Below are 248,509 nucleotides of genomic sequence, written 5' to 3'. Positions count from 1 at the left end.
TCATACCATTAAACTCTTTGGCCTGAATGCCAAGTGTCACGTCTGGCCGAAACCTGGCACCATCCCTACGGTGAAGCATGGTGGTGGCAGCATCACGCTGTGGGGATGTTTGTCAGCGGCAGGGACTGTGAGTCTAGTCAGGATCGAGGCAAAAATGAATGCAGCAAAGTACAGAGAGATCCTTGATGAAAACCTGCTCCAGAACTCTCAGGACCTCAGACTGGGGCAACTGTTAACCTTCCAACAGGACAATGACCTTAAGCACACAGCCAAGACAATGCAAGAGTGGGTTCGGGACAAGCCTCTGAATGTCCTTGAGTGGCCCAGCCAGTGCCCAGACTTGAACCTGATCTAACATCTCTGGAGAGACCTGAAAATAGCTCTGCAGCAATACTCCCCATTTAACCAGACAGCACTTGAGACGATCTGCAGGGAATAATAGGAGAAACTCCCCAAATACAGGTGTGCCAAGCTTGTAGCGTCATACCCAAGAAGACTGAAGGCTGTAACCGCTGCCAAAGGTGCTTCAACAAAGTACTGGGTAAAGGGTCTGAATACTGAATGCAGTTATTTCTATTTAATACATTTGCAAGAAAAAATACAGCCTGTTTTTGCTTTGTCATTATGGGGTATTATGTGTAGATTGATGAGGAGGAGGATACCTTTTAGAATAAGGCTGTAACGTAAGAAAATGTGGAAAAGGTATACGATTCTGAATACTTTACGAATGCACTGTAAATGTTACCAGTGGGTTGATAAAAGGTTATGGTACAACGAGGATACTCATTATAAGTTATTGGCCTACAATTTCTTCACTGTTCTCATCAGTAGAATGAAGTTAGCTGGTATGGCAGCTGGTATTAGTTTGATGTGGAGTTGGATGGAAAGCAGAGCAGCTGGTGATAATCCCATTAAATGTCACAGCAATAGAGAGCAATAGAAATAGCTTATTTTTGTAATCACTAATGGAGGCCAAGGCTCGTTGGCCAAAACCTATTGGGTAAGGAATGGAGTTTTGGAGGGATTTCGGATTAACCTCTTAAGTCGACCCTCTACTTTTTTGAACATTTTGTTAAAAATCGCGCAACATTTCAGCGCCCTGCTACTCATGCCAGGAATATAGTATATGCATTTGCTTAGTCTGTGTGGATAGAAAACACTCAGACGTTTAAAAAACTGGTTAAATCACTGCTGTGGCTTTACCAGAACGGCATTTACATCGAAAAGCACAGGAAAAACTGATCACTGAAAATGGGAAAATATATCCATGCGCTACTTGAACCCATTGATAAACGTGAACCACAATTAATTGACTGAGGTTGCAGTACTTACAGCTTCCACACGGTGTCTAGAGTCTTGTCATTTCCCTTCGAGTTTTTTCTTGGTCAAACACATACAGGACACCGTATCTCCTCCGGTCTAGGACCGGATATTTTCGTTGAGTTTCTAGCCGGACATTTTTCCAGACGGACAGCTAATGATCTTTACATCGCCTCCTGATGAATTTTATCGCTTATTAACGTTTACTAATACCTAAAGTTGCATTACAAACGTATTTCGAAGTGTTTTGTGAAAGTTTATCGTCGACTTTTTGAATTAAAAATGACGTTACGTTTTGAAACGATGTTTTTTTTCGTTTATCACACAGTCTACATATAACGATATCTAGGCTTTATATGGACCGATTTAATCGAAATAAAGACCCAAATAGTGTTTATGGGACATCTAGGAGTGCCAACAAAGAAGATGGTGAAAGGTAATGAATGTTTTCTATTTTATTGTGCGGTTTGTGTAACGCCGAAATGCTAATTATTTTGTTTACGTCCCCTGTGGGTCTTTTGGGGTGTTGCATGCTATCAGATAATAGCTTCTCATGCTTTCGCCGAAAAGCATTTTAAAAATCTGACTTGTTGCCTGGATTCACAACGAGTGTAGCTTTAATTCGATACCCTGCATGTGTATTTTAATGAACTTTTGAGTTTTAACTAATACTATTAGCATTTAGCGTAGCGCATTTGCATTTCCAGAGCTCTAGTTGGGACGCAAGCGTCCCGAGTAGAAGCAACAGGTTAATGCAAAAAAATAAGGTCTGTGGTAAACACAGGTTTAGGAGATTTTATACGATTGTTGTATGAGATAATCTCATCAGCTAACATAATGTTTTGTGAATTCTGAAGCATTTATGTAATCAAAATAAATAAAGCTCTAACGATGTGTTGATATGTAAAACATTTTTAACTACACCTCAGGTCGCATGCCTTTGACATCCAGCTAACAGGATTAGCTTAATTTATCAGACGGACCCAAAGTCTCCTTTGTGCAACATTGCTTTCTCGCTAAATGGATATGGTTGCAGCCTGGCGCAAAACAATACATCATCCTTGCTTTTCGTTCGAGCTGATAAGCAAAACGCTAACTAACTTTTGGTGGAATGTAGAGTATACTAGTTTGTGTGGTCGGTGCAGTGACATGAAACACTTTGCGACTAATGTTGTAGTTCCATTTCTCCAACAGTTAGCGACTCGTTAGCAACTGACTTATTTTGAGCACATAAAGGCTTCAGAATTCATAAAGGTCATGTTAACTGACTGGCATTATCTCATAAAACAAAGCATATAAGCTCTCCTAAGCCTGTGTTTACCTCAGGTGTTATTTTTGGTGTATATCCCAAAACCCCATTAATTTCCCTCATAGGAATGCCAAATTAACCAGAGGTGGAAAAAAATGCTAACTCATTTCTAGTTTTTAGGATGACAAGCTGAAGAGCAATATGGAGCGCTCGTTACGGTAGATGTCACAGCTCCCCAATTTGATTAATGAGCTACAGTATCTAATCTGTGGTCGAAAAAGTAACCAATCGTCATACTTGAATAAAAGTAAAGACACCTTTAATAGAAAATGACTCAAGTAAAAGTGAATGTCACCCAGCAAAATTCCACTTTAGTAAAAGTCTAAATGTATTTGATTTTAAATATAGTTAAGTATCAAAAGTAAATGTAATTTTAAAAAAATACTTAAGTACCAAAAGTAAAGTATAAATCATTTTAAATTCCTTATATTAAGCAAACCAGTTTTTATTTTATTTACAGATAGCCAGGGGCACACTCCCACACTCAGACAATTTACAGACGAAGCATGTGCTTTGAGTCAGCCAGATCAGAGGCAATAGGGTTGACCGGGGACGTTCTCTTGATAAGTGTGTGAATTGGACCATTTTCCTGTCCCTCTAAGGATTCAAAATGTAAAGAGTACTTTTGTGTGTCAGGGAAAATGTATGGAGTAAAAAGTACATTAATTTCTTTAGGAATTAGGAATTAAAAGTAATAAAGTAAAGTACGGATACCACAAAAAACTACTTAAGTAGTACTTTAAAGTATTTTACTTTTACTTACACCCCTGATCTAACCGCTTTGGCATTGAGGGAATTCAGACTACAAAATCTGATAGCTAAAACATTTCTAACTTTGAGAGCACACATGACCAAATGAATGGTCACTAATGTTCTCCAAAGTGTATTTTATTATTATTCTATTAGCCTCTGCCTTGGTCTTAGACCCACAGAGGTTGCTATTGCATTATTACCATCTCTCCTTTGCTGCTTCTCCATGTCAACGTAAGGATAAATATAGCAACAATACATACATGGAGAGAAGCACTGTTCGATGACAGAACAATCTTCTACCTAGTCCTGTGTTTATTTCTCTTTTCCCAATTCCTCCCATTCTTTCTATCCGTTTCTCTCCATCCAGTTTCTCTTTTTCCTCAAATGTTTCTCATTGCATCTTTCTCATCCCTCCATGACAATTCTCTCTATCGCTTCTATTTATTTTCCTCTCTCTCTTTCTCTCTCTCTCCCTTTTTCTCTTCTCCCTTCTCTTTCTCTTTCGATCTCTCTTACTCTTTCCTTATCTACCACCCCCTCTCTCCCTCCTCCATCTCCTCCCGCTCCCTTTCTCACACTCTCTCTCGCTAAGCAATCTCTCCCTCTCTCCCTCTTGCCATGACATGGGCTGACTGGGTATTTAACGTTTCCTGCCTGCACTGAGGTAGATTTGAATACAGATTCAAGTTCAACGAGGGCAATTGATAGCGGGCAGGTGGAATTGTTATGGTAGAAGAGCGTTGAGCCAGGCACAAACTCCAAACTGATACTGCATTAATCCTCATTATGTTCGGTTAGGCAGCACTGCTTGTGATGACATTAGGGTCAAATTAAACCTAAGCAGCCCCAAAGACAGCCCAAGCATTGCAAATAGGTTTTAGTCGACATTGGCCTCACAAAATAAATAGACAATCTGCACATGACTCTTTACTGGGTTTTGAGCTATGCCAAGCCCAATTTGAGTGCCAATCTGGCTAGACTGCAAACTCTCATTCCAGACTCATACTAAGCATTAAAAATAGAAACAGCAGGGGTTCAAACTGTAGGACCCAGTTCCTACATTTGAATATAAAAAATAGATTTTATCAAACAAAACTATGCTACATTTTATCTCTGGGGCCCTCAGGATGACAAATCAGAGTAGAATGCTGAATGTAAGCACATTATTTACCTTCAGAGGTGAATGTATCAAACCAGTTGCCGTGATAAAGGTGTTTTGTTGTTGTGCACTCTCCTCAAACAATAGCATGGTCTTTTTTCACAGTAATAGCGACTGTAAATTGTACACTGCAGTTAGATTAACAAGACTTGAAGCTTTCTGCCCATACATGTCTATGTCCAGGAAAGTTGGCTGTTGTATACAACGTCATTCTAGTCACATTACCACACATTATCAACAACCGTCCCCATTTTGGGACACCAATCCCGTATTAACTGAAGTGGACTAAATCAGGGTCACACAGAGTGTTTCTTGGTAGTCTTAACCAAATCTACTTTGAAACAAAAGTTTACACCTCACACACATGGTTATGGGCTTACAAAAAATAAGACACCTGTACCATGTCAGGTATAGAGTTTAAATGTATTCCATTTTTGAGTGTGTATCCCAATATTACACTTTTTATACATCAAAGAAGACTGAAATATAACAGAAATGTTTGAGATAGAAAAACAGGATTTTCTGCACTTTAAAAAAATATTAATAACATTCCACCCATGAGGCCACTTGGTCATTTGACTGGTTGAAAGGGCTACCTGCTTGCTGCCCCATCTAGCACTACTAACAAAAATGCAGAATGAGGGACACAAATGCTGCACCTTAGTCCACCCAAAAAGGAAAACAAAGGACTATGTCTCTTACTGCAGTCCCATACCAGTCTAACTCTGTTCTGCAATAATTAGTCAGTGGTTTGTTCTTTGTTAATCTGAAACTTCATAAAATAGAGCTGAGTTATTTTACGTCTTGGCTTTGAGAGCAAGATAAGAATCACAGTCATGATCAACAATCTGACACACTCGGTATAAGTGTGTGTGTGTGTGTGTGTGTGTGTGTGTGTGTGTGTGTGTGTGTGTGTGTGTGTGTGTGCGCGTCATAATTCTGTTATGTTGCCGGGAGCGTTGCCATGACATATCAGAAAACTATTGGGAGTGTTTAAGTGATGTATGGACCTATGGATTGCCTATTGGAGCCACAAAGTACTGCAACCTGATCATTTTCCGTTTTATTGGTTATTTTCGTCATGTAAAAAGAAAATGTGCGGCAAAAAAGTATTTATGTGTCTTGAAAATATATATCAAGTGAGAAAAAAGTTTATAATTAAAAGTGATTGTGGATAAATATTTAAAAAACTAAATTGCTGTTCTTGAAAGTACAATCATGTTTTACTTCATTTTATCAACAACATTTTACTTCAACAACATCAATTCCTTCTAATCTGCATTTTGTAAATTGGAAAGGCAACCAGACTGATGTTGAATAGCCATCCTTAAAGTAAAGTATCATTATTGACAATGGCATGACAACACCATTTGTGAAAAGACACTATTGCATATGGATAAGCATGTTGGGCCTTGAGAGCAAAATGTGTTTTTCTGTGTATATACTTTAGGTGCAACAATGAGCTGGATCCTGATGTGTGCTTTGTTCGTTGACAATTGAGACTCTACAGATCATTCATTTGTGACTAAGGAAACCTTTTCTTTAACAACATCAACTAGTAGCCATTTTGGGAACACTACATAAACTTTGAGGATGTTAATAGAAACTACATTTGGAGTGATTTTATGATATATATTATTACAACATTCTATTATACTATATTATGTTATATAATATGCAACTGAACAATTGTATACTGCATGTCCACATTTGAAATAGAATATGTCCTCAGTTCTAACCTGGTTGGATATGTTCATTTTTTCTTCTCCAACAGGACTCAGTGTCAGATGAAAATGTAGAACTGAAGGAGACTTGTGTGTTTTACTCCTGTTCTCAGTGAAGGTGTGTGTTGTGTTGTTCTACATCAGTACAGCTGCACTCCTGTTTGTGGTGTTTCAATAAACATCAGCATATGCTTATTAATATGCTATCTTTGATTTTGTGTTCACATGTCAAGACAAAATGTAGGTATTTTGCAGTGTGTTATGGACTGGGTGTGAGTATACTGTGTTAGAAGTATCTGTTTATGAGTGAGGCAGGGCAGGTCAATTCCATCTACAGTATATTTGTCACGTCCTGACCTTAGTTCCTTTTTTATGTCTCTATTTTGGTTCGGTCAGGGCGTGAGTTGGGGTGGGCATTCTATGTGTTTTTTCTATGTTTTCTATTTCTATGTGTTTGGCCTGGTATGGTTCCCAATCAGAGGCAGCTGTCAATCGTTGTCTCTGATTGAGAATCATACTTAGGTAGCCTTTTCCCACCTGTGTTTTGTGGGTAATTATTTTTCCGTGTGTGTTTGTGTGCACCTCGGTTGCGTCACGGTCGTTGCTGTTTAACTGTTTGTTTTTTGGTTATTTCGGTTTCACTTTCATTAAAAGATGTGGAACTACATGCACGCTGCGCCTTGGGAGTTTGAGGATAGCGAGCGTGACAATATTATTTCTACAGTGTGTATCTGTATTTATGTGCCCAGGTAAGCCTATACCCTGGCACACCTCCCACTGTGAGGATGACCTGTCCATAATTCTTCCTTATGAGCTGCACATCAAAGTGACCCACAACAAAGCTCTAGCTGGCAGGAAGGACCAGATAAATTAGATGAACAACAACAGTGGCCTTCGTTGAACACATTTAGCATGCATTCCAATTGGCACCCTATTCACTACATAATGCACTACTTTTGACCAAGACCGATAGTACTCTGATCAAAAGTAGTGCACTATAGGGAATAGGGCGTCATTTGGTACGCACACTTAGATGCACAAACCATTGAGCTACCGAAACTGTAGATATGTTGCACCTCATTAGTGTAGACCACATCCTAGAAATGTAATCATAATCAGTCAGATTCCAATGACATTCCATTTTACACTCACATATGTAGGGCTAAGGATCATTTCAGTATCACGTCGGGGTCGCCAAACTGTAGAGGGAATTATGTATTTTTTAAATGAAGTGTTTGTTTTTATGGAATAACATTAACATGTGCCAATATTTCCAATGTTTGTTTATAAATCTGTTTTTGTAACGAGACTTGAAAACCTGAAACTCTGGACACAAACAACCCTAGGGCATTTCCATCAAAAAGGAACCATGAGCACCAACATGTAAAGTTCATAGGAGCAGATCAAATTGGTTTTCAAATGAATGCTAAGAGTCTATATTCTTGAGAAATGGAGGCATGATACATTTGTCAACAATGTTCTATCTTAAAAATTGGGCATAAGTAAAGGCTTTGATTTCTGGATAAACAGATGGAAAAAGGGGTCCTAGGAAACTACCAGAAAATGTCTTAAAAGGTATCAGAAATACATCAAACAATAATGTTGATGTTTGGACCCCTGCCAAATAACATCACCTGTTACAGTTTTTCAAATAAATGCTTTACCTTCTTCTTTTGGCTAGGGGGCAGTATTCGGAAGTTTGGATGAATGAGGTGCCAAAAGTATACTGCCTGTTACTCAGGCCCAGAAGCTAGGATATGCATATAATTGGTAATATTGGATAGAAAACACTCTAAAGTTTCCAAAACTGTTATAATAATGTATGTGAGTATAACAGAACTGATATGGCAGGCAAAAACCAGACTATACTCCTGATTCCTGCTTAGAAGCCAACACAATCCATCCAGAAATATTGTTTTTTTTCAGCTTACCTCTGATTACAATGGCTGGGAATGGGAAAATAACAGGAAGTCCTCCCAGATTGCAGTTCCTAGGGCTTCCACTAGATGTCAACAGTCTTTAGAAAGAGTTTCAGGCTTGTTTTTTGAAAAATGAGCTATAATTTGTAGTTTTTCTAAGTGGCTCCCATTTTGGCTGTAGTGTTTGTAGCGTGTTCTGGTGAGGGCGGGTACTTGGTTATTTATCTCCGGTAATGGTCTCCGGTATTCTCCGTCTTAAATTTGATTGTTTATTTACATAATAGGGTACCTGAGGATTGATTAGGAACGTTGTTTGACTTGTATAGAAGAAGTTTATTGGTAATTTACGGGATTCATTTTGTATGCGTTTTGAACGAGGGAAACCGGTGGATTACTGAGTCATGTGCGCCATTGAAACTTACTTTATTGAGATATAAAGAAGGACTTTGTCGAACAAAAGGACCATTTGTTATGTAGCTGGGACCCTTGTGATTGCAACCAGATGAAGATCTTCAAAGGTAAGTGATTTATTTTATAGCTGTTTCTGACTTTCTTGACGCACCTGCCTGGTTGGAAAATGTATGTAATGCTTTTGTGTGCAGGGCGCTGTCCTCAGGTAATCGCATGGTGTCCTTTTGCCGTAAAGCCTTTTTGAAATCTGACAAAGTGGCTGGATTAACAAGAAGTTACGTTTTTAAATGATGTATGACCCTTGTATTTTCATGAATGTTTAATATTACTATTTCTGAAATTTGAATTTGGCGCTCTGCAATTTCACCGGATGTTGGCTAGGTGGGATTGTAGCGTCCCAATGATCCGCAAGAATTAAGATTTAAGAATTATTGCCTTGTGCCTTGTAGTTCCGTTACCAAAAACCCACATATATTTAAGATATTTTCTAATTTCTCTCCCTCGTGATGTGGTAGGATAATGAAAGTTCACAGAAGTAACAAGTAATGGTAGACCTACCAATCTGTTATAATGATTTTGCTGATATTAATTTTGTTTATTTATTATTAAATAATTAAAACGAAATTACCAAAAAATCTGAAATGGAATTACTGCAACTGAATTGGCTGCAATGGGAAATAATTATAGTCACAGACCACAGTTCACCTGCTACTGTCATTGCTTTCACTGGCATATTGTTATGTTCAGCTGATAACTGTTTTCTTAAAACAGTCTGCGTCTGGAAAACCCATCCCTCTCTCTCTCACTTTCTATCTCGCTTTCTCTGCCGTTCTCTCTCACTCTTCAGGGATCCCTTAACGCGTCAATCCCTTTAGCGGGACCGATTTGACAACATCCGGTGAAATTGCAGAGCACCAAATTCAATCTACAGAAATATCAATATTCAACATTCGCGAAAATATAAGTGGAATCCATCAAAATAAAGCGTAACTTCTTGTTGATCCAGCCGCTGTATCAGATTTTAAAAAGACTTTACGGCGAAAGCACACCATGCGATTATCTGAGGACAGCGCCCCGCATACAAACACATGAAAATAATTTTTCAACCAGGCAGGTGCGACACAAAAGTCAGAAATAACGATATAATAAATGCCTTACCTTTGAAGATCTTCTTTTTGCAATCCCAAATGCCTCAGTGGCACAATGAATGGTAGTTTTGTCGATAAATTCCTTCTTTATATACCCAAAATGTACATTTATTTGGCGCATTTGAATCAGAAATACACCGGTTCCAACTCGCCCAACATGACTTCAAAGTATCTAATAAGTTACCTGTAAACGTGGTCCAAACATTTCAAACAACGTTCCTAATCCAACCTCAGGTATCCTAAAATGTAATTAATCGATAACATTTATGACGGGATAATCTGTTTACAATACCTAAGAAAAATAACACGGAGCGCACTCCTGTGCACGTGCAACAAAAGACTAGGGACCTTCAGATTGACACGTGCAAAGAACAGCACTACTTCTTCATTTCTCAAAAGAAAAACATCGACCAATTTATGAAGACTGTTGACATCTAGTGGAAGCCATAGGAACTGCAACCAGGTTCCTAATAAATAGGGTTTCTCATAGAAAACTATTGGAAAATACTTTGACCTCAATTTTTCTTTCCCTGCATGGTTTGTTCTCGGGGTTTCGCCTGCCAAATCAGTTCTGTTACACTCACAGACAGATTATTTTAACACTTTTAGAAACTTCAGTGTTCTATCCAAATCTACCAATTATATGCATATCCTAGCTTCTGAGCCTGAGTAACAGGCAGTTTACTTGGGGCACGCTTTTCATCCAGATGGACCAAAGACTAGAACAATTCTGTACCTATCATAGACATACAGTACCAGTCAAAAGATTGGACACACCTACTCATTCACCTACTCATATTTTTACTACTTTCTACATTGTAGAATTATGAAAATTATGAAATAACACGTATGGAATCATGTAGTAAGCAAAAAAGTGTTAAACAAATCTAAATATATTTTATATTTGAGATTCTTCAAATAGCCACCCTTTGCCTCGATGACAGCTTTGCACACTCCTGGCATTCTCTCAACCAGCTTCATGAGGTAGTCACCTGGAATGCATTTTTAAAAGTTCATTTGTGGAATTTAATGAGTTTGAGCCAATCAGTTGTGACAAGGTAGGAGTGGTATACAGAAGATAGCCCTATTTGTAAAAATACCAAGTCCATATCATGGCAAGAACTTCTCAAATAAGCAAAGAGAAACAACACTCCATCATTACCTTAAGACTTGAATGTCAGTCAATATGGAACATTTTAAGAACTTTCAAAGTTTCTTCAAGTGCAGTCGCAAAAAACATCAAGCGCTATGATGAAACTGGCTCTCATGAGGACCGCCACTGGAAAGGAAGACCCAGAGTTGCCTCTGCTGCTGAGGATAAGTTAATTAGTTACCAACCTCAGAAAACTCTAGAACACCTTTATTCCACAAACAGAGACGTGTACAAAGCTCTCCCTCGCCCTCCATTTGGCAAATCTGACCATAATTCTATCCTCCTGATTCCTGATTAGAAGCCAAAACAAAAGCAGGAAGCACCACTGACTCAGTCAATAAGAAAGTGGTCAGATGAAGCAGATGCTAAGCTATAGGGCTGTTTTGCTAGCACGGACTTCATCAATAAGTGCATTGATGACTTCGTATCCACAGGGCCAGACAGATTACCAGGACGTGTACTCCGGGCATGCGCTGACCAACTGGAAAGTGTCTTCACTGACATTTTCAAACTGAGTCTGTAATACCAACATGTTTCAAGCAGACCACCCTATTCTCTGTGCCCAAGAACACTAAGGTAACCTGCCTAAATGACTACCGACCCATAGCACTCACGTCTGTAGCCATGAAGTGCTTTAAAAGGCTTGTCATGGCTCACATCAACACCATTATCCCAGAAACCCTAGACACATTCCAATTTGCATACCGTCCCAACTATTGCACTAAATACCTCCCTTTCCCACGCCTATGTGAGAATGCTATTCATTGACTACAGCTCAGCGTTCAACACCATAGTGCCCTTAAAGCTCATCACTAAGCTAAGGACCCTGGGACTAAACAGCTCCCTCTGCAACTGGATCCTGGACTTCCTGACGGGCCGCCCCCAGGTGGTAAGGGTAGGTAACAACACACCCGCCACACTGACCCGCAACACGGGGGCCCCTCAGGGATGCATGCCCAGTCCCCTCCTGTACTCCCTGTTCACTCATTACTGCACGGCCAGGCACAACTCCAACACCATCATTAAGTTTGCCTGATCACCAACAATGACGAGACAGCATATAGTGAGGAGGTCAGAGACCTGGCCGTGTGGTGCCAGGACAACAACCTCTCCCTCAACCTGGTCAAGACTAAGGAGATGATTGTGGACTACAGGAAAAGGAGGACCGAGCATGCCCCCATTCTCACCGACGGGGCTGTAGTGGAGCAGGTTGAGAGTTTCAAGTTCCTTGGTGTCCACATCACCAACAAACTAACATGGTCCAGCACACCAAGACAGTTGTGAAGAGGGCACGACAAAAGATATTCCCCTCAGGTGACTGAAAAGATTTGGCAAGGGTCCTCAGATCCTCACAAGGTTCTACAGCTGCACCATCGAGATCATACGAACTTTTTGCAACACTGCCTGCTATGGCAACCAACCGCAAGGCGCTACAGAGGGTAATGCGTGCGGCCCAGTACATCACTGGGGCCAAGCTTCCTGCCATCCAGGACCTCTATACCAGGCGGTGTCAGAGGAAGGCCCTAAAAATTGTCAAAGACTCCAGGCACCCTAGTCATAGACTGTTCTCTCTGCTACCGCACGGCAAGCGACACCAGGGCGCCAAGTCTAGATCCAAGAGGCTTCTAAACAGCTTCAACCCCCAAGCCATAAGACTCCTGAACATCTAATCAAATGGCTACCCAGACTATTTGAATTGCGTCCCCCCTCCCCCCCATTTACGCTGCTGCTACTATCTGTTGTTATATATGCATAATTCACTTAAAAAACTCTACCTACGTGTACACTACTGTTAAAAATTTTAGAACACCTAGTCATTCAAGGGTTTTAATTTATTTTTTAAATGTTCTAAATTGTAGAATAATAGTGAAGACATCAAAACTATGAAATATCACTTACTATGGAGTCATGTAGTAACCAAAAAAGTGTTAAACAAATCCAAATATGTTAAATATTTGAGATTCTTCTTATTCTTACTTATGTCATGCAATAAAATGCATATTAATTACTTAAAAATCATACAATGTGATTTTCTGGATTTTTGTTTTAGATTCCGTCTCTCACAGTTGAAGTGTACCTATGATACAAATTACAGACCTCTACATGCTTTGTAAGTGGGAAACCCTGCAAAATCAGCAGTGTATCAAATACTTGTTCTCCCCACTGTATATTTTGATTTGTTCAGTTCGTTTTCGGTTACTACCTGATTCCATATGTGTTATTTCATAGTTTTGATGTCTTCACTATTATTCTACAATGTAGAAAATAGTACAAATAAAGAAAAACCCTTGAATTAATCGGTGTTCTAAAACTTTTGGCCGGTATTGTACATATTGCCTCAATTACCTCTAGTAACAAGTGCCCCACACATTGACTCTGTACACCCTGTACACCCTGTATATAGCCTCGCTATTGTACTTTTACTGCTGCTCTTTAATAATTATTTGTTAGTTCTATTTATCATTTTTATTTTTCTGAAAACTGCATTGTTGCTTAAGGGCTTATAAGTACGCATTTCACTGTCAGGTTGTATTTGGTGCATGTGACAAATAAAATGTTATTTGATTTTATTTGATTTAAGTGGTGATAATAGTTTCAATGTTTTTTTAAAGTAGATAGGGAGCACAGAAAATGGGCAGAAGAAGAATAATAACATTGGGCATTTAGAATAACAAGAGTGTTCTTGCTACTGTGGAAACGTCAACTACACCAATGGACATTAAGATAAAGGCACTTGAGAAAAAAGGTGCGCGAAATGGCGGAGCACATTGATTACTTGGATAACCGAGGATGCAGATGTAATACCTATGTGGTGGGACTCCCGGAAAATACAGAAGGGACACGTTCAGTTAAACTCTTGGAGAAATGGATTACTGGCTACTAATAAATGGATACTAAGGCTGGTCACGTGAATGTCCTGCTTTGGGGCGATTTATTTGGTTTCCGTTCGTCAATATTTCACTTTTTTTACGGGGTGGAGTAGTTAGCCCTTGCCCAACCCCTAACATGGAGGACCATGGACTGATTTGTCTGCCTCCTACCTTTTGACCTGGTCGACTTGGTTTCACCTGCCAGGATTATAAAACCTCTCCGGCTTAGCTTTTAGGGTCATTGGCGCACGTAAGCCTCTCCACAGTGGCAGTCCAGGAGAGGGGCAATTAGGTTTATCTTATTAATTGAAGTGTGCTGGAGCTCAAATATAAGGACCACTTAATTAATGGTTAAACATTATTAAGGGATTTATGTTGCAATCCTAAACCTTCAGCTTTAGTTATGTTATCATAATACACTTATCGGCCTTGGATATGTACTTTGTCGTGACAGAAGCTCTGAATATAAAACTATTCTCCTGCTCAACTTCCTCTACGGTTGTGTTGCCGGCACCAGACTGATTTCTGCCTCCCCCTTGGTGCTACAGTATAATGCCAGAATGAAAAATATGTTTTTGTATTCATTCTATTATTTTAAAAAGCATTACAATAGCCTTTCTGCATAACACAAACAGTCATGAAGTGAAAGAAATGACCTCACAAGAACATTCATGTACCTTCGCATGCATAACCGAGAGGAGAGGGTGCATTTTTAGAAGCTCCTCCAACTCTGGGCATACCTGCAAATATGGCCAGTATTTGCGTGCAACGTCACAGCATAAAAAGCCCATTGTACCAGCAGAAGACAGCTCCTTCTGCAAGTACATTGCATAGGCATAAAGTGCATATGGAAAGTATTAAGACCCCTTGACTTTTCCCACATTTTTCTACATTACAACCTTATTCTGAAATTAATTAATTAAATTGTTTTTTTTGTCTTTTTCCTCATAATAATATCACATTTACAAAAGTATTCAGACCCTTTACTCAGTACTTTGTTGAAGCACCTATGGCAGCAATTACAGTCTTGAGTCTTATTGGGTATGACGCTGCAAGCTTGAAACAACTGTATTTTTGGAGTTTCTCTCATTCTTCTCTGCAGATCCTCTCAATCTCTGTCAGGTTGTCAGAGCACAGCTATTTTCAGGTTTCTCCAGAGATGTTCGATCGGGTTCAAGTCTGAGCTCTGGCTGGGCCACTCAAGGACATTCAGAGACATTCAGAGACAGGAATGTTGGCCTGTTGGAAGGTGAACCTTCACCCCAGTCTGAGGTCCTGAGGGCTCTGGAGCAGGTTTTCACCAAGGGTCTCTCTGCATTTGGCTCCGTTCATCTTTCCCTCGATCCTGACTGGTCTCACAGTCTCTGCCGCTGACAAACATCCCCACAGCATGATGCTGCCACCACCATGCTTCACCGTAGTGATAGTGCCAGGTTTCCTCCTATGTGGCACTTGGCATTCAGGCCAAAGAGTTCAATCTTATCTTCATCAGACCAGAGAATCTTGTTTCTCCTGGTCTGAGAGTCCTTTAGGTGTCTTTAGGCAAACTCCAAAGGGGCTGTCATGTGCCTTTTACTGAGGAGTGGCTTCTGTCTGGCCTCTCTACCATAAAGGCCTGATTGGTGGAGTGCTGCAGAGATGTTTGTCCTTCTGGAAGGTTCTCCCATCGCCAAAGAGGAACTGGAGCTCTGTCAGAGTGACCATCGGGTTCTTGGTCATCTCCCTGACCAAGGCCCTTCTCCCCCTGATTGTTCAGTTTAGCTGGGCGGTCAACTCTAGGAAGAGTCATGATGGAGGCGGGGGACAAAATGGCGCTGTAGAGAAAACACTGTTTCAGAGAGCTCCCGTGGCATTCGTTAATCTCTCTTTATATAAATTTTTTCGCTTGAAAAAAGTGGTAGAATTGGCTAAATAAGCAACCCTACAATGAGTCTTGAGGGCTATTTCTCAAAGGTTTCCGACAACATGCCCAACAGAACTACTAAGAACTTGACCTAAATAACCACCCCTGTAGATATGCAGGATGAGCGAAACTAACTAACACCGTTGCGGATCCAGGCACAATGGACCTGGTGATTCAAAAGATGACTGATAACATTACTAAAGTGATCGATGTCAAGATAGGAATGGTCTTGGAAGGAATAGCAGGCCCTTCAGCTGAACTACAGAAGGTTGTCAAGTGTGTTGTTGAGGCGGAAGGAAGAATTGCTACTGTGGAAACTTCAACTACATCAATGGACACTAAGATAAAGGCACTTGAGAAACAGGTGCGCAAAATGGCGGAGCACAATGATGACTTGGATAACCCAGGACGCAGATGCAATATCCGTGTAGTGGGACTCCATAAAATGCTGAAGGGACACGTTCAGTTAAATTCTTAGAGGAATGGATTACTGGCTACCTACAAATGGATACTAAGGCTGGTAGTGTGAAACTGGAAAGAGCCCATCGCTCTCAAACATCAACACCCGATCCCAACCAGCGCCTACGGCTAGTGGTTATAAAGTTACACAACTTCACCGACAAGCAGCGCGTCATGGATGGAGCCAGACGCATCAGATCTGACGGTATTCAACGTCAAGGTCCACAGGTCTCATTCTTCAATGATTACTCCACAGCGGTTGTATGAAGAAACGTGTTTGATGAGGTGAAGGCTCGACTCAAGAGAATGAAGATGGACTACGCACTGCTGTACCCGGCCACATTGAAGATAATGGTCAACGTAACACCTAATAAGCTCACCTGAAGAGGCTGCTGTGTTTATTGACTTTCTCGGGTAAATAACTTTACTCTGCGCCTTTGTAGCATTGGATATCAGTAACATCCGTAACATTTGTATTTATATTATTTTTCTTGCTACTGTAACTGCCACCATAGCTCAGACTGAGATCTGTGTGAATCTATATTGGTGCCCCAGCTTGGTCTTAGGTGAAAAAGCCTCAGTCTTCTTGTATTTATTTATTTTCATTTTCATATGTATAAATGACAAGGATATTAGAATGGTTATGCAGACTTAAATGTCTATATTGGAGAGTTGAAATCCCCTTCATGTTAGCTAGCGGGAAAACCCCCTTTTGGAACATTACATGTTTATTTTTCAGGTGTAGTATAGTTTGGGTTCAGGGTTCATATAGTTAGTTTAGGCTCGGTGAGAATGGAGAGAGTTCAACACATGGGGAGAGTTCACCACATGGGGAGAGTTCAACACGTGGGAAAAGGTACCACCCTACCTTTACAGTAGGATTCAGTCTGCATATTGGTTAGTCAATGTGCAATGACAGGTAACAGAATGCATTTATGTACATTGAACATTAGAGGGAGCCATAACCCCATTAAAAGTTTTTTTTAAAGTGCGATATATATATTTTTTAAAGCAAATATTGATATTGCTCTGAAGCAAAAACTGATTTGGATGATAAGGAGCATCTGAAATTGCAACAAGGGGGGTTTGGTCAAGTGTTTTTCTCATAATTTACATCCAGAAGTAGAGGTGTGGCAATTCTTGTGAAAAAGAACCTACCACTTAAGGTACATTTTGTTGTTTTGTTATAATTAAAGGTACTTTAAAGGGCAGGAAATTTCCATGATAAATATTTACCTCCCCAGCCCACCCCCTGATTTCCTCACTAAGATATTTCTAGACTTCTCAGAATTAAACTCAGACACTGCAGTGGTTGGAGGAGATTTTAATTGCTTGTTGAACCCCCTTATTGACAAGTTTCCCAGCGGTATAGCTTCACCCTCTCCTCAAGCTAGGTCGCTTAAAGCCATTTGTGATGATCTGGGGTATGCTGTTATCTGGAGAACCTTTCATCCCTCCAACAGAGAGTTCACCTTTTTCAATGCACCTCATGGATGTCAGACTAGAATAGATGACGTTTTTATGCCCAGGATGTCGTTGCAGTCTGTTTTATCTGCTAATATTGGAAGCATAGTCATATCTGATCAAGCTGAGGTGATCCTGGACATAAAACTCAAAGCGGCACCCTATCCATCAACACATTGGAGATTGAATACATCCATTCTTAAAGACTATATATTTACATGATATTCTATTACAGAGTTTAAAGCATTTTTCACTATTAACTCTCAATCAACAGATAACCCCTCGCTCCTTTGAGAAAATGTTTAAAGTGTACGCCAGGGGTCTGATTATGTCATACTCAGTCACTAAGAGGCAGGAAAAACATGAAAAGCAAAAAACATTAGAGGGTGAATTGACAACTAAAGAGAAGGAAAACATTAAAATTCCCACTCCTGCCCTATTAAAACCACTTAAGCCTACCCCCTATTTTTTCGAACATTCTGTTAAAAATTGCGCAACATTTCAGCGTCCTGCTACTCATGCCAGGAATATAGTATATGCACATGATTAGTATGTGTGGATAGAAAACACTCTGACGTGTCACGCCCTGGTCGAAGTAATGTATGTTTGTCTTCATTTATTTGGTCAGGCCAGGGTGTAACATGGGTTATTGTGGTGCGTTTTTGTCATGGGGTTTTTGTGGGGTGTCTAGCAAAGTCTATGGCTGCCTGAGGCGGTTCTCAATCAGAGTCAGGTGATTATCGTTGTCTCTGATTGGGAACCATATTTAGGCAGCCATATTCTTTGAGTATGTCGTGGGTGATTGTTCCTGTCTCTGTGTTAGTGTTCACCAGATAGGCTGTATAGGTTTTCACATTTCACATTCACATGTTTAGCGCTGCCAGAGCCTTTCTCCTCTCCTGCGCTGTCGGAGCCTCCCGCCTGTTCAGCGCTGTCGGAGCCTTTCTCCTCTCCTGCGCTGCCGGAGTCTCCCGCCTGTTTAGCGCAGCCAGAGCCTTCCTTCTCTCCAGCGCTGCCGGAGTCTCCTGCCTGTTTAGCGCAGCCAGAGCCTTCCTTCTCTCCAGCGCTGCCGGAGTCTCCTGCCTGTTCAGCGCAGCCAGAGCCTTCCTCCTCTCCTGTGCTGCCGGAGTCTCCCGCCTATACAGCGCTGCCAGAGCCTTCCTCCTCTACAGCGCTGCTGGAGTCTCCTGCCTGTTCAGCGCAGCCAGAGCTGCCAGCCTGCATGGAGCAGCCTGAGCTGTCAGTCTGCATGGAGCAGCCAGAGCTGCCAGTCTGCATGGAGCAGCCAGAGCTGTCAGTCTGCATGGAGCAGCCAGAGCTGCCAAACTGCATGGAGCAGCCAGAGCTGCCAGTCTGCATGGAGCAGCCAGAGCTGTCAGTCTGCATGGAGCAGCCAGAGCTGCCAGTCTGCATGGAGCAGCCAGAGCTGTCAGTCTGCATGGAGCAGCCAGAGCTGCCAGACTGCATGGAGCTGCCAGTCTGCATAGAGCAGCCAGAGCTGCCAGTCTGCATGGAGCAGCCAGAGCTGCCAGTCTGCATGGAGCAGCCAGAGCAGCCAGTCTGCATGGAGCAGCCAGAGCAGCTAGATCTGCCAGTCAGCCAGGATCCGCCAGTCAGCCATGATCTTCCAGATCTGCCAGTCAGCCATGATCTTCCAGATCTGCCAGTCAGCCATGATCTTCCATATCTGCCAGTCAGCCAGACTCTTCCAGATCTGCCAGTCAGCCAGACTCTTCCAGATCTGCCAGTCAGCCATGATCTTCCAGATCTGCCAGTCAGCCAGACTCTTCCAGATCTGCCAGTCAGCCAGACTCTTCCAGATCTGCCAGTCAACCAGACTCTTCCAGATCTGCCAGTCAACCAGACTCTTCCAGATCTGCCAGTCAACCAGACTCTTCCAGATCCGCCAGCCAGCCAGGATCTGCCGGAGCCAACTACCTGCCTGAGCTTCTTCTCAGTGCTGAGCTTCCCCTCAGTCCCGAGCTTCCCCTCAGTCCCGAACTGCCCCTCAGTCCCGAGCTGCCCCTCAGTCCAGTGGGGTTCTGGGTGAGGACTACTAGGCCATGGTCGGCGGCGAGGGTGGACTATCCCAGGACGCGAGGCGGAGGAACTAAGACATTGATGGAGTGGGGTCCACGTACCGAGCCGGATTCCGCCACCATGGACAGATGCCCACCCGGACCCTCCCTATTGTTTTGATGTGCGTCCGGGAGTCCGCACCTTAGGGGGGGGGGTTCTGTCACGCCCTGATCGAAGTAATGTATGTTTGTCTTCATTTATTTGGTCAGGCCAGGGTGTGACATGGGTTATTGTGGTGCGTTTTTGTCATGGGGTTTTTGTGGGGTGTCTAGCATAGTCTATGGCTGCCTGAGGCGGTTCTCAATCAGAGTCAGGTGATTATCGTTGTCTCTGATTGGGAACCATATTTAGGCAGCCATATTCTTTGAGTATGTCGTGGGTGATTGTTCCTGTCTCTGTGTTAGTGTTCACCAGATAGGCTATATAGGTTTTCACATTCCGTTTGTTGTTTTTGTATTGTTCATGTTTTTTCTTTATTAAAGATGTATCGAACTAACCACGCTGCATTCTGGTCCGACTCTCCTTCAACGGAAGAAAGCCGTTACAGACGTTTCTAAAACTGGTTAAATCACGGCTGTGACTATAACAGAAAAGCGGAAGAAAAACTGATCACGAAAATCTGGAAAAAATATCAATCCGCCACTTGCATGTATTGTATATTGGAAAGCAAATTACATGGGGCTGAGATTGCAAGTCCTACAGCTTCCATACGATGTCGCCAGTCTTGTCAATTGCCTGGGCTTTGTTTCCTGGTCAAACGAGTAAGAGAGAGCCCATTCCTTCCGGTCTCCGACAGGATGTTTTGGCAGAGAAATTTCCGACCATGATTTTAAGACGTGGAGCTATTGAATACACATCGACCCGTGATCAATTGGATAGATTATTAACGTTTACTAATACCTAAAGTTGGATTACAAAAGTATTTCGAAGTGTTTTGTGAAAGTTTATCGTCAACTTTAATTTTTAAAAATGACGTTGCGTTTTAAAACAGTGTTTTTTCCTGGATCACACACTTTTCATAGATCGATATTTAGGGTATATATGGACTGATTTAATCGGAAAAAAAATACCCAATAGTGATGTTTATGGGACATCTAGGAGTGCCAACAAAGAAGATCGTCAAAGGTAATGAATGTTTTATATTTTATTTCTGCGTTTTGTGTAGCGCCGGCTATGCTAATTATTTTGTTTACGTCCCCTTCAGGTATTTCGGGGTGTTGCATGCTATCAGATAATAGCTTCTCATGCTTTCGCCGAAAAGCATTTTAAAAATCTGACTTGTTGGCTGGATTCACAACGAGTGTAGCTTTAATTCAGTACCCTGCATGTGTGTTTTAATGAACGTTTGAGTTTTAACGAGTGCTATTAGCATTTAGCGTAGCGCATTTGCATTTCCAGATGGCTAGATGGGACGCATGCGTGTCGGGTGGGCTTAAGAGGTTAAAGGAAATATCAGTCCTTAGATCAACATTGAACTGTCTCCTAACACAAGGACGCCGAAAAGAAAATGAGAATTGTCAGGCAAAAGCTATATGAACATGGCGATAATGTCACGACTTTCGCCAAAGTTGGCTCCCCTGCCTGTTCGGGCGGTGCTCGGCGGTCGTCGTCACCATCCTACTAGCCGCTACCGATCCCTTTTTCGTTTGTCTGTTGGTTTTGTCTTATTAGTTTCACCTGTGTGTATTTTAGTTTAATTAGCTTCCCTATATGTAGTAGTTTGTCCCGCCCTTGTTTTGTGCGGGATTGTTTTTTGTTACTCTGTTGGATGTGGTTTTCATGTGTGTATTCTCCGGACTGTTTGGTCCTGTGTTTGGGCTGGTCTGTTCTATGCGCCCTGTATGTTGGCGTGACCGTTTTTTGGCCGGAGAATAAATCACGATATACTGAACCCTGCTCTCTGCGCCTGATTGCTGGAACTGTACCTGGCTACCGTTCGTCCTGCTCTCTCCGGAGAGGAGAGCGTGAGCGCCCTCGTCTCCTGTTTGACTGGGCGAGCCCTTGAGTGGGCCAAACGCAGTGTGGACTGGTCTGGACTCGGCGAGGGATAATTACCCCGAGTTCACCCGCCGATTCCGAGCTGTGTTTGACCATCCACCAGAGGGTCGGGCTGTTCCACCTGCGTCAGGAGACGAGGAGCGTGCAGGATTTTGCCCTGGAGTTCGGGACCTTGGCCGCAGAAGCAGGGTGGAACGACAGGGCCCTGATAGATCATTTCCGATGCAGTCTCAGGGAGGACGTCCGCAGGGAGCTAGCATGTTGGGACACCACCCTCACACTGGATGAACTCATTGACTTGGCTATCCGTCTCGACAACCTGCTGGCTGCCCGCGGGCGTTCGGATCAGGTCCTGTCGTTTCCACTTCCCAGCCCTCCTGCCCCTATCCCTATGGAGTTAGGAGGGGCGGCTTCGAGGGGGACCGGAGGAGGAGTGTCCTGCTGCACCAGTTGTGGTCAGCGAGGGCACACGGCCGACCGGTGCTGGAGGAACTCGTCTGGGAGTCGTGAGGGCAGGCGGAGCACTACTCGATCACCTCAGGTGAGTAAGCAGCAGACTCACCCAGAGCTTCCTGTCGGTCATATGTATGTGTTAACTTCTTTCCCTGGGTTTCTTCCCTCTCTATAGCATAAGGCGCTAGTCGATTCAGGCGCAGCTGGGAATTTCATGGATCCTGGGCTCGCGTTAAGGCTAGGGATTCCCCTGGTGTCGTTAGACCTACCTTTCCCTGTGTACTCCTTAGATAGCCGACCATTAGGTTCAGGAGTAGTTAGGGAGGCTACGGTGCCTCTGGACATGGTAACGCCGGTTGGATCATAATGAGCAGATTAGTCTGTTCCTTATAGATTCACCTGCGTTTCCAGTGGTGTTGGGAATTCCCTGGCTACCTCAACACAACCCAGTGATTTCCTGGCGACAGGGGGCTATTAAGGGGTGGTCAGAGGAGTGTTCAGGTAGGTGTATAGGAGTTGCCGTTGGTGCGACTACGGTGGAGAGTCCAGACCAGGTTTCCACCATGCGCATTCCCTCTGAATATGCAGATTTGGCTATCGCCTTCAGTAAAAAGATGGCGACCCAATTACCACCCCATCGTCGAGAGGACTGCGCGATAAACCTTCTGGAGAACGCTGCTCTTCCTAGGAGTCACGTGTATCAATTGTCCCAGGAGGAGACAGTAGCGATGGAAACATATGTTGCTGAATCGCTGGGACAGGGGTACATTCGGCCCTCCGCATCACCCGTCTCCTCGAGCTTCTTTTTTGTGAAGAAGAAGGATGGAGGTCTGGGTCCGTGCATTGATTATAGAGGTCTAAATTCCATCACAGTGGGGTTTAGTTACCCACTACCTCTCATCGCTACGGCAGTGGAATCATTTCACGGGGCGCGCTTCTTCACAAAACTGGACCTGAGGAGTGCGTATAATCTGGTACGTATCCGGGGAGGAGATGAGTGAAAAACCGCATTTAGTACTACATCTGGTCTTTATGAGTACCGCGTCATGCCATATGGGTTGAAGAATGCTCCAGCCGTCTTCCAATCCCTTCGTAGATGAGATTCTCCGAGACCTGCTCGGGCAGGGAGTGGTAGTGTACATCGATGACATCTTGATCTATTCTGCCACACGCGCGGCGCATGTATCTCTGGTGCGTAAGGTACTTGGAGCATGACCTGTATTGCAAGGCGGAGAAATGTGAGTTTTTCAAACAGTCCGTTTCCTTCCTGGGTTATCGTATTTCCACCTCCGGGATGGTGATGGAGGATGACCGCGTTACAGCCGTGCGTAATTGGCCGACTCCGACCACGGTGAAAGAAGTGCAGCGGTTTTTAGGGTTTGCCAATTACTACCGGAGGTTTATCCGGGGTTTTGGTCAGGTGGCTGCTCCCATCCGGACCCCTCTTTAGCGTTCATAGTGGAGGTGGACGCGTCCGAGGCGGGGGTCGGGGCCATGCTGTCCCAGCGCTCGGGCGTGCCACCCAAGCTCCGCCCTTGTGCCTTCTTTTCGAGAAAGCTCGGTCCAGCGGAGCGAAACTATGACGTGGGGGACCGGGAGTTGTTAGCTGTAGTCAAGGCTCTGAAGGTGTGGAGACATTGGCTTGAGGGGGCGAAACACCCTTTTCTCATCTGGACTGACCATCGTAATCTCGAGTATATCCGGGCAGCGAGGAGACTAAATCCACGTCAAGCTAGATGGGCCATGTTTTTCACCAGGTTTCGGTTTACCATCTCATACCGGCCAGGCTCCCAATACACCAAAGCCGACGCGCTGTCCCGCCTCTATGATACCGAGGAGCGGTACGTTGAGCCAACTCTCATCATTCCACTTTCATGTCTCTTGGCACCGGGGGTATGGGAGGTGGACGCAGAGATAGAGAGGGCCTCACGGTTAGAGCCGGCCCCCCCTAACTGTCCAGCGGGGACTCAGTACGTGCCAAGGGGGGTCCGGGATAAGCTGATCCGGTGGGCTCATACTCTCCCCTTCTCGGGGCATCCTGGCATCGAGGGAGATACTGGTGGCCCACGCTGGCTAAGGACGTGAGATTTTATGTCTCCTCCTGCTCAGTGTGCGCTCAGAGCAAGGCTCCTCGGCACCTGCCTAGAGGGAAGTTACAACCCCTCCCCGTTCCACAACGGCCGTGGACACACTTATCGGTGGACTTTCTTACCGACCTTCCCCCGTCCCAGGGAAGTACTACGATCCTGGTCGTTGTGGATCAGTTTTCTAAGTCCTGTCGTCTCATCCCGTTGCCCGGTCTCCCTATGGCCCTGCAGACTGCGGAGGCCTTGTTTACCCATGTCTTCCGGCACTATGGGGTGCCTGAGGACATCGTTTCTGATCGGGGTCCCCAATTCACGTCGAGAGTGTGGAGGGCAATTATGGAGAGACTGGGGGTCTCGGTCAGCTTAACCTCAGGTTTTCACCCCGAGAGTAATGGGCAGGTGGAGCGCGTAAACCAGGATGTGGGCAGGTTTCTGCGGTCCTATTGCCGGGACCGGCCTGGTGAGTGGGCACGGTATGTTCCTTGGGCTGAACTCGCTCAGAACTCCCTACGTCACTCCTCAACTAACTTGTCCCCTTTTGAGTGTGTGTTAGGTTACCAGCCGGTCCTGGCCCCATGGCATCAGAGCCAGACCGAGGCTCCTGCGGTTGAGGACACCTGGAAAGCCATCCAGGACTCGCTAAGGTTAGCGGGAGAACGGCAGAAGAGGAGCGCTGACCAGCACAGCAGTGAGGCCCCCGTGTTTGCACCGGGGGACAGGGTCTGGCTCTCGACCCGAAACCTGCCCCTCCGCCTGCCCTGTTGGAAGCTGGGGCCGCAGCCGCAGTGTGTGGGGCCGTTCAAAGTCTTGAGGAGAATAAACGAGGTGTGTTACAGGTTACAACTTCCTAGGTATTACCTTATTAACCCCTCGTTTCATGTGTCTCTCCTCAGGCCAGTGGTGGCTGGTCCCCTGCAAGAAGGTTAGGTGCCTGAGGTCCCTCCGCCCCTCTGGACATCGAGGGGTTCCCGGCGTACATGGTTCGTGGCATTCTGGATTCGAGACGCTGGGTGGGGGGCCTACAGTACCTCATGGACTGGGAGGGGTACGGTCCGGAGGAGAGATGCTGGGTTCCGGTGGAGGACATTTCTGTTAAGACTTCCGCCGAAGTTGGCTCCCCTGCCTGTTCGGGCGGTGCTCGGCGGTCGTCGTCACCGTCCTACTAGCCGCTACCGATCCCTTTTTCGTTTGTCTGTTGGTTTTGTCTTATTAGTTTCACCTGTGTGTATTTTAGTTTAATTAGCTTCCCTATATGTAGTAGTTTGTCCCGCCCTTGTTTTGTGCGGGATTGTTTTTTGTTACTTTGTTGGATGTGGTTTTCATGTGTGTATTCTCCGGACTGTTTGGTCCTGTGTTTGGGCTGGTCTGTTCTATGCGCCGGAGAAATTATCACGATATACTGAACCCTGCTCTCTGCGTCTGATTCCAACCCACCACTCCTAGTATCCCGTGACAGATAAACCAGGAAAATATTTGGCGTACCTAGGTAAAAAAAAAGTGAGCAGACTCCCAGTCAATTGCTACTATTACCGATTCTGATGGCAACCATATATATGAAAATAAATGGATAAATTAGTTATTTAAGAAATGTTATGCAAATCTTTATGCCTCAGAACTGACAAATGATGCGCCCAAACTAATGGAGGACTTATTTTCTAAGATTAAGCTCCCAACTATTTTCAAAGAACAGAGGTCTCTCCTTGATGCCCTTATTGGGGAAAGGGAAAAGGGGGATACCTAGTCAGGTTTACAACTGAATGCATTCAACTGAAATGTGTCTTCCGCATTTAACCCAGCCCCTCTGATTCAGAGAGGTGCAGGGGGCTGCCTTAAGTCGACATCTACGTCTTCAGCGCCCGGGGAACAGTGGGTTAACTGCCTTGCTCCGGGGCAGATAGACAGATTTTTACCTCGTCAGCTCAAGGATTTGATTTAGCAACCTTTCGGTTACTGGCCCAACGCTCTAGGGCCCCAGGACCAGATGGATTTTGTAGTGAGTTTTATAACGAGTCGAATGGCCTGATCCTTGAGCCATTGCTTGATATGTTTAACCCTTCATTTTCAAATGACCACCTTCCTCAAACACTGAGGGAAGCTAACATATCACTTATTCTCAAAACGGGAAAATGCACAGTCTTATTCCTCATATATACCTGTTGCTCTTCTGAACATGGATAGAAAATAGCTTTCTAAAATCCTAGCCACTCGAATAGAGAACTTATTGCCACTAATTGTGAAAGGGAACCAAACTGGCTTCGTTAAGTGCCATAAATCATGTAATAAATAATGTCAGGTGGCTTCTTAATATTATTCAAGCCTACCAACTGTGGATGGTCTTGCGCTCTCCCTAGATGCTGAAAAACATTTGACCGTGTGAAGTGGTCCTACCTATTCTTTGCTCTAACTACATTTGGTCTAGGTGACAACTTTATAAAATGGGTTAAAACCTGTTGGTACTAGGGGGCAGTATTTTCATTTTTGGAAAAATAACGTTCCCAAATTAAACAGGATATTTTGTCAGGACAAGATGCTAGAATATGCATATAATTGACAGCTTAGGATAGAAAACACTCTAAAGTTTCCAAAACTGTAAAAATATTGTCTATGAGTATAACAGAACTGATGTTACAGGCGAAAGCCTGAGAAAAATCCAATCCGGAAGTGACTCATCTTTTGAAAGCCCTGCATTCCGATGCGTCCCTATTGAGCTGTGTATGCCCTATAAACCAGATTACGCTTTCTACGTATTCCCCAAGGTGTCTACAGCATTGTGACGTAGTTTTACGCATTTATGTTGAAGAATACCCGTAGGCGGCTTCATTGCGCAAGTGGTCACCTGATGCTCCCAGAGAAATTCTCACGTAAAATACAGAGGTAATCATTATTCCAATCGCTTCTACTTGAGAAACCAATTGTCCCGGTTGATATATTATCGAATAGATATTTTTTTAAACACCTTGACGATTGACGTTTGCCATGTTTCTGTCGATATTATGGAGCTAATTTAGAATATTTTTCGGCGTTGTCGTGACCGCAATTTCCGGTCGATTTCTCAGCCAAACGTGAAGAACAAACGGAGCTATTTCGCCTACAAAAATAATATTTTGGGAAGAAATTAACTTTGGCTATCTACCTGGGAGTCTCGTGAGTGAAATCATTTGAAGTTCATCAAAGGTAAACTATTTAATTTGATTGCTTTTCTGATTTTCGTGACAAGGTTGCCTGCTGCTAGCAAGGCATAATGCTATGCTAGGCTATCGATAAACTTACACAAATTCTTGTTTAGCTTTGACTGTAAAGCATATTTTGAACATCTGAGATGACAGGGTGATTAACAAAAGGCTAAGCTGTGTTCCAATATATTTCACTTGTGATTTTCATGAATAGAAATATTTTCTAGGAAGATTTATGTCCGTTGCGTTATGCTAATTAGTGTCAGATGATGACAACGGTAGTCAAATAGCTTCTCCACACACAGAGGTACCAGACAGGGCTGTCTTTTGTCCCCTCTCCTATTTGGGCTCGCTATGGAACCATTGGCCGATGCCATCAGAGTAATGCCTGCCATACAGGGTCTGCTCATTGATGACGTTCATCATAAAATAAGCTTGCATGCTGATGATGTTTTGACATTCATCTCTACCCCGAGACTTCAATAAAAATCTCCTGTTAAAATTATTGAATTATTCTGTGAATTCTCAGGCTACAAGATTAATTTAACTAAATCAGAGGCTATGCCACTTGGTAGTCTTCACTCTGTACCTACTACCTCTCCCCCTTTCCTTTTAAATGGTCTCCCTCAGGTTTTACATGTCAGGGTATATTCGTAACTCCTAAATTCCAGCAAATGTACAAAGCTCATTTTGTTCCCTTATTTGATACATTAAGACAGGATCTGGAGTGCGGGAACTCTCTTCCGATTTCATGGTTGTGTAGAATATCCCTCTTGAAAATGAACATTTTAACTAGACTACTTTACTTAATTCAAATGATCCCAGTCTTACTTTCCAATAAGGTAATAGCGTATTTAAATGGCTGGTCAAGTTCCTTAATATGGAGTAAACGCAAGCCAAGACTGTCATTGAAATAATGCTTTTCTTCTCACAAAGGAAAATATCCTGTATGTTTATTTTATAATTCTTTGAGGTCCTTTTCTACTGTTGACACACAGAGGGTCAAGTGAGTGTGGGAGAAAGAATTGTCTGTTACTGTTGACGAGGAGATGTGGGAGGACATTTGGAGATATGTGAAACAACATATCTATCTGTAATCGTACTAGAGCAGTTCAATGAAGAATAATACACCGTGTGACACGTTTCAGGAAACTGGGCGTATGTCGCCTTGTTTTGTCAGAAATGACTTCTTGAACATGTGAACTTACATGTGCCTTAATAACAAACATGTATGACATCTGTAAATACAAATACAATTGTTAAATTACGAGCCTAGTTGGTTAAGCCACAGAAAAAGACAGCAAGCCATGTTTTGCTGAGATAATGAGTGAGCTGGACCTGCCGAGAGATGAGTTTGGGATTGGTCTGCCATATAGCACGTTTTGTCTATTTGAGCTGGTCAGTATGTGTATGGTAATCCTGTCTAACGCAGCTTGCGTATTAAATGTATTAGTTTCAATAGAACGTCACTCCAACAATTGTTTCAGAGCACTCTCGTCTGAGTGTGCCAGAGCTCAGAAGAACTGATGGGTTTGGTGAATTAATGTTGTGCAAGGTTGTAATGTCTTCTTTATTTTTTAAATTTCCTGTTTTATAGCTTCAACGCTCTGGAGCCTGATGTTGTTGCCAAAGAGCATTCGGACTCAGTCGGGACCAGGTTTCAGCTGCTGCACAACGGCTAACATCCTTCCTCCCATAGATGGTCTGCCTGTATATGGACTGGACACAGCTAGACAAACTTATGTTTTTGAGAAGATCAGGGAGTTTTGCGACAAAGATGCTATGGACATCACATGCCCTGCACCAAAGTCAAGGGCAGGACAGAAACAGGCTCCCTGAATATAGATTCCCTTGTTCATGCGTGGTTTGGACAGACCAGTTATAAGCACTGTCTGCACTGCCTCTATTCAAATGACTCTCTCCTAAAGTATGCTGCTGCTCAGCTACTTTACCCCTGATTATATGCATATAACTACCTCATCTAGCACTGATATTGTTATTGATGTTGCTTTTATACATACTGTATATTATTTTATTTCAATTGACACTATCTCTTTCTGATATTGCTACTATGCAAGAACCAGTAACAAATACTTTTTCTCAAAAGTGAGTTTACAAGTTTATCAACTTTCATTGTTCCCCAAAAATGCACTGTGTCATCTACAATTTTGTAGCTTTGAGTCTCTACTTTTATCCAATGTAAAAAACACAATATCAAATTTTGCTACATAAATGACATACATGCTTTTAGCCCCTCCTCCTCTCCGCAGTGTCCTAACTGTAAAACTGATACAGGCACCATAACACATGGTTTATGGTTATGTTCCAAATTATAAAGATACTGGTCTAATGTTCTTCAAGAAAATGAAAAAATCCTAGCGGTTGACTTAGAATTGAACCCAGTTTCTTTGCTGTTAGGTCTCCCTAGTAGGCATGTCACTTCTGTGGGTAAGAGGAGGCTTTACACCGTCCTTACCCTCGCAGCGAGGAAAAACATTCTCTTACATTGGATTAATGACAAGGTTTCTTCTATTAAGGATTGGCATAAAATACTATATGTGTCACGAGGGACTAGGTGTGTGAGGAAGAATCAGGCGCAGAGAGCAGAGAGTTCCACAGGAAGAAGTGCACTTTAATACGGCACAAAAAGCAATGCCCACAACACAGGGCGCGGAAAAATATGGACCAACCCAAAACAGGTCTAGAACACGAACACACCTAAATAACACACACACGTAACACAAGAACAATTCCGCGCAAAACAAGGGCGGGTATACGCCCTTTAAATAAGGAAGCCCATCAAGCACACACAAATAGACACAGGTGCAACTAATAAGACAAAACAAACAGAAAACGAAAATGTGATCGGTGGCAGCTAGTAGGCCGGTGACGACGACCGCCGAGCACCGCCCAAACAGGCAGGGGAGCGAACTTCGGCGGTAGTCGTGACAATTTTAATGGGTGCCAATAGAATATCTGATATGTACTGACATTACATTCTAAAGCAGATCAGTTCTACAAAGTGTGGGAACCTTATTTAAATGACCTAGAACCTGATTTATCAACTTTTTATTTTTTTATTTCACCTTTATTTAATCAGGTAGGCAAGTTGAGAATAAGTTCTCATTTACAATTGCGACCTGGCCAAGATGAAGCAAAGCAGTTCGACACATACAACAACACAGAGTTACACATGGAGTAAAACAAACATACAGTCAATAATACAATAGAAAAATAAGTCTATATACAATGTAAGCAAGTGAGGTGAGATAAGGGAGGTAAAGGCAAAAAAAGGTCATTGTGGCGAAATAAATACAATACAGCAAGTAAATGATTTACAGTGGAAGAATGTGCAAAGTAGAGATAAATAATGGGGTGCAAAGGAGTAAAATAAATACATCTGGTGGGAAAGAGGTAGTTGTTTGGGCTAAATTATAGATGGGCTATGTACAGGTGCAGTAATCTGTGAGCTGTTCTGACAGCTGGTGCTTAAAGCTAGTGAGGGAGATAAGTGTTTCCAGTTTCAGAGATTTTTGTAGTTCGTTCCAGTCATTGGCAGCAGAGAACTGGAAGGAGAGGCGACAAAGGAAGAATTGTTTTTGGGGGTGACCAGAGAGATATACCTGCTGGAGCGTGTGCTACAGGTGGGTGCTGCTACGGTGACCAGCGAGCTGAGATAAGGGGGGACTTTACCGAACAGGGTCTTGTAGATGACCTGGAGCCAGTGGGTTTGGCGACGAGTATGAAGCGAGGGCCAGCCAACGAGAGCGTAAATGTCACAGTGGTGGGTAGTATATGGGGCTTTGGTGACAAAACGGATGGCACTGTGATAGACTGCATCCAATTTGTTGAGTAGGGTATTGGAGGCTATTTTTTAAATAACTTCGCCGAAGTCGAGGATTGGTAGGATGGTCAGTTTTACAGGGGTATGTTTGGCAGCATGAGTGAAGGATGCTTTGTTGCGAAATAGGAAGCCGATTCTAGATTTAACTTTGGATTGGAGATGTTTGATGTGAGTCTGAAAGGAGAGTTTACAGTCCAACCAGACACCTAGGTATTTGTAGTTGTCCACATATTCTAAGTCCGAGCCGTCCAGAGTAGTGATGTTGGACAGGCGGGCAGGTGCAGGCAGCGATCGGTTGAAGAGCATGCATTTAGTTTTACTTGTATTCAAGAGCAATTGGAGGCCACGGAAGGAGAGTTGTATGGCATTGAAGCTCGCCTGGAGGGTTGTTAACACAGTGTCCAAAGAAGGGCCAGTAGTATACAGAATGGTGTCGTCTGCATAGAGGTGGATCAGAGACTCACCAGCAGCAAGAGCGATTATGCTGCAATGATTTCCTTAGAATGGTGGTTGTTTACTTGTCTCAAGATTACAAATCAAATAATATGTTATTTGTCACATACATGTGTTTAGCAGATGTTTTTGCAGGTGTAGCGAAATGCCTTTTTTTCTAGCTCCAAAAGTGCAGTAATATCTAATAAGTAATATCTAACAATTTCACAACAATACACACAAATCTAAAATAAAGGAATGGAATTAAGAAAATATAAATATTTGGGGGAGCAGTGTCCTAAGATACAGTAGAATAGGATAGAATACAGTATATACAGTTGAAGTCGACTCTCTTTTCAACCACTCCACAAATTTCTTGTTAACAAACTATAATTTTGGCAAATCGGTTAGGAGTTACACAAGTAATTTTTACAACAATTGTTTACAGACAGATTATTTCACTTATAACTGGCTGTATCACATTTCCAGTGGGTCAGAAGTTTAAATACACTAAAGTTGACTGTGCCTTTAAACAGCTTGGAAAATTCCAGAAAATGATGTCATGGGCTTAGAAGCTGCTGAAAGGCTAATTGAAATCATTTGAGTCAATTGGAGGTGTACCTGTCGATGTATTTCAAGGCCTACATTCAAACTATATTGTAGAACTCCACAAGTCTGGTTCATCCTTGGGAGCAATTTCCAAATGCCTGAAGGTACCACGTTCATCTGTACAAACAATAATACGCAAGTATAAAATCATGGGACCACGCAGCCGTCATACCGCTCAGGAAGGAGACGCTTTCTGTCTCCTAGAGATGAATGTACTTTGGTGCTAACAGTGCAAATCAATCACAAAACAACAGCAAAGGACCTTGTGAAGATGCTGGAGGAAAGGTACAAAAATATATATATCCACAGTAAAACAAGTCCTATATCGACATAACCATTCAAAGGCCGCTCAGCAAGGAAGAAGCCACTGCTCCAAAGCCTCCAATACAAAAGCCAGTCTACGGTTTGCAACTGTACATGGGGACAAAGATGGTACTTTTTGGAGAAATGTCCTCCGGTTTGATGAAACAAAAAAATAACTGTTTGACCATAATGACCATCGCTATGTTTGGAGGAAAAAGGGGGAGGCTTGCAAGCCGAAGAACACCATTCCAACCGTGAAGCACAGGGGTGGCAGCATCATGTTGAGGGGGTGCTTTGCTGCAGGAGGGACTGGTGAACTTCACAAAATAGATGGCATCATGAGGGAGGAAAATTATGTGGATATATTGAAGCAACATCTCAAGACGTCAGTCAGGAAGTTAAAGCTTGGTCGCAAATGGGTCTTCCAAATGGACAATGAACCCAAGCATACTTCCAAAGTTGTGGCATAATGGCTTAAGGACAACAAAGTTAAGGTATTGGAGTGGCCATCACAAAGCCCTGACCTCAATCCTATAGAAAATTTGTGGGCAGAACTGAAAAAGCATGTGCGAGCAAGGAACCCTACAAACCTGACTCAGTTACACCAGCTCTGTCAGGAGGAATGGGCCAAAACCTTCTGGCGATCCCTGCGGTTGCGGCTGGTGCTGTTCCAGTACCAGGCAGTGATACAGCCCGACAGGAAGGTCTCAATTGTGCATCTGTAAAAGATTGTGACGTTTTTAGTTGCCAAGCCAAATTTCTTCAGCTTCCTAAGGTTGAAGAGGTGATGTTACGCCTACTTTACCACACTGTCTGTGTGAGTGGACCATTTCAGTTTGTCAGTGAAGTGTATGCCGAGGAACATGAAACTTTCCACCTCTCTTGCGGAAGCAAGATGTCGGTGTCTACAATGTGGCTGGTTTTCCCTTTGTTGTCCATGAATGTCTGTAGACCCTGCCACATACGCCTCGTGTCTGAGCCATTGAATTGTGACTCCACTTTGTCTCTATACTGTCGTTTTGCCTGTTTTATCGCCTTACGAAGGGAATAACTACACTGTTTGTATTCGGCCATATTCCCAGTTGTCTTGCCATGGTTAAATACGATGGTTTGTGCTTTCAGTTATGTGCAAATACTGCCATCTACAGTATCTGCGTTTGGGTAGGTCTTAATAATCAAAGTGGGTACAATCTCCAATACACTACCTGATAAACTCAGTCACCGTATCAGTGTATTTGTTGATATTATTCTTGGAGGCTACTCAGAACATGTCCCAGTCCGCGTGATCAAAACAATCTTGAAGCGTGGATTCCGATTGGTCAGACCAGCATGGGTATTTCCCGTTTGAGTTTCTGCCTATAGGAAGGGAGGAGCAAAATTATGTCCTGATCAGATTTGCAAAAGGGAGGTTAGGCATCCCGGAAGTTGGAGTAGCAGTGGTCAAGTGTTTTAGCAGTGCGAGTACTACAGTTGATAGAAGCTCGGAAGCGTTTTTCTCAAATATGCTTTGTTAAATTTCCCAGCTACAATAAATGCAGCCTCAGGATATTTGGTTTCCAGTTTGCATAAAGTCCAGTGATGTTCTTTGAGGGTCGTTGTGGTATCGGCTTGAGGGGGAATATACAGGGCTGTGACTATAACGGAATAGAATTGTCTTGGGAGGTAATACAGTCTGCATTGGATTGTGAGGCATTCTAGGTCGGGTGAACAAAAGTACTTGAGTTCCTGAATGCTATCACAATCATACCATGAGTAGTTAATCATAAAACGTACACCCCTGTCCTTCTTCTTCCCATAGCGAAATGTATTCCTGTCTGCGCAATGAATGGAGAACCCAACTGGCAGTATATCCCGAGAGAGCCATGTTTCCGTGAAACAGAGTATGTTACAATCGCCCTGAGCTCATCAACTTTATTATCCAGAGTCTGAACAGTAGCGAGTAATATACTCGGAAGCGGTGGGTGGTGTGCACTTCTCCTGAGTCGGACTAGAAGTCCACTCCGAGTACCTCTCCTCCGCCGACAATGTTTTGGGTCAGCCTCTGGAATCAATTAAATTGCCCTGGGGCGTATGAACAAAGGATCCGATTAGGGAAAGTCGTATTCCTGGTCGTAATGCTGGTAATGCTGGTGAGTTACCTCTGCTCTGATATCCAAAATTTATTCCGAGCTGTATGTAATAACACCACAAAATGTCTGGGCTAATAATGTAAGCACGGCAGCCCTATCTATCGGCATCATTCTCAATGTGTGATAACTGTACGTTCCATGTGTTGGACCTAATTCCTTTATTTTAACTGAGCTTTTGGGTTTAATTTCTGTCTGTTTTTTTTGTTTCTTCGTTATTCTTATTTAATCTTTGTTACTAAATCTCTTAATATGGGAGAAAATTGTGAAATTCCACTAAAAATACTTTTACACTGTGTTCTTGGGAACCTTCAATGCTGCAGAAATGTTTTGGTACCCTTCCCCAGATCTGTGCCTCGACATAATCCTGTCTCGGAGCTGTAAGGACAATTCCTTCTACCTCATGGTTTGGTTTTTGCTCTGACATGCACTGTCAACTGTGGGACATTATATAGACAGGTGTGTTTCTTTCCAAATCATGTCCAATCATTTGAATCTGCCACAGGTAGAAACATCTCAAGGATGATCAATGGAAACAGGATGCACTTGAGATCAATTTCAAAGTCCCATAGCAAATGGTCTGAATACCTACGTAAATACGTTTTTTCTTTTTTTTATATATATAAATTTGCATGTCTAAAAACCTATTTTTGCTTCATAATTTTGGGGTAGTGTGTGTAGATTGCTGAGGAAAAAAATTATTTAATCAATTTTAGAATAAGGCTGTAATGTAACAAAATGTGGTAAAAGGGAAAGGGTCTGTATATGCACTGTATATCTCGCCTCTACACCTGTTTAGGGCCTTAGGGAGCATGCCGTGTCGGCAAACTGCTATCTCAAGGCCCTCCTCATCTACTTTAGCAGATGACTTTCCTGACGTCTCTTTGGCCGCTGCCCACTCTGACGTGCCACACACTCCATTGTCTGTCGTCTACAACATGAAAATCACGGTGAAGTGCAGAGATGAATTTAAAAGAAACAAGTTCTAAACTGGGTGACATTAAAGCTATATTATAGAAACTTTGAGTATAATTACATGATTGGTCTTTGTATGGACATGTTTGACAAAGGATGACACACCATCATCTTTCACAAGGAAGACACTGTCGTAGAATCCCTTCTCAACACTAAATAGAGATTCAGACTGCAAGATTACATCACAAAATTATAGATCAAACCAAACCACTAAGAGTGGCAAGTAGCCTAGAGGTTAGAAAGGTCTGTTGCTGGTTCAAATCCCAGACATCTGACTGTGTTGCTCCAACTTTTCTGTGTAGGTGTGTCTGTGTGTGTCTCGGAAGGTTTTGGATAAAGCAAAAAGACAAATTAATGTCCCACAATTTTTCTTCATGGAAAACGACCTTTTCACTTGACAATTAATATTCTTCTAAAAAGAAGACCAACTGCATCTCCAAAATATTCTTCATAACAAAATGAAGATCAGCATGCACTTTAAGAAGGTATAAATATAGCCTGAATAAAACATCAACACATAAGAAGGTAGTACAAACCCTGAGGCTTTATGGAAGCGGTATTGCTTGTGATTCCCATCCTCTGATATAGCCTGCATCTCCTGTGAGCAGGCAGGATAATGGAGGAGATCGCTTCCACAAAGCTTGTCTATTTCAAACCGCCCATACGTCCACTCGAGGAATGGCTTCTGGAAAGTGTTGCCACATATCTTTCCACTCTAATAAAATGCAAAACATACAGAGGTATAATTAAGGGTACATTTTATATTAGGGACAAATATTAACCACTAATTCATAAAAATTATCATTGGATGAGTATATACACACTTAACCTTCCAAAGTGTTTTTTTCTTCCGTCAAGCGTTCTCACCAAGGCTTGACGGGAGCATCCTGAGGCCAACACCTTTATGTCTTCAAAGGACTTGAAGAGGTCCACGGTGAAGATGGTGTGGTGCGTCACAGTGTCTGGCCTGTAGCCACTCTTTTGCCAGCCCCATTGTCCAATGTCTCAGACACCCGGAGAAGTTCAGAGCAGGAAGGGACAGGTTGTAGTGCCCTGAGTCAATAGTAATTATTAGGAAGTAATTAAAAACATGTGGGTTGGAGCGAGCGGTCGCATCTGCACTCGGTCCGCAGGTAGTATTACATTTCATTACATTTCATTATAGTACAACGGTTTGATTTGTCTAATCTTAGCAATTTCTTCTTAGCTAGCTACATAGCCGTCTTTGTATCATAGATAATTGCGTAATTATCGTATTTCGTCATCCTAACGCAGTCTACACTGCCTTGCAGCTAGCCAGCTAGCTAACGTCCACCGTTAGCTAGTCCACCGTCTACCGATTAGCAACGGTTTGATTTGTCTAATCTTAGCTATATCTTCTTAGCTAGCTACATAGCCGTCTTTGTATCATAGATAATTGCGTAATTATCGTATTTCGTCGTCCTAACGCAGTCTACACTGCCCTGCAGCTAGCCAGCTAGCTAACGTCCACCGTTAGCTAGTCCACCGTCTACCGATTAGCAGCACAACTATTACACTCAACTGAACGACTTGATTAGTGTAGTGTTAGCTAGCTACATAGTTGTCTTTGCTGTCTTCGTATCCAAGATAATTGTGTAGTTTAGAGTGTGTAGTTTTAGAGTGATTATCTTAATTTACCGAGGTTAGCTAGCCAGCTATTTGTCGTCCTTAACGTAGGAGACACTGCTAGCTAGCCAACAGCTAGCCAACGTCTTCCGAACAGAACTTCCGCACTCAACAATCCGGTCGCATTTCGCTCGCTCCACAGGTAGTATCACATTTTTCATTTCATTTCATTACAGTACAACGGCTTGATTTGTTTGATCGTAGCTAGCTACATAGCTAGCTACATAGCCGTCTTTGTATCAAAGATAATTGTGTAGTCTTGAGCGATTTCCTAGGTTAGCTAGCCAGCTATTGTCGTTCTTTTAACGCAACGTAACATAATCAACACTGCTAGCTAGCCAGCTAGCCCCGAATAGCAGCACAGTAGCACAGTAGAAACTATTACACTCAACGGAACGACTTGATTAGTGTAGTGTCAACAACGCAGACACTGCCAGCTAGCCTACATAGTCAACAACGCAGCCTCTGCCAGCTAGCCTACTTCAGCAGTACTGTATCATTTTAATCATTTTAGTCAATAAGATTCTTGCTACGTAAGCTTAACTTTCTGAACACTCGAGACGTGTAGTCCACTTGTCATTCCAATCTCCTTTGCATTAGCGTAGCCTCTTGTGTAGCCTGTCAACTATGTGTCTGTCTATCCCTGTTCTCTCCTCTCTGCACAGACCATACAAACGCTCCACACCGCGTGGGCGGCCACCCTAATCTGGTGGTCCCAGCGCGCACGACCCACGTGGAGTTCCAGGTCTCCGGTAGCCTCTGGAACTGCCGATCTGTGGCCAACAAGGCAGAGTTCATCTCAGCCTATGCCTCCCTCCAGTCCCTCGACTTCTTGGCACTGACGGAAACATGGATCACCACAGACAACACTGCTACTCCTACTGCTCTCTCTTCGTCTGCCCACGTGTTCTCGCACACCCCGAGAGCTTCTGGTCAGCGGGTGGTGGCACCGGGATCCTCATCTCTCCCAAGTGGTCATTCTCTCTTTCTCCCCTTACCCATCTGTCTATCGCCTCCTTTGAATTCCATGCTGTCACAGTTACCAGCCCTTTCAAGCTTAACATCCTTATCATTTATCGCCCTCCAGGTTCCCTCGGAGAGTTCATCAATGAGCTTGATGCCTTGATAAGCTCCTTTCCTGAGGACGGCTCACCTCTCACAGTTCTGGGCGACTTTAACCTCCCCACGTCTACCTTTGACTCATTCCTCTCTGCCTCCTTCTTTCCACTCCCTCCTCTTTTGACCTCACCCTCTCACCTTCCCCCCCTACTCACAAGGCAGGAAATACGCTCGACCTCATCTTTACTAGATGCTGTTCTTCCACTAACCTCATTGCAACTCCCCTCCAAGTCTCCGACCACTACCTTGTATCCTTTTCCCTCTCGCTCTCATCCAACACTTCCCACACTGCCCCTACTCGGATGGTATCGCGCCGTCCCAACCTTCGCTCTCTCTCCCCCGCTACTCTCTCCTCTTCCATCCTATCATCTCTTCCCTCTGCTCAAACCTTCTCCAACCTATCTCCTGATTCTGCCTCCTCAACCCTCCTCTCCTCCCTTTCTGCATCCTTTGACTCTCTATGTCCCCTATCCTCCAGGCCGGCCCGGTCCTCCCCTCCCGCTCTGTGGCTCGACGACTCATTGCGAGCTCACAGAACAGGGCTCCGGGCAGCCGAGCGGAAATGGAGGAAAACTCGCCTCCCTGCGGACCTGACATCCTTTCACTCCCTCCTCTCTACATTTTCCTCTTCTCTCTGCTGCTAAAGCCACTTTCTACCACTCTAAATTCCAAGCATCTGCCTCTAACCCTAGGAAGCTCTTTGCAACTTTCTCCTCCCTCCTGAATCCTCCCCCCCTCCTCCCTCTCTGCAGATGACTTCGTCAACCATTTTGAAAAGAAGGTCGACGACATCCGATCCTCGTTTGCTAAGTCAAACGACACCGCTGGTTCTGCTCACACTGCCCTACCCTGTGCTCTGACCTCTTTCTCCCCTCTCTCTCAGATGAAATCTCGCGTCTTGTGACGGCCGGCCGCCCAACAACCTGCCCGCTTGACCCTATCCCCTCCTCTCTTCTCCAGACCATTTCCGGAGACCTTCTCCCTTACCTCACCTCGCTCATCAACTCATCCCTGACCGCTGGCTACGTCCCTTCCGTCTTCAAGAGAGCGAGAGTTGCACCCCTTCTGAAAAAACCTACACTCGATCCCTCCGATGTCAACAACTACAGACCAGTATCCCTTCTTTCTTTTCTCTCCAAAACTCTTGAAAGTGCCGTCCTTGGCCAGCTCTCCCGCTATCTATCTCAGAATGACCTTCTTGATCCTAATCAGTCAGGTTTCAAGACTAGTCATTCAACTGAGACTGCTCTTCTCTGTATCACGGAGGCGCTCCGCACTGCTAAAGCTAACTCTCTCTCCTCTGCTCTCATCCTTCTAGACCTATCGGCTGCCTTCGATACTGTGAACCATCAGATCCTCCTCTCCACCCTCTCCGAGTTGGGCATCTCCGGCGCGGCCCACGCTTGGATTGCGTCCTACCTGACAGGTCGCTCCTACCAGGTGGCGTGGCGAAAATCCGTCTCCACACCACGTGCTCTCACCACTGGTGTCCCCCAGGGCTCTGTTCTAGGTCCTCTCCTATTCTCGCTATACACCAAGTCACTTGGCTCTGTCATAACCTCACATGGTCTCTCCTATCATTGCTATGCAGACGACACACAATTAATCTTCTCCTTTCCCCTTCTGATGACCAGGTGGCGAATCGCATCTCTGCATGTCTGGCAGACATATCAGTGTGGATGACGGATCACCACCTCAAGCTGAACCTCGGCAAGACGGAGCTGCTCTTCCTCCCGGGAAGGACTGCCCGTTCCATGATCTCGCCATCACGGTTGACAACTCCATTGTGTCCTCCTCCCAGAGCGCTAAGAACCTTGGCGTGATCCTGGACAACACCCTGTCGTTCTCAACTAACATCAAGGCGGTGGCCCGTTCCTGTAGGTTCATGCTCTACAACATCCGCAGAGTACGACCCTGCCTCACACAGGAAGCGGCGCAGGTCCTAATCCAGGCACTCGTCATCTCCCGTCTGGATTACTGCAACTCGCTGTTGGCTGGGCTCCCTGCCTGTGCCATTAAACCCCTACAACTCATCCAGAACGCCGCAGCCCGTCTGGTGTTCAACCTTCCCAAGTTCTCTCACGTCACCCCGCTCCTCCGCTCTCTCCACTGGCTTCCAGTTGAAGCTCGCATCCGCTACAAGACCATGGTGCTTGCCTACGGAGCTGTGAGGGGAACGGCACCTCAGTACCTCCAGGCTCTGATCAGGCCCTACACCCAAACAAGGGCACTGCGTTCATCCACCTCTGGCCTGCTCGCCTCCCTACCACTGAGGAAGTACAGTTCCCGCTCAGCCCAGTCAAAACTGTTCGCTGCTCTGGCCCCCCAATGGTGGAACAAACTCCCTCACGACGCCAGGACAGCGGAGTCAATCACCACCTTCCGGAGACACCTGAAACCCCACCTCTTTAAGGAATACCTAGGATAGGATAAAGTAATCCCTCTCACCCCCTTAAAAGATTTAGATGCACTACTGTTCCACTGGATGTCATAAGGTGAATGCACCAATTTGTAAGTCGCTCTGGATAAGAGCGTCTGCTAAATGACTTAAATGTAATGTAAATGTAAATGTGAATATAAGTAAAGACCTTAAAAACCACATACTTACCATTTATTCCAATCAGGATGACCTGCTTGCCACTCGTCAATGTTAGGGGGGCAACCACAGCTGTGGTACAGCCATGGGAAAAAGACAAACTAGAATCCAAAACGTGACACCAAAAAAATCACAGATAAATTGTTCTATATATTTGGACTGTAAATACTGATGCATTGAAAATTGTGCAGCATGTCTAAAAAGGTGGTATTGCAGGAGGTGCTATCAGATTTAATATGAAACACCTAAACAATAAACACACATGTAATACAGGAATCTTCTCTGTGCCGCATGTGACATAGCCACCCATAGCACCAAGGTTTTACACAACAGGTAGTCTCTGTTTGAAGGGTTTTATCGCTCCTTGTCTCCAATCACCGTAATTCATCAGGATGATGAGGGGTCCCTTACCTTCCAGGAACAACCTCTGTCTTTCAGGCATTAACTTTTAGGTTGCATGTATTGCAAATAGATTTTTTTAAATGTTATATTACTCCCCAAATAAGAGGAACCACAGCTAATGCACATTAAAACCACATAGTTAGGCACATGTCATTTAATGGCATATATATCTGATATAATGACATACACTAATATCATAATGAATTCTCATCTCTTCACTCTTTAAGTTGTGTTGATGAAGAAATATAACACAATTTGTATTTAATAGTTTCCAGTACCAGTACCCATGCTCCTGCATCTATCCCCACAAGATACAGGTACAGTATGCTAGAATGCCAAACAAATGCCATGCCGAGCTTAAAATAATTATACAGCCAAGCTATTATTTTCATGAATTCTGTCATGTTATTATTTTTTTATTTTTTTATCTCCACATGTCTCCCTGATGCAGGAGCCTGTAATGCTCCGGGTGTCGTGGGTGTGGAGTCAGACGCAGGAGACAGAGAGTGCAAGGCTGTGCTCTTTTAATGCACCAACGCACCACAGGGTGCTCACAATAATAACGGCCCCAAACACGGGGAATGAGAAAGGTACAACTGAAATTTCACGACCAGGAACAAACACGTTCCTCTACATTAGAGCCGAAGGTTACAATCATTAATCCCGCACAACAACCAGGCGGGCCGGCTGTCTAATAAAGACAAACGAATCATTCACCAACAGGTGCTACCAATAAACATACAAGGAGGGGGAGGAAAGACAATCAGTGGCAGCTAATAGGCCGGTGACGACGACCGCCGAGCGCCACCCGACCGGGAAGGGAAACCACCCTCGGTCGGACTCGTGACAGAGCCGATGGGGAGTTTCACACGGTCAGATTGTCATGTAACCCAAAGGTGACTTGGGCAGGCCTTGTGTGCACAAAAGTGGGGGGAAAAGAGAGAGTCATGGGTAGACAGCATGCTCTCTACTGTTACTGTTTTGGGCCAGTGTCAAGTATTGCAACAGTGAGGATATGAGAGGCTTAGGTTACAGTCAATCGGTCTGAGGAGTTAAATGTTTTATTGCACTACTTTGTATTTAATCCTACATTGAAATGAAAGCCAGTGACACAGCTAAACTTGATCAGTATATTGCAACTGCATTTAGTACTAGTTAGACATTTCCTAACAAGGTAGTCATGCTGTCTGACAAGTTGAAAGACACTAGCCTTGATGATGCCCTTACTCTCTTGAGGTTGTTGTCTGTAGCGGGATTTCCTTATGGTCAAGCGACCTGACTTCAAGCATCCCTCAGGTCAATACCCCCTCCTACCATTTGCTACTCTGATGAGCAGAAGAAGGATAGTGTATGAGTCTAAAAAGCATGTCGTGTTAAGGCGTGAGGCATGTGTGATAGAGAAGCACAGGTTGTGTTTTCTGAACCGAGGGAGTAGTGTAATGATCTTAGCTTTGATAAGTCTGTTAATAAGAAATTCCTTAAGGGAGATCTCGCTCTTGGCATCTCCCTTGGGGTTCTTTTAGGTAAAGGTTTCCCAAACCTCTCATAGGCCTCCTCCAGACGTTTCATATTTTTGTTTTAACCCTTAACATGCTTCAATTTGTCAACTAATCATCAAGCCTTTGACTAATTAAATCAGGTGTGGCAGTATAGGGTTAAAACAAAAATGTGAAACTTCTGTGGGGAATCCCTGTTTTAGGGGCAATGCTAGTGGCAAGAGCAGGTTACTGTCACTTTGCAGTTCGCTCCTTCTGATCCTAAAGTATTTATTAAAATCAAACAGAATGGGAATCTGTATGTGATTAAAATTACAACATAACAAACATTGTGGTATGTACCCATAATTCAACTGCCCTAAAAATATACTGGGGAAATGGGAAGAAATATCACTTCCATCTACATTTTGAAATTATAATGTAGATGGAAGTGCCTCCTCAAATGCCACCAGTGCCCCATCCCACTGTTTGCTCAAGCTCATTTCTCTATTTGGTAGAACATAAACATTATTGTATGTTAATAACGTAGAAAAACAAGTACCAAAATGTGTGATCATATACTGTGAGACACAATCAAATAATATATATTAGTTTCACACATGACAGAAGTAAATTGGTAAACATTGTGGATGGTTAATTTTCATTATCGTGGGAACTGCGTTATATTGTGGAAAATCAAAAGACAAAGCCTCCACAGTTAACACTCAAATGTTTTTGTTATTTACCTGCTTGAATTCATTAACATCTCAGGTGCAAACAACGCTGGTATAATTATTTCTGAACTAGAATGGTATATTCACATTTACACAATTGGTATACAGACAGCAAAATTAGAATGACAGTTTACAGTTTAAAATGTGCAGATACCAGCATAGCTATGGAATCATATTTGTATGGGACACATACAGGCCATAAATAAACTAGCTACGCCATCAAAGATCTTATTAAAAGGCAAAATAGTTGAATCTGTTTATTATACAGGTATGTTATGTATTATATGCAGAGTAGTTGTTTATTTTAAGTTGAGTGCGGTATTCAACACAACCACAGGTATAATAAGAACGAACACAACGGTCAGTTCCAGTACAAATGATAAAACACCAGTTCTGGTACTACGGAATCATGGGAGATTGAGTTTCACAGTCCGTCACTCACAGCCAGACATTTAAGTCATGAAATAAATAGATCAATAATTCCCGAAAAAGTATTTCCATGTGCTTACACGATTGATATAATTGATTGTTTTTTTATACATAATTAATAACAGCCAGCAGCTTGCTGAAAAGGCCCAATGTTCACTGGGGTTGCAACCGGCTCAAACCAAAAAGCTAACGTTAGCATACAAGATACTTTTGGCCAGAGCGAATAAATATCACTTCCTGTCTACACGATGTAACTGATTGAAATAAAATAAGAGTTTAGAATTATGCAGGACGAAATAAAAGGGAGCACTACTCATCTCCATATCTACAGAGTTTACATCCAGAGAAGCGTCACTGATCATTTGGCGGCCCTTATAAAATGTCCCTTCAACTTAAATCCAGTAGTTTGTTTTCATGTCGGACATACATATTGCACCTTACAAAATTATCTGTACATTGTGTCACATCTAAAGGGGGATCCATTCAAATCAGGAGCACTTCTAGTTTCCAAATCCACAGAGTTTACACCCAGAGGAGTGTCACTGCTCATTTGGCAGTTATATATATTATATAAGTTATATAGCAAATGTGCCCACTCTGGTCTTGGCATGTGCACTCTAGCCAAATAAAATAAAATAAAATGTTATTGGTCGCATGTATATATTTAGCAGATGTTATTGTGGGTGTAGCAAAACAGCCTGCAGATACAGTGTGGGTAGGCTACGTCCAAGTCAAACATATTTGTATATATCTTATGTAAACTGCACTGCAATTCAGATTCATTGTAATCTGCCAAAGTGCTCCACTGTGGCACATGTATTTCTGTTAATTAAACCTGACCATCTAACATGCAAATAGCTGGATGTAAGTTGATTTGCACTCTTAAAGGGCCACAATAACAGATTTGGAAACTACAGCTGCTCCTGTGTTAAAGGGGACCCCCCCCCCTTTTTCTGCAACACAATGACCAGAAAATGTTGTATGGTGCAATATGTATGTCCGATATGAAATATGGTTGTAAAATTAGAAGCGACACTGATGTGGATTTGGAAACTGTGGATTTGGAAAGTTAAAATGCTCCTGAGTAGAATGGACTGTCCTTTTACAGCGACACAATGTATAGATAATTTTGTAAGATGCAATATGTATGTCCAGTATGAAAAAACTATTGGGTTTAAGTTGATGGGCCACTCTATAAGGGCTGGCAAATGAGCAGGGACACTGAAGGGGGTGTAAACTGTGGATTTGCTCCTGAGTAGAATTGACCCCCTTTTTCTGCACAACGTACAGATAGTATTGTATGGTGCAATAAGTGATAGGTGTACATACACAAAAAACATTGTTGACCATTTAGGTAGGCTTGAAAGAAAAGAAGAGAAAGACAAAAAGACAACAATACATAATATCTTATAGAAATACGTTAAATTATTTTTTTATTCATAACTAGTATAAAATCTTTGGATACTTGTGCACATGTTCTATTATTTTCTCTCTCATTCTTTATTTACAAATTACACAGGACAGGACTTTTACCCGGAAGTACTTCGTTATTATTGCCGACTTCACAGTTATATTATAACGCATCCTGGAGTTGACACTTCCTGCTTATTTTTCCCCCCTGTCAACAAACCAAAATACATGTTCTATGCGAGATTTTGTCCATTTATTTGGATGTAGCTAGTAAATACAATTCATAGTAACAATGATTCCTTACTCTGTCAATATTAAACTCGCGGCGCGGACATTGACTGGAACGCTTAATTTGCAGAACAAAACTGCTGTTGACTGGTGAGTTCTGGAGCCCTGTGCATTGGCCTAGCTAGCTAAAATGATTAGATATTTACGTTAACTCACTCAGCTGAAATGGTTTATTCTACAGAAAATGAAGATGAGCAGATATGTATTAGATTACAATACTATATTGTTTAGTCTTTGGATAAAATGAAGAATTTGAATGCTTCGCTTCACAGTTGGCAAGTGGTGTTCTGCTACAAGTTTCAGCAAGCTGGTTTAGCTAACGTGAAATAGCTTCGTCCCGCAATTAGCTTAGACATTTAATTTAGTTAGCGTTTGGATTAACCATGTTGACTTTACTTTGCCATCTGTAGACATTACGAGTAAAGTTAAAATGGTTAATATACATTTTAGCTAACATAAATGGCTAAGCTAATTAAATGTTAATATACATGACCAGTTGTGAGACGAAGCTAACGTTAGCTTCCTCGCTAATTAGCGAATTGTCTAACGTAACGTTAGCTAGTTATTGATTTGACATTGCAGTTGTGTTTTTGTGCTAAAGCTGACAACCAATTACGATGCCACTGTTTAGTGTCATTGGTTGAGTGTAAATGTATGTGACTGATGAATGCCATATTGCTAGTAGTTAGCTGTAGTTTTAAAAAAGCAAATAAAGTGCTTGTAAGATTAGTTAATGTGCTAGACCCCCACATTTGGGTCTTAGTGATTTTCTTGATGGTCTTTGTCCCTAGAGGTGGAAAATGTGTGATAGTGCAGCAATAGCAGTATTCTTTGTTATCAATCGCTTTCATTCCTCAATCCCATATCAAATTGTATTTGTTACATGTTTCGTGAACAACAGGTGTAGAGTAGGATAAGAGTGAAATGCTTATTATGGGCCCTTCCCAACAATGCAGAGGAAATAATAGAAAAATAATAAAACAAGGATGAATATACAATAAGAATTATGTTGGCTTTATACACAATGTACCACTTCCGAGTTCATGTTTAGCATTTACGAGGTAATTAAGGTAGATGTATACAGGTAGGGATAAAATATCTAGGCAACAGGATAGATGAACTGTAGCAACGGTGTATGTGATGAGTCAAAAAAGTTACACTGGGTACCTATTGATTAATTATTTAACATCTTATGGCTTTGGGGTGGATCCTATTTATTTATTTATTTTCAGACTTGGTACATCAGTACCGCTTGCCATGCGATTTCAAAGAGTCTATGACTTGGGTGGCTGGAGTTTTGCAGTTTTTAGGGCCTTCCTCTGACACGGCCTGTTATAGAGGTCCCGGATTGGGCCGTACTCACTACTAGAGGTCGACCAATTAATTGGGGCCGATTTCAAGTTTTCCTAACAATCGGTAATCTGAATTTTTGGACACCGATTATGGCCGATTACATTGCACTCCACGAGGAGACTGCGTGGCAGGCTGACTACCTGTTATGCGAGTGGCAGGCTGACTACCTGTTATGCGAGTGCAGCAAGGAGCAAAGGTAAGGTGCTAGCATTAAACTTATCTTATAAAAAACAATCAATCTTAACATAATCACTAGTTAACTACACATGGTTGATGATATTACTAGTTTATCTAGCTTGTTCTATACAATCGATGCGGTGCCTGTTAATTTATCATTGAATCACAGCCTACTTAGCCAAACGGGTGATTTAACAAGCGCATTCGCGAAAAAAGCAGTCGTTGCACCAATGTGTACCTAACCATAAACATTGTCTTTCTTAAAATCAATACACAAGTATATATTTTTAAACCTGCCTATTTAGTTAATATTGCCTGCTAACATGAATTTCTTTTAACTAGGGAAATGGTGTCACTTCTCTTCTGTGCAACAGAGTCAGGGTATATGCAGCAGTTTGGGCCGCCTGGCTCGTTGCGAACCGTGTGACGACCATTTCTTCCTAACAAAGACAGCCAACTTCGCCAAACGGGGGATGACTTAAAACAAAAGCACATTTGCGAAAAAAGCACAATCGTTGCACGAATGTACCTAACCATAAACATCAATGCCTTTCTTAAAATCAGTACACGGAAGTATATATTTTTTAAACCTGCATATTTAGATAAAAGAAATTCATGTTAGCAGGCAATATTAACTAGGGCAATTGTGTCACTTCTCTTGCGTTCATTGCACGCAGAGTCAGGGTATATGCAACAGTTTGGGCCGCCTGGCTCGTTGCGAACAAATTTTCCAGAATTGTACATAATTATGACATTACATTGAAGGTTGTGCAATGTAACAGGAATATTTAGACTTATGGATGCCACCCGTTAGATAAAATTCAGAACGGTTCCGTATTTCACTGAAAGAATAAACGTTTTCTTTTCGAAATGATAGTTTCCGGTTTGACCATATTAATGACCTAAGGCTCGTATTTCTGTGTGTTATTAAATTATAATTAAGTCTATGATTTGATAGTGTTGTCTGACTGAGCGGAGGTTGGCTGCAGCAGGCTCGTAAACATTCATTTAAACGGCACTTTCCTGCTTTTGCCAGCAGCTCTTCGCAATGCTTCAAACATTGCGCTGTTTATGACTTCAAGCCTATCAACTCCCGAGATTAGGCTGGCAATATTAAAGTACCTATTAGAACATCCAATAGTCAAAGGTATATGTAATACAAATGGTATAGAGAGAAATAGCCCTATTATAACTACAACCTAAAACTTCTTACCTGGGAATATTGAAGACTCATGTTAAAAGGAACCACCAGCTTTCATATGTTCTCATGTTCTGAGCAAGGAACTTAAACGTTAGCTTTCTTACATGGCACATATTGCACTTTTACTTTCTTCTCCAACACTGTTTTTGCATAGGCACTTTAGTATTGCCAGTGTAACAGTATAGCTTCCGTCCCTCTCCTCTCCCCTACCTGGGCTCGAACCAGGAACACATCGACAACAGCCACCCTCGACGCATCGTTACCTAGCGCTCCACTAAATCTGCGGCCCTTGCAGAGCAAGGAGAACAACTACTTCAAGGTCTCAGAGCGAGTGACTTCACCGATTGAAACACTATTAGCGCGCTCCCCGCTAACTAGCTAGCCATTTCACATCGGTTACACCAGCCTTATCTCGGGAGTTGATAGGCTTGAAGTCATAAACAGCTCAATGCTTGAAGCACGGTGAAGAGCTGCTGGCAAATGCAGGAAAGTGCTGTTTGAATGAATGCCTACGAGCCTGCTGCTGCCTACCACCGCTCAGTCAGACTGCTCTATCAAATATCAAATCATAGACTTAATTATAACATAATAACACACAGAAATACAAGCCTTAGGTCATTTTTTTATTTGATTTATTTTACCTTTGTTTAACTAGGCAAGTCGGTTAACCTGTTACTCCTACCCCCTACTTTTTCGAACATTCTGTTAAAAATCACGCAACATTTCAGCGCCCTGCTACTCATGCCAGGAATATAGTATATGCATATGATTAGTATGTGTGGATAGAAAACACTCAGACGTTTATAAAACTGGTTAAATCACAGAACGTGCGTTTCATCGAAAAGTGCAGGAAAATCTGATCACTGAAAATGGAAAAATATATCCATGCGCGACTTGAACCCATTGATAAAGGTGAACCACATTTAATGGGGCCGAGGTTGCAATACCTACAGCTTCCACACGATGTCTAGAGTCTTGTCATTTGCCTACTATTTGTTTCTTGGTCAAACAGACGCAAGGCAGCGCAGTTCTTCCGGTCTCCGACCGGATATTTTGTTGAGATTTACCCGGACATTATTTCCAGACGGACAGCTATAGAATATACATCGCCTCGTGATCAATTTGATCGCTTATTAACGTTTACTAATACCTAAAGTTGCATTACAAAAGTATTTGTAATAAGTGTATAAGTTTGTATTTGTATAAGTGTTTTGTGAAAGTTTATCGTCGACTTTTTTAATAAAAAAAAATGACGTTACGTTATGAAACGCTTTTTTCCCCTTGATCACACAGTCTTCATAGATCGATATCTAGGCTATATATGGACCGATTTAATTGAAAAAAAGACCCATTAGTGATGTTTATGGGACATCTAGTAGTGCCAACAAAGAAGATGGTCAAAGGCAATGAATGTTTTATATTTTATTTGTGCGTTTTGTGTAGCGCCGACTATGCTAATTATTTTGTTTACGTCCCCTGCGGGTCTTTTGGGGTGTTACATGCTATCAGATAATAGCTTCTCATGCTTTCGCCGAAAAGCATTTAAAAATCTGACTTGTTGCCTCGATTCACAACGAGTGTAGCTTTAATTCACTACCCTGCATGTGTATTTTAATGAACGTTTGAGTTTTAACTAGTACTATTAGCATTTAGCGTAGCGCATTTGCATTTCCAGATGTCTAGATGGGACGCCTGCGTGTCAGGTAGGAGCAAGAGGTTAAGAACAAGTTCTTATTTTCAATGACGGCCTAGGAACAGTGGGTTTAACTGCCTGTTCAGGGGCAGAAAGACAGATTTGTACCTTGTCAGCTCGGGGATTCAAACTTGCAACCTTTCAGTTACTAGTCCAACGCTCTAACCACTAGGCTACCCTGCCGCCCATTAATATGGTCAAAACCGGAAACTATCATTTTGAAAACAAAACGTTTATTCTTTCAGTGAAATACGGAACCGTTCCCTATTTTATCGAACGGGTGGCATCCCTAAATCTAAATATTGCTGTTACATTGCAAAACCTTCAATGTTATGTCAGAATTATGTACAATTCTGGCAAATTAATTACGGTCTTTGTTTGGAATAAATGGTCTTCACACAGTTCGCAACGAGCCAGGTGGCCCAAACTGCTGCATATACCCTGACTCTGCTTGTACGGAACGCACGAGAAGTGACACAATTTCCCTAGTTAAAAGAAATTAATGTTAGCAGGCAATATTAACTAAATATTCAGGTTTAAAAATATGTGTATTGATTTTAAAGAAAGGCACTGATGTTTATTGTTAGGTACACATTGATGCAACGGCAGTGCTTTTTTCGCGAATGCTCTTGTTAAATCATCACCCGTTTAGGGAAGTAGGCTGTGATTCGATGAGAAATTAACGGGCACCGCATCGATTATATGCAACGCAGGACACGCTAGATAAACTAGTAATATCATCAACCATGTGTAGCTAACGAGTGATTATGTTAAGATTGATTTTTTTGTAAGATAAGTTTAATGCTAGCTAGCAACTTAACTTGGCTTCTTGCTGCACTCTCGTAACAAGTAGTCAGCCTGCCACGCAGTCTCCCCATGGAGTGCAATGTAACCGGTCACAATCGGTGGCTAAAAATGGAGATTACCGATTGTTATGATTACTTACGGCCGATTTCAAGGTATCAGCCATTCCGATTAATCGGTCGACATCTACTTAAGACAGCGCTAAGGGGGGACAGGACAGGCAGCTGATCGTCCTCGCAGTGGCAGACCACGTGTAACAACACCTGCACAGGATCGGTACATCTGAACATCACACTTGCGGGACAGGTACCGGATGGCAACAAACAACTGCCCGAGATGCACCAGGCAGGACTGGCAAAAAGTGCTCTTCACTGACGAGCTGCGGTTTTGTCTCACCAGGAGTGATGGTCAGATTTGTGTTTTTTTGTCGAAGTAATGAGCGTTACACCGAGGCCTGTACTCTGGAGTGGGATCGATTTGGAGGTGGAGGGTCCGTCATGGTCTGGGGCGGTTTGTCACAGCGTCATCGGACTGAGCTCATTATTGCCTGCAATCTCAATGCTGTCCGTTACAGGGAAGATATCCTCGTCCCCTCGTGCTACCCTTCCTGCAGGCTCATCCTTTCATGACCCTTCAGTATGACAATGCCACCAGCCATACTGCTCGTTCTGTGCGTGATTTCCTGCAAGACAGGAATGTCAGTGTTCTGCCATGGCCAGCGAAGAGCCCTGATCTCAATCCCATTGAGCACTTCTGGGACCTGTTGGATTGGAGGGTGAGGGCTAGGGCCATTTCCCCCCCTAGAAATGTCTGGGAACTTGCAGGTGACTTGGTGGAAGAGTGGGGTAAGATCTCACAGCAAGAACTGGCAAATCTGGTGCAGTCCACGAGGAGGAGATGCACTGCAGTACTTAATGCAGCTGGTGGCCACACCAGATACTGACTGTTCCCTTTTTTTAACCCCCCTTTGATCAGGGACACATTTTTCAATTTCTGTTATTCACATGTCTGCAGGAACTTGTTCAGTTTATGTCTCAGTTGTTAAATCTTATGTTCACACAAATATTTACATGATACATTTGCTGAAAATAAACACAATTGACAGTAAGTGTTTCTTTTTTTGCTGATTTTATTCATGAGCTGGATTGCATATCTTTAAAAAATAAATAATAATATTGGTTTGTACTTGTTATGTTTAGCTAGCTGACTCACTGCAATTATTTTTTGCATTCTTTTAGTAGATGCCCAATGGGCCTTTTTTTCTTCATTTCTTTGACGTAACCTTGTATACTAAGCTGGTAGTGCGTATAAGATGACGATATGAAAATCGGGATACCGCCTCACCCTAGAACATGCCTCTGCATGACCTCTTCAAGCAGCTGTGTGCTGCCCTGTTGATAGGCTAAAATGTAAATGTTATTTTTGATGGATAGCAGCCCCTGCTAGATAGCTTAGTTATATCGCCTATATTTTAAATCTCTTCTCTTCCAGGGGTTGGCAGGGGCTGATAGCCCAGGGATGTCACTCCAGCATCCTCATCATCGACCCAAAGACTTCCCAGACCATCCAGGTTCTGGAGAGGCACAAAGCCAATGTGGTCAAGGTAAGTTCCAGTCAGGATTTCTCAATATCATAATGGGAAAATCCCAGGAAGTAGCCTCTGCCTTTTTTTGAATAAGTTGTTTGAGTGAATTCATAGCATGTAGCTTAGATTACATTTGCAATAGTGAATGTAACCCATCACAGGAGTAAACTATATTCATGTCTGGTTCTAATTATAAAGTCTGTTTTCTAGCTGAAGTGATATTTATCATCCAAAGTAAGAAAGTGGGTTCTCTTTGACCTTGGTCAGAGTAAGCTTTTTCTCTTTGTCAGCAAGATTCGGCCATGTTTTCACTGTTTGGGCCAAAAAGCCACATTGATAAAGTTTCAGCTCCCAAGTGGCGCAGCGGTCTAAGGCACTGCATCTCAGTGCAAGAGTCCAATCAAATGTATTTATATAGCCCTTCGTACATCAGCTAATATCTCAAAGTGCTGTACAGAAACCCAGCCTAAAACCCCAAACAGCAAGCAATGCAGGTGTTGAAGTACGTTGGCTAGGAAGAAGCCTAGAGAGGAACCAGGCTATGAGGGGTGGCCAGTCCTCTTCTGGCTGTGCCGGGTGGAGATTATAACAGAACATGGCCAGCATGGTCAACTAATAGGTCTGGGACAGGTAGCACGTCCGGTGAACAGGTCAGGATTCCATAGCTGCAGGCAGAACAGTTGAAACTGGAGCAGCAGCACGGCCAGGTGTGGACTGGGGACAGCAAGGAGTCATCATGCCAGGTAGTCCTGAGGCATGGTCCTATGGCTCCTGTCCACCGAGAGAGAGAAAGAGAGAATTAGAGAGCATACTTAAATTCACACAGGACACCGGATAGGACAGGAGAAGTACTCTAGATATAACAAACTGATCCTAGCCCCCCGACACGTAAACTACTGCAGCATAAATACTGGAGGCTGAGACAGGAGGGGTCAGGGGACACTGTGGCCCCATCCGATGATACCCCCGGACAGGGCCAAACAGGAAGGATATAACCCCACCCACTTTGCCAAAGCACAGCCCCCACACCACTAGAGTGATATCTTCAACCACCAACTTACCATCCTGAGACAAGGCCAAGTATAGCCCACAAAGATCTCCGCCACGGCATAACCCAAGGGGGGGCGCCAACCCAGACAGGAAGATCACGTAAGTGACTCAACCCACTCAAGTGACGCACCCCTCCTAGGGACGGCATGAAAGAGCACCAGTAAGCCAGTCACTCAGCCCCTGTAATAGGGTTAGAGGCAGAGAATCCCAGTGGAAAGAGGGGAACTGGCCAAGCAGAGACAGCAAGGGCGGTTCGTTGCTCCAGAGCCTTTCCGTTCACCTTCACACTCCTGGGCCAGACTCCATTCACTCAGACTCCACACTATAGTCTTCACTACAGTCCCCGGTTCGATTCCAGGCTGTATTATATCCGGCCGTGATTTGGAGTCCCTTAGGGCGGTGCACAATTGGCCAAGCGTCGTCCTTGTTTGGTCGGTGTAGGCTGTCGTAAATAAGAATTTGTTCTAAACTTCTTTGGGACTAGGGTGCAGTATTGAATAGCTTGGACGAAAAGCTAGAATATTCATACAATTAGTAGATTTGGATAGAAAACACTCTGACGTTTCTAAAACTCTTTGAATGATGTCTGTGAGTATAACAGAACTCATATGGCAGACAAAAACCTGAGAATAAAATCCAACCAGGAAGTGGGAAATCTGAGGTTTGTAGGTTTTCAAGTCTTTGCCTATCGAATATACAGTGTCTTGGGTCCTATTGCACTTCCTAAGGCTTCCACTAGATGTCAACAGTATTTACAACCTTATTTGAGGCTTCTACTGTGAAGGGGAAGAGAATGAGAGCTGTTTCAACCAGGTTTCTGGCAGAGTGCCATGAGCTCAGTCTCGTGTGCGCCTGTGAGAGTTAGCTGCGTTCCATTGCATTTCTAAAGACAAAGGAATTGTCCGGTTGAAACATTATTGAAGATTTATGATAACATCCTAAAGATTGATTATATACATTGTCATGTTTCTACAAACTGTAATATGACTTTGTCTGAACTTTCACCTGGACTTTCCGCGCCTCGTGAGTTTGGATTTGTGAACTAAACGCGCAAACAAAAAGGAGGTTTTTGGACATAAATTATGGACGTTTTCGAACAAAACAAACATTTATTATGGAACTGGGATTCCTGTGAGTGCATTCTGATGATCATCAAAGGTAAGTGAATATTTATAATGCTATTTCTGACTTTTGTGACACCTCTCCTTCTTTGGAAAATGGCTATGTTTTTCTGTGGCTAGGTGCTGACCTAACATAATCGCAATCACCGTAAAGCCTTTTTGAAATCTGACACAGCGCTTGCATTAAGGAAAAGTTTATCTATATTTCCATGCATAACACTTGTATATTTTATCAATGTTTATTATGAGTATTTCTGTAATTTGATGTGGCTCTCTGCACCGGATGTTTGTTTGAGACAATGCATTTCTGAACATAAAACACACATTTCAAATGAAGTTTTTGGACATAAAGATGAACTTTATTGAACAAAACATGAAGTCATGTGAGTGCCATCTGATGATCATCAAAGGTTAGTGATTAATTTAATCGCTATTTCTGACTTTTGTGAGGGCTCTCCTTGGTTGGAAAATGGCTTTATGGTTTTCTGTGACTGGGTGCTGACCTAACATAAAGCCTTGTCGAAGTATAACATATCGTCGGAAAAAGGTAGGCTACATTGTACAACATTCTTGCAAATAAACAACAAAACAGTAACAAAAACCACATTCTGCTTTTCCATTTCATTTAAATAACCGTTAACATTTTCTTTCAGTTAACAGTAGGCCTATTGATGTGGACTATTGTCAGCAAATTGTAGCGCCTCGCTAAAGTGGCGATCCTTGGGAATCTTTCACTGTTGACTTTCCACCAGTGACGTGGAAACACATTGAGTGATGGGAGGAATGTCTCAAGTAGTTTTTTTCACCTTGTTTTCTGCCTCTCTCAAGTGCGGGGTTGTAGTCACACCCACGAAGTAACAGCATGGGGTTGTTGGCGTTACCAAATAGGAGCTGAAGACCCAAGGCTTCCTGGCTCGCTCAGTCAATCTCTCTGTCAGCAGCAGTGGGACACTCTCTCCATTTGACCCAGTCACATCTGTGTCATAGGATACCAAGTCCGCCAACTTGAGCAGCTTTGTTTTTGCTGTCACTCTCAGCTGGCAAAATAAATCGCAGATGCTTGTGGCGATGGTCCAACATCAATGTGACGAGAGGTGCCATTAAGGTCAGATTTTTTTGCATCCACCTGTGAAAATAATAAAATAAGTATTATACGATCTTGCATTTCGGATCCTTCAAAACTATGTTTTTTCATAAATGTGCAATGTATGGTTTTGCTTCTCCTAATACTTTCAATAAGACAATGACAATAACAACAATTGGCTGCTATTTGCCTACATAGATTAACAACACTAATTGCCTACATACAATATAACCTAGTTTTATAGATTCATTCCTGCATGCATTTTTCAGAGGGACTCCTGAACTCTTAACACTCTCATGCTTTTATCCACTCCGCGGAAGAGATGTTTGCAGTAGGCTGAATGTGATAGGGTTTATGTTGGAGATGGACACCTTTTTTGGATGACATAACGCTGGTTGTGCATGTCAGGGTTAGCAAGACGGGCTTGATCTCCATCATTATTTGCCAGTGATCATCTGGGAGCTCGAGAGTTCTGCCTCTTGCAGCTTGGTGATGGTCCGGTTGAACAGCACGGCTGTCTCTGCTCCACCAACCTCTCAAACATGCTACGCGCTGGTACTCGTTCTGGCTTACAAAACTGGATCAGGTGGTGCTGCGCGAGCTGCATTTTGACTTGCTTAACTTCTAGTGCCTTGGTGGCTGAGTTGGCTATGGTAAAAGTGCCTAACCAGTCTCTCAGCAGCAACAATCACACCACATATACACTGCTCAAAAAAATAAAGGGAACACTAAAATAACACATCCTAGATCTGAATGAATGAAATATTCTTATTAAATACTTTTTTCTTTACATAGTTGAATGGGCTGAAAACAAAATCACACACATTATCAATGGAAATCAAATTTATCAACCCATGGAGGTCTGGATTTGGAGTCACACTCAAAATTTAAAGTGGAAAACCACACTACAGGCTGATCCAACTTTGATGTAATGTCCTTAAAACAAGTCTAAATGAGGCTCAGTAGTGTGTGTGGCCTCCACGTGCCTGTATGACCTCCCTACAATGCATGGGCATGCTCCTGATGAGGTGGCGGATGGTCTCCTGAGGGATCTCCTCCCAGACCTGGACTAAAGCATCCGCCAACTCCTGGACAGTCTGTGGTGCAAGAGCGAGAAATGATGTCCCAGATGTGCTCAATTGGATTCAGGTCTGGGGAACGGGCGGGCCAGTCCATAGCATCAATGCCTTCCTCTTGCAGGAACTGCTGACACACTCCAGCCACATGAGGTCTAGTATTGTCTTGCATTAGGAGGAACCCAGGGCCAACCGCATCAGCATATGGTCTCACAAGGGGTCTGAGGATCTCATCTCGGTACCCAATGGCAGTCAGGCTACATGGAGGGCTGTGCGTCCCCCCCCCCAAAGAAATGCCACCTCACACCATGACTGACCCACCGCCAAACCGGTCATACTGGAGGATGTTGCAGGCAGCAGAACGTTCTCCACGGCGTCTCCAGACTCTGTCACGTGCTCAGTGTGAACCTGCTTTCATCTGTGAAGAGCACAGGGCGCCAGTGGCGAATTTGCCAATCTTGGTGTTCTCTGGCAAATGCCAAACGTCCTGCACGGTGTTGGGCTGTAAGCACAACCCCCACCTGTGGAGTCTCTGTTTCTGACCGTTTGAGCAGACACATGCACATTTGTGGCCTGCTGGATGTCATTTTGCAGGGCTCTGGCAGTGCTCCTCCTGTTCCTCCTTGCACAAAGTTGGCGGTAGCGGTCCTGCTGCTGGGTTGTTGCCCTCCTACGGCCTCCTCCACGTCTCCTGATGTACTGGCCTGTCTCCTGGTTGCGCCTCCATGCTCTGGACACTACGCTGACAGACACCGCAAACCTTCTTACCACAGCTCACATTGATGTTCCATCCTGGATGAGCTGCACTACCTGAGCCACTTCTGTGGGTTGTAGACTCCGTCTCATGCTACCACTAGAGTGAAAGCACCGCCAGCATTCAAAAGTGACCAAAACATCAGCCAGGAAGCATGGGAACTGAGAAGTGGTCTGTGGTCACCACCTGCAGAACCACTCCTTTATTGGGGGGTGTCTTGCTAATTGCCTATAATTTCCAACGGTTGTCTATTCCATTTGCACAACAGCATGTGAAATTTATTGTCAATCAGTGTTGCTTCCGAAGTGGACAGTTTGATTTCACAGAAGTGTGATTGACTTGGAGTTACATTGTGTTGTTTAAGTGTTCCCTTTATTTTTTTGAGCAGTGTATTATTTGTTGTCTGTTCACACTGCTATGCTTTATCTTGGCCAGGTCGCAGTTGCAAATGAGAACTTGTTCTCAACTAGCCTACCTGGTTAACCTGTTGCTTCTACCCGGGACGCTTGCGTCCCAACTAGAGCTCTGGAAATGCAAATGCGCTACGCTAAATGCTAATAGTATTAGTTAAAACTCAAAAGTTCATTAAAATACACATGCAGGGTATCGAATTAAAGCTACACTCGTTGTGAATCCAGGCAACGAGTCAGATTTTTAAAATGCTTTTCGGCGAAAGCATGAGAAGCTATTATCTGATAGCATGCAACACCCCAAAAGACCCACAGGGGACGTAAACAAAATAATTAGCATTTCGGCGTTACACAAACCGCACAATAAAATAGAAAACATTCATTACCTTTCACCATCTTCTTTGTTGGCACTCCTAGATGTCCCATAAACACTATTTGGGTCTTTATTTCGATTAAATCGGTCCATATAAAGCCTAGATATCGTTATATGTAGACTGTGTGATAAACGAAAAAAACATCGTTTCAAAACGTAACGTCATTTTTTAAAATTCAAAAAGTCGACGATAAACTTTCACAAAACACTTCGAAATATGTTTGTAATGCAACTTTAGGTATTAGTAAACGTTAATAAGCGATAAAATTCATCAGGAGGCGATGTAAAGATCATTAGCTGTCCGTCTGGAAAAATGTCCGGCTAGAAACTCAACGAAAATATCCGGTCCTAGACCGGATTAGATACGGTGTCCTGTATGTGTTTGACCAAGAAAAAACTCGAAGGGAAATGACAAGACTCTAGACACGCTGTGGAAGCTGTAGGTACTGCAACCTCAGTCAATTAATTGTGGTTCACGTTTATCAATGGGTTCAAGTAGCGCATGGATATATTTTCCCCATTTTCAGTGATCAGTTTTTCCTGTGCTTTTCGATGTAAATGCCGTTCTGGTAAAGCCACAGCAGTGATTTAACCAGTTTTTTAAACGTCTGAGTGTTTTCTATCCACACAGACTAAGCAAATGCATATACCATATTCCTGGCATGAGTAGCAGGGCGCGATGTTGCGCGATTTTTAACAGAATGTTCAAAAAAGTAGAGGGTCGACTGAAGAGGTTAAATAAAGGTAAAATAAAATATTGAAGCCATCGCTGAAGTCTGTGCATAGCATGGCACCGAGTCCCAGGGGATGCAAGTAGTGGAATTCCACTACTTGCATCCCCTGGGACTCGGTGCCATGCTATGCACAGACTTCAGCGATGGCTTCAACAATGTTGCGTGCGTTGTTGTGGATGCATGCCAACACGTAGTCATTGAGTCCCACGTCTCAACATCACTGGTCAACTTCTCCACGAGGTTGTCAGCTGTGTGTCTGACTGATAGACTCCTTTACCCAGTCAACATCGCTGAAGTGGCACGTCATGGTATTTTAGATCTCGGTGGTCAGCACAGTTCAACAGTCAGTTGTGAGAGCCAACTTGCCGGCTGTGGCTAGCTTCGGTTTCAGCACTTAGAAAAAAATATTATGTTATTGTGTCTTGTGATGGCGTGCAGTACTCAGGCTCAAAGTAACGAATTAACTCCCCTAAAGCCCTCGACCACACTGATTGGCATCATATCACGCTCAATCATTCTACACACCAACTGTGTGATCACCTCAGACGGCACGCATCATTCTCCCCGCTAGCATCAAAGTGATGGCACCTGGGTGTTTGTTCTTGACGTGATACATCATCGTGCTGGTACTGCTGCTGAATTTGTTAAAAAAAATGTTTTTGTTATCCAATTGGTAGTTAGTCTTTTCACATCGCTGCGTCTCCTGTACGGAGTCGGGTGAGGCTAAGGTCCTCCGAAACAACCCTACCAAGCCACACTGCAAACACTTTTTGACACACTGCTCGCTTAATCCGGAAGCGAGCCGACACCTTGCGACCGTGTCAGCGTGCATGCGCCCGGCCTGCCACAGGAGTTGCTGGAGCGCGATGGGACAGTGACATTCCGGCCAGCCAAACCTTCCCCTAACCCGGACCAATTGTGCGTCTCCCGGTCGTGGACGGCTGCGATACCCGGATCTGTAATGACGCCTCAAGCACTGCAGTACCTTAGACCACTGCGCCATTCGGGAGGCCCCTGCTGCTGAATTTTTGCAAAGCTTGCAGAGAACTTCATCACCCTTTTGAACGAAGGGTCCCACACAGAGATACGTTTGGCGCGCTTCATTTTTCCTCAGTTGCCAAGCTAACGTTAGCAGGGCCTCTAGTGGATGTGAAACCTTCCAAGCACATTCTTGGTGGTATAGCGCCCTCTACAGTTCAAATTAGTTTTCACACGAAGACACACACACACTTTATTCCACAAATTATGCAAATAAACCTATAGACCGATAAACATGACCGGTCAAATTTATTTTCAGTCACTAACTGTTAACTTCTCTAGGATAGGGGGCAGCATTTGGCATTTTGGATGAAAAGTATGCCCAAATTCAACTGCTTGCTACTCATCCTCAGAAGATAAGATATGCATATTATTAGTAGATTTGGATAGAAACTTCTGAGTGTTTTCTAACTGTTTGAATCATGTCTGTGAGTATAACAGAACTTATGTAGCAGGCGAAACCTCGAGGACAAACCATTCAGATTCTTTCCCCCACATAAAATAAAGGAATGGAAATAAGAATATATAATATTTGGGCGAGCAGTGTCCGAGTAGAATAGGATAAAATACAGTATATACATATACTGTACTGATGAGTACTGCAAGATATATAAATGTTATTAAAGTGACGAGTTCCATTTATTAAACTGGCCAGTGATTTCAAGACTGTATATGGGCAGCAAACCCCCACCCTTGTGCCAAATTCTCTTTTATGGTTTATTTTTAATACTGTCTGTTCAAGTAAATAGATTTTATGTCACCTACTTTGCCCCCAAAACCTCTTTTTTTTATATATTTAAAAAAATATATATTTTATATATAATTTTTTTAGGGTTTTACAATATAATCCATCATGCCATATGGAATCAAAAGCATTCTTTTATAATCAGCAAAATATGCAAGTACTTTTCCTCTGTTTCTGATGAACATGCAGGTGTGTGTGTGTGTGTGGTCTGTTCTGTGTTTGGGTAGAAGGAAGGTCTGTATTCAGCTATTGAGAATACAGCAGAACAGTTTCCCCATGTTGCGGGTGATACATATAGTTATTAGGCTCTAATTTGTCACTTAAAAAAAAAAACATTTACATTTTTATAGGATATCAGGGAAGCAGCCACTTTCCAAAACCGGGTTTGAAGAAGGCATCCTGCAGCTTAGGAGTACTGTGTTTTTGCATTTAATTCCTGATGCTGTCAGGGCCACATGCCTTTCCAGGTTATATTTTATTTGAAAGTTCAGCGTGTGTAATTTAGTAGTCAATTGGGTTCTGGTTGTTTTTAATTGTGTTCTAGAGAGCTGAGTTTTTTTCTTGCACATTTGATTTTGTTTTAGAGACTATGTTCAAATAGGCTAAACCATCTCACCTGCTCCCACTCTCTCCTTCTCGCTCTCTGCCTGCAGGTGAAATGGTCCAGGGAGAACTACCACCACAGCCTCAGCTCGCCCTACTCTCTGAGGCTGGCCTCTGCCGATTCAGCAGGGAAGATTATCGTGTGGGATGTGGTGAGTGGCACGGCCCACTGTGAGATCCAGGAGCACTCCAAACCTATCCAGGGTGAGAGCCAAACCTCGGAAAAGGACCACTGCTGCATTTATTACATCAACTTTGAGAGACCAAGAAATTACAACCTGTATCAATGATTTCCTTTCAAGTACATTAAGCCAAACCTCCCTGACATAAATTTAGAATTATGAATAAATGAAAATGAGATCTATCATAAACCCTGGGATAGTTTTTATTTTTTATTTTTCAGCAAGGATATTATCCTCTTGAACTGACAAATATCCCAGTCCCCGAAATCAGGTATTAGGCTATTTAAACAATGTTTTTTTTTTTTTATGTCATAAAACTTAAATGAACAGCATAATAAGGTTGTTGTACAAATAGGCCTACAATAAAAACTACTGCTGCTAATACAACTAATTACACATATTTATATGTCACAGACCACTTGAACTTTTCCACATTTTGTTACAGCCTTATTCTAAAATGGATTAAATTATTCTTCATCAATCTACACACAATACCCCATAATGACAAAGCAAAATGTATTAAATAAAAAAACGGATACCTTATTTACATAAGTAGTCAGACCCTTTGCTATGAGACTCAAAATTTAGCTCTGGTGCATCTAGTTTCCATTGATCATCCTCAATGTTAATACAACTTGATTGGAGTTCACATGTGGTAAATTCAATTGATTGGACATGATTTGGAGAGGCACGCCTTTCTATATAACGTCCCACAGTTGATAGTGCATGTCAGAGCAAAAACCAAGCCATGAGGTCGAAGAAACTGTCCGTAGAGTTCTGAGACAGGATTGTGTTGAGGCACAGCTCTGGGTAAGGGTATCAAAAAATGTCTGCAGCATTAAAGGTTCCCAAGAACAGTGGCGTCCATCATTCTTAACTTCTTGCGTCGAGCAATCCCGTATCCGAGAGCGTAATCATAGCCTCAAGCTCATTAGCATAACGCAACGTTAACTATTCATGAAAATCGCAAATGAAATAAATATATTGGCTCACAAGCTTAGCCTTTTGTTAACAACACTGTCATCTCAGATTTTCAAAATATGCTTTTCAACCATAGCTACACAAGCATTTGTGTAAGAGTATTGATAGCTAGCATAGCATTAAGCCTAGCATTCAGCAGGCAACATTTTCACAAAAACAAGAAAAGCATTCAAATAAAATCATTTACCTTTGAAGAACTTCGGATGTTTTCAATTTGGAGACTCTTAGTTAGTTAGCAAATGTTCAGTTTTTCCCAAAATATTATTTGTGTAGGAGAAATCGCTCCGTTTTGTTCATCACGTTTGGCTAAGAAAACCCCCCGAAAATTCAGTCATTACAACGCCAAACTTTTTTCCAAATTAACTCCATAATATCGACAGAAACATGGCAAACGTTGTTTAGAATCAATCCTCAAGGTGTTTTTCACATATCTATTCGATGATAAATCATTCGTGGCAGTTTGGTTTCTCCTCTGAACCAAATGGAAAAATGCACAAATACGTCACAATGCTGCAGACACCTTTGGGAAACAACAGAAAGTGTAGGCTCATTCCTTGCGCATTCACAGCCATATAAGGAGACATTGGAACACAGCGCCTCCAAAATCTGGGGCATTTCCTGTTTGAAATTTCATCTTGGTTTCGCCTGTAGCATCAGTTCTGTGGCACTCACAGATAATATCTTTGCAGTTTTGGAAACGTCAGTGTTTTTTCTTTCCAAAGCTGTCAAATATATGCATAGTCGAGCATCTTTTCGTGACAAAATATCTTGTTTAAAACGGGAAAGTTTTTTTATCCAAAAATTAAAAGAGCGCCCCATATATAAAGAAGTTAAATGGAAGCAGTTTTGAACCACTAACACTTCCTAGAACTCTCACCAAGACAGTTGTGAAGAGGGCACGACAAAACCTTTTCCCCCTTAGGAGACGGAAAAGATTTGGCATGGGTCCCCAGATCCTCAAAGTTCAACAACTGCACCATCGAGAGCATCCTGACCGTTTGCATCACCGCCTGGTGTGTCAACTGCTCGGCATCTGACTGTAAGGCGCTGCAGATGGTAGTGCTTACGGCCCAGTACATCACTGTGGCCAAGCTTCTTGCCATCCAGGACCAATATAATATGTGGTGTCAGAGGAAAGCCCATAAAACTGTCAGACTCCAGTCACCCTATAGACTGTAATTTCAGCTTCAGGCACGGCAGACTATACCGTAGCGCCAAGTCTAGGACCAAAAGGTTCCTTAACAGCTTTCATCCCCAAGCCGTAAGACTGCTGAAAAATTAATTGACATTGACCCCCCTTTGTTTTGTACACTATCTATGCATAGTCACTTCACCCCTACCTACACGTACATATTATCTCTAACCGGTACCCCCTCTATATAGCCTTGTTATTGTTACTTTTGAGTATTTTTTACTTCAGTTTATTTGGTAAATATTTTCTTAACTCTTCTTGAACTGCACTGTTGGGTAAGGGCTTGTAAGTATTTCATGTTAAGGTCTACACTTGTTTGATTGGAACTGGCCGCCCGACCAGCTTGAGATATCGTGGGGAGAAGCGCATTGGTCATGGAGGTGACAAAGAACCTGATTGTCACTCTGACAGAGCACCTGAAGACTCTCAGACCATGAGAAACACGATTATCTTGTCTGATGAAACAAAGATTGAACTCTTTGGCCTGAATGCCAAGTGTCACATCTGGAGGAAACCTGACACCATCCCTACGGTGAAGCATGTAGGTGGCAGCATCATGCTGTGGGGATGTTTGTCAGTGGCAGGGACAGGGATGCAAGTCAGGATTGAGGGTAAGATAAATGGAGCAAAGTACAAAGAGATCCTGCTCCAGAGCACTCCGCCCCAGTCTGAGGGCTAAGGGTCACCTCCCAACAGGACAACGACCCTAAGCAGACAGCCAAGACAACGCAGGAGTGGCTGCAGGACAAGTCTCAATGTCCTTTAGTGGTCCAGCCAGAGCCCGGACTTGAATACAATCAAACATCTCTGGAGAGACCTGAAAATAGCTCTACAGACACACAACCTAATAGCTTGAGAGGATCTGCAGAGAAGAATGGTAGAAACTCTCCAAATACTGGTGTGTGTGTGTGATGTATACATAAGCAGTCAAAGGTTTGGATCCATACTCATTTGAAGGGTTTTTCTTTATTTTTTACAATGTTCAACATTGCCGGAGATGTTTGATCGGGTTCAAGTCCGGGCTCTGGCCGGGCCACTCAAGGACCATTAATACATTTGCAAATATTTCTGAACATGTTTGCGTATGGTCATCATGGGCTATTGTGTGTAGATTGATGAGGAAATTATTTTGCTTAATCCATTTTTAGAATAAGGCTGTAATGTAACAAAGTGAGAAAAGTCAAGGGGTCTGATTATTTTCCGAATGCGGTGTATATACGCTCCCAGAGCGCTAAGAACCTTGGCGTGATCCTGGACAACACCCTGTCGTTCTCAACTAACATCAAGGCGGTGGCCCGTTCTTGTAGGTTCATGCTCTACAACATCCGCAGAGTACGACCCTGCCTCACACAGGAAGCGGCGCAGGTCCTAATCCAGGCACTTGTCATCTCCCGTCTGGATTACTGCAACTCGCTGTTGGCTGGGCTCCCTGCCTGTGCCATTAAACCCCTACAACTCATCCAGAACGCCGCAGCCCGTCTGGTGTTCAACCTTCCCAAGTTCTCTCACGTCACCCCGCTCCTCCGCTCTCTCCACTGGCTTCCAGTTGAAGCTCGCATCCGCTACAAGACCATGGTGCTTGCCTACGGAGCTGTGAGGGGAACGGCACCTCAGTACCTCCAGGCTCTGATCAGGCCCTACACCCAAACAAGGGCTCTGCGTTCATCCACCTCTGGCCTGCTCGCCTCCCTACCACTGAGGAAGTACAGTTCCCGCGCAGCCCAGTCAAAACTGTTCGCTGCTCTGGCCCCCAATGGTGGAACAAACTCCCTCACGACGCCAGGACAGCGGAGTCAATCACCACCTTCCGGAGACACCTGAAACCCCACCTCTTTCAGGAATACCTAGGATAGGATAAAGTAATCCTTCTCACCCCCCTTAAAATATTTAGATGCACTATTGTAAAGTGGCTGTTCCACTGGATGTCTTAAGGTGAACGCACCAATTTGTAAGTCGCTCTGGATAAGAGCGTCTGCTAAATGACATAAATGTAAATGTAAATGTATATATAAAACACAGGAAAACCACATTTTTTGACTATCTGGCAGAAGTAAATTCATCCATAAACATTTCAAATATATCTTATATGCTCTTGCTCGCTCTTTTTCCGCTCGCTCTCTCTCTTTTTTTCTCTTCCTCTCTCTCTCGCTCTTTTTTTTCTTGCTCTCAGATATGGACTGGTTGTGGACTCAGGATGCTTCACGTGATCTTCTCCTGGGTGATTGAAAGATTAAATGTTTTTTCGGTTGTCGTGGTAATACTATGAAAGTGTAGATGCCAATCACCATATAAGTTCAAAGATGAAAAAGCCTGGAAAGACGAGAGATGATTAGAAACGAGTCGGTTGGCCATTTTATGTGTGGATTAATTGTCAGAGTAGAGGACCTTGTGTATTTCAGGTAAAATAACAACTCAATGTTTATATCCCAGGATAAATTAGCTAGCAACAGCAAGCTAGCTAAATAGGACAAATTAGCTAGCAAGTGCAAGCTAACTAGCCATACATGTTTAATGCTTTTCGACCTGTCCCCAAATTAATGTCACTGGTTCAGAGTTTGTTTTAATATTTCAACCTGCGTGTCATGATTGCATTTGGTGTAGGGGGACAAAATAAATGTATGCACGACAGCGCACGATGGCGCACGCACGCAGCCGGTTTGGGTTCCGTGTAACATTACAATGTCAACTAATGAAACAGATACAATTCCAATAAAGGCTATCTGGCTTGAAATCAATTTTGAACTTTGGCTGAAAACCAAAATATATTGAGCGTCAATGTTGTCGGAATGTAACGTTAGCTAGCTAGGTAAAAACTGTTGCTAAGATACGAGAGTGGCTAGGTTTAAGTTGCGTCACAGCTCGGTACCCTATGAGGACATGCTGCATTTCTAACTTTGAATGAGACTGTAGGATCTGTAATCGTAATTCTGTCCATCTTCTTCTGTTTCTCCTTCAACAAAACTGAAATATTATCCTGTTATAACTAATTACATGGGAGCTCTTTCCATCATTGTTTGCTGTAAAAGATAGCAAAGAAAATATTTGTTTTGATTAAATCATCACCTTTCTCAAATATTCTAAAGTGGTCATAATTAATATTTCTCTGTGGCTCGACTGTCACTTGACAACTTTGTGGAATTTCTTAGGGGTCACTTCAAAAAGTGCCTTTGTGATAATGCTAATAAAGTAAAATGTTTTAGCAAGAAAACTAGTGGATCGATAGCAGCGTCATCAAGTAACCATTTAGGGAATGGAGTTCTCAGCTGAGGTGGCAAATTTTGTTCAAGAATACGGAGTATTGACAGAGAACAGAAGAGGGGAAAAACTTACTTTAACATGTGTTGGCCAATCAAAATCTAATAGACATATCGCCGCCCCTAGAAAGTAAAATGTATATTTTTCTGCAAATCTAAACATCTTCTGTTTCTGTCCATCCTCCTAACTGGTGTTTTTTTTTTTTAAGAAACGAAATATGCTTCTCTGCATCTCTGCTAAAATCTGGGTAAAAGATTGAATGGAATGTGAGTCTTATTCAGTAGATTTAGTTATTGCTTGCTTTTCAAAAGTACCAACCTTAAACCCCTACAACTCATCCAGAACGCCGCAGCCCGTCTGGTGTTCAACCTTCCCAAGTTCTCTCACGTCACCCCGCTCCTCCGCTCTCTCCACTGGCTTCCAGTTGAAGCTCGCATCCGCTACAAGACCATGGTGCTTGCCTACGGAGCTGTGAGGGGAACGGCACCTCAGTACCTCCAGGCTCTGATCAGGCCCTACACCCAAACAAGGGCTCTGCGTTCATCCACCTCTGGCCTGCTCGCCTCCCTACCACTGAGGAAGTACAGTTCCCGCGCAGCCCAGTCAAAACTGTTCGCTGCTCTGGCCCCCCAATGGTGGAACAAACTCCCTCACGACGCCAGGACAGCGGAGTCAATCACCACCTTCCGGAGACACCTGAAACCCCACCTCTTTCAGGAATACCTAGGATAGGATAAAGTAATCCTTCTCACCCCCCTTAAAATATTTAGATGCACTATTGTAAAGTGGCTGTTCCACTGGATGTCTTAAGGTGAACGCACCAATTTGTAAGTCGCTCTGGATAAGAGCGTCTGCTAAATGACATAAATGTAAATGTAAATGTATATATAAAACACAGGAAAACCACATTTTTTGACTATCTGGCAGAAGTAAATTCATCCATAAACATTTCAAATATATCTTATATGCTCTTGCTCGCTCTTTTTCCGCTCGCTCTCTCTCTTTTTTTCTCTTCCTCTCTCTCTCGCTCTTTTTTTTCTTGCTCTCAGATATGGACTGGTTGTGGACTCAGGATGCTTCACGTGATCTTCTCCTGGCCATCCATCCACCTAACTACATAGTCCTATGGAACGGAGACACAGGGACCAAGCTGTGGAAGAAGAGCTATGCAGAGAACATCCTCTCCTTCTCTTTTGACCCCTTCGATCCATCCAACCTAGCATGTAAGCAGCAATCACCTACCTACAGTGCCATGTTCTATAGATCTCTTTTATCTGGTCTTGCTTTCTCTCACTCTTTCTTACTATGTCAATCTCTGTTCTCTCAATCCCTCGAACTCCTTATTCTAACAGGTTAAACGTTATTTGTAGCAGATTCCCTGCCTGCTTGTAGAAAGCTTCTCTTTCAGTTGGAAGTCAATCTTTGTTAACTTCTTACGGCCGACAACATTCCGGCTGAAAAGGCAGTGCGCGAAATTCCAAAATATTTTTTAGAAATATGTAACTTTCATAAATTAACAAGTGCAATACACCAAATGAAAGAAATGTCTTGTTAATCTACCCATCGTGTCCGATTTCAAAAAGGTTTTACAGCAATAAAATGAATCACTAACCTTCATTTGATCTTGATCAGATTAGACTCATGGGACATCATGTTACACAATACATATATGTTTTGTTCGATATAGTGCATATTTATATCTATAAATATCAGTTTACATGGTGGGTTATGTTCAGTGATGTTTTGCTTCCAAAACATCCGGTGATTTTGCAGAGAGCCACATCAATTTACATAAATACTCCTAATAAACAACTGTTATTCACAGAATTAAAGATATACTTGTCCTTAATGCAACTGCTGTGTCAGATTTTAAAAAAACTTTACGGAAAAAGCAAACCATGCAATTATCTGAGTACGGCGCTCAGACAACAAATCAAGCAATCCAGATATCCGCCATGTTGGAGTCAACAGAAGTCAGAAATAGCATAATAAATATTCACTTACCTTTGATCTTCATTGGAATGCACTCCCAGGAATCCCAGTTCCACAATAAATGTTTGACTTGTTCGATAATGTTCATTTTTATGTCCAAATACCTCCCTTTGTTAGCGCGTTCAGCCCAGTAATCCAAATTCATGATGCATGAGCAGACAAAGTCAAAAGGTTCCGTTACAGTCCGTAGAAACATGTCAAACGAAGTATAGAATCAATCTTTAGGATGTTTTTATCATAAATCTTCAATAATGTTCCAACCGGAGAATTCTTTTGTCTTCAGAAATGCAATGGAACTCAAGCTAACTCTCACATGCGTCACGAGCTTATGGCACTCTGCCAGACCACTGACTCATTCAACTCCCATTCCCCCTCCTTCACAGTAGAAGCATCAAACAAGGTTCTAAAGACTGTTGACATCTAGTGGAAGCCTTAGGAAGTGCAATTTAACCTCATAGACACTGTATTTGATAGGCCAAGAGTTGAAAAACTACAAACTTCACATTTCCCACTTCCTGGTTGGATTTTTCTCAGGTTTTCGTCTGCCATATGAGTTCTGTTGTACTCACAGATATCATTCAAACCGTTTTAGGAACTTCAGAGTGTTTTCTATCCAAATCTACTAATAATATGCATATATTAGCGACTTGGACTGAGTAGCAGGCAGTTTACTCTGGGCACGCTTTTCATCCAAACGTGAAAATGCTGCCCCCTATCCCAAACAGGTTAATCGTGGTAGATATTTAGAGTCCATTTAATAATGTAAAAAAACAGAGGCATAAGGGCACAGGGGCATGTGCCATCTCAGATTTGTACTTTTTTTTAAATATATATTTTTTCTCTAATACTACCAGGCACATTGACATTTCATGAAGTTGGCTTTAGCTAGCCCAGATAGGTTCCCAATGTCATAATTAGCTACCAAGAAGCAACTTCAGCCTATCAATCAAGTAATAGTAGCTAGCTTGGCTAACTATCTTAGCTGGCATGTCTGCTGGCAAGGTTGGTACTTTTGAAAAGCAAGCAATAACTAAATCTACTGAATAAGACTCACATTCCATTCAATCTTTTACCCAGATTTTAGCAGAGATGCAGAGAAGCATATTTCGTTTCTTAAAAAAAAAACACCAGTTAGGAGGATGGACAGAAACAGAAGATGTTTAGATTTGCAGAAAAATATACATTTTACTTTCTAGGGGCGGCGATATGTCTATTAGATTTTGATTGGCCAACACATGTTAAAGTAAGTTTTTCCCCTCTTCTGTTCTCTGTCAATACTCCGTATTCTTGAACAAAATTTGCCACCTCAGCTGAGAACTCCATTCCCTAAATGGTTACTTGATGACGCTGCTATCGATCCACTAGTTTTCTTGCTAAAACATTTTACTTTATTAGCATTATCACAAAGGCACTTTTTGAAGTGACCCCTAAGAAATTCCACAAAGTTGTCAAGTGACAGTCGAGCCACAGAGAAATATTAATTATGACCACTTTAGAATATTTGAGAAAGGTGATGATTTAATCAAAACAAATATTTTCTTTGCTATCTTTTACAGCAAACAATGATGGAAAGAGCTCCCATGTAATTAGTTATAACAGGATAATATTTCAGTTTTGTTGAAGGAGAAACAGAAGAAGATGGACAGAATTACGATTACAGATCCTACAGTCTCATTCAAAGTTAGAAATGCAGCATGTCCTCATAGGGTACCGAGCTGTGACGCAACTTAAACCTAGCCACTCTCGTATCTTAGCAACAGTTTTTACCTAGCTAGCTAACGTTACATTCCGACAACATTGACGCTCAATATATTTTGGTTTTCAGCCAAAGTTCAAAATTGATTTCAAGCCAGATAGCCTTTATTGGAATTGTATCTGTTTCATTAGTTGACATTGTAATGTTACACGGAACCCAAACCGGCTGCGTGCGTGCGCCATCGTGCGCTGTCGTGCATACATTTATTTTGTCCCCCTACACCAAATGCAATCATGACACGCAGGTTGAAATATTAAAACAAACTCTGAACCAGTGACATTAATTTGGGGACAGGTCGAAAAGCATTAAACATGTATGGCTAGTTAGCTTGCACTTGCTAGCTAATTTGTCCTATTTAGCTAGCTTGCTGTTGCTAGCTAATTTATCCTGGGATATAAACATTGAGTTGTTATTTTACCTGAAATACACAAGGTCCTCTACTCTGACAATTAATCCACACATAAAATGGCCAACCGACTCGTTTCTAATCATCTCTCGTCTTTCCAGGCTTTTTCATCTTTGAACTTATATGGTGATTGGCATCTACACTTTCATAGTATTACCACGACAACCGAAAAAACATTTAATCTTTCAATCACCCACGTGGGTATAACCAATGAGGAGATGGCATATGTGTACCTGCTTCTATAAACCAATGAGGAGATGGGAGCGGCAGGACTTGCAGTGCGATCTGCGTCAGAAATAGGAATTACTTCTATTTTAGCCCTTGGCAATGCTCGTTGGCGCGCGTGAGCAGTATGGGTGCAACAATTTAAATAACATGGATTTCTAAATCCTGCGGAATCATGCTCGGATCACAAATAATTTGCGATAGTAAAGTTTTGAAAAATGTATTTGTTATTCAAATTAAAAGCCCAATAAATCCTTACACAAAGGCGAGTATTCAACTCTCACCGCTTCTGGGACATTTTATTTTTAAGGCACGAAAAGCAACTGCACGAGGACAGACAGTGACTGACATGCCGACACACGTCACCGTTAGAGATAGTAGCTAGCTAGAAATTTCGCCAAAATGAGTTTTTCTAGGAAAAGGAAGGTAGACAATGAATGAGGGTTCCAGCAAGAGTGGACATCGAAAAATGTATTTGAGGTAGCAGGGAAAGCTGTGTGCTTAGTCTGCATTTTTCATCTGGAAGTGTCGGGACAAGTTGTAGCCTTTCGAGACAGCGATGCTCTCTTTGCAGAGAAATATAGGAATAAGTCTTCTGAGCAGAGGGCAAGTGCATCAAGAGTTGCTTTCTCAGTTGCAAAAGCATCAAGGTCTTTTCACAAAACTGCATTCAGCAAACGACAGAATTGTGAGAGCTAGACACAGCAAGCCATTCGCTGAGGGCGAATTCCTTAAAGAAAGTTTAATTGACTCTGCAGCAATACTTTGCCCCGACAAGAAAGATCTGTTGGAAGAGACCGTGTCAGGTCGTGCAGATCTCCCCCACCACACAAACGTGACACGGCTGAGTTTGGGAAGGTGCTTAAAAGGTTGTGGGACCTGAAGTCAGAGATTGTTGAGTTTTTGCAAATGAAAGGAAAATGTGGATTTCCCTCAACTGCAAGATAAAGAATGGTTGGCTGATTTTTGCCTTCACCATGAACATTATGTAGGTTTTTGAATGACTACCTCATCTCTGTAGTCCACACATACAATTTTCTGTAAGGTCCTTCAGTCGAACAGTGAATTTCAAACACATTCATTGGAATACCAGGGAGGTATTCCATTGCATTACAAAGATGGCACCTATTGGTAGATGGGTAAAAATAATACAACAGACGCTGAATATCCCTTTGATTATCGTGAAGTTATTCATTACATTTTGGCTCGTGAATCAATACACACAGTTACTATAAAGATACAGGTGACATTCCTAACTCGTTTTCCAGAGAGGATGGAAATTGCCAGTGGTGACTAACACAGGTACACCGTTTAATTCTTGTGATAGGAGAACTGAGGATGGATCAACAACATTGAAGTTACTCCACAAAACTAACCTAATTGACAGAGTGAAAAGGAAGCTTGTACAGAATACAAATATTGTTTGCAACAAGGCATTTAATATCGCAAAAAATGTTGCAAAGAAATAAACTTTTTGTCCTGGATACCAAGCGTTATGTTCGTGGCTAATCCAACACAACACATCACTGAGTACAACTCTTCATATTTTCAATGCATGGTGGTGGCTGCATCATATTATGGGTATGCTTGTCATTGGCAAGAACTAGGTAGTTTTTGTTGTGTAAAACTGAATGAATAGGTCCTGCTGAGTTGCGCAGTGGTCTAAGGCACTATATCACAGTGTTGCGGCGTCACTACAGCCTGTCTGTGTCACAACTGGCCGTGACCGGGAGTCCCATAAGGCCGCGCACAATTTTCCCAGCGTTGTCCAGGTTAGGGGATGGTCTGGGCGGAGGGGCTTTACTTGACTCATCGTGCTCTAGCGTCTCCTTGTGCTGTGCCTGGCACCTGCAGGCTTGACTTTGGTTGTCAGTTGAACAGTGTTTCCTCCTCCGGTGCAGCTGGCTTCTGGGTTAAGCGAGCACGTGTTAAGAAGCGTTGCTTGGCAGGTCGTGTTTCGGAGGACATGACTCTACCTTCGCCTCTCCAGAGCCCGTTGTGGAGTTTCAGCAATGAAACAAGATCATAATCATGAGATTGGGGAGAAAAAAAAGAAAGAACAATTAGACCAGACAGAATAAAGTACATGCAAAAACCTAGAGGAAAACCTTGTACAGTTTGCTTTCCAACAGTCAATGGGACATGCTTTCAGCAAGACAAAAAAAACTACAACACAAGGCCAAATCTACACTGGAGGTGCTTACCAAGATGGCATTGAATGTTCCTGAGTGGGCTAGTTACAGTTCTGACTTAAATCGTCTTGAAAATCTATGGCAAATGATCAGCAAACAACTTGACAGAGTTTGAAGAATTTGGAAAAGTGTAACGGGCAGAAATTGCATTAATCCAGGTGTGCGAAGTTCTTATACTTTCCCAAATGACTCACAGCTGTAATCGCCGCCAAAGGTTCTTCTACAAAATATTGACTCAGGTGTGAATACTTCTGTATTTCATTTTCAATACATTTGCTAATATGTCTGAAAACATGTTTTTAGGGGTATTGTGTGTAGCTGGGTGAGACACAAATCTATTTGAATGAATTTAGAATTCAGACTGTAAAACACGTCATATGTTAAGGCGTATGAATGCTTTCTGAAGGCACTGTAGCTAACCAACAACTAACAATGTTTTAATGTTTTCAATACAAATTTGGACACTGAATATAGTTGTCAACAGTCTAAGCCAAACCCGTCTGTTTTGCCCCGTAGTTGCGCACACATCGGTTTTTGTTGCTATAAAAAAACTGGCCGTCTAGCAACATGACCAAAAGTACTAACAACCATATTTTTGTCCGGACTGGTGGAAGAATTAACTTTGTATGAATTTGCTTCTAAAATTAAACGTACTTATAAAAATAACTTTTTGTTGAAAATATCTATATTTTTACGTCATTTTATAAAAGCAAGGCAGTCATATTTACCTGTGACTGTATTCAGAACATCCGTCATGGGGGAAGTTGGGTACTGTGGTAAATGTGTTCCTCTTATGCAAATGTATGCACATTAGTTATGTAATTAGGATATTTTTACAGTTTGTTTTAAGTTAAATATTAGCTTTTGTCTGACATTGAAAAACACAGGAAATTGAAATGCTAATGTGACCTATGCACTAACAAGACTTTTCAGCATAAGCAGCTTGACTACTGCTAGAGTAGGGTAGTTTATTGATCTACTTAAACAACATATGTACTCACATTGGATGGATTGATTAGGATTTAGACCTATCAAACAGCCTAATACATCCTTTTAGAGATTTACCCCATTAATGTAAACATGTTTTTTCATGTAAAAAATCATCCCATTCCACTAATTCAAACATTATGGGGAGGTCAATTTTTATTGATCTACAGTACTTCAACAACAGATGTACTCACAATGGATTTTGGCTGGATATGTTCCATTGATCTTGCTTTTTAGTCTAGGAAAACCTCCCCATAATATTAGCGTTTGAATTTCCTGTCTTCTTCGGCTTTAGAAAAAAGCTAACTGTTCACTTAACTTAGTTTTGGGGATTAATAGAATGAAGCATATTGATGATGTCTTTAGATTACAGAAAAAAAGTTATTTCAAGGGTTTAAAAAATGCAAGGTTCTTGAATTTAAGGATGGCATATTGCCCCTCCGGACCACCCCCCAGTCATCCTCACAAACTTTGTACCCCCTCAGATTTTTGGGATGCGTGATGCCCCTTAACAACATTCATTTGAACAGATCCCAGACCTGTTGATCCTAGAGCAGTCATTACAGTCCAGTTAATAATAATAAAAAAAAACATTTACTTTAAATAGATTTCAAACCTGTCATAATCTCTTCCCTTGCTCTCTCTTCTTTCATGCTCAGTGCTGACCAGCGAAGGCATTGTCTTCATCTCCGACTTCTCTCACTCCAAACCCCCGGGCAGCGGGGGTAAGAAGGTCTATATCGCCAGCCCCCATGCCAGCCCTGCCCACACTAAGCCTGTGCCTGCTGCCCTCCCTGCCCCTACCGGTGCCAAGAAGGCCCTGAACAAGGTCAAAGTGCTCATCACCAACGAGAAGCCAACGTAAGAACCCCATAGCTAAACACTGCATGATTCTTATTACACATTCCATATTAGAAAGCTTGTATTGTTTAAAACAATATATCTAAAAACGTACTTGGGTACTTTTGAGATATGTAAGTATATATTTGTATTATTCAGAAATTAATGATTTCAGAGCCCACAATAAGGTTTCAAATGAGAGCATGACTCGCTTTGTAGCATCTACAGACTCATTGTTGTCGTGTCTTAAAGAAGGCCTGGGTAAGGTGAAATGCCACCAATTTTCCAATGTGAATCCATATTTCTCAATTATCATTTTGGAAATAGACTTCAAAGGTATGCTAAACATCCTTCCCCCCAAATTACATTTCTATGGATTTTATTTCAGGAAGATCAAAAACCTATTTGGGCCAACCTGTATGGAATTGACCCTATGTAATATGTTGCAGTAAGGCATAGGCTACCATTGCTGTAATAACCATCCTCTAAACACAGCTGCCCACCTTCATGTCTGTAATTGGTTTATTATTTAGTCTTGTAATACTAATAGTTTATCCTGGTTGAGTTCAAGAAATCACTCAACGGTACATACAGGGAAATTATTAGGCCTAATTGCCATTGTCCTACATTCTATGTGCTGATCATAACACAAGGCCTGTCTGACAGAGGACAGTTGAGAGAGCGAGAAAGGTCGTCACTATCATTTGTTTCCGTCCCTGTTAGTGAGCATTTATCATTTGCCAAGATATTCCATCCTCCTGACAGGTGTGGCATATCAAGAAGCTGATTAAACAGCATGATCATTACACAGGTGCACCTTGTGCTAGGGACAATAAAAGGCCACTCCACATCTGGCTTCTTCACCTGCATGATCGTCTGAGACCAGCCGCAGATGAGGAAACTGAGTAGTACAGTGCATTCGGAAAGTATTCACGCCCCTTGACCTTTTCCACATTTTGTTACGTTACAGCCTTATTTTAAAATTTATTAAATTAAAATGTTCATCAGTCTCCACACAATACCCAATAATAACAAGGTGAAAACAGTTTTTTTAAAAATGTTTGTGTCTTTATAAAAGATAAACGGTAATACCTTATACACTACCATTCAAAAGTTTTGGGTCACTTAGAAATGTCCTTGTTTTTGAAAACAATGCGCATTTTTTGTCCATTTAAAAATAACATAAAATTAATCAGAAATAGGGTAGATATTGTTAATTTTGTAAATGACTATTGTAGCTGGAAACGGCTGATTTAAAATAATAAAAAATAAAAAAAAAAGGTACCAACTTTTTTTTTATTGAATATCTACAATGATTGATCATTAGATAACCCTTTTGCAATTGTTGGCACAGCTAAAAACCGTTGTCCTGATTAAAGAAGCAAGAAAACTTGCCGCCTTTAGACTAGTTGAGTATCTGGAGCATCAGCATTTGTGGGTTCAATTACAGGCTCAAAATGGCCAGAAACGGAGAACTTTCTTCTGAAACTCGTCAGTTAAAAAAGATGCACAAGATGCATACTTGTGCAAAAATATCAACATCTTTGCTTTGTCATTATGGGGTATAGTGTCTAGGTAAATGAGTGAATTGTTTCTAAAATCAAGTTTTTATAATAAGGCTCTAATGTATCAAAATGTGGAAAAAGTCAAGGGGTCTAAATACTTTCTGAATGCTCTGTATTTCGGTCTGTAATAAAGCCCATGTGGTGAAAAAGTATTCTGCTTGGCTGGGCCTGGCTCCCCAGTAGGTTGGGCCTATGTCGCCCCCCCGTGCCCCTGCCCAGTCATGTGAAATCCTTAGATTAGGGCCTAATAAATTTGTTTCCATTGAGTTTTTCCTTCTATGAACTGTAACTCAAAAAAATTGATGAACTTGTTGCGTTTTTATATTTTTGTTCAGTATAGATATAATTTGTATTCATGATGGTGTTTCCTTCACTGGTTGTCCTTGTGACAACAGTTCACAAATCTTGCTGCTGGGATTGCACACTGTGGTATTTCACCTAATATTTATTTGGGGTTTATCCAAATTTGATTTGTTTTTACATTCTTTGGGTCTGTGTAATAAGAGGGAAATATGTTTTTTAATATGGTCAGGTCAGTTTCCACCAAATGTGGGCAGTGGGCACATTTGTGGGCAGCCGGTCTTATCTCAAGAACCAGGTCTGGCTATGGCAGCCTCTCTCAATAGCAAGACTATGCTCACCTTAATTTTGGGTAAATCACAATGGGCAGGTATTCTGCCACTGTGTCCTCTCTGTTTAGGGCTAAATAGCTTTGTTTTTTTGTTTAGTTCATTTGTGCCAAGTAATTATTATTTTCGTTTTCTCATGATTTGGTTGGGTCGAATTGTGTTGTTTTTCGTGGGGCTCAGTGGCATCTTTGTGTTTGAACAGAGCCCCAGGACCAGCTTGCCGAGGGGACTCTTCTCTCAGTTCATCTCTATATAGGTGATGTGAGGTTTGGGAATTGCTGTTGAATTTAAATGATTTTTTTTTAATGGATCTTTATAATTAGAAGGTATCGTCCTTATTCTGCTCTGCATGAATTATTTAGTGTTTTACATTGTTCACGTGAGATGTTTTGCAGAATTCTGCCTGCATATTCTCAATTTAGTGTTTGTCCCATTTGGTGAATTCTTGGTTGGTTAGCGGACCCCAGACCTCACAACCGTAGAGGGCAGTGGTTTCTGTAACTGATTTAAGTATTTTTTTTCCAGATCCTAATTGGGATGTCAAATTGTATGGTCCTTTTGATGGCATATTGCCATGTCTCAGATCGTTCATACTTTTGTGGAAGTTAATCTGTTTTGTATGCTCTAGGACAACAGTGTCTAGATGGAATTTGTATTTGTGGTCCTGGCATCTGGACCTTTTTTGGGACACCATTATTTTTGTCTTACTGAGATTCACTGTCAGTGCCCAGGTCTGGCAGAATCTGTGCAGAATATCCAGGTGCTGCATTAGGCCCTCCTTGGTTGTGGACAGAAGCACTAGATCATCAGTAGACATTTCACTTCAGATTCTAGAAGGGTGAGGCCGGGTTCTGCAGACTGTTGTAGTGTCCTCGTCAATTCATTGATATGCAGTGCCAGTCAAAAGTTTGGACGACACAAAAAGTGTTAAACAAATCAAAGTATACTTTAGGTTCTTCAATGTAGCCACCCTTTGCCTTGATGAGACTTTGCACACTCTTGGCATTCTCTCAACCAGCTTCATGAGGTAGTCACCTGGAATGCATTTCAATTAACAGGTGTGCTGCCTTAAGTTTAATTTGTGTAATTCCTTTCCTTCTTAATGCGTTTGAGCCAATACTCTATTCTGTCGAATAAAACAACTATTATAATGTAATACAAGCATTATAACATAAACTTACAATTTTCCACGACATAGTGCTCACCTTGTCTTCTCCGGACAAGCTTTTTTCCGGATGCCCCAAACAATCGGAAAGGGGATTCATCAGAGAAAATGACTCCGCAGTCCAATCACTGTACCTTTTGCAGAATGTCAGTCTGTCCCTGATGTTTTTCCTCAAGAAGTGGCTTCTTTGCTGCCCTTCTTGAGACCAGGCCATCCTCCAAAAGTCTTCGCCTCACTGGGCGTGCAGATGCACTCACACCTGCCTGCTGCCATTCCTGAGCAAGCTCTGTACTGGTGGTGCCCCGATCCTGCAGCTGAATCAACTTTAGGAGACGGTCCTGGCGCTTGCTGTACTTTCTTGGGCGCCCTGAAGCCTTCTTCACAAAAATTGAACCGCTCTCCTTGAAGTTCTTGATGATCCAATAAATGGTTGATTTCGGTGCAATCTTACTGGCAGAAATATCCTTGCCTGTGAAGCCCTTTTTGTGCAAAGCAATGATGACGGCACATGTTTCCTTGCAGGTAACCATGGTTGACAGAGGAAGAACAATGATTCCAAGCACCACCCTCCTTTTGAAGCTTCCAGTCAGTTATTCAAACTCAATCAGCATGACCGAGTGATCTCCAGCCTTGTCCTCGTCAACACTCACACGGGTTAACAAGAGAATCACTGACATGATGTCAGCTGGTCCTTTTGTGGCAGGGCTGAAATGCAGTGGAAATGTTTTTGGGCGATTCAGTGGCATGGCAAAGAGGGACTTTGCAATTAATTGCAATTCATCTGATCACTCTTCATAACTTTCTGGAGTATATGCAAATTGCCATCGTACAAACTGAGGCAGCAGACTTTGTGTAATTTCAGAATAGTAGCTCCTGCTTGTTACCAGCATGTGAGGCAATCTCTCAAATGTGAGAAGATCATAGCATGCATATATAGTTTGGCAGCCTCCAGAGGAAGGAAAGGTCTTTATAAACCTAAAGCTGGATAATCCAAACTTAACCGTTTTAATCACCACCTTCACATGTTTCTTAAATATAATTCGAACTCATCATCAAGCTCGAGACCCTGGGTCTCGACCCCGCCCTGTGCAACTGGGTACTGGACTTCCTGACGGGCCACCCCCAGGTGGTGAGGGTAGGTAGCAACACCCCAGGTGGTGAAGGAGAGTAACAATGGTAGAGAGATTTTGAAGAGCATGTACTGCAGGAAATGTGTTGTTAGCGCTTCAGTAGCTTTTCCTCATATTTACTTTGTTAATGTCTTCAGCTACAATAACTGCGACCTCAGGATATGTGGTTCCCAGTTTGCTCAAAGTCCAGTGTAGTTCCTTCAGGACCATCGTGGTATCGGCTTGAGGGGGAATATACATGGCTGTGACGACAACCAAAGATAAGGTAATTATTTTTGGTGGTAATACTATCAGCATTTGATATTATGATATTCTAGGTCGGGTGAACAGATTGACTTGAGTTCTTGTACGTTACCACAATCAAAACCAGTTAATCATGAAATGTACACCTCCACCTTTCTTCTTCCCGTTCTTTTTTTCTGTCTGCACAATGTACTGAGAACCCAGCTGGCTGTATAGACTGGGACTGTATGTCCTGAGAGAACCATGATTATGTGAAAGACTGGTACAGTCCCTGATGTCTCCTGGAATGTATTTCAATTAACAGGTGTGCCTTGTTAGAAGTTAATTTGTGGAATTTCTTTCCTCAATACGTTTGAGCCAATCAGTTGTTGTGTTGTGACAAGGTAGGGATGGTATTCCGAAGATTGCCCTATTTAGTAAAAGACCAAGTCCATATTATGGCAGTAATTGCTCAAATAAGCAAAGAGAAATGACAGTCCATCATTACTTTTAGACATGAAGGTCAGTCAATGCGGAACATTTCAAGAACTTCGAACGTTTCAAGTGCAGTCCAAAAAAACACAAGGCGCTATGAAACTGGCTCTCATAAGGACCGCCACAAGAAATGAAGACCCATAGTTACCTCTGCTGGATAAGTTCATTAAAGTTACCAGCCTCAGAAATGGTAGCCCAAATAAATGCTTCAGAGTTCAAGAAACAGACACATCTCATCATCAACTGTTCGGAGGAGAATGTGTGTGTGTGAATAAAAAAATATATATATTCTTTTTCCCCCTTTATTTAACCAGGTAGGCTAGTTGAGAACAAGTTCTCATTTACAACTGCGACCTGGCCAAGATAAAGCATAGCAGTGTGAACCGACAACAACACAGTTACACATGGAGTAAACATTAAAAAAGTCAATAACACAGTAGAAAAAAAGAAAGTCTATGTACATTGTGTGCAAAAGGCATGAGGAGGTAGGTGAATAATTACAATTTTGCAGATTAACACTGGATTGATAAATTATCAATCAGTCCTTCATGGTTGAATTGCTTCAAAGAAACTGCTACTAAAGGACACTAATAATAAGAAGAGACTTGCTTGGGCCAAGAAACACGGGCAATGGACATTAGACCGTTGGAAATCTGTCTTTTGGTCTTGTCTGATGAGTCCAAATTTGAGATTTCCGGTTCCAACCGCTGTGTCTTTGTGAAACTCAGAGTAGGTGAACGGATGATCTCCGCATGTGTGGTTTCAACCATGAAGCATGGAGAAGGAGGTGTGGGTGACACTGTCTGTGATTTATTTAGAATTCAAAGCACACTTAACCAGCATGGCTACCAAAGCATTCTGCAGCAATACACCATCCTGTCTGGTTTGCGCTTGGTGGGACTATCATTTTGCAGATTGAAGGAAAAGCAGCCAAGAAGTGCTCAGCATATGTGGGAACTCAAGACTGCTGGAAAAGCATTCCAGGTGAAGCTGGTTGACAGAATGCCAAGAGTGTTCAAAGCTGTCATCAAGGCAAAGGGTGACAACTTTGAATCACAAATATAAAATCTATTTTGATTTGTTTTTTTTTGTTTACAACGTGAGTCCATATCTGTTATTTCATAGTTTTGATGTCTTCACTATTATTATACAATGTAGAAAATAGTAAAATAAAGAACCCTTGATTGAGTAGGTGTGTCAACTTTTGACTAGTATTGTATGTACTTCTACAGTGTGTGGCAAATTTTCAGTGGATGAATACAATTAGCAGGTAAATTCAGCGTGTCATTGTGAGATGACGCTAAGATGCTATAACTAAAGGAGAACATGTCCATAACAATTCTGGCAATGCATTATACTCCACCAGTAAGTAAGTAGCTTTTTCCCAGCCAGAACGGGCCATAGGGCAAGCACACCCCCTGGACATTGAACAGGACACTCATCTATTGCAGGGCCTTACCCCCAATTCATGTCCTTAATGCCAAGTGCCAAGCAGAGGGGGTCTGATTTTATTTTCAATTTTTTTTTTAAGTCTTATGTCTTACCCCCAACCTTTCTATCACAGGGCAGGCACTCAAACCGCAATGCCACTGAGTTGGTCAAAAACTGCATCATCATCAGACAGCGTAATACCTGCTGGTTTAAAGTTAGTCAGTCAAGTTAACGACTGTTGTGTTTCATGAAAACAGAATTAATGGAAGGGCCATTCCTATTCAAGTCACTGTTCCATGATGAGCGGATAGGCAGCCATATTGAATGTACCCATTCCAGGAATTAAAATCGGGAAGTTAATTATATTTCTATGGGTGTGTTCCTCTCGTCAGAGCGGAGGCTGTGACCCTGAATGCAGACTGCCTGCAGCTGTCCTACCTGCCCTCCAAGAGGAACCACATGCTGTTGCTCTACCCCAGAGAGATCCTCATCCTGGACCTTGAGCTCAGCCAGACCGTGGGTGTGGTGGCCATTGAACGCTCCGGGGTTCCCTTCATTCAGGTGGGACGCAACACACACACACACTCTTCAGTCTCACCTCAACTTACCCTGACCTCAATTAAACCCCTGTGCAAGTGTTCTACAGTTTTGTATGGTACTTTACAGTTGAAGTCGGACTCTTACATACACCTTAACCAAATACATTTAAACTCAGTTTTTCACAATTCCTGACATTTATTCCGAGTAAAACTTCCCTGTCTTTGGTCAGATAGGATCATCACTTTATTTTAAGAATGTGAAATGTCAGAATAATAGTATATAATTATTTTAAGCTTTTATTTCTTTCATCACATTCCCAGTGCGTCACAAGTTCACATACACTCAATTATTATTTGGTAGCATTGCCTTTAAACAATTTAACTTTGGACAAATGTTTCGGGTAGCCTTCCACAAGCTTCCCACAATAAGTTGGGTGAATTTTGTCTCATTCCTCCTGACAGAGCTGGTGTAACTGAGTCAGGTGTGTAGGTCTCCTAGCTCGCACACACTTTTTCAGTTCTACCCACACATTTTCTATAGGCTTGAGGTCAGGGCTTTGTGATGGCCACTCCAATACCTTGACTTTTCTGTCCTTACGCTATTTTTCCACAACTTTGGAAGTATGCTTGGGGTCATTGTTAATTTGGAAGACCCATTTGCGATCAAGCTTTAACTTCCTGACTGATGTCTTGAGATGTTGCTTCAATACATCCACATAATTTTCCATCGTCATCTATTTTGTGAAGTGCACCAGTCCCTCCTGCAGCAAAGCACCCCCACAAAATTAATCTGCTTCAGAGTGTAAATGACCCTAAATTGAGGCAAATATTTATGTACCAGCAGGACAATGACCCCAAGCATACAGCCAAAGCAATGCTGAAATGACTTCAGAACAAGATTGTGAAAGTCCCTGAGAGGCCCAGCCACTCCCCAGCTAATTTAACAGAGCTTGAGAAAATCTGCAAGGAAGAAAATCCTCAAATCCAGATGTGCAAAGCTGATAGACACCCAAGATGACTCAATTTAGGCTTCAACGCAACAGAATATAGAGTAAGTCTAGGAGTATTAATACTTTCTATATGCACCGTACTCATGCATGCACACACAACACACAGAGTTGGAACTGCTATGCGTAAACCAACCCCCACCCATAAAATGGAGACTCGTCCCGAATGGACCCGAGGACAGTCGCACCATTCCGAAAAGGCCCGTTGAAAAAACAGATCCGAACAGACCTGTGCCGATTCGGATCTGAGAGATCCGTTCAGATCCGAGAGTAGAACTAATGAGTGAAAGAGACTTCCAACTGGGTGCTGCCAGCACCATCAATAAACGAGTGACGTTGGCCAAATGATCCAGTTATGTGTCCTGTAAAACTTCCTATTACAAAAAATGATTGGTTGTGTTTCGATGTGCATGTTAAAAACGTTGCAGTCTGTTTTTATTTTGCTAAAAATAGTTGTTGGTGCTGTCAGAGATTTAGCCGCAAATGTATCAGGGTATTGCATGCATGTAGGACCAGGCGTCCACTGTAGGATATATTCATGAAGAGAAGCTTAGGCCTAGACAGACACCGAAAGAAAGATGGAGATATACCGGTTGAATGTTCCCGACACCGCATACATTTATTTATCCTTGTCAGATAGGCTACTACTGTGATACAGATATAGGCATACTTTTTGATTATAGTATTTTTTTTAAATATAAGGATAAGCATTATATTGTTTGATTTTAAAGGAGTAACACTGGTAGGCTTAAAACATCCTTCCTCACCAAGTTCAACTGTCTTGAGTCAGTCAGTGCACCAATGTGCACTGCCTTCATAGGCCTGCAGTAGCTAAGCCTGCTAATAGTCATACCACATCAAACGTTCACACAAGTTTTTAACTTTATTAAAGTAAAATCTAGTGATTCACCGATATTACATTTTTGGTCGATATCCCGTATTTTCCTTGCCAGAAAAACCGATACCGATAACCGATATTTAAAATATTAGCGGCCTTTTAAGCATTCTAGTACAGTTAAATAGTTAACACACACACACACACATGGACACAGCGGTCTAAGGCACTGTATCATTATCTCAAAGAGCCTGGTTCGAATGCAGGCTCTTTGGCAATTGGCCCAGCGTCGTCCGGTATTGGCTGGGGTAGACCGTCATTGTAAATAAGAATTTGTTCTTAACTGACTTGCCTAGTTAAATATAGGTTACACACACACACTGACCAAAAAGTTATTTTGTTGCCATTTACGCATGTCCCCATTACCAGTAAAACATGATCAAAACCTATTTCTTTCACTTACTTGCTGTGCTGTTTCGTTGTTCAGTCGTTTCATTCTCAACCAGGAGTTCTATGGAACGCCGTTTGGGTCTTTGCATGTCAAAAAAGAAACAAGTCAAATAATACTATTTGATGTGTCAAATAAGCTTGTTGACCAATCAGGACATGAATATGACTGCACGTCATATAATTTAATGCGTTTCTAATTTTTTTTAATGTAGTTCTTACACCTTGATTACACATACTCGTATTTCATGTCACAACGATTCATCGATTCATATGCTATGATGCTTGTAAAGTTGTCTCGCGCACCTACAGTGCTGGTCATTAAAAAAAAAGCTAGCTAGCTAGCTCATGGATGCAAACAATGTTTTTCCCCAAAAACATAGCAAAACGACATCTGTTTCAGTAGCTATCGTTAGCTTGCTAAGTTTATATCTGGGTGTCATCTAAAATCACCCTAATTTATAAGACAGTTCTTATTTGATTAATGGTGGTCGGACCCATCTATGTGAAGCTAGCCACAATAAGGATTCGCCACAATAGTGGACTTTGCGGTTAGCCTTTGTTGGGTTCGACATTTTGAACATTGAGATATTAAATACATGATAGAGAAGAAGCATAGACTCAAAGGAGAAAGTTAAGGGTTCTCTGTAGAATGTGTTTGATGGAGAAGAGGAGAGCGAAGTGTTTATATAGGGAAGACAGATGGTTATCTGTGGATTAGGTGAAGGAGGGGTTGAGGTCAGCAAATGAGGGGTGAGGTCAGTTCCCCTTAAGGGAGCAATCAGGGTAGTATCTGGTTACCTTCTTCCTGATGGGGCATAAACTGTAAGGATTGGAGAGAGGGAGTGTCTTAAGTGGGATATAAGTATCTGGATGGGACAAATGTTGGGTTGTCTGAATTACACCTGTACATAACCTTTGGGCAGAATTAAACTTGGTTAAAGCTTCTCTTGTGTCTGTGGGTTATTTCTTTTGAATTTTAAGAACCTAACCGCCTTCAAAATTAAAGTATGTCATTGACAGTGATGCAAATGAATACAAATAGTAGAATTATGCCATAATTTAATAGATTATGGTAAACGAGGTTGGAATGTTGTTATATAAAATCACCAAAAGACAATAATCTGTTGAAATCACACTGGATGTATTATACTTTAGAATTGCATTGGGGGCATACTTATTTCACTGTACAGCCTTAACCCATGCCATTGATACACAATCCATAGGTATCAGTCTACTCGATGAAAACCCAGAGAACATTAGCATCATAGCTCTTATTGCCGGACTCTGAAATAACTGAATTGAGCCACATTTATTGTCAACCTATGTGTATTGAACACTATTTATTGTTGGGGAAGAACAATACTGCGTGGATGTTTTGGAGTCTCATAACTCGGAGGTGGGCATTGGGGAAAACATATATTGGGTATTGAGAAGACTGTTGGCCCATTGATCCCCAATCCTTAGGGAAAGCTGTACAGTGCAATATGAATGTCAATACACACAATAGGCTGACTGGGGAGTTGATTTCACACAGTCACAGTCCTGCGATAAGAGCTACAACACCTAACATTTGCATACACACTATACAGTTGTGTTCTGTGGGTATCACAGAGTAGACTGATACCCCATTTCATTGCTTCACATTCCAACATTGTTTAACATTATCTAGTCTAAATATGGCATAATTCCACCAATTGTAACCTTCTGCATCACTTTCAAAGAGGTAGTTTTATTTTGAAGGCAAACTGCAAATTCCACTATTGTGCCTAATCCTTATTGTGGCTAGTTTCACAATACATAACCCAGTCAGGTCGAGCTTCACTAGCCAGATGAAGCTAGCTGGCTGCTTATAATGTTAGCTTTGGGCAACCGGGTTAAGTAGCTGGCTAGCTATTTATTTTCATGAACTGAAGTTAAGTTAAATTTCAATAGGCAAACAACAAGTGGCAATCTAGCTAATACTTACTAACAAGGATTCCTAAATCATTGCTAAGAATAGTGAAAATGACTGCAGTTTCTACTGGTCATGGTTTTCAGGCTGGTTGTATTGGTGCTAGCTAGGTACCAAACTAAAGCTAGCTAGCTACCACATAATTTGTATTCGAACAAATAATGCTTTATTACCAACGCGGTATTGTAAACACATCGTTCGTGGCCGTTGTTTTCTTGTTTGCAGACTGTATAAGTGTATAAAGTCAGGACATCTGCTGTCTCAGCCACTGCCTGACAGCACCCCAAGGCTCGATCCTAGGTCCCACACTTCTCAATTTACATCAACAACATAGCTCAAGCAGTAGGAATCTCTCATCCATTTATATGCAGTCTTATACTCAGCTGGCCCCTCTGATTTTTTGTTAAACGCTGTACAACAAAGCTTTCTTAGTGTCCAACAAGCTTTCCTTGCCTTTAACCTGGTTCTGAACACCTCCAACAAAGGTCTGGTAAGAGTGCCCCTCCTACCGGAGGATGTGGAGCTTGAGGTAGTCACCTCATACAAGTACTTGGGAGTATGGGTAGATGGTACAGTGTCCTTCTCTCAGCACATATCAAAGATTCAGGCTAAGGTTAAATCTAGACTTGGTTTCCTCTATCGTAATCGCTCCTCTTTCATCCCAGCTGCCAAACTAACCCTGATTCAGGTAACCATCCTACCCATGATAGATTACGGAGACATAACTTTGAGATCGGCAGGTAAGGGTGCTCTCGAGCGGCTAGATGTTCTTTAGCATTCGGCCATCTGATTTTCCACCAATGCTCCTTATAAGACACATCACTGCACTATATACTACTCTGTAAACTGGTCATCTCTGTATACCTGTCGCAAGACCCACTGGTTGATGCATATTTATTAAACCCTCTTAGGTCTCACTGTAAAGTTAGGTGGAGGTGGAATATCGGTCTGGGGCTGTTTTTCATGGTTTCGGCTAGGAATCTTAGCGCTACAGCATACAATGACATCTTGTGCTTACGTTCCAACATCTGGTGGTGGCTTTTATAGCAGCAAAGGGGGACCAACTCCAAAGTTTGAGACTGATCCAATGAACCATAACATTTTTGTTCAAAATGTTGTATCAATACTGCCCAAATGTGCCTAATTTGTTTATTAATAACTTTTCATGTAACAAAACTGCACTCTCCTCAAACAATAGCATGGTATTATTTCACTGTAATAGCTACTATAAATTGGACAGTGCAGTTAGATTAACATGAATTTAAGCTTTCTGCCAATATCAGATATGTCTATGTCCTGGGAAATATTCTTGTTAGTTACAACCTCGTGCTAATCGCATTCGCCTACGTTAGCTCAACCGTCTTGCAGGGGACTTCCCGAACCTGAAGAAGTTCATGCATTTGAGCCAATCAGTTGTGTTGTGACAAGATAGGGGTGGTATACAGAAGATAGCCCTATTTGTTAAAATAGAAAGTCCATATTATGGTAAGAATAGCTCAAATAAGCAAAGATAAATGACAGTCCATTACTTTTAGACATGAAGGTCAGTCAATCCGGAAAATTTGACGAACTTTTAAAGTTTCTTCAAATGTAGTCGCAAAAATCATCAAACGCTATGATGAAACTGGCTCTCATGAGGACAGCCACAGGAAAGGAAGACCCAGAGTTACCTCTGCTGCAGAGGATGCTTGTATGCTGTAGCGCTAAGTTCATTAGAGTTACCAGCCTCAGAAATGGCTTCCCAAATAATTGCTTCAGAGTTCAAGTAACATCAGTAATCTCAACATCAGCTTTTCAGAGTAGACTGCGTGAAACTACTACTAAATGACGCAAATAAGACTTGCTTGGGCCAAGAAACACGAGCAATGGACATTAGACCAGTTGAAATCTTTCTTTTGGTCCGATGAGTCCAATTTTTTAGAGTTTTGGTTTCCAATCGCTGTGTCTTCGTGAGACGCAGAGTAGGTGAAGGGATGATATTTACTTATGTGGTTCCCACTGTGAAGCATCGAGGAAGAGGTGTGGGGTGTTTTGCTGGTGTCACTTTCTGTGATTTATTTATAGTTCAAGGCACACTTAACCAGCATGGCTACCACAGCATTCTGCAGTAACACTCCATCCCTTCTGGTTTGGGCTTAGTTGGACTATCATTTGTTTTTCAACAGGACAATGACCCAACACACCTCCAGGCTGTATAAAGGTCATTTTGACCAAGAAGGGGAGTGATTGAGTGCTGCATCAGATGACCTGGCTTCCACAATCACCCAACCTCAACCCATTTGAAATGGTTTGGGATGAGTTGGATTGCAGAATGAAGGAAAGCAGCTGACAAGTGCTCAGCATATGAGGGAACTCCTTCACAACTGTTGGAAAATCATTCTAGGTTAAGCTGGTTGAGAGAATGCCAAGAGTATGCAAAGCTGTCATCAAGGCAAAGAAAGGGTGGCTACTTTGAAGAAACTAAAATGTAAATAATCTTTTGATTTAACACTTTTTTTTTTGTTGGTTACTATATGATTCCATATGTGTTATTTCATAGTTTAGTTTTCCTCACTTCAGAAAATCGTAAAAATAGAGAAAAACCCTTGAATTTGTAGGTGTGTCCAAACTTCTGACTGGTACTGTATGTCTGTCTGTTTGGGTTCAGAATTGTGTAGCCTACACTGTACACATTTCAGTACAGCAGCCCAAGTCACAGGGCAGTAGTAGAGGAGCAGCATTACTCAGCCTTTGAGGCTCTGTCCATCAGTTGCAGGGTTCTCGCTAAGTGTTGTAAAGCGCTTGTCACAGCCAATTTGCATGAGTGATGATACAGCTGCAGCGAAGAAGGCTCTGAGTCCAGCCTGGACTGTGGTAGAGGATAGGGAGCCAGGGACACACACTAAGACACACACACACACATGCACAACCACACTGTCATTAGAGATAGTTACACATTCACACTTACCCAGTCATACTCCAATAAAGACACAATATGCTGAATCCCCAACCAATCCCTTTCTCTTCCACTTCCCCCCGACCCTCCGTTTGTGCATTAACACGCACCTCTTCCATATGTAGTGATGTCCCAAAGCTAAGGGGGTGAAATCATCTAGTTCGTAGGGGATAATGAGACCCTCTGATAGCCATTTCGACCAAGCTTATTGATCCCTCTGTGGCTAAGTTGGTAGAGCATGTCACTTGCAACGTCATGAGCGTGGGTTCGATTACCGCTGGGAGCACCCAAATAAAAACAATCATGCACACATGACTAAGTTGCTTTGGTTAAAAGTATCTGCTTGATGGCATATTATATTATCCCTTCACCGCTCTTGTAGTCACCCTCTGATAGTGATAACAGAAGGACTTCCAAGCGAGTTGCTTGAGGCTATGGGCTAGTTTGGGATTGGGGGATATTTTCACCCAATCACATCATTCTCTGTTCTACTTCCTTTATCCAGGTGATCCCCTGTGCCCAAAGAGACGCTCTCTTCTGTCTCCACGAGAACGGCTGCATCACTCTGAGGGTGTGTCGCTCCACCACTGCACCCGACGAATCAGGCAAGCACCCGTCCTCTACTGTCACTCACACAGTCAGTCAATCTTCTCTCAAAAACAAGAACTCCTCTACTCTACCTCTGTCACTCATTTGTTCCATTCATCCATCTTCTCTCAAAAAGAACTAATCTACTCTCACACTCTCTGTCCATCTGTCAATCACTCCTCCATTCATCCATCTAGCAGTCTAGACTGCAGTAAATAACCCAAAACTCTTGCACGTCAATAGACTGTATATTTTCACATTCTCCTCTGTTAGTGAGAAGTGCTGATGACTCTGAAAGCGGGGAGTCAATTGCGTTATCTTTCTCCCCCCAATTTCTTTCTTTCTCTCTCCTTCTCCCTCCTACACTCTCCATCTCATAATGTGTGTGTAGTAGCTGCGTCAGATCCGGAGCAGAGTGTCCAGGAGCTGGTGTATGACCTGCGTTCCCAGTGTGATGCCATCAGGGTCACCAAGACCGTGCGACCTTACCGCATGGTCATCTGTCCGGTCAATGAGAACAACGCCGCCCTGACGGTCAGCGACGGCCGTGTCATGCTGTGGGAGCTCAAAGCCCACGTGTCCAAGCCTACGGTCAACCCTAGGTGTGTATACATACATACACACACTCTTTGAACGTGTTTTGTTTAGTTATAATAATTCCCTTCCTCCCTCAGCTCGGGTTTGTCCCCCCTCTACGCTCCTGTGGCATTCTGTGGTTCACCACTGGGTCAGAACCAGAAGAAGATTCAGGACCTGTCTCTTAACACCATGATCGGTACGCATATCTCATCTCAACTAGACACACCTGGGGCATGTTCATTAGGACAAACCATAGAAAAATGTTTTGCAATTGAAAATGAGCATTTCTTATTGGACAAGTTCAGATAGAATCTCCCTGTTTTGGACCATTTCCTTTCTTTTTGTGCCTAATGAACACAACACATGGCTGGGCTCTTGTATTCACTCAACACAGAAATCAAATCAATACATTCAGGTCATGCTTCTAATCTATGACTTATAAATCATCTTATCGCGTACACAGTACAATAGTGTGTTCAAGGCAGCAATCACCGTTCTCAATTCTCTTGAAAAACGAATAATTCGAGATGAGGCAAGTCTTAGAATCTTTTCAGAAGACCAACAAAAAAGAATCCAAACACCGGCTGTGTGCCAGGGCCCTTTAGACATCCTTCATTGCAGTTTGCCTGAGCCGTGTGCACTCTTAGCCCCGAGGCGACCATTATCTCTCCCCCTTCTGTCATTTCTTGTTTCTCATCAACCCTGACTCGCTGACTACTGCTCGCACTGAAAACCCCAGCAAAAGAGATCTTGTGAGTAGGTTGTTACTTTTCTCTCCTTTCTCTCTTTTTTATCTCTATGTGTTGCTCTCTCCTCTCTCTTACTCCCCTCCCTCTATCGCTTTCTCCCTCCCTCTGACTAGCTATGCCTGTAGACATCTAAATGCGGACATTGTGTTGTGCTCTTTAGATTTGAGACATAATGAAGCAGCTAATAAAGAATACTAGTGTGTACATGTGGATGAGCGGTGGGAGATTCAACGTGCGTCAGTTAGTGTTGAGTATGAGAGCCATTGGTTTTGTTTTGTGGTCTGGAGTATACACTGTATATATTGATGTTGGTAGAACAGAGGAATGGCCCACTTTCACCCCTTTTAGCCTAGTGAATAGAGTAGCCCAGCTGCAGATGGAAGCTGACTGCTGGGCCGTGTTCATTAGGGCACGCAACATTTTAAAATGCTTTGCAACAGAAAATGGATATGATTGTTTCTTATTGGTGTCGTGACTTTTTAATTGAATTAATCTGATGACCGTTATTTACCCAATCAGCTAACTAACTTTTTTGACTTCATTTTAAATTAATCATATAACAATTAACTCATTAGGAATATGGGGCACCACAAGAGCGGTTGTTTTGAGTTACCATCTCCCGAATTAAACTCTAAAAGTCTTTACCTATCACATCTATGAAACAGTCAACATATTAATCATAACCTCTTATCATATCATCATTCTGAACAGTCATAACCTCCTTGGTTCTGCAAAAACCCCAGCCTTAGGATTCAGTACTACACAAAGTGGTTTAATTATTTATTTACTAGCTAACTAAATAATAACACAGGATAACATACACACTTAATACATTAGGAAAGGTCCCTAGCGAACTGACACAACATATGGCGGCTTGTTACACAACGACTTGGAGAGGGAGGGTGAAAAAGAGACCTTTATCTTCGATACATTTTAGAAACTATTCTCATGACTAATCACGAACCGCCGCCCATTTGGAGTAAGAAATCATGAATGTGAGTGTGAATGCCTTCCTTTGCCGTTTAGCTCTGTCGGAACCAGCCCTCCTTAGGAAGGGTGATGGATTGGCCTTTTAAGCAGCATGCTTTGTAAGGCTCTGATTGTCCGAAAGGGGTCGCCCCTTTCCCGTCTTGTACTGTTGTTCACTCTGGAAGATCCTCCATGGAAGATAGGCTAGCCAGCCGTGTCGATGGTTCCTATTAGATGATGAGAGTAGCGTACTACGGTGATTTGAGAAGAGTAGTACAATAGGATGGTTTGAAGAGTAGTAGGATTGTCCCACTTAAATTCAAATTTCTAGACATTTGACTTAGGACAGCTAATCAGCCGTACCAGTGATTGTCCGAGAGGGGAGTTTTCTTCTCTCTACACCTCGTGTTGATAGTCAGAGTTCGAACCACTTTACACGCGCCGCTGCAGCCTGGTGATGTTCTGGTCCCTGAGGTGAGTTAATTTTCTTCACCCCGTGAATAAACGCTTCTCATGTTAATTTCTTTACCAGACCTTTAATGCAGTTTTGTCCTCTCTGACCTCACTCGGGGCGTGGCTATTCCCTATATAGCGCACTACTTTTGACCAGGGCTCATATTGCTCTGGTCAAATGTAGTGTGCTATGTAGGGGATAGGGTGCCATTTGGGACAGAGGCTAAGTAAAGCACTCCATATGAAGGAAATAACAACATGGGCTAAGCCTAATAGTACAGTCAGACAAAGGGGAAGCTATGTAAGGACTAAACCCCTGTAATGACTCATCCCCTGCACTGTCTCTCCAGGTTATATTCAAATGGCCTTGAATTACCAGGGAGAATCCAGAAACAACCCATAGCTCCTATCCTCTAGATCAGTGGATAGGAGCTAATATTACATTAAAAATAATCAATCATTTTGCTATTTTTTTGGCCTTCTTACATATAAAACATTATTTGTTCATCATGAAGGGTGTGCTTGAAAGGATGCACATAACTCTGCAATGTTGTATTGAAGAGAGTCTGTCTTAAATAATTTTACGCGGGGATTCGATCTTGCAACCTTTCGGGTTACTAGTACAACACTCTAACCACTAGGCTACGCTGCCGCCCGAGTATGGGGATGAGGTAGTTGGATGGGCTATTTACAGATGAGCTATGTACATGTGCAGTGATCAGTGAGCTGCGCTGACATATGGGGCTTTGGTGACACAACGGATGGCACTGTGATGGACTGCATCCAGTTTGCTGAGTAGAGTGTTGGAGGCTATTTTGTAAATGACATCGCCGAAGTCGAGGATCGGTAGGATGGTCAGTTTTACGAGGGTATGTTTGGCAGCATGAGTGAAGGATGCTTTGTTGCGAAGCCGATTCTAGATTACATTTTGGATTGGAGATGTTTAATGTGAGTCTGGAAGGAGAGTTTACAGTCTAACCAGACACCTAGCTATTTGTAGTTGTCCACATATTCTAAGTCAGAACCGTCCAGAGTAGTGATGCTGGACGGGCGGGCAGGTGCGGGCAGCGATCGGTTGAAGAGCATGCATTTAGTTTTACTTGCATTTAAGAGCAGTTGGAGGCCACAGAAGGAGAGTTATATGGCATTGACGCTCATCTGGAGGTTTGTTAACAGTGTCCAAAGAAGGGTCATAGGTATACAGAATGGTGTTGTCTGCATAGAGGTGGATCAACGAATAACCAGCAGCAAGAGCGACATCATTGATATATATACAGAGTAGAGAGTCGGCCCGAGAATTGAGCCCTGTGGCACCCCCATAGAGACTGCCAGAGGTCCGGACAACAGGCCCTCGATTTGACACATTGAACTCTATCAGAGAAGTAGTTTGTGAACCAGGCGAGACAATTTTAGGAACCAATGCTGTTGAGTCTGCCAATGAGAATGTTGCGTTTGACAGGGTCGAAAGCCTTAGCCAGGTCGATGAATACGGCTGCACAGCAATGTCTCTTATCGATGGCGGTTATGATATCGTTTAGGACCTTGATCGTGGCCGAGGTGCACCCATGACCAGCTCTGAAACCAGATTGCATAGCGGAGAAGGTACGGTGGGATTCGAAATGGTCGGTAATCTGTTTAACTTGGCTTTCGAAGACCTTAAATCAAATCAAATCAAATTTTATTTGTCACATACACATGGTTAGCAGATGTTAATGCGAGTGTAGCGAAATGCTTGACCTTAGAAAGGCAGGGTAGAATATATATAGGTCTGTAGTAGTTTGGGTCTCCCCCTTTGAAGATGGGGATGACCGCGGCAGCTTTCCAATCTATGGGAATCTCAGACGATAGGAAAGAGGGGTTGAACAGGCTAGTAATAGGGGTTGCAACAATTTCGGCAGATAATTTTAGAAAGAGAGGGTCCAGATTGTCTAGCCCGGCTGATTTGTAGGGGTCCAGATTTTGCAGCTCTTTCAGAACATCAGCTATCTGGATTTGGGTGAAGGGGAAGTGGGGGAGGTTTGGGCGTGTTGCTGTGGGGAGCGCAGGGCTGTTCACCAGGGTAGCGGTAGCCAGGTGGAAAGCATAGCCAGATGTAGATAAATGCTTGTTGAAATTATCAATTATAGTGGATTTATCAGTGGTCACAGTGTTTCCTAGCCTCAGTGCAGTGGGCAGCTGGGAGGAGGTGCTTTTATTCTCCATGGACTTTAGTGTCCCATAACTTTTTTGAGTTTGTGCTACAGGATGCACATTTCTACTTGAAAAAGCTAGCCTTAGCTTTCCTAACTGCCTGTGTATATTTGTTCCAAACTTCCCTGAAAAGTTGCATATCACGGGGGCTCTTCGATGCTAATGCAGTACGCCACATGATGTTTTTGTGCTGGTCAAGGACAGTCAGGTCTGGAAAGAACCAAGGGCTATATCTGTTCCTGGTTAAAAAAAAATTGAATGGGGCATGCTTATTTAAGATGGCGAGGAAGGCACTTTTTAAAGAATAACCAGGTATCCTCTACTGACGCGATGAGGTCAATATCCTTCCAGGATACCCGGGCCAGGTCGATTAGAAAGGCATGCTCGCTGAAGTGTTTTAGGGAGTGTTTGACCGTGATGAGGGGTGGTCGTTTGACCGCAGACCAGTTACGGATGCAGGCAATGAGGCAGTGATCGCTGAGATCTTGGTTGAAAACAGCAGAGGTGTATTTGGAGGGCAAGTTGGTTAGGATGATATCTATGATGGTGCCCGTGTTCACGGATTTGGGGTTGTACCTGGTGGGTTCATTGATCATTTGTGTGAGATTGAGGGCGTCAATCTTAGATTGTAGGATGGGCCGGGGTGTTAAGCATGTCACCGTTTAGGTCACCTAGCAGCACAAGCTCTGAAGATAGATGGGGGGAAAATCAATTCACATATTGTGTCCAGGGCACAGCTGGGGGCAGAGGGTGGTCTATAGCAAGCGGCAACAGCTTGCTAGAGACTTGTTTCTGGAAAGATGGATTTTTAAAAGTAAAAGTTAAAATTGTTTGTGTACAGACCTGGATAGTAAGACAGAACTCTCTGCAGTAGATTGCAACACCGCCCCCTTTGGCAATTATATCTTGTCGTAAAATGTTGTAGTTAGGGATGGACATTTCAGGTACGTGGTTGCAAAGGGCATCAGTCTCTTAACAGCGCGATTTGCAAAGGCAGGATACTCTGAGTGCATCCTAGTCCAGATATCTGGCAGTGGCTTCTGATTCAATTCAATTTTCACAGAACCGCTTGTTGCAATTTCGATAAGGCTCTCTTGTTCAGATATCGGTAAGTGAACTGGAGGCAGGGCATGAAAGGGATAATGAATCCAGTTGTTTGAGTCGTCCATTTCTGGAAAGTACCTGCGTAATTGCTCACTCAGGTGCTTCGCTATATCACATTTGACATTGTCCGTAAGCTTGAGTTAATTTGCACACAAAAAATCATACAATGATGGAAAGACCTAAGAGCAACAACTTCTTAATCATAGCCTCAATTTTGTCCCGCACATTGAATATAGTTGTGGAGAGTCCCTGAAATCCTAGATTCAAATCATTCAGATGAGAAAAACACCACCCAGATCGGTCAGATGTTTGAGGAACTCATCATGCAAGCGGTCAGACAAGTGAAACATTTTGGTCAGTAAAGTAAACTTGAAGCTTGTCTCTCAATAAAAATAAAAAACATGTCGATACTTTGCCCCTTGATAACCAGTGCACTTCTTTCTGTATGTTGTAAAAGCGTTACATGGTCGCTGCCCATAGTGCAGACAATACACGAGACTTTAGGGGCCTTGCTTTAACAAAGTTAACCATTTTCACTGTAGTATCCTAATCTGCCTGTCAGGCAAAAAAGCGTAATGAAATTGTTGCCAGCAGAGCTGGTTATGCTGTTTTCATGTTATCCAGAGGTAAACAAATAATCGGCCAGAGCGCCAAGTGTGTGCTCCGAGAGCGAAGCGAGATGGCTAAAGCTTAAGAGGGTATGAACGATGCGGAGTGGGTGTTGACAAAGAAGCGCTCTTCACTAGATACCAACATTTTCAAAGGCGATTTTCTCAAAAGTGAGTTTACAAGTTGATCAATTTTCAAAGCAGAATAACTTTCCCATTGTTACTTGAATGCAGTGTATGATATACCATTTCGTAGTTCTGTGTCTCTACTTTTATCCAATGTAAAAAACACCATTTCAAATGTTGCTGCATAAGACCGAATCGAGGTGGTGAGTCAAAAATATTGAACAACCATATATCTTTTGCATGCCGTGGCCTAATAATGCCAATAGTTCCAAATTATTGAGCAAATAAAGGGCGTTCTAGTCACCATAAAAGGTGAATGGAGGTGTTTTATGCTCTTTCATGAGCCAAAGTTTTGTGACAGGTCTGATTAATAACGGGAAACATGCGTATGTATGGCTTTATAAACAGATGCTATTCAAATATATTTTGCATGGTAAATGGTAAATACACTGCTCAAAAAAATAAAGGGAACACTTAAACAACACAATGTAACTCCAAGTCAATCACACTTCTGTGAAATCAAACTGTCCACTTAGGAAGCAAGTGGCTCAGGTAGTGCAGCTCATCCAGGATGGCACATCAATGCGAGCTGTTGCAGGAAGGTTTGCTGTGTCTGTCAGAGTAGTGTCCAGAGCATGGAGGCGCTACCAGGAGACAGGCCAGTACATCAGGAGACATGGAGGAGGCCGTAGGAGGGCAACAACCCAGCAGCAGGACCGCTACCTCCGCCTTTGTGCAAGGAGGAGCAGGAGGAGCACGGCCAGAGCCCTGCAAAATGACCTCCAGCAGGCCACAAATGTGCATGTGTCTGCTCAAACGGTCAGAAACGGACTCCATGAGGGTGGTATGAGGGCTCGACGTCCACAGGTGGGGGTTGCGCTTACAGCCCAACACCGTGCAGGACGTTTGGCATTTGCCAGAGAACACCAAGATTGACAAATTCGCCACTGGCGCCCTGTGCTCTTCACAGATAAAAGCAGGTTCACACTGAGCACGTGACAGAGTCTGGAGACGCCGTGGAGAACGTTCTGCTGCTGCCTGCAACATCCTCCAGCATGACCGGTTTGGCGGTGGGTCAGTCATGGTGTGGGGTGGCATTTCTTTGGGGGGCCGCACAGCCCTACATGTGCTCGCCAGAGGTAGCCTGACTGCCATTAGGTACCGAGATGAGATCCTCAGACCCCTTGTGAGACCATATGCTGGTGCGGTTGGCCCTGGGTTCCTCCTAATGCAAGACAATGCTAGACCTCATGTGGCTGGAGTGTGTCAGCAGTTCCTGCAAGAGGAAGGCATTGATGCCGTGGACTGGCCCGCCCGTTCCCCAGACCTGAATCCAATTGAGCACATCTGGGACATCATGTCTCGCTCCATCCACCAATGCCACGTTGCACCACAGACTGTCCAGGAGTTGGCGGATGCTTTAGTCCAGGTCTGGGAGGAGATCCCTCAGGAGACCATCTGCCACCTCATCAGGAGCATGCCCAGGCATTGTAGGGAGGTCATACAGGCACGTGGAGGCCACACACACTACTGAGCCTCATTTTGACTTGTTTTAAGGACATTACATCAAAGTTGGATCATCCTGTAGTGTGGTTTTCCACTTTAATTTTGAGTGTGACTCCAAATCCAGACCTCCATGGGTTGATACATTTCTTTTCCGTTGATATATTTTTCGTGTGATTTTGTTGTTGGCACATTCAACTATGTAAAGAAAAAAGTATTTAATAAGAATATTTCTTTCATTCAGATCTAGGATGTTATTTTAGTGTTCCGTTTATTTTTTGAGCAGTGTATATGTGCCAAAACGTGGATCTGAATCATAGCTAATAAATATAAATATTTGTTTTTTTAAATGGCGCCAAGAAAAATTGTGTGTGAAATTTACACAATGGTAATAAATGCGGCCCCTGATGTGCTTATTTACCAAGCTGAGCATCTGGACAAGGTTGCTGCCACCTGGCGGATGGAGTGTGGAATTGTATCATAATGTATTTGTTTTTGTCATAACACTAACCTTGCCCCCCTATCACATCTCCCCAACAAAAATAAAAAATTAACAACTGTCACCACTACTTAACTTTTACACTTTTTTTCTATTTATTTTACATAAAACTTCCTTAGCTGAAGAAAAATAATGTGCAGTTACCCAACCTGACTTCAGAAACCCTAATCTCTGAGATAAAGCAATTCTCAAAACCAGAAACCAGTCAGAATCCTAAACCGTCAAATTCACTGCTCTACACTAATTATTTTCCTTACACAAGTATCTGACTTATCTAACAAAATACGGGACAACCTGTAACCCTTCTGTTTCTTAACTGAGAGACCAACTACATTCACTTGGACCATGGTCACAAGCCAGAAACTGCATCTAATATGTAGCCAGGGAGCGATAAGAGACTTGGAGCAACCTCCATCAGGGACAAGTGTACATCGACCACAACTTCCCACGTAACAGATAGGTTGAAGCCTGCTTGAAAGAGATGCTAAGCTGCTAGCCATCAAGCTAACAAAGTTGGTACCAAATGAGTTGTCCAATGGAGCCCTCTTTGTCTGGAGAAGTAAATGAACAGTTCCAGCGCTGTAGGAGCTGTTTCTACTACTTTGTTTTGGGACAAACCGGATCACAAATTTTCAATGCGGCAATTATTTACTTGCCGAGGACTATAGGCTTGAGGAGGCTTCCTTGATTGCGCAGGTCGCCAGCCTACGTAAGAAACTGGGGAAGACGCGGATTCATTGAATCAGATGGCTCATTAATCACAAAACCAACTGATATTGCCTTCGACTTTAATTATTTTTTCTTTGGCAAAATTAACAAACTTTGGCATGAATTGGACAATTTTCATGTCATTGTAATTGAGTACTTTTGGGTGTCAGGGAGAGTATGGAGTAAAAAGTACAATATTTTCTTTCGGAATGTAGTGAAGTAAAGGTAGCCCAAAATATAAATAGTAAAGTAATGTGCTTCACTGTCTTTAGATATTTTTGTCAGATGTTACTATGGAATACTGAAGTATAATTACAAGCATTTCATAAGTGTTAAAGGCTTTTATTGACAATTACATGAAGTTGATGCAAAGAGTCAATATTTGCAGTGTTGACCCTTCTTTTTCAAGACCTCTGCAATACACCCTGGCATGCTGTCAATTAACTTCTGGTCCACATCCTGACTGATGGCAGCCCATTCTTGCATAATCAATGCTTGGAGTTTGGCAGAATGTGTAGTTTTTTGTTTGTCTACCTGCCTCTAGGATTGACCACAAGTTCTCAATGGGATTAAGATCTATGGAGTTTCCTGGCCATGGACTCAAAATATCGATGTTTTGTTCCCCGAGCCACTTAGTTATCACTTTTGCCTTATGGCAAGGTGCTCCATCATGCTGGAAAAGGCATTGTTCATCACCAAACTGTTCCTGGATGGTTGGGAGAAGTTGCTCTCGGAGAAGTTGCTCTTAGGCAAATTGTGAGTGAGCCAACACCCTTGGCTGAGAAGCAACCAAACACATGAATGGTCTCAGGATGCTTTACTGTTGGCATGACACAGGACTGATTGTAGCGGTCACCTTGTCTTCTCCGGACAAGCTTTTTTTCCAGATGCCCCAAACAATCGGAAAGGGGATTCATCAGAGAAAATGACTTTACCCCAGTCCTCAGCAGTCCAATCCCTGTACCTTTTGCAGAATATCAGTCTGTCCCTAATGTTTTTCCTGGATAGAAGTGGCTTCTTTGCTGCCCTTCTTGACACCAGGCCATCCTCCAAAATTCTTCACCTCACTGTGCGTGCAGATGCACTCACACCTGCCTGCTGCCATTCCTGAGCAAGCTCTGTACTGGTGGTGCCCCGATCCCGCAGCTGAATCAACTTTAGGAGACGGTCCTGTTGCTTGCTGGACTTTCTTGGGCGCCCTGAAGCCTTCTTCACAACAATTGAACCGCTCTCCTTGAAGTTCTTGATGATCTGGTAAATGGTTTATTTAGGTGCAATCTTACTGGCAGCAATATCCTTGCCTGTGTGAAGCCCTTTTTGTGCAAAGCAATGATGATGATGGCACGTGTTTCCTTGCAGGTAACCATGGTTGACAGAGGAAGAACAATGATTCCAAGCACCACCCTCCTTTTGATGCTTCCAGTCTGTTTTTCGAACTCAATCAGCATGACAGAGTGATCTCCAGCCCTGTCCTCGTCAACACTCACACGTGTTAACGAGAGAATCACTGACATGATGTCAGCTGGTCCTTTTGTGGCAGGGCTGAAATGCAGTGGAAATGTTTTTTGGGATTCAGTTCCTTTGCATGGCAAAGAGGGGCTTTGCCAGTAATTGCAAAATATCTCATCACTCTTCATGACATTCTGGAGTATATGCAAATTGCCATCCTACAAACTGAGGCAGCAGACCTTGTGAAAATTATATTTGTGTCTTTCTCAAACTTTTGGCCACGACTGTACATGTCAGATACCACAGCGACTGTAACACTTAACAAAGAGTTGCAGTTAGTTTCAGAGTGGGTGGAAAGGTATGTTGGTCCTAAACATTTCTAAAACTAAAAACATTGTCTTTGGGACAAGTCATTCACTAAACCCTAAACTATATATTCTTATACATAATGTGGAAATTGAGAAAGTTGAGGTGACTAAACTGCTTGGAGTAACCCTGGATTGTAAACTGTCATGGTCAAAACATATTGATAGTAGCTAAGGGGAGAAGTATCTCCGTAGTAAAGCACTGCTCTACCTTAACAGCACTATCAACAAGGCAGGTCCTACAGGCCGTAGTTTTGTTGCACCTGGACTACCGTTCAGTTGTGTGGTCAGGTACCACAAACAGGGATTTAGAAAATTGCAATTGTCTCAGAACAGGGCAGCACGGCTGGTGTTTGGATGTGCACAAAAAGCTTATATTAATAATGCATGTTAATCTCTCCTGGCTCAAAGTGGAGGAGAGCTTGACCTCAACCTGCAGAGAGCACACGACATCACATGCAGTCCCTTTAGGAAGTATTCACAGCCCTTGACTTTGTCCACATTTTGTAGTTACAGCCTACATTTGAAATGGATTCAATTTAGATTTTTGTGACTGGCCTTCACACAATACCCCATAATGTCCAAGTGGAAATGTTTGTAATTTTTTATTCATTTGAAAAAATATATATCTTTAATGTGTTGAGTGAAAAAGTCTTCAACCCCTTTGTTATGGCCAGCGTAAATGAGTTCAGGAGTTAAAATGTGCTTAACATAATAAGAACCCACTCTGTGTGACTACTCTGTACCCCACACAAACCATTATCTGTAAGGTCCCTCAGACGAGCAGTGCATTTCAAACAGATTCAACCACAAAGACAAGGGAGGTTTTTCAATGCTTACAAATGGGTTAAAAAATATAAAAAAGCAGACATTGAATATCCCTTTGAGCATCGTGAAGTTATTAATTACACTTTGGATGGTGTCTCAATACACCCAGTTACTACAAAGATGCTGGCATCCTTCCTAACTCACTTGGCAGAGAGGAAGGAAACCGCTTAGGGATTTCACCATGAGGCCAATGGTGACTTTAAAACATGTACAGAGTTTAATTAATGGCTGTGATGGGCGAAAGAGAGTATGGAGCAACAACATTATAGTTACTCCACAATACTAACCTAATTGACACAGTGAAAAGCAGGAAGCCTGTACAGAGTACAACTATTCCAAAACGTACATCCTTTTTACAACAAGGCACAATGTATGAATTTACATTTCAGCAGGACATAACCTAAAACACAATACCAAATCTACACTGGAGTTGCTTACCAAGAAGACGGCGAATGTTCTCGAGTGGCCGAGTTAGTTTTAACTTAAGTCTATTTGAAAATATATGGCAAGACCTGAAAATGGTTGTCTACTAATGATCAACAACCATTGAACACAACCCCTAGCAATGGTGGTTGTAAACTGTAGCTTGGGAAATGGAACTGAATTATTTGTCCTTTCTGTAATGAGCTCCAAGAGGGATTGAGTCTTGCTCCTTCTAAGACGGTGAGATCTCTGTTAACCCTTTCCATACTGTGTGTTGGTGTGTATCCAGGTCAGAGTTTGGTTTCAGGAGCAGACCCACCACCCCCATCACTGCAGCAGGAGGTACAGCTGAAGTTCCTATTGACGGGGCTACTGTCGGGGCTTCCCCTGCCCCCCTTCGCCCTGAGGATGTGCCCCCCACTGACCACCAAGAACATCAACCACTACCAGCCCCTACTGGCTGTGGGTGAGTACTGCAGATCAGTGTGACCCTGTATTTGGGATGGATTTAAATACACACACACACGACTGGATAGATGCTTGCTCATACCTCAAATCTCCCTTTAACACTTGAATGGACCCCTTTTCAAGCTAATGATCAGCCATTCTTACAACTATGAAACAGAAAGCCTATGTGTTGGAACACGGTAGCAGCTTCTTTTTATAACGACAAAATAAAAATACCCCAACCACCAAGACGCATGGTGAAAATTATGAAACATTAGTAGCCTAAACATCATTATAAGCGTCAAGTGGCCATGATAAATTGTTAAACTCGGCACAAAAGCAATAACGGCAAAGTTGATATGACAGCAGTCAAAAATAGTCCTATTGTCAGTTCGAGCTTATTGTGTGCATCTTCACGCAATGGCATCAGTTGGATTTCATTTAGCTGTTGACATAATTTTCGTAACTCACTTGCTTGACACACTTTGAGATACCTTTGTTTGGTTGTAGTGTGTACGTCTCCAGTTTTCTCTTCATTGTCTTCCCGTTGTCTTGTTATTCTTCAGCACTGTTGTGGAGTACAACGACTGTGCAGGTGCCTTATTTTGCACAGAGGGAGGAAGCTCCTGTCTCCCTTTGTTCATGGTGCCAGCCAAACTTATTTTTTTTTTGCAAGCAAATTGTTTGCCAATGACAGTGAAGTGAAGAAATTGTCCATGGTGACATTTCTCCCCTTGCCAAGGTAAGATTCTACAAACCCTATCACCACATTCCCCAACACTTGCTCACTTGCTGCCCGATGTGGATATTTTCCCAGACATTGAATCTCGGTCAACATGTACAATTATGCACACTCCCACTGTGTAGCCCACTCCAAGTAGGCCAGAGTAGACTGATAAGACAGCTTTGATTCGGTAAACTAATATAGATACATACCATTTTTAAGATTATAATTAGAATGGATCAATACAATAGAATGGGCCACCCTGTTCTTTTTTCACAATTGGTGATTACATAATTATGCATTGTTCACTTCCACTCGCTCATCAACTCACCAGTTCTCCCCCTTTCTCCCCATCATACTTAACTTAAATTTATTTAATCTGTTATGTGTGAAATTTGTTTCGGTATAGTTTAGGTTCAGTTTCGTGGCATTTGTCGGGGTGATTATCAACTTAACTTTCAACTTTTGGAAGAAGGAGCGGAGCAGGCCCTACTGTTGGGAAATGGGGGCCTTCTTCTATACTAGTATTCTTTATTAGCCCAGCACCTATGTTTTTAAGAATTAGCGTACGACCACAAACTTTTCTATAGATGGTACGTCCTTTTCATACGGCACTCCAAACTGCAAGACTCCATTACGCACCGCCATTTGGTTGTGGACCTGAGATGGAAAATCAAATCGAAGAGGATTTCAACCTCAGTAAGACATTAGAATTCACAACAGAAGATTATGCCCGTATTGTGATGAGACTGTTTGTTTGACAATCATGTTGATCCAGTTGAAACAATGGAATCACTACAAAAGACACTGAAACACCTATATGACAGAGACACGTATGCATCTTCACGCCGTCACTTTGAGCGACTTTTTGCGCAAGAAATTGATTCCACAAGGCCTTAGAATCCAGAGGGCACCCACAATCGGCAGAGATGATGAGAATTTCTGTGACCAGTGGTACCAAATTACGAACAAATACTCATTTTATCCTATGGCTCTCATTATCCAGGAAATAACTGAGCGTCTGGGTGGAATACATGAGAAGATACATGCGGGAGTTCACAACTGCACGCAGCAATAAATGACTCGGAGAAACTCAGAAATATGGAGAGCAAACTATTGAAATTCACTGACCTGGAGCAGGACATCAGAGCGAGGAAGATTAAGAAGTTTGAGTGGCACTCCAATGACTATGAACAGAATGAGGTATATCTGTGGAGAGGGAATCCCCGACGAGGCCGTAGACCGATGTGCGTTGACGTCAGACTACCCAAAACGGGTTACCCTACCTCCACACTCGAGTGCATCTTCTCTTGATGCATATTCTGATTAAATCAATGATTTTTTTAGGACGCAAGCGAGGATACCTTGAATGGTCCAACACGGGTCAGAAGCACCGCGGACGTGGATGAAGTGTTGGAGGGTTAAGAAGAACAGAGGAGCAAGGCCACGATTGGACACGCAGTCAGAATGCCTGAGTGTGATTAACCTTTCTTCACGTTCCTTCACCACTTCATGTGAGTTGGCCTTGAGTAAGGGTTTATCTTTCGTCCCCAGAGCATCATGTAATGACTTTGACACCACAATAGAGTTTCAGAAATTATTTTGTATATTGAGATTTAGGGAGTTCTTTTGTCCCATAAATGATGAGTCCAAATGTGGATGTGTCGAAGTATGGGTGAGACGAGTGTTCAGACTATGGGTGACACAATAGAGAATTACATTTTCCACAGAATGTATACCCCTTTTCGAGCCAAATCCACCTTTTAGTCCGCCTAGAAACCGAGATCCCTCCCTAGAAACATGCTGCCGATTGGTGTAAAAAGTTTTTAGTAAGAAACGGAAAGAGTAATAATCTCCCTAAAGAACAGAGCATTGGATGTTTATTTTTTATTTTTTTAATATATATATTCCACTTTGATAGTGCATAATAGTTAAACAAAGGTTAAATAAAATGAAAAGGGCGGAGCTGTGGTGGTGGTAAACCATGACGAGTATGTGAATGAGATGCTGCCAGCAGGAACATGGAGCGCTCCATGTCAGTAAGTCATAATATTTTTTTTTTCTTTGTTGCATGATACCGTTACAAGAGCTAATACTCCACTCATACAGTGTAAGGAGTGGAGAAGCCCTATGCATAATACACTGGTCTACTCCTGGAGTAACTCCCTGTCAGAGAGATTGTGGCCAAATACCTGTGATCTCTCCAGAGCACAGAGAGATAAGCTCCACTCATAATAGTATTCCTGATACACTTTGTAAACCTTCTTCACTGTGGCAGTCTGCCTGTGTGATGACATGGCATATTATCCAGGGCCAATGGTTGGATTGGATTTACTCTACTCACTCCAAAACTCATGCTCTCTCCCTGTAAATGTCTCCCAGACTTGAATAAAACCTAGCATGTCCATTCCCCAGTTGAGTGAGCTGGGCTGTGGAGCTCTGGAGCAGTACATAAAAAAAAAACCTGTCACCCTGTTTTCAGCTATTTGCAGACTATTCCCTGAGGTAGGACTCAAGTTGTTCAATGGCCTCATTTTGGCTTTATATAAACACTTTTTTTTTGTAAGATTACAAAACTGACTTTTTCATAGCATGTTTGTCACTTTGGTCTTCACATTTTTACTGACTTCTGTGGTAAGTTAAACATAAAGACAAATACGGAGAGCTATTGATTCAAAAGGTCTAAAATAAATGCAAGTCATGTCCAGAGTGATTACATTTTTATTAATGTATATCAGACAAATCACACAGCTGTCAACTAAAAAATATATATACAGTGGGGAAAAAAAGTATTTAGTCAGCCACCAATTGTGCAAGTTCTCCCACTTAAAAAGATGAGAGGCCTGTAATTTTCATCATAGGTACACTTCAACTATGACAGACAAAATGAGAAGAAAAACCCAGAAAATCACATTGTAGGATTTTTAATGAATTAATTTTCAAATTATGGTGGAAAATAAGTATTTGGTCACCTACAAACAAGCAAGATTTCTGGCTCTCACAGACCTGTAACTTCTTCTTTAAGAGGCTCCTCTGTCCTCCACTCGTTACCTGTATTAATGGCACCTGTTTGAACTTTTTATCAGTATAAAAGACACCTGTCCACAACCTCAAACAGTCACACTCCAAACTCCACTATGGCCAAGACCAAAGAGCTGTCAAAGGACACCAGAAACAAAATTGTAGACCTGCACCAGGCTGGGAAGTCTGAATCTGCAATAGGTAAGCAGCTTGGTTTGAAGAAATCAACTGTGGGAGCAATTATTAGGAAATGGAAGACATACAAGACCACTGACATTCTCCCTCGATCTGGGGCTCCACGCAAGATCTCACCCTGTGGGGTCAAAATGATCACAAGAATGGTGAGCAAATATCCCAGAACCACACGGGGAGACCAAGTGAATGACCTGCAGAGAGCTGCGACCAAAGTAACAAAGCCTACCATCAGTAACACACTACGCCGCCAGGGACTCAAATCCTGCAGTGCCAGACGTGTCCCCCTGCTTAAGCCAGTACATGTCCAGGTGCGTCTGAAGTTTGCTAGAGAGCATTTGGAATCCAGAAGAAGATTGGCAGAATGTAATATGGTCAGATGAAACCAAAATTTTACTTTTTGGTAAAAACTCAACTCGTCATGTTTGGAGGACAAAAAATGCTGAGTTGCATCCAAAGGACACCATACCAACTGTGAAGTATGGGGGTGGAAACATCATGCTTTGGGGCTGTTTTTCTGCAAAGGGACCAGGACGACTGATCCGTGTAAAGGAAAGAATGAATGGGGCCATGTATCGTGAGATTTTGAGTGAAAACCTCCTTCCATCAGCAAGTGCATTGAAGATGAAATGTGGCTGGGTCTTTCAGCATGACAATTATCCCAAACACACCGCCCGGGCAATGAAGGAGTGGCTTCGTAAGAAGCATTTCAAGGTCCTGGAGTGGCCTAGCCAGTCTCCAGATCTCAACCCCATAGAAAATCTATGGAGGGAGTTGAAAGTCTGTGTTGCCCAGCAATAGCCCCAAAACATCACTGCTCTAGAGGAGATCTGCACGGAGGAATGGGCTAAAATACCAGCAACAGTGTGTGAAAACCTTGTGAAGACTTACAGAAAACGTTTGACCTCAGTCATTGCCAACAAAGGGTATATAACAAAGTATTGAGATAACCTTTTGTTATTCACCAAATACTTATTTTCCACCATAATTTGCATATAAATTCATAAAAAATCCTACAATATGATTTTCTGGATTTTTTTTCTCTCATTTTGTCTGTCATAGTTGAAGTGTACCTATGATATAAATTACAGACCTCATCTTTTTAAGTGGGAGAACTTGCACAATTGGTGGCTGACTAAATACTTTTTTGCCCCACTGTATATATCCCTTTTCCAGACAAGATTAAAGAATGGGACAAGTAGACAAAGTGAATTTAATTCAATGCTTGCATCTGTATCCGTTTTAAATGAATTTGAGTGGTTATACATACAATACATGTTGACAGAATGGCTGCGAGCCAGAGAGAGACTGTTTCTGTTCTCCCAGGTAAGGCTCTTGCTTCCGGTACAACTGAATGACCCAGTATTCATTCAGGCAGCTTGAAGAAGATCTGTCACCACCTGGGCCCATTTCACATTATGTACCATTTATCACCAAAGCCATGTTAGCATGCACTGCACATGTTGCTGAACAATTCAACTATTGTTCTGGTCATTGATTTATGTAAATTCATAAGCATTGACTAATACCTCTTGGGTCCTGGTGTGAAACGACTGCTGAGATGCTTTGTAAGTACAGGCCCTGGTCTGTCTGCGTGCTGCTTTTTAGTGATCTAACTCCATCTGAAATGTAGCTAGCTAAGATGGTGAACTCAGACTGATGGTGGAAGTTTGGTAACATTAGCTAACCCCCCCAGCAGTTTCAATCTAAATGCATTTTTATCACAGAAGACACAATTACAAAATGAGTACTTGAGGCATGTTATGATGTAAAACTGTACAATGTCAGCATGTCTCAGTACTAAAAGGATTTTTATAAACTGGGTGGTTCGAGCCCTGAATGCTGATATCATTTAATTGTACTGGTCTAATTATATTGGTAACCAGTTTATAATAGCAATAAGGCACCTCTGGGGTTTGTGTTATATGGCCAATATAACCCTAACCCTAAGGGCTGTGTCGTGCATAAAGAATATCCGTTAGCAAGGTATATTGGCCATATACCAAAACCCCTCGGGCATTAATTATTCAGTAAGGATTGTGTAACATAAAGCAGGATTATAATGTAGGCATCCTGTAAGGAGATGACGGCTCATCTCATTTGGCTCTGTGATCTCTCCGAATGACGCAAAAGATAGATCTCTTCATCTGAACGTTCCTTTTCTTCTATTATTAACACCCCTAAGACGACTGCCACACAGCCTGGCGAATAGATTGTGTTAATAAAGATAAAGCAGGAGAATAGAGGGAGGGTGGGAGGGAGGGAGAGATATGTAGTCTTTGGTTGTTTGTAGAATAACACTGGGCATATGAGAAGAGAGCATTGCCCCTACGTTGTCAAAAGTCATGATTATGTATTACATACAGCATCAGAGTCCAATGACTATGAACAGAATGTGTAAACGAAGAACCTTTTCAATAGCTCACATAGCGAGTTGGCAAAGTTATGGTTTCTACTGCCCTCCTATGTTTACTCATAGGTAGTTGAAGCTAGACATAATTTGGAAGAATTCGGGAAAGGCCTATATGTGTTAATGTGCATGCAGCAGGTATCCTGGCGGTTAAGAGTTTGTGGGCCAGTAAACGAAAGGTCGAATCCCAGAGACGACTAGGTAAAACATCTGTCTGTGCCCTTGAGGAAGATACTTATCCCTAATTGCTCCTGTAAGTCGCTCTGGATATGATTGTCTGCCTAATGACTGAAATGTATGCAGGTTTGCATACATCACGGGTTGGAAAAGTTGCATATTCTTGAGTGTTATCTGGTGTGCACACCTGCTGTTGAGGTGCTATTTTGGTTCAGTTCTCTTTCTCCGCCACAACAGTGCTTTAGGTTTAGTTTAGTTAGGAGCAGCAAGTAGCATCTAGCATTTTTTCCCCCGGAGGGTTGCCAGTTCGAATCCCGGGTCTTACTGGGAAATTCTGGCTGAAAGTGAGCTAGCATGCCAGGGTTGCTGGTATCGAAATCCTAAATGCCGTTGCCCGCCGTTGTGCCCTTGAGCAGCTACACACAAACCTGAAAATCAACATGTGCAATGCCAAGCGTTGGCTGGCTCGCCACCATTGGACCATTGGAGTCATGAATCACGCTTCACCATCTGTCAGTCCGATGGACCTATCTGGATTTGGTGGATGCCAGGAGAACACTTAACCTCCCCCAACAACACTTAACCTCTCCAACAATTGCTCCACAGGTATATGCATGTGTGTCTTTCGGAGGGGTTGGCCAACCGGAAGTCAATTTTTGGTTGGCCCTTTCGGAATTTCATTGTTCAATTGAGTATTTTTTTTTCTCCCACATACATCACAAAAACTGCAACTATACAAAACATCTAACATGGTCAGCATACTGTTTCCAAATTCTGTGGAATGTGTCTGGTTAATGTTTGGTTTTGTAATGTACAGAGTCTAATTGGATGTAGCTACATAGTTCAGTTCTCCAGTTTGTTATTGAGGGTGGATGTAAGGCTTTCCAACTGATGGCTACACATTTTTACCTATACAGCAATTTCACCTAGATTACAAACATGTCTATTGATCACCAATATTTACAATTCCCAAAAACATAAACTTGGAGATGGATGTATATAAATTCCTAGACACAATGTACTTGCTTCCATTCAGCCACAAGAGCATTAGTGATGTTGGGCAATTAGGCCTGGCTTGCAGTCGGCGTTCCAATTCATTCTAAAGGTGTTTGATAGGGATGAGGTCAAGGCTCTGTGCAGGCCAGTCAAGTTCTTCCACAACGATCTCGACAAACCATGTCTGTATGGACCTCTCTTTGTGCATTGTCATTCTGAAATAAGAAAGGGCCTTCCCCAAACTGTTACCACAAAGTTAGAAGCACAGACCTAGAATGTCATTGTATACTGTAGCATTAAGATTTTCCTTCACTGGCGCTAAGGGCCTAACCCTCCTCCACCAAACTTTACAGTCGGCACTATGTATTGGGGCAAGTAGCGTTCTCCTGGCTTCCACCACACCCAGAGACGTCCATCGGACTGACAGATGGTGAAGCGTGATTCATCGGTCCAATGGTGGTGAGCCAGCCAACGCTTGGCATTGCACATGGTGATTTTAGGTTTGTGTGTGGCCAGAAACCGTAGATTGTTGGTAGCATTCGCGCAAAACTGAATGCACGAATCACTGCTTTTAGTCGGGGCATGGCGACTGGAAACAAGACCGAATACAAACAGTGTAGTTATTCCCTCCGCAAGGCAATCAAACAAGCTAAGCGTCAGTATAGAGACAAAGTAGAGTCGCAATTCAACGGCTCAGACACGAGAGGTATGTGACAGGATCTACAGTCAATCACGGACTACAAAAAGAAAACCAGCCCCGTCGCGGACCCCAATGTCTTGCTCCCAGACAAACTAAACAACTTCTTCGCTCGCTTTGAGAACAATACAGTGCCACCGACACGGCCCGCTACCAAAACTTGTGGGCTCTCCTTCACCGCAGCTAACGTGAGTAAAACATTTAAATGTGTTAACCCTGGCAAGGCTGCCGGCCCAGACGGCATCCCTAGCCGCGTCCTCAGAGCATGCGCAGACCAGCTGGCTGGTGTGTTTACGGACATATTCAATCAATCCCTATCGCAGCCTGCTGTTCCCACATGCTTCAAGATGGCCACCATTAGGAATACCTATGTAAGAATGCTGTTCATCAACTACAGCTCAGCATTTAACACCATAGTACCCTCCAAACTCGTCATTAAGCTCAGGTCTCGACCCCCGCTCTGTGCAACTGGTTCCTGGACTTTCTGACGGGATGCCCCCAGGTGGTGAGGGTAGGAAACAACATCTCCACTCCGCTGATCCTCAACACTGGGGCCCCACAAGGGTGCATTCTCAGCCCTGTTCACCATGACTGTGTGGCCATGCACGCTTCCAACTCAATCATCAAGTTTGCAGACGACACTACACTGCTGCCAACATACTGACTCAAATCTCTAGCCACTTAATAATTACAAATTGGATGTAATAAATGTATCGCAAGTCACTTCAAACATTCAAATGCCACTTTATATAATGTTTACATTCCCTACATTACTCATCTCATACTCTTCTCTATACCATCTACTGTTTAACTATTTAATAATTTAATCCAAACTGCTTGCCTGCGTGTCAACGAGCGAATGTGTCGCCAGGCCCTGAAATATAACTTTGTTTTATTTTTTTCCCTTGAGTCTCTGCAAGTCCCACTTCTCCCACCTTCTCATTGGTTTTTAGGAGAATATACCCATGTGGGTGATTGAAAGATGGACTGAGGTCCACACTCCAGTCCAGTGGGTAGTTGAAATGCACCTTAAAGTTGGTTGCCAGCCATCATATAAAGTCCACAGTGGAAGAAGACTGAAGGCGGAGAGATTACTAGAAACTAATTGTTGGATTACAGAACACACAATTTTGTGTAACTCAAAATGGGTCAAAATTCTACAAAGCTCAAGAAAAAAAGGACATGGTGCATTTCAAGTAAAATAACAACCTAATGTTTATGTCCCAGGACACATTACATAGCAACAGCAAGTTAGCCAGCTAAATGTCATGAATGTTTCATGTTTTCCGACTTGTCCCAAATGAATATGGTTGGTTCAGAGTTTGTTTTGATATTTCAACCTGTGTCCTGATTGCGTCTGGTGTGGATGTACAATATCAACATGCGCACGATGGCGCATGCGGCGATACGTGCATGCCCCGGTCTAGTCAGCATATTAGGTTGTATGTGAAAATGTTCATACCCGCTCCTATCTGGGACCAATGGTTCTCTATTTTGTCAATTACATCTGTTTGCCATTTTTTCCTTATAGGTTCTATAGGTTCTAAACCATCAGAGTTTTACTAAACTATTCCTTTGAAGTTCCAATTCAACTATCCCTTTGAAGTTTAATAACACATTTTAATATTTATAGCTACTTTAAAATAAATACCTGCGGTCAACGTGTGCAATACCTTAGGAGATGAAGCAGATCCTGTTTTTTTATTTAAACTGTCTCATTACTTTACATTATGAAGCTTACTATATTTCCCCAGAACAGTTGAGTCAGTCACCTGTTTGTTTTTAAAACTGGAGCACAACTGGAGAAGCGGGAGCAGGTTAGTCCAGTTCTGTATTGACAGGTTGTGGTTTATATTGGAAGTCGTGTTTTTTTTTCTTCAATAGAGTAATCAGGGATATGCAACTATAGTTTTCCTTCCCAGAAAATTCATTAGTGCAACACAGGCAGAAAATAGTTTAGTTTTCGTCAGTTGACAACAGAAGTGCAAAGCTATTTGGCTGGTAGCCATGCAAGTAAATGGGCTTGCAATGGAAAAGCAAGGTATTTTTTGCAAAAACGATGCATGGCCATAATATTTCTGTTTTTCTTCATGTAAATCTTGCATTTTATCAGAGAAAAGTAGACTAGCTAAACTGAGAAAAGTACCTGAGAGAAGTAGCTACACATCAGAGTGCTGTCTGCTGTATAGAATGCCCATTTGTTTATTCTCATCTGAGTGAAGAAGTGCAACTGAAGCTCAAAATTAGTTTGATGCTGAGCAGAAATTACGATAAGAAGCCATTTACATCTGTGTTTACAAAACGCATGAAGATTCTTGTTCTTGTTTTCTCTTTTTTTTTCTGTGTGAAAAATGCAGAATTCTACATTAACGCAGCCCCTACGTTTAACTGAATGGGGTTTGCAGAATTAGTGGCTGAATGGACAAGCTGATGGGGCGTCATATTGTGTTAGCTTTCTGCCGTGTTTGAGAAGTCAAAGTTATTTGTACAGCTGCCGCTATCTTGATTTCCATGGGTATTTTCTCTTCTCTGTTATGGTCTGTCTTATTCCCTCCCCTCTTCTGAGCAGAGGTAGGCCCATTGCCCCATACTCCACACAGACACAGTGTGTAGCCTACACATGCTGCTCCAGAGCCAGTAGGCTGATGTTCTTCCTTCAGACAAACATGCATCAAACCTTGTTCATTTGTACAATGTCTCTTTCACATTCGCTTGTAAATGTCCAAACTCACCGAAAATTATGTTCCGTAAAAAAATTGTCCTCTCACTGTCAACTGCGTTTATTTTCAGCAAACTTAACGTGTAAATATTTGTTTGAACATAAGATTCAACAACTGAGACATAAACTGAACAAGTTCCACAGACATGTGACTAACAAATTTAATAATGTGTCCCTGAACAAAAGGGTGGTCAAAATCAAAAGTAACAGTCAGTATCTGGTGTGGCCACCATCTGCATGAAGTACTGCAGTGCATCTCCTCCTCATGGACTGCACCAGATGTGCCAGGTCGTGCTGTGGGATGTTACCCCACTCTTCCACCAAGGCACCTGCAAGTTCCCGGACATTTCTGGGTGGAATGGCCCTAACCCTCATCCTCCGATCCAACAGGTCCCAGACGTGCTCAATGGGATTGAGATCCGGACATTCCTGTCTTGCAGGAAATCACGCGCAGAATGAGCAGTATGGCTGGTTGCATTGTCATGCTGGAGGGTCATGTCAGGATGAGCCTGCAGGAAGGGTACCACATGAGGGAGGAGGATGGCTTCCCTGTAAACTCACAGCTTTGAGATTGCCTGCAATGACAACAAGCTCAGTCCGATGATGCTGTGACACATCGCCCCAGACCATGACGGACCCTCCACCTCCAAATCGATCCTGCTCCAGAGTACAGGCCTCGGTGTAACGTTCATTCCTTCGACAATAAACGCAAATCCAAACATCACCACTGGTGAGATAAAACCGCGATTCGTCAGTGAAGAGCACTTTTTGCTAGTCCTGTCTGGTCCAGCGATGGTGGATTTGTGGCCATAGGCGACGTTGTTACAGGTGATGTCTGGTGAGGACTTGCCTTACAGCAGGACTACAAGCCCTCAGTCCAGCCTCTCTCAGCCTATTACGGTCAGTCTGAGCACTTATGGAGTGATTGTGCGTTCCTGGTGTAACTCGGGGAGTTGTTGTTGCCATCCTGTACCTGTCCCGCAGGTGTGATGTTCGGATGTACCGATCCTGTGCAGGTGGTGTTACACGTGGTCTGCCACTGAGAGGACGATCAGCTGTCTGTCCCGTCTCCCTGAAGCGCTGTCTTAGGCGTTTCACAGTACGGACATTGCAATTTATTGCCCTGGCCACATCTGCAGTCCTCATGCCTCCTTGCAGCATGCCTAAGGCACGTTGACGCAGATGAGCAGGGACCCTGGGCATCTTTCTTTTTGGTGTTTTTCAGAATCAGTAGAAAGGCCTCTTTTAATGTCCTAAGTTTTCATAACTGTGACCTTAATTGCCTACCGTCTGTAAGCTGTTAGTGTCTTAATGACCGTTCCACAGTTGTTTATGGTTCATTGAACAAGCATGGGAAACCGTGTTTAAACCCATTACAATGAAGATCTGTGAAGTTATTTGGATTTTTACGAATGATCTTTAAAAGACAGGGTCCTGAAAAAGGGACGTTTCTTTTTTTTCTTCAGTTTAGGTATAACTTTATGAGCTGGATTGTCTGTCTTTGCAACGTGTTTGTATTTTGCGCTCATTAGCATCTTTAGCTAGCAGCCTCCATTTAATTCGCTATTACTTGTGCTAATTTTGTTAGCATTCTGGTAATAGACAACCAATGTTGTTGTTTTTTGCATCCTGTTGTGTATTAAGGTGTTAATACGGTATATCCTGGTATGAGAGAAGGATGATTGGTGACAGTGGGGGATAAATGTTTTCCCCTGAGTGATCTGATTCAATCATGCTCGGGTTGGCGACAGTTACTGCAGCACCAATCAATCAGTCCAGACTGGGTGTACGATAGGGCTGTGACTATACCAGTTTCACAATAATTTCTCCCATGTCAAAAATTTAAACATGAAGCAGACTCAACTCTTTGGTCCTGTAAAATTCAGCCGTATGTAACATATTGTGTGCTACAGCTTAGAAAATAACTACATTTGACCTTGGATGTTTCCAACATTAGGGCTGTTTTTCCTAAATAAGTTGAATCCACTTGGTGTTTTGTTTCTTTTCCACAATACTAACAAGTATTGTGATACTGATATCGTCCCGGCCCTAGTGTCCAGGATTGATCATCGAACACCGGCCAGGATCTCCTTCCAGAGAGACTTCAGGGATTGTAACAAACTCTGTTTCACGGTAACATGGCTCTCTCGGGATATACTTTATATATTTAAGTATATATAATGTGTATATATATTTTATTGCGGGTGTAGCGAAATGCTTGTGTTCCTAGCTCCAACAGGGCATTAGTATCTAACGATTCACAACAATACACACATCTAAAAGTAAAAGAATGGAATTCAGAAATATACATTTTAGATTGAGCCATGTCGGAATGGCATTGACTAAAATACAGTAGAATAGAATACAATATATACATATGAGATGTGTAAAGCATTATTAAAGTGACTAGTGCTCCATTATTAAAGTGGCCAGTGATTCCATGTCTATGTATACAGGGCAGCATCCTCTAAGGTGCATGGTTGTGTAACCAGGTGGAAGCTGGCTAGTGATGGCTATTTAAGTATGATGGCCTTGAGATAGAAGCTGTTTTTCAGTCTCTCGGTCCCTGCTTTGATGCAGCTGAACTGACCTCCCCTTCTGGATGATAGCGGGGTGAACAGGCAGTGGCTCGGGTAGTTGTTGTCCTTGATGATCCTTTTGGCCTTCCTGTGACATCGGGAAGGCCAACGTCTACTGAATAGAACTTTCGCATTCCGGTCGCATTCCGCGTCGCTCCACAGGTAGTATCACTTTTTCATTTCATTTCATTACAGTCCCAACGGTGTGATTTGTTTGATCGTAGCTAGCTACATAGCTAGCTACATAGCCGTCTTTGTTTCAAAGATAATTGTGTAGTCTAGAGCGATTTTCTAGGTTAGCTAGCCAGCTATTGTCGTTCTCCTAACGCAACGTAACGTAACCAACACTGCTAGCTAGCCAGCTAGCTCCCGATAAGCAGCATTGTAGAAACTTCACACTCAACGGTACGACTTGAGTAGGGTAGTGTCAACAACGCAGCTAGCCTACCCCAGCAGTACTCTATCATTTTAATCATTTTAGTCAATTAGATTCTTGCTACGTAAGCAACTTTCTGAACATTCGAGACGTGTAGTCCACTTGTCATTCCAATCTCCTCTGCATTAGCGTAGCCTCTTCTCTAGCCTGTCAACTATGTGTCTGTCTATCCCTGGCACAGACCATACAAACGCTCCACACCGCATGGCCGCAGCCACCCTAATCTGGTGGTCCCAGCGCGCCGACCCACGTGGAGTTCCAGGTCTCCGGTAGCCTCTGGAACTGCCGATCTGCGGCCAACAAGGCAGAGTTCATCTCAGCCTATGCCTCCCTCCAGTCCCTCGACTTCTTGGCTCTGACGGAAACATGGATCACCACAGACAACACCGCTACTCCTACTGCTCTCTCTTCGTCCGCCCACGTGCTCTCGCACACCCGAGAGCTTCTGGTCAGCGGGGTGGTGGCACCCGGGATCCTCATCTCTCCCAAGTGGTCATTCTCTCTTTCTCCCCTTACCCATCTGTCTATCGCCTCCTTTGAATTCCATGCTGTCACAGTTACCAGCCCTTTCAAGCTTAACATCCTTATCATTTATCGCCCTCCAGGTTCCCTCGGAGAGTTCATCAATGAGCTTGATGCCTTGATAAGCTCCTTTCCTGAGGACGGCTCACCTCTCACAGTTCTGGGCGACTTTAACCTCCCCGTCTACCTTTGACTCATTCCTCTCTGCCTCCTTCTTTCCACTCCTCTCCTCTTTTGACCTCACCCTCTCACCTTCCCCCCTACTCACAAGGCAGGCAATACGCTCGACCTCATCTTTACTAGATGCTGTTCTCCACTAACCTCATTGCAACTCCCTCCAAGTCTCCGACCACTACCTTGTATCCTTTTCCCTCTCGCTCTCATCCAACACTTCCCACACTGCCCCTACTCGGATGGTATCGCGCCGTCCCAACCTTCGCTCTCTCCCCCCTACTCTCTCCTCTTCCATCCTATCATCTCTTCCCTCTGCTCAAACCTTCTCCAACCTATCTCCTGATTCTGCCTCCTCAACCCTCCTCTCCTCCTTTCTGCATCCTTTGACTCTCTATGTCCCCTATCCTCCAGGCCGGCTCGGTCCTCCCCTCCCGCTCCGTGGCTCGACGACTCATTGCGAGCTCACAGAACAGGGCTCCGGGCAGCCGAGCGGAAATGGAGGAAAACTCGCCTCCCTGCGGACCTGGCATCCTTTCACTCCCTCCTCTCTACATTTTCCTCCTCTGTCTCTGCTGCTAAAGCCACTTTCTACCACTCTAAATTCCAAGCATCTGCCTCTAACCCTAGGAAGCTCTTTGCCACCTTCTCCTCCCTCTTGAATCCTCCTCCCCCTCCCCCTCCTCCCTCTCTGCAGATGACTTCGTCAACCATTTTGAAAAGAAGGTCGACGACATCCGATCCTCGTTTGCTAAGTCAAACGACACCGCTGGTTCTGCTCACACTGCCCTACCCTGTGCTCTGACCTCTTTCTCCCCTCTCTCTCCAGATGACATCTCGCGTCTTGTGATGGCCGGCCCAACAACCTGCCCGCTTGACCCTATCCCCTCCTCTCTTCTCCAGACCATCTCCGGTGACCTTCTCCCTTACCTCACCTCGCTCATCAACTCATCCCTGACCGCTGGCTACGTCCCTCCCGTCTTCAAGAGAGCGAGAGTTGCACCCTTCTGACCTACACTCGATCCCTCCGATGTCAACAACTACAGACCAGTATCCCTTCTTTCTTTCTCTCCAAAACTCTTGAACGTGCCGTCCTTGGCCAGCTCTCCCGCTATCTCTCTCAGAATGACCTTCTTGATCCAAATCAGTCAGGTTTCAAGACTAGTCATTCAACTGAGACTGCTCTTCTCTGTATCACGGAGGCGCTCCGCACTGCTAAAGCTAACTCTCTCTCCTCTGCTCTCATCCTTCTAGACCTATCGGCTGCCTTTACTGTGAACCATCAGATCCTCCTCTCCACCCTCTCCGAGTTGGGCATCTCCGGCGCGGCCCACGCTTGGATTGCGTCCTACCTGACAGGTCGCTCCTACCAGGTGGCGTGGCGAGAATCCGTCTCCTCACCACGTGCTCTCACCACTGGTGTCCCCCAGGCTCTGTTCTAGGCCCTCTCCTATTCTCGCTATACACCAAGTCACTTGGCTCTGTCATAACCTCACATGGTCTCTCCTATCATTGCTATGCAGACGACACACAATTAATCTTCTCCTTTCCCCCTTCTGACGACCAGGTGGCGAATCGCATCTCTGCATGTCTGGCAGACATATCAGTGTGGATGACGGATCATCACCTCAAGCTGAACCTCGGCAAGACGGAGCTGCTCTTCCTCCCGGGAAAGGACTGCCCGTTCCATGATCTCGCCATCACGGTTGACAACTCCATTGTGTCCTCGTCCCAGAGCGCTAAGAACCTTGGCGTGATCCTGGACAACACCCTGTCGTTCTCAAATAACATCAAGGCGGTGGCCCGTTCCTGTAGGTTCATGCTCTACAACATCCGCAGAGTCGACCCTGCCTCACACAGGAAGCGGCGCAGGTCCTAATCCAGGCACTTGTCATCTCCCGTCTGGATTACTGCAACTCGCTGTTGGCTGGGCTCCCTGCCTGTGCCATTAAACCCCTACAACTCATCCAGAACGCCGCAGCCCGTCTGGTGTTCAACCTTCCCAAGTTCTCTCACGTCACCCCGCTCCTCCGCTCTCTCCACTGGCTTCCAGTTGAAGCTCGCATCCGCTACAAGACCATGGTGCTTGCCTACGGAGCTGTGAGGGGAACGGCACCTCACTACCTCCAGGCTCTGATCAGGCCCTACACCCAAACAAGGGCACTGCGTTCATCCACCTCTGGCCTGCTCGCCTCCCTACCACTGAGGAAGTACAGTTCCCGCTCAGCCCAGTCAAAACTGTTCGCTGCTCTGGCCCCCAATGGTGGAACAAACTCCCTCACGACGCCAGGACAGCGGAGTCAATCACCACCTTCCGGAGACACCTGAAACCCCACCTCTTTAAGGAATACCTAGGATAGGATAAAGTAATCCTTCTCCCCCTCCCCCCTTAAAAGACCTAGATGCACTATTGTAAAGTGGCTGTTCCACTGGATGTCATAAGGTGAAAGCACCAATTTGTAAGTCGCTCTGGATAAGAGCGTCTGCTAAATGACTTAAATGTAAATGTGGTGTAGGTGTCCTGGAGAGCAGGTAGTTTGCCCCCGGTGACGTGTTGTGCGGACCTCACTACCCTCTGGAGAGCCTTACGGTTATGGGCGGAGCAGTTGCCGTACCAGGCAGTGATACAGCCTGACAGGATCTCGTGAGTCCCGACACGTTCATTAGAGATCTTGCTTGTTTGTAGGTGACCAAATATTTATTTTCCACCATAATTTGCAAATAAATTAATTAAAAATCCTACAATGTGATTTTCTGGATTTTTTTTTCCTTCTCATTTTGTCTGTCATAGTTGAAGTGTACCTATGATGAAAATTTCTCGCCTCTCATCTTTTTAATTGGGAGAACTTGCACAATTGGTGGCTGACTAAATACTTTTTTTGCCCCACTGTAACTACCTAAATTTTGCCGGACCCCAGGAAGAGTTGGCAGTAGCTAATGGGGACCCATAATAAATACAAATACAGCCGTGTTCTTAATAAATAAATAAATAATGTATTAAAAATACAAAACAGAAATACCTTATTTACACAAGTATTTGCTATGAGACTTGAAATGTAGCTGTTTCCATTGATTGTCCTTGATGTTTCTTCAACTTGATTGGACTCCACCTGTGGTAAATGAAATTGATTGGACATGATTTGGAAAGGCACACACCTGTCTATATAAAGTCCCACAGTTGACAGTGCATGTCAGAGCAAAAACCAAGCCATCTGGTAGAATGAATTGTCCTTAGAGCTAAGAGACTGGATTGTGTCAAGTCACAGATCTGGGAAGGGTACCAAAACATTTCTGCATTATTGAAGGTCCCCAAGAACACAGTGGCCTCCATTCTTAAATTAATGAAGTTTGGAACCACAAAGACTCTTCCTAGAGCTGGCCGCCCTGCCAAACTGAGCAATCAGGGGTGACCAAGAACCAGATGTTCACTCTGACAGAGCTATAGAGTTCCCAGAAGGACAACTATCTCTGCAGCACTCCACCAATCAGGCCTTTATGGTAGAGTGGCCAAATGGAAGCCACTCCTCAGTATAAGGTACATGACAGCCCGCTTGGAGTTTGGCACCGAAAGGAATCTGACCATGAAAAACAAGATTGAACTTTTTGGACTGAATGAGGGAACTTCACGTCTGGAGGAAACCTAAGATGTTTTTATTTTTACAGGGACTGCACATTAATCAACATTTCAGTAAAAGTGCCGGTTTTAGCCAGCAGGCAAAGTTTCAACCACAGTCCCTGGGCAGGTTATTAAAAACAATTACAATAACAATACAGACAATCAGTGAGCACATGCAGAGCAACATAGGACACGCAAAACATAGCATTCAGACAGAGCAACATAGCTCAAAAACCATAAAAGCAACAGTTTTTCCATACCTCCACAAGCTACAACAGGGACTGTGTGACTAGTCAGGATCAATGGAAAGGTTCACCTTCCAATAGGACAACGACCTAAAGCACACAGCCAAAACAACGCAGGTTTGGCTTTGGGACAAGCCTCTGATGTTCTTAAGTGGCCGGATTTGAACCCGATCGAACACCTCTGGAGAGACATGAAAATAGCTGTGCAGCAACACTCCCCATCCAACCTGACAGAGCTTGAGAGGATCTGCAGAGAAGAATGGGAGAAACTCCACAAATACAGTTGTGCCAAGCTTGTAGCATCATTCCCAAGAAGACTCTGCTGTAATCACTGCCAAAGGTACTTCAACAAAGTACTGAGTAAAGGGTCTGCATACTTATGAAAATGTGATATTGGCTAATAATTATTGAGATATCTGAGAGAGCAATGTGAATGAAAGGTGCTTCGGACCACAGCTATTGGCAGCCCGGAGAAGGGAATTCTAACTGACCACATGGCATGGCTTTTCTTTAGCGGGTATTACGGCCACACAAGGGGGCCGTCGATACTGCCGGTGAATTCTAGGCCTGCCACACACTATTGCTCCGATTTTTATATACATTTAGTATTTGTATTAATAATGTTAATGTGCCTCCATCAGTAACTGTTTTATTGGGAGGCAAATTCAGAAATTGCTGGGGGACTTAGACGCAGAAATCTGACTTAAGGGAAGTTAGGATTTGCTCCAATTATAACTGTATACGTCTCTCTTTGTCTGTCCACAGGTACCAGTAATGGGTCAGTTCTGGTCTATAACCTCACCAGTGGTCTTCTGCACAAGGACCTGAGTGTCCACTCCTGTGAAGTCAAGTGAGTAACATCACCCACTTCCCTAGTGTGGTGTCTCAAATCAAGGACTTCCACTCATCATTGTCCACTCATGGCTCTGCCCAAGACACCCACTGAGCCATTTGTTATCACCTACTTACAACTCACTTTCATCACAAAAGCCACCACTCATTTAGCCGTGAATTGCGTCTCCTCCCAACTACTTCAGTGCAGATTTAATAACACATTACACAAAGGAATAACCTCAACCAAGACTGGTGACATCCAGTGGAAGCGGTAGGAACTGCAAGCAAGTCCCTTAGAAATCTGGATTCCCAATAAAATCTCATTGAAAACAGGGTGACTTCAAAAAAAAAAAAATCTCAATGGTTTGTCCTCGGGGTTTTCGCCTGCTACATAAGTTCTGTTATTCTCACAGACATGTTTCAAACAGTTTTAGAAACTTCAGTTTGTTTTCTATCCAAATCTGCTAATAATATGCATATCTTATATTCCAGGGATGAGTAGCAGGCAGTTGAAATTGGGCATGCTTTTCATCCAAAATTCCAAATTCTGCCCCCTATCCTAGAGAAGTTAATAGAAAATGACTGAAGTAAAATACTTCTTGAGTAAAAGTCTGAAAGGTTTTGGTTTTTAGCCAGGGGCACACCAACACTCAGACATAATTTACATACAAAGCATTTGTGTTTAGTGAGTGTCCCAGAACAAATGCAGTAGGGATGACCAGCGATGCTCTTTTGAGAAGTGTGTGAATTGGACAATTTTCCTGCCAAAATGTAATGAGTACTTTTGAGTGTCAGGGAAATGTAGTAAAGTAAAAGTAGGCCAAAATATAAATAGTGAAGTAATGTACAGATACTACTTAAGTAGTACTTTACACCACTGCCTAAATGCCTGCACACCAGTACAATAGCATATTTGATATACTGTTACACACACATGCACTTAACTTATGTATGGAATACTATGTGATAAGGCCATGCAACCTGAGTGAGGTGCCCGCTGGGTTCTGAGAATATGAAAATATACTTATTCATGTCACTGATGGAGTGCTAAGGTTTAGAGGGTCTACACCAGATGTTTAGGGTTATAGGAGGAAGGTATATAGTGGGTGCAACTAAACGTGGAATGTGTTGAGTGCAGGGAAGCAATTGACATGTGGCAGGCATTGATAAGGGGAGACAGGTGGTGATCTTAGAAACTAACAATGCCACTGAGGGAGAGAGGGTAATATATAACATTGTGATGGAGCTTGTGCATGGTCCGCCAGGCACAATAACAGAGCACAAACTTGTTATCTTTTTGGCCACTGCAGTTATCACAATTCAGGTCCACAGGTGTTTCCCCAACTCTGTAGTTGGTGAAGAAATGGTGCATGTAGTTGATGACTGCGCTGCTGCCTTTGCTGGATGACGTGCCTTCATCAATCAAGTAGTTGACTTGTGGTATTCCTTCACAGCAGACGCCAAACAAGCCACACTTGCGAGGAGTTAAAAAGCAGATGGGACCTGGCTGCATAGGTTCAGAACCTGCACCTGCAAACAACAAAATTATATTAAGATAAATTACAATTAATTCTCACCCCTGTCAATCTGTCTTTACACAGCTCACTGAAAGGTATTTGCCTGCCTCCCATAAATATATTGTTTTTTGTATATATCTATACATCCATCTATGTCCTTAATCAGTATAAAGGAGCAAATGTGGCTTACTTGTTGAGCAAAATCCAAGCTTGCTCGTTCAGTAGGGCCCCCCAGAGACAACTGCAGTCTTCACAGGTGGTCTTGCAGTCAGCAACCATCTGGTAGACCGACCGGTCACTCTGAACAAGCAGGAGATGCTGCTCTTGCTTCTTCATCTTGGCTTACTGATATAGAATTTTGTTTTCAATTTAAATATATTTCAATTATTCTAATTTGTCTGCAACCGAGTGTGTAAAGTTCTGGTTTAAATGAAACCGACACAAATCCCAGCTCACAATTGGTCAATTCCAAGTTTATTCGCGAGAGCTCTCCCGTGCATATACAAAGATGTTCCTTTTATAACATTCTCTTAACCTACGCAGATACATACACGCTATCATTAGGAGAGCTATCCTATCTACTTCTCTACAATTCTCACCACAGTTGATCACTACCCAACTGATAAGATAAGGGAAACCTGGAGGGGTACTCCTTGTCCTATCTTATCTCCCCAGAGTTAGAGCCGGTTCGGTTCAAACATAGGTTAAGGATTCACTTTGTTTTCTTTCGGCACACACATACATTCCTCTCTTCCCCAGTCCAACCTATTTGGACATATGTTTATCAGCTTTAATTACTCCTTCTCTATGGTACATAAGCTTTAATCCCTGATGGTTAATTTTCTGCGTAGAATTATTTAATAATTTATCTTCAACCTTTTATACATGATTTCAACACTTACTTAACAGCTTCTGGCAGATTGGCAGATCTGAAGACCTGATAGTTGTTCCTCTGGCACTGCCAGCACAGGTCTGTCCTGGGCTTAGTGCTTGAGAAGTGGGGCAGCAAATTTCTCCACAGATTCCTGAAGGAAGACAGCCCGATGACACGTACCTCTGAAAAATACAGAAATAATGTGAGATCAATAAAAGTAGTGCCAATCATGTTGGAGGTCAATTAACCTTTCTAGGGCAGCTGAACCCCTCGACAACATTGCGCTGGAAAGGCAGCGTGCGAAATAATAAAATATTTTAGAAATATGTAACTTTCACACATTAACATAAATCATCAATAAGGTTTCAACCAGAGAATTTCATTGTCTGAAGAAGAGCATTGGAACGAGAGCAAACTCTGTCGGGAGCGCGCGTTATGAGACCGAGTCTCTCTGCCAGACCACTCACTCAAAGAGCTATTATGAGCCCCTCCTTAATAGTAGAATCCTCAAACCAGTTTCTAAAGATGGTGACATCTATGGAAGCCCTAGGAAGTGCATCCTCATTCATATCTCGCTGGGATTTCAATAGGCACTGTTTTGAAAATCAATTTCTCACTTCCTTTTTGGATTTCTTCTCCGGTTTTTGCCTGCCATATGAGTTCTGTTATACTCACAGACATCATTCAAACAGTTTTAGAAACTTCAGTGTTTTCTATCCAAAACTACTAATAATATGCATATATTAGCATCTGGGACAGAGTAGGAGGCAGTTCAGTCTGGGCACGCTATTCATCCAAAAGTGAAAATGCTGCCCCCTATCCCAAAAAGGTTAAACAATCAAAATGTGTTTATGTTTTAGATACCAAGTGTTGTCATCGATACCTTGTAGAGACGCCACACTGCTGCTTTTGTCACATAGGATAGCAGCCGTTTTCCACCAAAGTGTTTGTGTCCTGGGTGGATTCCTGGTAATACTATTGCATTATCCTCAGTATAATTGTTGAAATTCACCACTCGCTGCAAGTCCTCATGCTTCAGATGTAACCTGTGCTTGCTTGGGCCAGCTCTCTTTTTGATGCTCTCATTAGGCCATTCTCCTTGTATGATTGGTGGAGGAGAGTCAGGCGTATTCAACAGATGCTGAAAGACAAATTCCAGATACAAATATTTGAGCATTAATATACATTAGATATGAAATGGCATTCTGAGAACATCACTACACACAGTTCATACATGTAATGTTAGCTAGCTAGCCAGCCATATAATGTTAGCTGGCTAGCTAACAGCAAGCTTTAACTAGCAATACAAACCGATTGTCATAGCTAGCTAAAATTAACAAATAGGTTCAATGTTAGCTAGCTAACATTAGGCTATAACTAGCAATGCGAAATTACATTCTGAGAAAACATCACTAGCATTACACACACTTCATACATGTAAGTTAATGTTAGCTTGCAAACCAGCCATCTAACCTCCGCTAACGTTAGCTACCTAACTGCAAGCTTTAACTTGGGGACTTTTGTTTAGACATGTAACGCTCTCTAAAAATGCTAGCTCTCTAAAAAATTTACTAAAATCACAAACCATAGAGTAACGTTACTAGCAATACAAACCGATTGTCATAGCTTGCTAAAGTTAACCAAATAGGTTCAATGTTAGCTAACAAGCCAGTCATCACACTCCAGCTGACAAAATTATAAATGTATAATATCTGAAACTGTAGCTAGATTCTTTCCTGTGTACATGGATGAAAGCTTCAAGGCAGACTGCAACCCCTTTTATAACATTTTTAGAGTCAGCATGGCATGATCGTCCTCCAGAAAGAAGTCCATTACAACGTTTTCCCACTGACCTTTGTCGATAGCGCCTGATAAGTTCAGGGCAGCAATGTTTTTGAGAGCAAGTAACCTCATATTTGCAGTTCTCCATGGCTAACGTTATATATTTAGAGAGAACTGCAGTAGGAAGGATTATCTACACATAACGAGAAGCTCATTTTATAGACACAAGATGCAACACCGCAGAACAACCCAAACTCTCGGCATGTCCAGCCCACTCATTATCTCAGCCAATCATGGCTAGCGTGAAGGTTGCTGACTTTTTCTGTGGCTAAACCAACTAGGCTCGTAATTGAACAATTGTAGTCCTATTTACAGATGGCATACAACTTTGTTATTAAGACACATGAAAGTTCACGTTTGAGAAGGCATTTCTGCCCAAAAAATGCATTTTAATAAAAACACGTTTCACTTTCAAATGGCTCTCCTGTGAAGTCGTAACTTGTGATATACGCCTAGTTTCCTGAACCAGGTCAATTATGCTATAGCAAAAATAATAATTTGGTTGTGTTTATGAAGGCCTTGGGTAACATTAGAATACGATTTGTATCTTATTTTAAATAAATATGTAAAAACAATCAATTTTATCAGAGGAGTGCCTTTGTTACCACAATGAATCAGAAAGCATATGTGATGGAACATGGTAACAGCTTTCTTTTATAACGACAAATAAAAAATACTCCATCCACCTAGTACGGTCAAAAGACACGCAGGCAAATGATAACAGTGAAGAGGCGACTTCGGAATGCTGGCCTTCTTGGCAGAGTTGTAAAGAAAAAGCCCTATCTCAGACTGGCCAATAAAAGATTAAGATGGGCAAAATAACACAGACACTGGACAGAGGAACTCTGCCTAGAGGTCCAGGATCCCGGAGTCGCCTCTTCACTGTTGACGTTGAAACTGGTGTTTTGCGAGTACTATTTAATGAAGCTGCCAGTTGAGGACTTGTGAGGTGTCTGTTTCTCAAACTAGACACACTAATGTACTTGTCCTCTTCCTCAGTTGAGCACCGGGGCCTCCCACTCCTCTTTCTATTCTGGTTAGACCCATTTTGTGCTGTTCTGTGAAGCGAGTAACACAGCGTTGTACGAGATCTTCAGTTTCTTGGCAATTTCTCTCATGGAATCTCAGAACAATAATAGACTGACGAGTTTCAGAAGAAAGTTATTTGTTTCTGGCCATTTTGAGCCTGTAATTGAACCCACAGATGCAGATGCTGCTCCAGATACTCAACTAGTCTAATGAAGGCCAGTTGTATTGCTTCTTTAATCAGGACAACAGTTTTCAGCTGTGCTAACATAATTAAAAAAGTGTTTTCTAATGATCAATTAGCCTTTTAAAATGATAAACTTGGATTAGCTAACACAGCGTTCCATTGGAACACATGAGTGATGGTTGCTGATATTGGGCCTATGTAGATATTCCAGTAAAAATCAGCCGTTTCCAGCTACAATAGTAATTTACAACATTAACCTCTACACTGTATTTCTGATCAATTTGATATGATTTTTTTTTCTTCAAAAACAAGGACATTTACATGTGACCCCAAACTTTTGAACGGTAGTGTAAGTATTCAGACCCTTTACTCAGTACTTTGTTGAAGCACCTTTGGCAGGTTATAGCCTTGAGTCTTCTTTGGTATGATGCTTGGCACACCTGTATTTGGGGAGCTTCTCCCATTCTTCTCTGCAGATCCTCTCAAGCTCTGTCAGTTTGGATGGGGAGCATCGCTGCACAGCTATTTTCAGAGATGTTAGATCGTGTTCAAGTCTGGGTTCTGGCTGGGCCACTCAAGGACATTCAGAGACCTGACCTGAAGCCACTCCTACATTGTCTTGGCTGTGTGTTTATGATTGTTGTCCTGTTGGAAGTTGAACATTCACCCCAGTCTGATGTCCTGAGCGTTCTGAAGCAGGTTTTCATCAAGGATCTCTCTGTACTTGGTTCACATAATCTTTCCCTCGGTCCTGATTAGTCTCCCGGTCACTGCCGGTGAAAAACATCCCCAAAGCACGATGCTGCCACCACCATGCTTCACAGTAGGGATGGTGCCAGGTTTCCTCCTGATTCCAAGTGGGCTGTCATGTGCCTTTTACTGAGGAGTGGCTTCTGTCTGGCAACTCTACCATAAAGGCTTGGTCTGGTGGAGTGCTGCAGAGATGGTTGTCCCTCTGGAAGGTTCTCTCATCTCCACAGTGGAACTCTGTAGCTTTCCTGACCAAGGCCCTTGTCCCCCGATTGCTCACTTTGGCTGGGTGGCCAGGTCTAGGAAGAGTCTTGTTCGTTCCAAACTTTATCCATTTAAGAATGATAGAGGCCACTGTGTTTTTGAGGACATACAATACTGCAGAAATGTTGGCTGTGTAAGTAAAAAAATGTGTTGGTCACATTTATTCACCTCACTCAAAACGTCATATTTGTTAGGAGGCTAAAACCATGATTTGGTCAAAAAGTACGTCATCCTTATGATTCCTGTAATGAAAGTGTCTGCCTGCCTGCCCCTGTTTCGCTGGGGCCTGCTGCTGTGTCAAGCGAGCCACTGTATTCTATCCTGGAGAGAAAAAAATTGTAACAAATTTGATTGTAGTAACATTTTAAATCCAATTGTGGTGAAAGCACAGCTATCCTGCTGTATTTCGCAAGTCTGAATTTTGAGCTCTCTAGCAACAATTTTTCGCATTAGGCAATTTTTCGCATTAGGCATTGCGAGTGCATAGTCCTCATTGGGGCAGTAGGTTACAACTGCAATGTTTTGGACATTAAATATACTTTTTGATTAGTACATGGCTACTAACAGTGGGTATTGTCCTTAGTTAGTAATCTAGCTGTGTTTTGAGTTTCCACTTACTGAGGTGGTGAGTTATCCCCAAATAAATTAGCCTATGATATTAGAGCACATAAAGTTAGAGGCAATTTCATTTTTATTGAACAAAATGTTTTATCTAGAGCCCTATTTTAACAGTAAAATATAACAACAATAGCATAATTGTCTACCCAAAATGCAATATTTGAATCACAACATATGTATCACTTCTCATCTCAGTTAGCAATGCTCTCTGCCTCCGTGAGTCTTCTCCCTGCTGACAGAGGGCCAGTGGTGAGATGTATAATATGAGAGGTGTGTGTGTGTGTCGTTAGGGTGGAAATCAGGCCAGTTCAGACCTGAAATGGCAAAGGATGGACGTCGGGCTATTTTGCTTCTAATATTAATTTTAGGGTAAAATGTAGAAATGAATCATGTGGCTATTTAGGATCTCATTACAGCATGGTGCTTACTGTAGCTGTTCCCTTTCTGTGCCTGTCAAACCCCTCAAAGGGCTCTCTGCTGGATTGTTGTCTCTTTGATTCCATGGAAAGTTTTAGTGGTGTTGCCAACTATTCTGTAATCGCTATTCTACAGTTGTAGGTACTAAAAAGTCTTCAAAATGTATTCTTTAAAATGTATTTGTTAGCTTAGGGGAATGTCGGAAAAAGGTCTGAGTTTTTATTATTTGAAGCGGGCAAGTGCCCTGTATTCAATGGAATGCTCTATCACCTCCTAGCTTTAGTGCTTGCAAATGTAGTGTTTGTTTTATTTCTATAAAGGTTTGAGTGAAATGTAGATGGAAAACTAACTCATCAGACAAAGGCATGTTAATGTATTTTTTTAACGGGACTTTCAATGTGTGTTCTGCAGAGGCATAGAATGGGTCAGTCTCACCAGCTTCCTCTCCTTTGCCACTTCAACCCCCAACAATGCTGGACTGGTGAGGAATGAGCTACAGCACGTCGACCTTCCCACTGGTGAGTTGCGCACATGGGCACGTATGCACTCACTTGCACACACATCTATACTCTCAAGGTCTACACATGCACGCATGCCATAATGCACACAAACATGCACAATCCTTTCTGTGTTACTCTAAGGCACTTTTTTTTTCTCCCAGGTTTGGCCGCCTACTCCGGCCAAACCTGGATGACGCTGGGCCAGTTGTGCGCCGCCCTATGGGACTCCCAATCACGGCTGGTTATGATTCAGCCTTGATTCGAACCAGGGTGCCTGTAGTGATGCTTCTAGCAATGAGATGCAGTACCTTAGACTGCTGCGCCACTCAATACTTCCCTCCCCATAGCTCTCTATGGATACACGTTCAAGTCTAAACACTCTCCATTACACTGTGAAAACACGGCTGGAGTGTGTCAGGGCTGGCAATGAAATTGTATCGCACACTGCCCCAATGTTTCTCTCCCCTGTTGAAACTTGTCTTAATGACTGGGATCCCTGCAGGGAAATACTGTACATATCAAGTCAAGCTCAGAGAGATGGTGAGGGGTAAGGAGAGGAATAAGGAGAAGAAGAGTTTGTGAGAGGATACAGGGATGACCATAGAGATGGAGAGCTCAGGAGACAGGGAAAATGACAGACACAATTCATTTGGGGTCCGTTCTTGTTTCAGCACCAGCCAAGTCTTTTCCACAGTTCAGCTGAAGGGTGAGCCACTCATTTACGACACCCAGGCTGGATAAATTAAAATTGAACAGGCCAGAGCATTAGGTTTGGTGTTTGGCCCAGCCACATTAGAATTCAAAGGACTTACAAGGTTTTTTCTGCTGACAATACTTGTGGCGCCGGACATCGTGACTGGGAAGAATTTAAATTTACCGGCCATTTGAGAAATTTACCGGACCCATATGCATTGGGTGCATAACCCATTAGAGCGTCCGCCCACGGTGCTCAGAATGAGAGAAATCATGGATTATTGTAATGCATCTTAACAGAACATGTAACTCGTGATGAAGAAGCCAGTAAAACATCATTTTCAAACATTTGCCTTCTGAACACCATTCTAAACAGTGCACCTTATAGCGGTTCTATATGTCACAGAGATGAAAGTCTGTGTTAGCAACTTAGAATGAGGGGGGAGTCTAAAGATGCAAAAACTAGGATTGGCTGCTAATATGACTAGGATTGTGCCTTTGGCTTCTGGACAATACATTTGAAATGAAAACCGATAGAACAGGCGAAAAATGGCATAGAGGTGAGTCCAATAGGGAAGTAAATGGAAATAAATTTGCCAAAATTCTATAATTACTCCTGTCTAAACATGAATAAAATACTTCACCAGAAAGCATGACTTGGCCACAGAGGAATTGAGGATTATTAGCTTCTTTAAAAACAATTGCTGTGGATTGTTTCAAATCACAAGCTCGTAGGCCTATGCCTATTTGGGAACCCCACAATTTGGGCAGCATGCAAAAGACATAGCTGATTATTGAGTTGCAGCTGTCAGTGAAAAGCATGTAAAATATTTTGGGGAGGGGTGTGCGGCGAATATATAGTTGCGTTTCTCTCCAGTAGTAAATGTGCAGTCAATCCCTGTCATTTGGTTACATTCATTTATGTTAATACATGTATTCATTACAGTCATTTTACCGTTCTCATTCTCGGAGTGGAAATGTTGCTTGCAGAGTTCATAACCTGCTACACGTGTGATAAACTAGTTTTAGTTTATTTCATCATCGTCATTTGTTATCATTTTCTTTTGTTTGGAATTTTCCGTGTGAGTAAAAGCATGTGTCTGGTTTCTCTGTCCTGATAACAGTAATTGAGACGGTGATCAGAAGCTGTGGGTGACACACACACACACAGGCCGGATGCCTCACCTGCACTACTCCCCAGTCTCTTCACCTGCATCCTTGCCTTGTCACTTCATCTGCGTCCCTTTTTCCCCTGCAACAAACATCTTAGGCAGTTGTTGGGAGTTCCCACCTCTCCTACTTGTGCTTAGTTTGGATTGCTGTGCTCTCTCACTCGTACATTTTACAGGCATCCTCCTTTAATGTACTCTGCAAAGTGCATCAGCATTTTTTGGTGTAGTAGAGTACAACTGAGGTGTAATTGATAGAGGAATTCTAAATTCCTTTATGTTTAATTGCCAAATCCAATTAAATTCACACTCATTTCTAATTCATGATAAGTTGTAAGTTTATCATTTGCATAAATTAGCACCGAGACCAGTCTTAAAAACAAGTTCAGCATTTATTCTTGATGAGTACTGACCCAAAATACAAAGAACATTACATTTTAAATCTAAAGAAGACGTCATCAGTTACACCCTCTCTCTGATTCTCACAAGAGCCCATTGTTCATCAGGCCTGGAACGTCTCCCAGACATTTCTTATCTGTTGGACCGACCACAGCCTCGCTCCCACGTTAACTCTACATTCCAACCAACCTGTCTAAAGGATAAACTCCTCTCCCCTAATGGAATCCAACCAAAACATTCTCATCAGTTTGAAAAACGATCTTATCCCTTTCCCAGGAGACACAGACACAATTCATTTCTGCTTACATTTTCAGTAACAGTACAATTAAGAACCCATACTTTTCAAATCATAACATAAGTATTAGCATGAATGGTTCTAATCATTAATGTATACATAATTGATTATCTAAACTATATTTTCCTCTATCAGTAATCTTGTTTTTGCCTTCTGGCATTCTGATTAGATAAGGGACACTTGATTCATGAGAATATTATATTGTTTGTGAGTAAAATGAGTTCGCTGCAGCAGATCTAAAGTGGCACATTCTCTTAGCTGGCGTAAATTCAAAGTTATTACCACCACGTCTTACAACTGTAATGCAGGGGTTCCCCAGGGATCCATCTTAGGCCCTATACTCTTTAGCTACTATATAAATGACCATCCTTGTGTTTCATGGTGTTGAATGATTTCATGCTCTATTTTTCTCTCGATCTCTCCTTCCTCTCCTCTCCCAGGCAGGTGCTTTGCATTCCGAGGCGAACAGGGGAATGACGAGCCTGCCATTGAGATGATGAAAGTGTCTCATCTGAAGTGAGTCCCCTACACACAGCCACCTCTTTACACCTGCCACACTCACGTACGCACACACACCCTTCACCTTAACTGCCACTGTCGCCTCTTTCTTTCTCGTCTTCCCACCGGGTGTTTTTTTATTAAGCCTATGTGCCGTCAAGGGATATCCATTCCCTTTAATTGTCCAGGGCATACTCTCTCATTCTGTTCCTGCTACTGAGCTGTTTTCAGAAGCACATGCTTTTGATGGCTAAAGCCCCTCTAAAGAGCTCTCTGCGTGTATGCATGAAGGAGGGAGGGAAGGGAGGGAGGGAGAAATATAGAGAGGGGGATGGTGAGAGAGAGCGATTGAGAGAAAGGGCGAGCCGGAGATTGTGAGGGGTAAAGAGAGTGTTAGACAAAAGAGGGAGGGTGAGAGATTTACCTTTGCAAGGGCTCAGCTGTCTCATCAGGACAAAGCACCCTTAATGAAACTTCAGACAAAGTACTGTATCAGTGTAATGCTTCTGCTCTTTGTCTCTGTTCCCTGAGAGCTAATTTATATTCTGATGCTATTTGTTCTTTCCCTAGAACAGCATGAACTCCAGGACAGCACAGGGCGCCCTTCACACAAAGAATGGATGTTTGAAATCTGTTTGTGCGTGCTTGCGTGTGCACTGATGTGTGTGTCTTTGAGAGAGAAAGTGTCCCATAGAGCACATGGGGATGATTTTGATGGTACAGACTGTGATGTTCCTGTACTGTGGTGTGTGTGTTGTACCCTACAGGCAGTACCTAGTGGTGGTGTTCAGAGACAAGCCTCTGGAGCTGTGGGACGTCAGGACCGGCACCCTGCTACGAGAGATGGCCAAGAACTTCCCCACTGTCACTGCACTGGTACTGAACACACACACACAGAAACACCATAGCATACATGCATATACACCTAGGCATTGTAAACTGAGGCAATACTCTCCAAGAGTCTTTGTGTTGATTATTCTGTGTCTATCCAGTGCGTTCGGAAAGTATTCAGACCCCTTTACTTTTTACACATTTTGTTACATTACAGCCTTTTCTAAAAATATATATATATTTTTAATTATCATCAATGTACACACAGTTATACATAATGATGACAAAACTAAAAATAGGTTGGAACCACCCAAGACTCTTGCTAGAGCTGGCCGCCTGGACAAACTGAGCAATTGGGGTAGGAGGGAATTGGTCAATTAGGTGACCAAGAACCCAATGGTCAATCTGAAAGAACTCCAACTTTCTTCTCTAGAGATGGGAGAATCTTCCAGAAAGACAACCATCTCTGCAGTACTCCACCAATCAGGCATTTATGGTAGATTGGTCAGATTGATGCCACTCCTTAGTAAAAGGCACATGACAGCCCACTTGGATTTTGCCAAAAGGTACCTAAAGGATTCAATGACTGTGAGAAACAAGATTCTCTGGTGTGAAAATCCAAGATTGAACTCTTTGGCCTAAATGCCAAGCGACACATCTGGAGGAAACCTGGCACCATCCCTATGGTGAAGCATGGTGGTGGCAGCATCATGCTGTGGGGATGATTTTCAAAGGTAGGGACTGGAACATTAGTCAGGATCAAGGGAAAGATGAACGGAGCAAAGTACGTAGAGATCATTGATGAAAACCTGCTCCAGAGTCCTCAGGACCTCAGACTGTGGCGAAGGTTCACCTTACAACAGGACAATGACCCTAAGCACACAGCTAAAACAATGCAGGAGTGGCTTTGGGACAAGTCTCTGAATGTCCTTGAATGGCCCAGCCAGAGCCCAGACTTGAACCTGATCTAAGACCAACGCTCCCCATCCAACCTGACAGAGCTTGAGAGGATCTGCAGAGAAGAATGGGAGAAACTCCACAAATACAGGTGTGCCAAGCTTGTAGCATCATACCCAAGAAGACTGAAGTCTGTAATCGCTGCCAAAGGTGCTTCAACAAAGTACTGAGTAAAGGGTCTGAATACTAATGTAAATGTAATATCTCAGTTTTTTTATATTTTTATACGTTTACAAAAAAATCTAAAACCAGTTCTTTGTCATTATGGGGTATTGTGTGTAGATTGAGGGAAACATTTAATTTCAGAAATTTTCGAATAAGGCTGTAATGTAGCAAAATGTGGAAAGGTCAAGGGGTGTGAATACTTTCTGAATGCACTGTACTCCTGTGTACACATATTTTTATATTTTCAATTTGGAAGATTAGTTGGGAAAGTTATCCTCTCTCAGCAAGGACATCGCTACATTAGTCCCAAGAAAAACGGATAAATGGAGAGTGATGTGGGCTGGAAAGTCTGAGACACTGCAAATAGCAGCCACAGTTACGTTAATAATACATTCTCTCCCCAGCCCCTTACTGCCTGCTCATTTCCACATTGATTGCACCCTCCGGGCAAAATGGGGCAGTTGTTTTGGCCGCAATCCTGAATGATGAAACAGGGTATGGGAAAGAGTGGAGCTCTTTTGTGAATTTGTTGGTGTGGTTCCAAGGAAAATAAATCTCAACGTTTGTCCACCAACAATCGTGTTCTTCAAGATGTCAGGCAGCTGAAGAAATCTCCATGAACTGTGTGTGTGTGTGTCTGTGTGGGTCATGCACTTTTTGCGTTTGTGTGTGCAGGAGTGGTCCCCCTCCCACAACCTGAAGAGTCTGAAGAAGAAACAGTTGTTAGCACGGGAGGCCATGGCCAGATATACCACTCTGTCTGACACCGAGCAGAGCAGCGTGGAGTCCTCCGTTATCAGGTCAGAGAGCAGGGGGCATGAAGGGGGGTGGGTCGCACCTCAGCACTAAGACCTAGAGTTTTGCCAAATGGTCAGAAAAAACTCCTGGCCCTACTCATCATAAATTCATTGAAAATTCTCGATGTGTCTTTCTTAATATTGTGTGTGTGTTTCTCGGGGTGAGACGTGGTGTAGGTACAGTGGGGAGAACAAGTATTTGATACACTGCCGATTTTGCAGGTTTTTACTTAAAAATCATACAATGTGATTTTCTGGATTTTTGTTTTAGATTCCGTCTCTCATAGTTGAAGTGTACCTATGATAAAAATTACAGACCTCTACATGCTTTGTAAGTAGGAAAACCTGCAAAATCGGCAGTGTATCAAATACTTTTCCCACTGTTTCTTCACTACCATTCAAAGGTTTGGATTCACTTAGAAATGTCCTTCTTTTTGAAAGAAAAGCACGTTTCTCACAGACACGTCTGTAGCGTCCGAACGGTCTGGCCTACGGACTATTATGACCCCTCTATGGGAAGCTCTCTCATGAACACGTACACTACCTTTCAAAAGTTTGTGGTCACTTAGAATAGCAAAAAAAATGTGTCCATTAAAATAACATCAAATTGATCAGAAATACAGTGTAGACATTGTTAATGTTGTAAATGACTATTGTAGCTGGATGGAATATCTGCATAAGTATATAGAGGCCCATTATCAGCAACCATCACTCCTGTGTTCCAATGCCACGTTCTGTTAGCTAATCCAAGTGTATCATTTTAAAAGGCATATTGATCATTTGCAATTATGTTAGCACAACTAAAAACTGTTGTCCTGATTTAAAGAAGCAATAAAACTAGTTGAGTATGTGGAGCATCAGCATTTGTGGGCTCGATTTGCAGGCTCAAAATGGCCAAAAAGAAAGACCTTTCTTCTGAATCTCGTCAGTCTGACATTGTTCTCAGAAATGAAGGCTATTCCATTCGAGAATTTGCCAAGAAGCTGAAGATCTCGTACGATGCTGTGTATTCCTCCCATCACAGAACCGTGTAAACTGGCTGTAACCAGAATAGAAAGAGGAGTGGGAAGCCCCGGTGCACAACTGAGCAAGAGGACAAGTACATTAGTGTCTAGTTTGAGAAAGACGCCCCACAAGTCCTCAACTGTCAGGTCCATTAAATATTACCTGCAAAACACCAGTCTCAACATCAAAAGTGAAGAGGCGACTCCGGGATGCTGGCCAGCGTCTGTGTTCTTTTGCCCATCTTAATCTTTTATTTTTATTGGCCAGTCTGAGATATGGCTTTTTCTTTGCAACTCTGCCTAAAAGACCAGCGTCCCAGAGTCGCCTCTTCGCTGTTGACGTTGAGACTGGTGTTCTTTGATCAATTAGCCTTTTAAAATTATAAACTTGGATTCGGCAGCACAACGTGCCATTGGAACACAAAGAGTAATGGTTGCTGATAATGGGCCTCTGTGCGCCTATGTAGATATTCCATAAAAAATCTGCCGTTTCCAGCTACAATAGTCATTTACAACATTGACAATGTCTACACTGTTTTTCTGATCAGTTTGATGTTTTTGTAATGGACAAAAAAAATTGCTATTCTTTCAAAAACAAGGACATTTCTAAGTGACCCCAAACTTTTGAACAGTAGTGTATCTAGTCATGAGTGGATGATCGGTTGGCCGGAATGTATTTATAATATACTGTACACTACAAATTGACCACAACTAAGCCCAAAAATACATTTGAAAATAACAATTTCATACCTTGATCACATTGAGACACAATCACGTCACTTTTTATTTATGGGAATACTTGGGAACAGACTTCCTAAATTAAACACATTTTTAGCTGAATTCCTTGTCTTTTTTTGACAAAAACTAAAATCTAAAAGGGGACAAAAAATTGTTGTCTGGTTTTGCCCTGCGTGTTGCTGACCCCTGATCTAGCCCTCGCTTTATCAGTGGTCCTCACTAGTAAAATGTGTTTGTATGTGTCTGTAGTCTTCTGCAGGATGCAGAAAGTAAATCGGAGGGAGGAGGCCAGGCCATCTCAGCGAGGGAACACTTTGTGTTCACAGACACAGACGGACAGGTGTACCACATCACTGTCGAGGGGAATACCGTCAAAGACGGTGCCCGCATTCCCCCAGACGTGAGTCTTAACTCAATCTCCTCTCCCATCTTCTCCTTCATGGATGCTGATCTAATGCTACTGTAATTGTACATGCTACTGTAATTGTACATGCTAAGTCTACACTCTACATTCTCCTCTTTACTCTCCAGTAGAGGTCGTCTGATTTATTTGCAATGGCCGATTAATTAGGGCCGATTTGAAGTTTTCATAACAAACGGAAATCGGTAATTTTGGATGCCGATTTTGCCTTAAAATTTTTTTTTTTAAATGTACACCTTTATTTAATATTTATTTAACTAGGTAAGTCTGTTAAGAACACAATCTTATTTTCAATGACGGTGGGTTAACTGCCTTGTTCAGGGGCAGATTTTTATCTTGTCAGCTCAGGGATTCAATCTTGCAACCTTACGGTTAACTAGTCCAACGCTCTAACCACCTGCCTCACGAGGCGAATGCAGTAAGAAGCCAAGGTAAGTTGCTAGCTAGCAATAAACTTAATCAATCATAATCACTAGTTATAACTACACATGGTTGATGATATTACTAGTTTATCTCACGTGTCCTGCTTGCATATAATCAATGCAGTGCGCATTCGCGAAAAAGGACTGTCGTTGCTCCAACGTGTACCTAACCATAAACATCAATGCCTTTCTTAAAATCAATACACAGAAGTATATATTTTTTAACCTGCTTATTTAGCTAAAAGAAATCCAGGTTAGCAGGCAATATTAACCAGGTGAAATTGTGTCACTTCTCTTGCGTTCATTGCACGCAGAGTCAGTGTATATGCAACAGTTTGGCCCGCCTGGCTCATTGCGAACTAATTTGCCAGAATTTTACGTAATTATGACATAACATTGAAGGTTGTGCAATGTAACAGGAATATTTAGACTGATGGATGCCACCAGTTCCGTATTTCACTGAAAGAATAAATGTTTTGTTTTTTCCGGATTCGACCATATTAATGACCTAAGGCTCGTATTTCTGTGTGTTATTATGTTATAATTAAGTCTATGATTTGATAGAGCAGTCTGACTGAGTGGACACTAGCAGGCTCATAAGCATTCATTCAAACAGCACTTTCGTGCGTTTTGCCAGAAGCTCTTCTGTTTATGACTTCAAGCCTATCAACTCCCGAGATTAGGCTGGTGTAACGATGTGATGTGAAATGGCTAGCTAGTTAGCTCATGTTCTATTCAGTTTCTCATGCTCGTTATCCGATAAATGTGTTTCTTGCAGAAATGCAATCTGACATCCAAGTTGTTTCAACTGATAGAGTACTTTCTTTTTCTTAATTACCCTATGAATGCCTTGCTTATTACCTTAATTGGTCCCTAATGTTTTATAAGCCGATGAGATGACATTTGAAACCATTCCAGTAAGAAAGGGAAGTTTGGTGGTAGTTTCAGCATGTCTCTGAGTAAGTGTTCAACCCACTGCACACTATAAATGTTATGCGACCCCGTAGAGTCTCAAGCTGCACCTCATAAACTTCTTGAGTGCCTCACACCTGTCCTAGAGCCGTCTGTCCCTCCGTAGCAGGTATGAGAAGAGGCGGTCAGTGCGAATGCACCCATCTTCCACTGTTCTAACTTGATTCTCTGCCTCAGTCACCCTTTCACCGAGTCCCTTAACAGATTGTTCCAGCTTAGCTATGGGAGCTTGTCATCTTACTCAGGCTTTTGTTCATCTCCTGTCGGAATCTTCTGCATTGTGTTAGAATTGTGCTCACTTTGCTTGCCTGTGACATGCGCATCACCATCATCGGCACTATGTGGCGAGGGACTGCGGCTCCTCGTGTCGTTTTGTTTTCCCTTCGGGACTGACTTCCTTAAATTGCTGGTTCTTTTATGCCTACTCACACTGAACAGTTTGCCACAAGCCAAATTTTGCACGCCCAATTTTTCAGTTTTTGATTTGTTAAAAAAGTTTGAAATATCCAATAAATGTCGTTCCACTTCATGATTGTGTCCCACTTGTTGATTCTTCACAAAAAAAATACAGTTTTATATCTTTATGTTTGAAGCCTGAAATGTGGCAAAAGGTCGCAAAGTTCAAGGGGCACTGTAATACACTGCTCAAAAAAATAAAGGGAACACTATTGTAAAGTGGCACTGTAATACACTGCTCAAAAAAAATAAAGGGAACACTAAAATAACACATCCTAGATCTGAATGAATGAAATATTCTTATTAAATACTTTTTTCTTTACATAGTTGAATGTGCTGACAACAAAATCACACAAAAATGAAAATCAAATTTATCAACCCATGGAGGTCTGGATTTGGAGTCACACTCAAAATTAAAGTGGAAAACCACACTACAGGCTAATCCAACTTTGATGTAATGTCCTTAAAACAAGTCTAAATGAGGCTCAGTAGTGTGTGTGGCCTCCACGTGCCTGTATGACCTCCCTACAATGCATGGGCATGCTCCTGATGGGGTGGCGGAAGGTCTCCTGAGGAATCTCCTCCCAGACCTGGACTAAAGCATCCGCCAACTCCTGGACAGTCTGGTCTGGATGGAGCGAGAAATTATGTCCCAGATGTGCTTAATTGGATTCAGGTTTGGGGAACGGGCGGGCCAGTCCATAGCATCAATGCCTTCCTCTTGCAGGAACTGCTGACACACTCCAGCCACATGAGGTCTAGCATTGTCTTGCATTAGGAGGAACCCAGGGCCAACCGCACCAGCATATGGTCTCACAAGGGGTCTGAGGATCTCATCTCGGTACCTAATGGCAGTCAGGCTACCTCTGGCGAGCACATGTAGGGCTGTGCGGCCCCCCAAAGAAATGCCATCCCACACCATGACTGACCCACCGCCAAACCGGTCATGCAGGAGGATGTTGCAGGCAGCAGAACGTCTCCACGGCTTCTCCAGACTCTGTCACGTCTGTCACGTGCTCAGTGTGAACCTGCTTTCATCTGTGAACAGCACAGGGCGCCAGTGGTGAATTTGCCAATCTTGGTGTTTTCTGGCAAATGCCAAACATCCTGCACGGTGTTGGACTGTAAGCACAACCCCCACCTGTGGACGTCGGGCCCTCATACCACCCTCATGGAGTCTGTTTCTGACCGTTTGAGCAGACACATGCACATTTGTGGACTGCTGGAGGTCATTTTTCAGGACTCTGGCAGTGCTCCTCCTTGCACAAAGGCGGAGGTAGCAGTCTTGCTGCTGGGTTGTTGCCCTCCTACGGCCTCCTCCACGTCTCCTGGTGTACTGGCCAGTCTTCTGGTAGTGCCTCCATGCTCTGGACACTACGCTGACAGACACAGCAAACCTTCTTGCCACAGCTCGCATTAATGTGCCATCCTGGATGAGCTGCACTACCTGAGCCACTTGTGTGGGTTGTAGACTCCGTCTCATGCTACCAATAGAATGAAAGCACCGCCAGCATTCAAGTGACCAAAACATCAGCCAGGAAGCATGGGAACTGAGAAGTGGTCTGTGGTCACCACTCCTTTATTGGGGATGTCTTGCTAATTGCCTATAATTTCCCCCTGTTGTCTATTCCATTTGCACAACAGCATGTGAAATGTATTGTCAATCAGTGTTGCTTCCTAATTGGACAGTTTGATTTCACAGAAGTGTGATTGACTTGGAGTTACATTGTGTTGTTTAAGTGTTCCCTTTATTTTTTTGAGCAGTGTATATTATTATATATACAGTGCCTTGCGAAAGTATTCGGACCCCTTGAACTTTGCGACCTTTTGCCACATTTCAGGCTTCAAACATAAATATATAAAACTGTATTTTTTTGTGAAGAATCAACAACAAGTGGGACACAATCATGAAGTGGAACGACATTTATTGGATATTTCAAACTTTTTTAACAAATCAAAAACTGAAAAATTGGGCGTGCAAAATTATTCAGCCCCTTACTTTCAGTGCAGCAAACTCTCTCCAGAAGTTCAGTGAGGATCTCTGAATGATCCAATGTTGACCTAAATGACTAATGATGATAAATACAATCCATCTGTGTGTAATCAAGTCTCCGTATAAATGCACCTGCACTGTGATAGTCTCAGAGGTCCGTTAAAAGCGCAGAGAGCATCATGAAGAACAAGGAACACACCAGGCAGGTCCGAGATACTGTTGTGAAGAAGTTTAAAGCCGGATTTGGATACAAAAAGAGGAGCACTGTGCAAGCGATAATATTGAAATGGAAGGAGTATCAGACCACTGCAAATCCACCAAGACCTGGCCGTCCCTCTAAACTTTCAGCTCATACAAGGAGAAGACTGATCAGAGATGCAGCCAAGAGGCCCATGATCACTCTGGATGAACTGCAGAGATGAGGTGGGAGACTCTGTCCATAGGACAACAATCAGTCGTATATTGCACAAATCTGGCCTTTATGGAAGAGTGGCAAGAAGAAAGCCATTTCTTAAAGATATCCATAAAAAGTGTTGTTTAAAGTTTTTCCACAAGCCACCTGGGAGACACACCAAACATGTGGAAGAAGGTGCTCTGGTCAGATGAAACCAAAATTGAACTTTTTGGCAACAATGCAAAACGTTATGTTTGGCGTAAAAGCAACACAGCTCATCACCCTGAACACACCATCCCCACTGTCAAACATGGTGGTGGCAGCATCATGGTTTGGGCCTGCTTTTCTTCAGCAGGGACAGGGAAGATGGTTAAAATTGATGGGAAGATGGATGGAGCCAAATACAGGACCATTCTGGAAGAAAACCTGATGGAGTCTGCAAAAGACCTGAGACTGGGACGGAGATTTGTCTTCCAACAAGACAATGATCCAAAACATAAAGCAAAATCTACAATGGAATGGTTCAAAAATAATGAATGGAATGGCCAAGTCAAAGTCCAGACCTGAATCCAATCGAGAATCTGTGGAAAGAACTGAAAACTGCTGTTCACAAATGCTCTCCATCCAACCTCACTGAGCTCGAGCTGTTTTGCAAGGAGGAATGGGAAAAAATGTCAGTCTCTCGATGTGCAAAACTGATAGAGACATACCCCAAGCGACTTACAGCTGTAATCGCAGCAAAAGGTGGCGCTACAAAGTATTAACTTAAGGGGGCTGAATAATTCTGTACAAACGATAGTACGCAACTATTAAACACCATGGGACCATGCAGCCATCATACCGCCCAGGAAGGAGATGTGTTCTGTCTCCTAGAGATGAACATACTTTGGTGCGAAAAGTGCAAATCAATCCCAGAACAACAGCAAAGGACCTTGTGAAGATGCTGGAGGAAACACGTACAAAAAAACAAAAAAAAAACATGTACAAAATTGTTCGCTGCTCTGGCCCCCAATGGTGGAACAAACTCCCTCACGACGCCAGGACAGCGGAGTCAATCACCACCTTCCGGAGACACCTGAAACCCCACCTCTTTCAGGAATACCTAGGATAGGATAAAGTAATCCTTCTCACCCCCCCCCCCCCCCTTAAAATATTTAGATGCACTATTGTAAAGTGGCTGTTCCACTGGATGTCTTAAGGTGAACGCACCAATTTGTATGTCGCTCTGGATAAGAGCGTCTGCTAAATGACTTAAATGTAAATGTAAATTATCTATATCCACAGTAAAATGAGTCCTATATCGACATAACCTAAAAGGTTGCCTCAGCAAGGAAGAAGTCACTGCTCCAAAACCTCCATAAAAATGTCAGACTACGGTTTTCAACGGCACATGGGACAAAGATCGCAAAGAAGTGTCCTCTGGTCTGATGAAACAAAAATGGAACTGTTTGGCCATAATGACTATCGTTATGTTTGGAGGAAAAAGGGGGAAGCTTGCAAGCCGAAGAACACCATCCCAACCTTGAAGCACTGGAGTGGCAGCATTTTGTTGTTGAGGTACTTTGCTGCAGGAGGGTCTGGTGCACTTCGCAAAATAGATGGCATCATGAGGAGGGGAAAATGATGTGGAAATTTTGAAGCAACATCTCAAGACAAATGGACAATGACCCCAAGCATACTTCCAAAGTTGTGGCAAAATGCTTAAGGACAGCAAAGTCAAGGTATTAGAGTGGCCATCACAAAGCCCTGACCTCAATCCTATAGAAAATTTGTTGGCAGAACTGAAAAAAATGTGTGCTAGCAAGGAGGCCTTACATCCCTGACTCAGTTACACCAAGTCTGTCAGGAGGAATGGGCAAAATTCACCCAACTTATTGTGGGAAGCTTGTGGAAGGCTACCTGAAACGTTTGACCCAAGTTAAACTATTTAAAGGCAATGCTACCAAATATTAATTGTGTGTATGTAAACTTCTGACCCACTGGGAATGTGATGAAAGTAGTAAAAGCTGAAATAAATCATTCTCTCTACTTTTATTCTGACATTTCACATTCTTAAAATAAAGTGGTGACCCTAACTGACCTAAGACAGGGAGTTTTTACTTGGTTTAAATGTCAGGAATTGTGAAAAACTGAGTTTAAATGTATTTGGCGAAGGTGAATGTAAACTTCCGACTTCAACTCTATACATACATACATACATACATGCATACATACATGCACATACAGTGGGGCAAAAAAGTATTTAGTCATTCACCAATTGTGCAAGTTCTCCCACTTAAAAAGATGAGAGTCCTGTAATTTTCATCATAGGTACACTTCAACTATGACAGACAAAATGAGAAAAAAAATCCAGAAAATCACATTGTAGGATTTTTAATGAATTTATTTGCAAATTATGGTGGAAAATAAGTATTTGGTCAACAACAAAAGTTTATCTCAATACTTTGTTATATATGCCCTTTGTTGGCAATTACAGAGGTCAAACGTTTTCTGTAAGTCTTCACAAGGTTTTCACACACTGTTGCTGGTATTTTGGCCCATTCCTCCATGCAGGTCTCCTCTAGAGCAGTGATGTTTTGGTGCTGTTGCTGGGCAACACAGACTTTCAACTCCCTCCATAGATTTTCTATGGGGTTGAGATCTGGAGACTGGCTAGGGCACTCCAAGACCTTGAAATGCCAGTCCTTCATTGCCCGGGCGATGTGTTTGGGATCATTTTCATGCTGAAAGACCCAGCCACGTTTCATCTTCAATGCCCTTGCTGATGGAAGGAGGTTTTCACTCAAAATCTCACGATACATGGCCCCATTCATTCTTTCCTTTACACGGATCAGTTGTCCTGGTCCCTTTGCAGAAAAACAGCCCCAAAGCATGATGTTTCCACCCCCTTGCTTCACAGTAGGTATGGTGTTCTTCAGTAGGTATGGTGTTCTCTGGAACTCTGTTTTTTGTCCTCCAAACAAAACAAAGTTCTATTTTGGTTTGATCTGACCATATAACATTCTCCCAATTTGGATCATCCAAATGCTCTCTAGCAAACTTCAGACGAGCCTGGACATGTACTGGCTTTAGCAGGGGGACACGTCTGGCACTGCAGGATTAAGAGTCCCTGGCAGCGTAGTGTTACTGATGGTAGGCTTTGTTACTTTGGTCCCAGCTCTCTGCAGGTCATTCACTAGGTCCCCCTGTGTGGTTCTGGGGTTTTTGCTCAACGTTCTTGTGATCATTTTGACCCCACAGGGTGAGGCAGATTTTCAGTGGTCTTGTATGTCTTCCATTTCCTAATAATTGCTCCCACAGTTGATTTCTTCAAACCAAGCTGCTTACCTATTGCAGATTCAGTCTTCCCAGCCTGGTGCAGGTCTACAATTTTGTTTCTGGTGTCCTTTGACAGCTCTTTGGTCTTGGCCATAGTGGACAGAGTGTGACTGTTTGAGGTTGTGGACAGGTGTCTTTTATACTGATAACAAGTTCAAACAGGTGCCATTAATACAGGTAACGAGTGGAGGACCGAGGAGCCGAGAAGAAGTTACAGGTCTGTGAGAGCCAGAAATCTTGCTTGTTTGTAGGTGACCAAATACTTATTTTCCACCATAATTTGAAATAAATTCATTAGAAATCCTACAATGTGATTTTCAGAAAAATTCCTCATTTTGTCTGTCATAGTTGAAGTGTACCTATGATGAAAATTACAGGCCTCATCTTTTTAAGTGGGAGAACTTGCACAATTGGTGGCTGACTAAATACTTTTTTGCCCCACTGTATATCATTTTAAAGCTATTCTCGTTGTTAATCCCACCATAGTGTCCGATTTCAAATAGGCTTTTCAGTGAAAGCACTACAAACGATTGTTAGGTATCCACCAAACCACAATAAGCACAACGGAAAAATAAACTGAGACGGCGCTCAAAAGTAAAAACACCACATCCGCAAAGATGGCGTCAACATAAACAAGAAATTACATGATAAATATTCCCTTACCTTTGATGATCTACACCAGAAAGCACTCCAGGAATCCCAGGTCTACAATAAATGTTTGTTTGTTCGAAAATGTCCTTTATTTATGTCCAAATAACTTATTTTGTTAGCGCGTTTGGTTTACATATCCAAACGCTCAAAAAGTGAAATTACTGGTCGAATAAACTTTTCAAACTAAGTACAGAATCAATCATTAGGATGTTTTTAACATATAGCTTCAATAAAGTTCCAACCGGAGTATTCCTTCTTGTCTACGTGAGCAATGGAACGCAAGTGACGACCATGAGGAAAAAGTGCGACAACAAAATGGCTGCTTGATGGACATCTGATATATTCTGCTCTCATTCACTCCCACAACAACATAGAAGCCTCATTATAATGTCTATTGATGGTTGACATCTAGATACAAGTGTTATACACAGAATTAAAGATAGACTTCTCCTTAATGCAACCGCTGTGTCAGATTTCCCAAAAACTTTACGGAAAAAGCATAATCTGAGAACGGCGCTCAGAGCCCAAAACAGCCAGAGGAATATCCGCCATTTTGGAATCAACCAAGTTAGTAACAACACCATAAATATTCACTTACCTTTGATGATCTTCATCAGAAGGCACTCCCAGGAATCCCAGTTCGACAATAAATGACTGATTTCTTCCATAAAGTTCCATAATTTATGTCCAAATAGCCACTTGCTGTTACCGTGTTCAGCCCAGTATCCATCTTCATGAGGCGCGAACATTTCGTCCAGACAAAAACTCGAAAAGTTCCGTTATGGTCCTTTAGAAACATGTCAAACGATGTATGGAATCAATCATTAGGATGTTTTTAACATAAAACATCAATAATGTTCCAACTGGAGAATTACTTTGTCTTCAGAAAAGCATTGGAACGAGAGGTAACCCTGTCGGGATCGCACGTCATGAAACCGAGGCTCTCTGCTCTCTACTCAGAGGTCTCATGAGCCCCTTCTTTATAGTAGAATCCTCAAACCAGTTTCTAAAGACGGTTGACATCTAGTGGAAGCCCTAGGAAGTGCAACCTCATCCATATCTCAATGTGTATTCGGTAGGCCAAGCTTTGAAAAACTACATACCTCAGATGTCCCACTTCCTGGTAGGATTTCTCTCAGGTTTTCACCTGCCATATGAGTTCTGTTATACTCAGACATCATTCAAACAGTTTTAGAAACTTCAGTGTTTTCTATCCAAAACTAATAATAATATGCATATATTAGCATCTGGGACAGAGTAGGAGGCAGTTCACTCTGGGCACGCTATTCATCCAAAAGTGAAAATGCTGTTGCCTGTAATCCATGGCTTCTTGTTGGGGTATGTACGTACGGTCACTGTGATGGCGATGTCATCGATGCACTTATTGATGAAGCCAATGACTGATGTGGTTTACTCCTCATCGGCATCGGAGGAGTCCCGGAACATATTCCAGTCTGTGCTAGGAAAACGGTCCTGTAGCTTAGCATCTGCTTCATCTGACTGCTTTTTTATTGATCTAGTCACTGGTGCTTCCTGATTAAATTGTTGCTTGTAAGCAGGAATCATGAGGATAGAATTATGGTCAGATTTGCCAAACGGAGGGCGAGAGAGAGCTTTGTATGCGTCTTTGTGTGGAGTAAAAGTGGTCCCATTTTTTTCCCTCTGCCTGCACATTTAACTTGCTAATAGAAATTTGGTGAAACAGATTTAAGTATCCCTGTATTAAAGTCTCCGGCTACTAGGAGTGCCGCCTCTCGGTGAGTGTTTTCTTGTTTGCTTATGACGGAATACAGCTCATTCAATGCTGTCTCTGTGCCATCCTCAGTCTGTGGTGGTATGTAAACAGCTATGAAAAATACAGTTAACTCTCTAGGTAGATCGTGTGGTCTACTGCTTATCATGAGATACTCTACCTCCTTAGAAATCGTGCACCAGCTGTTATTTACAAAATACATAGTCCACCACCCCGCCATCTTGCCAGTACAGCGTATAACCAGCCAGCTGTATGTTGATAGTGTCGTCGTTCAGCCACCACTCCGTGAAGCATAAGATATTACAGTTTTGAATGTCCGGTTGATAGTTTAATCTTCCGTGTAGGTCATCGATTTTATTCTCCAAAGATTGGACGTTTGCTAGTAGAATGGAAGGAAGTGAGGGTTTGTTAGATTGCCTACGAATTCTCAGAAGGGAGCCTGCCCTCTGAACACTTTTTCTCCGTCTCCCCTTCACGCAAATCACTGGGATCTGGGCCTGTTCACGAGAAAGCAGTATATAACTTGCGTCGGGCTCGTCAGTCGTTAAAGGGAATAAAAGGATTCTGCCAGTCATTAGTGAGTAATCGCAGTCCTGATGTCCAGAAGTTATTTTCAGTCATAAGAGAAGGTAGAGGCAACATTATGTACAAAATCAGCTTAGAAATAAGTTACAAACAATGCAAATAAACGAACAAATAACACAATCGGTTGGGGACACACAAAACGTCAGCCTTCGGCGCCATTGTCACTGATGTAAGACAGATGTATTCATTGCAGTTTCTATCTATTAATTGTCCAAATGCATGGCCACTTTCCCACACTATATTGGTATAGAAATATCCCAAATGCCTTAAATTCATATGAATTTATGAAAACGTAAGAATGACCATATCTAAGATGTCTCTCTTAATATTTTAATAAGATTTAATGTTGCTAAAACAATGTCAGATCCTCTTTAACTTCTTGCGTCGAGCCATGCCGGATCCGGTAGCGTAATCATAGCCTCAAGCTCAATACCATAACGCAACGTTAACTATTCATGAAAATCGCAAATGAAATTAAATCAATATGCTAGCTCTCATGCTTAGCCTTTTGTTAACAACACTGTCATCTCAGATTTTCAAAAATATGCTTCTCTACCATAGCAAACTAGCATTTAGCGTTAGCATTTAGCGTTAGCATTAGCAGTTAACATTTTCACAAAAACCAGCAAAAACATTCAATAAATCATTTACCTTTGAAGAACTTCGGATGTTTTCAATGAGGAGACTCAGTTAGATAGCAAATGTTCAGTTTTTCCTGAAAGATTTTTTGTGCAGGAGAAATCGGTCCGTTTGGTGCGTCACGTTTGGCTACCAAAAAAAAACGAAAATTCAGTTATCCAAACGCCGAACTTTTTTCCAAATTAACTCCATAATATCGACTGAAACATGGCAAACGTTGTTTAGAACCAATCCTCAAGGTGTTTTTCACATATCTCTTCAATGATGTATCGTTCCTGGAAGTATGAGTCTCCTTCTGTATCGCAAGGTAAAATGAATGCCACTGGGAATTACGCACCAATTTAGACAAAGGACACCGGACGGCCCCCTGGCAAATGTAGTCTCTTAGGGCCAATCTTCCAATGATATGCATACAAATACGCCACAATGCTGCAGACATCTTGGATGAACGGCAGAGCGCATAAGCTCGTTCACAGCATATTCACAGCCATATAAGGAGACGTTAGTAAACACAGCGTCAAAAATCCTGTTCATTTCCTGTTTGAAGTTTCATCTTGGTTTCGTCTGTAGCATTAGTTCTGGGGCACTCACAGATAATATCTTTGCAGTTTTGGAAACGTCAGAGTTTTATCTTTCCAAGGCTGTCAATTCCATGCATAGTCGAGCATCTTTTCATGACAAAATATTGCGCTTAAAACGGGCACGTCTTTTTATCCAATAATGACATAGTGCCCCCATAGGTTGAAGAGGTTAAGTCGATTACCAGAGGATTATTATGGAGTGATTGTAGGAATTTCTGAGTGAGAGTTATTTGGTTAAAGTTGCTTGGGTTGTTTGTGCTGTCCGCTCTGCTCTCCTCACCTCATAGCACCATCACCCTCTCTTCCTATGTATGTTGCAGGGCAGTATGGGTAGCATTGCGTGCATCGCCTGGAAGGGAGACACTCTGGTTCTCGGTGATGTGGACGGGAACCTCAACTTCTGGGACCTCAAGGCCCGTCTCTCCAGGTAACAAGTCACGTGTGTGCTCATGTGTGTTCATTCATCCGTGCATGCGTGAGTGTGTGTAGTACCTCAATGTTTGTTCCAGGGGGATCCCTACTCACCGTGGTTGGGTGAAGAAGATCCGTTTCGCACCTGGGAAAGGGAACCAGAAGCTACTGGTCATGTACACAGATGGGGCAGAAGTCTGGGACACCAAAGAGGTGAGAGTTATTTTTCTCTATTGGTCCTTCCTCTCGTAAATTCATCTAGAGACATTCCGTGTAAATTTTATCAAGGTTCAAAACTTCAAGAATAACCTATGGGCCAAATTCACACAGATTGTCCCACTAGCTAAAAGTTCGACTTTGTGTGAATTCAAAATAGGGTGTCACACTAAATGATCGTCTGAAGATCTGCACTTTGATTGACCCTCCTTCATCAAAGGTCCTCCCCAGAATGATTTGCCTAAGGCATCGTATGTATTTCTGTAATTTACTGGTGCTCTTAGTCAGTGCATTTCACTAAGGTGATAAACCACATGTAGGCATTACAAGTAAAACACTTTCCTCAATAAAGCCGCTATCAGCAAAATCAGTGTTACAAAAAAGGAAAGTGTTAGTACAACAAAGCCATGTGTTAAGATTATTTATATACACTACAGTTCAGAAGTTTGGGGTCACTTAGAAATGTCCTTGTTTTGGAAAGAAAAGCAAATGTTTTTATCCATTTAAAATAACATAAAATTGATCAGAAATGCAGTGTCGGCATTGTTAAAAAATAAAAGATTTAAGATGGGCAAAAGAACACAAACACTGGACAGAGGAACTCTGTTTACCTGAATTGTGAGTCTCCAGTGCTGCATGTAAAGGAGAGATATGGATCTCCTATGGGGGATTGCATGTGCACCAACAGAGCGAGAAGCTGGAGAAGCTTTCGCGGCAGGCAACAGATGGCGTGGGCGGGAGCGAGAGAAAGGATGAAGAAGAGGGAAAAATATAGGAGAGATCTCAAACACACCAGTGCTCTCTTGACTGCTGTCTCAGACTCCTACTCGCACGCACGCACGCTCATACACTCAAACACAGACATCTGTATGGACAATTTTAAGTTTCATTTTGACAGTTTGACAGGTTGGTTTGAGAACTATGTAAACGTTTTACTTCCTATCATCTGTCAATCTAATCCTAAATATTATCCAATTAACATCCAACCTCAAATCAATTGGAGCACATCATTTCTAAACCAATCACATAACAATGCACCTTCCCCTGACCAATCAGAGCTTCTGTTGTGTATCCATGCTCCTCCCCCTGATCTCTGATCCCTGTAGGTGAACATGGTAAGCAGCCTGCGGATTGGTCGGAACGTGAACTATCGTATCCTGGACATCGACTGGTGCACCTCTGACAAGGTGGTGTTAGCCTCTGAGGACGGCTGCATCCGTGTGCTGGAGATGGCTATGAAGTCTGCCAGCTACAGGATGGATGAACAAGACCTGACCGGTGAGAGAGAGGGAAGTGAAGAGAAAGGGCATATAGGTTTAGTGGAAGTAGAGCTGCGCCCGGATTCTCCACCCTTCTCCCGAAGTCCAGTCATGAATTTCTGATCATTGGATTGGTGAAATAATCGGCTAAAGGGACTTTTCAGCATTGTTAAATCCATAGTGTGCAGATCCATAGTAGTATCAGGATGCAGCCTGCCACAGTCTCTGAGAACAGTGGAGTAATTAATTAGTTACCATATTTCATTGTTTATTGTCAAATTGTAGTTCAAACTACTGATATAAATAGTTGAGCGATGAACACTGAACATTTAGTATTAAGGGTAGTTATCTGACACTAGCAATTACCCCAACTTCCTAATGCTCTTTGGACCTGTAAACTTTGACCTCTAACCCCCTCAGATCCTGTGTGGTGTCCATACCTGCTGCTCCCCCGTGCTGCCCTCACCCTGAAGGCCTTCCTCCTGCTGCAGCCCTGGTCTGGCACATTCACCATGGACATCACACAAGTGTACGTATCAGCTCTAAATGGGTCCCACATTAACCCTCTTGAGTCTATTTAGCGTAATAACAAAATCCCCATATAAATCTGTCTGTTTGAGCATCCGACAATAATGGCCTTCCACATCTGCGGTACAAGGTGGCAGAGCTACAGCGGTTTTTGTCAGACCCTGACACAATCTGAAAGTCGATCTTCTCACAGAAACGTCTGTAGCGTCCGAACGGTCTGGCCTACGGACGATTATGACCCCTCTATGGAAGGTCTCTCATGAACACATACACTACCTTTCAAAAGTTTGGGGTCACTTAGAATAACAAGAAAATGTGTCCATTAAAATAACATCAAATTGATCAGAAATACAGTGTAGACATTGTTAATGTTGTCAATGACTTTTGTAGCTGGAAACGTCAGATTGTTTTATTGAATATCTACATAAGCGTACGGAGGCCCATTATCAGCAACCATCACTCCTGTGTTCCAATGGCAACTTGTGTTAACTAATCCAAGTTTATCATTTTAAATGACTAATTGATCATTAGAAACCCCTTTTTTAATTATTTTAGCACAGCGGAAAACTGTTGTCCTGATTAAAGAAGCAATAAAACTAGCCGCCTTTAGACTAGTTGAGTATCTGGAGCATCAGCATTTCTGGGTTCGATTACAGGCTCAAAATGGCCAGAAACAAAGAACTTTATTCTGAAACTTGTCAGTCTATTCTTGTTCTGAGAAATGAAGGTTATTCCATGCGAGAAATTGCCAAGAAACTGAAGATCTCGTACAATGCTGTGTACTTCTCCCTTCAAGGAACTGCGCAAACTGGCCATAACCAGAATAGAAAGAGGAGTGGGAGGCCCCGGTGCACAACTGAGCAAGATGACAAGTACATTGGAGTGTTTAGTTTGAGAAACAGACACCTCAAGTCCTCAACTGGCAGCTTCAACAGTGAAGAGGCAACTCCAGGATTCTGGCCTTTTAGGCAGAGTTGCAATGATAAAGCCATATCTCAGACTGGCCAATAAAACGAAAAGATTGAGATGGGCAAAAGAACACTGGACAGAGGAACTCTGCCTAGAAGGCCAGCATCCAGGATTAGTCTCCTGACTGTTGAGGTTGAGACTGGTGTTTTGTGTGTACTATGAGCCAGCGGGCTGCAAGATATTTTCCTTCAATCACCACCCCCCTTACCTCTCTCTTCCATCTGCCCCCCCCCCCCCCCTAGCTCCGACCGAGAGGGAGGGGTGATCCAGCATCCCTCCTCGAGAAGGCATCGGCATGTCCATGGGCTGCACCTGATCTGTGGATTACAGAGAAAGCAAAGGGCTGTAATGATAGGAACCAGCGGGTGACCAGGCGTTACTGTCCTTATTCCGTGACATCCAAACCAGTGCTGCATGGTCCGTTACGAGGGTGAAGTGCCGTCCCAATTAGTCAGTCTTTCCCCACAGTGTAATTTGTTCCTCGTCAACAGCTACCCGCTAATGTACACGACTGGGTTTTTCCCTAAAATGGGCTTGATTAGTCAGAAGTACTCCTCAGTTTCATCAGCTGTCTGTGGCTGGTCTCAGACAATCCCGCAGGTGAAGAAGACCGGTGTGGTGGTCCTGGGCTGGTGTGGTTACGGTTGTGAGGCCAGTTGGACATGCTGCCAAATTCTCTAAAACGACATTGGAATCGGCTTATGGAAGAGAAATGAACAATTCAATTAACTGGCAACAGCTCTTGTAGACATTCCTGCAATCATATATGCCAATTGCACACTCCCTCAAAACTTGAAACATCTGTGGCATTGTGTTGTGTGACAAAACTGCACATTTTAGAGTAATAACCCTTTTGTGCATATGGAATATTTCTGGGATATTTTATTTCAGCTCATGAAACAAGGTACTAACACTTTACATGTTGCGTTTATTACTGATCAGTATAGATTGAACAACAATAACTAGAAACAATTTCTGATTCATACACAATGTTTGGAGAAGGGGAGACTTTTGCCCTGAGACGAGTGGGAGGGAGGGAGAGAAAAGAGAAAGAAATGCCCATCCTCGTGTGTCTGTCTGTGTGGGGAAAGCAGTTTGTTCTAATCCAATTGGTACAGCAAGCTCAACCAATATACACACCCATTTCTTTACAGGCAAAATAACTAACCAATAGTTGTTTAGAGCACACGGTCACTGTTTGAGTGAAAGAGAGATGTGAGCTGGCAGCTGAAAATATTTTTTTCCCCGATCACTGATAATGACAAAAAAATACTTATCATAATCATATTTGAAAAATTCTCCATATCCATCAATACTTGTTTGGGTTGGTCACAAATGGGTCTTCCTAATGGACTATGACCCCAAGCAAACTTCCAAAGTTGTGGAAAAATGGCTTAAGGACGGCAAAGTCAAGGTATCGGAGTGGCCATCACAAAGCCCTGATCTCAAACCTATTGAAAATTTGTGGGCAGAACTGAAAAAGCGTGTGCGAGCAAGGAGGCCTGCAAACCTGACTCAGTTACACCAGCTTTGTCAGAAGGAATGGGCCAAAATTCACCCAAATTATTGTGGGAAGCTTGTGGAAGGCTACCCAAGACGTTTGACCAAAGTAAAACTATTTAAAGGCAATGCTACCAAATAATAATTGAGTTTATGTAAACTTCTGACCCACTGGGAATGTGATGAAAGTAGTAAAAGCTGAAATAAATCATTCTCTCTACTATTATTCTGACATTTCACATTCTTAAAATAAAGTGGTGATCCGAACTGATCTAAGACAGGGAATTTTTACTTGGATTAAATGTAAGGAGTTGTGAAAAACTGAGTTTAGATGTATTTGGCTAAGGTGTATGTAAACGTCTGACTTCAACTGTACATGGGTCACCATGGAGGTTCAGACATACACATTGGCGTGTATGACGGCTAAATGCTCACCTCGCCAAAGTTCTTTTGAGTTGTCAGGGTTCTGATTATGTATCTTGCTAAGCCAGCATGCCCTCTTTGGCTTTCTCACCTATGTCAAGATGTTTTTTTTTATTATATTAATATATTTAAAAAATATCATAATATTCATTAAATACAGCCAGTCTAGGAAATTATAACAGCTGGGCTATTAGCAGCTCCGTTTGTATGAGGCTTGTTGACATCCCAAAATCGCCATATCCATATGTAATTGACTGGCTCAAATTGGTCTTATGTAGCAACATTTGAAATAGATTTTTTTACATTGGTAAAAAGTAGAGTCCGCTCTAAAAAATGGTACAGTGGGGCAAAAAAAGTATTTAGTCAGCCACCAATTGTGCAAGTTCTCCCACTTAAAAAGATGAGAGGCCTGTAATTGTCATCATAGGTACACTTCAACTATGACAGACTAAATGAGAAAAATCACAGTGTAGGATTTTTAATGAATTTAGTTGCAAATTATGGTGGAAAATAAGTATTTGGTCACCTACAAACAAGCAAGATTTCTGGCTCTCACAGACCTGTAACTTCTTCTTTAAGAGGCTCCTCTGTCCTCCACTCGTTCCCTGTATTAATGGCACCTGTTTGAACTTGTTATCAGTATAAAAGACACCTGTCCACTATGGCCAAGACCAAAGAGCTGTCAAAGGACACCAGAAACAAAATTGTAGACCTGCACCAGGCTGGGAAGACTGAATCTGCAATAGGTAAGCAGCTTGGTTTGAAGAAATCAACTGTGGGAGCAATTATTAGGAAATGGAAGACATACAAGACCACTGATAATCTCCCTCGATCTGGGGCTCCACGCAAGATCTCAAAAATCCCCCACACTTCTCCGACCTGGGGTCAAAATTATCACAAGAACGGTGAGCAAAAATCCCAGAACCACACCGGGGACCTAGTGACCACTACCTTGTATTCAATTCCCTCTCGCATGACCTGCAGAGAGCTGGGACCAAAGTAACAAAAGCCTACCATCAGTAACACACTACGCCGCCAGGGACTCAAATCCTGCAGTGCCAGACGTGTCCCCCTGCTTAAGCCAGTACATGTCCAGGCCCGTCTGAAGTTTGCTAGAGAGCATTTGGATGGTCATATAAAACCAAAATATAACTTTTTGGTAAAAACTCAACTTTGCTGTCTTCGTGTTTGGAGGACAAAGAATGCTGAGTTGCATCCAAAGAACACCATACCTACTGTGAAGCAAGGGGGTGGAAACATCATGCCAGCTTTGGGGCTCTTTTTCTGCAAAGGGACCAGGACGACTGATCCATGTAAAGGAAAGAATGAATGGGGCCATGTATCATGAGATTTTGAACTATGTGAAAACCTCAAACTTCCATCAGCAAGGGCATTGAAGATGAAACGTTCAAACTCAGGCTGGGTCTTTCAGCATGACAATGATCCCAAACACACCGCCCGGGTCATTCTCTTTCTCCCCAAAATCTGTCTAGCTGGCCTTGAGTGTCTTACCAGCCCTTTCAAGAAGCATTTCAAGGTCCTGAGCTGATGCCTTGATAAGCTCCTTTCCTGAGGACGGCTCACCTTTCACAGTTCTGGGGCGACTTTAAGTGGCCTAGCCAGTCTCCGGATCTCAACATCATAGAAAATCTTTGGAGGGAGTTGAAAGTCCATGTTGCCCAGCAACAGCCCCAAAACATCACTGCTCTAGAGGAGATCTGCATGGAGGAATGGGCCAAAATACCAGTAACAGTGTGTGAACACCTTGTGAAGACTTACAGAAAACATTTGACCTTTGTCATTGCCAACAAATGGTATTTAACAAAGTATTGAGAAAGTTTTGCTGTTGACCAAATACTTATTTTCCACCATAATTTGCAAATAAATTCATAAAAATCCTACACTGTGATTTTCTGGATTTTTTTTTCTCATTTAGTCTGTCATAGTTGAAGTGTACCTATGATGAAAATTACAGGACTCATCTTTTTAAGTGGGAGAACTTGTACAATTGGTGGCTGACTAAATACTTTTTTGCCCCACTGTATATCATACACTACATTTTTGAGGAACAATGGGAAAGTAATTCTGCTTTGATTGTTGATTAACTTTGTCTCCACCCATTCAGCATTGTTCACACCCTCTTAAGCAAGCCCTACCCATCTCTTTAAGGATTCACATGTGAGGTCGTGCTAAACAGTGAGTAGTGTAGTAAAGATTAAGACTAAAAGTGGTAGTAGCCTACAATAAGGAAAAATTCCAGGTTAACAAAGTGTCCAGATAAAAATATTTTATAAATATTAGTTTACGCTTACCCAGACTCAAGTAAAATTAATTCACCCAGTAAAATACTACTTGAGTAAAAGTCTAAACTTGTTTTTTTTTAACGTACATACGTAGCAAAAGTAACTGGAATTGCTGAAATGTACGTAATTTTCAAAAGTATGAATAATTTCAAATTCCTTATTTTAAACCAGACAGCCCAATTTAATTTAATTGTTTTATTTATGGATTGCCAGGGGCACACCAACACTCAGACATAATTTACAAACTAAGTATTTGTGTTTAGTGAGTCTGCCAGATCATATGCAGTAGGTGTTGACCAGGGATGTTCTCTTGATAAGTCTGTGAATTGGACAATTTTCCTGCCAAAATGTAACAAGACCTTTTGGCTGTCAGGGAGAATGTATGGAGTAAAAAGTACATTATTTTCTTTTGGGATGTAGTGAAGTAAAGGTAGCCCAAAATATAAATAGTAAAGTAATGTACAGTCGTGGCCAAAAGTTTTGAGAATGACACAAATACTAATTTTCACAAAGTTTGCTGCTTCACTGTCTTTAGATATTTTTGTCAGATGTTACTATGGAATACTGAAGTATAATTACAAGCATTTCATAAGTGTCAAAGGCTTTTATTGACAATTTAATGAAGTTGATGCAAAGGTTCAATATTTGCAGTGTTGAACCTTCTTTTTCAAGACCTCTGCAATACGCCCTGGCATGCTGTCAATTAACTTCTAGGCCACATCCTGACTGATGGCAGCCCATTCTTGCATAATCAATGCTTGGAGTTTGTCAGAATTTGTGGGTTTTTGTTTATCCCACCCGCCTCTTGAGGATTGACCACAAGTTCTCAATGGGGATTAAGGTCTGGGGAGTTTCCTGGCCATGGACCCAAAATATAGATGTTTTGCTCCCCGAGCCGTATGGCAAGGTGCTCCATCATGCTGGAAAATGCATTGTTTGTCACCAAACTGTTCCCGGATGGTTGGGAGAAGTCGGTCTCAGAGGATGTGTTGGTACCATTCTTTATTCATGGCTGTGTTCTTAGACAAAATTGTGAGTGAGCCCTTGGCTGAGAAGCAACCCCACACATGAATGGTCTCAGGATGCTTTACTGTTGGCATGACACAGGACTGATGGTAGCGCTCACCTTGTCTTCTCCGGACAAGCTTTTGTCCGGATGCCCCAAACAATCGGAAAGGGTTCATCAGAGAAAATGACTTTACCCCAGTCCTCAGCAGTCCAATCCCTGTACCTTTTGCAGCAAATCAGTCTCTCTTTGATGTTTTTCCTGGAGAGAAGTGGCTCCTTTGCTGCCCTTCTTGACACCAGGCCATCCTCCAAAAGTATTCGCCTCACTGTGCGTGCAGATGCACTCACACCTGCCTGATGCCATTCCTGAGCAAGCTCTGAACTGGTGGTGCCCCGATCCCGCAGCTGAATCAACTTTAGGAGACGGTCCTGGTGCTTGCTGGACTTTCTTGGGCCTTGAAGCCTTCTTCACAACAATTGAACCGCTCTCCTTGAAGTTCTTGATGATCCGATAAATGGTTGATTTAGGTGCAATCTTACTGGCAGCGATATCCTTGCCTGTGAAACCATTTTTGATGGCACATGTTTCCTTGCAGGTAACCATGGTTGAAGTAGGAAGAACAATGATTCCAAGCACCACCCTCCTTTTGAAGCTTCCAGTTTATTATTCGAACTCGATCAGCATGATAGGGTGATCTCCAGCCTTGTCCTCGTCAACACTCACACGTGTTAAGGAGAGGATCACTGACATGATGTCAGCTGGTCCTTTTGTGGCAGGGCTGAAATGCAGGGAATGTTTTGGGGGGATTCAGTTAATTTTCATGGCAAATAGGAACTTTGCAATTCATCTGATCACTCTTCATAACATTCTGGAGTATATGCAAATTGCCATTCTACAAACTGAGGCAGCAGACTGTGAAAATTCATATTTGTGTCATTCTCAACTTTTGGCCACTACTGTACATATACCACCAAAAAATACTTAAGTAGTACTTTAAAGTATTTTTACTGAAGTACTTTACACCACTGCCCAAATGCCTTCACACCAACATGCACTTATCACATAGTATTCCATACATAAGTTAAGGCCATGCAACATGAGTTGATACTGAGTGTGGTGCGCTTGTACAGTACATAAACAGATGAATGCGCCATATATGTATGTGGTAGATACTTGATACGGTCACATGATATTGTTGTGGTATATCACAAAATCATGTTACGACCACACATATCAATATTAATTTTATATATCTATATTTTGATAAGTCTTGCTCAGTGGATGGGTCTCTACTGAAGGTGTAAACAGTACAGCCAAATGGTTACTTGCATAGTAGCAATGATTATTTCACTTCATTTTCACTCTGGGTGTACGGGTTTGAGGTGCTATATCAATCTGACCCCAGGACAATTTTAATATGATACACATTATTTGAATTGTACATTTCATAGAGATCCTATTAAATTACTTATTCTAATATTCTGGTATTATAATTTCTAATTCAATGGTCTGGGACCAGACACAATGTTGATCTAAGTATGGCCTTTTAGTTCATAAGATGTGAACCTGATCCTTGATCAGCACTTCTATTCTGAAAATCTGTAAATCTGGGCCTTGTCTCTTTCTCTGTAGGGATTACACTGAAAAACATGAGATTAAGGGCCTGATCCAGGAACAGCTCAACTCCATGTCCAAGTGAGTGATCGCTCTTCGACAAACTCTCACATGCGCTCGCTCATACACACACACATATGTCAATGCTACTATTTAAAGCATTTGTCATAAATAACGACATCCTTGTTTTTTTCACACATGAAGTGACAGCAACATTTGGTGATGGGGGTCTATTTATCAGCATGTCTGTCACACACGCATGCACTCACATTGTCTGTGTGAGAAGCAAATGTAGATATCCAGATTGCCCCAGCAGTGGAAGCCAGGTTTCCTGGTATTCTTTTTGTCTAGATGTCCTGCATAGTTGTGTGTATGTGTGTGTGATTGTATCTTGGTGTGCATTTGCATGTGTGTGTGCCAGACTGTGCCTGCTTTAGTTAAGAAGCCTAATCTGTGTCTGTCTGTCTGCGTGTTTCTGTGTTGTGATGTGATTCCGTGATCCTTGATTTGCTCCCCAGTGACATGAAAAGCGTCTTGCTGGATCCCGAGCTCAACCTGCTGCAACGCTGCCTCCTGGTGTCTCGGTGAGTGAGGGAGGGAGCGGGCATCACTGCACAAAACTTGTCCTGTTCTCCTATCCCTGTCGACATATCCACACTATCATACCACTTAGTAATGAAGCAATTTATTGGCTACACAGCTTGTATTCTAAGTAGTGGGCTAGTTTGGCATTGTAAGTAGCCCTGCAGTCCCCTCAAAACACACCCCACCCCTCCTTGTGCTCTGGGGTGACGTTTTGTTTAGGTACAGATCTAGGAACAGCATGCCTTCCCCTAATCCTAACCTTAACCAGTAGTTGGGGAAATTCAAAACTGACCCAAGATCAGCATTTAGGGGCGACTTCACCCAATACCTGGCACTTTTTTTTATTTGTCCCTCTGCAAGTTATTATAATTGGGCATTGAACTGTGAGTCTTATGCATCCAGAGATATGACAAGGGAAATTATATTAGTAGTCAAAAACAAGAGTAAAATCCACACACTAGAAAAGACAGGTGACCAACCTTGACTTTAGTGTTTATTTGACACACATAGAGGTCTATGGAGACTGTCTGCATTCCTGATTTCTGTAACCGTTAGCTTACCTGTGTATTTTTCTTATTAAGGATCCCCATTAGCTGCTGCCAATGCCACTTTTGCTGGGGTCCAGTGACATTAAGGCAGTTGTATACCGTTTAAAATATTACATGACATTACATTTCTTAACAATTTCCACAACACATTAACTTGTCGACACTACTTTTCCCGTTAGTGGGATAATTGTCATCAACAACCGCTGAATTGCATAGCGCCACATTAAAATAATATTACTAAAAATATTTATATTCATGAAATCACAAGTGCAATATAGCACAACACAGCTTAGCATTTTGTTAATCCACCTGTCGTGTCAGATTTTGAAAATATGCTTAACAGCGAAAGCAATCCAAGCGTTTTAAGTTTATCGGTCACTAGACAAAACATTATGAACACCTAGCATCAAAGTAGCTTGGTCACGAAAATAAGAAAAGCAATAAAATTAATTGCTTACCTTTGATGATCTTTGAATGTTTTCACTCACGAGACTCCCAGTTACACAATAAATGTTCCTTTTGTTCCATAAAGATTATTTTTATATCCAAAATAACGCGCCAAACAAACGGAGGTATGTTCAAAAATCCACAGGCTCGAGCGGTCACGACAACGCAGACGAAAATTCCAAATACTATCCGTAATGTCCACAGAGACATGTCAAACGTTTTTTATAATCAATCCTCAGGTTGTTTTTAAATATATAATCGATAATATATCATCCGGGACTGTCTCTTTTTCAGTAGGAGAGGGAGAGTCAATGGCTGCCACACTGTGTTGCGCAAGCAAAACTCATGGGAACACCCAGCTATCCACCGACGCGATCTTTCTCGCTCATTTTTCAAAATAAAAGCCTGAAACTATGTCTAAAGACTGTTGGCACCTTCAGGAAGCGATAGCAAAAGGAATCTGGTTGATATCCCTTTAAATGCAGCGAAGGCAGGCTATGGAACATGGAGCTTTCAAAATAGAAGCCACTTCCTGGTTTAATTTTTCTCAGGTTTCAACTGCAATATCAGTTCTGTTATACTCACAGACAATATTTTGACCGTTTTGGAAACTTTCGAGTGTTTTCTATTCTAATCTGTCAATTATATGCATATTCTAGCATATGGGCCTGAGAAATAGGCCGTTTACATTGGGAACGTTATTTTTCCAAACATAAAAATAGTGCCCCCTAGCTGAAAGAGGTTAAACAGACACCTCTGTGCATTCAGCATGTCAACACTTCTAACAAAAACAAGTAGGGATGAAGTCAATTTCTCCTCCACTTTGAGCCATGAAAGATATACAGTGCATTCAAAAGTATTCAGACCCCTTGACTAAAATTGATTAAATACATCAATCTACACACAGTATCCCATAATAACAAGGCGAAACAGGTTTTTAGACATTTTAGCAAGAAAAAATAAACAAATAGTCTATTTACATCAATATTCAGACCCTTTGCTATGAGAATCGAAATTGAGCTCAGGTGCATCCTATTGATCATCCTTGAGATGTTTATACAACTTGATTGGAGTCCACCTGTGGTAAATTTAATTGATTGGACAAGATTTGGAAAGGCACACACTATTGTTGGATTCAACATTTTGAACATTGAGATATTAAATAAATGATAGAGAAGAAGCATAGAATATAAGGAATGAAAGAGACTGGGTTTTATGTCAGATGTTAATGGTTCTCTATAGAAAGACAGATGGCTTTAGAATGTGTTGGGTGGACTGGAGGAGAGCAACGTGTTGATATAGGGGAGACAGATGGACATCTGTGGATTAGGTGAAGGAGGGGTTGAGGTCAGATCCCCTGAAGGGAGTAATAAGGGTTTAGTATCCTGCTACTCTTTCCCCGTAGAACCATAAGATGTAAGGATTGGAGAGGAGGAATGTCTTAAGTGGGATAAAAACAGTTGAAGTCAGAAGTTTACATACACTTAGGTTGGAGTCATTAAAACTAGTTTTTCAACCACCCCACAAATTTCTTGTTAACAAACTATAGTTTTGGCAAGTCGGTGAGGACATCTAATTTGTGCATGACACAAGTATAATTTTCCAACAATTGTTTACACACAGATAATTTCATTGATAATTCACTCTATCACAATTCCAGTGGGTCAGAATTTTACATGCACTAAGTTGACTGTGTCTTTAACTGTTGTAACTACCCATCCCGTGTCCGGGATCGTTGTCATCATCTGACACTAATTAGCATAACGCAACGGACATAAATATTACTAGAAAATATTCATGAAACCACAAGTGAAATATATTCAAAGACAGCTTAGACTTTTGTTAATCACCCTGTCATCTCAGATTTTGAAAATATGCTTTACAGCCAAAGCAAGACAAGCATTTGTGTACGTTTATCGATAGCCTAGCATAGCATTATGTCCAACTTGGTCACGAAAATCAGAAAAGCAATCAAATTAAATTGTTTACCTTTGATGAGCTTTGGATGTTTTCACTCACGAGACTCCCAGTTAGATAGCAAATGTTCCTATTTTCCAAAAATATAATTTTTGTAGGAGAAATAGCTCCGTTTGTTCTTCACGTTTGGCTGAGAAATCGACCGGAAATTGTGGTCACGAAAACGCCGAAAAATATTACAAATTAGCTCCATAATATCGACAGAAACATGGCAAACGTTGTTTAGAATAAATCCTCAAGTTTTGTTTTTTCAAATATCTATTCGATAATATATCCACCGGGACAATTGGCTTTTCAGTAGGACCGAGAGAAAAAATGGCTGCCTCTGTATTTTACGCAAGAATCACTCAGAGCCATCAGGTGACCACTTACGCAATATAGTCGCTTACGCTCATTCTTCAACATAAATGTGTGAAACTACGTAAAAATGCTGTAGACACCTTGGGGAATACGTAGAAAAATGAATCTGGTTGATAGCCCATTCACTGCTCAATAGGGACGCATCAGAACGCAGAGCTTTCAAAACATGAGTCACTTCCGGATTGGATTTTTCTCAGGCTTTCGCCTGCAATATCAGTTCTGTTATACTCACAGACAATATTTTTACAGTTTTGGAAACTTAGTGTTTTCTATCCTAAGCTGTCAATTATATGCATATTCTAGCATCTTCTCCTGACAAAATAGCCTGTTTACTCTGGGAACGTTATTTTTCGAAAAATGAAGTTACAAGAAGTTTTAAACAGCTTGGAAAATTCCCAAAAATTATGTCATGGCTTTAGAAGCTTCTGATAGGCTAATTGACAACATTTGAGTCAAATGGAGGTGTACCTGTGGAAGTATTTCAAGGCCTACCTTCAAACTCAGTGCCTCTTAGCTTGACATCATGGGAAAATCAAATGAAATCAGCCAAGACCTCAGAAAAGCAATTGTAGACCTCCACAAGTCTGGTTCATCCTTGGGAGCAATTTCCAAACGCCTGAAGGTACCACATTCATCTGTACAAACAATAGTACACAAGTATAAACACCATGGGACCACGCAGCTGTCATACCTCTCAGGAATTCAGGTATCTGTCTCCTAGAGATGAACGAACTTTGGTGCGAAATGTGCAAATCAATCCCAGAACAATAGCAAATGACCTTGTGAAGATGCTGGAGGAAACAGGTACAAAAGTATCTATATCCACAGTAAAATGAGTCCTATATCGACATAACCTGAAAGGTCGCTCAGCAAGGGAGAAGCCACTGCTCATTGGGACAAAGATCGTACTTTTTGAAGACATGTCCTCTGGTCACTTACAATGCATTACAATGGGCATTTACCAACTATTAGACATGCTCTAATATACTGCAGAAATGCCCAATTGACTGGCTCGTTCAACTCGGGATGGCCGAGCAATGATAGTGGTTCCTCTCCATCACTCGTTGATGTTGATTTCAACCTGTCCATTTGGTGATGGTAAATCCCTCATTAAAAACATTGGAAATGTACGCTGTCCATTTGCAATATAAAATGTACAATTCCAATATATTATACTGCCATCAAGTCAGCCATTAGTCAATAATACTGACACCAAACTCACTTTGTCCAACTCTTTTAGAAGCCAACTGTCACGTATTTCAGAGCCAGCCCACAATTCATATCGCCTTCTGTAAAACCATATAAAAACCTGCAAAAACATAGTTACATTCGAGCTGCGGGTCCAGTTCTGACATTATGTATATGCCAAACTGAGGCGACCCGAATCCAAAATGGTCACATTCGGAGCCCGAGCAACGACCTTAATTAATGCTAAAAATCCACTTTTTTTCTGGGTTGCTAAAGGGTCTGTGAAAGAGCTATCAGCCAGAAACGTGTAGGATCAGTCTCTTCTAAATATCGTCATTTTCGCGATGTTAAAAATGAATTGAATACATTGCAAATGGACGAGGCTGTTTCTCAGTCTGAGAACATTCTAGAGCCACATAACTCACCATGCACTACCGACTTAAGCTCTAGAACAGGTTTATAAAGTTTTGGAGCTCTAGGTCTGACGGTTCTTTGATGGTTCGAAAGCAGGTATCTATTGCAGGCTCTGTGTGTTTGTAAGCCCCACACTGTGTCACTCCATCCTGGGTGGGTGGGTGTGTGTGACCTTTATAACACTTCGAAACAGCCCCTATGACCCCAATTTAAGGTGCTTCTGGTTGTCACAGAAGCTGAAAGTAAACACATATCCTTTTATATAATCCTAAGTCCTTACGTTAAGAACTGACTGATTTACAGAGGATTGAATGCAGTGTTTTTCACTAACTGTAGTTTGTGAAATCAAAAGCACTTTTAGGGTCAATTTAACCACTTCTGGTTGCTCCAGGGAGCTTAAAATCAACACGGGTAATCCTCATAGTGGCCTGATGGATTGTCATTGAAGACAGTTTTATATGTTAAGGGTTAATTCCACATGGTCAAGGTTAGGCTTTCACAGATCGGGAGGATCTTGGGAACGTTCCTGTGGTTGAATTAGCCTTAATGGTTCTGCCATTGTCACCAAAAAGCACCTCAAATGTAGGGCAGGCTTCATTTTGGGCCTACTTTTTTGCACACTCGCTACGGTCAAGTGGGGCATCTCCTTGAACTCGACATGGCCTAGAGACTAGGCTGATGCCATTTGTTTCCCTTTCTGTGAGGATTTAAGCCTGTACATTTCTGGATTTCAGCCGTATTTGATGGTAAAGTTCATACTTCCCCTTTAGGATATGAAGGGGACCATTCAATCTTTTCACGTTGATGTCCACCCAACCTCCCCCCGATGAGCCCATCAAAAAATGGCGTGTCTCTGTGACCTAGAGGCAGCAATATGTCCAAAGCATCATTAAATCACTACTAGTCAGGTTTCATTTCAGGCCTACAATTAGCATGGTCGCTGCGTTCAGACCGAGGGAGCTACGGTCAAGTGGGGCATCTCCTCTAGGCACGGCCTAGAGACTACGGTGATGCCATTTGCCAACACTTTCAGTGTTGATTTCAGCATGTCCGTTTGGTGTTGTTTCATCACTGTTTAAACGTATTGGTAATGGACGATAAGTCAGCCATCAAGTAACCATCCATCAGTCAATAAGATATCATACTGACACCAAACTGATACATACTGACACCAAACCCCAATTTGTCCAACTCGTTTAGAAGCCAAATATCACATATTTCAGAGGCGGTTCTTTGATGGTTCGAACGCAGGTAACTATTGCAGGCTCTGTGTGTCTTTAAGCCCCACACTGTGTCACTCCATATTGACTGTATGTGTGAGTACAGAAAATCTCAGAAACCCGCCTTAACTTCTTGACGCACCCATCCCGTTAGAGATCATTTTCATCAACATACGCTCAATTGCAGAGCGCCAAATTCAAATTAAATGACTAAAGATATTTAATTTACATGAAATCACAAGTGCAATATAGCAAAACACAGTTTAGCTTGTTGTTAATCCACTTGGCATGTCAGATTTCAATAAAGCACACCCTAGCAACAACAAAAAAATGTTGCAATGTAAAACAAATCAAGGGGTTCCTTAATGGACACTCACAGGTAATCCTTTCCTGTTTTCCGTTTCATTTTGTTTCGTGCCTAATGAACACTAGCCTGGTTGTGTCCCAATGCAGGCTGTTTGGGGACGAGTCGGATCTGCAGTTCTGGACGGTGGCAGCCCACTACCTCCAGTCGTTCGCCCAGGCTCGCCACCTCAGTGTTCCCGTCCCTGAGGGCCAGACCCCAGCCGAGGGGACCCAGGCCACCCCACAGGGCCACCTGGACATCTACCACGACACCCTGTGTGAGAGCTTCTACTTCCAGGTGAGCGAAAGAATGGACAAATGGACGTTTTTTTTATTAGGCAGTGTGCCTTGTATAACACACTGAAGCTGGTTGAGGGAGAAATTGGAGAACAGGCTCATTGAAGGCGGGAATTAAATTAATGCGGATACCATTCCAGGAATTGCAATCAGCCCATCCTCCAATTTAAAGTGACACCAGCATCCACTGGTCTAACAAATCAATGTGTTGTCTCTACAAGGGGTTTATTCTAGTTAACGTCCAAGGAGGTGGGCATCAGTGTTTGAGAGTTAACCTGTTAAGACTCTAGGGGCAGTATTTCATTTTTGGATAAAAAGACGTGCCCGTTTTAAGCGCAATATTTTGTCACGAAAAGATGCTCGAATATGCTTGGAATTGATAGTTTTGGAAAGAAGACAGTCTTACGTTTCCAGAAATGCAAAGATTTTCACTGTGAGTCCCTTAGAACAAATGCTTCGGGCAAAACCAAGATGTATGACCGACCAGGAAATGCACAGGATTTCTGAGGCTACGTTTTCCATGATCGCCTTATATGGCTGTGAATGCGACAGGAATGAACGGACTCTTTCTCTTGTTTCCCCAAGGTCTTTGCAGCATTGTGACGTATTTGTAGGGATATCATTGGAAGATTGACCATAAGGGACTACATTTACCAGGTGTCCCGCTTGGTGTCTGCGTGGCAATCGGTGCGCAAAAGTCAGGTCCCGGTATTTTTCCATTCAAATCTCAGAACAAACCAGGCTACAAGGACGGTGCTTTCAATGGAGAGAAATATGACAAACCACCTTCAGGATTGATTCAAACAACGTTTTCCATGTTTCAGTCGATATTATGGAGTTAATTCGGAAAAAAAGTTCGACATGTAGGTGACTGAATTTTCGGTTAGTTTCGGTAGCCATATGCATAGTAACAAAAGGTAACGATGTGTCCTACACAAGAATCTTTCAGGAAAAACTGGACATCTGCTATGTAACTGAGAGTCTCCTCATTGAAACATCTGAAGTTCTTCAAAGGTAAATTATTTTATTTGATTCCTTGGCTGGTTTTTGTGAATATGTTGCGTGCTAAATGCTAACGCTAATGCTAAGCTAGCTATCACCACTCTTACACAAATTAGTGATTTTCTCTGGTTCTAAAGCATATTTTGAAAATCTGAGACGACAGGATTGTTAAGAAAAGGATAAGCTTGAGAACAGGCATATTTATTTCATTTCATTTGCGATTTTTAGAAATCGCTAATGTTGCGTTATGCTAATGAGCTTGAGGCTGTAGTTACGCTACCGCATACGGGTTTGGTCGGACTATGAGGTTAATTGGTATATACCATTACATTTGTCAAACTGTCAACACCACAGGTTGTATTGGCCCCAGACCACATAGTAATTCCTCTAGCAGACAGTCCCCTGTGACCTCAGCCATTCTGCCGAGTCGGCAGTTTTGACCGGTCAATACACACAGTCACACAAACCGCCGACTGCCCTCCCTCGTCCCTTGTTTGTGGTGTGCTCTGTAATTTCCAGTATCCCTTTGCCTTTGCAGAGGAGATGGGGGAGGAGTGAAAAAATAGGAGTGTTGGGCGTAGGAGAAAACTGAATAGTTGGACGGAGAAGAGAAGAGTGCCCTGAGAAACAATCCAGCAAGGCGGGTGGATTTTTTCAACCTTAATAATTGATTGGATCCTCTCTGTGTATCCCAAATTGCACCCTATTCCCTTTATAATGTACTACTTTTTACCAGAGCTGTTTGTGCCCAAGTCAAAATTAGTGCACTTGCACTATATAGGGAATAAGCTGCCATTTTGGACATAGGAGGGTTAGGATTCAGGAGGTGTGCTAAATCGGTGTTCATTGATTGGCATGTCTCTGTTATGTCTGTCGCATGACTGGGTGACATGGCAACCACGTGACAACCAGACAGCTGTGATCCACCCGCTTGTCAGTTGCCAAGTTGATGGAGAATACTTTTTAATCAGAGATGGTGCATTTGGGCCTTCATGAGCGTCACTTTCTTCTGTCGGTCTGTCTAATGGAGATTTCGACCAACATTCTTTTTTTAGGGCCTAGAAAATATTGATCTTTGATTGTACACTAAACAAAAATATAAAAGCAACATGTAAAGTGTAGAGTTAGACCAAATAAAAGATCCAAGAAATGTTCCATCTGCACAAAAAAAATATTTCTCTCAAATGTTGTGCACATTTGTTTACATCCCTGTAAGTGAGCATTTCTCCTTTTCCAAGATAATCCATCCACCTGATAGGTGTGGCATATTAAGAAGCTGATTAAATAGCATGATCATTACACTGATGCACCTTGTGCTGGGGGACAATAAAAGGCAGCTCTAAAATGTGCAGTTTTGTCACACAACACAATGCCACAGATGTCTCAAGATTTGAGGGAGCATGTAATTGGCATGCTGACTGTAGGAATGTCCACCAGAGCTCTTGCCAGAGAATTTAATGTTAATTTCTCTACCATTAGCCGCCTCTAACGTCATTTTGGATAATTTGGCAATACGTCGAACTGGCCTCACAACCGCAGACCACGCGTATGGCATCATGTGGGCGAGCCGTTTGCTGATGTTAACGTTGTGAACAGAGTGCCCCGTGGTGGCGGGGAAGTTATGGTATGGGCAGGCTTAAGCTATGGACATCTAACACAATTGCATTTTATTGATGGCAGTTTGAATGGACAGAAATACCCCGACAAAATCCTAAGGCCCATTGGAAAGCATATATTTTTTTAAGTATCTGTGCAGATGCATATCAGTCATGTGAAATCCATAGATTAGGGCCTAATGCATTTCAATTGACTGATTTCTTCATATGATTTGTAACTCAGTCAAATCTTTTAAGTTGTTGCATAATTGCGTTTATTTTTGTTCCATATATTTCCATGTTCAAAGTGTAATTTAACAATACGTATTATCATAAGAAATGGCATTGACACATAAACCAATTAAGAAAGCTTTTTCTGTTGACTGGTAGTTGTTCTACTCAATACATCAAATAGCCGGGCCTCCCGGGTGGCGCAGTGGTTAAGGGTACTGCAGTGCCAGCTGTGTCACCAGACACATTGGCCTAGCGTCGTCCGTGTTAGGGAGGGTTTGGCCGGTAGGGATATCCTTGTCTCATCGTGCACCAGCGACTCCTGTGGCGGGCAGGGCGCAGTGCGCGCTAACCAAGGTTGCCAGGTGCACAGTGTTTCCTCTGACACATTGGTGCGGCTGGCTTCCGGGTTGGATGCGCGCTGTGTTAAGAAGCAGTGCGGCTTGGTTGGGTTGTGTATCGGAGGACGCATGACTTTCAACCTTCGTCTCTCCCGAGCCCGTACGGGAGTTGTAGTGATGAGATTAGATAGTAGCTACGAAAAAACAATTGGATACCACGAAATTGGGGAGAAAAATGGGTGAAATTCAAGAACATTAAAAAAATTATAATAATACATCAAATAACTAGAACTGTTTCCCTAGAAAAATCACTTCAATGCTTGAAAGCGTCGTAACAATAATGTCCGGTTTTTATTTGTCTGGTGAGAGCCAGACCAGTTTCTCCCCTCCCCTTTAAATGTTGAAAAAAGTCTTATTCCTCTGATGCCATGCCCATGAGATGAAAGTAGACAATGATGAAAGACTCAGAGCACAAGTGCTCCTGGTACACTGTCCATTGTTCACTAGGGTCAAGTTAGATCAAGCCCCACAATGTTATTCCTTGTTATCTAAAAGGCAAAACTGATCCAAGATTGGCACTCCTACACTGAGACACTTCAGCTACATGCTCATTGCCCACTAATATCAACATGAAGAAAGATTATCTGCAATATTAGGTAAGATGTGACGAGCTTTCAGTCAAAAATACATTTGTCAGAGTATTCCAAAATCACCATAACATGAGCCTAATGAGAGAACACTGACAGTCTATGCCTATGGAAGGCTTTTTAAACCTACTGAACAATAAGACAAATATTATTATTTGTATTTGGTTTTATGTCCAAAGCAGGTGGTTGACACAGAATTAATCTCTGAATTTAATAAAAGCTCTAGTTACCTTTGACATTTTAGTCATTTAGCAGATGCTCTTATCCAGGGCATCACAATCGTATCAAGTACATTTTCCCTCAAAAAGTAAAGACCGACATGCGTAACTAGCTCCCCAGTGTTTAAGTAAAACTGCCAAAGAATACTCACCAGCAGTGGAGGCCGGTGAAAAGAGCCATAAGACGATGGGCCCACCGCATTGGCCGGAACAAACAGAACGGGACCAAACATGGACACCACGTTTGACAGTTAACTCCACTCCAACCACCACAATGAGCCTGCTCTCCCACAGGTCCGCCTCACCAGCCTCCACCACCCACAACATCCAAAAAAGAAGAAGAATGAATATCCATCATCCTACTTCTCCCTTTTATAATGAAATTGGGCCGCCTCCTATGGAAACACCCTTCAGTGCTAGCCACACTCCACCATCTCCACTTTTTTCGAAGTGATTGAGTGTGAATATAACACTTAACACCCTCCATTGTCTCCACTGAATTGATAGTAATGGAGTGTAGATATACCACCAAACAAACCTCCATCGACTTCACTAATTTTAAAACTGTCACGTCACGACAGTCCATTATCATTCATGTGATGCCTGCTATTCATCGAATAATTACCTACTATGTTTATTACTCAATGAAATTAATCATGTAACAATTAACTCATTAGGAATTTGGGGCACCATGGGAAAAGTTTGTTTCATGATTTACCATTTCCCGAATTAAATCAAGAATATATAGATTTCAATAATAATAATTTCCTCATATCAGTCTCATTCTGAAGATTGTAAACTCCGTCAATCCTCACAAACCCGGGTCTCACTGATCATTCCGTACCACACAAATTGATTTGGTTATTTATTCACTAATAAGCTAAGTGATAACATAAGATACACATATACATACGGTATAGGTTATTGAATAGAAACGTAATATGATGACAAGTCCCTAGCGGACACTGGTTACCCAAGATGGAAATATAGAACGAGAGAGAAACAACAATTGGATACATTTGTAAGCTACGCTTCGTTTAGCCCTAATACCTTGCCCCAAACTGCCGATCTTATGGGTAAGAAGTAATGTATGTAAACTCTGGAAAAAAAAGAAACGTCCTCACTGTCAACTGCGTTTATTTTCAGCAAACTTAACAAGTGTAAATATTTGTATGACCATAAGATTCAACAACTGAGACAAACTGAACAAGTTCCTTACACAAATTGAATAATGTGTCCCTGAACAAAGGGGGGGTCAAATCAAAATCAAAAGTAAGGGTCAGTATCTGGTGTGGCCTCCAGCTGCATGAAGTACTGCAGTGCATCTCCTCCTCGTGGACTACACCAGATTTGCCAGTTCTTGCGGTGAGATGTTACCCCACTCTTCCACCAAGGCAGCTGCAAGTTCCCAGACATTTTTGGGTGGAATGGCCATAGCCCTCACCCTCCGATCCAACAGGTCCCAGACATGCTCAATGGGATTGAGATCTGGGCTCTACCCTGGCCATGGCAGAACACTGACATTCCTGTCTTGCAGGAAATCATGCACAGAACAAGCAGTATGGCTGGTGGCATTGTCATGCTGGAGGGATGAGCCTGCAGGAAGGGTACCACATGAGGGAGCAGGATGTCTTCCCTGTAACGCACTGCATTGAGATTGCCTGCAATGACAACAAGCTCAGTCCAATGATGCTGTGACACCCCGCCCCAGACCATGACGGACCCTCCATCTCCAAATCGATCCCGCTCCAGAGTACAGGCCTCGGTATAACGCTCCTTCCTTCGATGATAAACGTGAATCTGACCATCACCCCTGGTGAGACAAAACCGCAACTCATCAGTGAAGAGCACTTTTTGCCAGTCCTGTCTGGTCCAGCGATGGTGGGTTTGTGCCCATATGTGACGTTTTTGACGTTGATGTCTGGTGAGGACCTGCCTTACAACAGGCCTACAAGCCCTTAGTCCAGCCTCTCTCAGCCTATTGCGGACAGTCTGAGTACTGATGGAGGGATTGTACATTCCTGGTGTAACTCGGGCAGATGTTGCCATCCCTTACCTGTCCCGCAGGTTTGATGTTCGGATGTACCGATCCTGTGAAGGTGTTGTTACACATGGTCTGCCACTGTGGGGACGATCAGCTGTCTGTCCCGTCTCCCTGTAGTGCGGTCTTCATAAGTTTTCATAACTCTGACCTTAATTGCCTACCGTCTGTAAGCTGTTAGTGGTGCATGTTCATTAATTGTTTATGGTTCGGTGTTTAAAACCTTTATATAATGAAGATCTGTGAAGTCATTTGGATTTGACAAATTATCTTTGGAAGACTGAAAAAGGGACTTTTTTTTTACGCGTTGAATGGCTTTGTTGGTGTATCTCTGTTGGGCCCAGGTCTTCGTGGGCCAGGTTCAGCTTGGTGATAAGGGTTCGACAGAGGCCTTGTTCTTTGAATGGCCTTCTCCTTCGTTCTCGGGTGTAAGTCTGATTGTCCACAATATGTCATATTGTCCTTCTTAGTTGTCTGTTTATTTGCACTCGTTCAGGAAGAGTGGTCTCCTGAGGACAGCTAATCAGCCGTGTCGATGATCCCAGATTGGTAATAAAAGCCGTGTAGACAAACAATGATTTGAAGAGAAGAACCGTATGGTCCTGCTGAAATTCATCACCTTAGATTCAGTACTCAACTGTATCATTGATTGTTATGAGGTTCCTTTGTCTTCTTCAAACTCGTGTTGCATTTCGGGGTCGTGACTAATTGTAGACCTCAGCTGCAGCTTGTGGCACTTGTATTCTGATATGTTAATTCTTAACTAAAATGCTTTATACTCTCGGGTAGAAAGGGGGTGTTAACGTCTTGCTGACACTCTCTCTAGGTTCCCTGGGGTGTAGCTAGTTAAGAGGCAAGGTACCACAATTTACTATGATCTCGTTAGAGAAATAAAATCAGAATCTTATCGTCACAAAACATTCTCTTTATCCTGGATATTTTTCACACAACGCAAAGCATGTAAACATGACATACACCGTATGAAAATTCTTCAAGTTACAATGTTTTCGTTATAACGTCTTCATGTAACTTTTAATGACATCCCAAAATCAACGTTAATTTTCCATATTCCATCTCTCATAAGTCCCAATATCCCAGTGTCCATGGTTTGATGTTGAAGTTCTTGGGCGGTAAACTCTAATATAACACAGAGACAATCCATTTGCCCAAATTAGGCCACAAAAGGAATCGTCTGCTGCCTATGGTTTACGATCGAGGTGTCATTAAAAAAAACACATCCATCCCTCTCCCCCTCTATGGGAGAGAGAGAGATCTGTAGAGCTGATCCACTGTAACCTGTTCCTTTGGATCATCACAGGAGAGTCATGGCAGGACTGTGGTCAAAACATGTTAAAACAGAACCCCCCTGAATGTAGACAATAAGCAAAGGTCAACTTCAAGTAACAAGACACTTTTCAATCTCTGTCAAAATGCAGTCTCTTAGTTCAGGCTCGCTTCAACAGGCTCAGCTTGCCTCCACACTTTTGCTCTCTTCTTTAGCTTTAGCAGGTTAACTAAGATGGTGTAGCAGATGGGGAAGATGATGATGATGGCACCAAAACAGCCTCTCTTCCTCTGTCCATGTTCAACTGTTGCACCAACATGTTCTGAACACTACATTTACCTGCAGTGAACATGTGTGTTTAGCACTATCCCCTTAGTTGTCATAGAGAACTTTGGTATTTTATTTATTTTTATTTATCGTTTATTTAACTAGGTAATGTTTGGTACACAGCACTTCTTCTGCCCAGTATCTTCTCATCAGTCCTCTTATAATACTCTGATTAGCTCTTGTGTTTTGGAAAATCTATCGAGTCTATCCACTAGATAATGTAATTCTAGATTTTATTACTTTTCTTCTTTGTTCTGAAAACACTTTCATGCATTTGTCTGAGTTTCATCAATTATCCTGCAGTGAACATTAAATGCAATCATTGTGATGGGTTGGTGCGGAATATAAATGTCTGATGGAGCTTGGCAGTGCAATAAAATAACGATTCTTGAATATTTAAACAAAATGTTAAATATTTTGTATACATGTTCTCTTTACCTAGTCTCTATCCATTTACCTTCTTACTCTCCATCTCCTGTCTCTCATACTTTCTCTTCTTCACCATCTCTACTCATGTAATGATCTCATGAACAATCTCACCAGGTCAAAAAATATATATATATTTCGGGAATTTAAGAGGAGGTTGGTCGATAAATATGTAGATGACAATTGTGATTGCCACTCGTACCACGTGATTTGAGGATTGCGTTTGCTATGTTTTGTTTGTAACGTAATTGAATGTACCTTTACTCTATATGTGTGTAACTTTAGTAACTGTTGATGGCTGCCATCTTGAAACAGGTCTCTCTTGTAAAATAGATTTGTATTTCAATGATACGAATCTGGATAAATAAAGGTTCAATAATAATCTCTCCATCTCGTCCTCTTTCTCTCATCTCTAAATCTCGCTCTCTTTGTGTTGTAACAGAGGTTCCAGTTGGAGCGAGTCCATCTACAGGAGGTGAAGAGGTCCAGTTATGAACACACCAAGAAGTGTGCTGACCAGCTCCTCCTGCTGGGACAGGTCAGTACTACTGTCTTTACACTACTGTATGGGCTTCTGTAGAAGTTGTCATATGCACACAAATACAATATACTGTATTCTTTCTTTCAGACTAAATCTCTATTTTGCACACACACTTGTACACACACACACACACGCCTGAGCACACCTGCAGAAGAACATATACTGCAGTCTGTCTTTCATACACAAAATATTTACAACGCACACACTGTTCTTTTCTGCTCGCTCCCTCTTTCTCTCACCCCTTCTCTCCCAGCCTCCACTCTGAGTGGAGCCTGATGGACAGGGATGAGTGTTGCTCTCTTTCCCTCTAACACCCCTGTCAGTGGAGGATGAAGACGCGCCAATAGGGCTGTTAAGGTGACCATAGTATAGCCACACCGGCAGTTACCAGTTATGACCGTTGTCAAATTCTACGTGACCGCTGAGTTACGGTGACAAGGCTACTCCAAAACTGCGTTCTGTATGAATGCCACCACTCGTACCGCTGATGGTCATTAGTAGCCTACCAAACTTGCTAAAGTACCTCAAGTTGCTAATGGCCTCATATTCGGGGCGCTCTATTGTCCCTCTAATCACTCTGACATCAATGCAAATATAATAAAAAATCTAATCAAACACTTCATGCCATTGGAACACATTTTGGAATGTGAGGCTAATAATTAGCTGGTTGATAAGCTGAAACAGGTTAGTATCATCTGAGGTTGGAGCGAAAACCTTCAGGAGGGTTAGCGCTTAAGGAACAGGTTTGGAGACCCCTGGCATTGAGTTTCAGCAGAATAGCACATGTCGCGCAGTGAGAGCCAGCTCCTAAAATAGCTTGTTGATGCGTGGAATGAAATGTGTTCTTATAAGCCCAGTTATTGCGGAACATTTCTATACACTATATCAAGTCAAATGTGATTTGATTTGTAATTTATACAGTAATGTTGGGTATTATCAACAGTAAAATACTATTTTTTTTACTGCAGCATACTGTAAATGATGGTACATTTTGTGGCTGGGGATAGAATTATTCAATTTCTAATGGTACTGTAATTCCACCCCACAGAATACAGTACCGTATCTTTGGAGTGTCAAAAACCTTTTCACCACTAGTGGGCGCATGGTATTGTTCTTTCTGTCGTATTAACATTTTTTGATGCATGCCTTGTAAGAGGCTATATTTATTGCACCTGTGAGAGAGAATTAAAAAATATATACATTTTTTATTTAACTAGGCAAGTCAGTTAAGAACAAATTCTTATGTATTTTATTTTCTTTGCAAATGTACTGAAAATGAAATGCAGAAATATTCATTCTGCATTTCAAACCCCCGAGTCAATACTTTGTAGAAGCACCTTTGGCATCAATTACAGCTGTGAGTCTTTTTGGGTAAGTCTCTAAGAGCTTTCTACACCTGGATTGTGCAACATGCTCCTTATTCTTTTCAATGTTATTCAAGCTCTGTTATATTGGTTGTTGATCATCGCTAGACAGACATTTCCAGGTATTGCCATAGATTTTAAATTTAAGTCAAACTGTAACTCGGCCATTCAGGAACTTTAAGTTTCTTCTTGGTAAGCAAGGGTTTGGCCTTGCATTTTAGGTTATTGTCCTGCTGAAAGGTGCATTAATCTCCCAGTGTATGGTGGAAAGCAGACTGAACCCTATTTTCTTCAAGGATTTTGCCTGTCCTCCATTCCATTTATTTTGTATCCTTTATCCTCATCAGTCCATAACGATTACAAGCATACCCATAACATGATGCAGCCACCACTATGCTTGAAAATATGGAGAGTGGTAATCAGTAATGTGTTGCAATGGATTGGCCCTAAACATAACACTTTGTATTCAGAAGAAAATGTTTATTGCTTTGCCACATGTTTCGCACTTTTTCTTTAGTGTCTTGTTGCGAACAGGATGCATGCTTTGGAATATTTGTGTTCTGTACAGGCTTCCTTCTTTTCACTTTGTCAATTAGGTTAGTATTGTGAAGTAACAATAATGTTGTTGATCCATACTCTGTTTTCTCCCATCACAGCCATTAAACACTGTACCTGTTTAAAAGTCACCATTGGCCTCATGGTGAAATCCCTGAGCAGTTTCCTTCCTCTCCGGCAACTGATTTAGGAAGGACACCTGTATCTTTGTAGTGACCGGGTGTATTGATACACCATCCAAAGTGTAATTAATAACTTTACCATGCTCAAAGAAATATTCAATTCAATCTTCTTCTTTTTTACACATCTACCAATAGGTGCCCTTCTTTGCAAGGCATTGGAAAACTTCCCTGGTCTTTGTGGTTGAATCTGTGTTTGAATTTCAGTGCTCGACTGAGGGACCTTATAGATAATTGTGTGTGTGGGGTACAGAGATGAGGTAGTCATTCAAAAATCCTGTTAAACACTGTTATTGCACACCGACGTGAGTCCATGCAATTTATTTTGTGACTTGTTAAGCACATTTTTACTCCTGAACTTATTTTGATTTTCCATAACAAAGGGGCTGAATATTTACTGACTCAAGACATTTAAGCTTTACATTTTTTATGAATTTGTTTAAAAAAATATATAAAAAATCTTTACATTATGGGGTGTTATTGTGTTTAGGCCAGTGACTAAACATCTCAATTTAATTCATGTTTAATTCAGGCTTTAACGCAACAAAATATGGAACAAGTCAAGGGGTATGAATACTTTTCTGAAGTCACCGTATAGGGTACAGATTGGAGTGGCAGCAAGTCTTAAACCTTAAATGGTTGAGACGTTTTGCCATGTTCTTTTGGTCTGTAGTCACTGCCAGTTTTGGAAGCCTTTGTTAACTTTTTGGTGACTGGGGGGCAGTATTGAGTAGCTTGGATGAATACGGTGCACAGAGTAAACTGCCTTCTACTCAGCCTTTAAAGCTTATATGCATATAATTAGTACATTCGGATAGAAAAAACACTGAAGTTTCTAAAACTGTTTGAATGATGTCTGTGAGTATAACATAACTCATATGGCAGGCGAAAACCTGAGAAAAATCCAACCAGGAAGTGGGAAATCTGAGCTTTGTAGGTTTTCAACTCGTAGCCTATCGAAGATACAGTGGGATATTGGTCATGTTGCACTTCCTAGGGCTTCCACTAGATGTCAACAGTCTTTAGAACCTTGTTTGATGCTTCTACTGTGAAGTGGGGCCCAATGAGAGGGGATTGAGCCAGGTGTCTGGCAGATTGCCACAAGCTCATGATGCGCGGTCATGTGAAAGTTAGCTTGCGTTCCATTGCTTTTCTACAGACAAAGGAATTCTCTGGTTGGAACATTATTGAAGATTTAATTTCATTCATCCATTCATTCTGATTATGGTGGCATTTGTTTTTACAGTATAATACAGTTCATTTTCGGTATTGTACTGTGTACAGTACTTGCGTTGATACCATTTTATATTACAGTAGGTGTAGGCTTACTGTAATATGAAATACCGAATTTTACATGCCACTGAGCTGCCTGTAAGGGACTGTCAAATTCAGGATCCCAGATTTCTATTGCTAGGCTACTATATTTATTTCTCAACTGCTAATTTGGCACATTGCTTCGCAATACAACTGGAGTAGCCTACCTGGCTTTAAATGAAAATTAATGAATCACAATTTAAGTGCTAATGGGTGATTATTATTTTTTTTTAATTTTACTTCCCCTGTTCTAACATCTAAGCGAAATAACAACACAATGTCAAATACAGGTAGCCTAGTCAAATAATTAACATCCAATCACATTAACCGTTACTCTCTCGCGGGAATTCAAACGTAGCTGCTGCTCATTCCGTTTGCTCGAAAATTGATAAATGGTTAAAAAGAAGTCGGGCCCGCATCCATAGACATATACCAGCTCTACTTGTAGTACTGCTACTACCAGCAGTACTACACCTGCACTTGTCGACGACAGAAGTTCTTCTGCTTCCACAAGCATATCCAATGCTAGCATCAGTAATTCTACATTTGTTCTTTGTCCAGCTAGCATGGACACTGACAGTTGTGAATCTGATGCAGCCGAAGAGCTACTGCCCCTTACCCGAGAAAGCACCGAAAAACAGACGGGGACGTTGGACCATCGAAGAGGCACTAATATTATGAGAACTACATTGATTTGGGGTTCACTTATATTGGGAGTAGTGCCTTTCCTCAGCCACAGTGTGTTATATGTGCAAAACTATCTCACAACTCAATGAAACCTTCGCTCTTGCGCAGACATTTAGAAACCAAACATGAAAATTAGAAAAATAAGCCACAGGAGTTTTTGAGCGAGTAGTAAGACATGTATAAAAGCAACAGATACCATTAATAAGGAGGGGCTAGAAGCGTCTTATATGGTGAGCTACCGAGTGGTTAGGACAGGCAAGCCCCATACTGTTGTGGAGGACTTAATTATTCCTGCTGCCGTGTTTATTGCTGGGACAATGCGGGAGGAAAAGGCCCAAAGAATTATACAGTCAATGCCTTCATCAAACAACACTGTTTAACGATGCATCAGTGACATGGCAGGAGATGTTTTGAAACAATTACTGCTTCGCATACAAGCCAGTGCTTTATAGCTGGATGAGTCAACAGACGTGGCGGACCTGGCACAGGTACTGGTATATGTCCGTTACGTTTATGGGGGGTCAATTTAAGGAAGACATCCTCTTCTGCATATCACTGGAAACTAGAACAACAGGAGATATTTTTAAAGTACTGGACAGCTTTGTGACATCAAATGGACTTTGGTGGTCAAGATGTGTTGCTATCTGTACTAATGGCGCAATAGCCATGACAGGGAGACATAGTGGAGTGGTAACGCACATGCAAGCAGTTCCTCCCAATGCCACTTGGGTACGCTGCAGCATCCACTGAGAGGCTCTTGCTGCCCAGGCAATGCCTGACAGCTTGAAAGACGTTTTGGACGCTACAGTGAAAATGGTTAACTTTGTTAAAGCAAGGCCCCTGAACTCTCGTGTATTTTCTGCACTATTGCAATGATATGGGCAGCGACCATGTAACTCTTTTACAACATACAGAAGTGCGCTGGTTATCAAGGGGCAAAGTATTGACACGTTTTTTTGAAATTGAGCGATGAGCTTAAAGTTTTCTTTACTGACCATAATTTTCACTTGTCTGACCGCTTGCATGATGATGACGTTTCTCACACGACTGTCCTATCTGGCCTATAGCGAAGCACCTGAGTGAGTTGGGTGTGCAATTACGCAGGTACTTTTCCAAAACGCATGACACAAACAACTGGATTCGTTATCCCTTTCATACCCTGCCTCGAGTCCACTTACCGATATCTGAACAAGAGAGCCTCATCGAAATTGCAACAAGCGGTTCTGTGAAAATGTAATTTCATCAAAAGCCAGTGCCAGATTTCTGGATTGGGCTGCGCTCAGAGTATCCTACCTTGGCAAATCACGCTGTTAAGACCCTGATGCCCTTTGCAACCATGTACCTATGTGAGAGTGGATTCTCGGCCCTCACTAGCAGGAAAACTAAATACAGGCACAGACTGTGTGTGGAAAATTATATAAGACAGACTCTCCAATACAACCCAACATTGCAGAGTTATGTGCATCCTTTCAAGCACACCTTTCTCAGTAACCTGTTCATAATGCACCCTAGAAAAATCTATGCCTCTTGCAGCCCTTCTTCCTGTGTGCTTCCTGCTCCGAAGCACCACTCACCTCACTCACACAGCTCCATCACATCATCTGGTCTTTCTCACAGGCTACAAGTGAAGACCGACACATCGGGGACGCAACTGCTGTGTCCTTATCCAATTCCGAGGTGCATATTGAAGATATTTTAAGAACTGTCCACATTTACTTTTTGTCAGCCAACAAGATGAGTATGCCTGAAGACAGCAAAAGCACTAGCCTATGTCAATCTACTATCCCCCATAGTACAAAGGTTGAGCTATTCTGTGCGAGAAATAAATATTCCAATCATAATCTGGGACAGTTGTGGGATGCGATAGATCCCAAATTAACACAACCACTATAATTAAAAAAAATTGAAAAAGGATTTTGCTAAATGAGGCTGACGCAACAGATCAGAACGTTTAGCTGAAATTGTTGAACTATTACACTTTCTTCACATTATAAGCGCAGCGTTGCACACACGGCAGTAGGCTATAAGCGCAAATGTTCCATTAGCGGGAAAACACCATTATCAAAATTGACCACAAATGTGATTATGCATGTTATGCATTTTTATGGTGAAAATTATCTTCCCAAAACTTGAAACTCGTGCTGCATACAGTATTGTAAAGTGTATTAATGTGCTTCTTTTTAAGAATTTATTTGGCCACTTTAGTTGTGATACAAACCTTATCAAAACGTGTGCAACTATGATTCGACTAAGTAAAAAAATATATATATATATATATATAATAATATTGTTTCTTGCCTTAACCTGTTCATCATTCACAAGTACAAAAATGTACCTTGAGGGAACATTTTTACATTCGCCATATGGTTAGTGAGAAAGTTCACATTGCAAATGTACGGTCCCTTACTAGACGTCCGACAACGTTTCTAAAATTTGCGGACGGCGTCGGGCCGTGCAGCAGGGCCGGATCTTCCAGGAAGTCATCAAACGAACTCTCTCGGCCATTCAGTTTCAGTTTTTATAACATTTTCAAATTTTGGTCATTTTTCCACTCTCCCGGTAAATCCCACGAGGGCGAATGGAATCATATTGCAAGTGTACAAAACATCACCAATCACTACGTGGCCTTATCTCCTAAATGGAAAATATTTTGAAGACGAAACTTGGTGAGCATAGGTTTGGCATAATGGGCAGTTGTCCCCGTACAAGATGGCGTCTATGCCTCAACGTTTTTTGAGTTATGGCCATTTTTCTGGGATTAAAGGTCGAAAAATGAAAATAGAGCAATAATATTTCCGCTTCACGTCAAAGTAAATGAACCTACGGTGTCAATAAAAAAAGAACCAGCCATTTATCTATCGTCATTTAAGAGAAATCGTACAATGTCAAATTGGTGATGTTCAAAAATATATATATATTTTTTTTATTACAGATCCAGTTGCAGTGTGTTCACACATTCTTTTTCAAGGGTGCTTCGGAGCTCTGCGAGATTTCTGTGATTTTCTGAAATAACGCACACTCACTAACCCCTCCATAAATAAGTCAGTTCTTAACGTAAATACTTATATCTCAAAATTCTATAAGTGCCTACCGCAAGGAGGATATGTGTTCACTTTCAGCTTCCTGTGTCAACCGGAAGTGCCTTAAAATTGTGTCATAGGTGCTGTTTCAAAGGGTTAAAAGGTCAGATCTTTTCAAAACTTTATATGTGTGATTAGGCAACCCTCATGAACTGTAAGTCCATCATTCCTCCCAACAAAGCTCTCTCACATACACACAGCAAGGATGGAGTGACAAAGTGCAGTGCTTAAAGACACACAGAGACTGCAATGGCATTACCATAATCTCTTGGCTGTGCAGAGTTCAACGAGATGCCCCACTTGACCGTAGCTCGCTCGGTCTAAGCACAGCGACCATGAGAAAAAGAAGGCCCAAAATGAAGCCTTGCCCTAAATGTCATTTGCTTTTGGGTGACAGTCAGAGAACCGTTAAGGTGAGAAGCACAATTCGACCTCAGGTACGTTTGTGAGGTCCTCCCGATCTGTGCAAGCCTAACCTTGACCGTGTGGCATTAACCCTTAACAGTAAATCAGTTTTTTTTTTTATCTCACAGATTACAATGACAATCTCTCCTTATAGGAATACATTGCCTGCTACCCTAAATTCAACCTAGAGCCTATGTGGGTTAATAATGCCTTATGAACCTGTCTTCGATGACAATCCATCAGGCCACTATGACGTCTACCTGTGTTGATTCTAAGCTTCCTGAAGCAACCGGAAGTGGTTAAAATCACCCTAAAAGTGTTTTTCCATACCTATATAACTGATGTTTGATAGAAATAGTGAATTCAACCCTGTGTAAATCAGTCAGTTCTTAACGTATAGACTTAAAACTCAGGATTCTGTAAAAGCATACCCCAATGAGGATATGTGTTTACTTTTAGCTTCCTGTGCCAACCGGAAGTTGCCATAAATGGTGTCATAGGGGCTGTTTCGAAGGGTTAAAAAAGTCAGATCTTTCCAAAACTTCATATGTGCGATTAGGCAACCCTCATGAACTGTAAATCAGTCATTTCTCCCATAAAATTTCCAAGAAAAACTCTCTCTCACACACACACACAGCTTTGACGGAGGGACACAGTGTGGTGCGTAGAGACAGACAGTGCCTGCAATAGTTACCTTTGTTCGAACAGTTAAAGAACCATCAGACCTAGAGTTCTGAAACTTTAGAACCCTGTTTTAGAGCTCAGGTCGATAGTGTGTGGTGAGTTATGTGGCTCTAGAAGGTTCTATGTGATAGTTGGCTTCTAAACTAGTTGGAAAATGTTGGTGTGGTGTCAGTTTGGTGTCAGAATGACATCTAATTGACTGATGGACGTTTACTTGCTGGCTGACTTTTGTCCATTTGCAATATGTTTAAACAGTGAGGTACCATCACCAAAATGACATTCACCCCCCACCCGTGCCCATCCAATAGTCATTTGTCATTTTGGACGTTTTTCAAAAAAATCTGTAAAAAATAACAGTCCCACTTCTCCCTCATCATACATGACAAATAGACCATGTAGGTTGATTCATGGCTTAACATAGTGCTATATATCATTTTGGCAGTATAAATGCCTTTTGGACATGGTTCACTGACTTTTGGGTTTGTAAACCGACTTCCATTGATAGTACATGGCAAATGGACATAACATCCGGATTTGACACTTTCAAATCTTTCAAATTGCATTTGGACATTTCTTATGGCATTTGGCCTAAAAAAAAAGTGACTTGACTTTAACTTCCTATGAAATCATATTGAAAATGGACAAAACATATGCCTTATGCACAAGTTTTCTTTTAAATGATGATAATAAAATATGACTAAAGTATGTTGATACAGCTCTTATACATGTTATTGACAAAAAAAATCGAAATAATTTCCAAGGGGGTGATAAGTTTTTGAAAAAATGTTCAATTTTTCAAAATTGTACTTTTGGGTCTTGACTTGTGTTACATTTGCAATATGAAAAATCACGGTGGAGCGCACTCGCCATCTGTTGGATTTTTGCAGTGTTACACTTGGCATTTGCCGTATGGCATTTGCAATCAACTTTGAATGAAACAACGCCGAATTGAGTGGTATTGGACACAGTGTATATGGTTGTTACAGTGCCAATATGTTCCCATTCATTTTTGTCCATTTCAGGGGGGAGTTCCCTTACATTCGTATGTGATAGGCAAATTTTGTCACCCAACAGACTATTCTTGATTTAATCTTGGCTTTACATATACTAAATAATATATGTGTGAAGCTCGTTTTAATTTAGAATTGACCATTAACATGCACCTGACTTGAAACAGGGGCAGGGGAAAAATACATGTAATCTCTGCACTTAAATAGCGAATGGAGGACACTTTTCCTGTGGTTCATTTTCATGCCAGCCAGGTAGGCTATACTCCTGTTGAAAATATAAACAATGTGCTTTATATTTGCTTAATATTAGGAAAGTTGAGAAATAAATATAGTAGGCTTAGCCTATAGAAAGCTGATGGGATCCTTCGCTTTTTAAGAGAGGCCATCAATATGTTTTCTCGCACAATTGCATAGCCTATAGAAATGTTGTGCAACATGACCTCATGGACTCTCATGAAGTGTTTGATTAGATTTTTGATGGCATTTGCATTGATGTCATAGTGATTAGAGGGACAATAGAGTGCTGAGTACCAGGCAGTTAGCAAATTTGGTTGGCTACTAATGACCATTAGCAGCATCAGAGCTTGGAGAAGCCAAATTACCGTGACTAAATGGTCATGTGGAATTTGACTGCCTTCATGACTCGTGACCACCGGTGTGGCAGTAATACGGTCACCACAACAGCCCAAATCTGCACACAATACCCCATAATGACAACGCAAAAACCTTTTTTATTTCTTTGCAAATGTATTTAAAATCTAAATATCACATTTACATCAATATTCAGATTCTTTACTCAGTACTTTGTTGAAGCACTTTTTGCAGCAATTACAGCCTTGAGTATGACGCTACAAGCTTGGCACACCTGTATTTGGGGAGTTTCTCCCATTCTTCTCATGCTCTGTCAGGTTGGATGTGGATGATGTTAAGCCAGGTTCAAGTCCAGGTTCTGGCTGGGCCACTCAATGACATTCAAAGAGTTGTCCCGAAGCAACTCCTGCGTTGTCTTGGCTTTGTGCTTAGGGTTGCTGTCCTGTTGGAAGGTGAACCTTCACCCCAGTCTGAGGTCCTGAGCGCTCTGGAGCAGGTTTTCATCAAGGATCTGTCTGTACTTTGTCTCGTTCATCTTTCCCTCAATCCTGACTAGTCTCCCAGTCCATGCCACTGACAAACATACCCACAGCATGATGCTGCCACCTCCATGCTTCACCGTATTGATGGTGCAATGTTTCCTCCAGACGTGACACTTGGCATTCAGGCCGAAGAGTTCAATCTTTGTTTCATCAGACCAGATAATCTTGTTTCTCATGGTCTGAGAGTCTTTAGGTGCCTTTTAGCAAACTCCAAGCGGATTGTCATATCGAGGGAATGATGAACAGAGCAAAGTACAGAGAGATCCTTGATGAAAACCTGCTCCAGAGCGCTCAGGACCTCAAACTGGGCTGAAGGTTCACCTTCCAACAGGACAATGACCCTAAACACACAACCAAGACAACACAGGAGTGGCTTCGGGACAAGTCTCTAAATGTCATTGAATGGCCCAGCCACAGCCCGGAATAGAACCCAATTGAACATCTCTGGAGAGACATAAAATTAGCTGTGCAGCGACGCTCCCCATCCAACCTGACAGAGCTTGAGAGGATCTGCACATGTGTGTTAAGCTTGTAGCATCATACCCAAGAATACTCGATTCTGTAATCACTGCCAAATGTACTAAAACAAAGTACTGAGTAAGGAGTCTGAATACTTATGTAAATATTTCAGTTTTTATATATAAACACACACACACACACACACACACACACACACACACACACACACATCTCTCAGCAAAAAAAGAGCCGTCCTCTCACAGCAAACTTAACGTATAGATATTTGTATGAACATAAGATTCAACAACTGAGACATAAACTGAACAAGTTCCACAGACATGTGACTAACAAATGTAATAATGTGTCCCTGAACAAAGAGGGGAGTCAAAATCAAAAGTAACGGTCAGTATGGTGTGGCCACCAGCTGCATGAAGTACTGCAGTGCATCTCCTCCTCATGGACTACACCAGATTTGCTAGTTCTTGCTGTGAGATGTTACCCCACTCTTCCACCAAAGCACCTGCAAGTTCCCAGACATTCCTGGGGGGAATGGCCCTAGCCCACACCCTCCGATCCAACAGGTCCCAAACATGCTCAATTGGATTGAGACCCGGGCTCTTCGCTGGCCATGGCAGAACACTGACATTTCTGTCTTGCAGGAAATCACGCACAGAACGAGCAGTATGGCTGGTGGCATTGTCAAAGATTAATCACTAACCTCTGATGATCTTCATCAGATGGCACTCATATGACTTCATGTTACACAATACATGTATGTTTTGTTCGATAAAGTTCATATTTATATCCAAAAATCTTAGTTTACATTGACGTGTTATGTTCAGTAATGTTTTGACTCCAAAACATCCGGTGATTTTGCAGAGAGCCACCTCAATTTACAGGAATACTCATCATAAAGGTTGAGGAAAGATACATGTGTTATGCATAGAATTAAAGATAAACTTCTCCTTAATGCAACCGCTGTGTCAGATTTCAAAAAAGCTTTATGGCAAAAGCACACCAAGCGATAATCTGAGTACAGCGCTCAGCCACCATACAGATACCCTGCCAGACCACTGGTTCAAACAGCTCTTATTCGCTCCCCTATCATAGTAGAAGCCTGAAACAACGTTCTAAAGACTGTTGATATCTAGTGGAAGCCTTAGGAAGTGCAATCAGACTAAATTTTACACTTTATATTGAATAGGCAATCACTTGAAAAACTACAAACCTCAGATTTCCCACTTCCTGGTTGGATTTTTCTCAAGTTTTCGCCTGCCATATGAGTTCTGTTATACTCACGGACATCATTCAAACAGTTTTAGAAACTTCAGTGTGTGTTCTATGCAAATCTTATAATATGCATATCTTAGCTTCTGGGCCTGAGTAGCAGACAGTTTACTCTGGGTACGCTTTTCATCCGAACGTGAAAATAGCGCCCCCAGCCATAAGAAGTTAACGACCATTCCACAGGTGCATGTTCATTAATTGTTTATGGTTCATTGAACAAGCATGGGAAACTGTGTTTAAAGCCTTTACAATGAAGATCTGTGAAGTTAATTGGATTTTTACTTGTCTTCGAAAAACTTCAAATTCCCTGTCTCTCTCTCATGGTCTTTATCCCCAATTAAGGAATGAAAAGAGTTGCAAGCTGTGGGAGGCAGTGCCTCCTTTAAAATAACAATCTTCTAACATTTTTCTTCTCCTGTCTTCTCTCCCTCAGACGGACCGAGCGGTGCAGTTGCTGTTGGAGACTAGTGCTGACAACCCCAGTTACTACTGTGACTCACTGAAGGCGTGTCTGGTGACCACCATCACCTCCTCAGGGCCCTCCCAGAGCACCATCAAACTAGTGGCCACCAACATGATCGCCAATGGCAAACTGGCAGGTAACTGGAAGCCATATAATTAAATATAACTCTAGTTTATGGAAGATATATGACATCTGCCACTCTAGTATTTTATTTCTAAGCTGCCCTCTCAGAGCACCATCAAACTGGTGGTCACAATCATGATCGCCAAAGGCAATCTGGCATGTACTGGTGGCCATAAAGCTAAAAGGAAACACTAGTTCCATTAAGTTTGATGATGTCAGTCACTCTAGTATTATACTGTATATCTACGCAGGTGGCAACAAAGAGACTATTGTTTCAACTGTGGTACCATTGTGGTGTATGCCATGGGCTCTTCCAACCTTGGCTCTAATACCCAGACCAGCCTAGGCAGAGCCTCTGCCATTGCACACCACCACCTCTAGTTCTATGGAGTAGGTAGTGTGTTGAGTGTATTATTATGCAGTGTATTATTACCACGGTCCCCTTCTGCAGCCCAGCAGCTCACATAACAGGTAGTTTAACTCCACAGCCCATAAAAAAGGCCTTGTAGCACAGTTATAGCTTCCCTTAGTAATCAATCCTAAACCCCCCTCATCTCACACACTCCATCACTCTCTCTGTCTCTCTTTTTCTCCCGTCTGTCAGAGGGAGTGCAACTGCTGTGTTTGATTGACAAGGCTGCGGACGCATGCCGATACCTGCAGACCTATGGGGAGTGGAACCGCGCTGCCTGGCTGGCTAAGGTAACTTATCTTTCACTCATCTGTCCATCATCAGTATCCCATTTAAAGTATTAGGGCCAGAGAAACTCTCAAATCATATTGCTGGGCTGGAGTCAAGGAGATTGTTCGTTGCAAATCAAGACTGTACAGTAATATAAAATGTAGTGGTAGTTCAGATAAAGCCTATAAAACATAATTGAAATTATAACTTGATCGCTTATTTGTGCCTCTGTATGCGTGTGTGCCTGCAACTGTGTGTCAGGTGCGTCTGAACCCGGCAGAGAGCTCAGACGTGCTAAAGCGTTGGGCAGAGCACCTCTGCTCCCCCCAGGTCAACCAGAAGTCTAAGGCCATCCTAGTGCTGCTATCCTTGGGCTGCTTCCATAAAGTAGGAGAGATGCTACAAAGGTAACAGTAACAGCCTCTCTCTCTCTCATGTTCCCCATTATCAGCTCCTCTGGGACTTTATTCTGCTTTTTGCTCAGCTCTGTGTTATCCATCACTCCAAATTGGTCCTCATTGTCTAACTTTGAGCATTTTCAAAGGTGTGGTGGTGCTCTCCTACCTTGCTTCTCTCGCCACATTCAATATTGATCTGCTCTGTGTAAGTTAGACCTGCTGTCTCAGTGGCAGCCTACATTTTAATGTGCCTCTCCCCATGACACCTTAGAAAGGCGTGTGGCTGGCAGGTTGACGTGAAGCTTCAAAAACAGAGACATGAAAGTTGTGATGATGCACACCTCTCTCTGATGTCTCCCCCCCCCCCTCCTCTCTCTCTCTCCCTCCTGTCTCTCTACCTCTTTCTCCCATCCATCCATCAATCTCAACTGTGACAGCATGAGGTACTTTGACCGTGCGGCGCTCTTCATTGAAGCCTGTCTGAAGTACGGAGTGATGGAGGCCAACGATTCCACCAATATCCTTTCAAAGTCAAGACATCATACAGTCTGGCTGTGCTAATCAGGTTATTCTCAATCTTTCTCACATAAAGTTTGTCTAGTCTAATACTACAGCAGTCTGGAACAGAATGGACTGTACCTTTTATAGTACAGTTCACATGCTTTATTTTCTTTACCTGAAGAGTGGACACCACACTACCTTTTGTACTTTGATGTTTTAATTCAGACAGAAGAGGGAGATTGATGAATAGGTGAAACAGTATGAAGGGTTGAGGCGGTGATTGAACCCCAGTCTCCGGGGTTGTGGTACACAGTATGTGCAGAGCCAGAAGTGTTAACACTCAACTACAGGCTGAACACTTCACCTCCTTTATCCAACCAGATCTTACTGTGCATTGGGGTTTGTCTGTTTCCCAGTGTTTTCTCCTTGACCTATGTGTCGCCACATAAGCTGATCGGGGCTGCGTTCGTGGACTACGCCCGACTACTGCGCACCCTGGGCCTGAGGGAGAGCGCCGCGTTCTGGGCATCGCGGGCAGGGGGTGCCGGAGAGCAACTGCTGGAAGAACTCTTCCAGGGAGAGGGGGCAGTGCCCGAGGAAACGGAGGGCCTGGAGAACACAGAGTGATCCCTGAGTGTGGAGCAGAGGGGAGGAGTTGCCCATAAGCCAAGATCTATGATCAGCTTAACGCTCACCCCCTCCTAATTGTAACTATTACAGGTGAAAATGCAAAACTGATCTTGGATCAGTGTTCTAGGGGCAATTTAGGGGGAGAGGAGAGGAAGTGTTTGTCACTGGAGATTGCCATGTCTGTGAATATGCTTTTGTGTGTTCTGATTCTTCACGTGATCAGTGTATGTGTATGCAGTGTATGTGTATGCATGTCGATTTCTCCCCCAGTGGCAGGCCAAATGGAACCACACACTCACTCGCACAGCAAATGCAGACATTCATCTAATGCATCAATTTATGGTTATTAAGAACAGATTAAGAGATTATAATCAGTTTTTGTTGATTGATTTGAGGTTTTGAATGATCAGTTAGCTTTATTTTGAGGTTTTTTTTAACGATCTGACTCTTCCGTGGAAGATTCAATCAAAGTTTGCTGACTGTCGATGTACTGCTATTACCGTTTAAAGCAGTTAAAAGTGGCACAACCTTCTATCCTTCAACATTCTGCATGATTCATTCCCTTTTATTTAATGCTGGTGTTAGTGTAAATTAATGTTTAAATGTTTGAATGAATGACATTAAGTTCGAGTGAGTGTCCATTCCCTGTAGCTCAGACATGAAGCAGACCAATGTCCCAGACAACCCACACAGTGTACCTGACCTGGGTTCAAATACTATTTGAAATCCTTCAAATACTTTGAGTGTTTGCTTTAGCCTGCTTGGAGTGCCAGATGAGCGTGGTTTGCACGGTTGAGACGTATCTATTGGTTATCTTGCAACAGGCAAGCTCAGTCAAGCATTTGTGGTAGTATGTGAGCCCCGGTCTGCTGTGTCGTGACTGAGAGTAGGTGGTATAGAGCAGCTCTATTAAGACTGACCAAAGCCAGGCATAGTTAGCACAGGGGACTGCATTCATCAACTTGTCCCTGCATTACAGAAGGGACACTGATGAGGCTCTTCCTCTAGTCTAGTTAGCCAGGATTGTTTGCGCTAACAGACACAGTATATTATACCCCTACACAGAAGAGATGATTTGACCACTGTTAGCTATAAGGGCTTCTTGGTTAATATATTGTGGGCATGAAGTATTCAACAGTTGGATTGCAGATTGATCTCCTATAAGGACATAAGATGTCAGTTGTATTGTGTGTTTTCTGATGTGTGAAGTATGAGGATGTCTCATTAAAATATTTTAAAAAATATAATGTTTAGCAAATCATTCTAGTGGACCAGAAAAGACAGAATCAGCATGAAGTTGACTGCTGTTCTGTCAAGATCACTAAAAGTCCTCCCTCATCAGGAGCATGGCATTGGCTGGTACCAGGCTCAGGCCTAAAATGAACCAATCAGCAAATACTTCCTGTCGCATACTGTAGGGTTGCATTCTAAAAGATCCACAAACTGCATTACACAATCTGTATCTAAGTACAGTTGAAGTCAGAAGTTTCCATACACCTTAGCCAAATACATTTAAACTCAGTTTTTCACATTTCCTGACAATTAATCCTAGTAAAATGTCAGTTAAGATCACCACTTTATTTTAAGAATGTGAAATGTCAGAATAATAGCAGAGTGATTTATTTCAGCTTTTTTTTCTTTCATCACATTCCCAATGCGTCAGAAGTTTACATGCTACCAAATACTAATTGAGTGTATTGCCTTTAAATTGTTTAACTTGGGTCAAACATTTTGGGTAGCCTTCCACAAGCTGCCCACAGTAAGTTGGGTGAATTTTGGCCCATTCCCCCTGACAGAGCTGGTGTAACTGAGTCAGGGTTGTAAAGGCCTCCTTGCTCGCATACGGTTTTTCTGTTCTGCCCACAAATATTCTATGGAATTGAGGTCAGGGCTTTGTGATGGCCACTCCAATACCTTGACTTTATTGTCCTTTAGCCATTTTGCCACAACTTTGAAAGTATGCTTGGGGTCATTGACCCATTTGTGACCAAGCTTTAACTTCCTGACTGATATCTTGAGATGTTGCTTCAATATATTCACATAATTGTCCCCCCTCATGATGCCATCTATTTTGTGAAGTGCACCAGTCCGTCCTGCAGCAAAGCACCCCCACAACATGATGATGCCACCCCTGTGCTTCACGGTTGGAATGGTGTTCTTCGGCTTGCAATCCTCCCCCTTTTTCCTCCAAACATAACGATGATCACTATGGCCAAACAGTTCTATTTTTGTTTCATCAGACCGGACCAGAGGATATTTCTCCAACAAGTACAATCTTTGTCCCCATGTTCAGTTGCAAACCGTAGACTGGCTTTTTTATGGCGGTTTTGGAGCAGTGGCTTCTTCCTTGCTGAGTGGCCTTTGAATGGTTATGTCGATATAGGACTTGTTTTACTGTGGAAATAGATACTTTTGTACCTGTTTCCTCCAGCATCTTCACCATGTCCTTTGCTGCTGTTCTGGGATTGATTTGCACTTTTCGCACCAAAGTATGTTCATCTCTAGGAGACAGAACGCGTCTCCTTCCTGAATGGTATGACGGCGGTGTGGTCCCATGGTGTTTATACTTGTTTGTACAGATGAACGTGGTACCTTCAGGCGTTTGGAAATTGCTCCCAAAGATGAACCAGACTTGTGGAGGTCTACAATTTTTTTTCTGAGGTCTTGGCTGATTTCTTTTGATTTTCCCATGATGTCAAGCAGAGGCACTGAGTTTGAAGGTAGGCCTTGAAATACTTCCATAGGTACACCTCCAATTGACTCAAATGATGTCAATTAGCCTACCAGAAGCTTCTAAAGCCATGACATCATTTTCTGGAGTTTCCAAGCTGTTTAATTAAAGGCACAGTCAACTTAGTGTATGTAAACTTCTGACCCACTGGAATTGTGATACAGTGAATTATAAGTGAAATAATCTATCTGTAAACAATTGTTGGAAATATTACTTTGGTCAAGCACAAAGTAGATGTCCTAACCGACTTACCGAAACTATAGTTTGTTAACAAGACATTTGTAGAGTGGTTGAAAAACGAGTTTTAATGACTCCAACCTAAGTGTATGTAAACTTCCGACTTCAACTGTATCAATAGGCTAAACCAGTCTAACCATTGACTCACACCCACATACCAAAAACTGTATAGCTCTTAAACCACTCACCAAAAACGACCAATCCCATGTCAACTCTTCCGTATAGGGTGTTAGGAGTGCGGGTAAAATATTGTTTTTTTTTCCCCCTTGCCTCGTCTGTCTTGTTCAAAGTCAAAACTATTAAAGAAATTAATTATTTTAAAAATATATACAAAAAAAAATATGTGAATGATGTACATGAAAAGTAATTCTGTGTTTAGTAGCACTTGTATTATGTTTTCTTGTTCAGAAGTGATAATTGTAACTAAATCCGTGTATCGTTCTGTTGCCGAAACATGTGAGTGCTGTTCTAGTCTGGGATGTTGTTGACCACCCTAGACAATGTCACTATGGTAACCCACGCTTATTTTGAGGATTACACAGGGCTTAGTTCCCACATATCCATGTCATGTAGTTTCAGTGTGTTTGGAGTTTTAGTTTCCATTATGCCTGAAATGGACTAGAGTCCAAACCATAGATTATATTTCTATGGTTTACTATTTCTATGGTCTAAAAGATCCAATCAGTTGATATGAATCTGTTTATTTTGATCTAATCATGTCCTACAGTATTGTCTAAGTAATATTGGCCCCCACTGTACCCCTAGCCTGGTCCCAAATCTATTTATGCTGTCTTGCCACTGCTGCCCATAGGAGTTGGCAAGACAGCACAAACAGACCTGGAATGAGGCTACTGTACCTCTTCCTTCTGGTGTCTTTTAAAGTAGATTTGAATTAACAACTGCTGCTTTGTTTAATTTTGTTGTTAAACTTTACAGAACAACTGTCTGCCTTTTAAGGGGTTATTGTATGTGACCGTAGACATTAATTACATAATAGAAAAAAATCTGCCTTTTTGTTTTGATTGAAGACAATTATAATTTTGACGGTGTCAAAAATGGAAAAGCTTTGCCTATTTTTCTTGTCGTCTCATGTTTACACTGAGTGACCCTCACATCCGCTTTATAAATCTTGTTCTGGAAAAAAAAAATGAAAATGGATAGCAATAAAAGCATTTAAAGTATCTACCTATATTGTGTCTATCTCTCTTTCTGATCACATGAGGGCACTGTTACACTATGAGAGAGACAAAGTGAGTAAAAAAGTGTATCAAACAGCCATGGACAGACTGGAATACTTTTGGGAAATCCCTTCAGTACATCAATGAATGACCACTACACGTGAGATGAATTACAGGACATTTAATCCAAGATGGCGTAGCAGTCAGACGTCTTTGTCCTGTCGTGTCCCTTGTATATATCGTTTGACATATTTCTCGTCGCCTATCCTTTAAAATATTTTGCTAAACCTCATCTAAATACTCTCCTGCAACCCGTCTCAACCAATGTGGCGTGGATCTGCTTTTTTCTCCTAAAGTATTTATATTTACTTCGGATCTGGAATCCCTCAACTGAAGCTAGCCAGCCAACTACCAGATATCAGTCAGCAAACCATTGCCAGCGGTCATCAGCTAACCTTCAGCTCGGAAAGCTCTCGCCAGTTCGAACAACGTTACTCTAACCAGAGCATAACGGACCTGTTATTTTTATCCATGGATTCCTACCGCAAACTGAACATTTTCATCTGGATCTTCACAACTAGCTAACCGCAATCCCGGATGACTACTCCTGGCTAGCGTTTCCATCCCAGAGCAAGTACCAATTTTTTAGCTTGAAGCTAGCCCGGCCAGGGCTCCTGTGCTACCACGAAGAGGCAAAAACAAACTTGCCCCCTATCGCGACGCCCCCCCCCCCCCCAAAGGCTAATTTTCGAGCCCCTGCTATTTACTTGCTCGCTAACCCGGTCTGCTAACTGATAAACTGCCGGGCCCTGGTCTGCTAACTGCTAGCTTGCCTGCCCGGTCTGCTAACTGCTAGCCCTTGCTAACTGCTTGCTTGCTAACCCGGTCTGCTAACTGCTAGCTTGGCCTGGTCTACTAACTGCTAGCCCATGCTAACTGCTTGCTTGTTAACCCGGCCTGCTAACTGCTAGCTTGCCCTGGTCTACTAGCTGCTAGCTTGTTTAGCTCCGGCCTACTGACTGTTAGCTTGTTAGCCTGCTAACTGTCTGAATCGCCGTGTCCCCAGCCAGCCCAACCACTCACTGGACCCATATGTTCACTTGGCTACGCATGCCTCTCTCTAATATCAATATGCCTTGTCCATTACTGTCCTGGTTAGTGATTACTGTCTTATTTCACTGTAGAGCCTCTAGCCCTGCTCAATATGCCTTAACCAACCATGTTGTTCCACCTCCTGTTCTGAACGTGCTAGACGGCCAGTTCGTATAGTCTTTAGCCGTACCCTTATCCTACTTCTCCTCTGTTCCTCTGGTGATGCGGAGGTTAATCCAGGTCCTGCAGTGCCAAGCTCCACTCCCACCCCCCAGGTGCTCTCATTTTGGGGCGGCAGGGTAGCCTAGTGGTTAGAGCGTTGGACTAGTAACCGAAAGGTTGCAAGTTCCAATCCCCGAGCCGACAAGGTACAAATCTGTTGTTCTGCCCCTGAACAGGCAGTTAACCCACTGTTCCTAGGCCGTCATTGAAAATAAGAATTTGTTCTTAACTGACTTGCCTAGTAAAATAAAGGTAAAATTAAAATTGTTCACTTCTGTAAACGTAAAAGCCTTGGTTTCATGCATGTTAACATTAGAAGCCTACTCCCTAAGTTTGTTTTACCCACTACTTTAGCACACTCTGCCAACCCTGATGTGTTAGCCGTGTCTGAATCCTGGCTTAGGAAAACCACCAAAAACCCTGAAATCTCCATAGCTAACTATAACGTTTTCCGCCAAGATAGAACTGCCAAAGGGGGCGGTGTTGCAATCTACTGCAAAGATAGCCTGCAGAGTTCTGTATTACTTTCTAAGTCTACCCAAAAAATTTGAGCTTCTACTTCTAAAAATTCACCTTTCCAGAAACAAGTCTCTCACTGTTGCCGCTTGCTATAGACCTCCCTCTGACCCCAGCTGTGCCCTCAATACTATATGTGAACTGATTTCCCCCCATATATCTTCGGAGCTCGTGCTACTAGGTGACCTAAACTGGGACATGCGAAGGCAAGCTTTTTCAAACAGAAATGTGCATCCTGTAGTACTAACTCAAAAACGTTCCGGGACACTGTAAAGTCCATGGAGAATAAGAGGCTAGGAAATACTGTCACCACCGATAAATCCACTATAATTGAGAATTTCAATAAGCATTTCTCTACGGCTGGCCATGCTTTCCACATGGCTACCCCTACCCCGGTCAACTGCCCGGCACCCTCCACAGCAACCCGCAAAAGCCCCCTCCATTTCTCCTTTACCCAAATCCAGATAGCCGATGTTCTGAAAGAGCTGCAAAATCTGGACCCCTACAAATCAGCTGGGCTAGACAATCTGGACCCTCTCTTTCTGTAACAGTATTTTTTATTGGAGTTTCACAATTTTCACCCATATTAAGAGATACAACAACAGAGACAAAGCACACAGAAAAAAAACAAGAAAAACAGCACCCACTTACACATATCTACGCGCATATATATACACATACACATACATATACATACACACACATACATATACCCATGCATATACACACACATACGCATACATACGCACACACACACATACACACCCATACATACGTACACCATTTTCCTCTTCCCGCTCGGTGCTTCTCTCACCCCGTCACCATCATTGCGTCTCTCAATACATACATTTGAAATCAAATCAAATTTATTTATATAGCCCTTCGTACATCAGCTGATATCTCAAAGTGCTGTACAGAAACCCAGCCTAAAACCCCAAACAGCAAGCAATGCAGGTGTAGAAACACGGTGGCTAGGAAAAACCTAGGAAGAAACCTAGAGAGGAACCAGGCTATGTGGAGTGGCCAGTCCTCTTCTGACTGTGCCGGGTGGAGATTATAACAGAACATGGCCAAGATGTTCAAATGTTCATAAATGACCAGCATGGTCCAATAATAAGGACCCTCCCGGACAGGGCCAAACCGGAAGGATATAACCCCACCCACTTTGCCAAATGCACAGCCCCCACACCACTAGAGGGATATCTTTAACCACCAACTTACCATCCTGAGACAAGGCTGAGTATAGCCCACAAAGATCTCCGCCACGGCACAACCCACTGTAAAAGTGGGGTGGTACCTTTTTCCATGTGTTGAACTCTCCTCTATCTCACCAAGCATAAACAAACAATATGAACCCTGAACTCAAACTATACTTAAACCCCAAAATTAAACATGTAAAGATCCAAAAGGGGGGTTTCCCACTAGCTAACATGCAGGGGATTTCAACTCTCCAATGTAGACTCATAAGTCCGCATTGGCGCTCAATAGCCTCATCCTTTATATGTAGAAAATCAATAGAAGAAGATTGAGGCTCTTCCACCGAAAACCAAGCCTGGGCACCAATATGGATTCACACATATCTCAGCCTGAGCTATAGCGGCTATTACTTTAGCAAGAAAAATAATAAAGATACGAATATTACTGAGCCGGAGTACGTGAGGACTCACACCACTGTTTCATGATCAGATTCAACCAAAAATAAACAAAGTTATCCAATCAAATCAAATTTATTTATATAGCCCTTCGTACATCAGCTGATATCTCAAAGTGCTGTAGAGAAACCCAGCCTAATGCTGTGGAGGTGCAGCTTAAAGTTATTTACCTAAGAGAGTCAATAAACGCAGCAGCCTCTTCAGGTGTGTAGAGCTTTTTAGGTGATCCGTTGACCATAATCTTCAATGTGGCCGGGTACAACAGTGCGTAGTGCATCTTCATTCTCCTGAGTCGAGCCTTCGCCTCATCAAACGCTTTGCGTCTTCGTAAAACCGCAGTGGAATAATCATTGAAGAATGAGACCTTTTGGACTTTCACGTTGACTACCATCAGAGCCGATGTTTCTAGTCGCATCCATGACGCGCTGCTTGTCGGTGAAGTTGTGGAACTTTATAACCACCGGCCGGCCGTGGGCGCTGATTGGGACCGGGTATCGGTGCTTGAGAGCGATGAGCTCTGTCCAGCTTCACACGACCAGCCTTAGTGTCCATTTGTAGGTAGCCAGGGATCCATTCCTCAAAGAATTTTACTGAACGTGTCCCTTCAGAATTTTCCGGGAGTCCCACAACACGAATATTGCATCTGCGTCCTCGATTATCCAAGTCGTCAATGTGCTCCGCCATTTCGCGCACCTGTTTCTCAAGTGCTTTTATCTTAGCGTCCATAGATGTAGTTGAAGTTTCCACTGCAGAAATTCTTCCTTCCGCCTCAACAACACGTTTCACAACCCTCTGTATTTCAGCTGAATGGCCTGCTATTGCTTCCAAGACTGTTCTTATCTTAGCATCGATCACTTTAGTAATGTTATCAGTCATCTTTTGAATCACCAGGTCCATTGTGCCTGGATCCGCAATGGTGTTAGCTTCGCTAATGTTAGCTAGCTCCTCATGCACATCCACAGGGGTGGTGGTTTTGGTCGACTTCTTAGTAGTTCTATTGAGCATGTTGTCGGAGATTTTTGTGAAATAGCCGTCAAGACTCATTATATGGTAACTTAATTAGGCAATTCTACCACTTTTTCAAGCTAGGAGATTAATGTAAAAATATATATTTACGAATGCCACGAGAGCTCGCTGAAACACTGTGTACTCTCTACGGCGCCATTTTGTCCCCGGACCCTCTCTTTCTAAAAACCCCTATTACTAGCCTGTTCGACCTCTCTTTCATATCGTCTGAGATTCCCAAAGATTGGAAAGCTGCCGCGGTCATCCCCCTTTTCAAAGGGGGTAACACTCAGACCCAAACTGCTACAGACCTATATCTATCCTACCCTGTCTTTCTAAGGTCTTCGAAAGCCAAGTTAACAAACAGATTACCAACCATTTCGAATCCCACCATACCTTCTCCGTTATGCAATCTGGTTTCAGAGCTGGTCATGGGTGCACCTCAGCCACGCTCAAGGTTCTAAACGACATCATAACCGCCATCGATAAGAGACATTACTGTGCAGCCGTATTCATTGACCTGGCCAAGGCTTTCGACTGTCAATCACAACATTCTTATTGGCAGACTCGACAGCCTTGGTTTCTCAAATGATTGCCTCGCCTGGTTTACCAACAACTTCTTTGATAGAGTTCAGTGTGTCAAATCGGAGGGCCTGTTGTCTGGACCTCTGACAGTCTCTATGGGTGTGCCACAGGGTTCAATTCTCGGGCCGACTATCTTTTCTGTATACATCAATGATGTTGTTCTTGCTGCTGGTGATTCTCTGATCCACCTCTACGCAGATGACACCATTCTGTATACTTCTGGCCCCTCCTTGGACACTGTGTTAAGCTGTTGATCCTACCCCCTACTTTTTCGAACATTCTGTTAAAAATCGCGCAACATTTCAGCGCCCTGCTACTCATGGCAGGAATATAGTATATGCATATGATTAGTATGTGTGGATAGAAAACACTCAGACGTTTCTAAAACTGGTTAAATCACGGCTGTGACTATAACAGAACGTGCGTTTCATCGAAAAGCGCAGGAAAATCTGATCACTGAAAATGGGAAAATATATCAATGCGCCACTTGAACGTATTGTTGAATAGAAACCACATTAAATGGGGCCGAGGTTGCAATACCTACAGCTTCCACACCATGTCAACAGTCTTGTCATTTGCCTGGGCTTTGTTTCTTGGTCAAACGAACAAGAGACAGCCCATTTCTTCCGGTCTCCGACCGGATATTTTGGTTGAGATTTACCCGGACATTATTTCAAGACGTACAGCTATAGAATATACATCGCCTCGTGATCAATTTGATCGATTATTAACGTTTACTAATACCTAAAGTTGCATTACAAAAGTATTTCGAAGTGTTTTGTGAAAGTTTATCGTCGACTTTTTTAATTAAAAAAAATGACGTTGCGTTATAAAACGCTGTTTTTTTCCTTGATCACACAGTCTTCATAGATCGATATCTAGGCTATATATGGACCGATTTAATCGAAAAAAAAGACCCAATAGTGATGTTTATGGGACATCTAGGAGTGCCAACAAAGAAGATTGTCAAATGTAATGAATGTTTTATATTTTATTTGTGCGTTTTGTGTAGTGCCGACTATGCTAATTATTTTGTTTACGTCCCCTGCGGGTCTTTTGGTGTGTTGCATGCTATCAGATAATAGCTTCTCATGCTTTCGCGGAAAAGCATTTTAAAAATCTGACTTGTTGGCTGGATTCACAACGAGTGTAGCTTTAATTCAGTACCCTGCATGTGTGATTTAATGAACGTTTGAGTTTTAACGAGTGCTATTAGCATTTAGCGTAGCGCATTTGCATTTCCAGATGTCTAGATGGGACGTCTGCGTGTCGGGGGGACGCAAGAGGTTAAGGAAATAAATAGGCCATGGTGGCGAAGTAATTACAATATAGCAATTAAACACTGGAATGGTAGATCGGCAGAAGCTGACTGAATGTGCAGGTAGAGATACTGGGGTACAAAGGAGCAAAAATAAATAAATAAATACCAGTATGGGGATGAGGTAGGTAGATAGATGGGCTGTTTACAGATGGGCTATGTACAGGTGCAGTGATCTGTAAACTGCTCATACAGCTGGTGCTTAAAGCTAGTGAGGGAGATATGGGTCTCAAGCTTCAGTGATTTTTGCAATTCGTTCCAGTCATGGGCAGCAGAGAACTGGAAGGAAAGACGACCAAAGGAGGAATTGGCTTTGGGGGTGACCAGTGAGGTATACCTGCTGGAGCGCGTGCTACAAGTGGGTGCTGCTATGGTGACCAGTGAGCTGAGATAAGGCGGGGATGTACCTAGCAGAGACTTGTATATAACCTGTAGCCAGTGGGTTTGGCGACGAGTATGAAGCGAGGGCCAACCAACGCGTACAGGTCGCAATGGTGGGTAGTGTATGGTGCTTTGGTGACAAAACGGATGGCACTGTGATAGACTGCATCCAGTTTGTTGAATAGAGTGTTTGAGGCTATTTATAGATGACATCACTGAAGTTGAGGATCGGTAGGATGGTCAGTTTTACGAGGGTATGTTTGGCAGCATGAGTGAAGGATGCATTGTTGCGATATAGGAAGCTGATTCTAGATTTAATTTTGGATTGGAGATGCTTAATGTGAGTCTGGAAGGAGAGTTTACAGTCTAAACAGACACCCAGGTATTTGTAGTTGTCCACGTATCCTAAGTCAGAGCCATCCAGAGTAGTGATGTTGGAGGGGCGAACAGGTGCGGGCAACGATCGATTGAAAAGCATGCATTTAGTTTTACTTGTGTTTAAGAGCAGTTGGAGGCCACGGAAGGAGAGTTGTATGGCATTGAAGCTCGTCTGGAGGTTAGTTAACTTACCTCATTTGCACTCACTGTATATAGACTTTTTGTTTTCTTTTGTTCTACTGTATTATTGACTGTATGTTTTTGTTTATTCCATGTGTAACTCTGTGTTGTTGTATGTGTCGAATTGCTACGCTTTATCTTGGCCAGGTCGCAGTTGCAAATGAGAACTTGTTCTCAACTAGCCTACCTGGTTTAATAAAGGTTAAATAAAATACCATGGATCGTTTAGTTATTTGATTTTGGATTTTAGGACCCCTTTATGTATAAAAAAATATATTTAAGTTATTGAATAAAATGTTTTATTTGGCCTTTACTAGCTCATAGAAATGTATTGAATTACACATTCATTCATAATTGGCAAAAAAGGAATAAGGTTTTGAGTGTATGTCATATATCTTTTGCCTTTTGGTAGGACATCATTATAAATAAGAATTTGTTCTTAACGGACTTGCCTAGTTAAAGGTTAATTAACTAAAATTCTATAAAAAAAATACCTAGGTAATCAGGAAATATAATTTTTTTTGTTACACACATTTAACCCCTTAGTTTCGTGCCAACAAAAATAATATTCATTTGTATGGGTTACATTTAGCTGAGTCCCATGACAGTTGTGGGGGTTGTAGAGCAAAACAGAGAAGAGTCTCCCTTTTCTCCCTAGGTCATAGTAGTTAGTAGGCCAAACCGTTTGGATGCTGCAGATGTTTTTGTGGGAAGACCAATTTTTGGGATGTCTCCTGGTTTCGACAGACGGCTCTGTAGCTCTGCTACTTTCCACCGCAGATTGCGGAGGGTGACATAAGCGGATGAAGTCTATTGAGACGCAGCCCAGAATAAACTGACAGAATATACTGACAGATTTTGTTGGGGATTTTTTTTAAATGTTACTTAGATTGACGCACTGTCTAATTCCTTGATCACACCTACAAAGTCATTGTGCAAAATGGTACGAAGCATCATCTGGATATGTATGCAACAAAAGTTCAATTCACCTTCTGCTACCATTTCTGTCAAGCCATCTACGCATACAGTTTGACACGTAAATTCGATAAATCCAATGTATGCACCACACAGAACGCACTGGAACTGCCTCTGCATCGCAATGCTGCAAGGCAAACGCAACATTCCATTGGAAATGCTACTGGTGTACCAAAATGCAATGACGCTGTCGGTGAGATCGAGGTGTAAGGGGGTTTAAGTGGCCTAGCTGTGGTTGATCGACCCCCATTTTTGTTCCTCTTTCGTGGCAAGTGCTGAGTTGTTACATCAAATCCAATGTCAAGTTTGTGCTGTTGCCTTCTCTTTAGCTCTCTCTCACCACAATTTATTCAGTCATGTGCATTCTGTTACTTCTCTTTACTGTGAAATGGAACAAAGAAAGAGGAAAAACAGTCTTTGGGCCACACAAACAGCCTGATTGTGTGCTGCTGTTTAGTGCTTTAAAGAATGTGGCTGGGTATGGGTCCCATCCGTTAGACCAGGCTTAGTCCCAAATGGCAACCTAGTCCCTATAGTGCACTACTTTTGACCAGGGCCCATAGAGCTCTGGTCAAAAGTAGGGCACTATGTTGGGAATATGGTATCATTTTGGACGCACCCCTGGAACATCAGTATGCTTTAGAGCCTAAAAGGGCTGGGCCTGAGCCACAGCTAACCTATTCTCCCCACTGTTCTTCTGTACCTCAAGCCAGATTGGTCCTGTATTCACCCTGACATCCCCGGTACACTCTCCCATCCGCTGTTTCTCAGAACTACTCAGATCCATCTACCACCCTGGATGTGGCCCTTCTTTCTTTGTCGCTTTATCTCACTCTATCGCTTTCTTTCTTGCTTTCTCTCCCCTTCTCTCGGTCTCCCTCAGCTCTAAAGCATAGAGCCAATACTTGCTTCTGCACCACAAAACACATTGAATTGGTTTTGTGTTTTTCTTAGTTGGTTTCCTGGAAGACTTGTTTAGTTCCAGAGATTGAAAGAACGTACATCACTCCCTTCCTCTCTTCCTTCTCTCCTCTTTCAACTCTTCATGCCTCTGCCTTTCTACAAAGGCTAGCAGATCCAACAGTTCAGGTCTAATTTGCTTAGCTGTATACAGTCATTGTTCCAGACACTGTTGCATCGTGTATTTATAGTATTTATTCAATACTCGCTCAATCATGACCATGGTCTTCTGTGACCATTGTCATGACTGTTCTGTGAGGATAACATTGCTCAGATCAGCTTGGCAATGGTTGACAATAACCAGACCCTCTCCCACCCGCAAAAGGGGGGTGGGGAGGAGGGAACTGCCGGGTTGACAACTCACACTCCGTTTTAAATTAAGCAGGAGAGAACTCTCTCTTTACCCTCCAGTATTGTCTAAAGGATTGTTCTTTGTCTCCCGCCCAAAACTCTAACATCCAAAAAGTGAATACCGGAACAATATTTCTAACATAATGTGGGGAATTGTCAGTGGGGAACTCATTTTGTGATGTCATTAACTTCTCTAGGATAGGGGGCAGCATTTGGAATTTTGGATGAAATGCATGTCCAATTTCAACTGCCTGCTACTCATCCCCAGAAGAGAAGATAAGATATAGATGTCATTAGTAGATTTGGATAGAAAAAAACTCTGAAGTTTCTAAAACTGTTTGAATCATGTCTGTGAGTATAACATAACTTTTTTAGCAGGCGAAACCCAGAGGACAAACCATTCAGATTTTTTTTTAAATGTTATGTCACTCTTTTCAATGGTCTTCATTGGGTATCCAGATTTCTAAGGGACCTTCTTGCAGTTCATATCGCTTCCACTGGATGTCAATAGTCTTCAGGAATTGGTTGAGGTTTTTCCATTGTGTAATGAAGACTTACGGCCATCTTGAACGAGGGTAACTTGAAGTGTACAGTTAGATAGAGGCGTGTGACCAGAAAGCTAGCTACAGTTTGTTTTCCTTCTGTATTGAACACAGATCATCCCGTCTTCAATTGTATCGATTATTTACGTAAAAACAATACCTAAAGTTGCATTTCAAAAGTAGTTTGAAATCTTTTGGTAAAGTTTACAGGTAACTTTTGAGATATTTTGTAGTCACGTTGCGTAAGTTGGAACAGTGTTTTTCTGGATCAAATGCTCTAAATAAATGGACATTTTGGATATATATCAACGGAATTAATCGAACAAAAGGACCATTTGTGATGTTTATGGGACATATTGGAGTGCCAAAAAAAGAAGCTCATCAAAGGTAAGGCATGAATTATTTTAGCATTTTTGCATTTTGTGTCTCGTCTGCAGGGTTGAAATATGCTTCTCTCTCTTTGTTTACTATGGTGCTATCCTCAGATAATTAGCGTCGTTTGCTTTCGCCGAAAAGCCTTTTTGAAATCTGACATGTTGGGTGGATTTGCTATCTTGCATGTGTGATTTCATGAAAGTTTGATTTTTATAGTAATTTATTTGAATTTGGCGCTCTGCATTTTCACATATCCCAGAGAGGTTCAAAACTGTATAGACTAAATACTGTAACTTGGAAAGTATATCCCCTTTATCTGTCAAGTTTCCATCAAATACATTGTTCATATAATTTGAAACAAATATGAAAGTATTTTTCTTAAGATAGGAATGTGATTTTAAGAACATATCAAGACTGTTTCAAGGACAGCTTTTTTCCATCTACGTAACATTGCAAAAATCAGAAACTTTCTGTCCAGAAAAATGAATCCATGCTTTTGTTACTTCTAGGTTAGACTACTGCAATGCTCTCCTTTCCAGCTACCCGGATAAAGCGCTAAATACAGCTGCTAGAATCCTGACTAGAACCCCAAAAATTGATCATATTACTCCAGTGCTAGCCTCCCTACACTGGCTTCCTGTCAAGGCAAGGGCTGATTTCAAGATTTTACTGCTAACCTACAAAGCATTACATGGGCTTGCTCCTACCTATCTTTCATATTTGGTCCTGCCGTACATTTAAATTTTTTTTTTTTACCTTTATTTAACTAGGCAGGTCAGTTTAAGAACAAATTCTTATTTTCAATGATGGCCTAGGAACAGTGGGTTAACTGCCTGTTCAGGGGCAGAATGAGAGATTTGTACCTTGTCAGCTCGGGGGTTTGAACTTGCAACCTTCCGGTTACTAGTCCAATGCTCTAACCACTAGGCTACCCCATACCTACACGTACGCTACGGTCACAAGACGCAGGCCTCCTAATTGTCCCTAGAATTTCTAAGCAAACAGCTGGAGGCAGGGCTTTTTCCTATAGAGCTCCATTTTATGGGTCTGCCTAAACATGAGAGAGACGCAGACTCGGTCTCGACCTTTAAGTCTTTACTGAAGACACGTCTCTTCAGTGGGTCATATGATTGAGTGTAGTCTGGCCCAGGAGTGTGAAGGTGAACGGAAAGGCTCTGGAGCAACGAACTGCCCTTGCTGTCTCTGCCTGGCCAGTTCCCCTCTTTCCACTGGGATTATCTGCCTCTAACCCTATTACAGGGGCTGAGTCACTGGCTTACTAGGGCTCTTTCATACCGTCCCTAGGAGGGGTGCGTCACTTGAGTGGGTTGAGTCACTACTGTGATCTTCCTGTCTGGGTTCTTTCTCTGTCTCGGAGGACCAACACGAGGTGAAGAAAATGAACTCACCTACCAGACCAGGATGAAATGGCTATAAAGTACGTTGCCATACCAGTGATCGTCTCGCCTCTCAGACAATCACTTGTACGGCTATGAAGTTCTGAGGAAACACCCCAATGGACACCGGACAACTAAGAAGGAGGGCATTGTGACCTCTTGTGGACAATCAGAGCCTTACACGTGAGGAGACCCAACCAAACCTTTTTCCAAGAAGATTTGGTTTTGACAGGGATAGACGATAAACAAAGTTATTCACACGTAAATACATTCATGATTTCTTACTCCAAACGGGCCGTGGTTCATGTGCAAAGTAAATGATTACTGTGAGAGTAGTTTCCAAATGTATCAACGATAAGTCTCTTTCTCTCTTCCTCCCACTTTTGGTAAACTAGCAGTCATGTTAGTCCGCTAGGGACTTTTCCTCGTGTAATTAGGTGTATGTTTATTCTGTGTTATTATTTAGTTAACTAGTAAATAAATAATTAATGTCTGGGATATGTGAGACGGTAGTGTCCCACCTCGCCAACAGCCAGTGAAAGTGCAGGGCGCCAATTTCAAAACAACAGAAATCTCATAATTAAAATTCCTCAAGCATACTAGTATTTTACATCATTTTAAAGATAAGATTCTCGTTAATCCAGCTACAGTGTCTGATTTAAAAAATGCTTTACAGCGAAAGCACCACAAACGATTATGTTCGGTCACCACCAACTCACAGAAAAACAGCCATTTTTCCAGCCAAAGAGAGGAGTCACAAAAAGCACAAATAGAGAAAATTAATCACTAACCTTTGATGATCTTCATCAGATGACACTCATAGGACTTCATGTTACACAATACATGTATGTTTTGTTCGATAAAGTGCCTATTTATATAAAAAAATCTCATTTTACATTGGCGCTCAGATTATACTACTGAATTGTAACGTTCAGTAGTTCCAAACCATGCGGTGATTGAGCAGAGAGCCACATCTATTTACAGAAATACTCATTATAAATGTTGATGAAAATACAACTGTTATACATGGAATTAGAGAGAAACTTCTCCTTAATACAACCACTGTGTCAGATTTCAAAAAAACTTTACGGAAAAAGCAAACCATGCAATAATCTGAGTACAGCTTTCAGACAACAAAGCAGCCAAAAAGATATCCCCCATATTGGGTAGTCAACAGAAGGCATAAATAGCATTATCAATATTCACTTACCTTTGATGATTTTCATCAGAATTCACTCCCAGGAATCGCTGTTCCACAATAAATGTTTGTTTTTTTCAATAATGTCCATATAGCTTCTTTTGTTAGGGCGTTTGGTAAACAAATCCAAAAGCGCTTTCAGGTCCAGCCTAACGTCGGACGAAAAGTTCAAAAAGTTCCATTACAGCCCGTAGAAACTTGTCAAACTAAGTAGAGTCAATCTTTAGGATGTTTTTATCATAAATCTTCAATAATGTTCCAACCGGAGAATTCCTATGTCTGTAGAAAAGCAATGGAATGAGAGTTAACTCTCTCGTGACCGCGCCTCAGAGCCTGTGGCAATCTACCAGACACTTGACTCATTCCTCTCTTATCCGGCCCCCCTGCACAGTAGAATCCTCAAACAAAGTTCTAAAGACTGTTGACATCTAGTGGAAGCCTTAGGAAGTGCAACATAACCAATATCCCACTGTATCTACAATAGGGGCTGAGGTTTTTTTAAACTACAAGTCTCAGAATTCCCACTTCCTCGTTGGATTTTTCTCTGGTTTTTACCTGCCATATGAGTTCTGTTATACTCACAGACATCATTCAAACAGTTTTAGAAACTTCAGAGTGTTTTCTATCCAATACTACTAATGATATGCATATTTTAGCATCTGGGACAGAGTAGCAGGCAGTTTACTCTGGGCACCTTATTCATCCAAGCTACTCAATACTGCCCCCCTGTCACCAAGAAGTTAACGGGTATCGGGTTATCGGGTAACAATTAAACATAGTTAGGGGATTAAATAAATAGCAGTCCTCAGATTAATGACAGTAAAGTCATGACACCATGGTGATTACCTTGTTACAATGATAATTTACCCAATGAGTCCCACTGCAACACCGGCGTGATTTGGACTTGAACCACTTTTGTTTCAGGGTTGTACCATTGGATTTGTCTATTTATCCTGCATCTGTTGGTACCAAACATTATTCTGTGTGATTAACGGGGGCTGAGCAAGAGCTGTGTTTGTGAGACAATGGCAGATCCAATGGTCCGAATGGTTTGAGTTACAAACTATTAAAAGCTGTCTATGAAAAGCTGAGACTCACAGACACACACATCTAACATGCTTTGCTCTATGACGCTCACAAGCTATGCAACTTGTTAAAAGGTAAGGGGTTTGTCTACATAGAAGATTATAGGAAATCCAAGGACATATTTTCTATAATACTGTAATAAGCTCACATAGTTGCTTTCACAAATTCCACACGGTTGTCACGGACTAGTTGCATATTAATATTTCTCACTGAGCAGACAATCTCTGTACTTACAGCTTTCATATACATTTATTTGTATGATGTTGCTTTGAAACAATTGCTTTGGAAGACCTAATTTGTCAATAAATCTCAAATGTATGCAACTGTTTGTCAAATTGTTTTGTGGTCTACTTGAAGCCCTTGATGTCCTGAAAAGAAAATTGTAAAAACACTTCTTTGTGAGGCTAAATATAAGGGCTGGACATATAGATAAATGACAGTCAGATAAATGAAAAACAGACTTTTGCTCGGATCTCGAGACTGATATGGTTCATCAACAAACAATTATGATAGCCTAGCGTTAAAGCATGTTCAATCCTCCATACAAGTGGTGATCGATCCAATAGGCCCCCTTAGGAGGTGGCTTGCGAAAGCATATAGCACTGTGCAACTGAGGCATACTCTGGGCTGCAGTAAAGTATAGTTGGACCCTCTCGTAGGAGGAGATTCTCTCACTACTGGTGTTGACAGATAGCGTTATCTACATAAGGCAGGTCTAAGCCTGCTCCTCCTGCAGAAAAATGAATCATTCCTATTACTTGCTTTTTTTCGTCATCTTTCCTTCCACAGCACAGGGTGTAATTGTTCTATCGTCACCCCTGCTATTTAACGTTTTTACAACCCTTTCTCTCCCCGTTGTTTTTTTTTTTGAACATCCACCTCCATACACACATCATAAATCAAGATGATTATTCTCCTGTGCTTAGTTTTGTCTACTCTATTAACAACATTTCCTTACTTTCCTCCTAGGCCACTACAGGGAACCGGATACAAGTGGCATGGTCATATCCGTTTCTGACACTCCTCCCTTAACCACATCTGGGGATATCTTCTGGCATGGCAGGAAACCAGCCCTGATCTGATACACCTGCACTGCTCTCCACTTCTGGATTGGTCAAAACTGAGACTTTTCCCCACCTCTTATTGGCTGACCCACAGCTGCCCCCTTTATTCCTCTACTCTGGTTGGCTGTGGGGCCGGTCCGGTGGTTGGCAGGGCTGGGGGCTGCAGGTGATGTTTATGTTGGAGCTATTCATGCCTCAATCTTATCTGATGCCATTTAGATTCAGAATGTCACTGTGCTCGGTGAACCATATTCTCACCTTACCACAGCAATACACTACCCTCCTTCAAGACTTGCTTGGGAGAAGGGGGGGGGGATTGAGGAAAAAATAATGGCAAAGCATAGGGGAGCAAGCAACATAATTTCTGGAACATTACCATGTGATGACACTGTTGTCAACTCCCTGTAATGACTTGTGGACAGAATAATCTTCAAATTGCTTGCGCCGTCTTTAAAACGGCTCTTTTGTGGCTGCCACGCCTGCATACTGCGGTGGAGACCATTATTTACAAAAGCCCCGGGAATCAATGGGGACATTATAGTGGGAGTGTGGTACTGCCTCCGTCAATTACTGTAGCATATAGTCTCTGGCTCCAGTATAGGGCTCTTACCTATTTCTACAGTGTTAATCCCCTGAGAATAGTCTGTGTGTGGAGTTGACACAGTAGCTAACAAGAATATACAGACAGAAAAGAGCAGACTATAGGCTCTTGGATTGGAAAAGAGCAAAGTGAACCAGACAAAAAAGGAGACGCTACACCTTTATTGTCTTGTCTTTACTGTTACTGAATGGTAGGTTTGCAGTGTAATATGTTGTTTTGAGTGTTTCATATTCTTCATGCGATTGTGGTGTAGGCCATCATTGTAAATAAAAATTGGTTTATAACTCACTTACTGAGCTACACATCACTGCCAGACCCAAATACACTCTCTCTCTGTCATACACACACAGTACACAGACTCACTTTTACTGTGTGCGTGCATGCATGCACGTTTAGTTGCGTAAACAACACAACAGAGAGATCGCATTAAGCACTATAAAGTGAATTAATAACAAGCAGACAAAGTTAGAAAGACAGGAAGAGAGGTAGGAAAGAGAGCGAGACCTAAATATGGACAGACAATTAAACAAAAGAGGTTGTAAGCACGTAGGGCAATGGAAAGAGAAAAGGCTGCTAAATGTTGTTTTCCTTGACATTTAGGAGGGCCTTAGGGAGGGGATATGTGTGTTGCAGTAGTATGTTTCAGTCTGGACATTAAGGCGCTACGTCCCAAATTGCACAGTATTCCCTACAAAGTGCACTACTTTTGACCTGAGCCATATGGGCCCTGGTCAAAAGTAATGCATTGTGTATGTAGGGAATAGGGTGCCATTTGGGATGCGGGCTAGGTAACAGAGATGCCTCAGATGCTCCTGGTAGAGAGGAAAACCCCCAGAGCTAATTTCCACGGTCCTTGGGGAGATTAGAGGAGGGGAGGACATGGATGATTATGAAGGAAATGGCCTCTCATGGACTCTGTAGTAACCTGAGCTGGGCATACAGCCGGAGAAATAAGGGTATTGGGTATTAGGGATGTACGATATTTCGGTGAATATATCGGAATCAGAAGATATTAGCTAAAAATGCCAGCATCTGCCTGATGTCTAGTTCAACGCCGATGTGCAAAACCGATGTCAAAGCTGACGTGCATACATTTACATTTACATTTAAGTCATCTAGCAGACGCTCTTATCCAGAGCGACTTACCTATATAACGTCGGTACATAACATAATGACGCCACGTAAAATTTTGCACTACACATGCAACACATCATTCCGAACCTAGCCCACAATGTCTGCTGTGTGGATCGAGCAGTCAACAAGTCGAGCAGCCATTTGAAAGAGTAAGAACATTTCAGCAAGACAACTCAAAGGCGAAATCCATTAACGCCAAGACAATGGAATCCATTGCCCTTGACAATCAACCGTTCTCTGTCATGGGTGATGTTGGCTTTCACTGACTGGTCGAGCACCGGTACACACTACCAAGTATGCTATTTTTCAGATGTTGCTCTACCGGAGATACACAGTAATAGCGTCACTGCTATTATCTTAACGACATACTATGGAATGCCGTTTGGGTCATTGTTTGTCAAAAAAGATACATGTCAAATAACAGTGTTTGACAAGTCAAGTAACACTATTTGATGCGTTAAATAAGCTTTTATTTGACATGTCAAATAACACAATTCTATTATAGATTGTTGTCTGAATTTGCACGTGCCAGCCAAGGGCCACCACTACCATCAGTAGCCAGTAACACTGTTAAAGCTGTACAAAAAAGTCTGCGAACACCGGCCATGAACGATGTGTTTACAATACCGTGTTGGTAATAAAGCATTGTTTGTTTGACCGCAAGTTCTGGGGTAGCTAGCTAGCTTTAGCTTGGTACCTAGCTAGCAAATACAACCAGCCTGAAAACAGTGACCAGAAGAAACTGAAGTAATTTTCATTATTCTTAAGGTTATTTAGATGATGACACCTAACTATATAGTTAGCAAGCTAGCTAACTATAGCTACTGAAACAGATATTTTTTTTTGCTATGTTTGACTAGGCAAGTCAAATAGTGTTATTTGACGTGTATGTTTTTTGACACTCACAGACCAAACGGCGTTCCACAATATGAGAAATCCTGGTTTAGAATGAAACGACTGAACAAATGAACAACGAAACTGCACAGCAAGTAAGTGAAATAAATAGGTTTTGATTATGTTTTACTGGTTATGTGGAACAAAACTTTTTGCTCAGTGTGGGGTGTGTTTGTATTTGTGTGTGTAATCTTTATTTGACTAGGTAAGTCAGTTAAGAACAAATTCTTATTTACAATAACGGGATACCCCAACCAAACCCAGACGATGCTGGGCCAATTGTGCTCTGCCTTATGGGACTCCCAATCACGGCCGGATGTGATACAGCCTGGATTCTAACCAGGGACTGTAGTGACTCCTCTTGCACTGAGATGCAGTGTCTTAGACCTCTGCGTCCGTGTGTGTGTTAACTATTTAACTGTACTAGAATGCTTAAAAGGCCGCAAAAATGTTGAATATCGGTATCGTTTTTTGGGGGAAGGAAAATATTGGATATTGGTATCGGCCAAAAATGTCATTTTCAATACATCACTATTGGGTATTCCTTCATTATTGGTTAGAATTTCCACAATGGGGTGTGTATGTGCAAGTAAATGTATGTGTATCTGAACCCTACTCTCACTACATTGGTTTCTTTTCTGTGTTGGTGCCGAGTAGTTCTGCAGCTAGAGGAGTAGTGTGTTTATGTTTCTTGTCAAGCGGAGTACGTTTCATCTCTGTGCAGCAAGGCGGACACATCAGCGCTGTGTGGAGAGGGGACGTAAGGGACGGTGGAGGCACAGGAGTGTTGGGCTGGTCTGTTCCGCTGTCTGTGTACACACACACACACACACACACACACACACACACACACACACAGAGTCTGTTGCCCAGGGCAGGCTCACGCTCCTGCGGGTTAGCGTGTGTTATTCTGCCAAACGCAACAAGAACCTTGGTTGCCATTCACTGGTGGCTTTCATAGGAAAGCATCTTAACTGCTATGAAGTTATGATGGTAATCAATCAGACCCAAGTCAAACTGTAACTGTTTGTGATTTTAGGTTTTGGTTGGAAAAGTTATGGCTATGGAATCTTGTGTTGTCCATTCTGAAATTAAAATGGTTATTATGTCGACTAGGGGGCAGCATAGGTCTGGCTATGTGGCAAAGTAAGTGTTGTGAGGGAGAATTCAGTCTGAGGATGAGGTAATCTTCTAAGGTTCATTCACTGTTCATGCACATTCTCAGTCCGGTAATTCTCTCTACTTTAAATTCTCAATACTAGCTAGTTCAACCGTATTCTTTATTGTAAACAAAAAATAATAATTTGAATGACACAAACATATTCCTCACATTGGATTCCACTCTTATTCGTAAGGACAGCTACATCACATACACATGAGATTATAAAATAAATAAAAACATTTGCCCAACCCCTCCAGTCCAACCTTCTTCTGTGATGGCACTGCAGTGGATAGCAGCCGTTTTACGGGCTCCTGACCAATTCTGCTAATATTTCACACTGATCTTTACTTTCTTTTGTACATAATGTTTTTGCCATCATTTCCTATGACTGGAAACAGCTTCTGGACATCAGAACAGGGATCGCTAACCTTGAATTAGACAACTTTTTTTTACTTCTCTTACTGCTCCGGACATTCTGCATAGTCCGTACCAGACCCTAATCCCCGGGACTCGAAAGAGGAAGCGGCGGCAAAAGACAGGCAAGCGAGCCGGCACCCTGACTAGACTATGTCGTCGAGCAAGTAGTCCATCATTGCCTTCTGTTATATTGGCGAACAAACTAGATGAGCTCTGTTCTAGGGTATCCTGTCAACGGGACCTTAAAAACGGCAATATCCTATGTTTTTCAGAGTCGTGGCTGAATGAGGACATGGATATATATCGTGCTGGTTTTTCTACGCATCTTCAAGACCGGACAGCGGACTCGGGTAAGTCGAAGGAGGAGGGGTATGTGTCCCTTGGTTAACAACAGCTAGTGCGCAATCTCTAATGTTAAGGAAGTCTCATGTTTTTGCTCACCTGCGCTAGAATACCTCATGATAACCTGCAGACCATACTATTTACCAATAGTTTATCTATATTTTTCGTAGCAGTCTATTTACCACCACAGCCTGGTGCTGGCACTATTTTTTGTACTGCATGTATTTTGTACAGTTCGTGCAGAGAATAAGATGATGATCTGGGTGGCTGCATTGCATAACATGCTATTCGTGCTGTTTCTTGTCAGATACATTGTTGAAATTATAATTATATTGTGCATTGTAATTTTCATGTAAACCTATTGTAAACTTGTATTATTTTTGGAAACCATTGAATTGGCCCAGTCAACATTGCCAAACCAGTACGTATGCAGAGAGTAGGATGATGATATGTGGTGTCTATTGCATGATGTGCTATTCATGCTGTTTCCTATCAGATAATACATCCATAACTGGTGCTACATGCTGGACTCTTTGTCGATGATTGTTCACAACGCAAGAAGAGTACTGTTACAGTGGTGCTGTGACCGTTCTTCTGGATCATCCTTCGCTGGGCTTCCATTCCATAAGTTTGACCGTGGTTTCCATTGGAGAATCAGATAAGAGTTTGCTAGTGCAGTTTGACCTGTACCTCATTTCGCTCCAGGTGGGCACCAGTGCCTTATCTTTCTCAGTACTGAAGTGTTTTGATGATTTTTGCTATTGAGACACTTGCTACATTCATTGGGACTTTAACTTCACTGATAAGTCATATAATCTTCATTGTATTTGTTTATTTACAATTCTAATGTATATATTATATGACTAGGGTTGTTTTTTATCAGTGTAGTTGAGATTTCTGGTAACACTTTACTTAACACCCAGCATCATAACACATCATGACTCATTTACACATGTTGTGACATACAGTACCGGTCAAATGTTTGGACACACCTACTCATTCAAGGGTTCTTCTTCATTTTTACCATTTTCTACATTGTAGAATAATATTAAAGACATAAACTATGAAATAACACATAACACAAAACCTGGATGGTAAATTGCTGAGGTTGGTAACGAAATACATTGTGACTCCTGTTTGTCACACAATTTTAGCCAAGAACAAGACATGGCGGGAGGCAAAGGTCATTCCGCTACCCAAGAATAGCAGAGCACTCTTTAATGGTTAAGTTATTTTACAGAAAACAAAATTAACACACATAGCCCCCGGTCTCAAGAATCCCAAGATAATTTGTTTTATTGGGTGTGCTCACCTAGTCTATAGTTGTTAGGATAATTGCCATAAGGGAAATACTACTGTTAGTAAAGTACCATGGATAAGGTCGTTAATACTGTGAAGGTAAAAAAAATGCATTGTGGTTTTGTCAGTATTTGTATTTGTATTTATTATGGATCCCCGTTAGCTGCTGCCAAAGCAAAATTAAGGCAGTTTATACAATTTTAAAAACATTACAATACATTCACAGATTTCACAACACACCTTAGGCCCCTACTCCACCACTCCCACATATCTACAGTACAAAATCTCTGTGTATGTAGAGTGCGTATGTTATCGTGTGTGTGCATGTGTCTGTGCCAATGTTAGTGTTGCTTCACAGTCCTCGCCATTACATAAGGTGTTTCGATGTTATATAATGTTTAGATTAGTGTATTATATTATCCACACCCAATAGCCAACTCTAGTGCACTATATACCCTGTAAAGGGGTTACTGTAAATTTGACAGTAGTTTATAGGCAGCTCGGTGGAAAGTAAAATTCTTTATTTCATGTTACAGTACACCCATTGTAATATAAATATGGTATCAAAGCAAGTACTGTGTAATAACATGTAGTACCATAACATTGGCAGTATTATACTATAAGAACGTACATTGTACCGTAATCCAAATTAATTAATGAATGGATTAATTAAATTCATTGAAGGGATGGGTTTGTATTTTACAGTATTTTACTGACATTTCAAGGGTTGGTGCAAGCAGGTTGGCTGCGAGGTACATATTCATATTTGCACTTCTAGAGGCCTTAACAAAGGCTTACAAACTGGCAGCGACTACAGGGCAAAACACAACAAAAGGACATGGCAAAACCCTCAACCATTTAAGGTTCAAGACTTGCTGCCACTCCAATCTGTCCCCTCCACAAATGAATGAGGCACTATAACCACATAGGAATTAAATTGGCACAGCATTCCACTCAAAGGTGCAACAAATATAGCCTCTTACAAGGCACACCTCAAAATATGTTAATGAGCCAGAAACAACAATACCATGCCATGCACCCACTAGAACTGGATTCTGAGGGGTGGAATTACAGTACGATTCTAAATACAGGAATTATTTCCCTGCCCACAAACCTTTCCCACAATGCACCATCATTTATAGTATGCTGCAGTAAAACATTTGAGTATTTTACTGTTAATAATAACAAAACGACTGTATAATTTACAGTTTTCTTTTACAGTGTAGGGAATAGGGTGCCATTTGGGACATAGCCTGGGTCAAGAATCACCTCCTGGTTCCACTTAGAGCTTTGTTTCATTATTTCTGATGTATCACTGGTCCGTTCGCCTGTATTCTCTTTCATATACCTTTAAGTGTAATTCATAGCTTACAATCATGCAACTAACTGTGACTTGCTGACACTGAGTTATTCCATTTTGGAGTTGTTCCCAGACCTTGAAACTGGGTAGTGACATGGGGCACCAGCCAACAGGAGACGGATGGTCAGTCCCAGGAGAGGACACGGCAGGGTTTGACCAAAAGCACAGTCACCCAGGGTTGCAGTGTTCAGCTGCCCAATGCTGGCTGACACTCATCCAGACTGGTAGACTGGTACTTCTGCAAACCCCTCAGACTGCCACTGCACAAGACTGACCAACCAGTGGGAAACAAAGGGAAGATTTTCATTTCTGCAATGCCAGGCCTGCAAATGGAGGAGCGGAAACAATGGTCAAAGTGATCACATGGATAAATTGTTGTTATAATTGTGCTGACCTGAACAAAATCAAAATCCATGTAAGTGGACAATAAAGGTAATGTAATCTGATCCAATTTAATCATTCATATTTGTTATCCCTTATCTCTCCCTACAAAAAACATTTGTTTTTGTTTATGTCCTGAATAGAAAGTATTATGTTTGGGAAATCCAACACATCACTGAGTACTACTCTTCATATTTTCAAGCACCGTGTTATGGGTATGCTTGTCATCAGCACGGGAGTTTTTTATGATAAAAATAAATGGAATAGAGCTAAGCACAGGCAAAATCCTAGAGGAAAACCTGGTTCAGTCTGCTTTCCAACAGACATTGGAATACAAATCCACCTTTCAGCAGGACATAACCTAAAACAAAAGGCCAAATCTACACTTGAGTTGCTTACCACAGCGGCATTGAATGTTCCTGACCGGCCTAGTTACAGTTTTGACTTAAATCATCTTGAAAATCTATGGCAAGATGTGAAAATGGCTCCCTAGCAATGATCAACAACCAACTTGACAGAGCTTGAATATAAAAAATAATGTGCAAATATTATATGTGCAAATATTGTACAGTCCAGGTGTGCAAAGCTTTTAGAGACTTACCCAGAAAGACTCACTGCTGTAATAGCTGCCAATGGTGATTTTAACACGATTCTGTCCTATGTAGCAAAATTTGAAATTGTGTTTTTTACATTGGATAAAAGTAAACTTGCGGCCTCCCGGGTGGCGCAGTGGTCAGCATCGCAGTGCTAGCTGTGCCACCAGAGACTCTGGGTTCGAGCCCAGGCTCTATCGCAGCTGGCCGTGACCGGGAGGTCCATGGGGCGACGCACAATTGGCCTAGCGTCGTCCGGGTTAGGGAGGGTTTGGCCGGTAGGGTTGTCCTTGTCTCATCGCGCACTAGCGACTCCTGTGGCGGGCCGGACGCAGTGCACGTTGACCAGGTCGCTAGGGGCACGGTGTTTCCTCCGACACATTGGTGCGGCTGACTTCCGGGTTGGATGCGCGTTGTGTTAAGAAGCAGTGCGGCTTGGTCGGGTTGTGTTTCGGAGGACGCATGACTCTCGACCTTCGTCTCTCCCGAGCCTGTACAGGAGTTGTAGCGATGAGACAAGATAGTAACTACTAAAAACAATTGGATACTAAGAAATTCGGGCGAAAAAAGGTGTACAATTCAACAACAAAAAAAAGAAAATAAACTTGTAACCTGCTCTTTTGAGAAAATGGCCATTGAATTTTTGGGACACCTACTGGAGAGATCTTTGTTGTCTACACCCATTCAACATTGTTCACACCCTCTTAAATTTTAGCCCCACCCAGCTCTTTAAGGATTCACATGAGGCCATGTATTAAACAACCAAAGATTTCAGGACTAAAGGCTGGTTTAAACTACGGGTGTGTTAGGAAATTCAATCTGGAGTGCCATAATGTGCTCAGAGCGTGCTCTGGGCGTTCGTAATCTTTGAGCGTTGTCGGATTGTCAGCAATTTCCTCTCGGAGCGTTAAGAGCGCACACTGGACGCTCTGGCCGAGGAGTAGGGTTGATCCGAGCATTCTGACCTAACAGTCATGCACCCAAGCTAACTGGCTAACGTTGGCTAGCTTGCTAGCTACTTCCAGACACAAATGAGGGAACAGCTCACTCTGACCATTTTACTTGCCCTTGAGGAGCTGGTTAGGCTGTTTTTATGTTATCCCGAGCATTGGTGACTGCAACTGTGCTGCTGGCAACAATTTAATTACACTTTTTTGCCAACTTTTACTGACACCGGCCATATTCAACGAGTGTTGAGCGTTCGTAAATTTGTCAGTTATTCTGCACTCTGGTGCATCTCTGGTACACTCAAGCTAGAGTGCTCTGAAATCGGAGTAGGTAGCCAGAGCAAATTTACCAGCCACGTCTATCGACAATTTTCGCAGTGACATCATGAACATTATTGAAATGGTTACTTGCATAGTGGAGTCTTTTGTTTAGACATGTAGTTAGCTATTTAAACAATAAACCATAATCCCAACTCATAAATTTACTACCCTGCATGAATCTGCAGGTAGCTAACCAACCAGGTTCAATGTTAGCTAGCTAACATTAGGCTATATATAACTAGCAATGCAAAATCTCTGAGATACAAATAATATTACTACACTGATCATACATGGAACCTTAGCTAGCGAGCCAGCCAGATAATGTTAGCTAGCTAGCTAAAAGTATGCTTTAACTTGATATGAAAACAACTTTCTGACAAAATTCGAAATGTGTAATATTGGAAAATGTAGCTAATTAGACTATCTTACCCGTATACATGGATGTACGCTTCTCCCTTTCTGTCACGGATGCCATGGTTGCCTTGCACCATGCCCAAACCGCGCGCACGTGCAAATTCATTTTGTCCCCCCACACCAAATGCGATCACGACACACAGATTGAAATATCAAAACAAATACTGAACCAATTATATTAATTTGGGGACAGGTCGAAAAGCATTAAACATTGCAGTTGCTAGCTAATGTGTTCTATTTAGCTAGCTTGCTGTTGTAGCTAATTTGTCCTGGGATATGAACGTTGAGTTATTTTACATGAAATGCACAAGGTCCTCTACTCTGACAATTAATCCACACATAAAATGGTCAGCCAAATCTTTTTTAGTCATCTCTCCCCCTTCCAGGCTTTTTCTTCTTTGGACTTTATATGGCTATTGGCATCTAACCTTCATAATAAGGTGTATTACCACAACTGACCAACCGACCTCAGTTCATCTTTCAATCACCCACATGGGTATAATAACCAATGAGGAGATGTCACGTGGGTATATACTTCTATATGCTTGCACCGTGTTCAGCGTTCAACATCTATGTGTACATTTATTTTGCAACACTCGCGCACATGACGCGAGTGGTGTGGTCAGCATATAAATTTGAAGATGTAATCCGGAGACGGGTGTTTTAAACAACAGTTTGTGTTCTCCTTTCAACTCTGCATATTTGCAATCAAACACCATCATTTTCTCAATCTCCTTAGCTGGCAAACTCTAATTCCACTGTGCATTCCACTAATTTCAAAACTCGGTCTTCCAGAAAGTGGAGAGCAACATTTTTGCAGTTTTACTACGTGATCTCTTTCAAAAAAGACTCGTTAGATATGATTACCTACACATACTGACCAGCTCATGTTATAGACAGAAGTGTGCTAGATGGCAGACCAATCCGAAGTCCTCTCGGCATGTCCAGCCCACCCATTATTTCTGCCAATCATGGGTAGTAGGAAGGTTCCTCACTTTTTCTGTGGCTAAACCAACTAGGCTTGTATTTGAACAATTGTATTTGTACAGATGGCATAGCAGTTTGTTATTAAGGTACATGAAAGTTGACATATTCCAGAAGGCACTTCAGCCAAAAAAACGCATTTACGTTCAGTTTACATTCAAATGTCTCTCCTGTGATGTAGTGACACTCGACATTCGCCTAGTTTCCTGAAATGAGAAATATTTTGTTGACAAAAAAATGACAGTACATTGTAGTCCAACTTTGTAACACATTTTGGGGGAAAAGTAAAAGGGGGGTGAATACCTTCTGAAGTCACTAAATATAATTGTATTGTTATAATAAATAAATAATTGTGTGAGTGGACCTGACTAAACTGATCAATTGCCCTGGGTAGGTGAACTGAAAAAAGTTCCTGATGTAAACACCCAGAGTTGAGCTAGAGGGCTCTGCTATATTGATATTCTCCCAGAACCCCCTAGGGGCCACAGCCCACTGCCGTGTTGTGACATCACCAGCCGGAAGCACTGAGCAACAGGGATAACTGGAGACTTTATCTGGGAAGAAGTAACGAGAAGGGAAAGAAAGCTTGAATTCATCCTCGATTACCATAATAGAATTAGCCTTGGACAAACAAAGCAGGCATTAGTGCACCCGCGGTGGCATTTGGAGAAGATCCATCTGTCTTTTCTCTCTTTGCAGGCCCTTGCTGCTAAAGCAAAGGAAAAACTTCCCTTTGTTCCCCTTTCATGAATCATGCAGGATTTCGACAAGGGGCTCAAATCCTCAAACGTATGGGCACTTACACACACGCTCACGTGCACGCACGTACATACATACTCGCGTAAACCCACATACACACCCACCCACGAATACACACACTGATGTACACGCACATACACACACGCTCTTACTGGTCCATTCTGTGCCTATGAGCTGTATTGCTGCAAAGTCTTCCCTCTCTCAGACACACAACATATACAGACAGGAAGCATGTACTGCCCATCAGTGAAGATACCATCTACAGAACTCCAACAGTAACTTGGATTTGATTTGAACAAGCCACTGTCCAGCACTATGGTCATTTTCTCTGTCTCCCCGTCACTTTCTCCCTTTCTTCTCAGTCTCGTCTTGTCACCCTGTACTCCCCCCATTTCTACTGTCTATTTTGTTATTTTGAGAATGCCATGCTGATGTAATGCTGGAACCCAGGGATGGTCCACCCCATTTAGACAGGAACCTCAGTAGCACCCCAGTCCCCCAAAAGAGCCAAGACATGGCAAAATTGTGTTCAGGGCATTATCATGCAGTAAGGGAAGTTTCATGCAGAGCAGTGTGTGCGTATATGAGCACTTCTCTAAACTCTCTAAATCTGATGTGAAATTCAGAATCAAATAACATTTTATTGGTCACATACTTCGTAAACAACAGGTGTAGGCTAACAGTGAAATGCTTACTTACAGGTCCTTTTCCAACAATGTAGAGTTAAAGATAAAAAAATATAAAATAAAAATACAAATAGTGATAAATACACAGTGAATAACAATAAAAAGTAAACAATAACATGGCTATATGCAGGGAGTACCAGTACCGAGTTGATGTGCAGGGGTATGGGGTAATTGAGGTAGCTATGTACATAATGGGGTGAAGTGACAAGGCAACAGGATAGATCATAGATCACAGAGCTCACACTCTGTGTGTAGACCATGTTAATTCCTTAGTGATGTGAACAACGAGGAACTTGAAGCTCTCGACCCGCTCCACTACAGCCCCATCGATGTGGATGGGGGCAAGCTCACCTCTGTTTCCTGTAGACCACAATCAGATCCTGACATTGAGGGAGAGGTTATTGTCCTGGCACCACACTGCCAGGTCTCTGACCTCCTCACTATAGGCTGCCTCATCATCATCTGTGATCAGTCCTACCACCATCGTGTCGTGAGCAAACTTGATGATGGTGTTGGAGTCGTGCGTAGCCACACTGTCTTGGGTGATCAGAGAGTACAAGAAAGGACTAAGCACACATCCGAGGGGCCCCTGTGTTGGTCAGCATGGCCGATGTGTTGTTGCCTGTACTCACTGCCTGGGGGTGGCCTTTCAGGAAGTCCAGGATCCAGTTGGAGAGGGAGGTGGTCAGTTCCAGTGTCCTGAGCTTGGGTATGAGTGTGAAGGGGACTATGGTGTTGAATGCTGAGCTATAGCCAATGAACAGCATTCTTACATAGGTATTCCTTTTGTCCAGGTGGGTGAGGCCAGTGTGAAATGCTATAAGATATTGCATCATCTATGCATCTGTTGGGGCGGTATGAGAATTGGAGTGGGTACAGGGTGTCTGTGATGATGGTGTTGATGTGAGCCTTGACTAGCCTTTCAAAGCATGACTACTGACCATAATTACTGACCACAACTACTGCAAACAAATCCTGATCTCAATTACTGGCCACAACCACACAACTAATGTCCACAGCTATTGACCTCAACCACACAACTACCGACCACAACTACACCACTGCTGTCCACAACCATACAACTACTGACCCCAACTCCTGACCAAAACTACTGACTACAACTACTGAACACAAGTCCTGACCAAAACTAGTACTGACTTTGTCCATAGTGTACAGCCCAAAGACCCTGCTACACAACTACTGACCACAACCATACAAATATTAAAATAAACAACTACTGAACACAACCACACAACTACTACTAACCACACAACTACTTACCCCACAACTCCTGACCAAAACTACTGACCACAACCTCACAAATACTAAACACACAACTACTGACCACAACTACTGACCACAACAATACAACTACAGACCATAACTACTGACCACAACTACTGACCAAAACTGCACAACACAACTACTGACAACAACTCCTAACCACAACTACTGACCACACAACTATTGACCTCAGCTACTGACCTAACCTACAAACCACAACTACTGACCACAACCACACAAGTACTGACCACAACTATTGACCACATCTACTAACCATAATCACACACCTACTGATCAAAACTATTGACCACAACTATTGACCACAACCACTAAACTACTGACCACAACTGTTGACCACAACCACTAAACTACTGACCACAACTACTGAACCACAAAACTACTGAACCACAACCCCACAACTACTGACCACAGCCACTAAACTACTGAATCACTCAACTACTGGCCACAACCACTCAGCTACTTTCCACAACTACTGACAACAACCACTCAACTACTGACCACAACTACTGACCACTGCTGACCACAACTACAACTACTGACCAGAACCACACAACAGGTGACCACACAACTATTGAACCACACAACTACTGGCCACAATCACAAAATGACTGACCACAACCACTGACAACAACAACACGAACACAGACCATAACTACTGACCACAACTACTGACCAAAACTGTGCCACACAACTGACAACAACTCCTAACCACAACTACTGACCACACAACTACTGACCTCAACTACTGACCTAACCTACAAACCACAACTACTGACCACAACCACACAAGTACTGACCACACAACTACTTACCACAACAACACAACCACAGACCATAACCCCTGACCACAACCACACTAGTTGCCAAACTACTGACCACACCACAGTACTTACTACTGATCACAACTACTGACCTCAACCACACATTTACTGACCACACAACTACTGACTAAAACTATGGACCTAACCTACTGACCATAACCACACAACTACTGACCACAACTACTGACCACTCTCGGTGATATGAAAATACATTTTCAAACAACATAATGTGTGAGCAGCATTAGGTGAAAATATATGGGAAATAATCCCACTGGACAGATGGAAAGATATACCTATTTGTGTATCAGTAACATCAGTCTGGCCATTCTCTCATCAACCTGCGAGACGTTTCAAAACAGACGATATGGAATTGTTGTTTCTTATGTTATGAAAACATCAATTGCAGTGGTGGAGTGGAGTGTAAACACAAATGCAGTTTTACCCACCTTCTGTAGAAATATGGATTGAAACCATAAGGACATGTACTGTAGACACTGTAGTTATGAATAGCACGATCTGGCAGAAAAGATTCTTCCTCTGCAGTCGACTATATATCATTACTCTATCATTACTGTCAATGCAAATAGTCCCTGTGGCCATTTCATTAATTGTTGAGTAGTCTTAAGGCTTGGGTGTAGAAGCTGTTAAGGAGCCTTTTGGACCTAGACTTGGCGCTCTGCTGGACCTTTTTCTGACACCGCTTATTGTATATGTGTCCTGGATTGCAGGAAGCTTGGCCTCAGGGATGTACTGGGCTGTACGCGTTACCCTCTGTAGCGCATTATGGTCAAATGGCGAGCAGTTGCCATTCCAGGCATTGATGCAACTGATCAGGATGTTCTCGATGGTGAAGCTGTAGACCTTTGATGATCTGGGGACCCATGCAAAATCTTTTCAGTCTCCTGAGAAGGAAAATGCGTTGTTGTTATCTCTTCATGGCTTTCTTGGTGTGTTTGGACCATGATAGTTTGTTGGTGATGTGGACACCAAGGAACTTGAAACTCTCGTCCGGTTCCGCTACAACCCCATCAATGTGAATGGGGCGTGTTCGGCCTTCCTTTTCCTGTAGTTCAGGATAATCTTCCTTTGTCTCGCTCACTTTGAGGGAGAGGTTGTCCTGGCACCACACTGTCAGGTCTCTGACCTCCTCCCTCTAGACCAGGGGTGTCAAACATACGGCCCGCGGGCCGGAACCGGCCCCCAAGGAGGTTCGATCAGGCCCGCAGGATAATTTGAAAGTGGAAAAAATGCATAAAAGACATGGAATTAATATTTTTAATTCGCTGCAATTCATGGATTATCCGCTAAGGGGCGCACTCTTTCCATCAGAGTAGAAGACAAGCCGCATCACTGAGACAGACTGAAAACAGCAGACGGTATCAATGCGCCATCTGCTGCTTGTTACGACGTTGTTAATACCTTGGTCTCTACCTCTCCGCTACACCCTCATTAGCCAAAATGTCGTTATCCAAACGGAGAAAAGTAGATAAGGAGTGTAGAATTTTCAAAGAAAAATGGACCACGTCCTATTTATTTACAGAGATGCACGGAAAACCTTCGTGCTTGGTGTGTTGCAACAAGTTTCGGTATTGAAGGAATATAATATTCGACGCCACTACGAGACTCATCACAGCGAAAAATATGACGGCTTGCAAGGACAACTGAGAAGAGATAAGATTAACGAATTGCTGGCGGGTCTGAGGAAACAGCAGTCAACTTTCATCCAGAGCCGAGAAGTCAGTGAAGCAGCGGTAAAAGCCAGCTACCTAATTGCTAGCGAAATAGCATTAGCATCGAAGCCGTATTCCGACGGTGACTTTGTTAAACGATGCATGATGAAGGCGGCTGAACTTGTATGTCCCGAGAAGCGACAAGCTTTTGCCAATATTAGCCTGACGAGGAATACTATAGCAGAGAGGATTTCGAACTATCGGCAGATTTAGACAGTCAATTGAAACAGAGAGTCAAGTCATTTATTGCATTTTCCGTGGCAATTGACGAGAGCACTGACATCACAGACGTGGCCCAACTGGCCATATTTATTCGAGGAGTTGATGAGACATTGACTGTTACTGAAGAGTTTCTTGAGTTGGTGCCAATGATGGACACCACAACAGCCGAGGACATTTTCGGCTCTGTCGTTGCTGCATTGGACAGAGTTGGAGTGGACTGGTCCCGCACTGTCAGCCTGGCTACAGACGGCGCGCCATCCATGGTCGGAAAGAAAGCAGGTGTCGCGACAAAGTTCAAAGACAAAGTACAAGCCCTTAATGGAGGAGATCGTTTCTGGACATTTCACTGTATTTTGCACCAGGAGGCATTGTGTTGCAAGTCGCTGAAAATGGACCACGTCATGGAGGTGGTTGTTCGCACTGTAAATTTCATCCGGTCCAGAGGTCTGAACCATCGTCAGTTTGACAAACTTCTCAGCGACAGCAACATTACCCACAGCCTGCCATACCACACTGAAGTGAGATGGTTAAGCCGAGGCGCTGTGCTGAGGCATTTCTTTGATCTACGAGAGGAAATCGGACAGTTCATGGAGAAAAAGGAAAACCGGTGTTGGATTTACAATCTCAGGAATGGCTACGGGACCTTGCATTCTTGGTTGATATTACTGAACACTTGAACAATCTGAACAAAATGTTGCAAGGCCGCAAAAAGTTGTCACACAGTTTTCTGACAACATACATGCATTTAAGTTGAAGCTGACTTTGTGCGAGATGCAACTGGCAAATGGCAACCCTGCTCATTTCCCCTGTCTGAGAGATGTGTGTGTGACCAGACCTGATGCGGACATGAAACGGTACAAAGACAAAATTGCAGGACTACTGCGGGAGTTTGAGAAACGTTTTCAGGTATTTGGTGAACTTGAGACAGAATTTTCAGTTTTTCGCTCACCTTTCACAGTTAAAGCTTCTGATCTGCCGGTCGAAATTCAGCTAGAGATAATTGATTTGCAGTGTGATGCAGATTTGAAGGGCAAATTTGCCTCTGTAGGTCTGGACAGATTTTATCAGTATCTACTACCAGGGTACCCCAAATTAACAGCCCTGGCTGCTAAAATTTTGTGCATGTTTGGGACAACCTACCTTTGTGAACAAATTTTCTCAGTGATGAATATCAATAAAACAAAAATGCATTCAAGGCTCACAAACAAGCACTTAAATGACATTCTGAAAGTGACAGCTAGTCAGGACATGACACCTGGTGTTGATGCACTTGTACAGGCCAAAAGATGCCAAGTTTCAGGAACAAATACAAGTCCAGACTAGACTAACACCTTTAAAATGCTGCCTTAGATACTGTTTGCATTGAAAGAATACAGCTCTGTGAAGATGAATCCTTACTGTGGTGATTTAAAAAATGTGCACTTTAATGTTAGTCAGCAGCTTCAAAACAAAAGTTGTGTGATGGAATTCTACTGTTCATACAACTCCATAAATTTTCAATTTCGTGGAGCAGTGTAGCAGAGTATGGTATAATTTTAATGGTCCGGCCCACTTGACATCTCCCTAGGCCGTATGTGGCCCACGATGCGAAATGAGTTTGACACCCCTGCTCTAGACTGTCTCGTTGTTGTCGGTGATCAGGCCTACTACCATTGTGTCGTCAGCAAATTTAATGATGGTGTTGGAGTTGTGCTTGGCCACGCAGTCATGGATGAACATGGAGTACAGGAGGGGAATAAGCCTGGATCCCCGAGGTGCCCCCGTGTTGAGGATCAGCGTGGCAGATGTGTTGTTGCCTACCCTTACCACCTGGGGGTGGCCCGTCAGGAAGTCCAGGAGGTGTTTTAGTCCCAAGATCCATGTATTTCTACATTACCACGGGAAATGATATATTACTGTATTTTTGAATATTCTAAATAAAACGCCACACAAAAAGTACAACGGCAACATAATCAAAGCACATCAGAAGAAAATATAATAATCCTCTTGCTTCTTATTAGTTAATTGGTACTTGTCTTTATATTTTAAATGTATTGCTTTGTTTTTGGCTGTGCTGTTTTATATTATAGAAAATAATACACAATCAAAAAGGCACATCATACAAATAAATAATTTTCCATTGCTAAAATTAACCAAATAAAATAAAATAAAATGTTATTTGTCACACACACATGGTTAGCAGATGTTAATGCGAGTGTAGCGAAATGCTTGTGATTCTAGTTCCGACAATGCAGTAATAACCAACAAGTAATCTAGCTAACAATTCCAAAACTACTACCTTATAGACACAAGTGTAAGGGGATAAAGAATATGTACATAAAGATATATGAATGAGTGATGGTACAGAGCGGCATAGGCAAGATACAGTAGATGGTATTGAGTACAGTATATGCATATGAGATGGGCATAGTTAAAGTGGCTAGTGATACATGTATTACATAAAGATGCAGTAGATGATATAGAGTACAGTATATACGTATACATATGAGATGAATAATGTAGGGTATGTAAACATTATATTAGGTAGCATTGCTTAAAGAGGCTAGTGATATATTTTACATAATTTCCCATTATTAAAGTGGCTGGAGTTGAGTCAGTGTGTTGGCAGCAGCCACTCAATGTTAGTGGTGGCTGTTTAATAACAGTCTGATGGCCTTGAGATAGAAGCTGTTTTTCAGTCTCTCGGTCCCAGCTTTGATGCACCTGTACTGACCTCGCCTTCTGGATGATAGCAGGGTGAACAGGCAGTGGCTCGGGTGGTTGTTGTCCTTGATGTTCTTTATGGCCTTTCTGTGACATCGGGTGGTGTAGGTGTCCTGGAGGGCAGGTAGTTTGTCCCCGGTGATGCGTTGTGCAGACCTCACTACCCTCTGGAGAGCCTTACGGTTGTGGGCGGAGCAGTTTCCGTACCAGGCGGTGATACAGCCCGACAGGATGCTCTCGATTGTGCGTCTGTAGAAGTTTGTGAGTGCTTTTGGTGACAAGCCAAATTTCTTCAGCCTCCTGAGGTTGAAGAGGCGCTGCTGCGCCTTCTTCACGATGCTGTCTGTGTGGGTGGACCAATTCAGTTTGTCTGTGATGTGTACGCCGAAGAACTTAAAACTTACTACCCTCCACTACTGTTCCATCGATGTGGATAGGGGGATGTTCCCTCTGCTGTTTCCTGAAGTCCACAATCATCTCCTTAGTTTTGTTGACGTTGAGTGTGAGGTTATTTTCCTGACACCACACTCCGAGGGCCCTCACCTCCTCCCTGTAGGCCGTCTCGTCATTGTTGGTAATCAAGCCTACCACTGTTGTGTCGTCCGCAAACTTGATGATGGAGTTGGAGGCGTGCATGGCCACGCAGTTGTGGGTGAACAGGGAGTACAGGAGAGGGCTCAGAACGCACCCTTGTGGGGCCCCAGTGTTGAGGATCAGCGGGGTGGAGATGTTGTTGCCTACCCTCACCAGCTGGGGGCGGCCCGTCAGGAAGTCCAGTACCCAGTTGCACAGGGCGGGGTCGAGACCCAGGGTCTCGAGCTTGATGACGAGCTTGGAGGGCACTATGGTGTTGAATGCCGAGCTGTAGTCGATGAACAGCATTCTCACATTGGTATTCCTCTTGTCCAGGTGGGTTAGGGCAGTGTGCAGTGTGGTTGAGATTGCATCGTCTGTGGACCTATTTGGCGGTAAGCAAATTGGAGTGGGTCTAGGCTGTCAGGTAGGGTGGAGGTGATATGGTCCTTGACTAGTCTCTCGAAGCACTTCATGATGACGGAAGTCAGTGCTACGGGGCGGTAGTCGTTTAGCTCAGTTACCTTAGCTTTCTTGGGAACAGGAACAATGGTGGCCCTCTTGAAGCATGTGGGAACAACAGACTGGGATAGGGATTGATTGAATATGTCCGTAAACACACCAGCCAGCTGGTCTGAGCATGCTCTGAGGGCGCGGCTGGGGATGCCGTCTGGGCCTGCAGCCTTGCGAGGGTTGACACGTTTAAATGTTTTCCTCACGTCGGCTGCAGTGAAGGAGTCCGCATGTTTTGGTTGCGGGCCGTGTCCGTGGCACTGTATTGTCCTCAAAGCGGGCAAAAAAAGTTATTTAGTCTGCCTGGGAGCAAGACATCCTGGTCCGTGAAGGGGCTGGTTTTCTTTTTGTAATCCGTGATTGACTGTAGACCCTGCCACATACCTCTTGTGTCTGAGCCGTTGAATTCTACTTTGTCTCTATACTGACGCTTAGCTTGTTTGATTGCCTTGCGGAGGGAATAGCTACACTGTTTGTATTCTGTTTGTATTGATTAAAAGCAGTGGTTCGCGCTTTCAGTTTCACGCGAATGCTGCCATCAATCCACGGTTTCTGGTTTGGGAATGTTTTAATCGTTGCTATGGGAAAGACATCTTCAACGCACGTTCTTATGAACTCGCTCACCGAATCAGCGTATTCGTCAATGTTGTTGTTTGATGCAATACGAAACATATCCCAGTCCACGTGATGGAAGCAGTCTTGGAGTGTGGAATCAGCTTGGTCGGACCAGCGTTGAACAGACCTCAGCGCGGGAGCTTCTTGTTTTAGTTTCTGTCTGTAGGCAGGGATCAACAAAATGCAGTCGTGGTCAGCTTTTCCGAAAGGTGAGCGGGGCAGGGCCTTATATGCGTCGCGGAAGTTAGAATAGCAATGGTCCAAGGTTTTTCCAGCCCTGGTTGCGCAATCGATATGCTGATACAATTTAGGGAGTCTTGTTTTCAGATTAGCCTTGTTAAAATCCCCAGCTACAATGAATGCAGCCTCCGGATGTATGGATTCCAGTTTGCAAAGAGTCAAATAAAGTTTGTTCAGAGCCATCGATGTGTCTGCTTGGGGGGGAATATATACGGCTGTGATTATAATCGAAGAGAATTCCCTTGGTAGATAATGCGGTCGACATTTGATTGTGAGGAATTCTAAATCAGGTGAACAGAAGGACTTGAGTTCCTGTATATTGTTGTGGCCACACCACGTCTCGTTAACCCTGAAGCATACGCCCCCGCCCCTCTTCTTACCGGAAAGATGTTTGTTTCTGTCGGCGCGATGCGTGGAGAAACCAGCTGGCTGCACCGACTCCGATAGCGTCTCTCCAGTGAGCCATGTTTCCGTGAAGCAAAGAACATTACAGTCTCTGATGTCCCTCTGGAATGCTACCCTTGCTCGGATTTCATCAACCTTGTTGTCAAGAGACTGGACATTGGCGAGAAGAATGCTCGGGAGTGGTGCACGATGTGCCCGTCTCCGGAGTCTGACCAGAAGACCGCTTCGTTTCCCCCTTTTACGAAGTTGTTTTTTTGGGTCGCCGGCTGGGATCCATTCCGTTGTCCTGGGTGAAAGGCAGAACACAGGATCCGCTTCGCGAAAGTCATATTCTAGGTCGTACTGATGGTGAGTTGACGCTGCTCTTATATTCAGTAGTTCTTCTCGACTGTATGTAAAGAAACCTAAGATGACCTGGGGTACCAATGTAAGAAATAACACGTAAAAAAACAAAAAACTGCATAGTTTCATAGGAACGCGAAGCGAGGCGGCCATCTCTGTCGGCGCCGGAAGTCAAATCACACATAATAGGAGCTACAAGTGAAACGCAGTTCCCTTGTGGAAATTGTTGAACTGCAACATCACTTAGACTGATTTCAAACTACTCTCCCCCTCCCCTGCCCCAATCGTTACAATATATTACAGTACCAATAATGCTACCGTCAATAAATTAACGGCATTTGTACAGTTAGACTGTTTTGTTTACGTTAATTTACTGGCAGCCAGTTACTGTAAAACGGAGGTAATCATTAACTTGATCATATTTCCAAGAAAAGCTCTCCTGCAGGTTAATTGTTTAGAATTGTTTTTAATATCTGCGTTTTTGCATGTACTGTACTTTGATTGATTGACTAATCTTATGCTACACAAAGATAAATAACATTCATGTTTCTAAACTAATCCAATCAGATTTTTTTGCACCTGTTACTGAAATGGTTGTTCCAGTTTAAAAGGCTTAGGTCACGTGTCAAACTCATTCCGCTGAGTGTCTGCGCGTTTTCGCTCCACCTTTCTTGCTTGGTTTATGAATTAAGGTCACTAATTAGTAAGGAAATGAATTGAAAGGAGAAACCTGCAGACATGGCCCTCCGTGGAATGAGTTTGACACCGCTGACTTAGGTTGTCACCTTACAATGTTCCTAGCAGTTATTCTCAATGCAGGTTGCGGGTGAATAAATACCCTGTTGGATATCCTAACTTTGGCTGGATTCCAATAGAAATTACATTTCACTTTGCAAGCTAGCATAATGTGACTTTCAGGTAGGGCTGCAAAATTCTGATATTTCCCCAAAATGTACAGGTTTTCCAGAAATCCCTGTTGGAAGATTCCTGGAAACGGGAAGGAATAAGCTGGAAATCTTGAATCCTTCAACCAGGATCTCTGGAAAATCTGGGAATTTGGGGAAAGTTACTGGAATTTTGAAATCCCACTTAAGGCCACTGAATTAACGTTAACCTCTCAAAATAAGGCCTTATGAAATACATATTGTATTGTGTTAAATAACTAAATGTTAATGATAACATATTCACTTAGTATCTCACTTGGTGTAGGCCACAGGACTGAACATGGATGAATGCAACAACCATGTTTCAATAACCATGTTACAAATCATTCGAAAGGCAAGGCAATCTGGGAAATATACAAAGCAGGCTTTTCAGTAAGAGTAGGGTACTGTAAATCAATTACAGTAACAGTATTGGATACCATAAAATACAGTACGGTCACATACTGTTCCTTTTTGTACAGTAACATACAGGTAAATGACTGTAAGAACAACAGGATTGTTTTTACAGTGTACCATACAGAATTAATTTTATATGCAAAAGTCAGAAATACAGTATGTGGATGGATTCAGCCATATAAATCAAATCAAATTTTATTTGTCACATACACATGGTTAGCAGATGTTAATGCGAGTGTAGCGAAATGCTTGTGCTTCTAGTTCCGACAATGCAGTGATAACCAACAAGTAATCTAACTAACAATTCCAAAACTACTGTCTTATACACAGTGTAAGGGGATAAGGAATATGTACATAAGGATATATGAATGAGTGATGGTACAGAGCAGCATACAGTAGATGGTATAGAGTACAGTATATACATATGAGATGAGTATGTAGACAAAGTAAACAAAGTGGCATAGTTAAAGTGGCTAGTGACATAAGAATGCAGTCGATGATCTAGAGTACAGTATATACATATGCATATGAGATGGATAGTGTAGGGTAAGTAACATTATATAAGGTAGCATTGTTTAAAGTGGCTAGTGATATATTTACATCATTTCCCATCAATTCCCATTATTAAAGTGGCTGGAGTTGGGTCAGTGTCAATGACAGTGTGTTGGCAGCAGCCACTCAATGTTAGTGATTGCTGTTTAACAGTCTGATGGCCTTGAGATAGAAGCTGTTTTTCAGTCTCTCGGTCCCAGCTTTGATGCACATGTACTGACCTCGCCTTCTGGATGATAGCGGGGTGAACAGGCAGTGGTTCGGGTGGTTGATGTCCTTGATGATCTTTATGGCCTTCCTGTAACATCGGGTGGTGTAGGTGTCCTGGAGGGCAGGTAGTTTGCCCCCGGTGATGCGTTGTGCAGACCTCACTACCCTCTGGAGAGCCTTACGGTTGAGGGCGGAGCAGTTGCCGTACCAGGCGGTGATACAGCCCGCCAGGATGCTCTCGATTGTGCATCTGTAGAAGTTTGTGAGTGCTTTTGGTGACAAGCCGAATTTCTTCAGCCTCCTCAGCCTCCAGCCTCCAACAAAATATATGCATATTTTATAGTTTCGACATCGCTGAATTTGTCTGTGTATGGGCATGCATGTACATTCCAGTACAGTATGGGCTTGTCTGATGATCACCCTGTCTCACTTCCACTCTCTCTCCTAGCCAGTCAGATAAATTGGCATTCATAAAGAAAAACGGATAAAGAAGCAGTCTATTCTCAAGCGCACTAACAGCTCCGGTTTGTTCACACTACTTTAACAGCTCCACTCCTCCAGACTCCCAGGCTGGACCCCAGGAGAGCAGGGAGGTGTTTGGCCTGATAACCCCACTCCATCAGCCCAGACTGGGGCAACAGGAGGGCACAGAGGAGGGGGGGGGTGTATGTGTGAGTGTGTGTGTAAGAGAGAGTGTGAGACAGAGACAGAGAAAGAGAGAGTGTGAGGGAGAGAGAGATGTAGTGAGAAAGTCAGAATGAATGATATGGGTTGAGGGGGAGGGAGGTGGAGTAATTTGTTTAGTCTGAGAATGTTTGACAGTCTCTCTCTCCCCCTAGCTCCACCACGTGAAACCAGCGGTCCTGTGGCGCCAATGCGTTATCGGGCCTACAGGGGCCAGTCCTAGTGAGTCTGTGTGTGTCTATGACCATGGGGTTATCAAATATGTCCAGTACTGCATACCTTTAGGCCAGGCCTCAGCCTCAGCCAACGAAGAGAGCAAGGGTACAGTAAATGCTGTACCTCATACGATTAGATTAGAAAAGGTGGTTCTTAGGAAAGAATGTGGTAATTTTTCAGTTAGGGTTGCAGGTACAATACTACAGTAGATGTCTGTTATTTTCATTCTCCTTGTGTTCATTTAACTTTATTTTCTGATTCATGTTGAGAAGGGTCTTTACATAATGAACATTACTGTATAACAATGCTGAAATCCCAGCACAAAATAGCCTCCCCTCCGTAGCACACCATCCCTCTAATAGCCCAGCACCCTGACCCCGAAGCCACATCTCATACCTTGGACTAGAGTTATATACTGTAGCTAGTTACTTCAGCCTACATATCAGCCTCCGCCTACCAAATCAAAACACCCCACAGATCTCCTGCACATCCCACCGCCCAGCACCCCCATATGGGATGTGCCATCGAGCAATGGCAGCCTCATGCTGGTTAACAGAGGCCAAGGCCTAAACATGGTGAGCTAAACAGAGGGAGAAACACCATCTATCATACCCCCAGATCCCCCGTCAGAAAAGGAGGGATGGAGGAGGAGGTGTGCACTATAATGGAAAATAACACATTTCACTGCGGGCAATGAAGGATTACCTGTAATGAGAAGCAGCCATGTGTGCGCACAGCTGCACTGACCGCCATAGCCTGTTTTACAACCCTTGACAACAATAGACCACCTAATACACCACCTAATAGAGAGCAATTCGATGCTGTGGCTAAGGTTACCAATTGAACTAGCTTACACTTGGACCTGTACCATGTTCTAGCATGTAAAGAATAAATAAGTGTGATGTGACATATCTCTATAAAGAATCTACACTAAAATGAACCTGTATTATTAAATGCTTACTGATGTAAACCCTTGGTAACACAATGTGTTGCTGTCTTATTTATAGCAACCCAAGAGCAACTCTTCAAGCTGAGACTAGTAAACCCATCCATTACAGTGACATGTGCTTGTCTTGCATAGTGCAACGTTTACACAAGGAGTTGCGCAAGGCTCCTGAAAAATGAGAGGTCTCTTGAAGTGATCCGTCTGCTTTAGGAGGTAATTGATGTCACACTTTGTTTGATGATGTGGCTCTAATCCTAGCCTTATAGAGGCTTGGACCTATAAGGAGGAACTTTCCCATTCTGTTTGTAAATGACTAAAACCTCCATTGCGCAAGAGGTAGACTTTTGACAACTGTGTACATAGTGAGTGAGTGAGTGAGTGTGTGTGCATGTGAGTGTTTATCACGTGTATGGTTGAGTGAGTATGTGCGTGTTTGTGTGTGTGCACAGTGCACAGAGATGTGAGAATATGAAAAGACTGAGGTCTGTCCATCAGTGGTGTAGTGGGGGCCATATGCAGGTGACTTATACACACTTTTTTTCAGTGGACATGGCATATTCTCACTTCTTAATCCTCACTGATGTGTATCAAAGTAGAAATACGCTGTATCAATTATGCAGTACAGTAGAGAAATCATGCACAAAGTAGCCAACACAATCACAGAGCACATTAAATAAACTCAGCAAAAAAAGAAACGTCCCTTTTTTAGGACCCTGCCTTTCAAAGATAATTCATAAAAATCCAAATAACTTCACAGATATTCATTGTAAAGGGTTTAAACACGGTTTCCCATGCTTGTTCAATGAACCATAAACAATTAATGAACATCCACCTGTGGAACGGTCGTTAAGACACTAACAGCTTACAGACGGTAGGCAATTAAGGTCACAGTTATGAAAACTTAGGACACTAAAGAGGTCTTTCTACTGACTCTGAAAAACACCAAAAGAAATATGTCCATGATCCCTGCTCATCTGCGTGAATGTGCCTTAGGCATGCTGCAAGGAGGCATGAGGACTGCAGATGTGGCCAGGGCAATAAATTGCAATGTCCGTACTGTGGTGCGCCTAAGACAGCGCTACAGGGAGACAGGACGGACAGCTGATCGTCCTCGCAGTGGCAGCCCACGTGTAACAACACCTGCACAGGATCGGTACATCCAAACATCACACCTGCGGGACAGGTACAGGATGGCAACAACAACTGCCCGAGTAACACCAGGAATGCACAATCCTTCCATCAGTACTCAGACTGTCCACACTAGGCTGAGAGAGGCTGGACTGAGGGCTTGTAGGCCTGTTGTAAGGCAGGTCCTCACCAGACATCACTGGCAACAATGTCGCCTATGGGCACAAACCCACCATCGCTGGACCAGACAGGACTGGCAAAAAGTGCTCTTCACTGACGAGTTGCGGTTTTGGCTCACCAGGGGTGATGGTCGGATTTGCGTTTATCATCGAAGGAATGAGCATTATACCGAGGCCTGCAATTTAAAATGCATAAAGAAGCCACACCAGGCAACCAATACATTTATCAAAATTGCAGAGGTTTACGTACACAAAAATCAGACTTGTTTCCATTGTGGTCCTCTATTGGTAGGAATGTGGCTGAAAGGCGAAATATGGTGACATGGGCACTCTGTGCCATATATTAAATCATACACAATGTCCACATATTTAGATATACAGAACAAGTATGTGAAACCTTTGGAATCACATGGATTTCAGCATAAATTGGTCATCAAATTTGATCTGATCTTCATCTAAGTCACAACAATAGACAAACAGTGTGCTTAAACTAATAACACACAAATGATTGGATTTTTCTTGTCTATATTGAATTAATCATTTAAAATTCACAGTGTAGGTTGGGAAAAGTATGTGAACCCCCTAGGCTAATGACTTCACCAAAAGCTAATTGGAGTCCAATCAATGAGATGAGATTAGAGATGTTGGTTAGAGCTGCCTTGCCCTGAGTTCGCTATTCACAACAAGCATTGCCTGATGTGAACCATGCCTTGAACAAAAGAGATCTCATAAGACGTAAGACTAAGAATTGTTGACTTGCATAAAGCTGGAAAGGGTTAGAAAAGTGTCTCTAAATGCCTTGATCAGTCCACGGTAATTCCAATTTTCTATAAATGGAGAAAGTTCAGCACTGTTGTTACTCTCCCTATGAGTTGCCGTCCTGCAAAGATGACTGCAAGAGCACAGCGCAGAATGCCCAATGAGTTTAAGAAGAATCCTAGAGTGTCAACTAAAGACTTACAGAAATCTCTGGAACATGCTAATATCTCTGTTGACGAGTATACGATATGTAAAACACTAAACAAGAATGGTGTTCATGGGAGGACACCACGGAAGAAGCCACTGCTGTCCAAAAAAAAACATTGGTGGAGGGAGCATCATGGTTTGGGGCTGCTTTGCTGCCTCAGGGCCTGGACAGCTTGCTACCATCGACAGAAAAATACGCCTTCTGGAGTGGCCCAGTCAGATTCATGACCTCAACCCATTTGAGATGCTGTGTCATGACCTCAAGAGAGAAGTTCACACCAGACATCCCAAGAATATTACTGAACTGAAATAGTTTTGTGAAGAGGAATGGTCCGAAATTCCTCCTGACCATTGTGCAGGTCTGATCCGCAACTACAGAAAACTTTTGTTTGAGGTTATTGCTGTCAAAGGAGGGTCAACCAGTTATTAAAACCAACGGTTCAACATACTTTTTCCACCCTGCACTGTGAATGTGAATGAAAACATATAATTGTTTGTGTGTTATTAGTTTAAGCAGACTGTGTTTGTCTATTGTTGTGACCTAGATGAAGTTCAGATCAAATTTTATGATCAATTTATGCAGAAATCCAGATATTTCCAAAGGGTTCACATCCTTTTTCTTGCCACTGTATTTATATTAAAAATAAATATATATATACATGTAGCAAAACACTCCAGGGCTTTACACTTGGCTAGGAGGCTATCTCATCATTAACCAAACCGTGCAGGAGTGTTTGATCCTACAACTGGAATAAACTGTTTTCATGTCAGCTGGGAGTTTGTTCCACTCTACCACTACCGCATATAAAAACGTGTTCTGGACAGTACCGCTCTTGAATCGACATGGCACAAAATCTGTGGCACTGCCTCACGTGGCAAAGGAATGAGAGTCCCTAACAGTAGTAAGATAGCTCTTTAAATACTGGGGGACTGTACCATACCCAATATTATGGGCCAATTCCAATTTCAGCTGAATGACCCTTTTATCAACTGATTACCACTCCAGTTCACTGAGATGAGAAGGCCCAATATTTTTTAATTTAATTTATTTTTACTTTTTATTTTTTTAAACTTTATTTTACTAGGCAAGTCAGTTAAGAACAAATTCTTATTTACAATGACGGCCTAGGAACAGTGGGTTAACTCCCTGTTCAGGGGCAGAATGACAGATTTGTACCTTGTCAGCTCGGGGGTTTTGAACTTGCAACCTTCCGGTTACTAGTCCAACGCTCTAACCACTAGGCTACCCTGCCGCCCAATATGAACCCAAAGGCTAAGATTCAATGGCCCTTGACATTTTATTCTGAGCTGCCTGTAGCTAGTTCTTGATTATTTACTGTACCAGGTAGTGCATGCGTAGTCAAAGTGAGGCTGCACTAACGCTGTTGCAAGGGTTTTCAAGGTCCCTTTATCTAGAAATGTGGCTTTTCTAGACATAAACATTACTTTCTGGTTGACATTGGCATTTACTTTCTGCCCCATGCTCTCTTTCTGCCCCACTCAGGGCTCTATTGTCCCTCTAACCACTCTGACAAAACAAATGCCCTTATCATCAATAAAATCTCCAGATTTTTGCTCAGACTGACACTACTTGATTTGGTTTTGAGCCATTTGCTGTAGCCCAGCTCTTTCAGAGAGTGCCCAATTTTATTTGGATTGTTCCCGTGTTCTTCAATTTTGTCAAAAGTATGACCACTTTGTCTCATTAATCATTTGCTCACCTCATTTCTCAATTTCTTGAAAATAATAAAATCAGACGGATCTGTAGACTTCTTAAATACACTGCCTATTAATGGAAAAAAATGAAAGTAAATAGGACATGAAAGGGGCAGTGCAATGGTCTCCATATACCCTGGTATAAGGCTCAGTCAGTCTGTGTGCAAGATAAAGATGATATTATGGAAAAACACACACACACACACACAAAGATTTATGCATGAATACTATGGTAAATAGTATAGTATCCACTTTAGTGTTTTTCCGGACTTCACTGTAGTATATGTAGTATTTACAGTTAGCTATAGTATAATTACTGTAGTTAAATAAAAATTAAATAAAACTGTAGTATAGTAATTCATGTAGTGTTTTTGCCGATTGTAGTATATTGTAGTATTTCTGGAATAGTATACTTAAGCAATATACCACGGCTAAGGGCTGTTCTGGATATAGCTCTTAGGTGTATATTGGCCATATACAACAAACCAGTACCAACATAATTAGAGCAGTGGAAATAAATGCTTTGTCATACCCATGGTGTACGGTCTGATATATCACAGCTATCAGCGAATCAGCATTCAGAACTCTAGTCACTCAGTTTATATTGTAGTATTTACTGTAGTGTTCTGCAGACTGCAGTATAGTGTTTTTGTTTCATTATATTTGACATACACCTTAGCCAAATACACTTAACTTCATTAGGGTAGGGGGCACTATTTTCACCTCCGGATAAAAAGTGTGCCCAAAGTAAACTGCCTGTTACTCAGGCCCAGAAGCTAGGATATGCATATATCTGGACGGAAAACACAAAATAATGTCTGTGAGTATAACATAACTGATATGGCAAGCGAAAACCTGGGATTTTTTTTTTTTTGTAGTTTTCCATAGACTGCCAAAATAGATTCCATTGATTTAGGACTCAAATTGCTTTTCCTATGGCTGCCACTAGATGTCAACAGTCTTTAAAAATGGTTTCAGGCTTGTATTCTGAAAAATGAGGGAGTAAGACCACTCTGAATGAGTGGATCATTCAGTGTCCCAGAGGTTTTTCCTGCGCGCGACCGAGAGCACGCCTTTCTTGTTTTCCTTTTATATTGACAAAGCTTTTGTCCGGTTGAAATATTTAAAAAAAAAACAGAGGATTTATTATAAACATCGTTTGACATGTTTCTACGAACTTTACTGATACTTTTCGGATTTTTAGTCTTCCTGCTGTGACTGCCTTTGAGCCTGTGGATTACTGAACAAAACGCGCGAACAAAACTGAGGTTTTTGGATATAAAGAGGGACTTCTTCGAACAAAATGAACATTTATTGAGTAAATGGGAGTCTTGTGAGTGCAACCATATGAAGATCATCAAAGGTAAGTGATTCATTTTATCGCTATTTCTGACTTGTGTAACTCCTCTACTTGGCTGGTAACTGTTTAATGAATTGTCTGCTGGGCGCTGTTCTCAGATAATCGCATGGTATGCTTTCGCCGTAAAGCCTTTTTGAAATCTGACATTGTGGTTGGATTAACAAGAAGTGAATATTTAAACCGATGTAAACACGTGTATGTTTTATTAATTTTTATAATGAGTATTTCTGTTTTTGAATTTGGCGCTCTGCAATTTCACTGGATGTTGGCCAGATGGGACGCTACCGCCCCACACCCCCTAGAGAGGTTAAACTCAATTTCACAATTCCTGATAATCTGAGTAAATAACCTTGCTTAAAGTCAGTTAGGATCACCACTTTATTTTAAGAATGTGAAATGTCAGAATAATAGTGGAGAGAATTATTTATTTCAGCTCCTCCTTTCAGCCTCCTTGCTCGCACACGCTTTTTCAGTTCTGCCCACAAATTTTCTATACGATTGAGGTCAGGGCTTTGTGATGGTCACTACAATACCTTGACTTTGTTGTGCCATTTTGCCACAACTTTGGAAGTATGCTTGGGGTCATTGTCCATTTGGAAGAACCATTTGCGACCAAGCTTTGACTTCCTGACTGATGTCTTGAGATGTTGCTTCAAACTGTCCAGATAATTATCCAACCTCATGATGCCATCTGTTCTGTGAAGTGCACCAGTGCCTCCTGCAGCAAAGCACCCCCATAACATGATGCTGCCACCCCTGTGCTTCACATTTTGGATGGTGTTCTTTGACTTGCAAGCCTCCCCTTTTTCCTCCAAACATAACGATGGTCATTATGGCTGAATAGTTCTATTTTTGTTTCATCAGACCAGAGGACATTTCTCCAAAAAGTATGATCTTTGTCCCCATGTGCAGTTGCAAACTGAAGTCTGGCTATTTTATGGCGGTTTTGGAGCAGTGCCTTCTTCCTTGCTGAGCGTCCTTTCAGGTTATGTCGATATAGGACTTGTTTTCTGTGGATATAGATACTTTTGTACCTGTTCCCTCCAGCATCATCACAAGGTCCTTTGCTGTTGTTCTGGGATTGATTTGCACTTTTCGCATCAAAGTACTCCTTCCTGAGCGGTATGACGGCTGCGTTGTCGAATGATGTTTATACTTGCGTACTATTGTTTGTACAGATGAACATGGTACCTTCAGGCATTTGGAAATTGGTCACAAGGATGAACCAGACTTGTGGAGGTCTACAATTTTTTTCTGAGATCTTGGCTGATTTCTTTTGATTTTCCCATGATGTCAAGCAAATAGCCACTGAGTTTGAAGGTAGGCCTTGAAATACTTCCACAGGTACACCTCCAATTGACTCAAATGATGTCAATTAGCCTATCAGAAGATTCTAAAGCCATGACATAATTTTCTGGAATTTTCCAAGCTGTTTAAAGGCACAGTCAACTTAGTGTATGTAAACTTCTGACCCACTGGAATTGTGATACAGTGAATTATAAGTGAAAGTGTCTGTCTGTAAACAATTGTTGGAAAAGGTTATTGTGTCATGCACAAAGTAGATGTCCTAACCGACTTGCCAAAAGTATAGTTTGTTAACAAGAAATTTGTTGAGTCGTTGAAAAACGAGTTTTAATGACTCCAACCTAAGTGTATATAAACTTCCAATTTCAACTGTATGTTGTTTACCTCTTCAATTTATTAGAAAATACAGACATTTTATCCAATTACCCAGCACTTTCAAACAAATACTTTGAGGGATGACATCTCGGTCTATGTCTCTGCTTTTCAAATATGTAATCAGAACAGAATTATCTTCTACCAATCAAAATATGTCAGCTGTTTTCGTAACCGCATCAAGTACTTTGTCTCAACTTTTACAAACAACTGAAATTTGGACCACTTTCCCAGCACTTTAGGCAAAAACATAGATGACAATCTTGACCTACTTCTCTGCAGTTTAAATCTGGAATCAGAACAGAATGATCTACTACTAATCAAGAGGTACAGCTGTTTTAGTATCCACATCAAGTCATTTAGCTAACTTCCCACTGTTGAATTAACTGCCACTGAGTTTTTCAGAACATTCAAATTATAACAATGGGGAGCACTTAATTAAGTGATAATGCCAGAGATGGGGGTTGTTAGGCCCGAGACGAGGTCGAGGGCATTATCACTTTTATACAACCGGTGGAATGCTTTAAAGTGGGGGATCGACCAATGAGTGGGTTTCCCTGTGCGTCATGCTTTTTGTTTCACATCTATGGTCTTATCAACACTAAAGATAACAATTGCATGATTAATAATACATTATTCTTGAAATTTTAAAGGCTTTAATAGTCCTATTAAATGCTCCAGCTGTCTTGATATCCTAGCAAGAAACCGTACTGATATAGCAAAGCTCCAAGAAACATACCTGCTCCAAAAGGACACACATAGAATAGAGAACCATTTGTACAAACTGGCTGCTCAGCCCCAAACAAAGCTAAAGGTGTAATCATAATGATACATAAGAAACTCAAAATCAGCATCAGGGCAGTTGAGAAAATGGTAGCGGAGTACCAGGTGGAGAATACGGTGTGTTGTGAAAGCAGAATTACATTTTGATGGTCTACACAAGTTCATGGTAAAAAAAATCTATAGCTTGCATTTGATATAATGAAACTCAGATGTATGTTAAGCTCTGTTGACTGTGTGTCACTGGGGAAAATAGTGCTCCGAGGGAAGGGGGGCCCTTCTCCGGCCAGTGCCTCCCTTTTCCCACTTATCCCCCTATATAACTTAACCAATCCCTTATTGTTTTCTGTACTCTATTATTACAGTTTACATATTCTGTGATGGTAGTCTGAGTGTAGTAATTTGTGATGTACTATGCGATCTAAGTGCCCCACACTCCAAAGTAATAAGGTTGATATTGTAATCTGTCAAAGTAATCAGACCAGATATTTCAATATATTTCGATGCAGTAAGTCATCAGAAGCTAGCAGATTCATTACTTATCAACAGCTGCAAATTCCAATAAAATTATATTAGTATTTAAGTTCACTTTCCTTGCTTTGTCTAACACTAGACAAAGTGCAGAATGTATCTAGTTTCATAGCACAAACGTTTGTTAACACATTTCTGACACTGGCTTTAGCTACGGATGGAGCAGGCCTGCCCAGGCAAGTGCAAGGGGGGTTGAAAAAGCTAGCACGACAGCTAAAATGGTTTCGAAAAGATAAGATTTTAGCTAAAAAAAAAACTACATTCTGGCATTCACTGATCATAATCTGTTTACATATAGAAATGTGGGTACATTTGTTGACAAAATCCTAACTTACTCAACCATTAACCTCTTCAACCTATGGGGGCGCTATTTCATTATTGGATAAAAAAACGTGCCCGTTTTAAGCGCCATATTTTGTCACAAAAAGATGCTCGACTATGCATATAATTGACAGATTTGGAAAGAAAACACTCTGACGTTTCCAAAACTGCAAAGATATTGTCTGTGAGTGCCACAGAACCAATGCTACAGGCGAAACCAAGATGAAATTTCATACAGGAAGTGAGCCAGATTTTTGAGGCGCTGTGTTCCAATGTCTCCTTATATGGCTGTGAATGCGCAAGGAATGAGCCTACACTTTCTGTCGTTTCCCCAAGGTGTTTGCAGCATTGTGACGTATTTGTAGGCATATCATTGGAAAATTGACCATAAGAGACTACATTTACCAGGTGTCCGCTCTGTGTCCTCCGTCGAAACTATTGCGTAATCTCCAGGTGCGTGCATTTTTCCATTTTGAACAGAGGAGAAACCAAACTGCCACGAGTGACTTATCGAATAGATATGTGAAAAACACCTTGAGGATTGATTCTAAACAACGTTTGCCATGTTTCTGTCGATATTATGGAGTTAATTTGGAAAAAAGTTTGCGTTGTAATGACTGAATTTTCGTTTTTTTTTGGTAGCCAAACGTGATGCAGAAAACGGACCGATTTCTCCTGCACAAATAATCTTTCAGGAAAAACTGAACATTTGCTATCTAACAGAGTCTCCTCATTGAAAACATCCGAAGTTCTTCAAAGGTAAATGATTTTATTTTAATGGTTTTCTGGTTTTTGTGAAAATGTTGCCTGCTGAATGCTAACGCTAAATGCTAACGCTAGCTATCAATAGCTATCAATACTGTTACACAAATGCTTGTTTTGCTATGGTTGAGAAGCATATTTTTGAAAATCTGAGATGACAGTGTTGTTAACAAAAGGCTAAGCTTGAGAGCTAGCATATTGATTTAATTTCATTTGCGATTTTCATGAATAGTTAACGTTGTGTTATGCTAATGAGCTTGCGGATAGATTTACACAATCCTGGATACAGGTTTTTATCTTAGCTAAACGTGACGCACAAAATGGAGCGATTTCTCCTAAACAAATCATCTGCTATCTAGTTAGACATCTGCTATCTAGTTAGATAGCTCCATTTTGTGCGTCACGTCTCCTCATTGAAAACATCAGAAGTTCTTCAAAGGTAAATTATTTTATTTGAATGGTTTTCTGGTTTTTGTGAAAATGTTGCCTGCTGAATGCTAACGCTAAATGCTAACGCTAGCTATCAATAGCTATCAATACTGTTACACAAATGCTTGTTTTGCTATGGTTGAGAAGCATATTTTTGAAAATCTGAGATGACAGTGTTGTTAACAAAAGGCTAAGCTTGAGAGCTAGCATATATATTTCATTTCATTTGCGATTTTCATGAATAGTTAACGTTGCGTTATGGTAATGAGCTTGAGGCTGTATTCACGATCCCGGATCCGGGATGGCTCGACGCAAGAAGTTAACTTTGACTATATTTTGCTACTTAGCTCAATTAAAACTTTAAAAACTTCAACTACGACAACATTTCTTCAACACAAACTTCTAAACATCTTCCACTATATGCACCATCGTATTTCTATCCCAAAATGATAGCAAAAAACTTTTTGAACTCCTTATTAGTAAAAGTGTATTAGTCTTAGTGTAGTTATTTGTGAATCTAATAAGGGATCTAATAAGGTTGATATAGTCTATCAAAGAAATCAGACCAGATAGTTTAATACAGCGCATTCGGAATGTAGTCAGACCCCTTGACCTTTTCCACATTTTGTTACATTACAGCCTCTCAAATTGATTAAATCGTTTTATTTTCCTCATCAATCTACACACACTACCCCAAAATGACAAAGCAAAAACAGGTTTTTAGAAATGTTTGCAAATGTATACAAAATAAAAACTGAAATACATACAGTGCCTTGCGAAAGTATTCGGCCCCCTTGATCTTTGCGACCTTTTGCCACATTTCAGGTTTCAAACATAAAGATATAAAACTGTATTTTTTGTGAAGAATCAACAACAAGTGGGACACAATCATGAAGTGGAACGACATTTATTGGATATTTCAAACTTTTTTAACAAATCAAAAACTGAAAAATTGGGCGTGCAAAATTATTCAGCCCCTTTACTTTCAGTGCAGCAAACTCTCTCCAGAAGTTCAGTGAGGATCTCTGAATGATCCAATGTTGACCTAAATGACTAATGATGATAAATACAATCCACCTGTGTGTAATCAAGTCTCCGTATAAATGCACCTGCACTGTGATAGTCTCAGAGGTCCGTTAAAAGCGCAGAGAGCATCATGAAGAACAAGGAACACACCAGGCAGGTCCGAGATACTGTTGTGAAGAAGTTTAAAGCCAGATTTGGATACAAAAATATTTCCCAAGCTTTAAACATCCCAAGGAGCACTGTGCAAGCGATAATATTGAAATGGTTGGAGTATCAGACCACTGCAAATCTACCAAGACCTGGCCGTCCCTCTAAACTTTCAGCTCATACAAGGAGAAGACTGATCAGAGATGCAGCCAAGAGGCCCATGATCACTCTGGATGAACTGCAGAGATCTACAGCTGAGGTGGGAGACTCTGTCCATAGGACAACAATCAGTCGTATATTGCACAAATCTGGCCTTTATGGAAGAGTGGCAAGAAGAAAGCCATTTCTTACAGATATCCATAAAAAGTGTCGTTTAAAGTTTGCCACAAGCCACCTGGGAGACACACCAAACATGTGGAAGAAGGTACTCTGGTCAGATGAAACCAAAATTGAACTTTTTGGCAACAATGCAAAACGTTATGTTTGGCGTAAAAGCAACACAGCTCATCATCCTGAACACACCATCCCCACTGTCAAACATGGTG

General features: G+C 42.3%; 1 protein-coding gene and 1 long non-coding RNA gene across 3 annotated transcripts; both read left to right on the top strand.

Moving 5' to 3' along the window:
- Positions 1-45,651: 45,651 nt before the first annotated feature.
- On the top strand, positions 45,652-195,965 carry wdr11 (WD repeat domain 11). 2 transcript variants are annotated; one of them, XM_065023446.1, is made up of 29 exons: positions 45,652-45,861; positions 52,491-52,602; positions 61,623-61,776; positions 68,232-68,405; positions 75,400-75,601; positions 82,610-82,778; positions 90,440-90,539; positions 90,917-91,124; positions 91,197-91,297; positions 103,365-103,541; positions 122,793-122,877; positions 130,768-130,874; positions 133,853-133,928; positions 134,678-134,786; positions 136,539-136,663; positions 138,652-138,802; positions 150,908-151,014; positions 151,097-151,211; positions 152,321-152,492; positions 152,894-153,002; positions 160,838-160,900; positions 161,338-161,403; positions 168,012-168,201; positions 176,756-176,851; positions 189,445-189,610; positions 190,202-190,299; positions 190,541-190,686; positions 191,115-191,197; positions 191,627-195,965. In XM_065023446.1, exons 1-29 carry the CDS (start codon positions 45,776-45,778, stop codon positions 191,803-191,805), a joined length of 3,726 nt encoding a protein of 1,241 aa, XP_064879518.1. In that variant the 5' UTR covers positions 45,652-45,775; the 3' UTR covers positions 191,806-195,965. The 2 variants fall into 2 exon arrangements, with proteins under 2 accessions (XP_064879518.1, XP_064879517.1); XM_065023445.1 differs by having other exon boundaries at positions 90,914-91,124.
- A 19,017-nt stretch (positions 195,966-214,982) lies between these two features.
- On the top strand, positions 214,983-220,059 carry LOC135573747 (uncharacterized). The gene is made up of 3 exons (XR_010464871.1): positions 214,983-215,561; positions 215,712-215,789; positions 216,278-220,059. It is a non-coding gene; the product is annotated as an uncharacterized LOC135573747 (long non-coding RNA).
- Positions 220,060-248,509: the final 28,450 nt, after the last annotated feature.

This window comes from Oncorhynchus nerka, linkage group LG10 (genome assembly GCF_034236695.1).
Source record: "Oncorhynchus nerka isolate Pitt River linkage group LG10, Oner_Uvic_2.0, whole genome shotgun sequence".
Lineage (NCBI taxonomy): Eukaryota > Metazoa > Chordata > Actinopteri > Salmoniformes > Salmonidae > Oncorhynchus > Oncorhynchus nerka.
This window is presented reverse-complemented; position numbering and strand designations above follow the sequence as displayed.

What these genes read in the sequence shown, in the direction of transcription:
- wdr11 (XM_065023445.1), top strand. Translation starts at nt 45,776, where the DNA reads ATGATTCCTTACTCTGTCAATATTAAACTCGCGGCGCGGACATTGACT. An exon ending in CTCAAGGCCCGTCTCTCCAG is followed by an intron (nt 151,015 to 151,096) that starts GTAACAAGTCAC and finishes TGTTTGTTCCAG; the next exon opens with GGGGATCCCTACTCACCGTG. An exon ending in AGCTCCTCCTGCTGGGACAG is followed by an intron (nt 176,852 to 189,444) that starts GTCAGTACTACT and finishes TCTCTCCCTCAG; the next exon opens with ACGGACCGAGCGGTGCAGTT.